Genomic DNA, 288358 nt, shown 5'->3' on the forward strand with positions numbered 1-288358 from the left:
ACAGAGAGACAGACGGAATGACAAGATGTAGACAGATGTATTGTTTGTACACTCTTAAGTATGATTCTGCACCTAAATATACTAACTTGCTTACATGTAAAGATGGAGGCTGAAAGAGGAGAGAACTGTTTTATTTAGTTCATAACATTTGCTGCAAACAGCAGTTGAACGGGTTACAAATAGTCTTTGGTCTTTTCTTTCTTTTCCGACTTCATCCCTGCCAGCCACCATTCTCTCCAACCATGAACCAATTAAATCAGTGCAAAACAACAAAGCGTCTCAAATTTAGCTTGTAGGACTGTTTAATTCAGAAAGGACACATGAGAAGCTTCCTTTCAAGGTTGCTCGTTTTGTCACTTTTTTTTTGTACAATGCCTTGAAGTAACAGCTGAGAACAACAAAACTTGTCATCCACTTAACATCCACTAAATGAAGGGTGGCCCGGTTCAAGAATCTTTCCCCCGCAACTAACCTGAAACTGTGAACACACATTTTCAACTCGATACAAGAATCTAACTGTGCAGGATTTATAAGAAAGCCTTCGGTACCGTTGCCAAGTCCAGTGGCGTCTGTCCCTCCTGGTTTTTCATGGTGGGATCGGCTCCATGGGCCAACAGCAGAGCACAGAGCTGAGTCCGCCCCTTCTGGGCCGCTTCGTGGAGGGGAGTGAACGCCCACTTGTCTGTGGCGTTGACGCACGTGTTGTACTTAATCAGCAGCGCGGCTATGTCCACGTGCTAGAACAGAGGAGGTAAAAGAGGTGAAGAAGAAGAGGAGGAGGAGCGAGGAGGTGGCGATGACAGACACAGAAAAGGGGAACAAGCGGGAGAGAGAGAAGATGAAAGGGGGAAAGAATAGAGAGAGATAGAAAGGAAAGCAGGGGATGAGAAGTAAAGAATATGAGCAGACAGAAGAGGAAGAAAAGAGACAACGACGATTAAAGCATTTAACAAGCGCAAACGTGTGAAGTCTGGTGAGTGAGTGCTATAAAAAATCATGTAATATGTGCTATTCTCTGGAGCAGACATTGTGTGAATTATTAACTCTACTGCGATCGTCGTGTTCCCGCCGGTCCTTCCTTTCTTTTTCTCTTCTTTTCCCTCGAAGCCTGTTGTCTCTAGCTCTTGTCTTAGCACCAAACACAATGTAGCTTTATTCTGAATAACAGTGGGAGATGCTAAACTGTGTGTATGTGTGTGTATGTGTGTGTTTGTGTCTCCAAAACGCAGAGCTCATGAAGTTTTCATTCAAACATGTGTTTCATGACTCTTTCAGCAGCAGAATGCCATCTAGCTATAAGCAAAATGTTACTCTGAGAAAAGCTCCGGATGAAGGAAATATTACATTTCAGTGCCTTGCATGAACATTCACCCCCTGTGCTGTGAAATCCCTTAACTACGATCAGGTGCAACCAATTGCCTTCAGAAGTCACATAATTAGTTAAATAGAGTCCACCTGTGTGCAATTTAATCTCAATATAAATACACCTGTTCTGTGAAGGCCTCAGAGATTGTTAGAGAGCATTACTAAACAAACAGCATCATGAAGACCAAAGAGCTCACAAAACAGACCAGGGATGATGTTGCGGAGAGGTACAAAGCAGGGTTAAGTTATATAAAAATATCCCCAAGCTTTGAATATCTCACAGAGCACAGAGCAGTCATTAGAAAATGGAAAGAATGTGGCACAACAGCAAATCTACCAAGAGACAGCCGTCCACCTGAACTGACGGATTGGGCAAAGGGATCAGAGAAGCAACCAAGAGGTCAATGATGACTCTAGAGGAGCTGGAAAGATCCACAGTTCAGGTGGGAGAATCTGTCCACAGGACAACTATTAGTTGTGCACTCCACAAATCTGGCCTTTATGGAAGAGTGGCAAGAAGAAAGCAGCTGAAAAAGAAGCTGCTGAGAAATCCCATTTGGAGTTTGCCGTAAGCCATGTGGGAGACACAGCGAACATGTGGAAGAAGGTACTCTGGTCAGATGAGACCAAAATTGAACTTTCTGAGTCCTGGTGTAAAACATTATATGAGGCGGAAACCCAACGCTGCTCATCACCCTGAGCACACCATCTCTACAGTGAAACATGGTGGCAGCATCACGCTTTGGGGAAGCTTTTCATCAGCAGGTACTGGGAAACTGCTCAGGATTGAGGGCAAGATGGATGGAGCCAAATACAGGGCAATTCTTGAAGAAAACCCCTATTTTCAGTGTGCAAGAGACATGAGACCGAGGCAGAGGTTCACCTTATAGCAGGATAATGACCATAAGCATACAGCCAGAGCTACACTGGGATGGTTTAAAGCAAAGAATGTTAATGTCTTAAAATGGCCAAGTCAAAGCCCAGACCTCAATCCAATCGAGAATCTGTGGTGAGACTTGAAAATTGCTGTTCACAGACGGTCTCCATCCAATCTGACTGAGCTTGAGCTATTTCGCTAAGAGGAATGGGCAAAAAATTGCAGTCTCTATATGTGCGAAGCTGGTAGAGACATACCTCAAAAGACTTGCTGCTGTGATTGCAGTGAAAGGTGGTTCTACCAAGTATTGAATCGGGGGGGGGGGGGGGGGGGGGGGGGGGGTGAATACTTGTGCATCCAACAGATTTCTGCTTTTTGGTCTTATTATTATTGTTTGTGTCACAACAAAAAGTATTTTGCACCTTCAAAGCACTATGCATGTTGTGTTAATCAAATGATAAAAAGCCCAATAAAATAAATTTCAATTCCAGGTTGTAACACTGCAAAATGTAGAATATCCAAGTGAGGCTGAATACTTATGCAAGGAACTGTACATGCATGTCTTCAGAAAACCAAAATGTAGTAATAACAATTATTATAAAAAGGGTTATTACTGCCCTATATCACAAATAGAATATCAAATATCTGCATTAACTGGGCTTTAAACAGCAAGTTTTTCACTCCACATTCAGATTATTTTGCATGCATCCTACATGTGATATGGATTTAAAGGCTCAAATTCACTAATGTCAACAGTTAAACTTCATGACATTCACCTGAGAAAGGATCGACATCATGGACAACAACAAGACAAACAGTCAACCGAATCCCTTGATTTTTTTTATGAGTCCCCAGAGCCCAAGGTGAAGCCACCAAATTGCTTGTTTTGTCTGACAAATTGCCCAAAACCCAAAAGTTTACAGTTTAAAATGTAGGGAAAAGCACCAAATCATCAAGATTGAGAAGCTGGAAGCAGCTGATGTTTGGGATTTTTGCTTGATAAATGAACAAACATGTAATCTCACAGGTAACAATTACCAAAACTGTTGTTTGTTAATTGTGGATCAAAATACTGAGTCCATATTTGCATTGAGTATGAGTTGCATCCAACCACAGATATGAACAGATATCAAAAAAGAATAAGAGCGGAATCTCAAAACTGAATTCAAGTCTGCAGTGTGAGTGCATCGTGTGTGTGTGTGTGTGTGTGTGTGTGTGTGTCTTACCCCATATGAAGCAGCATTATGCAAAGGTATCAGCCCTCCTTTGTCCTGTGCATTCACATCAGCTCCATGTTCCAACAGATACTCTGCTACCTCCAAGTTGTTGTAACCAGCTAGAGAGCAGCAGAGTTGGGGTTGTATAGAAAACGCAGCAGGACAGAAAAGAGAGAAAGAGGCCGATAAATAGAGGAAAAAGAGGAGAAACAAAAATGTAGTCAGGTAATCAGTGAGGAGGAGAGAAAGAGAGGAAGAAAGAGAGACATGTCAGCCTACATCAGCTGCTGCGTGACAGTGTATAATCATCTTTTCCTTTTACAAGCAAGTACATCAAGACAGAGGGTGTGTGGGTGTGTGTGTCTTAGTGGTCACATTTAGAAAAAGTAAATATCACAGAGACATTCAAAGTGTTTTTTCAGCAGTTTCTCAACTTTCCACTCATGTGTTGTACTTTATCATCATACATCTGGTCATGACATTCTCTATAAATACAGAGTCTAAAAATGCATCCAAGAAGACACATTTTTTTCCACCAGAAGACGACTACATGGAAAAAACGCTGCAGGTAAGATAGAGTTGTTTAAGGGACGAGCAGAGGCGTTTACCTTTAACCTTATTTCTAACATTACGCCAGCTGCTAGCAAACTATTTAATGTGAAAAAAAAAACGGTGGAATTAGCCTGCACAATCAATGCTGTTGTCACAAAATCCTTATGTGGTGCTCGAGTGTAATCTTCACATTATTCACTTTGAAAATCCTGATAAGAGAATCCAAGTAAAGCATGAAGATAAAAATCAAAAAAATAGACCCTTCTTGCTATAGGATTTTAAGGTAAGGTTAAAAGAAACGACTGTAAGGATGAAACATGGCGCACATGCTGCTTCATAACCTGTTTGTGTATTTTGAGTTTAGAGCACACAGTCTTTGGTTTGCACAGAGTGTTTAGTTTATATTTGTATGTGATTATATGTACACAGTATTTGTGAATTATGGATTTATTTGTGTGTGTGTGTGTTTATGTCTATGAGGTGCTACAGAAGAGGGGAGTATCAGCTGTTATCTCTGAAGCCGATGTTATCATGATTGCAGATCCTGAATATATAAATAAATGTGTGTGTGTGTGTGTGTACCTTTGAAGACTTACATTATCTGTTATCACGATTTTAAAAATGCATAAAGTTTGTGCAAGATCCAAGGACATTATAGTAAACTACTGCAGCTATAAGCATTGGATAATTTAGTGGTAGCATAGTAAACTGTGACATGAATTGGTTAATTAGAAAAAAATGAGAAAAAATGTATAGATAATATTGTATTGTAATTATTGTAATTAAAAAAATTTAATTGAACAAAAATGGATATAACTCATTACCGACTCAAAGAGAAACAAATCGGCTGTTTTTTTCCCACAAACTTCACGCCCGTCATAGAAACTGTGACACTACGGAGCCCATATTCACAATGATATTAACTCTTGAGCTAATTTAATTGTTATCAAGTGTTCTCTGAAAAGTGTTGTGCTAAATCTGCATAAACCTGCATAAAAAAAGAGTCCAAAAATGGTGTTACCAAAAAACTGCTAAGTTGTGGCAGCCCGCCTGTCTGTAATCAAGGTGTTTTTGCCCTCATGACTTTAAGATGTCTGTTTGTCTTGTTCCTGGCACTGCACTGAGCCAAAACCCCTAGGAGGCCGGCTGCTTCTGGGATGCTGGAACCGGTTGATTGGCGCCAGCAAATATACAATGTCCAAACTCACTTAAATCCTGCACCTTCTGTTCTCAAACTGCAGCCAAACCCGTACACAAAACACCTGGCTTTATTCTTTGAGGTGTTTACTTATTAAAATTACCTGTGAATGTGTGTGTGTATATCTTTGCGCTGACAACTTTATGTTGTGTTTTACATGCACATTACCTGCGAGGTGCAGCGGAGTGGAATTGCGTCCCTGCGTGTCCCGGCAGTTGATGTTATCGGGGCTACACAACTTCTGCACCCTGGCCAGGCAGCCCTTCTTGGCTGCGTCCAGCAACGCAGCGTCTCCTCTCAAGAGGTCCTGGATGTCCGTGTCCCCATCCTTCACAAGGTCCAGAGGCGTGTTCCCGTCTCGGTTCTTCTTGGTGGGGTCCGCTCCGTGCTGCGGAGAGGCGAAGAGATCGTTGGAGAGAGAGAATGGAAAAACAGATTTTCCTGCCCTGATTCGGATAACATTCCTATATTTTTATCATGTCAAAGCCAAAATTTAAAGACATCAAATATTGGTACAAAACATTACCAATCATTTACTTAAACCTAACCAATATTCAGTGTTTCCCATACATTCATTCATGTGGTGGCCCTCCACAATATCAACATTTTTCAGCCACATATTGATTTTCTATTTTTTTACTATTTAAAACGGGTAAAATCTTATTTCATTGTAGAGCTGCGTGCAGTGCACCGATGCAGTGCATTGATTTGCCCTGCTCTCTCTCTCTCTCTCTCTCTGTCTCTCTCTCTCTCTCTCAAACACATTGACAACGGACTCGTCTGTGAACGGCCCCTCCTTTCTGTGCACGCTCTGAATCAAAACATGATCATGCACGGGAGGAAGGATCGTTGTTGGCTTTTCCCCGCAGAGAAGACGACTGGCTGAATTCATGAATAGAATCAAACCGGAATTCCTGAATGATTAGTATCATGAACACCTGCACAAATTTGTGCAAAACCGATGCATTCAAGTGAACTTGTAAGTCACTCCATCTATGTTCTTAACACAACACTGAAAAAACACAGCCGGGTTGTCAAGCTGTACATAGCCGCATGCTGTTTGATGTGGAGCACCTTATATACAGTATTATTTAATAATTAATCTCAGAAAGCCGGTGGAAGCGTTTCACTTAGAAGATGACGAGTGAGGAGTGAGGAGAGGATGAAGGTAATTCACCAGAGAGCAGAAGAGACGGAGAGATGGAAAGAGGTGAGGACAGGACATCCAGTGAAGTGGAAAACACCAAACACCCTGGAGATGGGGAAAGCAGACATTTCCATTGCTCAACTGTCTCCTAGGTTACGGTTTAACTTTTCATTGTAAGTTTTGAAAATGCACTCATTAAAATTTGATGCTGGGGGACCACTCCCCTGGGTTTTCCCACTGCTGGCCTGGAAATGTCCATTATGCATCTCTTATGGGTGTATTGCCTTTTTCAGTCTTTTTTTCTTGCTTTTTTGAGCCTATCCACATTGTGGTTTTTCTGCCCTACTTCTTTACTTCTATCATCTCTTTACTGCTCATGTAATCATATTCTCACTGTAATTGATTCGCTGTCCAGGAAATTTAGAATACAGACCCATTTAAGTACCAACTGGATGCATTTTCACAGAAATGAAAAGTGGTTCAATAACCCTCTGGTACATATGAAGGTATACATTTGACATTTTCGATTTGTTTACAATAAACACAAGAGGAATTCTGCTGGGTATTTAGAGTTAACAGCGACAGCCGCCGTGAACGGACAAACAAAAGAAAGCCTTCAAACAAGAAGATGTAACGCTGCTTGACTGACAGCTTGTCTTTAACAAGATGAAGATCCATCACGGCCAGACATCCAGCCGAGATCATAAGTGACTCAAGCTCACACCTTTCATGCCAAACGCTAACAAGGCAGATTCTGCTTTAATTGAGGAGAAGTTCAGTATGCTCTTGCGCTTCTTTCCTAACAAAAGAAAACGCTTAAATGCGTTTTTGTAATTCTCACAAGAACCTTGCAGATTATCACGGTACTGAGAGAGGGGTATTATTCTGAGTACAAATCCAACACAAAAAAGGGACAATGGAAAGTTGACAACAAACAAAGGAGACAAAAGGAAAACCTACTGCTGAACTCTGGAATAGTTTATTTAAAAAGAGAGAACATCCCAAAGGCCATGGCGGATTAACACCACACACTCTGTTACTTGTGTGCATGCATGTGTGAATGTACCACTGTGTAAAGAAGAAATTAGGGCGCTGCCATGTCTACATGAATCTACTTCTGAAATTCACCAGTATGAAAAAGTAAAAAAAAAAAAAGCCAAACCTTCCCACCACCTTGGACTATCGATCATTTGGCTGTGTTTCTAACTGCCTCCAGACTTCTTACTGAGAGAGCCGAAACAACCATCAGATCAGTGAAAGTGTGGCCCGAGGCAGCTACTGTATCTCTGAACTCCAGGACCGTTTTGAGAGCACTGACTGGGATTTATCTGCGCATGAGGCTACACGGGAGTTGCACACTGACATTGAAGAATTTGTTTAATCTGTCTTATTTCGGCAAGAGGATGCGCGTTTTCGCCGACCAGGAAACACGGATAAAAATTGTCCAAGACCTGCCAAAAGCTGGAGATGCAGCCTTCTAGGACACGAACCTAGAGCATGGATCAAACGTGAATGCAAAATGAATATTTAAAGGGGATATAACATGCTTTTTGTGATTTTCGGTTATTTATATACTGTTATAATGTTGGATTTCTTAGTTAAACTTGGTAAAAGTCCCAAAACATGAGGTGAATGTATGTAAAAATGATCTCTGTTTCCTCTACTTCCCCATCAAACTGACGTCAGATTGTTGGCGCATGCCCACAAAAGGCCATCCCTTCCGTAGTCCTTGTTGCTAAGGGCAACTGCAGACAAAAAGGAACCCTGGCACATGATCAACACTGTAGGGCTGCAACTAATCATTACTTTCAGTATTGATTAATCTCTAAATTTTCTCAGATTAATTGTTTATTCTAGAAAATACCCCATAACAATGTCCCAGAGCCCAATGTGACACCTTCAAATTGCTTAATTTCCATTTTCCATCCATCCAACCAACTAGCCAGAAGATATTCACTTTAGATATTCAATTACTCCGATTTGAGAGGCTGGAACCAGCAAATGTTTTGAATGTTCGTTCATTAATTGTTATTGGTGTCATTTAATTTCCTAATGATATTTGTTCCCCAGTCCTCTACTTTTTCTCCAGACTTGTCACCTTCCTTAACATTTTGTAGAACTTTTGTCTTGCGCTTTATTATATTTTGTCTTTGAAGTTTTTATTACAATGTTTTTATATTTTATCTTCTCCATACTTCATCTCGTCGTGCAATCACGATGAAGGGATTCAAATCATGAGTCTTGAAGCGACACATTTCCCCTGCTGCTGATGTGTGTGTTTGGTTTGTTGTGTGCGTTCATGTGCTTACTGTGTGAATTCAACAGTGTTGATCTAATAATAATTATGCAGCCCCATATGGCAACACAACACAGCGGTGATGTAACCTTGTCTGGAGGTGTTTATGACAGGAAAAACAAAAACACATTCAGCTGTGAAACCGCAACATTTCACAGGACTCATTTAGACTGTAGCAGATGTGACAATCAGGTATTACACAACAGATATTTTCAGCCTTGTGATCTGATTGGTTGCAGTTCGTCCTGAATGGGCTGATAAATCCAGGAGAGCATGTGAAGTCATACCTTTTGCTGAATACTGGCTTCTGATTGGCTGATGAAAGGATTCTAGCATCTATTTTTTGCAGAGAAAATGCCACTGATTCTCATGTAATAAGACGTCTGGTCCATATTGTGGACTAGTACATACATAGTGTGTAACATGCTCTATTCACAGGGCGCCACATGTCATTTACTGCATTGGTAACAAACGATATTGATGTTGTTTCATCAGCTCACGCTTCAGAAAGCAGGACAGATTCTCTGAAAAGTATATGTTTAGAGAAAGTGTTAAAGCAACACCAAGCAAACCAAGTAGAAAAATGTAGTTATTTGAATTCTGCAGACCTCAATGTACCCAGAGATCCTGTAAGGTGACTGAAAACAGCACGCTCATGTTTGCAAATGCGGTGGGTGTGATGTTTTATACCAAAGGAAACCAAAGAGACAAGACAGCAAAAAACATCTATTCAGTGAGTCCAGTTTTCTCACTGTTGTTTAGAACATTTCTTTTGGATGAAGAAAGAGCTGACAATTATTTTCATTAAGTTGATAAAAATGTACATCACAACTTCCCAGAGTGGACGGTGCTTTCTTTAAATGGCTTTTTTGGTCCATCCAGAAGCTTATAACCCAATAATATTCAATTAATAATGATTATCAAGCTGTTGACGATTTATTTCCTGTTGATAAACTAACAGATTCATCAATTAATCATTTAATTTCTAGAAATGATTATACAAGACAACTGAAGTTTATCCTGCCACGCTAACATTGATTTAAACTATTAAGATAAGGCCATTTTTATGTAAAATCCTTCCTGTAGCTTTAAATATGCGTTCTTGTTACTGAATGTTAGTCAGGTGTTTGTTATGTTCTGTTATGACCCACAGTCTAACCTTGAGCAGCAGTTTGCAGATCTCATATTTGCCCTTGGCAGCGGCTTCATGGAGCGGTGTGAACTTCCACAAGTCGGCCACGTTGACCGAGGCTCCGTGTCTGACCAGCAGCTCTGCCACCTCGTAGTGACCATACGAACAGGCATTATGGAGAGGAACCAGACCACTGCAAAAGCAAAAACACACGTATATAATATTTGTTTATGGTCATAACTTTGCTCTGAACAAAAATGTCTTATTCTACAAACATTTAATTCTATATGTTTGCCCCAAATTTAACCACAACTTTAAGCGTCGCACCCTTTGTCCTTGGCGTGCACGTCAGCCCCGTGGTGCAGCAGGTACTCCACCACCGACACTCTGTTGTAGCCAGCAGCAAAGTGAAGGGGAGTGGAGTGTCGTCCCTCCAGATCTCTACAATTCACATTCTGAGCCGTACACAATGACTGGAGAGAAAGCAGACAAAGAGACAAAAAGAGAGAGATTAAAATTAAAATCTGCTGTTGTCCCGATCTATCAAAGAGGGATGAAGAAATAAATGTATGACCTATGGCTGCATGCCGAGTCATGTGGTAATTACAATTAAGATTCATTTTCTTTCATATTCGTTCTATTATTAAGTCCTTTTCTGGAGAAAGATTTGATTTTGATTGGATCATTTGAAGAGCCTTTTCATCCAGTAGAATGTGACAATTTTTCTTTTTTTTTTTTTTTTAAACACTGAAGCACAATAATAAAACCATTTTTTTTTTTTTTTTTTTTTTTTTTACTGAAGATGGATGATCAGTCGTGATAAATGACCAGGATCTCAAAACTGAGAGAAGAAGAAAAAGTGATTATCATCAACTGGAAGGAAGCCAGACACATCATTTTTCTCAGATAACTGGGAAAAATATGTAATTTACATACAAATATGAACACTGCGCTTTTCTCTGTTCTGCCTTGAATTTTTCATGTTTAGTTCTTTGTTTCTTGGCAGGACGGTTAGTTGGTGTCACTGTTGTCCTTAATTACACCGTTTTTGTGTAATTTTTTTAAATCATGTTAATTACTTGAAATGTAGCTAAAACATTTTATGTTATAGCTAATTGGATTCTGTTTTCTAGCTTAGTAGCTTTCTGCAAATATCCAGTAGAAACAAATTGTGTAGAGCTGTGTAAATGAGATGTGTTGGTTAATGACTGATATCATTTTGTAGAGAAATAAACATTGATATGCCTTTTAAATCTGCTTTAGATGATACAGACCAGCCACCAAACCTAATCTAACATCCAACAAGACAAACAGGACTTCTGAAACATAAAGAGAAAGGAACAAGAATAGAAAAAAGAGTAACTCTGTCCCTCTGCCCACCCATCATGAAGAAAAATATGTCAGTGGAATGAAATGCGTGAAAAGGGGATTTTGAGAGAGCAACTGCAACAATATTGAAGTTATTAGCTGAGATAAAAAAGCACGTCTGCTGAACTGGGGGCGGCTACTGTTAACATAAAATAACAGAAACAACTTTCTGCTTTATTTCAGACCCAATTACACCTTAGTTCAGCAATAAGAGGTGAGACGGTGGGAAATTCGGTTTAAATTTCCCTCCTACCGCTCGCAGGATCCTGCTCCACAGGAAATAAAATGAAACATCCTGCTGGCAGACTTATTCCTCAATCTAAAGCCATTACCCCTCACTTCAGCTTCCACCGAGGCAGTGTCCCTGACATCTATAAAAGCTGCGTTTCCCGGGAAAACAAACAAACAAACAAAACAGCTGTAGCCTGCTGCGGCGTGAGTAGTAAATATTAGATATTTCGCACGAATCAAAACGGCAGAAACCGTGGAGAGAAGAGATGATCTGGATGACGAGGGGGTTATTTAAGGATCGATTCTAGTTTGTTCTGGAGTTTCTGAATATTTATATCTTACATCAATATGGAAAGACAAGCGGGATGCGACTGAAAAAAAATGCTTTTATATAGTCATGCTCAGCTGACTTCACTTATAATTTACCATGTGTCTGGCTGGGTATTCACAGTGTTAAGATGTGCAAATGTGCTCAGTTAAGGGAGCGTTTGAATCTTGACAGGACTTTTTCCTACTTGTCTGGGTGTGTGCAATCAGTGTGAAACAGGATTGAAATCTAACAATATCCATAATAACCGACGGGAGAAGGAGGAGAAGTCACTCTTCAAACCTTCAGATACAGTAGTTTACATCTTAAGATGATGTTGCTATAAGTCACAGGTTCAAGGGATGAATTGTATGAAAAATGGCCCAGTAGATAAAGGCAACATGCTAGGGTCCATCTGAGTTTAAGCACATGTAAGTGTCAGTCTTTTGATGATATTTCAAAATACAGAGCTTTAGCTTCTACTGTGGAGCACCTACAGTGTTCTAAAATTATAATTACTGCTTCAAATGAAGTACAACATGTTCTCTAGAGACAGAAACAGTCTATCTTTGGCCTGTCGCCTGGGGTGATCATCTTTCTAATAGTGACAATCTAACAGTTCAGTGTGAACCTCCTCAACATTTGAACAGATGACAGGACTTACCCCAGGAATGGTGCAAACTGTTATTTTAACGTCAATCAGTAGCTCAGCCAGACTGTTGCACGTGTGTATGTATGTGTGTGTGTGTGTGTGTGTGCATCAGGTAAAAAGAGACTGACAGACAAGTCAGACCAGAGCTCATCGTCTGTTCCGCTACAATCCCCTGCCAACCTGCCAAAGTATCACACTTCAGATGCTGACAGAAGCTTTCAGCGGCTCTTCATCTGGATAACACTATTACTGTCTGTCTCGTGCTGAGTTTCACTCCAAACCAAATACTTCTGTCGAATACTTCTTACCAGGTCCTGACATTTGGTGGGTGGTTTTATCCGAAGCGTATTACAGTGCATCATGAGTGCCTACATTTTCAACATGAGTGGGCCCGCTGCAAATCAAAGTGCTAACAGTGGCGGTGCCCTGCGCTGCCCAGTGAGCTGCAGGGGACGACTGTCATCGTACTGAGTGTTACAGTAGAATAAACAGGAAATCTTATGAGATGCGAAATGTGCCCTTTGACAATAAAAGAGGTTTGTGATTTTCACTGGGAGCGACATAGACAACGATACAAAGATATGACCGGAAAACATTTGATTCGTGGCGAACAGCGTCCACCTGACATTTAACAAAAATCACTACAACCAGGACTGTATAAGAGCAACAAGAACAATCACAAAGGTCAGGACATTTTGTTCCAGTTTCATTTAAAAATAAAAGGATCTGCGGACATCCAGCTCTCCCGGAGTAAGATTATCTGAGCCACAATTTCAATGAGTCACTGTCAAATTTACCTTATACAAGTGTTAAGCTAGTTTATCATTATATGAAGTGTATCAATGCTTTAATTAATGGAAGTGATGCATTTGTACCATAATTTATATTCCTTTAGAAAGAGAAACAAAGTGACCGACAGTTCTTGAATGTACATATGTGCATGTGAGTATTGTGTTATGTTGGACTGCTTTAAAGGTAGAGACAACATACAGAATATTTAAGGTTTCAGTTGTATACTAGTGTATCTGGATTATCCTCACAACCACAATGACTGAAAAGACCAGAGTCTAATCAATCAATATATTTATTACTTGTTCATATTAATGCAACTTTGGTCCTAGCAGTCTGTAAAAGTTCTATTTTTTGGCTTTATAAGATAGTTTTCAGCTAAAAGGTAGACAGTAAACATGAGGAGAGAGAGGTATGACTTGCAACAAACGGCCCCCAGCCAGGATTGTATCAGGAGCGTTGTGGTTATACGATAAGCGTCTTAACTAGACCACCAGGACGCCCCAGTCTGTGAAATATCTACATAGGGTTGGGATCACACGGGCAGAACAGTGAAAGGTAAAAGATTAAGTCTAATCTAGAGACATTCACACCCTAAAATCCAAAATTAAATGGAATTTTGAATTAAGCAGCATGACCTAGTTTACGCCCTTTGTATCCACCTCACGAAAACCTTGCTTTCCAAGTGTGAGTTACAGAATGTGACAAAAACAACAACCAAACTACCTTGACCGTGTCCAGGTCTCCGGCTTTAGCAGCTTCCAGAAGTCTATAGTCCACGTCTGAGTTTCTCACTGGGACGTTCTCTACAGAGAAGAACATCAGAGATTGAACATGCTGAATAAACATTTAGATACACTACAAATGACCATGACAGTAAAATTATCCTGTGCAACAAAGGTTGAGGTGAAGATTGTATGTATTTCATTAAAGATACTGAGCTGTTCATAATGTTGGTAAACGGATACAATTTTCCAACTGTTATCTGGATATATTGCAGTAAGGTAACGTGCTACTTCTTCTTCTTGCACTGAACAGGTGAGTTGAACCACTCTGCCTTAAAAGCTATTTACCAATCTGTACCTTCACTCTCAAACTATCAATATTGACCTTTAAAAAACAATTCCAGTTAATCTCGCTGTTGCTAGCGCATAGCAACCACAGCTCCTACACATCTGCAAACCCTCCCCCCCTCCAATCCACCCACCCACCCACACACACACACAAAAGGTGGCATACCATTGAGAATTTGCTGAACGGCTTCATTTCCCATTTGAGCAGCAGTGAAACCCTGCAGTGACACCAGCGAGGCGTCTGCCCCGTATCCTAGCAACAGCCTGCAGGTCTGAAGGTGGCCTGCCAGCGCTGCGCGATGCAACGCCGTCTGACCCAGCGTGTCCAGTGCGTTCACCTGTAAACACAAACACCTTTGTATTACCATTCTGTTCCCTAAACCGCTCCACCAATCGTACATCAATCTGTGATACGCAGTGACAATCCAGCAGTAATTTTTGATGAAATGTTATGATTTACTCGTCTGCTGAACCCACTCTGCCTCATATAGCCTCATCTAAATCTGATTCAGGTAGGAGTTTTGTCAACCTGTAATTAGAAGTTTCCAGCTGGATGGAGTTCTGATCTGAGATACTGATCATCATAGATCTGATACATCAGTTGGCATCAGTCTCATACATCTTTTTAAAAATTCAACCCCAACTTCCCCATGTTAAGATAATAAATATGCCTCCCACTGAATGTATGTAAAGAAAATTATAACAATCAGTGAAACAGGATCCTGGATGTTGTTTATTCTGACAAACTGTAGAAATGATTACATTTAGATATTTCTTAAACAGAGTCAAGTCTAATGATTATGTTGAAGTATCATGTGACCAGATAGAAAATTACCTTCCTGAATCAAGATGCTTCATCACATTGATGCAAAAATCATATAAAAATTGCATATTACCATAAAGAGGTCCTCCTCATGAATTTACAATGTTACAATACAATGACGTAATACTACCAAAAATATAAAAGGGATTGCTACTACAGTAAAAACAGTGTGGCAAGATGTTGATATGTCTGATATTGTTATTGTTGTTATTTATGTATTAGGTCGAGACTGTGGGCCTCCCCTCAGACAAAACTTGGAAAAAAAAGCCCCCACTCCCCATCTTAGTTTACTCGCTTTGTTTTGCTCAATTCCAGCCTATGAGATCATGATTATGTTATTTGATCCAATTGAGCCAAGATACCCTGATATCGCTGTTTAATATACTTCAGACGACACCAAATACATAAAAAGACTCTGGGAAAATCAGTAAAATTCCCCAGAACTACTGTATCTCTGAACTATCTCCTTAAACAAATCACATACATTTAGCCAATTCAATGTGAACTCTCTTTGATAACTAATGTAATAACTAATGCAGTATTTTTTCACTTCCATTCACTGAGTCTCCCCCTGGGACGGCCCGCCTCCCACTTTGAAAACCCTCTGTATTAGATCACATATAGTTTATATTGGGTTTGGTGTGGTTACAGGGTGAGAGTAAGGAAGGACCTGAGAGGACATTAGCTTCACAAATTTGTCATTTGAGTGACTCCTTATCATATTTGCTCTCGTATTGCTAACTAAATGTGTCAATATCAGTAGCGATAGCGCAGTAACGGCGAGAGAACACATTCTTCCAGCCATAAAATGCAACGAGTCATCACTTTTACTGAAAATCCAGGATCTTTGTTCGCTGCATTGCATTCTGGTGTAACCCTCTTTTAATATATAAAACCCTGTGCTCCTACAGTGATCTTTACCATGCCTCGCTCTTCAATTAATTCTGAGGATCTGACACACGAAAACCTGATGTTTAGCCCTGATGTTTCAGATTGCAGGAGCTTTTATTGCAACAACGTTATTTTATATACATCGGAATGACAAAGACACACCAAACAACAAAACACAACAATCTATAATATTCATTTACGTATGTAAAGATAAGCAGGTGGATGTACAAACAGAGAGGTTTACAGATGGGATAGGATATAAAAACCAGATTCGCATCATTTACAAGGGATTAAGGTGGAAGTAAAGCAAAAGAGAGAAATAAATGCATGTATACAAAGACGGGGGGAAGATGAGGCAGATGATGCAGAAAATAAGAATGATGAATGGCTGACTGCATGTGAAAAAATACTGCGGTTTACCTTGGCCCCATGTTTCTGTAACACCTCCATAATGTCGTTATGAGCCCGCTCTGCTGCCACATGGAGAGGAGTCATGAAACTACACAGAGAGAGAGAGAGGAGTGAAAAGAATCAGCCTGTAACGACCTTGATATGTTGAATTCGTTCATTGATTGTGTGCAGTTAGTGTTAAAAATATAAATCTCACTTAGCGGTTTACAAGCAGATAGAAAACAGCACTCACTCTTTATTCTTCTCATTGACGTTGGCGCCCTTCCTCAACAGCAGCTCCGTCACCTGTTTCCTCTTGGGGTGTGGCGATGCTACTGCACAATGCTAACACACACACACACACACAGAAACATCATCTTAGCATCTCTGCATCAGTGTAGTAGAATCAGTGCGTGCAGTACTATCTGTGTGTGTGTCATACCAGCGCGGTCTCGTGTGTGTGAGGGTGTTTGAAGTTGATAATCTCCAATGCGAGGGACTTCTTAGCCTTGGCCATGTCAGCTTCTCGAGCAGCTTGAAGCAGTGAGTGGCCCTTAAACTCATCTGGAAACACACACACACACACACACACACACACACATACACACATCAGGAGCAGAAACAACAATGGTTTCAGTTGGAGCGCTGTGCAATTTTGAATTTATTTTGAAAGTTTTCCTCCAAACAGAAGGCTGCAAAAGTATCCAAATGAAAAAGTGGAGTAACAAAACTTCAAACTCAACCACAACAATATACTCTTTCAGTTGCAATGACCCTGCAGCATACCAATACTTCAGAGAGATTACTTCAAACCTTTTATCAGAGAGCTAATAACATATCACGCAGTCTGTTGTTGTAACAGTCTGTGTGCCGGAGTTGAAGCGGAAACAAGTGATTATCCCCTGGGGACTGAAAATTACAAACAACAAACTATTTTGCTTCAGAAGCATTTCGGGCTAAATAAAAGCAGTCTGTTCGAGTCTCTCTACCGACCGAGCAACAGTGTCCGTGCATTTATAATCAGACATTTAAACGAATGGAAACAGCGCTACACAGAAGTCACATCTTCAAGGGGACGTGGTCAAGAGAGAATTGACAACATAAAAAATTTTTTTTTTTTAAAAATGATAAATGGGAAACACAGGCGGCGACTGCGGTTTATTGTTTGGGTGAAACTATAAAGTCATTTTTCATCCACAACAATGACTCCCAATGACTCTCATTACAGGTTAAAGGCACATTGTGGACTCAACTGAAGAGTATTTTTCCGTCTTAGAGGATTCCATTTATTAAGATGTCAAATATGTGAAAAAACAAGTTTCACAAGACAAATGATTGTATAGAGTCAGAAAGATTTATTAAGACATTAAATTCGATACACGTGTAAATAACTAAACTTATTTTAGACGCACGTTATACAAATTGCCTGTATTGTACATTACTACCAAGTATTTTCAATCCTACAATGTTAAATTGACCTTACATGCAGCTACTTTCACGTCAAAAAAGTATGAAAGTCAACTATTAGCGCCTTAAAAGATGCTTGAGATAACAAATCTATCACGGTGAACATTTCATCTAAATTATAAATCTTGTTATTTATTATTGTATTATTGCAGTAATGCATTTGCAATTGGAACTTTTCTCAAAAGTCTCCCTGTTGTTGCCTTCAATGACGCTCTGGCATCTGAGGTTTGACAATCAGCTGCTGAACAGCAAACAATCAAATTGACATGAACGCCATGCTTTTATTTTCTGGATTTCTGCATGTATATGTATTTCATCAGCTGACCATCTACTTTATGATACTGAAGTGTTTCAAGGCAGCAGGAGGCTTACTGTCATGGTATCAAAGCTTCAATAAAACCAAAGTATTTTTCACAGTTTCAGTTATTTGTCTGTTCTGGTCAAATAACATGATACAGGTTGTTGTCCAATTAGGTAGGAACTTCCTGTCACCAGGTAGAGGCCCCATCTCTAAACTAGAAGTTTAAGTAATATGGTAAAACATTTAATTACATTTAAAAACAGCAATCAAGTCTAAAAAAAATCTTCATGTTTAGGTTTATATTCCTGTAAGCAGTCACGTTACTGCAGCAAATGTCCCACTGAGACAAGAAGACACCCTCATCAAAAAACTAACAACCGACAGAAGCGTTAATGTCCTGCAGCTGTACATAAACGCACAACAGTTTATGATTCATGTAACATTTAATTTTCACTTTAATCTGATTCATTATAAAGATGAAGCAACAAGTGCGGCAGCAGGACTGTAAAGTTTCTGTGTATGTATGACTAATCTGATATTCAAAACCAAAGCAGTATCCCAAAAAGCAACACGCCTATCGGTTCTAGTAAATATATTCTGAAAGGTTATTGGAAAACACATCTTGAGCAAAACCTGAATCACAGTGAAATGAAAACAGAACATGAAGTACGGTTGTTCAAGGATATTTCAGATGAAGGGCGTGATCCTCACATCTTGAAGTAAAGCTGCAGCGGCGGCTCTATGAATGCGCTGCTGCATGAATTGAATTCCAAAAGGCAGAAACTGTAAACGTGACAAACTCACAGCAGAGTGCTAAAATGATAGATTTGGTCTGCTTTCATGTCTGCATACGTTCTTGCAGATGAGGTTCATCGTTTTCTAGAATCCACTTCATGTTTTACTCACTTCCCTGACCCTCAGGCGTTTTAAAAAAGTCTATGTATAGTATTAGCTTGTCACAATATCTAAAAAGGTGCAGGCTGGTTTTGTTTTACCAGTAAGTTCCAAATATAATTTGGCCCAAATATAAGACAGTATTTTTTGCCGGGATTTTTGGTAAAAGTGTTAAATTAGAGGACTGGACGTTTAGATATTCACAGCATCAGACACTCTTTTTAATTGGAGAGAGTAGCAGTGTACCACCAGCTCCTACAGAGAGTGTTGCGTTAAGGGTTGTGTGTACTGTAGCTTCATGTTTGTTAGCTCATTAATGTCGCTAGACTATCAGGTTTCTTCAAGTCTGTTTATAATTTTTACTTTGGAGAAGTGTTGCTTGTTAAGTTTAATCTACGAGAGCTTCTGAAGTTTTGCTGCGACGGAGAAAATGAATTCCTAAAGAGTAAAAAAAAAAACAAGCGGAAAGCATCTCATCTCCAGAAACGGACCTGACACTAAATCACCTTTTCAGCTGCCAAGAATTACCGTCAAATGACCTTTGATCAAAAAACTAATTTGACAGGTTTTTTTTGTTTGTTTGGTTTTTTTTACAAGGTTAGAGATTTTGGAAGCTAAGGAACCAAAACTCTTCTCTTTCACTTCTAAACCTTTTTTTAAAAATGACAGATCTGCCTACACTCTTTTCCTGTGATGTTTCATTCAGGTAAGCACACATAAAAAAAAAAAAAAAGCTGAATAGGAGCATCAGTCAAGACTTCATTTGTTCTGCTCAGCTTTCCAAGCATGTCAAATTGCTGGCTATCAGATGTTCGCATCTGTATCTCTTCATAACCATAATCCCTTGTTTTCTGCTCCGGAAAACAACCGTTCTCTCGTCAAAAGTACTGAGACTCTTCTTCAAGTGTCTCCGATAAGTTCAGATCAACTGCTCCGAACGTGACTGGTATAAATACACCCTTCCCAAAACAACCTATTCATTAATTCAGCACCATGACTCATTTGGTAGACACAATGCAGCTGCAGTTTATGTAAATGAAAAGCGCTGAACTCACATGTGAGTCTCTCCTTCAGCTCAGGAGTGGGCGCCATGTCCACGGAGCTTTTGCTGTGGCAGTTGAGCAGGGTCGGGTCGGCCCCGTGGCTCAGCAGCAGAGAGCAGACCTCCACACGGTTTTTAGACGCCGCTTCGTGGAGCGGGGTGAACTGCCACAGGTCCATGGCGTTCACGCAGGCTCCGTGCTGGAGGAAAACGAGAGCGGCGGATGAGGAGATACAGGTGAGGAAGAGAAAGGGAAAGTTTTCATTTTGAATCATTTTAACAGGAATTCAGCAGCAGGACGCTACAAACGCTGATCAAGACTGGTTTGTGTCTGGTTTTTAATTAAATAAAAACAACAAAGCAGTTAAATTTGGGTCTCTTTGGATCCAATTTCCATTTGAGTTATTAGTATTCAAGTATCATGTTGAAGTTATCAAAAAAAACACCCCTGCCTCAGTAACTACCGAGCCGGACGAGAGAATTGGTTTCGCTTTTGGAAGGACAGGTTTAAGGCTCATGTTGCTTCGTCTAACAGATGGCATTGTAAAGCTTTAGCGAGGTCCCCATCTCCAAAATCTCTGCAGTCGCCTCAGCATCTGTGTGTGTGTGTTTGTGTTACCTTCAGCAGCAGCTCGGTAACTTCATAGTGTCCGTAGGAGCAGGCGTTATGTAGAGGAACCAGACCACTGGAAGGATCAAACACAAAACGAATCTTAATTAGCGATAAATATAAGTTCTATCAATTCAAAAGCAGAACTTAAAACTCTTTATGTCTCCACTGCATGTTTATGTCTTAAGTTAAATAATTGATTTAGCAAAAATGAAATACTTTCATCAAGAAAAATGCTAAATGAAATTCTATTTTAATGTCACCTCTTCATGCTTTGGCACCTTAATGTAGGAGTAAATCAGAAAAGAGCCAATGAGAGCCAAGCGAGTGGCGCGTTCGTCCAATCAGGTGTAAAAAAGGATTCTTGTTGCTGTCTCAGTGACGGAGAGGCTACTTGGAAATACTCTTCTCCAAACCTGTCGTGAGCTCGGTGGCAGTGTAGTACCACTGAAATGTTAGCTATTGTAATTTTTCTAAGATTACATTTTTGCACATTCCACACTTGTTCTTTTTTTTTATTTCACTTATTTACTTGTACATACCCCTTGTCCTTGGCATGAACATCTGCTCCGTGCTGTAGTAACAGCTGAACGATCCTCACCCTGTTGTATCCTGCTGCCAGGTGGAGCGGAGTGGACTGGAGAGACAGGAAGAGACGCAGAAAGAGAGAGAGAGAGGAACAATAAGAGCAAGAGGAGAGAAAAAAAGAGGCAGGGGGAAAGTGGAGACACAGAGTGGGAAGAGGGAAAAAAAGAGACAAAAATATAAAGTAAATGCTAGCTCACATTTTTGTTCTACAGCATGATGATTTCATTCTCATCAGTCCAGTATATAAAGTACACATTCAGGTGCGTTTTCACCGAGCAGCCGTATGAACATTTTTGAGACTCTGCAGGGAGAAATGGGCTTTCACACCACTCAAACAGTCTACAGTGACAAAGCCTGACTATATTTCCTCCATAAAGCCGATGAAAAGCTGCAGTTCTGAATGCTTTAAGATAAGAGGAGATGGCTCCGGCTCTCTATGCATTCTCCCTCAAAGCTGGAGTGATACCCGGACTGGTGGAGAAATGTTATGGCGGCGACAATGCTTCCATTATTCAGCCAGATTGAACTTGTTACAGGAAAAAAAGTATTGAAAAACCTGCCTCGAGGTCATGATATAAAAAAACGGATTTTTACAACAGTGGATGTACAAGAGATCAAATTGTGAATAGGACCGGGATTAAAGATACAACATGCAGCAGGCAGATATAAACAAATCTCATAAAGTTCACACCGAGCTAACTAGAAATGTGTCGCATTCACGTGTGGCAACGTCCCTTTTGCAGCATTTGACTGTCTGGGTTATGTTTGAACAGGAGTCTGCTGATATTCCAGATAAGGTGACCCATCAACTATTCACCTTCAAAACCTATGAACATTTCTGTGAATCAAACCCTTTGAAATTATACTATGAAAAGATGCTTAAGATGCCCAGATGAAACAGTCAATTCATCCAAATTACAAAAAAAAAATTTCTTCTAGTGGTGGTGGTGGTGGTGGGGGGGGGGGGGCATTTTACTCCTTTATGGGATAACCAACAGTGGAGACATGACAGGAAATGAGGTGAGAGAGACGGGGAACATCATGTAACAATTTGTCCCCAGCCAGATATGTGCCAACCCTTCGGCCACCGGCATGACCCAGCTGTTAAATTTTTTAGATGTCAATTTTCAATGCTTGGAGTACTACAAAGAAAATCCAATCTTCTAGTGGCAGAAATGCCAGAGACGAAAACCCGGGCACATTAAATCAAAACTATCTCCATGGCTAGATGCCACTAGTGGTAAAATACTGTATGTTATCTTGTAATTTGGGTGAACCAACCAGTTAAAATAAATAAAAAAAACAGAATATTACAATATATTTTCACTTTGGCCTCTCTACTTCTACTATATGTTTCCCTCATAAACATCAGCATTTGTCTGAAGCAGTAAACATTAAAGTTTGGACAAAAAAAAAAAAAAAAGTCTGAAGATTTTGTTTAAATATGAATGCAAACTGCAGAGTCCATCTAGCAGTGAATCTTTCAGAAAGTGCAAAGACTGCTCCTCATCATGCATGCCGTCTCATTCTGCTGACAACCACATAATTCTCTAAAAGAAGTCATGTGGGAAGGCAGCAGGCAGAAGAATATGTCACAGGTGTGGGTGCAGGGTTGAGAGGGGAAGGGGGTTGTAAAGAAGCAGGTGAAGGGAAGATGCTTGGAATTGTGACTTGTGTCAGCAGGATTCGGATTTGCGGTGCGACAGCGGCACAGTGACGCACTTCACCCACATCTAACGACAAAAACAGCAGCACGATCTCCATCCAACAAACCGACGTAAAACCCCCAAAACAGTGCAGAAATCTGAACTGAGCAAGCCGGCAGTAAGCAAACAACTTACCAGCATTTTTTGGGATGTCAACTGCTAACAATGTCGCCAGAAAATTTGAAACAACAACAAAAAATAAAAAAAAAGGAAAATGACAACAAAAACAGCACAGAAATCACACAATGATGGCAACATTCACAAAAGCTACAGTGCAGTTATTAGACTGCAGCCACTGGCTGCATTTTAGAGAACAGTGGCCCTTAAGGGGGTCATTCATGGGTCACTAACAGAGAAAATGTTCTCATTAAAAAGTCAGACTACATTTTTTCATAAGCCATGATGCAAAACCTTAGCAAGATTAAAAAAAAATACATATAAAAATTGGTTACAAAAAAAGAAGAGCTTCACTAACTTCTAGCCATAAATTATAGAAGGTGTTTCACAGTAAAATGAGAGTTTTTCACAAACCAAACGCAGGAAATGGAAGCTTATTTTGTAAATTACGCAGCATGGTCTCAAAAGGTCACATAGACACGATAAACTCTCTTATCGCAGACTGAATAAGTTTAATTTAAGTCATTAAACGACGACAGCGGTTGGAACTAGGGGATTTTTTTTTTTTTAATCAGACAAAGGAGACAATTTAGCGTCATGTGGAATTTCCCTTTCAGCCCAGTTCCTGCCCAGTGTTGACCGAACTTCAGAGGAGATGTGGAACAACAGATAATCTTTGGTGATCTCTGCTGCTCACTCAGCTGCAAGGCTGAGAAGTTGCAGCAGCAGCAGCAGCAGCAGCAGCAGCAGCAGCAGCGAGGCAGAGCCGGGGTGGACAGATGGCACACTTGTATTTACAGGATGTGACAGCAGCATTTGGAAGGAGCAGGACATGGTGCACAGTTAGTCATCGTCCTCATTTTAAATGTTGTGTCCTTCTGTGTGTGTGTGTCTGCCTGTGCCTGTGCGCTTGTTGCTGCAAATTGCGTGTTAAAAAACACAAGTGTGTAAAGCATTAATCTTGTCCTCAAAACATCTTAAAGCTACCAGTGAGTCATCAGCTAGGCCTCTAGGCTTCACACACACACACACACACGCGCACACACAAACGTGCATGTACTGTTGCATCACCATAATGTCGTTGCCAGGGTCAGGCAGGGTAGTTTAAGCTCCACCTCTTCAATCTGTCAACCCTGTGAGAAGAATGGGTACATGCATACTTGTGTGTGTGTGCGTGTGCATGCGTGCGTGCGCGTGAATGAGAGCGACATAAACACTCATCGCCTCAGCAGGTCTTGAATTAGATTCTCCACACTGAAGCTTATTTTGAGTAATGTCATAAAAAAAAAGAAGCTCCGGCTGAAACTTTTATTAAGAACCCTCTGACCTCCTCAGCAGCTACAAGCCAGTAGTGCAAATAATCAAAAGCGTCACCTATTAAGCATCTATCTGACCCATCTAATGTCCAAAATCTTCCGATTGCCACTACTGTTTATTCCTCTTCAGCAGCAGTGCAGCAGTAGTTTTTCTTGAGCTCTGAATTTTATGAAGCAAAGATGAAGAGTCAGTATGTTTCACTACTCTCAAGGCCACATACTGATCCTTCAAAAGTCAGAGAAGAAAACATTAATAAATGCTCTTTCAACAGAGTGCAGCAGTGGCGCACGAAGACGAGGGTCTTTCTAAATGCGCCTGTTTTTACATCAGCACAGTGAGAACAGTGTGAGCGAGGTTAAGGTCGGATCAGGGTGTTTACACAATTGCCTGAAATGACAATTCCCCATAATATCCCCACCGATATAGTATGTATTTAACATATAGAGTGATGAGAGCATTCAGTCTAAAACGTTTTGAGCCCTGCGCTGTTTTTACTCGTTTTTTTTTTTTCACTGCCTTTATTTACAGGCTCGTGGCATAGTCGCTACACTTCAAGGTAAGTTAAGCGACTCAGAAATAGCATCATTTGACATATGATGAATATGAATATATACACAGGAATAGACAGAGGAGAGTGTAAGTGTGTCAAGGACGTAAGAACGATGATGACAGGAAACTCTACCTTATTAGTGTCGAAAACTTTATGTAGCAATGGATGAAGAGAAAACAATCACGTGGTTAACTTATGATACTGGAGAGGAAATTATAAATATTAATTTATACTGAGCATCTTTTTAAATTATTTCTTATTGGATATATGTACATTTATCCTCCTTTTAATTACTGTTGCCTACTGCAGTTGGGGTGTCCATTGCTGATTTGTTTTTTTCTTCTAATAAAGTTTTGCGTGCGTGCTCAAGGTTTGTTTGGTTGCATTTCTTTTTAAAATGCTGTTAAATGTTTTTTTTTGTGAATGACTGATGATTAGTTAAATGCAGTTATTAGTCAGATTTAGTTTGTTTTTTTTTTTTGTGACTGTGTCCTACTACTGTTTTTTTTTTCACCATAAAGCCCTTTGAGACTTGATGAAATATGTTGCCCTAAAGTAAAAAAAAAAAAAATACTATATAGACTATATTTCAAATGCACCCAATCGGCACTTACGCTGACAGAGTGAAAGTGAACAACAGCAATTAAAAAACCCACTTTGTTGTTTTTAATCATCTAAAAGCTTTTCTGTGAGGTAAAGGCAGTCAAGAGCGGAGGAAGGGAAGGAGATGAAGGAGGTAGGAAGTAAGGAGGGATGCAGAGAGCGGGTCAGGCTAAGACGGAAAAAACTAATCAATCTTTCTGGCTTTCCTTGGTGGCGTTTTTCTTTTTGAAATATATCCCTCTATAGAAACTCAATACATCTGAATTGCGGCTGCAAAATCAAAATGATGTAAACAGCCTTGTCAACGTTACAACAGTCATCAGATTTTTCTTACTTGGTCATCAAATAGTAAAGACAAGCATCTCAAAAACAGCTTTAAAAATAAGTCAGAATATCAAAAGTATCAATCACACATTTTGATTTAAAAACAGTCAGGCTGTGCAATCTGCTTCTCTGTTACTTCCTGCTTTGTTATGCCTTTCCGTTTTTTCCCTTTAACATCTCTTACATCCTCTTCTTCTCCCTCTCTCTCTCCCTCTCGGTCTTCCTTTTTACTCTTTACAAGCCTGTCAAGCTGTTCCCATGACAACGGTGACTGCTAACTGTCAGCAGTTGCCATAGCGATGAGACATGATCTATCTGGGAGGGTGAACGGCCACATTTAGACCATTTTGTTTGGTGTGTGTGTGTGTGTGTGTCGTGTGTGTGTATAAAAGAATTCCTTAACTTTGCCATGTACCAGTCTCCCATTTATCCTTGAACTACCAACAAGTAAATTCAACATTTTGATTAATTATAGCAACACACACATTCAACACAGCATTCAACTTTTTTTTTCACCCAGAAATGAGCCTCAATATCTCTAAACAAGTCAGAAAAACACAGATTACTGTGAATGTATCATGAAAAAAAGATTCCAGAAAATACTTAAAACATATTAATTCAATGACTTCAATTTTTTTGCAGTGAAAAGATGAACAATCATGAAAGAAACTGGGTGAAATAAAACTGTCTGTGCCTGAACTGAATATGAAAATATATACCTTTTACACACTGTGGGTGTGGAAAACAGAGGTGCAGGACATCTGATTCAAAAACGACAAAACAAGTTTGTTATTACACCTGTTCCAAATGCCTTCATGCTGTGTATATTTTAAACTCAGCTCCTTGCTGGATAAAATGAGATTGAGTTGACTACATGTACATCGTTTAGCTTTAATGAACAGTTAGTTTATGTACTTTTGTCTGAGCCAGCGGTTGGATAAATGTTATGTAGCTTTCTATGTCTCTTTAACGTGTTGATGTGACAAGCCTCTAGAGGATGGTGTCATTTGTTCTTCAATTCATGTGATAACAATGTCACTTTGTCATCCGATGCTGCTTTGGTTCACACCTGTGTGCTGTCATTCTAGCATATATGGTTGTTATTCCTAGACTAGTTGAACTCTTGACCCTTGTTTCTATTTGAGGGTTGTTAACTGACCGTAAAGGTTAGCTATGGATATTTTCAGTCTATACGAGGGTACTTAAGAACTGGCTGAGTGCCAACTCAGCAGAGAGAGAGAAAAGGTAATTGTAGGTGGTGTGTGTGCTTGTTCTCTTTCTGTTTCTCAGAGATATGATGCATTGTACTTCTGATTGTATTATTTAATTACATTGTTTCAAAACCTGACGATGCTCTTTTTGTTTGTTTTTCGAGTTATCAAGCAAATTCTCCACTACAATCTTCAATTGAAAAAAAAAACTTGACTATTATGGAGATTATTTACAATCAATTAGCAGGATGACTAAATACAGAACATAGACACACATTCAGGTTTTGTTCCTCTGGTGTTTACTTCAGAGGGATGATGCTCTCTTGGCTTCATGCTACAGACTGAAAGCATCTTTCTAAAGAGTCAGAACCAAAAAAACAAACAATCTTAGTTGTTACTGAGTGGCTGAGACATTGTTCCTCCCAAGTGCATTAATCTCTTACATCCTCTCTGATTCCTACAACTGTCTCAATTAAGTCTTATTTTGAAAGAGGCTAATTTACTGTTGTACTGGAATAATTGTAATCGGTCGTCAGTTAACATGTTTTCCAAAGAATTTTGACTATAGGAGTAAAATTGTGTAACTTTTATGTTAAAAAAAAAATAGTGTAACATCCCTTTAACTTGTGCTCCGCTCCACTTTCAGCTGTCTGAGTACTCGGGTCAGCGCTGCAGGTAGACGCACTAACACGATGAGTAGTGTCAGATGACTGGATCAATAAACATATTAGCAAATCTGTGTGCTATTCCTCTGACACACACACACACTCTCTCTCTCTCTCTCTCTCTCACACACACACACACACACACACAGAGTGGAAGCTGTTGACAGCTCAGTCCAGCCAACAGCTTGGAAGATAAATAACCTACAGCTAGTCTTCTCATCTTATGCTCTCTGTGCACACTCACACCGCCAGAGACACACACACACACACACACACACACACACATACAGATATCTCAGCCATCACCTGTCTATCTGCTCTGCCTCCCAGCTATAAACACTGACTTTTCCGAGGAGCTGAGGGCTCCACGGAAAGTTTTAAGCTCAGCGGCTTAGAAAGTAACTTCCGGAGTACAATCCTTGAAAAATAACAGAAAGTGTCCTTCTTTCTTTCTACAGCTCCTTTCACACACACACGCAGCGCAACCCTGACATTTTCCTGACATCACCCGGAGGAGCTGCATGTGTGAATGCGAATGTCTGAATCGGTCGGACCAGACGTTAAACAGACTTTACCCTGCCAGCTCCCCGGTATAAAGCCTGCGTACTGTCCGACTGAGCTCATGTGTGAACACAGCGGGTCATTTTCCGGAGGATTCACAGCGAGGTGAGTGGGTGTGTTGATGACGTTTCTATCATGCGGCTGCTGCTGGATCAACGCAGCGAGCCGGCTATGCTGCATTGTTTTTTTTTGTCACATCCTGCCTGGACTTTCTCTTTGTTTTTTTTAGGGACTCTTTGTGTTCTTTTAGCTTCCTGTGTTGCACTCTGTTCAGAACTTTTGGTCGTTTGATTATGCTCTTTCATGTTTGAGTTGTTTCTTGGAGAGACTATTAGGATATTGGTTAGTTTGTAGTTCTGTGTTTCTAGGTTTGTTCATTCAGAGACGTTTTGGTTTATGTTGGGTTGTTGAGTGGTGTTTTCTGGGTTTGCTCTGTTTCCCTTGCGTGTTCTGTGTTCATGTGCTCCTCCTCTCACCTGCCCTGCATTACCCTCGTCAGTCCTGCCCTGCTCCTAGTGTCTCTCACAGCCTGCCCTTGTGTCTTGCCACCTGTTCCCTGTTGTCTATTAGTTCAGTTAGTATATAAGTCTTGGTTTGCAGTCACTCTTTGTTGTATCCTCTGTTTTGTTTCGTTCTGCTCAGCCCAGCTCAGCCAGCTTTTGTTTTTGCTGTACACTTCTAATAAAGACGTTTTCTTCTGCTTGGCCTATGGTCTCTGCATTTGGGTCCGTTCCTGCTACAATCGTGACAGTTTTGACTGGGCCTGAATGCGCCACTATGAAGCAAGCGCTAATGGGAGAGAGGACATCCTGTGACTACTTGTAAAATAAAAGCCGTCCCGTTTCTGGTGAAAAGCTTAAACGCTGAATTACAACCACAGCGTACTTTTTGTGTCATGTCCTGTCTCCTGTACGCTCTACCCAGGCACCGCTCTCACCTAAATCAAAAGGAGTATTTCCAGTAAAGGTAAAAACATGTCTGACATGGACAATCTCCTGCTGTGTGTGCTACATGTGTGAAAGGGCAACTCCCGGAAAACGTCCAGACCTCGATCTCCGCACATTGTCTAGAGTTCCTATGTGAAAACGGCTTTTCACATAGGAAAGGAAAGGAAAGGACATTTTCAGCTAGAAAACATACATACTACTGTAAAGTCAAACCTCCTGGTCTGACAAGAGTGAAGCAATAATCTTTAATTGAACCCTGCATGACTTTTTTTCTTATGATCAATTATTTATGGATCTAAAATAAAAAAATATGAATCGCAGCTAAAATACTTTCCTTTAAACGACAGCAGGTATTCAGATGGATAATAATTGTAATCAATTGTAATTTTAAAGCTTAATTTAACAGTTTTTTCTTTGGGGAACAAAGATTGTAACATTTGATTCTTCACAGTAAACTACCTGTGTGAGCTACAACTGCATACTTCTACTTTGGATGACAACATGCCATGGGCTTACATGTAAGCAAGAGGTTAAATTTGTCACTGACAAAGGTTTATTAAAACTTTTCCTTACCCTATTTGTCATCTGTCACCTGAACAGTTAACAAAATGCCTCTGGATATTTTTATTCCCTGTTTCAAAGGAGCAGAAGTGTAATCTCTCTCAGAGAGGGGCATCAGGTTCCATTTACCGTCACACTGTGAGAAATCTCCTGTCGCGCACAACTCGCAGTCGTTCCGACGACCTTGTGCATGTTCGCCTTGATTTGTAATCATGACTCATGAGCGAACTTCCGCCAAGACAAGAGCCGCGCCGGCCTCGGCTCTGATCTGCGGACTCATCGGGATCCCGCAGGACACCAACGGATGAGTTTTAATATCGAAGGAGAGCGTCCAGGCAGGTTTTTTCAATAGAAACGTCAGCACTGGAATGAAAAGAAGCTCATTTGATTGTACACCAAAAGCTGAGTCGACCTTCGCTTTCAGTGGAGAAAGCTTGCTTCACAATGTCTAATTTTAGTGATTGACATCTTGAACTAAAATGTAACACAATCTTCTAAAGCACCTCTTAAAACGTCTTAAAAAATGCTTTCAAAACCTATTTTGTTCAAGTCAAATGTCCACTTATCTATTCCTGAAAAGATCACTTTTGAAGAAACAGAGTTTTTCATCGCACGGGGCCCGAGAAACACCGTCAGTCAGCGTGAGGCTCTCAGCAGGATCAGCTCTCGTAATCAACATTTAAACAAGGCCTCAATTAAAGTATTTTCTCTTCCTTTTCCTCTCTCCTGGTGAATCTGAATCTCTGTGTTGCTCTTCAGTTGTCTGTTTCTTTGATGTTGGTGCCAGCTAGGACGCGAGTGGGTGCGATGATTCTCACCACCGAGATATAGATCCAAAATTCACAACATTCACGAGAGCACTAACACATTGAGGATGTTCAGACATGAAATGTATTCCCTGAAATGAACAAGATTTTTTTTTTTTCCCCCTACTGATAGTATAGCTGAAGCAAATAAGAAGGGAATATTGAACATTAAACAAAGACAGACAGGAGGAAGGAGGAAATTCTTTTCCAGAGAAGGTGGAAGACATTCAGAATTATACAGTTATACAAAATACAGGATTTACAAGGACCCTTAATTACAGGGGCCACACAATAGAGACATGGATTGACACTCTACACACCACAGACTGGATTTCTTGTAACTTAAGAGGAGGTTACTTTTAAAGCTCGTATGGCTGTAGGAACAAAGCTCTTGCTAAAACGGGCCTTTCTGCACACGGGTAGTCTATGCCTACGGCCAGAAGGAAAGGGGGTGAGGTGCTGGTAGAGTGGGGGGGAGGGGGTCTGGGTCATGTGTGATTGTGAGTGCATTGTGGATCAAGTGTGAAATGATACAAAAAAAAGAGAGTAAAAAAAAAAACAAATGAGTATGTGTTTTTGTGCATTTTGAAGCTCAGTGGGTTGTTAGAAAGCACGGGCCTTTTTCCAGAGGAAGCATGTAGGAGCAAGTGTGCATGTGAGTCTGCCTCCTGTGTGTGTGTGTGTGTGTGTGTGTGTGTGTGTGTGTGTGTGTGTGTATGTGGTGGTGGGGGGGGGGGGGAGTAAGCGGTAGGTTTCAATATAGGCAGCTTGATAACGCTCTCCACTCAGCTGTGTTAATAATATCCCACTCTGATGGGCTCTCAATCATCTGAGTGCACTCACGCACGCACGCGCACACACGCGCACACACGTACACACACACACACACACACACACACACACACACACACACACACACACACACACACACACACGACACACACACACACACACACACACACACACACACACACAGAGGCGGATGTTATAGCTCTGCTGCCTTTACTATAGCGCAGTGTAATAAGAACAAGAGGCTCTTTCTAGAATTAGAGCTGTGTGGGGAAAAACTGAACATTTTTCCAGAAAAAAGGGTTAGATAAACTATGAGGCCAAAAGTATGTGGACATTGAATATTACACCTATGTTTGATTGTTTGACATTTTTAAAACCATGGGCAATAATATGCACTGATGCTTAAGGTCTGGCTCACAGTCTGTTTTGTTGCCACAGACTTTGAAAGCACACTTGTCTGCTGTAGCATTATGAGTCCCCCTTAATTGGAACTAGTCCCATACTCTCATGTGTCCACATACTTCTGGCCACACTGTGTACCTCTTTCTCTTCATCCAGTCTCTCTATTTAATTTGCTCCACTTTTCATCGCGTGTGTGTGTGTGCTGTGTACAAGCAGAGCTTTTTTAATTCACCGAGGGCATTCCGCAATCAACATTTATGCTCCAGATCTGTGTGTTTGTTTGTGTGAGTGTGTGTTGTTGAAGTGGGAGAGACGGAGAGCCTGTGCCATTTCTAATTAAAATGAAACTGCGAAGGAGGAGGAGGAGGAGGAGGAGAGAGGGAGAGAGAGAGAGAGAGAGCGAGAGGCAGAGAGAGAAGGAAGCGACTTGTCTCGTTTTAAGAGAAGCATCATTATTAACAATCTGTAGGTTTTCTGACACACTCAGTTTTGTCTGCGATGATCGTCGGTGTCCTCGTGGTGATTTGTCGTGTGTGTTATGAGCCGGTCGTTCCTTTATGAGACGGTGCATCCACATTTGCATTGTTTTATTACATGTGAATATTGTAATTTTTTTGCACCTTTGCAGAAGTTTGATCTTAAAAACTATTCTTGCATCACACAATTATCTCATTTATTACTCCTACACGCTAATAAAACTTCATAGAGGTTACAGAATAATTATCAGTAAACTTCTCTCTTTAATCAAAATTCAAGATTTTCATTGATAGTTTGTTTCTACATTATTTGCATTATAACAAAATTTGATTTTGTAGTTTCTGACCTGTGTTCTGACATTGAACCTGCAACAATTAGTCGATTAATCAATTAAGAGAGAATTAACAGCCGACTATTTTGAAAAATTCTCTTGTTTCAGCTTCTTAAAGGTGAATATTTTCTGGTTCCTTTAGTCCTCTGTGATATTAAACTGAATATCTTTGGGTTATACTTGTTAGGGACAAAACAAGACATTTGAGGAAACTAATTGAAAACTAATTGACAGATTAATCAATAATAAAAGTAACCATTAGCTGTTGTAGCCCTATTTGATATATCAATGAGTTTAATCATGTCTGTTTTTTATGGTAAATATGAGTTACCAGTTATTTGTGCCCAGAACTTCATAGGTTGATCTCAGGTACTGGTAGGCTGTATATGTTGAGTCAACGTGTTGTTGAGACAGGCATGAAAATTATAGAGGAAAAGCCTTTTGCCCATTTTTTTTTTAATCTCTGGATCTATATTTTTATGCTTCATTTTTAACATTAACTGTAATAATATTCAGATTTTATTTATATGTATTACTACTTTACAACATGTCTTGAGTATGTCATCTCTTAAGCAGTTTACTGTGTGTGTGTGTGTGTGAAACCACAATCATCATCGCACAATATTACTATCCTGAAAAATCAACCGTTAATAAACATAAATGCTCATTTAAACTCATCTGATTTATTTAAGGCTGTTAGTGTGCAGACATCTGTTATTGTCAACTGAATGAATCTATATTAATCTGTAGGAAGCGGACTGGTTGGCTTTAGTTGCTTTGGCGAAGGGTGACAAGTGGGAACATTTTGGTTGCAACATAATTTCACTCAGTATCTATAGTTATTAAGCAGAAATCACTCAATAATTTCTGTTAGCAGTGGGAATGTACATCCCCATCAACCCATTAAATTACCCTTAAGACCATAAAGAGGATAAAACTGTACTGGCGTGAAAATATATTCCATCTACTGTGCATGACTGCTTTCGGTCTGGGCAATTAAAGAGCATTCCAAATACAGATTGTGCAGGAAAGGTCATTTCAGAAAAACGCCTGGGCACATTTTTATGTTCTGGAAATGGTTGCTCTCATCTAGTTATGAACCATTAAATTTCAACATTTCTCAATGATCTCTTGTGTTTGTTCCCTGCATCTCCAAAGAATTTCAAATTACACGGTTTTCCCTCGGGGTATCACGTCCCCAGCAGGCCACCTGCACAGATAATAGCCGGAGGATGCACTCTCGCAATTATGGGTATGACGGTGATATGATGGATACAAGCCGCAGCTGAGCATCATCAACAATTCTTAAGCACCCGTAATTATAGGAAAGAGCCTCCTCAAGGCTGTTATAGCATTTATTTGACTGTTACCAAAAGTATAGTGTAAAAGGCTCTTTTTTGGCTCCCTGGTTGTCCTGGTAGTTGTCATAGCAACCGATAAAATAGAGTGGGCTCTGCTTTAGCAGCCAATAAATTACAGCAACCTCTGATTTCTGAAAAATGTCTCTGACCCATCGGATCACTTGGATAAAAACGACCTCTGCTCGCTAACTTTCTACAAACTAGCAAGGCTCTCTACAGGAATGTCACTGGTTTGGGTTTTTAGTTTTAAATAACCTTAATGCTGTTACAGAAGCTTTTCAACTCTGAGAAGAATAACAAATTTTGTGTAAAGCACAAATATTAAGGGAAAAAAAGATTGTGTTTTGTGAACCCCAAGAGACGCCCACAAGAACACAAGAGGGATCCTGCACTTGTTTGGCCAAATGCTGCTGCAGAGTGGAGCTTCAATCTCACTCTGCTCTCAAAAGTAAAGAGCAGCAGTCTTTATTTCTGTCAGGTTGGAAAACAGTGATATGGTGGACTGTAGGGACAGCTTCGACTAAAGCTAGAAAAATACAAAACTAGAAAATAGCCTGTTTTTCCTTCCAGTCATTCATCCGAAGGACCAATCAGTAGCAAGCCAGACGTACCGCTGTGACGCAGCGGAGCTCAACCTGAGGCTCATGACTCCCTGAGGACGCATGGGAGGATGTTGTGGTCAGAACAGAATATAATAGAGCACAGTGTAGTTTTGGTGTTACCTGACTTTTTAATGCAGCATGCCCAGTATTTTCTCCTCACACTCTCTACACTATGATATCTAACCAGAATTAACTTGTGACTGCGACACGAGCAACTTGTAACACCTGATCTAATTATTGCTATTAGTCAAGCAAGTACAACATATGGCTAATTACAAACAGGTTACACACTCTACATGACAAAGGTGACCGGTACAAGAAACGGAGAGAACCTATAAATCGTGCTCATTCTAGATCACTTAACCTCTTTCAATATGTTCAGCTTTGTGCATCGCTGCACCGGAAATGAACACACACACTCGGGTGGCTCTTAATTATCCAGGCGCTCCCTCGCTCAACCATGGATGTATTAAGAGAAATGGAGAAGTGTTTCAAGCTCCCCGAACGCGACTGGCAGAACAATCGTTTACATCCTTTTATTGATGCTCGTGGCTGAAATTGCGATACCGCTAAAGGTCATTTTGGAGAGTTTGTCACGCTCAGAAAAATGTGTTAATAATTTAACGGCTGTTTTTTTTGTCATGATTTTTGTATGACAGTTTTTTTTGGGCCCGCTACGTGTCATGTGACCTGCAATTCCGATTGCGGCCACTAAGCTTAAATTGCCTCACAGCCTACTGCAGTGTGTCATCTAGAGATTCGGGGTCTCGCCTATTTTTTTCCGCATGACGCGCACAGTTCCCAGCAAAAATAGACAGTGAAAATGATCTGTTGATGACCATATTGACATCATACCAGCAACATTACACCGTTCACTATAATTCAGATGTCCATATCTGTAGAATATGTCACAGACGTGAAGTGTCGCCACCACTGCTGGTTGGAGAGTCAGTGACACTCGGAGCTTCTTTTCTCGACTCCTGCTGGGTTTCTGTGATATCAGTTCAAACCGGGACTCCTGCCTGTTGTTTTACTTCCAGACGGAGGTTCGGTCTTGTTATTTTCCTTATTTGTTGTCAGTTTCCCTCCTGACAGTTTGGAGGTTTGTTTGTCGGAGTGTATTGGGCTCGTTTGGGGAACCCTGTGTCTTCTGGAGGGATTTTCTTCACTTGGAGTGGTGACAGCAGGGGTTTAACCAGTGGAATGATCAGTATAATCAATAAAAGAACTCAACCAGAGGCTAGGTAGGTTGTTGCTTTCCTTCTCTGTATGTTAGAGGCTTCATCCAAACTTTAATAAGATCTTAGTGAAAATCATTTGTTTGTGTAAAACCAATCTGCTGACAAATTATATATATTTTTTGTTAGACGTTGATTTAACCACAGCTTCTAACTTTGTTGAGAATCTAGACAGCCAAAGCGAAACGCCTCATCACAGGTGCTTTTCTCTCTGCTGGAAAGTGTTTAGATAACTGCTTTGAGACGACTGTTTTTCTGCTCCTTTCTCTCTCTCTCTCTCTCTGAAGAAAACATTATATATGAACCACTGCGGTTATAAATACAGTAAGTGCCACCACAGAATTACAAGTCTACCAATAATCTAGCATCTCCACTTTCTGTAAATCCCTCTATTCTTGACATGTATTACTAGCTGTCATCATTTGTTTTTCGGTCTCAGGGTCCCTGAGTCTTGACGGTGCTCTGAGTGTTGCTACGCGCTGCCATTGTTCAACATGAGTGCTAATTTATTCACTGAAGGGTTTGTGTCTCCATCTATTAATTTTAATGACTGACAGCCGAGAAAGACGCCGCTAATGCCTGCTGGAGAGTGTTTGGATTATTTGATACAACCGAGGCCCACAGGTGCCAGTAACAGCATTTGTTTCACTTTCCTTTTATGGAAAAAAAAAAAAAAAAAACAACAACAACCTGTAAGCACCAGTTGGATGGTTTTGTAACTCTAATGACTTTCCTGAGGTGCAGTCATACAGAAAACGCCACTGATGAGCTTGTTACTGCTTTACAGCGCGCGTGTGGTTTTTTTTTCGTGTGCGCATGCTTTTGCTCTTACCTTGCGGCCGTCGCTCGCATGGCAGTTGACGTTGAGCGGAGTGAGCAAGGCCATTAGCTTCTCCTCGTTTCCACTCCTGCGAACGCACACACACACACACACACACACATAAATGCACATTAGAGAGAAAAACATCCACCACCACAGAGGATTAACACTGTTCCTCAGCAGGAGAGTGTGGGGGAGAAAATGAGGGAGAGTGAGATAAGAAGCCAGAGACTGAAGGGAAATTTCATCTGCAGAAACAGACCGACAGAAAGAAATGGTCGGGGAAGGGAGGGGGGGGTGGGGGGGGGGGGGTGATTCGAAGTGTGTGTGTGTGTGTGTGTTTTCTTGTAAACCTGACTGCAACAAGCTAAATAAAAGCTGTTGGAGCTAGCTACAGAAGAGTTAAGATTTTGTTTATGTTGTTGATCTGTTTCCTGGTTCGTGGGCTCGCTGCCCTGGCATTGGATGACCACCGGGAAGTGTTGCCAAGGCAGCGTCCGATCCAACCGACATCCCCGTGACAGCCGTAAAGGAAGAAGCTGTCAGATGGGAAGAAAAGGATTATTCTTCTATTCTTCCATGTTCCCCTCATCCTCTCTCCTTCTACTTTTGTCTTTTGGTTCTCCTTCCTTCTCTTTGTTTCTGTATCTTTCACTCTGTCTAAAAAAAAAAAAAACCTCAGACATTCATCATCTCTATCTCTCCTCTCACTTCTCTTGTTTCTCTCTCCTTCTCCAACCACCATTATCTGCTGTCTCCTGATCTCCTGTTTCACTTTTATCCTCCCTCTCCATCCACCAGCATCTTCCTTTTAGTTGCTGTGCTTTATATTGTTTACTGCTGCTTCCCAAACACAAGGTAGCCTTCATTTTGATGCAAACAACATCTTGAGGATTAAGTAAGGGGAGAAGGACATAGTGTCTGTCTGTCTGTGTGTGTCTGTGTGTGTGTGTGTGTGTGTGTCTTATGGGTTTGTGGACATCACAACTTAGCATCCAGCCAAGTGATGGTGATATGAATCTAAAATAAGTTGGTATAATGCACCAGCTTGGGAAAGAGGGAAAGTCCTTTGGTGAAAGAAATCACCATGTTTAAAAATTCAGGGTGAGCAACCATATGTCATGATTGTGTCTAACTGTGGCTCACTGAGGTATTTTAAAGTGGTTATCAGTAATATTTTACTGATAACTGATATTTTTCTGGCCATTAACTCACACAAATGATCTACAGTGGCCCACTAGTGACAGTAATCACAACCACGCATAGATATGTATTGATTAAACAAGAAGGCCTACGATGAATCACATGAATCACATCTCAAATCCGTCCGAATCACTTCATTTCAATGTTTTTATATTTTCAATGGATCCAATGACTACGTGTAATGTGACTTGTAGTCCAAGCCCAAAGAAAATTACAACCCAGCACCAGAGTTCCCTTTACATGTGGAAACTTGAAGCCTCTAGTGCACATACACTAATAATTGACTTTTCAGTGAAGTAGGACACATCTTGTGTCCAGTAGTTAAACTGAATTGAAAAAAGTGGGATTTTTTTAACGAGGGAAATTGAACTTTTTTTTTTTTTTTTTTTTGGTTAAAAAAACATAAACACAAAATATTATTCCGAGCACTGCATTTTAAATCTTAAAACATATCTGGAGGGGATCTTTAAACATTAAATCTAAGACACTGTGGCCAAACACCTGGACTCAGCACAGCCCTACACTCGCATTTTATTCATGACCTTCTCTTCTGCTATCAATACTGTATACACAAACATCCCAATGCACCGTACTTGGTTCAGGGTCTGTTTACCACCAACATCATCTCCTGCAGCAGTGAAGGAATGACACTTTTAAAGTGTACGGATGACATGGCCCTTAGTGGCCCATCTAGTGGCACCGATGCTCTGTCTGAATACCATTAGACAGTAAACAACCTGGTCCAGACATTTCAGGAAAGCTCCCCTGAGCTCAACATCACCAAGACTAAGAAGCTGTGCTGTGGGAGCAGAAAGAAACCAGACTCAACAACAACCACCTCTTTTCCAACCCGTCAGTATCGAAGGCCAGCTGGTAGAACAAGTACCTTGGGGGGTGGGAGGGTAGGGGTGGTGGTGGTGGGGGGGGATGTCTCCCTGTCCTTTTCCCAGCACACCGACTCTGTGTACAAGAAAGCTGCTGAGGAAGCTCAGGACTTTTAATGTCAGCAAGGACATTTTGACCCCAGCTTTCAGGACACTAATTGAATCTATACTCACCTTCAACATTTCAACCTGGTACAACACCCTCACCACCGAACACAAAACAAAACTCTCCCACACAACTAATCAAGCCAGCAAAAATAATTGGTTCACCCTAAACTCCCCTATCTGAACCGTACACTCGGTCGGTCAGTAATCAGGAAAGCCACTCAGATCAAGCAGGACCCCTCTCACGCCCTCCACCAATCCCTCCGGTTACCGCCATCAGGTCGACACTACAAAGTCCCACTGGCGCGGAAAAACACCTACATTAAATCTTTTATTCCCTCTGCGATCATCACCCTGAACAAATTGAAATAGGAAATGTACTCTGACCTGTTTCAAATCGTTCTTGTCAATTGTAGTTTTAACAGCTTTAGTCCTGTTCAATGTGTGTGTGCGCATTGAATTTCTGTTGCTTTGTGACAGACAATGAAGATATCTCATCTTATCTTATCTTATAGGTTACAGGGAAACATTCATCCTCACATCTCTGTTTATGAACTGTGTTTGAGGAAAGGCGGTGCATTTAAAGTATCTTTTAACGGTCAAAAAGCTTTAAGCAGTTGAACCGTTGGATACTGTTTCCAGTATTTACAGCTAGTAAATTAAAAGAGATGATCCGAATCAGCAAAGACTTTGAATCAACCAGACTTGACTTGCTTGCTTGCTTGTTGTCAGTTGACTGACAAACTTAAAGGGACAGATTTGCTTTACTGGACAGACATCCCTGGACAGCAGTTGCATATTTTCCCTCTGTAATACATTCCCTGTCATCAACATTCATGATTATTATAATTTTATCATCTCTACTTATAATTCTTCTTCTACCACTGTGCAAGGATGTGATCTGGGCCATAAAGAAATAGGAATGGAAAAAAATAAATAAATAAAGCAAAGAAACAATGATATCCCAAAAGTCATGTGTGGGAGTTATTTTACCAAAAACAACACAAACAAAAAGAAGGTAAAAAAAAAAAAAAAAAAAAGAAGTTCTTCTGAAAAATGACATTGGTTATAAGCCAGTCAGTGGCTCAGCTGTGAGAGCGGCACACTGAGTTCACAGTTCACACTTAAACAGCCTGCTGACCCCACAATACACTGGGGTGCTGCTATGCTAGGCCAGCTGCTTCCTCGTGTGTGTCTGCGCGTATGTGAGTGTGTGCCTGGAAGAGAGGGAGAGGGAGTGAGGCTGTTAAGGCACTGAGCGCTCAGCCACCCACACACAATCCCAAATGAAGGCTGTGCCATTTCCACATGCAAGAGATGGAAACACACACACACACACACACACACACACACAAACACATTGCCCACATGCACTGCCTGCAACGCCTGCAACAATAACATGTATAAAGTGTCCCTGGCCCGCATGTACTGGACTCTCTGCATCTGAAACACCTGTCTAGTGTAGGGGTAGTGTATGTGTGTGTGTATGGGTGTGTGTGTGTGGCAGCAGCGATGGTGGTGATGGAGGGAAAGAAGGAAGCGGTGATAAACAGTTTGACATACAGGGAGAGAGCGGCGAAATGACAGAAAATTGGTGGTGGCAGCAGATGATGGAATTCAAACAAAAGAGAGAGAAAAAATAACAATAGAGAGAAAAAAAAAGACAGAGGGAGAGAAGAGGAGGAGAGGTGGTGATAGGGAAGAGGAGTAAAGTAAATGAAAGAGGAAAGGAAATGAAAGAAAAGATGAGAAAAGAAAGGAGAGAAAAAGACAGGAAATAAGAGAAAAGGAGAAGGAAGGAAGAACAGGGATACAAAGGAAAAAAAGGATGAGAGAGGGAAAGACAGGAAATGAGGAACAAGAGCAAGAAAACAATAAAAAGGAGAGAGGAGGATGAGAAACAAGGACCGGAAACAGTACACATGTGTGGATTGGAGGGGAGAAGAGGGGAAAAAAAGGGGAAACAAGAGAATAAGGGTGGAGAAGAAAGAGAGGGGAGAAAATGATCAAAAAGAGGAGGAAATGAAAATAAACAGAGGAACGAGAGGAGAGGAGAGGAGGCGAGGAGACGGGTGAAGTAGGGGAAACGAGAAATTAGAGGGAACGAGAGGGGAGGGAGGGAGGAAACAGAGACAGCAGAGGAGCGGAGAAGAAAGTAAGCGAGGGAACAAGAGATGAGAAAGGAGGCAAAAGAACTAAACGGAGGAGATGGAAGACATGAACGGGCGTCACAAAGTGGGAAAGAGCGTAACGAGGCGAGAAGAAGAGAGGAGAAAAGAGAAAAAAAAACGAGATGAAAACAAAGAGCGAGCAGAGTCTGGTACTCACCTCGCCGCCTCCAGCAGCTCATCCTTCTTGTATTCACCTAGATGGTTACAGAAGATCATGGTGTCAGACAACTGGTCACTTACACATACCGACCACACACACACACACACACGATCAGGCAGAGAAAACAACCACACACACACACACACACACACACAGATGTAAACACACACATACACACACACACACACACACACACACAGAGGAAGGATCTATCTATTGAGGGAAGACACCATCTCTCTTTCAATCTCTTCTCCTTCCTCCCCCCCCCCCCCCCCTCCACCTCATCCTCCTCCTACTCCTCCTCCTCCTCCTCCTCCTCTCTTTCTCTGCCATTCTCGCTCAGTGCGCACCCCTCTGGCTCCGGTTGCCGTGACGATGCGTTGCCGGCAGCGACCACAACACGTTCATTGTTTAGGCGACGAGCGGCCGACTGACACGCGCTCTGCCTCTATCCGTCTGTGCGTCTGTCCATCCCTCTCTCTCCTTTCGCCGCGTTTGTCTCTCGGCGTCTCGGTTTGCCGCTCATATTGCCGAGCTTCTCCGGTCGTTCCCCATCATCTCTCTCTCTCTCTCTCCCTCTCTCTCTTTCTCTCTCTGTCTCCCTGCTTTTTTTTCCCTCCTGTGGGCTCAGTTACCATCAAAAAACACAACAGAAATAAACAAACCCCTCCCCCTACCTTGCTCCCTCCCTCCCTCCCTCACCCTCTATCCAGCTCTCTCTCCCTCTCTTAGCCCTGCCCCCCTGCTACTACAGTCACAACACACACACACACCTTCCCATGTGTGTCTTCTCTGCCTGGGAAACACACCAGAGACACAGAATTCCTTTTCAAACAAGGGAACCGTATCATCACTCTGTCTGTTAATGTAATGGCTTTCTGGTATTCATACATAGGGGTTGTGCCAATTGATCATATCTATTATCTATAATTGACAAATGCATCCTCAATTGTCAATTTTTGAGATGATTTTTTTTGGGGTGAGGCAAAGTAATAATCCTAATCAGTCCGCTCTGGTAATCCAATAGTAATTTACTTAATATGTGTTTTACATTTAGAACTAAAGTATCATTTCTGCTCTCCACTGTATTTTCTGTATGTCGTTAACTTAAAGGAATAGTTCAATATTTTGGGAGGCACGCTTATTTGCTCTCTTGCCAGGAGTTAAATGAGAGGATCGATATCAGTCTTGTGTTTTAAAAGAGGTAATCCAGTGATTTAGTATTGCACCACCGTATAGTTGTGAGACTCACATGAGACAGATTTAAAAAACTGATCAAATAGATATCCTGACTTTTAGTCTGCAGAACGGGTGAAGCTCCAAAAACACTGGATTCCCATAATGCCACTCAATAGAGTCCTTCATTAGACGCCCCGTGCCTCCTTAATGCCCATTTCTTTCAAACTCCACATGTCCAGTTTGTAAGACAGGCTTTCTTTTAATAACTTTAAGTCTAAAGGGGGGAAAACACCTCGCCAATCTTCTAAATATCACTAATTAACATGTTATATCTTTGTTTGTTTAATCTGCACAGAGTTGTAAAAACAACAAGTTGTGATTTTATGGAAAGTTACATGCTGGAATTATTTTTTTCAGTGTGTAAAATGTAAATAAACTTTATCATCAGAGGAGCTCTATGTACAAAAAGTAGTCTACACAACAAAATATGGATTAATTCTGGTATTTGGTCAGTGGATCAGACTGAAACACGCGGTGAGGAACAGTAGAAGAAGAAATAGCCACAGTGAGATGTTAGATGAAGCGCTGCTGGCGACAGGTTTTTTTTTTTACTGCGGCTAGAGAGAAAGACGGAGGTATAAAAATCGAAATAGGAAATTTTTTTTTAAATCAAAAGGAAGACTGAGAGGTAAATGGGATACAGATAAATGGAAAGAGGATGAGGAGGCTGGGCCGTGTGTACACAGAGCAGACGGAGGGGTGGGGTAGGGCGAGGAGCGAAGAAGAAAGGTTACAGAGAAGGGAAAAGGGGGAGGAGGGAGGAACAAAGGATTTGTAGATGAAAGAGAGAAGGGATGATTAGGGATCTGGAAACTGACATGCATGGATTTGACACAGTATAATTGGTGTTAGGGAGGCTAAGGCGGAACAGTCGGAGGAGGAAGAAAAGGGGGAGATGGAGAGGAGCATGAGGGATAGAGAAAATATGAATACAAAGAGAGGAGAGAGAAATGTAAGGAGAGAGCTCAAGAAACTAAATTGGATGCTGTAGTTTTGAACCAATTTATGTGCTGAGACAGGATCATATTTCCATTACACACCAGACAGTCACAGCTGGATTATATTATCATTATCATTACTAGCATAATCACTATTAAAGTGTTCGCTGGCCGACACGCACAATATCTACATCTCCCACTGGTTTAGCGATGCATACATATACAACACATCCACATGTGCATCTCCATGGGGACCAGCATGCTATCACTTCTGGTTTACTTTTTTTTTTTCAAATATAATTCATAGAAATGTGAGATTGTGTTGGGAGAGAGTTGGGGAGAAATGCCCGAAACCCCCGCTACTATTTGAAGTCTAACAAATCTGTCACACTTTAAACTTCATTCAAACTAAACGGGTCATCACGCTTTGAACTTTATTGGTTGAAAATCAAGCTTTTAGCGTTACGCTTTTTGATATCTCTTATTGCCAGAGCGGGTGAAGTCATCAGTGATATTAAACTCTCTGTGCTGCGGTGCTTTTCTAAACGAGGGGGGGAAAAAAAACTTCAAGCGCTTTTATTCACACAGTTTTCACCCTTTATACACCGAAATGTTCGGCTGTGTCTCCTTCCGCTCCGTGTCGGAAAAATCATAAGGGAAATAAGGGAAAGTTATGAGCTATAACTGTTGAAAGGAAAGTGAGTGACTCAGTCTCCAATTCAATGCAAGTGTAACTGACACCTGAATGCAAACATACAGTATGTATATCATTATGTGAAGTCTGCATAGTATACAAATGAAGGCCTTTAAATGAATTGTAGGCAATATGAGATTGCTCTACCATGGTTTGCATCCAATACTGTGCATGCTTTGCAAGCTAAAGTGATTAAACCAACAGTGACTCGGCAGTTTTAATTAGTCTCTCTCACACACACACACACACACATACACACACACGCAAACACACACCAAGCAAGGACAAGGACAGTATAATTTAGTATCATTGTTAATCTGCTGCCATTTTGCTGAACTACACCTTCCACACTTTTAGACACCACGCATACAAATCAAAACAGATGGTTAATTGACAACACCTATGCTGATACTTTTCATACTGTACGCTGGAAACTTTGATTGCATTACATCATGTTTTGATATCTTCATCCCGTTACCACGTGAAAACACCTTAACAACCGTGCCGAACACCCTTGCAAACATCTAACATCGAGTAAAAGCCAAGCAGAAATTTGAAAAAAAAAAAAAAGTGAAGAAAAGTTTTAATAAAGTGGATCTCTTATAAGGCCAAGCTGGGTTTTTCATGCCTATCTAAATGTAAGAACATATGATTGAGCAGTCTTCTCTGTAATACAGTACAATGTTGGAAACTGTGAAACTAAAACTACATGAGAGCTGGCGTTTGACTTGAAGAACGCTTCTTCATTTCATTTCCACCCTGGTAATTGTAGTTTTTCTGTCACACTTTTGTTTGTGTTTGTTTGTTGGTTGTTGTCGTTTTGGACACTAACACCAGGAGTCTGCAAAGACACGCACGAAAACCACCGGTACAGTTCTTTCACACGTGAAAATATACGAATAAGGTGAAAAAGTAATTTCTCCTTTCCTGGTGATTTTAAGTGCATATCATTAGATGTGTAGAGTAAAATAACGTGTTAACACAACCCCTAACTACTGTAGCTACATGTTGGTGATGACAACGGACGGGGATAAAAAAAAAAGAACAGCTGAATGAATGTAAAAAGGGGGGGGGGGGGGGGGTGCTGGCTTTATCCCAACAGCCAGCCAGTTTTAAATCAGAAAGTCACAACTGGTCACTCAGTGCAGGTGATTCTGAGTCAGAAAGTCAGCAAAAATACTTAAAATATCTTATAGGAAAAGATTCATTTCACTGCTGGCAGTGGATACTTAATATTTAAGTGGTATTAGAGAGAGGAGGATGTATTTAAGTATGTATGAACACAACTGAGTCTGGCTGTGTGCGTCTGTGTGTGTGTGTGTGTGTGTGTGTGTGTGTGTGTGTGGTGTCGGCAATCCTGCTGACTCCAAACAGAAGAGACAAGGACAGGTTAAAGCTCAGGACAGGCTAGCTGCCTCCTGAATGATGATATTATGTGTGTATGTGTGTTTGTGTGTGTGTGTGTGTGTGTGTGTGTGTGTGTGTGTGTGTCACTCCCTTGGCAGAGTGCAGTAGACACCGGCGATCACTGTTTGAATTCCAATTGTTGTATGAAGGCATATACTTATTTGCATGCAGCCATGTGTGTGTGTGTGTGTGTGTGTGTGTGCACAGGTGAGTAAAAGTCAATATCAGTCACACTCCTATATATATCCAGTATACTATGTGTGTGTGTGTGTGTGTGTGTGTGTGTGTGCGCGCGCGTGCACATGCACTAAGTGGTTGTACAAGCACAGATGATGCTGACTGGACCGTGAGTCGCCTCAGTGCCGAGCTGTCTGCTTGTGTGTGTGTGTGTGTGTGTGTGTGTGTGTGTGTGTATGTGTGTTTAAATCAAATATCATTTATTGTAGAAGCAGCTTATCCGCTGTTACACAACAACTGGCTTTGAGTCAGACGTTGAGCGATCCACTTATAACCTCAGCAAGGTCGCAACTGCTGAGGTTGTAAGTGGATCTGTGCGCGCTGAGACCAATCAAAAGGGGAAAAAAAAAAATAAATGGGAGGTGAAACGGAAATTATAAAAGAGGGTGTTTAGGCCTCTTTGCTGGCTGGCTCGGCTCAGCTTACTTCACACACACTCACCGCTTACAGTGTGTGATTAATTGCTTCACACAGTGCACCAAAGAGAACAGCTTTGCATTAACTGTGTTTTTTTGGCCACCCACTCTGCTCTCTTTTAGTTTGCTGAGTTTCATAAACAAGAATCTGGATGTGTTCGACAGCGTATACCTCTCGAAAGCAGAGGACGGATGGTTTGTAATTCATCATGATACGATATCAGCGTGTGTCTGTCTGTGACCTTGAGTGGGCACAGCCAAATCGCTGTATTTGAACAGTGTTTCTCATCGCAGTCGTTCTGGGTTAATTACATTTACTGTGGGTGTAGCCAGAGGTGAGCTAGGATGTGTTCAAAATTGAGTTTTCATCATTTTCTTCTAAATAAATGTTTCTTCTCTACTCTTTTGCAGCCGCTTTGAAACGTGTCTGCTCCTACTTGGCGAGTATGATGATCCACTAAATTTTGTTTGTAGTATTGCATAGATTGTGAAACTGTTAACAAAAGCAGGAAATGCTGAAGAAAGCTGTTTGTTGGTATTAAAATCATTTCAGTTGAAAAAACAACCATCTATTATTTGCTAGACAAGTTTCCATTGACTTTATATGCAAAAATCATGGTTTGTTATATATGGTAAATGCTAATGATGATCCTAATTTGTTCCCAAGTTGCTAAACGCTGCAAAAAAGAAAAAAAATATGCAGAAAAGAGATAAGTAACAGCTTTTATCTATATGGTGTAATAACGCTGCTCTGCATCACAAGCCTGTTGTCACTCTATCTTGGAGGATCTCGCTTTGCTGAAAAAATGATTCCTTTAAGACCTTAACGTCATCATGGAAGATCTGACAAAATCCTTGTCCACTTCCGACTTCCTTCCTGCCACACAGTCAGTATTAATAGCCAATGAACAGCTGTAGGTAGAGCGCCTTGCTAAGCCGCCTCTCTTCCAGAGTTGTAAGTAAAAGGATGTCCTTTGATTTCCTTTCCTGAGCTTCTTTCTCCACCAGCTAAAGCAGCACTGCCCCAGAGGGCTATGAGAAGGTTTCCTTCCTGGATAGCGATAAAAAAATAAAATAAAATGCTAATTTTGCGATGGTATCAGGAAACTAGTTAGCATGCCTGAAACAGCCACAACACAACAGCACCGTTCAATGAACAGATACTCAGGACAGGAACGAGACTGGAGCACCGACACCTCCGTGCGGGAGCAAAACTACAAACAACAACGAGAACGACATAGTCGGACACATTAATGTGGATACGATTGGGTCATAAAGTGCTTGTCCTGAGCGCGGCGCTGAGAGAAGGGTCACACAACAGCCGAGGAGAAACAAAAGCAGACTGCAGTCAGCACATTCCTCCGCATCGGCACACAGGCTGGTCTGGCCTGCTCCACACAATGACTCACAACAGAAAAAGAAAACATATTATTGCAATGTTCAACGGACATATTGTAACTTCCATCTGTGACCTATTTACAGGGTGTATTCTTTATATTTTACAGTTTTTCAATATTCTAATGATTTTTATCCCGTTTAAATGTGTAAGCGATCTTCTCGAGAAGCCTCCAGAACCGCTCGTTTCCTGAGGATAAACAGCTTCATTTAGTCATTTTGTATTCCTCAATAATTGATAATTGAAAGACCCACTTGTGAAAGTGTAAAGCATTCTGCATATCCTGCGAGGCCGACCAGGCTGCAATCTATTTGATTTCAAAGGAAATATTCAATAAACTCTCAAAAATGTTTAGCATCTCGGAGTACTGACGCTGGTTTAATATGTACACACATCCAATCACTTTTCCAGAAGATTTCCATACACAGGAGATTGCTTTCCTTTTTTTTTTCTTTTTTTGAGTTCATTAACCAAATTCTGTCAGTCTCCTCTTGTGGACTGGCCAACTGCCTTCACTAACTCACAGTGTTGTGGAGCTGTGCAGCCATGTGGAAAACTAGGCAATTAAGCTGCAGGAAAATGGCCCAAATGGGTTGAGGGACCTTGGAAGTGCATCTAACTCTCTCTCACACACACTCACACACACACACACACACACACACACACACACACACACACACACACACACACACACACACACACACACACACACACACACAAATATATATTAAAAAAAAAAAGTCACTTTGTTTTGTTTCTTTTGCTGGGTCATTTTGTCGTTTCTTAGACTGGATAGACAGCAAAACAGAATCGTGTATTGATCCTATAGTGTGAGTGTGTGTGTGAGTGTGTGTGTGTGTGTGTGTGAGAGACTCTGAGGGGAAATAGTGCTCGGGCTCATTCATCACTTGGGACCAATCGAACAGCAGTCATCATGGTAATCAATGACCATGTCACTGATAAGGAGAAGAAAGCTACAGACACAGGAATTCACACTCTCTCTTTCTTTCACACACACACACACACACGCACACACACTCTACGGTGCGCACAGGTGTGAGATTGCCTTAGCTCCCGCTGCATTAGCGGAACGAAGCCTTCAGAGCAGCTACAGCAGTTCTTTGTCTTCATGATTAGGCTGTTAACATACACACCGATCTGAGCTCCCCTCTCTTCCACTTTCTTATTATTCCCTTGATGTCGCATCAATTCATCTCTCTGTTCCTGTCATCCGTCTGTCACCCAAGCCAATAAAGCATCTCCATCCTTTCTCCCTCTCTCTCTCTCTCTCTCTACTTTCACTCTCCGTATTTGCTCTCTACTTCTACATCTCTCCACACGTCCTTCCCTTCCCTTTGGCTCGTTCCCTCCAACCCCGGCTCTTCATCGACTTTCTCTCCATCTCCCGCCCTCGCTCTCTTAAATCTCTCATCATTTTTTTCCGCCAGCCCTTGTGAGAGCTCGCTGGCTAATTTTCTGCTATGTTAAAGCTGCCTGCCCACCACGGACCTCTCTTCAAAGCGACAATTTCTTTTTCTCTTTATTTACAATATAGTGGCGGTGCTTGCTGACAGCACATCTTCAACGCGCAGCTTGGCAGTAACACAGTTGTAATAGAAACACACACACACACACACACACAATTTCTGATAAAGTACACCATGATTCAAACTGTTTTTTTTGTTGGTGTTTTTTTTTTTTACTAGTCACACAGCACTACCAGGAGCACGGACAAACGTTTTTCCAAAGCTTCTGTGAGCAGTAGTAGCTTGAAAAGCAGCGCATGGTGAACACAAGCCCTAATTGATTCCAAGGGATGAAAACCTGTCGGGCAGCGAAAGAAATTAGATTAGTACCAGTTCCACTTATGACAAGACGACAGGGATACCATACAAAAACGATTGAAAGCTATTTTAGTCTCACGGGATTTTTTTTTTTTTTTCTCTGTCTATCTCATATCAGCATATCCTTGCAGCCACAGTTTCTTTGTTGGTGACAGTCTATTATTGCCCGTCTATAACTCATCCCGGAGGATGAAAAGCTAACGCTGACAAGATGACAAGGTAGGGGATTCTTGACAAAAAAAACTTGTTCAAAGTTGTTTAATTCTGCATTTGTTCACTCGGGGTCTTCGAGTCTCTCCACACAGACTCCAAACTAAACAAGATCCAACGTACGATCGGACATGGAGCTGAAAATTTACACCACATGAGGATAACATATGATGAAACTGTCATGAACCAAACCTGAGTGACTGTTTTTGACTTAATGGCAAATAATGTAGGAATATGCCAATAAAATCCAGTCTTGAACACTTTCAAATATCCTACAGACTTTTTTTTAAGACTTCCTAATCCTCTGCTTTAATCATTTGTGTCTGACATGATTTTCCCCAAAAAACACTTTAATGACCTCATTAAAAATTCTTATTACATCTCCTCCTTCTCCCTCCAATATATTCTTAATTTCATAAGTTTAACTGTGTGACAAAAGACGCCTCCTACTTCAAGTCCATTCTCCTCCTTTGACTGGAGGGAGGAACTTTAAGAGTCACCAAAGTTAACTTCTGTTCATATCCACTCTAAAGTCTTCAGTTTTAAATCCAAGTGCGAGGCCAACTTCGGTTGTTTATGAGACTAATGCTTTGTTTATTCAATACAGGGAATTGATTAGCGTCTAAAGCTGAAAATGTTCAAATGTGCTTTACAGAATTTATAAGACAAGGCACAATGAGACAATTGATTTTCATGGAGCAACTGGGTCATTGCTTTAGTAAATGGAATACAATTCATCAAGGGGAGGTAATGAAAAACTATGGGGAGTACAAAGATTATATATACGACTCACATTCATCATTTACTCACAGTGGCCGCTTAAGAGATGTTTCCTCCATTCTCAGCTGCTTTCACATGTAGATTTAACTATAAAAAAAACAGTCGCAACTTCAATCCACTAACCCGAAGACTGTATCATTCATTCTGTATATTTTATGGTCAATTGTCTGGACCAACAGAGAAATCCTGGACCTTTCCTCACCCGTCTATCAGCAGCAGTCTGGTAAAAGGTTACGCAGATATTGCCTTGAACTTTCTGACCCGAACTGAGCAACATTGTGTGTGCGAGAAGGTATGTCTACACATTTGAATCAAAGAGAATGAAAAGAGAAAGAAAGATCAAAGGCTGCCTTAACAGTGGCGCTGGAAGCATCCCAATTTCAAGTCTAACGCCCTCAAATCAGTTCAATTTAAACAGCGAAAACTTGAAAACAATGTTTGCTCAATGCTGAGAAAATGTTATATAATTAACCTGAGACAGCTGTCATGGGTTTCTCAGCTTGAATGAGCAGCATTTGGACGGAGGACAATGAGATGCAACATCAGAAACTATGGCCATCTCCAGATTACCAGCAGTAATCAACAGTAACCACACGGGGGAACACGAACTATGTGTAAAAATATAAAATGATGATGATGCCGGGCACATCGCAGACAAGGTCAGGAGCACAGGAGGGCAATTAAAAAGGAGGTGACCCAACACTTCTATATCAAAGGGAGCAACAACACCTGAAACCGTATCTTGGACTTAGAATTGGCTATCCCGCTGTCTGGTGGGTGCTGAACCAAAATCAAACAGTAACGTAACACACAACACACGCCGTTGAAATGTCAAATCAAGACAACATGTGTCTCTAATGTTACTCTGCTCATGTGTCATTTCAATTCCGGTTCAAAACGGTATCAAATATGACTCAGTTTATATGCTGGAACAATCTTATCAAGCCTGCAGAGCGAATGAAATCAGAGAGGGAATTTGTGAGCAAAGTGTGAGTATGAGTAAGTGAAAACAAGATAGGCAAAAGTAATATGGAAGTCTGTGTGTGTGTGTTGACTGAGGTCCAGAGTGGAGAACTGATTTCTCTGAGGCTCAGAAGCAGCTAGTCTGTGAATACCAATCAGAGGTAATTAATAGCAGCTAATGGACTCTCACTCTCTGTTCCCGTCTCTCTTCCGTCTCTATTTGTTCCTCTCGCTCCTTTTTATTATGCAGCATTAATGCATACGGGAATGAATGATCATTCTTTTCTTTTCTTCTTTATTTACTTTCCTAATCTAAAGGCTTCCAGAAAGACACTTTAACCTTCCATAGTTAAAGAGGGTTTATAACTGTAGAAGTGCTTCCAAGTAAATGATAGAGGGTACATCATACAGTGAACCAAAATAAAACGCAAAAGACTAGTCTTTGTGAATCCTGGCGTCTATTGGTAAAAAGCAGAGTACTGAACTGACCCTCTGCTATTGGCTGGTCTTTGGTGCCAGGTAATGTTGCCATCTGTTGTATTTTATGAGCTGTGTGCCAATTCAGTGCCCGCATCCACCCTTCAAAGACCACATATCAAAACCAAATACATCATAACCGGTGAGTAATGTTGTCCCACTCCAAAAGACAAAAGCATACGAGAAGTGCAGCCTTCTGTACAAATTGGAGGACAAAACCCTTGTGTCAATATCCCAAAAATATATTTTTTTAAATTGTCATGACACACTTCCATGGCCGAGACCAATGAAAAAGCCACAGTAAGTTGTGAAAATATGAAGCCAGATGCTAAACTCCGCTGTTTATTCTTGTTAGCAGACTGGACAAGTTGCCACTGAAAACTGTTATAATCAATTATAAACATAATACAGATATGAAAAATGAACCATTGCCGGGCTACAGACAAGCACCCAGTTTGGTCCAGATTGAAACATCTCAACAATTACTGGATGAAGTGCCATGAAATTTGGTACAGACATTCATGTTTCCCAGAGGATGTATCCTACTGAGTTACTGGCTATTCCTCTCATGCCACCATGATGGGACATTTTTTTTTGGTAAGTGTCTTGACAACTATTGGATGGACTAAACAACTTTGGTGATTTAGCCACCAGCAAGTCAAAGTATTCACTTAAGCAATGAATATCTCAAAATTGGATAAATTGACACAAAACTTTGTAAAGCCGTTCATTTTTCCAGACGGTGAACTGTAGTAATACTGCCATCACCTGAATGAAATATCTCGACAGCTATTGGATGGATTGCCATTAAATTTGGTACAACCATTTATGTCCTCATCATGATGAATTGTAATCATTTTGGTGGTACCTTAACGTTTCATCTAGTGCCATCATCAGGTCAAAATTTGAATCTGTTCAAAATTTTGGTTTATGGCTAAATTGCTGTAAAACGGATGACATTCCCATCAGCCTCTGCTGTACTTTGTCTTTAGTGTATAATTAGCACGTTAGCATGTTAACTCGCTAAACTAAGATGGCGAATGTGGTAAACATTATACCTGTTAAATATCTGCATGTTAGCCTTGTCACAGTGAGTACATTAGTATTTAGCGGTAAAGCAGTCTTGTTACTTAAAATCTCACATATTCCTCTTGACTGCTACCACTTTTATGGTTTCTTCTTTCTTTCTTATAATAAATTTGCGAACATTTTGAACACCACTGTCAGTCCTAACACAATATGAAACTTTTGACCTTTATGCAATACGTGCACTGTTAGTGGCGCCCTCCTCCCCCTCAGTGGCTCAAAGTTCAACCCACGTCACTCATTCTGTCATCTAGCCGGAGGCTGAAGTAACTGCATCCATTAGGCTTCTACAGGTATCTTTCTTGTTTTTTTAAATCAGAATTTTTTATATATCAAACACTGAAGACTGTTTCCCATGTGAGATAAAAAAAAAAACAAAGTTGTGAGAGCTCAATACCAAAGATGCGGACAAAATCAACAATGAGAGCTTAATACCGGGGAAAATAAAAACAGTCTCAAAGAGATTACCGCAGAAATTACCTTTACCAGTTAAGTTAAACAGAGCTTATTTTCACCGGTCTGTTTCTTAGTAAGTTCTTAACAAACAAACAGCCTTAGTCCTGAAGATTAATCGATTATACTGTAACTAGGCAGTGATGTTGATCAGCAACCTCCATCTTACAGCTGAATGTAGGTGTCATGTTAAAGCCAAATCTGTTTTAATCACATCTGTTTTAAAGGTTTTCAGAGGTCTGTGATGCAGCAACAGCTCACTTCTGTGTTCTTTATAGGCCGATATAACACTGGAATCAATGGAGTACATGTTACTGCCAGAGACTTAGAGAGGGTGACGCAGAGTGAGACATTTCAAGTGAAGAGCAGAAAGAGAATAAATGACAAGCGTCACCGGGAAGAGATGGAGAGGCTGATGGGATATCGCTTGACGGCTGAGAGACAGCAGGGGGCAAGAGGACAAAGAGTATAGATGAGGTGTCAATGGAAAAAAGAATGACATCAAGGCTGATGATGGTGGGGTGGATGGAGAACATGCTGTACTTGCAAGCTCATTAAACAACGCTGTAATTGATGAGTGAATAAGAAAGAGATGGGGAGATGAGTGGAGAAGAGAAAGAGTTGTCAAGGGCAGACAACTTGATGAAAGTGTCCTAATCACTGCTTTTTCCGACTAGAGGAAGATCAATCACCAACGACAACAGGAAAGACGGATGCAAAGAAAAATCCTCCTGGTGATCCTCTCGTTTCCGGAGTTAGCTCTACCGCGGCTTTTCACATCATTACTGTGTGTTTTTCTGCAGTCCGCTTAAGGGATATTTCAGGCTTTTGATAACACTCTCATGCTGATGCAAGACCCTCAGAAACACCTGTGTTGGCTGTTGGTGTGAGTGGGTCAATGTGGATTAATTGACAAGAGGCCACAACTGGGCTCAAAACTGGGGATTTGGAGATTCAACTTGTGGTCAATATGGTCACATAGTGGGCAGCCTGGAGGTCTTTTTTTCCCTTTTAGTTGATGAAACAACTTTTCAATCTTCCATCATGTTGAGTGTCATTCAAAGTGTCAAGTGTGGCTGATTGAGTTAGCAGTCAACATCAATGTATACTGACAACTTCAATAATAAACATCAAACTTCAAGTTAAGCAGCACTATTAAGGGCACTATGGTTGGAGACTCAATTCTTGTGTGACTAGTAACTATTGGATATTTTCTTGTAATGGATCATCATGAACCCACCGTGAGTGATGAGTATTCTGTGTCCTACCGACTGGGGTACCCTCAGACCCTAGAGGTTCACTTTTTGTCATATATCACATGTGCTTTATTCTATCATTCCAATTTTTCATGACTTTGTCAATCAATTTGTTCCTACTGACTTCATATCATTGTTTTCTGTTTCTGTTTTAGTTGTGTTGTGATTTTTAAAAATATCAACATATTGGGGTCCTGGGGAACCCCAGTTAAAAGCACGCAATTCCACCAATGTAGTTTTAATAGATGGAACTATTTATTGAGGTTTGCCATGGGTCCTAATTTGAAGTATCACACACTGTCTGCATTACCATTTTACAGCAATGCAAAGACTACTCCTTCTTTTATATTTATGGTTACATAACATTGCCATGTTCATTAGAGTAAATATTGACGGTAGAATTCAAGAGAAAGTTGATTTAAGTCCACTGCATACTGGTTTTAATGGAATACACTACGAAATACTTGTCCACCAAAACACTAGATGGACGTATTTTGTATTGTTGATGATACTGGCTACCAAAAGTTTATAGACTCTCATATACATTGTGATAGAGAGCAGTGCCTCTAAGTGGTTTGTAGAAAATGACTGCTTGATCACAAAATACAAGTTCATCGCGCATTACCAAAAAAAGAGAAGACTTATCAGACTCTTTTAAACCTGCTCTACATTAACGCAGGACTATAAATCTGGCCTAAACATACCAGCTTCGCTCCAACATCTGATAAAAGCTGTGTGCCCTGGACTGTCTGAATTTAGCTCTGGGAGCCAGTGACCATTTAGTGATTGTTAGATGATTAGGTGGCTAATCTCATAGCAAATCTGTGCATGCCCTCCTTTGTAACCTGATAAGGAACAATATAATTAACTTGCTACTCTCTAAGCTTTGACACTACAAAAGCACAAAGGAGTACTGAAGGGTTTTACCTCCAGTTTGGCTTTGAAGAATTTACTTTTCCATTAGACTTGACTGTGAATATTTTTCACAACTGATAATGCGACAGCAGATTCTGACCGGTAACACACACTGATTTGGATAAGATGTAAGAGATGAAACCAGTCATGAAGCCCATGCTAAAAACATAATCTGCCCAACCAATGATGCTATATGTACCATACGTCCTTTATTAGCTCAATGTACTTCTGCAAACAATGTTGAGAAGTACACCACACAGGCTTTTGTCATCAAATATTCTGCGTGGGAAGTACAGTTGTGCATGTGAGCCTGCCCCCTGGTGTGGTATGAATCGCTGTGTGTCATGTTAGCGATAGACTGGAGCAGCAAATCTGCAGAATTCCCTGGTCATGTGTGCATTTCTGCAGAGCGACTGAATCAAAGGATTGAATAAAGACCTGACAATCAACACCACACTGCCCTGTTCTGATGTATGTTCACCCTGATCAGGAAAACTATTTGACAAACAACTGTAGAAAATCCTAAAACAAGCTAAACTCACAGATTCCTGTTCCTTCCCTTTCTTTAAGAAAAGGAGACATAGTGTGAGAGGTGTTTGAGGCTGGTTAAAAAAAAAAAAAAAAACTAATTTTCTCTGTCTTTCCTTTCCTCATCTCCTGCTAGAAAGGAACAGAGTCTATCATTTCTGAGAGCAGTTTCTTGGATGTGGCAGAGCAGTAGAGCTAATTTATGGGTCAATATAAACTTCCATCACCACAGACTGAAGCTGAAAGCTGTGCTGGCCTGCGGCAGAGATGAAGAATGGAGCAGAACCTCTAAATCGTAGACACAGAACATATAGGACGGAGAGGAAAAGACTCGTGCAGAGTGTCACAGTAGAACAATATATAGAGGCTACAAAAATACAAGCACACGTAATTATATACGCTCACATTTACACTCTTGAAGAGTTTTTTCCAAGAAGGAGAATTTAAAAGCCTTGCTCAAATATTCTCTGCCGCCTTTACGAAAACCTGACCATGCCGCCAATAATAAAACCGCCTTTAAGAGCATTGCGTTCAATGCATCGCTGCCAATAGCAATTACAATTGTGGAATCACTCCAGGGCGGCACGAGGTGAAAAGATGATGTAACAGGGTGATAGTTTAAGTAATTAGTGCTGGCCATTAAGAGCATAATTCATGTTTCTAACAGGAGGCAGTAAATTTGTTAGATATGAACCACAGACGGAATACAGAACAATCAACTGCAGGAGGATGGGACCGACAACAAAGGAGAGAGCCAAAGTACAAATGTTATGGATCAACTAATTTCTCTATTAAGTGCAGATTTTCACCTGAATGCATCAATGGAATGAACAAAAGACAGAATGAATGCAGCCATTGTATGTTTTAAGCACAATGCTGTAAAAACTGGTTTGTGGAAGCCATGAAGGGGTCTGTAAAAATGTTTTTTTTTTAATAGTCAGTATTTGGCTACTTTCTAATTGACCTTTTTCACAGCAGACATCTTGACATGTCATAGCAGGAAAAGCACAGGTGTAATTAATAACCTTCATTAAGGCTGTATTCCAGCTAAGGTGTTGATTCTGTGGCTTCATGAATTACCTCAATGGAACAGAGCCATCATTAATGTTATTAATTACACCTGTGCTTTCCCTGCTATGACAAGTTAAACTGTCAGCCTTGAAGAGAGTCTATTACAGCCCCTATTTTATGTAAATTAAAACATGTTTTAAAGCCAAATCCTTTTTTTTTCCCATTATAGAGGTTTAAGATTCATAGCACAGGCAGATGGGGCCTCATATATCTGGATAAAATGTATTTCCACACGAAAATAAATCAAGGTTCAGTAGGTCACCGATGAGGCAGGACCTTTGCCTCGCACTAAGCCGGGAACAACCCTGTCTCATAAATGAATGTGATGCATGACGGCAGCTGCTGCACGCTAAAACTGATTTTAGACAGTTCTCACAGGTAAAAAAGACACAAGGAGTGCATTATGTGCCGAGCTGCTGCTTTGGACTATCACACATTAAGAGGTGAGATAGGGTAAGTGATTAGTCTGAATTATAACAAGGCTGGATGTGTTGCTGAACAGTTTCTGCTTAAATCTTCATTTCAGTGCTAAAAAGAAAAAAAAAAAGTTTTTTAAATCCTCAAATCTTTGATTCTCACTGCAGCCACTTCTGCTGTGTCTTTAGATGTTGTAGAATATACTTCTAATTTCCCTTGGTTATAATTATGTGATCCCTGCTAGTGTGAAATGTCAATAAACAAACACAATTTGTAAGCAGCACTATATCCAAGTCTGTCCCAGTCAGTCTGTTGTTTACACTATTAAAATGTGCAATGTTTGGGATCCTGTTTGATCGCACGTCTACTCCACTCATTACCACTCCTCTGCTAAATCTTCCAGTTGCACTGTTCATAAATTGCATTTTCATGACAGCTCCATTATAAAACTATAACATGGGAGACACTGAGATGGGGGTGAAGGGGGCTAACTGCAACATATGCGGCAATGTTCAATAATTCTGGCCCCGAACAACCTCATTTCAATTCTAGCTGGCAAGGACAATAATCTTTCACGGGGCGGCGGTGAAATCCCCCTCTGTGGTATCTCAAGATTTATCTCATTTACCGAAGAGGCTGAACGAGGCGAATTGCTGATGTAACCCAGTGTAAACACAGAAGTGTTGCTGCGGAAACTGATTTAGAGCCCGCATCGATACCCGGAGAGAGCGAGTGAGCGACAGTGAATGCAGGAGGAGAGAATTTAAATTTAACATTCTCTTTACTGCTCCACTACGGCAAACAAAAACTAATTTGGTTCAATATAAGAACAATGTCTTTCAGCCTCTCCCCAGCTGAAGAGAAAAAAAAAAAACGGACTCACAACTCAGCAAACCTGTGCGAAAACACACACGTACAATACGGTGCCGAAAAGTTCATTAAAAGTGTGAAGAGAAGATGTGATTATTTGCAAAGAGGAAAGATGTCAAACTAAATCACGAGACTTGGAAAATATGCGAGAAAGTTTTTTCTGTGTCTGTAAATTAAGATGTCTACTGAAGAGGACACTGCAAAAAAAAAAAAATTACAATTTATTTAAGATATATTTTTAATTAGTTCCTCATTTAAGAGCTGTGACTGTATCCCAGCAGTTCCTCTAGCACTGAATAGGTGTTTCCCTGCCTTTATGAGCTCGTAACAATGAAGGAACCGGTAATTAGTCTGAATTTCACTACAAAGCTTTAGTGTCCCATGGTGGTCACTAAAGCTCTCCAATGAGTTTTTTTTGCTGGTCAGGGTGTAATGGCATTTTTCTTCTTCTTTGTAGTGTTATTGTAGGAAAACGCTGAATATATAGACAGAATATTTTGGTGAGAAAAGGTAGTATTGAAGTATTATCAATCAAAAGTATTAGTACTGGCCTTCAACATCCCATATAAACACAAGTGGGACACTAATGAAAATGATGATGGCTCCCCGTGAGGCCAACAGATGGGGTGGGACGTGTGGGGCTCGTACAGTCTCCAACTACATTTAAATGTATTTTCAATTTGTCATCGTTTGCAGCATTGTGCTGTATTAAAGAAAACACTGTTCAATAAGGTTCCTGTGTCATTGTTTGGGTTATTCCTCTGTTTTTCAGCAAGACGTGACAAAGAAAGAAAGAGAGAAAGAAAGAAAGAAAGAGGAAGGAAGGAAGGAAGGAAGAGGAGGAGAGAAAAAAGGCGAGCAAACCAAAAACCAACACAGAAAGCGAGTTTATTGAGTAGCTGATCAATGAGTGCAGCCTCAGCCACGAGAGGACTCAAAGAAAAAAAAAAAAAAAAAAAAAGAGAGTAGAAAAGAAAGCAGGGACACAAACACTTCTGACCGCTGATTACAGCCTTGGAGAGAGGCAGAGAGCGAAACGTGCGTACAGCCTTGGATGAAAAGACTGAATAGCAAGCGTAGTGAGCTTTGCAAAATGACAGGGTGATTGATAAATGGACAAAAAAAAAAAAAAAACAAGGTGACACTGCCTGCAGCCTTGGACAAAAAGAGGAAATGAGGATTTAAAAGAAATAAAGCATGCTGAATGTTGGGGAAAGTTGTGGACAAAATGTTAAAATTAAGAAAGGAGTGCTCCATCCTTAGAAAAAAAAAAGAGCATGCAAAAAACTAAGAACAGGAACAAACACAATCTGCACCAGACAGATATATATATATATATATATATATATATATATATATATATATATATATATATATATATATATATATATATATATATATATAGACGGACAGGGAAGTAGCACTGACCTGTGAGCACGGCCTTGGCGGAGGGTTCAGCCAGGTCCAGGGCAGACTTGCCATCGGTGTTGCGGATGTTGGGGTCGGCTCCATGCTGCAGTAACACTGTACAACAACAGGGCAGACACAGACAGTAGCTGAGCTCTTGGACTGACATGCAAACTCCCCGACACACACCTCCTCCTAGTCCTCCTCCTGCTCCTGCTGCTGCTGCTGCTGCTGCTCCTGCTGCTGCTGCCAAACCACATCCCGCTCCCAAAACTGCTCTTCCTGGACTTCCACCACCACCACCACCACCACCTTGCTCCTCTGCTATCCCCCCTGTTTCTCCTCCTCCTCCTCCTCCTCTGGTTGTGTCTCCTGGCAGCCCTTCTGCGAGCACTGTTTCACATTTCTCTTCTCCTCCTCCTCCTCCAGCTGCTCCTCCTCTGTTGCTAGCGCTGCTCCCTCGGCTGCCCCTGGCTGCCCCTGCCCTGCGAGCCATGCTGCTGATGTAAACAGACATGCCACAACAAGAGCAGCAAAAGCTACGCTACAACACACCGCCGGAGAAACAGCGGACCTAACAGAGCGGCTACGTGACCGGCTACAAAACACATTACACTTCCATTGATGAGGGGGATGGAGGGGAAGGGGAGGGGAGGGCACGCTTAAGCCAAGAAGATAAATAAAAATGAGTGAAGGAGAGAGAGAGAGAGAGACGAGTCAAGAGAGGCGGCTAAGGTAGCGGCAGCAGCAGCAGCGACGAGGCGGGCGGGCAGTGCGAGTGGAGAGACTCTCGCCTCTCCGACTGACTGAGCGATGCAGCGGAGAGCAAGATGAGAGAGGAGAGGGGAGGAGAGGAGAGGAGGGGGGGAAGGATGGGATGGAGGGGCGGGGGTGATGGTGGTGGTGGTGGGGGGGAGGCAGGGGAGTAGAGAGTCAGAGGATGGGAGAGGTAGAGGACGAAGAGAGGGGAGAGAGAGCAAAACAAAACAAGAGTGTGAAAGAGAGACAGAGAGAGATGAAGTAGTAAAAACCGAGAGGAGAGAAGAGGAGGGGAGGGGAGGGGAGAGGAGAGAAGACATGCAAGACTACCTGTCAGGTATGAGCTGAATAACAAACTCTGCCTGTTCTCAGTTTTTTTTTTTTTTTGTAAATTAGCTCTTTTGCGGGCGCTAATGTCAATACGCTCACTGCCTTCCTCTCCATTTCACTTCCCAGTGTTGTGATTGCTGAGCGGTCCCCGGCGCACATGCCCTTTGACTTGTGTACACTTCAAACTACGCTGCTAAAACCCAGCAGAGAAGAAGAAGAAGAGATAGCCGCCTCGTGCGTGCGTACGCGCACGCCTAAGAGCATGCGTGTGCCTCTGCCCCGGCACTGACGCAGATCTTAGTCACTCACTCGCTCAGCTGAGACAGAGGGAGAAATGACATTCTGATGCACAAAGTCATGCATATAGACAGATAGTAATAGCTCATAAATCTTGCAGTCCAGTTCTGTGTAAATGTTTCTGAGTCAGATGCAACTGTCAACTTATCATTTTGTGTTTTTCGGGTTTGTCTCTAATGGGCACGGCTCGCCTGTAATACCTGCAAAAGCCCTCTCTGAGCAACCTAAATCCCCTTTTTTTGGACAGGATTAGTTTTCTGGACAATGTCAGATTTGCAGCAGTTATCTTATGTGACTATCTGCGATGCTGATGATCAACCAGTAAGTGCAAAACTGTGAGTCTGTGCTGTGACTTTTTTTTTTTAACGTGAACGCTGAATTCGGGAAAAGTTTCGCCAAAAGTGATCATATCATGAGGACAAAGGAGCTGCTGGAGAATGAAAGCAGCAGATAAAACAAAGCAGGCAGGTACGATGTTATGTAGCTTTCCTACAGCTGCTTCTCTGTGAAAGCCTTCCTGTGAGAATCAAATCAAACTTTATTTGTATTGCACTTTGCGTACAATTAGTGCAACTCGAAATCCTTTACAGATGACTGACAAGCCGATAATAAGACAGGACAAGTGTAAACAGTAAAACAATTTGAGACTATAGCATGCATCTGGCTTTTTTTTTTAGTTGTTCTAAATTTACATTTTGATATTTTTTGGGTGGAATTTTGCACAGCACACATTAACATTTAAAGAGCTTCAGGCACTGACTGGGCAAAAGTCAAACCTTCACTACACATAATGAAGGAAAGCAACTCCTTTTCCTGTCTCTTCAAGTTAAAACTGAGAAAAACAACACTGTCTGGATTCTTGTAGCGACAAATAAATGCTTGAAACCAAAAGGGTGTCTGCAACGAGTGTTGCACTGTGAAAATAATTGTTAGTTGCAACCTTAACTGGATGCATATAGAGCTATTTGAACCAATGCAAGCGTCTTCAGTTAAGTCAATTTAAAACCCCTTGAAAGGGCATCTTGCAATTCAACACAACCAAGTACGGATTTAAGGGTATAAGATGACATTAATAAAGTTTATTTATTTAGCCCTTGAAAAAAAAATCATGCTTGGAAAGCCGAGCAGAACAAAGCCATGTCCCTACTGATTCACACCAATATCACATCACCAGCCCTCCATCTCATCAACCTCGCTGTCGTCCGGAGAAATTCAAGGACAAATCTTTAGTCAAACTCAGAGCCAATCGTATGGCTGCTTTAGGATTTCCAAGATCTTCTTATCCCAAATTTGTTGAGATTTTCTCCAGACCTTGAGCTTGAAGAGATGCCGGTCTGGTAATGAGAGATTAATTTCTTACTCAAGTCGTCTGAGCGCCGGAGTAGAGGACAGACAGTCCATCATATGCTGAGCTTACGCTGCAGTTACTCGAATCAAGAGTTGATTTGACTCTCGTTCTGCTGCCAAATCTGGAAACCTGGCAGGATGACAGACGACAGAAACTCTGTCCAATAAACAGGCCACTGGAAGTCATGTGACTTTTGTTTACATGGCTTGGTTTGATTGTGTCTGTGCGAGCTGAGACTGCAAACCAAAGAAAAAAAAAATGCAACAAAGTCAGCTTTCCTTCTCTGATCCAGACCACACAAACAAATTTAAACTGTTATGAAACCGTTAATGCTGTCTGGACAAAAAAACAAAACAAAACATATTATTGTTGAGGTCCATCTGAGTGCTTTACGGTTACCCAAAAGGCTCAGGCACTGACCTTGTCGGGCAAATGTTTAAAAGCTTTATGGAATGGATATGCACACCTACACTTACTGACTAGCTGAGTAATGATTTTCAGCACTCAAAGCTAATCATTATGTCAAGTAAAATAATAATAATAACTGTGCTACATCATCTGATTTGTGAAGAACTGGTTCAAAACAGTTATTTAAAAAACTTTCTTCTATTCAAACATAATATTGTTTGCATCCTGTTTTAACTGTTAACCTGCAAGCTGTGTTTACTCAAGATTATTGCGCAACATTTTCCACAGCATACTGTGAGTTTTCAGACTCCAACATCCCAGGCAGCCACTGCTTTCAGATCATTTCTGTACACAGAGAAAATGAACTTGCCGGCACATGGAACTTGCCTGAGATCAAGTGGGACGTTTATTCGGTACTATGTGTTATTTGTAGAACGGTAATGCAGAAAAGCGTCACCCTGTTGCTGCAATCAAGGACGCCCACACTCAGAATTTGAGAATAATGATAAGTGGAAATGTGTGCCGTAGTTGTCCTTGTGTGAAAATGTGTGTGTGAGTTGAGGATGGAGGCGGTGAAGGTGCCAGCTTTTCAAATTATCTCACAAATTGGTAATTTGACCTGAAAATATGAACCAGTAGTAAATCAAGTATTTATCATCCTCCTGCTTCACAAACTGTTGTCAAGGCAATATTTTCTGGAAGCGGGAGCCGCTTCCGACACGACAGCGCTCGGCAGTCATGCAAGGCCGATCGGAGCGGTGCACGTTTTAGTCGTCTGTGTCTTTCAACGATGTGGCCAGAACATTGTTGCAGAATAAAACGAAACTAAGTGTTGCCCAAAAACAAGTTTTGACGAGGTGTGGCAGAAACCACATCACCCTCTGCATGACCTGCTCCCTCCAAGGCCTGGTAGTGCGAGGCATTAAGAGGTTACACCCTTTGTTGTGCTGTATCTAATTTCTGAAGTGCTCTTTTCAATTGCTTGTGATGTTAAACGCTACTCAGATTCACAATCAACAGCAAGCAGGAATGGATGAAGTCGATTTATGCACATTATGCAAGAACCAACAACAAAGTTCTTTCACATCGATTCGAGTGTTTTTCATAATTTTTTTTTTGAAACATCAATAACAACAAGATGAATTTAGTGCTCGGGGATCATCACAGCTCTGCAAAGCCTTCTGCTGCTATGCAGTCAAAACATTCTGCAGCACTTACTGTAGACATAAAAATGACTGGTGCAACTTTCCTCCTTGTTGCTCTTAGCGCTCCAGCCCGACGCTGGAAGCAAGGTGACGCTGACTATCATTGCAGTCGTTTGTTATTACACCTCATGTTGAGCAGCGCTTTTCCATTAAGATCATAAAGATGATCCTACAACCTTCTGCTCAGACGGATTTCGTCTGATTTTCCTCAGGGATCAGTGACACCGCCTTTCTATTTCTCGGTTCACCTTTAAAGATCAATGGCTGCTGCTGCTGCTGCTGCTGCTGCTGCCCTTTCTAAACCGATACTGTGTTGTTGTTTTACTTATAAAATTAAAACTACATTTGTGGGAGCTCATATAAAGTAAGAGAAAGAAATCAATGCTCTTTTGTCCCCTGCGTAGGCTTAAGAACGAGCAGGAACACAGTAATTGCAATTTACAGGTTATTTGCTGCTTTATACTTAATGGAAAATAATAGCTCACAATCCACGGGTTGCTTATTATAGTTTCTAAAATGACTGTGTGATTATACAGAACTCCAGGTTGTGGCTTTAGAGGGGAGACAGGGAAGAAGCATTTAAAACAAAGGTGTACACACACACACACACACACACAGTTGCCTTCAAACCCAATGAAGAATTTAATAACTTAAAATTTGCCACAGCATAATCATCACAAATGAATAAACACATTTAGCCACGGAGGAACCACACTGACTTTTATTGTGCCAAAAGGAACAATAAAATAGTAAACATGCACCCATGTGCTTACCTATACAGACATCTATCTTGCCCTTGATGGCAGCCTCATGTAGCGGCGTGTAGTTCCAGTTGTCTCGAGCGTTAGGGTCGGCCCCCTGACACAGCAGCAAGGACACCACCTGACAACAACATACAGAGCGTTTGAGTTCATTCTTTATTTCACAAAATACATCAAATCAGGTGAAAGAAACGTGAAAGCAAGTCCAACAACTTTCGGGTTCAGCGGTGGAACTCTAGTCGTGGTGACTGGTTTCGGATTGGATGTCTAAATCATCATTGTGATCGTGTAGGTGCATTAGTATGACAGGTTCCTGACAAGACTGCAAAGTGCTCCCCAACAAAGCTCTAAAAGCCTCTAAAACATTTGAAATCGTAAACATTACATTGATCACAGTGGTTAACAGTCAGGAGGCAGAAAAGCATGAGCACATCTGTCACAGATAATCCCAGGGCCCCGATCAGACAGAGCAATTTTTGGAAGTTGCAAAACGCGAGGTGCATCACACTGCCTTTTCTGTTGAAGCCTACAATTTAAAAAAAAGAGCAGCTTGCTGCGTCTTTTTTTTTTTTTACTGTTGCTAGGCAGCCACCAAATCACCTGCCCTTAGCCTAACTGTTATTTTGCTGTGAAGTAAACTCACTCCCGGCCTGCAGTTCTCTGTTCATATCATGGTAACGATCGGTAAAGTCATATAGCTCCGGGTATCCAGCAACAGTCACCATTAGTTTGTCCTCCGTGATAGTAGTCTCCACTTGTTGTCTCCACCACAGAAGGCCCGCATCTCAATTCATCCAATTGGACAATGGGGGGATAAAAGCAAACGACGTTGGGCGCTTTTCTGCTCTGAGTTGAAGTTTTTTCAACTCGAAGCGTTCAGGGCGCTCCTGCAAAAACGCGAGGCACTCAGCAACACAAAAGCAATGAGCAAAAAGCTTCATTCTCATTGAAAACAATTGCAAAAAGCCTCCCCAGGCTGCTAAAAAGCACTCTGTCTGATCGGGGCCTAGTCAGAATACTGAAGTAGCAGTGACAGTGAAGTGTAATATGTTCAGGTTTTGTCATTGTGATCTTTAAGGCTGAGTAAGCACATTAGAGTTTACAGCATATTTTAACACAATTATCTTTTGCTCTCATGACAACACTGTTAACAGTTTGTCTCAACATCCAATCTGAAATTTACCACCACACTGATTCTTGTGCACAACACTGCCGTATTCCAGATATTTTTATCACCAGCTATCATTTCAATTGTACTAAAGTATTAACTGTACTTCTCACATTTGTGTCTCACTCTCTTACCCTGTAATAATGTGCTTCACCTTCAATCATCAGCATGTAAATTGTTATATTGTTGTCTGAATCTCTGCAGCTCAGTGGCAAAGCAGTGGCAAAACCACCCATCCTGAACACAAAAACGGCAAAACCGACACACGATCGTGTCGAAATGTGCGTGTGTAAAGTCTCACCTCAGAGTGGCCAAACGAGCAGGCGTTGTGAAGCGGGATCAGACCCCCGTCGTCCCGAGCGTGCACATTGGCGCCCGTCTGAAGCAGGTGGTCCACCACATCTTTCCTCCCAAAACCTGAGAAAAGAGGAGAGAGAAGGAGGGACGAGTGAAGACGCATTACAACCATCTAACAGTGATGTCCAGATTCTTAATATTAAGAATCAATAATTAATTCCAATTTGTCTTTCGGGCCTTTTTCTATGTATACATATTGTTCATTTGTTTTGTAAGGCACGTGTAGCAGCTGTTTAGGAAAGTGCAATACAAGTGAAGCTTGTTATGTCTTCACTACGAACGCGCCGTGGGACTCGGAAGAATCTGTTCTTGTTCAGGCTGCTGAGGATTTGAAAGACCTCAGATATAAAACAGCTGTACATATTTTTTTTTTTTTTTTTTATCGGCACTGGTGAAAGAATAACAAACGGCCTGGAACTGAAGAGCTGAAGTGAAGACGAGCACTTTTTCATAACCGTGGACTTCTTTTATTCATGAACAAGTGTAATAGAGACTAAAATGGAAGATTGAAGAGTGAAATTAAATGAAATGAAATTGCAGGGTTGAATCTTAATCTATCGTCGAGATGATTGAGTGTTCTCTACATTTTGCTCTCGGCAAAAATAAATGTACTCCATTACCCTAGCTTTCATTTAACAACAATATTAAAGTTCAGGGTAAACCGTTGGTATGCGGCATTGTATAAACTTAGATTAAACCAAAGGCAGAGCTCACATAAAACAATATCATGCCACATTCATAGATAAGTCTGAATTAAAATCACCTTGGTTGTTTTGTTTCATTTATGTCTGCAAACCTTTTTATTTCAGCAGATTTCATTGGTCTCACTGTTTTTTGACATCATCTGAATACTACTTGTGCATTTTGAATAGCCATTGAGCTCAGATGCATGCTGGGCCCTATAGGTTGCCAAGCAGCTGATTTTAAAAGAGAATATCATCAACTGTAACCACAAAAATCAACCGTGCAGTGACAGCACTGTTTGACTGTGGTGAAGACGCAGATGTGATATGTCACAACCTGTTTGATTTCAGGTTATTTTAGGTAAGTTTCCTTCCAAATGTTGCTCAAATTGTCAGATAATTAACAAACTTTAAAGGTTCAATGTGTAAGAATTGGCCATAATTTTAGTTTAAAACATTCCAAAATTTACTAAAATTATCAACAGAATGTGAGGAAATAACAGTTTTGACGTTATGTCAAAGATGTATAGGTATTGTGTTGCAGAGATATCTACTGAAGTTAGCATGCTAACCCGCTAGCTCCAGCTCGTCCGGCCGTCCTGTCTCATAATACCACTTTGTACCTCACTGCGGCGTCCAGTCTGCCCTCAGTCAAACATGAGAGGAAGAAGAAGTAGTGCTGACATGGATGTATAAATAGAAGTAGATACAGGAACAGCGCCGGGCTTCGAAGCAAATTTGACATAGCGGCCAAACTGTGTAATTACAACGTCACATGATGCACACTGGTCCAAAAAGACTTTTTCCCATAGATTTAGCCTACATTGTGAGAGAGATGTCTGTTAATCAGTGGATACATTTTTTTTGAGTGTCACAGCCCCCGCGAAATGACTTTTATTTCACTATCAGAATTTGATCCATCCATCACATTTCAAAAGTCTAGACGAGCTGCACCATTGAATTTTATCCCCATTCAAGTTAGCCTGAAGGCTAAACCCGCAGTTAGCGGTCTCAGTCAGCAGAAGTCTCTAGTGAGCATGCAGCCCATAGAGCACGTGCAGTATGTTTACAACCGGGTAATTTCTTTACAGTGGGGAGTGGCTTCATGTGCCACTGAGCAACTTTCATAGGAATGAACGGGGCCCCGCCTCCAACCTGTATCCAGTTCTCTTAAAACATCCATGTGCCCTGAGCCACTGGCAGTGATGGTGAAGCCGGGCTGAAAGCTGTTGAAATTTTCGCTGTAAGAGTGTTAATATGTCACTTCATAATGTTTTAATATTTTTTCAGGTGAGAAAGTAACCATGTAGAATCCCAATATTTGGTCAGTTTATCAGTTGCACTGATGTTGTCAGAGCAGCTGGCTACTGCTCAGACGCTGGCTGGGTAAGATATCAGCTGGTCATGTCAGCTGATCCGACAAACTGCACCACCTATGTGAAAGCTGGCATGAGCCATTTGGCATCATAGCACATTGTAGTGAGCTGGATCGCTATTGAAATATCATAAATAAATTAGGTTTCTACTGGATTACTGTGTTGCAAAATGGCAGCAATTAATGAAAAATGTATGCTGTGACAGAAAAACCATTAGTGAATTCTGTGACATTTTATGATTTGCATATACCCTTAGGGCATGTGTGTAATTAACTAGTTGTTACTGAGAGTTATGTTGCAACTCATCTCTGTGGTGCAACCACTTTCTGATCTGTGCAACTCTTTTGCAACTTACCGCTGGCTCAATTGTCTCTGTAGCAATTCAATATATTAACAGCACCATAGCACAGATTCACTGTAAACAGTAAGCTTTACACTAAAATGGTGGTGGGGTGATTTTGGGGAGAAGGGTGGGTGGGGTGATATGCTGTCCCCATTTGTGTGGATCAGGCTGCGAATTCTTACACAATGACCCTTTACACAAATTAAAATGGAAATCGGTGTGTGAAAAAGGTACAACAGTACCGGGAAATCAAATTGTGCCATTGCTGCTTCCCAAATAAGATTATATTAACTTTGTAAACCACTCTGTGTTGTTATCCTCCTATAACCAATTATTTCATTACGCTGCTATCCTGTTTGAATCACACTTTAAATGACTGACATTGGCATAAATAGAGATGGAGAATTGGTTATGACAACAGAAAAGATATGGCCTGCAGATTTGTAATAATATTACATCATGATGTGCATCTGGTAAATGGTCCAGAGGAAAAAAGTGTGTCCAACAGACTGGAATTATGAGTATACACGTTATATTATGCATGTTTTCGAGAAAATGTACAGGGTGTTTGTCTTTGTAGGTGCAAATGATATCTGCTGATCAAAATAGCCCTGAAAATTGTTATTGTGGTGAAACATACAGCTGATGGCTCTGCTAACAACCTTTGTTTATGACTTTGTGGTCCCACCCACGTGGATTATTTTTGTGCTGCACCGCCTAAATGCAGTCGGACAGTCTGAAAAGAAGACGTCAGTTTGTTATATGATTTCGGTTACCTGCTGCGAAATGCAGGGGTGTCGATTTGCGTCCTGCCATGTCTTTTGCGTTCACATTCACCGCATCCACGAGTTTCTTCACCCTCGAGACATCCCCGTTACGACAGGCTTCAAACAGCTCCCTGAAAGCCCCGTTTGTACCACCGCCGCTGCTACCGCTGCCCGGGTCACTGCTTCCCGAGTCGGGCGTAGAGCCTGCGCTGGTCCCGCTGCCCTCGGTGGTGGTCGGGGAGCTAGCGCTGCTGCTAGTGCTGCTGCTGCTGCCGCTGCTGCTGAGGGCCGGAGCAGGGGAGGTGGTAGTGGGAGAGGCCGGAGTTGCCTCACCGTCAGCCGTGTTCTCTATCCTGTCTCCGTGGGAAAGCGGGGTGGCATCGTCGGAGGGTCCCGGCGGGGAACCAGGTGGGGTCCCGGGGCGAGGGGAGCCGCGGGGCGGGGAGGACAGCAAGGAGTTTGGCTGCTGCTGCTGAGAGGAGCGACGAGGCGTCGCCATTTTCATAACACAACAGTCCCCACTAGCAACAAAAACACTGCTGACAATTTCCTGCCGAGGAAAGTCAAACTTCCGCTCGGGCTCATTGGGATTACATTAAATGGACTGTTTGGAATAAACAAAAGTCTCACTGGGAGGCACCTTTATAATATTACAGAGAATCATATGGAAGATTAATGACTTTGCAAAAAATGTGGTCACTTACCAATTTACACAAATATTTATCAGAAACTTGTTTTAGTCTCTGATTAATGTTTAAATCACAAAATATGCTTTAATTATGGGCGACATTAAATATTATATATTATATTTGGGGGTTGGCTAAATATAAGAGGATGTTGCATGTTTTTTCAATGGACCCAAAGAAATCGTTAATAATTGTGAAATGTGACAATACAAAAAAAAAATGTTCACCCGTTTGTTACATCTTTAATTTTCATCTATCTTTATGTGTAGCATCTGTGTTCATGCAGATTAACCTGGCTTTAAACTCTTTTTATAGACACTAAGACCTTGAATAAATGTTAAGTGTATCCATGAGTGTATCTCATACAGGTCATCAGCTTCTGAGGACGCAAATTTTAAGCAATTTATTTAATCGATACTTAGCCGTGTTAACAATCGATTATCGGTTAATCATGAACAATTTATGAAATATGCTGCAGGTTTTAAGATGATAGAACTTTATTAGTCCTGAAGGAATTCTTGTGCCAGAGATCGCTCAGAAATTACAACATAAGAATAAAAACAATAAATGTAAAAGGTATAACACCAGTGCCTAATAGAATAACAATAAAAGAATAACAGATAACAGAATAACAATAAAAGTGACATAAATTTAGTAAAATAAGTAAACTAAAATATAAAAGTAATATTGCACATGATATTGATATCAATGTTCTCAGTCAGATGTTTCAGCTGTCCGTCCTGCAGAAGGGGGACGAATTATACAGTTCGATGGCAGCTGGTGGAAAAGACCTCCTGTGAGTCTCTGTGAAGCCTCGGTGGTCTCAGTCTACGGCTTAAGGTGCTCTGATATGAGTCCAGTGTGGCGTGCAGGGGATGAGAGGCTTTATCCATAATGCTGAGTAGATTCCTCAGCATCCTCCCCCGACACCTTGACTCCAGTTCCACTCCCAGGACATTTTTCCATTATAAAACCAAGTTAACCACTGACATGATATATGGTCGACACAAAATCAGAGTAGGCCACATTAGTAAGTAGTTCAAAGCACAGATACAGTAACACTCGAATGATAAATTACATAACACAAAATCAGGAGTTAATTTAACATTTAAAAGCTCCCGTCTATTCATCAACTGGCCCGATAAGATCCAAAGTATTAAACACAGCAAACAGTTGCATAACTTCCAGCTCCATTAGAGGACATAATTAGATGAGACTAGATGTGTTGGACAGATCTAACAATTAATTAACATTTAATCAAAACAAGTCAATAACCCGTAACGTTATCGTATAAATGAAAACAGTTCACCACGACAGACTTCAGTCCAGCTGATAGCTGCAACAGACGCACAGACACTGTCGCTCCAACTTTATCAGTCCATTTTCTCTCACTGCTAAAATGCACGTCTACTCAGAACAGGGCAGTGTTAGCCTTTAGTACATTGTTCATCACTTAGAGTCCTGCTTGTCCTGGACATTAGCATCATAGAGCTGCTCTCTGCTCTCTGACACTCAGCTCTCAGCCTACATTATACGAGCAGCTGTTTCTGTTCAAGATGCTAGTTAAGCAATAGCTTGAGCCTCATATAGCTAAACCGGACAGCTGCCAAACATCAACTCTGACTTTTTACAACTTTATGCTTCAGAGTTCATCAACACGAATGTGGCTGTGAGCAGATCGAGCTACGCTGCGCCTTTTTTCTTTGCTTGGACGGCAGGGAGATGCGTTTGTTTTAAAATTAGTACAGCCCTTATGGGCGGTCACCAAACACACCTGTAACCCAACGTTATTAAAGCGCAAGAGGCTCCACTTAGTGGCGCAACCAGGTACTGCAGCAACTCTGCAGAACAGTTTCTGACAGGTACACCACACGTCCCTCTTCTTCTGCATTAATGCAGTTCAACTCAGTTCAATTAGTTATATATATATATATATATATATATATATATATATATATATATATGTATATCATAACAGAAGTTATCTCAGGGCACTTTTCACATAGAGCAGGTCTGGACCGTACTCTTTAATTTACAGAGACCCAACATTCCCCCCTGAGGGAGCACTTGTGAAAGCGGCAAGGAAAAACTCCCTTTTAATGGGAAGAAACAAGAAACCTCAAGCAGACCACCTGCATTCTGGGAGCGCAGTGTTCTAGTGGGATAATAGGGTACTATGAGCTCTTAAGATATGAGGATGCTTGACCATTAATGGCTTTGTCGGTGAGGGGATGGATTTTAAATTCTATTCTGGAATTTACAGGAAGCCAATGCAGCAAAGCCAAAATAGAAGAAATGTGATCTCTTTTTCTAATTTTTGTCAGTACACATGCAGCTGCATTCTGGACCAGCTGGAGAGTCTTTAGAGACTTGTTAGGGCAGCCTGATAATAAGGAATTGGAATAATCCAGCCTGGAAGTAACAAATGTGTGGACTAGTTTTTCTGCATCTTTTTGAGACAGGATGTGCCTGAATTTTGCAATATCACATAGGTGAAAATAGTCAGTCAGTCAAATTTGTTTTATATGGGAATTAAAGGACTTATCCTGATCAAAGATAACTCTCAGATTCCTTACAGTGGTGCTGGAGGCCAGGGCAATGCCATCTAGAGCAGCTATATCGTTAGATGATGTGTTTCTAAGGTGTTCAGGGCCAAGCGCAATAACCTCAGTTTTGTCTGAGTTTAGTAGCAGGTCATCCAGGTCTTTATGTCTTTAAGGCATGCTTAGAATCTAAACCGGAAGTAGTCGGCTTTGCCGGCAAAAGTCATTAGTGTGCTTGCTCTATGGGCCCCACAGATGCGAAAGCAAAGCAGAAGACGTTGAACTTTTTTGGCTTCATGCACCACTGAGCAACCTTCATAGGAATGAAACGCTGTATCCAGATTCTCTTTATACATCCATGGGACATGGTGGGACTCATATGCACTACCATGCATGTGCGGCCGATGTGGCTACCGAAACAAAGAACAGAGAAGCTCGGTTAACAACACTCACAGAGCGAGTGTGACTTCATTCACTGCTCAGGTCGCCATTACTCTACTATATCCTTACAGAGTAAATAGTTGTTTGCTGACATCCAGTGAGGCTCAATGTCATTGACTGCACATTTAAAATATTAACAGCAGTTAACCAATAATTGATTAATTATTTACATCCCTACCAGCTTCACTTAATTATCTGAATACACCAAAAATGTTTAATGCAAATGAAGGGCTGGGAAATGTAATGGCAGTCATTTAATATGTGAGAGATTATTTTAGCTCAATGTAACAGGCCTATGCAGTATTTGATGAGTTGATTAATGTCAGCTGGCCTGCCTGAAAACAATACTTCCCTCCAGTGGAGACTATTGGTAATGACTCCAGAATACAGGAGCTGCGCCAGTCACTGATACAACAAAAGAGTAGCCTATAAGAATATATTGTAAAATATATCATTCCAGTGTGTACTTTATGATGAACATGCAATTCACACATTACACTAAATGTAAATGACAGACAAACTGTACAATAGAGTGTGCAAACAGTGTGGCACTAAACTATCATATGGATTCATCAGATGTAATTTCATTTAGATAATACACTGAAAATCTGTCTGCAGTTACTGAAATAACATTATTTCCTTTGTTTAAATTTCAATCTGATTTAAGTCTTAAGTCTAAAGGTGCGTTTGATTGATTGACAGGTGACTCGGCCAACCACGCTCTGACATTTTAGTTGCTACTCTGGTTTTGTCTGTCTTGATTGTTCCTCCTCAGCTCCACCCAAATTCGGATTTTCTGAGAGAGTGCAAAACAGTAAACTAGAGAGACTACATACTACTAATTCCATTCATAAACCTGTGGTATTGACTTGAGGTTTACTTGACCCCAGCTACATGTTTTTCAACTGCAGAAAGAAACGTGAGCACCAAGATAAAAATCAACCCAAGCACGAGGAAGACTCCTGACAGAAGGCTGCGATTTCATCTAAGGACGTTCTCGATAAGGCAACACTGCGACTAATGACTGAGATACTGTGCCACATTTAAAAAATTTCATATACAGAGTTTTGGAAAACGTCCCTTCACTTTAGACAGTTAACTAACAGATTATCACATTAACTGGCTACCAGATAGAGGCAGACAATCTGCAAGAAAGCATTACAGCCTTTACAGAAGTTTTGGGCAACGGCACAAACTCTGGCATCCCTCTCATCATTCTTCTAAATTCATTTCTGGATTTAACATATTTTCTCACACAAGAGATCCCCAACTGCCTGATGTGGGTCATGTTTATAGCCAAAATCCTTGTGTTTGAGCCAAAGGCAAGATCAGCATCTTTAGTCACTATGTACACACAAAACTGTGCATTCATTTTCACCATGAAGAAACATAAAAGCCCAACTATCTATGACAGAAATAAATAAATAGACAGACTGTATTCTGTTTCTTTTTCATTTATAATTTGCTAATTTGGTCTAATATATCAGTCCCTTCTCCTTTTGGTGACAACTAGTTCTAAAAAACGTTACATACAACCTATACCCATATATGATATATATGTGATAGTGAGAGCCTGGGATCTGAAGAATGAGACCTAAATGAAGGCACTATTACACTGCATCAGTTGTATGTGTGTGACAGCCAGTTTGTATCCACGTATCATATCCATAGATTATTATTAGCACCTTGGAAATGCATTATGCAATCATTGTGACATGATCTGCGATGGAAATGCCATGACGAATGAAACTGTAGATGTAGAAAGCATACAGCATCATTGTGACATACTGGAACAAAGATAGCTGTATCTAAACCATGATTTGTCATTTCAAAAGGATTGATCAGGTTCTAAATACATTTTCACATTCAAGCTTAAAAGCCTGTTGCTGCTTTGCCTTACAGCAAAGCACAAACTGCAAGAAGATTAAAAATGAAAACAGTTAAGGTGCTCTTCACACTGATTAATGCAAAAAAAGAAAACTAAAAATGGTAAGAGAGATTTTCAGAGTATATTGAAGCTACAATAGTGTGGGAACTTTTGTTTCAACAACAGGCAGTTTTATCTCTGCTTGAGGCCAAGAACGCCTAACGGATTAGTCACCAGAAGTCATCATCAAGCCCCTATGCTTCAACAGAAACATTATGTTAATTGCTGCTGATAATATCCTTTTTTCACCTTAAAATACATCATAGTAGTCATAGAAGTAGTAGTAGAAGTAATAGCTGTGGTTGTAGTAGTATCAGCACCAGTAGTAGATATTTACAATTAGATATTGAACCACAGTGTTCCACAATCCTCTTTGGTTTTTATGTGTTCAAGTGAAGTGATGATATGACAGCTGATTACACATGACAGCTGCTGATAAAACAAGACTGTGGTGTCAGGAGATGAGTATGCAAAGTTGCGTCTGGTTGGTTGACATACCTCTCATACTTCCTTTAACTGTTCCTTGTGTGTCAAAGCTCAAATCTGGCTTGAAAAAACAATTCTCAGAACAAAAACAACGATGATCCAGGCAGCTTCAAGAACATATGATTTGATTATTTGAATCAATCATGATTTTATATTTCACACATTTAAAAACGTCAAAGCTCTCAGCAGTAAACTTAAGTCCTAAAGGAAAACGCTTAAGGTTCCAGTGGTCCTTAGGAAATTATTTCCAAATTTTGTTCATCAGTGGCGCAGTAAGAAAACACAGCATGTTTTTAAAAAAACACTTTGAGGTTGAGGTGTGGTAAACTTTAACAATGTAGTTTCTGGGTGTATCATCAGTTGTTCACAGGTTGTTCAGATCCTTAGAAAACTAATCACCTTGCTGTTTGTGGGTCACACTCACCCCAGGATCTGTACATGGTGATCATGAGAGTTTGAGGTTTTGAGCATTATTAATTAGCAACAAGCAGAAACTGACGACATAGAAATACACTGAAGGAGGGATGAAGAGAACAGAAAGACAAAGAGGCAGAAAGGTTTTTGAGCAGTTGTCATACGATTCCAGCAGAACTACATTCTTGCTAAAAACACTTCCCACACAGCCACAGTGGTGTTTTCAAACCTAAACAGTGATAATCACTGAGGTTCTACTAAACCTGTTTACTTGTTAGGAAATTCAAATGTGTCTTTTTTAAAATGAAGTTCTCCATACCAATAAATTGGTTCAATCCCTAATAGCAGTACTGTTGTATGTTTGCCTGAGCTGAATAAAAGACTATATAAAGAGACCACAGAATCCTCCGTAACATTTTCATGAGTCTCATTCTTGTTTTATTGTATCAACTGCAGCCCTGTTTCAAAAAAAATAACCTTCATCATCTTTTAATTGCATGCTGTGTTTCACTAACTGTGCCACTGATTAACAAAACTTTACTTCAAAAACAAAGTCTATGATACAATGTGTTAATGAATGTGTGGGAGTCTTTCCACTGAGCTCATGCACACACACTTTGATTTCATCTGAAGATGACTATCCTAACTTATTTAAGACTGAAATGTTTTATTACAGCAATCACATGTTTACAGAACAACGACACACGTGTTTATTTGGGTTTGAGTTAATAACGGGGTATAAATATAAACTCATTGTACTATTTTGAAACCTGAACACGTTGAGGATACAGGCGCGCCCGTTCCAGGGGCCTTTCACAGACACCCTTTTTTGGTTCTTTATCGGAGACAGAGGCATTTGCATGATAAAAGCCTCATCGAAACTCCCTTCTCCGCGTCTTTGATTGCCGGTGGAGATGGAAAAGCTTTTAGCCCGGCTGTGCACTGCGCGCCACACCTGTCCTATTTGAGTACAGAGGCTTACAGGTAGGGCCAAAGCCCCGCCCACTGTCAGGTTTCAGTTAGACTTGTTTTTTAAGACCAGCTGTCAAAACTCAGACGCGTCTGTCTAAACTGCTACACTGAGTTTGGCAGTGAGAACAAACGCATCATCATCAACAACAACAACAGCAGTAACCATGCCGAATCGATCAGCGGAGGAGTGGATGCGGGTGTCCTTGCGCACCCCGGGCATCCTGATCTTCGGGTTGGTCATGGCTCCTTGCGGATGGGTTCTGGACCTGACTGCCACTGTGGCCCCAAACTGGAGGACCATCCATAACGTCCCCGGCAGACCGGCCGACGAGGTCATCCAGCAGGGCATCTGGGACATCTGCATAGCCGCCACAACTACCACCAGATCGACCTGCGGCCAGGAGGACACCACCTACTTCAACAACCAGATCATCCCGATCGCTCAGGGGTTGATGGTGGCCTCCCTCATCGTGACTCTAATCGGGCTGGCCGTGGCCATCCCGGGTGCCAGGTGCTGGAAAGACAGGCCTAACTGGATCGTGGCCGGCCTGGGTGGACTGTTGATCTTCCTCTCAGGCGTCATGACCATCATACCCATCGCCTGGTATACGCACATCCTCCCAGATGTTGCCACTGTGACCCCGACGGCAGATGTGCGCGTCGGCTATTGCATCATCCTGGGCTACATCGGTGGGATATTTGAGATCCTGGGTGGCTTTGTCATGTTCATCGGGATCTGCCGTTGCTGTGGAGGGAAGAACCGAGGAGAGGTACGGATTGAGGAGGTCATGGCCAACCGGTTCAGCCACCAGAAGCCCCCGTCGAGACGCGTCGATGTGCCAAGCCTGAACCGGGCCCGGAGCAGCGCCAGCAGCAGCGTCCCATATTCCAGGGACTCCATGGATGAGGATGTGTCCTTCCCTCGGGCCAAGAGCCCCGCAGTGCGGTCAGTCAACACCTCTTACAACGGCAGACCCTATGATGCAGACCTTTGAGAGGAAGGGACCCCCAAAGAAGCACATATCCCACATCTGGAGACACACAAAAACACAGAGAAGAGAAACAACTTGAAGATTGAGAGGAATATCTGCAATAGAGACTGAGAGTGGAAAATGGTAATTACGCAATGAAGTTATAACATTACAGATCTAGTCCAAACTGTAGTCTAAACTCTAAACAACTTAGGCAATAATATTCTGAAGTATTGTAGTAATAATAGGAGATAAATATACCAAAAAAGTACTTTAAAGTCATCATACACTCATTGTTTACTGACCATAAAGGAATATTGATATTTCAGTGGTACTTAGAGATCAAATAGATTATGAAATCACTGTAAACTTACTATTAAGTGAAGCAGAATCACTTTAAATGCCCCTATAAGTATTAGTGTTTTATCATTAGGACAGCAACACTTGAAGGCATACATCTATAACAGAATAATAGGTTAAATGATGTGTGAGTGACACATCATTTAAATGGCAGGGCTGCAGTTTAATGTGGCAGCAGATGAGACTCATTAAGTGCTTGCCTTGATTATGATTAATTATAATGTCATTATAATAGCTGTGTGCTCCAAGCAGTGCAATAGTAATAGAGACGGAGATGAGATTAATGTTGTTATGTGAGGGAATGGAAGGAGAGTTTTTTTTATGAAAGAAGTTTAGAAAGTGAATAATTCTGTTTTATTTCAACGGTGAAACATGGAGCTAATACCTGCATTGTTTAGTGAGCCTATAGAAAAAACAATGTTAAGTTTGCTCGTCTGCAAATTATGCCAAACCCCATTTGTAAATAGCCCTCATCTTTAAGGAAGCTTTTACATTTTCTCAGTGTACATTGCCATTTTCTTTTTTTCTATTTTTATGTAAATATTGTATTCTTATGCACTTTACAATTGTGACCAAGGATGTAGGACAACTGGCCAACTGTTGAGAAGCATTGTGATGTAATCAATTATGTCCTTATTGCTTTGTGATACAAGTGCCTTATTAAATGTGCACTGTGTTTCCTAATAACGAGTCCCTTCTCTTAGCTTGACTCTTCTTGTTTTGCTTGTGTGGATAAATAAATAATAAATTAATAATCCACTTGATGTTAAAAATTGTATTTAAGTATCAACAAAACTGCAGAAGTGTGTGTGAAGTAAAAAAACATATTGGAAATAACTGCCGACACTATTCAAACACAGACATACAGGCAGAATATTCAGTGTGAACCTCATAAGTATTCAGACAATGTAGCCCGACCAGTCTGAGCGGTTGGTTTCTTTACGCAGCTTGTCGAAAAACATTACCTCTTGTGTTTAAACTAGCTTCACATCTCAAACAAAGCAACACTGTAGTGAACAATCGTCCCTCTATAGCTCCTGCGTGGCCTCCATGAAATGATGATGCGGGTCTCCCTGCAGGACCTGTTTCAAGCCCCAACTAATGACCACTGAGTTATTGTAGATGCAGAGTAACTTTTTGCTAAGATACCGTTATTTGCCTTGAATGTTACACAAGTGGAAATAAGATTATTAGTGTTGGATAAACTTGGGTAAAAGTTACCAAAGTTGTACTTTTTTACTACTACTCTGTTTAATGGTTACTTAGTTTCAAATGGTCACTGCAAAAGGACAGCCAGTTCTCAGTCCCAACTCGTCACAAATCGAAGCTTGGTCAGGACCCCATGGCGTCACTTTTTAACACACTGAGTACCCCTTTAACGTCATTTTTCAACGTGCAGGGTCCCACAACGTCTGAAATAAATGCCATGAGACTGATGACGTCTATATAAGGTGACAAATTTCAGCCTGGTCTCCAGAATAAAACATTAGCAATGTACGTTTCTGCAAACCATAGATACGTTGAATATCTACATTTCAACACCTGTAATACGGAGCATATTAACATTTCAACAATATGTATCCTATCAACATTTCTGAAGTGATGTACTTTACATGACATCTATATAAGCTGACTTACTTTCTTATTAGGAGGTGGAGGGGTTGGTGGATGGCTTGTAATGTTGTTAGCAGAAAGTTGGAAATCAGCACAGAGACCACCTTGCCATTTTTATTTTATTTTTTATTTTAACCCAAACCATGATCTTTCCCTAACCCTAACCAAAAGTTTTTGTGCTTGTGCACACTGTTAAATATAATTATTTTTTAACAGTGACTGCCGTGATACTGCGCGTTGAAAAATGACACTAAAGGGGTACCCTGTGCGTCAAAAAGTGATGCCATGGGGTCTTGACCAAGCTTCCATATGTAACGAGTTGGGAGTGAGAACATGTTGAAAAGGACCAATGTAGCATCATACTGTAACTATTTCAATATATGATCTTCTATCCAACCCCTTCTAATTTAACAATGCTCCAGAAAGTGGTAACCTTACTTTATTGTCAGAGAGTCTAATGTGGGAAACTAAATCCTGCTGATTAGGGCCAGAATATGAGAATTATAGAGTGTTACATAATTTTTGCATTTTCAAACCAGTACGATCATTGCAAATTGTCAAAAGCATGATACTAATTTTGTAGGTGTTAGTCCTCAAAGTACACAATAAAATTAGTAGTTACAATTAAAGAAGTGCAAATATTTATGTTTAACTCTGTGTAAAAGAAGGAGAGGTACAGGTCTCCCTTCATTAAACAGTTCAGTCATTGTTTTCAGTGGATGAATCAGGCTCAGATAATGTTTGTTTTTATGTTTTTTAGTTTAGTATATTGAAAAAAGTTTGTTTTGCCTGCTTCAGCTCTACTTATTCTGGTGTAGTTATATGTGCTAACAAACTATGTAGCATCAGATGAGTTACAGTAGCGTTACTGCCTCTGGCAAAATAAAAATAAAAACTGATGAATGTTTTAGAGAGAGATAGCTCTTTGTGGTTGGGATGATCACGTGGGACATGGAAAAAACATATTCACATTTGAATGTTACTGTGTGTCACGTCTGTTGAGAGACTGGGCCCTGTCTGTGCTTTTTTTCTTGTAAAATACTGACTCATTTTCAACTTTTCAGCCTTCTCCTGATAAGGAATCTGTTTGTGCACTGTCTATATTCACATTAACTATAAATGCAAGAGAATATAATGTCAGTAACTCAATTAATTGTGCACTCCAATGGTGACAATGACACACCCCTCCCAAGACAAGATGATGTTTTTACTACTTGAACTGATTTCTTTAAGATAGATCCTGCGTTCAGGGTGTGACAAAAGAGGTTTTCTATAGTGTCACACCTTTGGATGACTAAGAAGTGTGTTCATTAAAATGACTTTTTTTTTTTTTGAAAAAAAACCAAACAAAAGAAGTATGATTGACCCTGAGAGTCTATTTTTTAGTCCATTGAATGGGTCATGCTGGAGCCTGTTTCCCATAATGCAACCAAAACATCTTCTCATGAGACCTTCCCTGCTCATTAAAACCCATGTTCCCAGTTTGTGTCTTTTATAAAGTTTATAGTGTCCAAGTCTAAGCTACAATAACCCTGATGACATCATTAGGGTTATTTTGTCAGACTTTAGAAAGTTCCTCCACAGCCACAAAAGACGTGATTCAACTGTTTATACAGAGTCAGTAGAAGAGAAGGACTCCCCATGTCTAGTAAACTGACCTTTATGGGTTAAAGCAGCAGAGTTCCATTTTAATAATTTGCATACAAACCACCAAATGTTAAATTACTGCAGTTTATTTAGCCATAATTTCAATGTGCTCCTCCTTCTGTAAATTAAACAAAGTCTGCTCATTAACAGAAAAGCAGGTGTTGAAATAATGTCTCCGTTGTGGCAGTTCCTTCCCGTCCCTTCTTGTAACAGATACATATTTTCTCATATAACAAACACTGTTACTTGGTCAACATGCATGATTACGAATCAGTCATGCCCAGTATCGCTTCCTGTTAGTTAGAGTTTAGTAAATATTGAAGCTGATACTATCATGTCACTGGATCCCAGAAAGAGATAATCAGGCAGCAGTTCATGTTTTGGTGAATGCAAAGCACACACAGACTGTCTGTTGTCAGTGTTGACATCCTGCAGTACAGCAGCATGTAAGAACAACTTAATAATGATTTTAATGTCACAAACTCATTACCTTGGATTATAATTTTTGGATGACAAAATCTCATCTCATGATCAACTTCTCAAATGTTAATACTGACATTGAGGATTTACACTGGACAAGTTGAAAGTAAGTAAAGTCTTAACACTGATTGAATATTCATCATCCAAATAGTTGTTCTTGATTTGTATTGTCATGTAAAAATCCACACAGGTGTAAATAACATGAAAACTTGCATCTTTACTTTTCTGGAAATAACCAGAAAACTTAGAAAGTAAAAAAACACTTCATCAAGTCATTTACTATTTCTCTTTATATGAATATGTGATATTTGTAAAGTGGTTATATATGAAACATTGACTCGTTGGGGTTTTTGCACATTTTCTTTGAAAGCTAATGAACATAAAATACAAAATATACAGTGCAAAAGTCTTTGTGCGGTAAGTCGTCAAGAATGCACTAACTGACTGATTCAAAATGTTGAAGGGCAGGTAAATAGCAGTGCGGCATTATCATCTTCTGAATATATAATCAAAAAATATACATATCAATGAAATAGTGTAAATGAACAGACATCCTTGACCGTAGGGGCAGAAACATTGAGAGAAATCAGTTTTTCCTCAGACTCACATTTGTTAATATGAGCTAATATAACAACATGAAGTAAAATAAACTCGTCATCATAATTAGATAAATAATACTAGTTGCTAGTAAAAATCCAGCACCGACCAACTACAAACTCTACAATCTATTTATGCATAGTAATTAAACCAAAAGACAGTTAAAACAGTTTGGCTTAAGTTTGAACAGCTGCGTGGCAAATTCTTATGACAGGAGAAGGCATTTAAAAATGAAGCAAAACAGGATCTGGGGAGGTGTGCGCACACATTTTAGTTTCAGGTGGTAGACTTAGTTCATTCTCTGTGGAAAAAAAGTAGGCTACTCTCTTTTCTCTTGGTCAAAACTCTTTAAAATCACTTTTTTTGCTTTCTGGACTGGTGGTGGTCTTCAGTAGTTATGTTACCTATGAGGTGCCAGATTAGACTCAAGATGGAGTTTTGAAAACCGACAAGGCAAGTTGTTGTTTTGGCTGTTTGAGCTTGGTGAGCAGAAATGTTACTCTTCTCACAAATAAAATGAGGCAGGTATTTCTAAAACTCATTCAAGGAGTATCTTCTATTTCTCTTTTGTCATCCTGACTCATCATTTCTGAGAAGAATGAAAAACCATTCAACAACTTATACAAAAATACAACATGCTCAGAGCTTTCAACACACCTGGACACACAGTTTTTATTGTCTTCAGAAAGATGAGAAACTGAAAACCAGTGTGTGTGTGTTTGTGTGTGCATGATTACATAGAAATACACATACAGTTGTCAAAACATCTTCCACAATCATCCTCAAATGAATTATTGTGTAATCCAGCAACACAAAATAGATAAAGATCATAGTAAAAGTTATCCCTCTTGCTAATGCTTGTAGTTATCAATGGAGTTACAAAAAATACATACAGTATAAAACATAGTAATTCAGTCAGAAGAGTACAAAAGAAACAACAGAATATAAAAAAGTATTTAATACATATTCCAGAGAGTGACTTCACCACTCAGTAAGGGCCAAATCATGTATGCTATGCTTTGATTTTGAGACATCTGCATGGGTACAGAAGTCTATTTATGTCAAAATAAATTTGAGTGGTAATCAATCTGCAAGCCAAGACTCAGAGAGCACAGGGGCTGATTTAAAAGCCCATAGTGAAATGAATTTGCCTGCCCTGATCTTGTACATGTTCAGTTTGAAACCACCATTTCTTTACTTTTCATACAAAATGTATACAATTTGGAAAATTGTGAGGAAAAGAAGCCCAATTTCTCACTCAAAATGAGAGACACGGCTACTTTTGAGAACAAACCATCTGTAATGATTCTGTCCGTGATTAAAACTTCAGTGTCTGTCCTCTAGTATCTCAAGTCTCGATTTGCATATTACCACTTATAATAAAGTGAAGACCTCTATTCTTGTCACTCAGATGGCAAGCAAAAATAAAGACTGGCAGTGACATATAGGTGCTTTGTGTGCATCAAAGTCAAATGTTCAACTTGAAGCAAAGCACATAAAACAAACAAAACAAAAATGTAGTGAAGGACTTAAAGCAGATAAATAAAGCAGGTTAAAGTGCATACTTTATGATTAAAGTTGGATAAAAACAGAAGCAATGGCAAATCAAATGTGGCTTACCTCTATGAAATGGATTACTGTAGAAACATCTGAAGTTCTTCCACTTCTGGTTTTCAACACTTGTATGAATTCAGCGTTACGTACAAAAACATGGCAGTAAGAAACGCTCACTATGACTGCAACTGTAGCAATTCTCTCTGCTTTCGCTGTATTTAAAGGAAGCCACTACCCTGTCAAAGCCAGTAACTGATAGGTGAACATTTGCATTATTTTACTAAATGGCGCCAGTGTTAGACATGATCAGCTTCTCTATGGAAACAAGCTTTGGCCCAAGTGATGTGGTTAAGGAAGTAGATTTTGAATAGGAGTATTGACAGATCCTGACATTTCTTCCTGGGCATTCCAACTACAAACAACATGATAATTTAGTTCATGAAATTCTGTCAGTGTGTGGACTTTCAAAAGTATGCTCACAACACAAAAAATGCTTGCATCTACTGTTGGGATTTATGGTTACAGTATTTGTTCATGTTTAATCGTAGTTCATTAGCACTAGATAGCCATGATAATTCACCAAAATGAAACAAAATCATAAAACCGTATTTTTGTCCTGCTGATAGGGGCATCGGATCAGAAAAGGCTTGTTTTGTAGGGCAAGGCAACAACTAGTTACCTGTTTAAATGAAGTAACTGAGAGCACTTTGTGGGTGTTGGTGTGATACATACTGTACCTGCCATTAGCCCCCTCTGTTGAGTAGTTTTTCAATGCAATCATGTGTTTGGGGATATAATTTAAAGTTGTATTTCACCCATCATCAAATATGATACGTGAAAACAGTGAAGCTGTGTCACTGTTGGCCTATGACAACATAGAAATAGGTTTTAGTTTCCCTCTATGGACAATCACAATGGTCTGGCAGTGTGAAATGTGAGGAATTTTAACAGTATATGCAGATTACAAATGTAATCAGGGCACGGTTGGGCAGAACAGGCTGATCCATCAGCCGTGTTGCTTGAAGTGTAAAAACCTCAGTTCACTACTGGAGTTCCTGGGATGCTTCAGCATCAGTTATAAAGTAGTAGCCACAAGACAGCCATTAAAGTAGAACTGTAGAGTCCATTTTTACATAGTTCACACTTGAATAAGTTGCACTGTAAGCTTGCTGCAGAGGAATGCTGATGGAAGCTCACTTCCAGTGTCACTGGCCGTAATGTCACGGTTGACCTGGATGAGAATGAGAAAGTAATTATTTTTATATGTGCCTCAATGACAGTAACAGATAGTTGCTGGTCCTTCATAAAAAACGTTGCATCGTTCTTGATTCAAAATCCACATTAGACACTCAGATATCAGTGTGTTAAAGGTACTCTGTGGAGTTTTTGACCACTAGTAGCGCTATGGAGCAATCTTTTAAGAGTGAGTCCACGTTTTGTTTTTGGGGATTTTTTTTTCACTCATGAGCGCACGTGTGTCGTTGTAGCATGATTCCTGCTGTTAGTTTCACACTATTCCACTGATTGACACTTGGTGACAGTAACACACCAACACATGTAGCAATGTGCAAACAAAGGCAGTGAAGAAGAAGACTGCTAAACATGATTGTAAACAATGTAGGATTTAAGATATTAAAATATATGATTTTTGAGGAAGCATGCACTCAACATGTTTGTTAGACCTGAAGAGTACACACTGTGTTTGGTGAGAAACACTGAATGTAAACATAACTTTTGTTGGTTTACAAAAAACTCCACAGGGGTACCTTTCTGGTAATTCCAGGAGTTTGTTTGTTATGATGTGTTATAATTTTATTTAACATGTATTAAGTTTTCCCTCAAAAATTGTTATACATTGTACTTAAATTGTGACTTTTACACTTTTACATTCTACATGTCAGATATCTACACTTAACTTTGACTTCCAGGTAACATTTTGACACAAATGGAAAGCATACCTCAGATATAATGGATATTATGGAGATTTGTCCACATTACACAGCAATGTTGTAGCCATGTTTTGCTGCCAGATCTCTCCTAGTGACAACAGACAAAAACATAGAATTAATTTGTGGAAATTTAGTCATCTTATCTTGACGTAATTAGAGTTGTGTTGACCAAGTGAGTGCACATCCGGTGAACATACTTTTCATATGTGAACACATAGCAACTACTATTTAGCACATAGCAACTTCCAGCATGGAGTAAAGATCAACACCCTCAAATAGTCATTCCAAACATTCTTTCCAAGGCCTCTACTGAACACTTCAGATGATTATGAATAGGTGGCCTTGTTGCTGGTCTATTCTTTTCAGGTACTCAATGAAACTCTCATCATTCATGAGAGATGACATGTTCACATCTTTAAACTAAATCCTTCTTTTCAGTGTGTTTATACAGTGGGGACAAAATGATCACATGTCAAACACTGTGGGCATCTTTTTCTGTGGTTTCTATGTTGATGAAGTGTTTGTTACCCTTTTCTTTGACAAAGTGACCATCACTGCTTCTGCTTATGTTCTTCTCTTTATCACAAACAAACCAGGTTTAAAAGATAAAGTATCACTTCCTGTTTGCCATGAAAAAGTTACCAGATGCTGTGTGTTAGTGAGTAGTTCAACATTTTGAAAAAAATATGCTTATTTGCTCTCTTTTCGAGAGTGAAATTAGAAGATTAATATCAATCTCATGTCTGAATGTTGAGTGCAGTGGTGAAGTCAGGATATAGCAAGGTTAACATAAAGACTGGATCAGGGAAAAACTAGCTTGGCTCTGTCCAAAGTTCAAAAATATACCATCCAAAAACTTTAAAGCTCACTAATTAACAGGGTATTTCAAGGAAGTCATGTGTGCGTGTACATTTTGATGCTCAACAGTTTAACTAATCAGATCAGTACAGCTGGTGAGCACAGATTTTGTGTTTGGTCTCTGAACACACTTTACCAAACCTGCAAACCTCACTGTGACGACAAGACTTCAGGAAGCTGTGCAAAGTCACTGCGTTCAATTGTTTCTAACACCTAGCTCTCCCCACAAGCACAAACTGAATTCAAATATCAGTTCGACTTTAAAGGATTTTTGAACATATTTGTAGAAACAGCAACGGATTAGAGCAAGTCATAAACCTGTTTAGCTAATGAATGTTGAAACAAGACATTTTTCCCCTTTTTCAACAATCCTGAATAGTATTAGTTATGTGCTGTTATTTAGGAGTCTGCCACTGGAGTCATGGCTGGCAATGTCTCAACTGGTTAAAGGCCAATATAACTTTAATTCCACCAGCCACCGAATTATTTTGAACTATTTTTAGTGCCAGCTGACACAGATATTGGACCAATCAAATTACCAGGATCAAACATGGCACGCCCCTAAAGGAAGTCTAATTTAGGGGTGGCTGCCATTGCATAAAAATAAATAAAACAGAAATTTCTTCTTTTTGGTAATTAAAATTGTGACTTAATACGCACACAAGGATATACAGTATATATGGATTTCTTTGCAAAAATGAATTTTAATTTCAGTTAAACTTTAAACTATCGAGGTACAACATTAATAAAAGCTAAAGTTTTATCAGCAAAGTGAAAGTGAACTCATGTCCTTTATGTAATCTTTTGTTTCATATGATGCCTAATTGCTTTCTGTTATTGTATTAATGTAACACATGTTGTAAGTGCAAATAAAGTCTATAAATAAAGTGTCGTTTTTCTCATCTCACTCTGAAAGAAAATTAATATGCACACTTCCCCAAAAGTTGAACTATTCCTTTAAGAACAGCAAATGGAAAAGCTTTCAATGGAAACTTCTTGAACAGGATATAGCTGTAGGTATCCTGTTCATGACACTTCTGAGATATTTCAGTACCTTTGCTTCTTCTTTTGCTTCTGTCTTATCTTGGCGACGATGAAAGCCAGGATCAGGAGCCCTACGATGACGCCCAGCACACTCAGGGTCAGCGGCAAACTTAGTGACCCATTGACTGTGTCCTCGCAGGATTGGCCCCGGTAGCCCAGGTTACAGTCGCACACGAAACCAGTACCGCCACCCAGAGGACTCACACAGGTACCATGGCCGCTGCACCGAGTCTCTCCACAGGTTGGCAGGCTGTGGTCAATGCCTCTTGGTTGAGGAGCAGGGAAAGGGGTGGACATCATAGAAGAGGGGGTGTAAGGAAGAAAGGAAGGAAACACTAGACAAATAAGGGAGGGCGTGATACGTGGAAGGAGAATAGGAGAGGGAAGAGATGAATGGATGGACAAGACACACCCTAAAACACAACAGGGAAACATAAAGAGAAGACACAGATCCTTATAGTAAAGTTGAAATGGTGTCCAGCTCAGTCAAACAAGTCTGCAAGTAGGGAGAACGGGGTAAGTCGAGCCAGTGGGTAAATTGAGCCACCCTGTGTCTAGGTAACCATAAACAAAAGTTATCATGTGACTACAAATTAAGGAAGCATAGTTCATGTTACTCAATCCATCTTGGACTCAAGCACATGGACAGAGTGGTGAGCAAAACAGAGCAAAAAAAAAGATTTTTGTCATGCCAAATGAATTCATCATGTTACTAAAGTTACCAGTCTTGTATCTTAATTAAAATAGATAAGTTTTGAACATTATTACATGTTCATCTGAGTCAGTGTAAGCTATAAACAAGGTCATAGAATTTGCATAATTGTGGATCTGAGCCACTGTGTGAAACAGTTTTGAGGTTTGGGGGTAAAACATGCCTGTGATGTTGGGGTAAGTTGAATCAATGGCTCAATTTACCCCCCAAAATTTAGATAGACTACCTATATACAGAGTAACCTGTGTGTTTAAGTATTATTTTCTGATATTCTAGAGACTAGAGACATTGTTCATGTTAATGTTTCTTCACTGTTACAAGTGTAACAATGTTGAATAAATACCTAATTGCCGACTAATGTTAAGTTTAAGCCACATACAAACATGCAGTACATATAGATGGGTGACAAATTGAAGGAGAAACCAACAAAAAGTGTCTTAGTAAGGTTAGTAAGGTGTTGGACCACCACGTGCCACCAGAACAGCTTCAATGTGCCTTGGCATTGATTCTACAAGTATCTGGAACTCTTTTGGAGAGATGAACACCATTCTTCCAAAAGATATTCCCTCATTTGGTGATTTGATGATGGTGGTGGAGAGTGCTGTCTAACACATCAGTCCAAAATCTTTTGTGTCATTTTTATATCAGTATTTAACGGTGGCATTATTTACCCCTAGAACACTTGATTTACGCTACCCCTGTGCTCATTTTACCCCTATCTTAGGGCAAGTTGTGCCATAGGACTAATTTTTTTGAGTCATTGTTCTAAAACCATAATAATTAGATAACTTGTTTTGATTTCCATGGGTACACAAGGTATATATATTAGATATATATAGTAACTATTATTTAAAATAAATACACTTTCGTTTTGCAGTAAAATCATCAAATGTACAAAGTGGTTCATGTTACCCTGTTCTCCCCTATGTTTTTTTCAGCCAGTTTATCTCCAGCTAAATGGAAACTGATTAAAGTGCTGCCACAATCATCCTGTAATGTCATTTACTGAATGAACATAGCAGAATTTGCTTCAAATTTCATCATTCATCTGCTTATTTCTACTATGCAACATCCAGTTTATCACTTTTGTTTGTATGCCTATAAATTTACACACTGTAGCAACCATTGTAGTCTTTCAATATAGCAAAGAGTAATAAGCACTGTAAACACCCTGTGAAGGCCTCTAATGCCTAACAAGTTTGCTGCATATTGTCAGAAGGAGCATTTTTACGAGGGGAAAGAGACTTAATATTAAAAGGTGATCATATCTTGGCATTATGTGACACGTGTTTTTGGTCTGAATGTATTTAATGTGTGGAACTTGTCACATTTCATGACTACCTTTAATTTGGTACATTCCACCGGTCATGTTGGCTGCAATGATTTTGTTGCAGTGAAAGCACAAACACTTGAGACAGTGCTGCCTTCAGTTCAGTCAAAAAAAGAATTCAGTCAGAATTACAAGCTCTATATGCAGTAAAAAGATGGTAAACATATATGACAGGGACAGTCTGATTTTTCCCCGAGATGTGATGTGTATCACCAGACAGCATGAAGATGTTTGATATTAATACTGAGTGATCATTTTAAAATAAAATGGGTCCCATCGACATCATATGTAAAATCTACACTTTATTTTAATAATTCCCCCCCAAAAAACAAGATATTGTCTGTCTGTCAGCCTTGTGGCTGATAGAAGGTGTATTTTTACAAACACGTCTCACTGCTCGTACACGGAACTGTAAGCTGTTTGTCGTGTGCAATCTCGCCCTCAAACATACTTTACTTTTAAAACATCACATACAAATGAACAAGGGTTGAAGGATTGCACTAAATAAGCTGATACAATTGTATTTGTACTTGTTTCATCATCAGCAGCATTAAGTATACAGAGATTGACTCATGTTATATTAGAAAAGCAACAGGAAGACTTGACTCAGAGCTGCATCTCATCAACTCGTAACTCCTACTAAAAGAACCTATGAGTTTTTAATATGTTCTATTAGTTTTTTTTAGATTGTCAGCACATGATTTACAATAAGAACACCTCATGACTCCATTCTGAGCTACGCTCAGATAAAAGTAAGACACAAAGTGGACCACTCAACAATCACAGCCTCCTACAGTAAACACACTAGTGTGTATGAAGAAGACACTACAGAGATTTAAGAGACAAGATTATCCAAAGCCATGTCCAGCCGCCATGGCAGGTAAACTGATAAATAAGTGGTGATGGTAAAGTTATCCTACTTCTTAAACATCTCGTCATTCAGGTTTCCCATTAACAGATAGTGTTTAACAATGGCTACAGGTGGGGCATGTCTACAGCAAAAAAAGCACAGCAACATATTACCAAAGCATGACAAAATGGAAAACATCTACTCACAGAAGCAAAGAATGCAGACCTGGTGTCCTTAAAATGTCGGCAGTCGAGTTTGATTTCTTGATGTTGGCTTGTCCTGGTGTCCTTGTGTGTTTCCTGGGTCTTTGAAAAAGAATTTAAAGTTCTCTTTCAGTGAAGGTATCTCAAACAAAAGGAAGGAGGGAAGAGGAAGAAAGCCGAGACCTGTGAATACCTGCCCATTTTTTTCCCATCAACACACACACACACACACACACACACACACACACAATCACCCTCCCTCTGGCTTATCTTTACATGGGATGAGTCATGTAGGCTACACACTCTAGTTGACACCAAATATCCCTGACTGATATGATGTCGAAACTTGTTATTTCATAAGGAGAGCAAACTAACTTACGGTATGCTTCAGTTGATCGCTGACTAACACTGACTTACTAAACACAATGCTCTAGCATTCCTGGTAAAATAAACTTAATTTGTGTGGCACCTTTCAGACATTGGCTCGTAAAAAACTATGTAGGGCATAAAATAAGGAAATAACAAAGATAAACAAAATTTGACAAAGGGAAAATAAATTCTAATATAATATGTGTAAAAATGTTTTATGGTTTTAAACTCGTCGCTTTTCTTGAGAATTCGGGGTTAAACAACATTACATAAAACAAACAGCACTCACGCATGTTCTCACACACACACACACTATAGTGGGTGTGGTTGCTAAACCAGTGGGGGATGGAAGTAGAAGCAGGCAAGTTAGAACAACACTCAGTTGGCAAGCCCTTACAAGACTGTGTCTGTGCAACATGCAGCACTTCATATATGTCTTTTAGGCCTCATGTGAAAAACAATACTTTTGTGTCTGACTTGAAGCCTATTAAAACTCTCCAATACTTTATTTAAGGATTTTTTGTTAAGCTTCAATGTGGGCCTTCTGTGGGCAATTCTGATCACTATTTGTTATCCCTTAAAATGGGCATGTTGCTTTTATAAAACTGTGCCTTTCAATGTAATATTTAAATACATATTGCTCTATGTCCCGCAAACACACACTCAATGACTGGCACTCACCAAACACAGATTAGTCAGCACAAATCAGTCATTATCGTGTGGTCTTTGCAACATGGCTGTGTGTGTGTCAAGCCCATGTTGTCTGAGCTATCATTGTCAAACTTCAGTTCCGCTTTTAAATGATCTTCATACTTGTGTTATTTCATAGTCAGTAATACAACATGAGGCCAAACAGGAAAACACTGCTATAACCTGCTTCCTACATTCATCCCGTAAAAGAAGAAGAGAAAGAACACTCTATAAATGTTTTGGAGAAAAACATTAGAAAAACAAGGGTTTTCAATGATTGATAATGATTGTTAAAAACCGGAAGAGATGGGACTTAAATGAGGGAATCAGACTAGATCTGGTCTCGGGTCTCTAAAGGTATGCATTTAGGGGTTAAGAAGCCATCAATTACAGCATACCTTTCATTCATCATATGCAAAAGTTTGCTATTTCCAGGGCTATTTCTTGGGCTTTTGGGCAGGATCAGGAGCACTGATCATGATGTCTCTCCAGATGTTTTCCTGCATAGGTAGCTGGGAGAAGACTGTAAGGCAGACAAGAACATGCTGGAGAGATTACATATCCCACTCTAGCCTGGGCTTACCAGGGCTAGAGTGGGATATGGGATCCTCCTAGGAGGACCTGGATGACTCAGGTAAGTGGTGGAAAATGGTTGGATGTGTGATCACAAACTCGGTAAAGCTTGAAGCTTAACATCTACAGTCAATGCTTTGATTAAAAATAACCTTTATGTCACATGAACCAGAGGAAGTTTCATGTTTGATCTATCAAGATGATAGATGATAGTGATGGTTGGTGATGATGGTGATAGCAAAGATAAGATATTGTATGAAACTCAAGAAGAAAACCCAGATAAAATGCACGTCTGACAAAACGTGACAGAAAACAGATGAGGGCAAAGTCTCACTGATACCGAAAGCAAGACAACAATGAAATGGCTTTTACTGAAGTTACAGCAGAATGGGGTTAGATTATGGTATCCAGCAAAAATTACTAATAGCCCAAATGCACACACCAGGTACACCTCCTAAAAAAGGTAAAACTTGCACAATTTAACATGCATTAATACATTACATCAACATTAAGATCTTAATAATACATAGGACTTTGCTTTATTTGCATTAAAAGATAAGATGTCTGTGGCAATATTAGGTTGAGTTTGAGACTGCAAACATTTTTAGGGTGTAAGTGCAACTCTCATCATGGCTTGAAGGCAAGTTTAATTTCCCTCTCTTCCCTCTTTACATACTATACTACACACATTATGTAATATATACTATACACAGGGTGAGATGAGTTTGTTTTGAAAGAAACAGGGGTGTGGTGAGTCAGTCTGCTACATATTTGTTGGACAGTTGAATATTTTTGTTAAATGGAACTACTGAGATTTAAACATTTTCAGTATCAGCATACAGTAACATACCGTGTCAGCTGTATAACTGTGTGTCTGAGTTGACAGAGAAGTCCACTACAAGCAGAAACCATGCAAGATATTCAACGAGACATTTTAGACTGCACGTTTCTCAGGCTCCAGTATGAGGCAGAGTCAAGAGCATCATGCATGATTTCTGATAAATGATGCATGCATGCAAAGACATTTTTTAATTATCAAGGATCAGTGTATTGTATCTCAGTGAAGGGTAGAAAGTATTTTTGTTTTTCAAACATCCAATTCAGAGTTAATTTGAACATAAATATGGACAATATGTCCCTGTTTTGTATCAAGGATACGTTTTTCAGGACAGGATGAAGTTTCTCTTTGCCTTGCACCCTTACTGCCCTTCAGCTTTGTTGGGCAGAATAGGATACTATCACACAATTAAAGCAGTAAAAAAAAAACAAAAAAACATGCATGGATGTTTCCTGACCACCTCTGGATCAGCTATGGCTGGTGGAAGACTGTAAACAAAGGGATGCATGCTAAATATGTGTCTAAGGAACAAAGAATGGGGACAAACTGGAACCAAAATGTCACACGGAAGCCTTAGGTCGAAACTGATAGACTAGAAAAAGGGCTACTGACTATAACCTGGAAAGCTGTGATAACATTTTGGCAGTGCACATAAACTGACAAGAAGGTTCTTAGGTTGTCAGGCTCTAATATAATTGTTGGGGTTTTGTATCTCTATGATTTATGAAAAACAAAACTATTCTGCACAGGGACACAATAAACAAACTAAATTATTAAGTGTGGCTTACAGACAAAACAGTGTTGCATGATAACCAGTTAAACAAACACAGTTCTGACAACATCGAAGCAGTGTTATGACAGGGGCATAAGCAAGATATGCAATATACACACAAATAAGAGGTTAGAGAGAGACATAAGAGCTAAACAATGACAGACAAAGTTAAGTGTGCAGAGATCAGTCATGATGACAGATCTGTCTGCTTGGTGTCGGGGATGTGAAGGGGAAATTGCAGGATGTGAAACTTCCTTATATCTGTTGTTCCTGTATGTTTGTTGATTCAGTTATGTTGGGTTGTTAAAAGCCGTAAAAAGTAAGCTGACTCATCTTTGTCAGGCCATTTTCCTTGAGTGAATGCTATGAAAACACACTACTGTACAAGCTGCTTATTTTATTCTAGTATCTAGACATCACACTTAAATGGCCCTGAAACTAACCAATCAGCTGTAAGAAAATTATCAAATATCTCTCAGCAGCAGCTGAGCATTAGTGACCAACCACCTTAGAAACTTCTGATGTTATTTTCTTGTATTTTAGAAACAGTCTGGTTTTTGGGTAATCCTTTATCACTTTTATTGCACACAGAGACAGTTTACACCAGCATGTTGAAACTCATAGACATAGTATAACAGCTACATCATCAGCCACCAGATGTTTACTCGATGCCAAATTCCCTGTCAGTGAATGCAGAACAGTCTATTTGAGCTGGAGTGGCTTTAATGGTAGTGGGGGGTTCTTCACGTCTGCTGGGGACTCCAGTTCCTGAGGAAGAAGAAAAACGAAATTTTAATAACTGAACAGAAACAGTAATTGGAAACTATGAAGACATATCATACTTTAGAATGTGCCAATTTTTTTAACCCAACTTCTTGGTCTTGCAACCAAAAAAATTACTTATCTTATAAACTTGCATTCAACTTCCTTTTAGTCAATTTAAAGAAAAACACTGGATGTTTCTACATTAAATTAGCAGATCTTCATGATAGGGTATCATATTGGTGGGCCTAACCCAAACTCTGTGGGTTTAGTAGGTAAGTAAGACACATTAATGGTTCATATTTTTAAACTCAAAAACACATCATTCATTATGCAGATGAATTTCCCTCCCCTGTTTTACCTCACAGTCGGAATCAGACTGTTCAGAAGGCAGACCCATGTTGGCCATCAGAGTTTCTTTTTCCATGGATCTGCTTCTGATGGACACCCAGGCTCTCCTGTTGAAAAAAGATTTTTTTTTAAAAAAGAGAAGTTTTAAATCTATACATAGGTCACAGAATTATGTGGCACAGAGCAGGTCTTAAGTGGTGCAGAGGTCCAACAGTCACTTTAGGTTTTAATTCAAACCAAACACTACAGCAACTGACTTTAATATTTAGTTTCCTCTCTGGATCACAAAGTGTGAACCAGAGAAAAGTGCTGCTGCAGCAGAAATAAACTGGATAAATATGCCTAAATGCATTTCTGCCCACCACTCATTTAAAGTATACCCCTCTGGCCGAGGTGCAAAACACAACACTCTCATGGTCAATACCTTTTAGCAAAAATGAAAGCAGCAGCCATTAATGCAGCGACAAGGCAGAAGACACCCAGGACAACAGCCGCATGGTTCCTTTCAGTCTCTTTCTCTTGACAAAACTCTCCCTTGTAACCAGCTGCACACTGGCAACGAGTGACTTTGCCTTCTGTGATGCAGTTGCCATGACCGCTGCAGTGATGGAGGTCACAAGATGCAGAATCTTTCTTGACTGAGAGAAAAGAGTCCTTTGGGGTATTTGGGTGAGGAGAGGAGGAGGAAGACTGAGGAGAGCGGCCATCGCTGGCTTTCATCCCGAAAGAGGCTGAGTTTGTGTTTGGACCTGAAGAGAGATTCACAGTTAGTGATTATGCATCTGAGAGGGCCACAAGATACCAAAAATACTTCTAATGTATTGGGAAATAAGATAAGATCTGTATTATTTAGTTTTCTTAATACCCCTTTTCAGATTTTTTTTCTCCATTTGTATGAAAACTCACAGTCCTGTTCATCCGACTGGTCCAGACAGTCCACGTGTCCATCACAGAACTTGTTGCTGTTGATACATTTGCTACCATCGAAGCAGGATTCCTCCCCAGTGGGACAGTGGGGTAGCGGGTCACAGGAAGTGGCATTGACACTGTAGAAACCCCGGCCACATTTACATGTCCGCCCTCCGGGAAAGGGCATGCACAGATGGACACATCCCCCGTTGTTTTTGGTGCAGGCGTTAGTTCCTGGAGGCAATGGGTAAAAGGCAAATCACATGAATAAATATTTGAGGTATGATATAGAGGGCATGAGAAGAGACTTTATCTTTAATAATTACTAGCTGTACACCAAAGATATTCATTGATTTGAATACAATTTGAAATGAATTCAAATAAAATTTAAAATGAATTCTAGTGTGAGAGATGTGTCTTCACATTGTTTCACACAAATAAAGTGTTCTGTTGTGGATAGACAGGTTCCCATGTCTACTGTACATACAGTATGTATATATGTGAGTTATGTGGGAATAAGAATAGTGCATGCTAGATCCATCATTAGACTTCCCCCCATGTAAATGTTGGCAATGTCCATTATAGCTTAATAAAGCACACCTGAGGGCCTTAGGGCTGTGTGTAATGATATAATATGCTTGGCACAGTAAGGACACTTCCAGTGCCAGACTGAGGAAACGAGTTTGGGTAATATCCAGAAAACGTGACAGAGAGGTGTGTTGACCTTTGTCTACGGATAATTGCGACCTGTGGAAGACAGCATTGTACTTTTGGATGTGAGCAAATGAATGAATGCTGACATGGTTTTGTAATATTGTGCAAAGACTTCATATTCACATTTCTGCTTTTGTGCACATAGATGCATTCATGGGGCCTCTATTTGCTATATTTGTGACATTATAGGTGTTTATACAAAAATAAGTCATAATTTTCAGCTGTCATTTTTCCTAAAAAATTTTAAGGCTACTTGTGCACCTGCAGTGTCTTCCAAGAGTTGCTTTGACTAACAAGAACTCTTTCATGAATAAACAGTCATTTTAGTCAAATTATACTTCTTGAAGAAGAGAACTTTTCCCTTGAGCAAAGTGTCAGAGTTTTAGTATTTGGAACATTCCCAGTATTTGTATCTTCACTTATTGTGTATGTTCACACTTAAGTTTCTGCAGAAATTGTGTTTGCAGAATTTGTTCACAGACATTATTCTAGCACTCCATCATTCAAGAGTGTGTCTTGTAATGTCATGTCATGTTGCAATGTCATTGGCCTCTTCAGTTGTTCCCAAAAGAAGTTCAGGTGGCTGTGTATCTCAGATTCAGATGTTGCTTCACTGGTTATAAAGCACCTTATTAAAGTTAATAAGAGCATTATAGACACATGTCATTATTGGGCATATTATATTATTATGTCATTATATGGCAGTATATTCAAGCTAGCTAACAGTGTGTCATGTCATCAACAAATAAACCACAAGCTTTACTTGGAAGCACAACTTTTGCATGCAAATGTTTACACAGCAAGAGTGCGTGTGACAGGTCAACGGAAGAAGAGGGAGTACTATGCGAGCGTATGTTAGAGCTCGATTCACCATCACTCTCTCACTGCAGCACACAGAGTAACAGACTGGAATCTCACAGCTTGCCAAGTCCCATCTCCCTGCAGGTATCACATCACTCTGCAGTCTTTTCAGCTATTCAACTCAAACCGAGCCTAAGTGGAGTCTTTTCATTCAGCCCGGAGTGTCCGATAACACACTTTATCTGCTTCTTCCACTCAGAAACGGACAGAAAAATCCAGGTGAAAATGTAACTGTGCAGATGGTGTACTTCCTGATTTATGACAAACAAACTAGTTTGGCATACTTCTCTTTTAGAAATTAAGCTGGCAGTTTGCTATAAGCCTTTGGGTTGGCATTACAATCCCTGGCAGGAATTAACGCATTATGATGCAACATTATGTAACAAGGATTTCAGTGTTTACAAGCCACTTTCACAATTTCACAACAGCATCAACTGTGCACTTTTAATCCAACAGAATCTCCAAATGATGTTACATGTCCAAGTGGTTAGGAGACTGCAACCTGCATGAAGTTACACACATGTTGTGGGCCTTTGGAGAAGCTTTAAACTTGTTTGTATCTCTGATTGGATCTCAGATTCTGGTCTCTTTTTACATACATGCTACTGTTGCCAAATTTGTACAGTATTTACCTGAACACAAACTATAAATAGCCCTATCAATCATTTGGTATAAGAAAGACACTCCACTCCAAATGACATGCAAAATTAGATGTTAATGGACTGGTTCTGGTAAAATAAATGCCCTGTTTACTGGTCATCTTGCCTCTCGTTGTAAATCGTCTTGGCATTGTCGTGACTGAAAACAGGTGCATATAATTGTGCAGCTATGTTTCTTTTGATACAATTCACAGAAGTGTGTGCATTTGTAACCATTAAAGGTTTGGAAGCTTATTTTTGCCTTTGTCATCAATATACGTTGCTGCAACTCTTTTGATTGGATTACTGCAATTCTGTTTCTGGTAATGTTCAAGAAAGAAACAATATCATATATTTCCAATCCTTGGTTCTCTTTATTGATTAACCTTCAGTCTTAAAATTAACTCGTAAGATTTTATTAACTACTTTTGGAGTGCAGCAGGATTTAGCCTGAAGGCATTTTAATATAAATTGATGCGCCAGATGGTTTGTTACACAGAACCATCTGAGAAGTCGTCCTTGGAAAAGGGCAGGCACTTTCAAAAAATACTTGGCAGGTGATTGGATGAACCATCTGTCTATTGCCATCTTACCTTGTGAGGCAGCTGGATTTGCGAGATCATGAGAATCCTCATAGGATTCTGATTGGTCTGAACCACCAGTGGTTTGGACACAAGCGCATAACTTGAAGCCTGACAAGATGGATTTTTTCGCGTGATTGTGATCTTGCAAATCCAGCTGCCTTGCAAGATAAGTTTTAATGAAGCTTAGCGAAAGTTCAGTCAGGCTGCATGCCAGGCTGTAGTTTTATTGCTCATACCGCCCTGTCATTCTCATCTCTATTCTAATATACTCTATTTCCTAGCTGTCGGTGCCCGGGGGCGTAAATTGAGTTTCAGCAGTCATCAGGTGATCATTCCTATCCAATAGCACAGCAGCACACCTTCATTTTTAGCCTATCATCTTGTTGCTGTCTTTTTAAATAAGTCTCTCTCTCTGAAATAGTCTAGCATGCAGCTGTTACACGTGCCCCTCCACTTCCCCATCTCCGCCCAGTCTCTGCAGGATCATCAGTCCCATCGCTTCATCAGCTCTCAGTCTCATCGAAGTCATCAGCCACCACCAGCATTACCACCAGCGTCTGGACTCCTATCTCGCGGCTGCTCAGGGATGATGTCCCTTTGGAATTCAAGCACCAAAGACTTAATGACTATCATTTCTATTTGTATAATAACCATATCTTTTCTCCATTCACTTGTCTCTCCTGATTGAAATGACCTTTTAACTCAATGAGAGCTGATGCCCAGCCTGAAATAACTGAAGATAGAGACTGTTGTTCAGCAGGCTATGCCGAGGAGTGTAACCAGCTTTTGCTACCAGTGTGTCTGTTATACATAGACTCGTTTTTTTGTGAATTTAACTCACATTATCAAGGCCCATCTGTGCAGCAGTATTTGCCCCCCTTACTCTTGCTGTGTTTTATTTAGCTTTAATTTATTTTTTGTTATAGCATATTCCTGTTGGGAATTCCTTGCTTTATTGTTATTGGTGTCCCTCTTGAGGCTCAAAAACACCTCCTGTCTAGTCAGCCAGTCTCCCCTCACCTGCCTGCTCAGTGTTCTGCTATATTTGCTTTGAACCTCAGTATACATTATACAGAGGAGAGATGTAAGTGCCAGTTAAATAAATATTGTATGTTGCCGTTGCTTTAAAGTAATTTCTACTTGCTTCTTTTGCCTGCCAGAAAGCATTTCTTTCCCCCTGACTACATATTTTGACTCTTCTTGTCTCCCTGGTGCAGACTATAGCCTGACCACTGACCAAGCAAACTGCATTTGTATCTTGCTTCCTGTTTCCAAAACTGTTCAAATTATCATGATGTCTTGTATGTTGTGAAGTACGTCAAGAACTTTGTTTTGGAGAATTGTGATGATAAGTCATGGGCTTTCCATAATCTCTTTTCTCTTTTTTTGGAAGCAACACACGCAATCATAGATTCCTACCAGACTGGCTGCCGTTGCTGTAGGCTCTGACTTCTACCATGTTGGTTTTTGTCTCAAACCACAGCTGTTTAGGCTGGAGACCGTCGCTGAACCACAGTTTGGAAACATCTACACAGGTTAGAAACAAATGGAAAAAAAGAATTCTAAATCAAGCATAAATAAAGCTTAAACAACTAAAGGGTCAACAGTGCAAACACAAAGGATCAAGTATTCAGAAGGTGCTAAGTAGAGAGGGTAGTAATTAAATATGTAATGCATGTTCACTAATCAAACGGTATAGCAAGATTTGAAACAAAAACAGTCCTGATGGAGAGGAAAAGCAGTAGCAGCACAGACAGCCAAGAATAAGTTGAATGAATAATTCATTTTTACATTAGTCTGTGATGCCATCTGCTGCCTGAAGGCGATAAAGACTAATGAAAATGGAGGTGAAGTATGACACGGCACTCAACAGGTTATTAGAGTGTAACAGAAAGAACACCACCAAGCCCTATGACTTTCCCTTAAGGCTTTGTGGGTGCTGCAGTCTTCAGCCATGGAATCCCAAGACCATTTGCCTGAAAACCCACCAAAACAAGAAGTAAGTCCATCCTTACCTTTGTCCAGGGTGACCCAGAGAAGGATGTTCTCAGTGTGTGTGAAGGAGATGAGGAGACCTGGCCCTGTTTTATACTGTTTGTAGCCTGAGCCATCCACTCCGAGGGAGCTGATTATGCCCTCATCTGGGGAAAGAGTAATTAGACAGATGCACACAGAAGCCAGAGCAGCAAAAAATATGCTCTAATAAAGTCATAAAGACTTTTAACCTCTCACCTGTGTCAGCCCAGTAGATTACGGTTCCTTTATTGGAAAAGACCAGAGAAATGGGGATGCTCGACTTCCTCCACAGCACTGCTTTGTTACGACCATCCATCCAGGCGCAGTCCACCTCTGTCTGGCTCTTTCCACCTGCCGTCACTATCGCTGTGTAGCAGAGTCGACCTGAGGGGGGGTGCACTGCGATGGATGTAGTGCCCTGAAAAGACAAACATGACCTGTGCTAAATTTATGTGAGAAAAAAAAAAAAACAGTTGAAAAAAGGGTCTCAGGGATATAAAAAAAAAAAAAAAAAAAGGACAGAAGCTCAAAGACGGGTGAGGGTTGAAAAAGAGAGAACACTGTACTGTATATACTGCCTTATTATGCATCAGAGGTCTTGGATGTTTCTGCTGAGTTTGTTATTTTATTAGATTATTAATGTAATACTAAAGTGGCAGCTTAGAGTAAATGTTTTAATGTTACACTAATTTTACATCTACATTCACTTACCATTTACAGTATAAAGGCTCCTGAGAAAATCCAGCTGTGCATCCAATCTGGATGTCTTTTGACTTTCTTCATGGATAAAAGAAAATTATTATTTGAAGACGTTTTGGGAAGTAGACTTCCACAGCAGACACTTGCAGGGCTAGATCAGAAGTGAAACTAGTGTGCTGAGTTCATCAGTGGTGGTTGGAGGGAGGAGCTGCCTGCTGACTAGATATGATTTGAAGCTGTAGCCAGAGATCAAGGGGAATTTATGTTGGGAGGAAGGGGTCATCTAAATGTTAGGGGTAAAGATGATCATGGATGAACAAAAGAAAAAAAAAAAAAAAAAAGGAAATGTTAGCAGTGCAGCCGAGTGTACTTCACCTTCAGTGATCCCTGCAGCAATGAGGTGGTGTAGCCGTTATAGCGGGAGGTCACATGGAGATCAGGCCGTTCAGTGCTGCTCCAGTAGAGGTTGGAGGTCACCCAGTCAACTGCCAGAGCCGTGACAGTATCATCCTTATTGGGTAAAGCAAGACACCAGGAAATACTGACTGTCATGACACCCAACTTGTAAGGCTGCTTTATTAACTCTAATAATGGTCAATACAATCTATTTTGTAGCTGGGCTGCATCAATAATTAAAATTAATGACAGAAAGCCTGAAAACAAAAACATGTATTGTAATGTAATTATATCTTAAATAACATTACTCCAGAATTTAAGAACTTGCTTATTCCCTTGAAAACGTAAACTCTGCCCACCTTTAGCTTTAGGATTTGTCCAGCAGGTGTCAGGCCCTGTCTCGACCTGGAGCCACTCAGCTTCAGCACGTTCACAGATCCTTGTCCTCCATCTGCCACATACAGGGAAAGTCCTGGGATGGACACGTCCAGTCCCAAGGCCTCAGTTACCCCGGGTAGGGCTAAAGCCCGTCCATTTGGCATTTTTTTCAGAGCAACACCATCATGACGCATAGAATGCAAGTAAATCTACAAGTAATGGGAGAGAAAGATTAGCAACAGAACAGCGCTGTGTTTTATGAATTAAGATTCAAGCAGAAAGGAGAACTTAGTGTTTCAAATTTATTTCTCAGAAGTGTGTCTGCAGACTGTTCTTGACACCACAAAGAGACAATTCACCTGATAGACTGTCTTCTGAGACAAGAGCAGGATGAAGGTTGACTCCAAAGGCAGAGAGCAGGTGATCTTGTCCTTGGAAAGCAGCAGCCCCTTTGGGCATCGGCAGACTGCTGTAGGCCCCCTAACCGCTGGAGCTCCTGCTGACCCCGGTACTCCAGACCTGCCCCTCGCTACTGGGGTCAGAAGGCAGAGATGGGAGCAGTGTAGCAGGTCACAGGGGCTGGATATGTCTGGTTGGGAAAGGGCATGCATCACCTGCGGAGAGAGGAAACATACACATCAAGTCTCAAGTTGTTTTCCTGAAACCTTGCAACTTCTTAGGTTTTCATTGTTACAGCAAATTGTCCATAAAAAATGAAAACTGCTGTTCTGGACTTATAACCGCACCAAGATGAAGACTCACTTTCAGTCCAAATGGCTGTCCTGGTCTCTTCAGAAGAACCTTCTGATCTTTCCCGTTGTTCTTGTCAGCTGAGCGGATGGTTCGTCTCTTGGTGTCAGACCAGAATAGACGATCATTGAAGACCGCCACAGAGAAAGGGCTTGGAGTTTCAGCTAACTGGAGGATCTAGTGAGAGAAGGCAACAACAATCACTGTTTACTATCCAATAATAATGATAATAATAATAATAATAATAATAATAATAATAATAATAATTAAAGCTGCAAGCAGCGTTGGTCTGGACCTCGCACTCTGGCCCGTCGGGATCAGATCATTTTGCTTTTTAAAAATGAGGGATATTTCTTACAAGTGTGGTGTGCTTTTATTTTGAAAGTTTGACAGGATAAGAATTTTCTGCAGGGTGAGACATGTCTGTCTTGCTCACACGTCTATTTTTAGAAAAGGAAAGATTTTTAACCCACCTGACCTGGTCAAAGTTTGATTGACATGTGTATTGTCAGGTGTGTAGAGACAATAAAGAAACTGCAGCTGGACACAGAAAAATACTCATATTTGAATGGAGAGTGTGAGCGAACCCACACCTTTTTGAACATTTACTGCTTCCACATAGTTTTAGATACAGACCTCATTTGAACGTTAAATGAGTCACAAGACCTTGACCTACAAATCTTGAATTTACATGTTTTTTCTATCTTTTTTTGTTTTTGAGATATTAGAGTGTGAGTTTTAAAGTCTTTTCTTGCTCCTCCTGTGATTTTATAATGAGTGTGTATTGCGGAAAGTTTCACAGCACTGAGGGAGTGACATCACCAGGAGCAGTTGGAGAGGAGGATTTTAGAGTACGCTTTTTGTGAAATCTCCTCATAAATCCCATTACTTTGGCCAAATCTTACATTAAAAATCATATTTTAGTAGGAATTTTTGTTGCGAATCCATTGATACAGGTTTGAAAGTGGTAGTTTTACAGTAGTCAGTAGTAGTAAAACTACTGTTTTACAGTAGTCCTCTGCCTTTTGGGCTCGGTTCCTAATAATAACAGAACTATTGGGAGACTAGCTGTAATCACATCAACTGAAACATACCCACTGAAATGAGAACATGTACTTTTTGAAGTGAGCGGAACACACCTCAGACAGATGCGTTTTCATCAGATGACTAAAACGTTAAACTCTTTGGAACCAATTTGTTTTTAGGCTTTTCATCTGTCTTTTTCCCTCCATTGTGTTTACCTTGACGTTGTCTCCATCCAGAGAAGCTGAGCCGATGCAACGCAGCTTCTCATCAGCCCAGTACACCCTGTTGTCCAGGAGGTCAAAGGCCAAACTAACGGGCCAGCTCAAGCCGCTGCTCACCACCACCTTCCTCTTTGAACCGTCCATGCCAGACCGCTCGATCTGAGGGGTGCTGCCTATCTCTGACCACAACATCAACCTGACAAGTAGCACACAAAATGATTGAGACTTTAATTTAAGTTCAGGAGTAAAGCTACCAGGGCTGAGCGCCTTACCCTCTGTGTGGCAGCAGGACCAGTGAGCTTGGCTGTTCCAGATCTTCACCCAGCACCACAGTGTAGTCCTGAGATCTCACTGTGGCATCACTGAGCTTCACCGCCAGAATCTGGCCCACCAGTCCATCCACCCAGTACAGGTTCTTACCGACCCAGTCCACTGCGATGAAATCCGACTTCACTCCTGTAACAAGATTTTGTTTGAATACAAATCAGGTCAGGTGGGGTGTCTTAGGTTAATCATATTCTGGTGCATTAGTTAATTATTTTCTTCAAATCTTACTGATCACCCATTTAAAATACTTTAATTACACAATTGTAGAATTCCTAATACAGTCATACCTTTGATAAGTGTCCCTTTGTTGTTTGAGTTTTTCATGTCAGCCCAGCGGATGCTCTGGTAGTCAGGGCTCAGCCAGTAAACTCTCTGTTGAGCCCAATTGTAATCCAGTGAGAAGACCGGACGATTGGCAGAGGAGAGAAGATTTAAGGTGGCACTATGGACCCCCAGAAGTAACAGTTCTGACTGCACCGACGCTAGAAGCAATGGCTCGTCTAGAGATGGAAATGTGACCACAGTATGATACCACAACCAAAAAGCTAAAGCATTCCAAGGTTATTTTGTCATCAAGAACTTAATGAGCACTCTACACGTTATCACATATTGCAAGACTTTGTTTTCAACATTTTTTGAGTTCACATAGTTACACAGGTTCATCAACGTTTCATAATTGGTGCACAGGGCATAAACTGATGACATCACTTTCTGTGGTGTTCAGCAGAAATTAGTCCTTTGGGTCATTGTAGTTCTGTACGTGACTAAAAATCCAATATAGAATTTTATTTCCTGAGCCAAACAATCATACTTTAAGATGTCCGATAAGGTTATTTTAATATGCAATGAAAACCACCTAGAATTGAATTTCAGTGAGTATGACATTTCAAGAACTTTTACAGCATTTAAAAGATCCTAGATTGGACAGTCTGTGAAAAAGCATTTACATGCTATGTTGTCAGAAAAACAAACCCAAAATAGGTATAACTACTCCATAAATTGTGAACAAGTTGTAAATTTGCCCATTTATTGCACTAAATTGGTTGCTGCTGGGAAGCCTAAACAGTGACAAGTGCATTACCATGAGATGACAAAATAAAATAAAAAAGAAACAACTCAATGGTCACTGCAACAGCTTACTTAACTCAAAGTTTCTCAGGTTTCAAGTATCTGGTAGTGTTATAATATATCAGAATGAAATGAAACCAATGGCTGCCTGGAAGTTATGAAATAAAAAATGAAAATAATTCTATGCTGTGTAGTGTGACATATTTACAATTGGCAGCTTAAGGGATAAAATGGCACAAAGCCACACAAATGTCTCTTTAATCACATCAAAATTTGATCCTTTATGCATAGGCATACTAACCTTTTGTCTTGCAGCTTTTGTTGTCAGGCTCCAAGTAGAAGCCAGGGTGGCAATGACACATGTAGGACCCACCGGTGTTGAGGCAGGTGTGTTTGCATACAGCATGCGGCATTGAATTACACTCATCAATGTCCACACATGACATAGCACTGGAATGTAGCTCAAAACCTGCAGCGCAGTAACACCTCTGCAAAGATGAGGAAAAGGGCATCAAGCCAAGCAAGATGTATATTCTGCATAGTGCACATTTATATGTAAAGAGTCAAATTCTTATACACATATACTTTTCCACAGTTCTCTAGCTGTGATAAACTAAACTGATGAACTGAAATATGACCTATCCATAAATAAACTCAAAAACGAACTTGTGACAAGATTTGCTTGCTTACATGAAAACATACTCAGGAAAAGTTTGTGACAAAGCGGCACTAACAGCTTTGGACAGAAAAGAACCATAAACATTGTTTTTTGTACTGACCGGTCCATTTGGGGTGCTGACACAGTGGTGGTCACACTCAGGGGATGATGAGCTGGAGCAGTTGTGTTGAGTGCATCCCACACCCTCATCTGAACTGTCAGCACAGTTGGTGAAGCCGTTACATACCAGATGGGGTTCCAAACACTCACCACTGCCACACTTGTAAAGGTGAGAGGGGCATTTTCTCTGGCTGCCTATTAAAGCAGATGCACAGATTCATTATGCTACAGATGCTTTTTAAAAAGTGATTAAATACATTTGGCTGTATTGGAAAGCATTTCCTTTCATATGTAGTTTTTTCTTCCAACATTCAGAAACGGACATTATGTTGTCGTATTGGTACCAAAAATTAGGCCCATTTTTTTTTTTTTTTTTTTACAGGGCATACCACCTCATGAAAATAAAATGGCAGATTTGGAATTATTTCAGTCACTTTGAAAATTATTAGATAATCCAGTCTTCACTAACTAACCTTATCCAAACAAGCCGGAATGCATGCAATGTTGCATGACAACAAAAGTAAAGCAGAGCATTCACCCGACTAATTTAAACATGCTTACATTTGTCCTCGTCCATGCCATTGTGACAGTCCTTCTTCCCATCACACCTCCACAACAGAGGGATGCATTGACTGTTGTCTCTGCACTGCCACTGGTATTCCCTGCACTTCGCTGGAGTCGTAGTGCAGTACTGGATAAAAATGATGAGAAAGTTTAAAACAACTACTTCCCAACCCAACTCAAAAAAAAAAACCCATTCCCTTCATCCTCTCTTTTCATAAGCAAAGTTTCAGTATGTACTATCACATAATAATCTTCGTTCACCTCAGTCTGACTGTCCCTTTCTTACCTTCTCATCTGACCCGTCTTTGCAGTCTTCCTCACCGTCACAGAGCCACTCTTTCTGCAGGCACTCATGGCTGTGCTGGCATTTGAGCTGTGCTGGGCAGCGTGGGGGTCTTGTGCAGTCCACCTCATCAGAGTGGTCACTGCAGTCAGCGTATCCATCACATCTCAGAGCCTCTGACACGCACTGACCGCTAGCACAGCGATACTGGTTGATTGCACAAGCCACCAAACCTAGAAAGAGAGACACAGAAGTGTGGATGTCATCTGCATTTGTAGATATTTATGTTCATCTTCATTTCAGAGATATTAAGATTACTGGTTCGCTCTGGGTTGCTATACAGATACATATAAAGTCACCTACCGCACTTTTCCTCATCTGAGCCATCAGCGCAGTCTCTCTCGCCGTCACACAGGAAGGTCTCTGGTATACAGCGAGTGTTGTTATCACAGTGCTGATGGCAGCCGTCACTCAGACTCGCACAGTTCATTTCATCAGATCGATCCTGACAGTCGTTTTGCCCATCACACACCTGCGCCTGTGGGATGCATCTATTCCCGTGAGAACACTGGAACTCATCTGGGGAAGGAAAAACATAATCCTTGACACAACCTATGACTCGATTCTTTTCCATTTCTCACTGATCTATTTGTGACTATCCAGTTTATGTTTTCCAATTGCTGTTCCAACATTTTGCTTGTTTTCACCGGCTCAGTGCACAAAACAAACCTGCTTTGCATTGTGCAGCACATCCCTCTTCGTCTGATCCATCCTGGCAGTCCTTCTCTCCATCACACACATGGCTGTACATGACACACTCGAGGCCGTCTTTACACAGCTTGAAACCTTTACGGCATTTCAGAGGGGCTGATCTGGCACTAAGCATATTGGTGGAGGCTTGGCAGAGAGAAAATCGTGCATTTAATGGGATATGAAGACATTCAAGCTTGAATTTCTGAGCTGGGCAGGAAACAGACAAGACAGGGATTGTTTTCTTTGTTCAACAAATCCTGTAAAAAAGGTTATGAATGCTACCTGAGCAAATGGTGCAGTTGGATTGGGGTTTTTGCTGGGGTGCTGCTAAATGGTTGGTTTTTCTATGTGGTTGCTAGGGTGTTGTCAGGTTGTTTCTTGCTGGTTGCTATGGCGTTCTAAGTGCTTGGCACAGACTGGATATGATTGCTGGAGCATTTCCAGGTGGTTATTATTGTATTATGGTCAGTTGGTAAGGTATTAGGGGTTGCTATGATGGTATCGGGTGCTTGCTAGGGTGTATGAGTTGGTCGTCAGGGGGACCCGAGAGTGTGTGGTTCTTAGGGTGTACTATGTGTTTGTACACAGCGAGCACATCAAGTATGAGGAATAGTAGTAGTGTGCATTGCCTAGCACTAAGATAATTCTTGTTATTTATCTAGTTTGTGTATATTTTGTTGGCTTACGGGGAGCAGTAGGGTCTTCTGATTTACACTGCTTCTCATCTGAGCCGTCTGGACAGTGGGCACGACCGTCGCACACTTCCATCCTAGGGATGCACTTTCTCCGGTCGCTGCACAAGAAATCAGCTGATGTGCAGAGATACAGGAGTCGATATGAGGAGCATAGAGGAATTAATATCTCAGAACAAACATTGTGAAAATAGCTGCCCTGTAACAGTTTAGATAGCATTTCATCAAAGCTGGCCTAAAGCAAGTTTATTGTGAGTGAGAGTAGCACTTCACTTTTTCTTTGAGGGTTTCCAACATTGAGTCCATGCCATCATTATTTTCCTGGATAAGTAGCCTGCTGCTATCTTTACCTCGCGGTCATTGCTGGACTCAGACTTACCATGGTTTTTACACTGGACTATACAGTTGTTCTCATCAAAAGCATCAGGGCAGTCTCTTTGTCCATCACACAGCTGCTTTTGAGAGATACATACTGATGAACCTGGACAGAGAACTGAAGGAGTGATGCAAGCTGATGTAGAAGTAATGACAGGAGGCTCTGTTGTTGTGGCAGTAACAGGGTCTGGAAGGGAGAAAACTAAGTTTTAAACTACTGAAAACTTTTCAACAGTTTCAGCACTCTGGCAGGACTATCTGCTAGCTAATGCTGAAACAGGCACATGCTCTATAAAAGTGGGTTGATATTTGTTGGTAGTCATGTTTCATTAGGTTTTCTTGCTTTCAAACCTCTAGAGGTGGCAGGAATAACACTGCCTAACACCAGTGAATAAATACTAAAAAACTGAATGTGAAGACTTACCACAGTCCACTTCATCTGTGCCGTCCAGGCAGTCTTTCTCCCCGTCACACAGGAATTTCTTTGGGATGCAGCGCTTGCCATCAGCACAACGATGCTCGCAGCTCTTGGTTCGTTCCCAGCAGTCCACTTCATCAGATTGGTCCTGACACTGTGGCTTCCCATCACAAACCTGAGCCTTAGGGATGCACATCTTCCCGTGGGAGCACTGAAACTCATCTGGAGTGGAGCACAGAATTGTTTTGACTCATCATGGACTTTATGTCATAGTTAAAAAAAAAAAAAAAAACAACAAAAAATTGTTCAGAGTGTACATGATTCCATAAACTCTCTCAAGATCTTAAAATGAAATAACCTTGTTTGCAGGTTTCTGGGCATCCTTGTTCATCAGAACCATCCAGACAATCGTTCTCTCCGTCACATATGTGGCTGTATAAAACGCACTCTGTGCCATCTTTACATGGCTTTGATCCCATACGGCACTTAAGGACATTTGCCTGAGCTGCAGGAGTAGCTACACTCGGACAGTTAACCTCATCTGAGCCATCATGGCAATGAGAGCGGCCGTCACACACCAGACTCTTGGAGACACAGCTCCTACGGTCCTTGCAGAGAAAGTCAGCTATGGAGGAAGGCATTTAATACATAATACAGAATACAAAAGCAACATTACAACAAAATATGTAAGGGTTAATTTTTGTGACTACTTACTATTGTAAGGGCATCTTTTCACACAGTTCTCATCAGATCCATCAAGACAGTCTTTCTTTCCATCACACAGCTGTGTTGGGAGGATGCATGAAGATGAATCTGGACACAGAACTGAAGGGCTGGTACAGGATGGCTTGGTAGGAGGCTGATTAAAGGGTTTGACAGGTGACGGTGATGCATTTAAGCGGAGATTTTCTGCAGTTGTGGTAGTTGCAATCTCTGCAGCCTCTAAAATTGATAAATCCAAGAGTCAGTTGAAATTTAAAGTTCTATTGAAAGAACATCAAGATATCTTTGCCATGTTATTATATTAGTATACCATATTTTCTCTAATAGTAGCTTGTATTCAATTAAAAGCCGGGTCTCCAATAATGGTCAACACGAACAAATAAAGGCCGGCCCAAAATACAGGCCGGGGGGGGGGAAAACAAGGATGGATTGAGGCCGTATTCAGACCAAATAAGGTGTTGCTGCGCACCACTGCAGGGTTGTACAGTGGTGTGCGGGGGTGTGGGTGTGTTTATTTGTGCTCTAGAAAGTAACCCCTGTGAAACAATTAGATATTTTTTTTAATGATCTGATTCACTGCTTTCCTACCAGCTCCATCTCTTCATTCACTCTCTAGCCCCCTCTCCATCTTTTTCTCGTCTTTTTTTAAAATGAGTTGGGAAACCAACAGCAAAGCCTAACTTTACTTTTAACGTTATCAAATGAAAAGAAATGTCCGCCCCCTTCCTCTTGGTGCCTGTTATAATGTGACTGTGGTTTGTAGTAATGTACAAGTGCACCTAATCATAAACCAATGGGTAGCATTGTGGCATATCTCAGTTTTCATTCAATTAATGTGATAATGACTTACTAATGTAAAAAATGTACAAATATTAAGAAAATACACATATCTACATTGATAATTACCATCCATTCAAATTAATTAAGATGTTTGAATGAAAAAATATGGCATTTAACTCACCACATCCTTCTTCATCTGATCCATCTCGACAGTCTCTCTCTCCATCACAAACATGACTATAGAGAACACACTCTGTCCCATCTCGACACAGTCTGGAGCCCCTGCGACACTTTAGGACGTTTGTTCGAGCTGCAGGAGTAGCTACACTTGGACAGTCAACTTCATCAGATCCATCGTGGCAATGAGAGCGACCGTCACAAACCAGACTCTTGGAGACACAGCTCCGACGGTCTTTGCAACGGAAGTCATCTATGGAGGGTAAAATATTCAAAAGAAAAAAGTTAGTTTACACAACCACTTCATTGGAACGTAAATCAAACCAAATACAATACAAAAATAACACACTAGAAAACGTATTCAGCTTATCGACTTTGGTTTAGATAAAAAGAAAAAAAAAACGACTGTAGCTGTGATTTCATCTTCAAACATCTACATACTGTAGCCCATTACCTGATTACTTACTCTTATAAGGGCATCTTTTTATGCAGTTCTCATCAAATCCATCAGGGCAGTCTTTCTTTCCATCACAAAGCTGTGTTGGGTTGAGGCATAAAGAAGAACCTGGACACAGAACTGAAGGGCTGGTGCAGGATGGTTTGGTGGGAGGCTGAGTAAAGGGTTCGACGGGTGAAGGAGATTCATTTAAATGGAGATTTTCTGCGAGGGTGGTAGGAGCACTGTCTCCAGTATCTAGAAATATTACACCCTGAGTCAGTTGGAAAAATTGCATTTTAAAACATTCAATATCATTGTCAAATTGCAATTATTATTATCAGCGACAGCAAATTGTGCTTCTCTACAGAAGAACTTCACATTTATCTTTGTAAAAGCAACCATTGCATGAAAACTCACCACATCCTTCTTCATCTGATCCATCCCGACAGTCTCTCTCTCCATCACAAACATGACTATAGAGAACACATTCTGTCCCATCCCGACACAGTCTGGAGCCAACACGACACTTCAGAACATTTGCCCGAGCTACAGGAGTAGCTACACTTGGACAGTCAACTTCATCAGATCCATCGTGGCAATGAGAGCGACCGTCACAAACCAGACTCTTTGAGACGCAGCTCCGACGGTCTTTGCAACGGAAATCATCTATGGAGAGTAAAATATTCAGAGGAAAAAAGGGGAATTTTGTCAGATTTACTTACAGATGTACTTCAAATTTACAGAATAAGTGTCATGTTAGTTTACACAACCATTGTATCCATTTTGGTTGAGATAAAAAGACCAAAAAAACAGACTGTAATTGTGATTTCATCCTCAAACATTTTCATACTGTAGCCATTACTTACTCTTATAAGGGCATCTTTTTATGCAGTTCTCATCAAATCCATCAGGGCAGTCTTTCTTTCCATCGCACAGCTGTGTTGGGTTGAGGCATAAAGAAGAACCTGGACACAGAACTGAAGGGCTGGTGCAGGATGGTTTGGTGGGAGGCTGAGTAAAGGGTTCGACGGGTGAAGGAGATTTATTTAATTGGAGATTTTCTGCAAGGGTGGTAGGAGCACTGTCTCCAGTATCTAGAAATATTACACCCTGAGTCAGTTGGAAAAATTGCATTTTAAAACATTCAATATCATTGTCAAATTGTAATTATGTTATCAGTGACAGCAAATTGTGCTTCTCTACAGAAGAACTTCACATTTACTTTGTAAAAGCAACCATTGCATGAAAACTCACCACATCCTTCTTCATCTGATCCATCCCGACAGTCTCTCTCTCCATCACAAACATGACTATAGAGAACACATTCTGTCCCATCCTGACACAGTCTGGAGCCAACACGACACTTCAGAACATTTGCCCGAGCTCCAGGAGTAGCTACACTTGGACAGTCAACTTCATCAGATCCATCGTGGCAATGAGAGCGACCATCACAAACCAGACTCTTTGAGACACAGCTCTGACGGTCTTTGCAACGGAAATCGTCTGGGATAAAATGGAAAAATATATTAAGCTCACCACATTTTCAGACAAGACGCTTCTGAAACTCCAGAATAATCAATTGAGTCAAAATTTTCAAAATAACTTTTCAGGCATTTGGGTTGAAGAAAACACATATTCCTGATTTGTGGCTTACTCTTAGAGGGACATCTTTTAACACAGTTCTTTTCATCGAAGCCATCAGGACAGTCTTTGCGCCCATTGCAAAACTGGCTTGGGGAAATGCAGAGGTGAACAGAAGACTGAGGACAGAGTACAGAAGGGCTGTTGCAGGCTGGCAGAGTCGGGGCAGGAGGTGTAGTAGTAGGTGGCGTTTGGTTTGATGGATCGCCATTTGGTTTGGCTAGAGTTGTGGTTTGTTCTGGAGCATCTAGAAAATATGAATCACACAGAAAAGTTAAACTTTGTGTTGAACAAAAAATAGTTTCACCATTTTGGAAACTTTTAAACCTATAACAGATTTATAGCACAGTATAAATATTAGTGGATGACCAAACAATTGACTGAATCTTAATTGTATACATACTTTCAGTTTGAGCACAGAAAAAAAAAACACCCTGCCCTTATAATTTTTAGTTTTCAATGTCTCCATTTTATGTTTAGTTAAAATTAACAACAGTATTACTTTAACTCACCACATCCCTGTTCATCTGATCCATCCTTACAGTCGTTCTCTCCATCACACACATGACTGTATAAAACACACTCTGTGCCGTCTTTACATGGCTTTGAGCCAATACGACACTTACGGACATTTGCCTGAGCTGCAAGAGTAGCTGCACTCTGACAGTTAACCTCATCTGAGCCATCATGGCAATGAGAGCGGCCGTCACACACCAGACTCTTGGATATGCAGCTTCTACGGTCCTTGCAGAGAAAGTCAGCTATGGAGGAAGGTATTTAATACGTCAAACATAATACAACAAAATTTATAACATTTGACTTTTTCCACTGTGGTTGAGATCAAAGAAAAAGTCTTGATCAGCCCATAACGTGACTACTTACTATTGTAGGGGCATCTTTTCACACAGTTCTCATCAGATCCATCAAGACAGTCTTTTCTTCCATCACACAGCTGTGTTGGGAGGATGCATGAAGATGAATCTGGACACAGAACTGAAGGGCTGGTACAGGACGGTTTGGTAGGAGGCTGATTAAAGGGTTTGACAGGTGACGGCAATGCATTTAAGCGGAGATTTTCTGCAGTTGTGGTAGTTGCAATCTCTGCAGCCTCTAAAATTGATAAATCCAAGAGTCAGCTGAAATTTAAAGTTCCATTTAAGAAACATCAAGACACCTTAGCCATATTATTATATTAGTACAGTGCCATGTAACTCACCACATTCTTCTTCATCTGATCCATCCTGACAGTCTCTCTCTGCATCACAAACATGACTATAGAGAACACACTCTGTCCCATCCCGACACAGTCTGGAGCCCCTGCGACATTTTAGGACGTTTGTTCGAGCTGCAGGAGTAGCTACACTTGGACAGTCAACTTCATCAGATCCATCGTGGCAATGAGAGCGACCGTCACAAACCAGAGTCTTTGAGACGCAGCTCCGACGGTCTTTGCAACGGAAATCATCTGGGATAAAATGGAAAAATATATTAAGCTCACCACATTTTCAGACAAGACGCTGGAGATACAACTCCTACGGTCCCTGCACTTGAAATCTTATAAGAATGACAGTTAAGACAAAAAAGAAGAGATTATCGTAATAATAAACCTGATGACTGGGAAACTGAATTATCACTTCCACTGAAAAGCACACCATTTTAGTACAATTCTGACTCTAAAAGCCAGAATGGTGAAAGGTTTACTAGTCACGTGGAGATTTTAAATTTGAACTAACTTTACCTTCAGATGGACATATTGTAACACAAAAATCCTCATCATCTCCATCAGGACAGTCCTTTTTCCCATCACACAGCTGGGTTTGAGAGAGGCAGATCGATGTGCGGTGGCACAGCACAGATGGTTCATAGCAGACCGGAGCACTGGGCACTATAGAAAGTTATTATAATGGAATGAATGAGGAAATGAAGAAGCATGTCAGGATAAAAAATTGTGGCGTTCATATATATATATGTTCTCTATAAGCCAGTAGAGATCCAGCTTTAATTGGTTTTCTTTTAAAACTCCTGCTGAAAAAAATCCACTACACCACACTAATGCTGTATTTTGTATTTCCGGTTCCAGAAGGACTATGAATCAAACTTTAACAGAAAAAAAACCCCAAAGCAAAATAATGTTGAATTAATAAAATCAACAGCATGTGTCAGAATAAATGAGTGTTTACGCTATAACAGATGAACTTTTAGCTGACCTGTACGCACTTCTTTGAGTGCAGCCTCCACACTGAGCACATGACCTGTCACAGTCACGTCTTGGATGGGGCTCCCATCACGCCGGTCCCACAGAGTCATGACATCATTGGAAAGGGACAACAGGAAGGGCTCAAAGGCACCTACGACTGAGCCTGAGATGTTCCATCTTCTGCCAGCTTGGTGGCTTCTCTCCTGCACCAAACTCATTGTTGTCAGGCCTGTAAGGGCAGCGAGAAGCAAAACTCATTCAACGGGAATGAATGAATGGTGGAAAAATTGACTGCCAAATTAGGATTGGATTAGGCTGGATTGTGAGAGTCCTAGGAGTGCTTTGTTCAAGGTTTTAAGACTGAGAAACTACCACTTGTGGCTTCATGAGGCTGTATTTAGGCACAGCAGTGTTTTGAGATAAGTGCTCACATCAGCATACTCACAATGACAATGTTAACATGCTCATGTCTAGCAGACAAAATGTTTACCATGTTTGGCATCATAGTTTAGTGTGTTAGCATGCCAACATTCTCTAATTAGGACTAAACTCAAAGGAGGCTGATGGGAAAGGAATTAGTTTTGCAAGTATTTAATCATAAAAGTATTGAACAAATTGAAAATTTGACCTGATAATGATACAAGATGAAAACTTGCATGCCAATTTGTGCTTCATTGGTGATCCTTCTCCTATTTTAATTTCCAGTGTTTTTGCCTTTATTGCAGCAAAATTATTCCTTGCAAAACCTGCAACACTCATTATATAAATCACTGTCACATTTAAGCACAAGAAATTAACAAATACTGTCACTCTGACTTATAAAAGTAACCAACCTGCCCTTTCTGAGTTCCACAGCAGACTGTTGGCCCTGAGGTCAAATGCAATGGTCCCCGGCACTCCTCCTGCTGCTAGCTGCAGCAGCTCTTTGGCTTTGCCTCCCATCATGCTCATGGTGAAGATACGTTCCTCCTCCAGCCAGAGGATCACACCCCTCAGCCAGTCCAGATACAAGTTTCGAATCTCCTTTGTTGTCTGGTACAGATGCTGGGGGTAACGACTGTTGGCTGTGGTGGTGCCGATGCTGGTTTGGTCACATGACACCCAATAAAGGTTCCCACTCTTCGGGTCTACTTTTATCAGACAAACTAAAAAGACAAAAAGAAAAAATTCAAAACATGATGTGCTGACAACTACAGTGTTATGCAAGGTGTAATGTTGGTCCAGTGCTCAACAGACTATCAAGCAGGGCTGAAACTAACAATTTCATTCATTCATTTTCATCAATTATTCTTAAATATATTTATCATTTATTCTATAGTCTGTGGTGAAAAATGTTCATTGCTTGTTTTGTCCAACCAACCATCCAAAACCCCAAATATTCAATTTACAGCACAATGATGTAAAACAGAAAAATCTGAAAATTGTCACATTTGAGGAGCTGTGTGTCATTTCTGCTCGATAAATTACTTTCAATAAAATCAAGTGAATAATGAGTCTTTTTAGAAAAAAAGCTTCAAGTGATACAATACTGAGAATATTGCCTCCTAAATTCCACTCTATAGCAACATCAACTATCTGTCTGTAAAAGACAAAGAGAACTCAAACCATGAACCTGGCAAGGGTGTTGGGACCACCTCAGTCTTGTCCTGGGTTAGACTGGTGCGTTGGATATGGCCAGTTTGGTTAGCCCAGTACAGCCAGTCTCTGTACCAGTCCAGATCAAATGACAGGATGCCGTCATCAGTGGTAAACAGCTGGGTTTTAGTGGACCCTCTGCCTTTAAACTCCAACAGGTTGATGTCGGTAATGGTAGCATACACAAACCTTGGAACTGTTGGAGTATAAAAATAAACACATTTTAATGGCACCCTCTCCTTCATTGAACTATTGTATGGCTACAGATAACATACAGTGTATTAACCCCATAATGACAGTCTGTGTCATATTTAAGAACAAGCTTGGTTTCTGTGCATTTCCTAAACTATGATTTGGGAACCAAAATTGAACTGACAGATCTTATTCATTGGGTCTTTCTTTGAAAATTAAATTTCAGATCAGCATGATCAGATAAATTATATGTCACTTGTCTTCAACTAGAAACTGGAACAAGATATAAAATACATATGATGTTTGGCCATTTGTGACTAAGACAATTTAAAGTTCTGGTAAACTTACATTCACATGTCCCGTCAAGCAACAGCACTTTGGAGTTTGGACAAGTGCAGGTGAATCCGACAGGGTTTCCTTTAGTCAGTAGACAGAGGTGGCATCGAGTTTTGACACATGCAGATGTACCTGATGGATTACAACAAGACTTTTAAAAAAAATGTGAGTAGTTTCCATAGCTACAACTGTGACAATTAATAAATACATACTTTTATTGACAAAGTATTAGTAAGACCTGTTTTCTTCAGTTTCATTTTAAAACTGATTTATTTTTTTTTATTAAACCACCATCTACATACAATACTCAACAAGGACATACGTTTTCTTAGGAATTTGGTATTACAACAAAAAACTGTGCACCATAAATACAAATATTAATAGAAATTCTAAGGGAGAAATAAAAAGCAGGCAGATTAGCATTAAATCTATTGTTCCAGTTACGAAGACACTGCATACCTTGAGGCTGCTGTAATTCATGATAAACTGTTAATATTGACAGTGCTGCTTTCCAGATAAATTTCCTCTGGCTTGGTTGTTTCTGTGGAACCTGCCACAGTCCTTTATCATCCACCCAGTAGAATGAACTTTCAAACACAGCCAGGCTCAGAGCTGGTCTTCTGTTGAACAGTCCTGTGAAGGAGTAACGGCCAGTCCCATCTAACTTCACCGTCTCTATGGACTGAATGAAATAAAATTCATGTTCACTGTATGGAGGATAAACAATTGATTTCCTAAAATCAGCAAGACTGACAACCAAACCAAGTGTTTAGGTTATGGCATCATGTTCACATCATGCCATTCTATGTGAATACAAATAGCTTTAGATGGTGAATGTGTACACTCATATGTATGTAGATTGTAGTTAAGTGGTAATAATATTTCTCAGAAACAAAGCTGCACGGGTAGAATTTTTAGTCAACTTCAAGTCATTAAAAATGTAATAGACAATCAAGCCAACTGAGTGTATTGAATCCTCCACCTTATTTATTCATGACCATAACAGTAACTGAAGAAACGCCAGAAGCAGGATTTTTTTTTTATTATTATTTTTTAAATATTGCGGCCATTGAGTCCAAGACTCCAAAAGCCCCTAACACAAATAAAAGTTTGACCAAACACAAAAACTATTCACTGCAAAATGTGTTATTTGGATTTCTAATATTTTATTTATTAAATTTACTGTTCTCTCAGTACATTATGTTTCCTAACAAAAAAGTTAAATTCTTGTTGGGAAATAAAATTCCACAAAAGCGGGAAATAAAATTCTGGTGGGGAAATACTGAATCATTCTTCTCTTCTGTCTTTTGTTGGCCTACAAGTATTCAAATTTTAATATATATGGGGTGTAAAAATACTGGAAACAGCCAATAAAATATTTGGCAAGGTTTTCATCATAGAATGATAGATATTAATACCTTCACTGAAACCCCCAAAATCCTTGAAATAATACTGAAGACAGGAGACCACTATCCTGAATGGTAGCTGCAACCCTGCAATGAGTCAGGTTATATGGATAGATTATGATATAGATTATGATTATGTATATAGATAGTGATTGCTGAAGATGACTACTGTGGCAAGTTTTAAGTTTGGAAAATTTGTAAGGTTAACTTTCTAGCACTATACAGTAGAGTGATTGCTTCTCAGTATAGCAGTGCACAACTTCATATTAGCTTTAGTGTCAACTTTACAGTATGCTTCATTTAACGTCAGAAATCAATTTTTTGTTCTTTTTTGGCTACTATTAGTTTTTACTGAACCCTGCATTGTGTAACTGCAGCTAATCTGAAATAGTTGCATTGTCATTATTGACAGTGACATTATTGTCTATTCACATTTCTGATTAACCTTCAAACTTTTCCAGTCAGCAAATAAAACTTCTATATATTGATTGTGCATTTCATTGTCAGTTTAATAGCAAAGAAAATATTTTTCGTTTTGTTTTGTTTTTTTTAACCAAAAAAGGTATTTGTATCAAAAATGTATTTTGATAATGAATTTTATTACAGGCCTTTTTCACTGAATACATTTTGACATGTCGCAGTGGGAAAAGCACAGGTGTGACGCATAAAATTAAAGATTGGCTGTATTCCATTCAGCTGCTTCAGTTTCACGGTCCTCATAGTGTGCATGCTGGCTTACTGCTCATCGTTAATGTTATTAGTAACACTTGTGCTTTTCCTACCATGACAAGTCAAAATATCTGCTGTAAAAATATTGAAATTCAACATTATAATGCATGTCACTCATATACAGTGTGTTTGATGTACTCTGTGTCAACTTCTGCTGCCTCTGTTTCTGTCCTTAATTCACCTTCTTGAAGTCACTGATCCAGTACAGCCTCCTGGCAGCCACGTCAGCAGTGAGGCCGTGGGCAGACTGAGCAGTGAGCACCGTCACAGAGCTTCTTTCTGACCCATCCATCCACGACTTCTCTATAGTCACCCTGTCTCCAGGGCCTGCATTGACCCAGAACATCAAACTGAAAGGCAGAGACCAGACATTTTAAATAAGTACCACCTGATGCATCATCATCTCTTTTGGTGCATTCATATGTGCAGATTACATAACATTAAACAGCTCATTTTAATACCACTGCAAAAGTAACACATTTTTCCAAGTTCAAAAGACTAAGTGTGCATTTCTTTTCCATAGAAATGTAAATTTTTCAAATATTAGATTTAAATCTTCTGTAGCAGACTAACAGAAATCAAAGCCGAGCATACCTCTCCACAGGTACAAGTACCAACTCTGATGGGCTTATGTTTTTGCTCAGTAGAGTAGTGTAACTTTTCCCATCATCTCCCTGTATGTAGATTGACTCTGTCCTCTGATTGGTCCAGAAGAGGTTTCCATTCAGCCAATCACAAGCTAAACCTTTGATTCCAGGCTCTCCTATTTGAAGATTAGGAGGAAAAAGTTGCAGCTGAAAATTCATCCTTGACCTTGGAAACAGTAGCTGATAGTGTAGTCAGTAATGAACAAAGATTTATGTTCATTTATGTTTCATGTACAATATATCAAGTAAAGATATAAAAGACAATGAGGCTGCACCGTAGCCAAAATTACACCATCCTCCAGTTACAGATTAGGTTTTTAGCATTTGTGTGGGAGATCTCAGGCTGCTTCAGTTACCGCATACATAAAACCAGTCACAATTATGTCTCAATAATACCTTAAAAATAATTATAAAGACCATTGTCTTTCGTTAACCAACCAGTATAGATCTTCCAGCTCTGCCGTCCGTCACTTTTGTAAATGCTGCCATGGCCATCGGCCCAGTAGTACCAGCCTCGGGCGATGTCAAACGTCAAGGCCACTGGGTCAAACAGTGGCATCTGAACAATTTCAAACTGTTGAGACTTCACGTTCAACAGCCCGATAGATTTCCTCTGCACTGTCAGCAGTCTGGTAGCGTTACCTGGATACAATTATAAATTCACAAAGAAGGCTACAGTTTGTGTAAATATTTGGGAAACATATTACATTTTTGCAGCAATTGTCAAGAGAATAACTGAGATTGGAGTAAATTTGACTTCCTCTATCATTGCCATTATGAATGACCTCACAAATCATTCCAATAAAAATGCATAAAGTAGACAACTGTAGAAAGTTACAAAGGTAAAACATTAAATTCAAAATCAATGACTTTGTGCATTTCATTTAATATTTGTGAATTTTATTATCATTTCATTACCAAGATCACATGTGACAACTACTATTTTGATGTAAACTGCTTGATCTTTGATCTTATTGAACTTCTCTTTCTTGCTTTTGTCATCAGCTCAGCCACATCAAAGTAGGTCATTAACATGTCAATTATCTTTTGTCCAAATTCATTTCATGATGTTTGCTGATGGGTTTGATCTTCTGAGGCAATGAAACTAAATCCACAGTAAGTTCACATTGTACAATTAAGCTGATGACTGGCCCACCAACACTCGCCAGCATTAAATATGTACTAGGATGTTGGTAAATATGTATAAAAAAAAAAAAAAAAAGTACTTAGTGTTTCCCTGACTCAAGATGAGGTAAGTGGGTAACAGAAGGGCCATGATGATATACCTGTTGGGAAATCCCTGTATCATTACCTGTAGCTAAACATGTGGACCTTCCATTCAGTTTGAAGCCGTCTCTGCAGTGACAATAGTAGGATCCAACAGTGTTAGTGCAGTGATGCATACATGGAGCAAAAGGAAGGGCACATTCATCCAAATCTGAGGAGAGAGAGAGAGAGAGATTTAGCTTCAGAAGCATGAGCAGCACATCAAAAACAGATTGCCTAAAATTTGGAAATAGACAATCATATGGCTGCAAAAATTATCCACTGTCTACAGTCATACTGGCATCAACTGTCAGCATGTTTGTGATGTAACTCTTGCTGTAAAATCAATCACCCCTCAGTAAAAGTGAAAGTGAATAAAGTGTCATTATGCTTGCTCCACACACCTTCACAGACTGCTCCGTTTTGAGAGAGCTTATATCCAACAGGACAGTCACACAGAGCTCCCCAGGGTTCATCAACACACACGTGGCTACAGCCGCCGTTATCCATAGAGCAGATACGACCTGCAGGAGGAGCCATATGAAGCATCGACACACCTCAGCGTTACAGAAATTCATGCACAAGAAGCTTTTAACTGAGATTGATAAACATGAACTTAGAAGAAATATGTATGAAATATGTATGTAAAGCCTGATTTATGTTTCTGTGGTGATGTATCGGTTTGTGCCCACATTTTCCATCATTGTAATTCACTGAATCTGTCTCAAACTTACCGCAGGTTATGGGCTCATCGCTGCCATCAGAGCAGTGAATTTTCCCATCACACCTCTCTTCAGCTGACAGACACATTCCCTCAGGACATCGCATGCTGTCCTCACCACAGAGACCTGTATATATAAAAAAAAAAAAGAAACAACAGTAAATCATGTCTTCCATCTTGTTTCTCTTATCTACACTGTTCAGGGTGATATTTTATGTTCTGCACCTTACAATGATGTACAGTTACTACTGTCAACAATTGCTTCACACAAATCCTGATTTACATATATACAAGGTTGCATTTTCATATTGGGCCCATAAATTAAAATAGTCATTGCACTGATACACTAGATTTACTAGTTTTATCACCAATACATCATCATGCAGTCAACATCAAAGTGAATATTCAATCTCCTGTGGACACAGCATTAAACCAGCCCATCTTTCTCACCACAGTCCTCTTCATCAGAGTTGTCCACACAGTCATTGTGTCCGTTGCAGCGCAGCTCTTTGGGGACACAGATGTGGTTTCGACAGGTCCAGTCAGACTCCAGACAGCCCTCTGCGGCTGGACAGCTCTCCTCATCAGAACCCGTGGGACACTGGTTTTGTCCGTCACAGCGGGCCGATGCATTGACGCAGCCAACCGAGTCCACACATGGAAACTGACCAGGCGGACATTCAGGAGAGCCTGGGGGTGCTGGAGGGAATAAAACAAGACACCATGAAAGGAAATGCACATGATGAGAAAACTGAATTTACTGAATAACACAGGAAAGTTTTTTGTTTCAGTTTCTCTTTAGCTACAAAAGTTGTGCAACATCATTTTATTTGTTTTAAGCATATAACCCTCATATTGAGTGACCTGTGAACACAACCTAGCATTTGACTTACAGGGGGCTGATATATCCCATATGTAATCCACATTAAACCTGAAATTAACAGCATGAGATGTTCATGTTTAAATATCTACAGTTACAGAGTTAGATGGCACCAAACAGATCATGATAACATGACTATGCTTAACATTTTGTAGCTCCACAATTAAACTATGTACTGAATGTTAATGTGGAGAAGTTTAAATATGACTCAAAATCAACAGCTAACAGTTGTATTTATTGCAAAGCAGATTGTTTGGTAAAATGTTAAATTAACCTGTGATAATTGCTGCTGACTGTTTGCTGAGAATAAAGAAAGAAAATAGAGCAATCTCAATTTTGGTTAATTTATCAGTATCAGGAATGTTTTTCTTGGTGAAGAACAGGAAGTACACCTACCAGTGCAGTCCATCTCATCAGATCCATCCAGACAGTCTCCATCTCCATCACATCTCCAGATATCAGGGATGCAGTTTCCATCATCACACTGCCACTGGCCTTGAGGGCATCCCAAAATCTGGCCTACAAACATACAGAGAGAGAGATACTGTAGGAATGCAAACTGAAGTAGTCCAAGTCACTGCCCGATTTGTTGTATTTGTCTAAAATGAGATATCCCTCTTTAGATCGAATAAGTTGATTTCTTCAGACAAGCTGAATTGCACTGACATTTTACCTGCATTACCTGTTAAATGATTTATGGACCTTTAGACAATTTAGAGGCACATGTACAAAACAAAAAAAAAGGAAATGCAAAAGACCAGAAAAGGATACAAACACATCACTATTCATTATTTTGTTTGTGATTTGTTTGCATTGCTTGCTGTAAGCTAGAGCCACACAGTAACTTAAGTAACTTAATATTTCACAATAGTAGACAGACAGGTAATTGAATAAAGGTCGGAGCCAGATGTTTCAACAATTGTGGTCTCGTAAGACCAGATTTCTTGATCATGGCTCCGATCTGTGACAGTGTTGGTTTAAAGTGGACAGGATTTTAAGAAAACTAAAAATTATGCTGAATTCAAGCATGTTTTTTTTGGTCAATTTATTTTACCAAACATTTGACTGTGGGTCAACAAGTAATACCAATGTCTAGAAGAAGAAAAGAAAAACCATGATAAAGCATGGAGGTTGTTACATGTTTCAACTCATCACAAAAGCTCACAGTAAACATCAAAGGTAAGGACAAACAGAAGCACTGGTACCTGTGCTGTGCGCTGCAAAATAGCACAAGTCTGTCTTGATGTTAATCGTGTAAAATGATCTAGTCTAACTACTGCACTGACAGGACACAGGAATATTCATAAAGACAGGTTTAATTTAGGTTGATCATACTCCATGGAAGGTTAAAGTCAGTCAATATTGGCTGACTGACTTGCACTGAATTTCCATTAAAGCTTGTAACCCTGCAGCCACAGAATCCAGGAGGAAGTGCCATGTTGCCTCGTTCATCTTTAGATCTAAACAAAATGTATTAACCAACCTGAATGGTATTTGAGTGAATATGAACATGTTTGAGCATGAATACACATGACTAGATTTGGATAAAGTCACACAAATGACTTAAAAATGTGGTTACCTCTGGAAATTTTTAGACCTGCCAGAAAAATCAAACAAATGAACTGGTGTAAGTCCATGCCGGCCCGCGCGCCTAATCGGGACAAACAGCCACAGCTGAGAGGAAACGTTTTAATCAGCCTCCACCGCTGCACGTGCGATTATAGACGGCTTCCGGCCAAATTAACGACAATAAAAGAATCATAAGGATGTTAAAAAAAACAAACATCGTAATGATTTCTCCTTTTAAAAAAGAATCAAATACATGTATTTTATTTACCCTTGTTAAGTTTTTTTAGACCTTAGGTGGCGTGTTTGTTAATAAAATGTTTTTGTTGTTGATTGTATTTGACACACGCTGTGCACGTGCTGCGGCTTGTGACAGAGCAGGGATAGAAAAGTAAAGACATGTGATTTGTCAAATCTCTCTCTGGTTTGTTTCAACTGTTATTGATGTTGTCCACTTTATTCTCCCAGGCTTTATCTGAGGTGCAGCTCATGCGTCTTTCTCGCATCTGGAGAAGTTGTGCGCTTTTACGCACGGAACGAATTGGTTATCCTTAAAGTATTGGTGCTGTTTCTTTCAAAAAGAATCATGTCCAGAAGTAAAAAATAAAAAATAAAAAGATAAAGTATATGACTAAGCAGGTCCTTTCTACGATATGTGATATAATGGAACTAAACTCAGGTTATGGATATATATTTAACTTTTGTTCCTTTTTGTTTTACAGCTGTATGTGAATGTAGTCACATGATTGGGGATCTCATTCAAACATTTTGAATTGTCTTTCTCATAAAGGGGATTCACTCCACTGCCATAGCAGCATTCATTGTTGCATTAGAGAATATTGTTGAAACATATGCAGGACACGTGTCAGGTATTTTCAATTATTTAAATTTATTTTCAATACGTATATTATGCTACCACATGCAAATACACTTTTACTTTTAGATACATTCCACATTGAAAATATATTGATTTAAAATATACAAACACTACCCATGACATCACAATCTGTAATGTTTCTACGTTTTATTAATTCACCATAAAGTGATAAAATACTTAAAAATCTGACCGGTGAATCCATTCTTCTTTATAAGGTTGTATCTTTTAAACTTTGGTTAATATCACCCCAAACCACCAAAGTTGGACCAATTTATAGTTCAAAACCAAAGTTTGTTTGATGTTGTCACAATGAAGACCTTTCAAAGAACAAGACCAATTCAAAATCAATTACACATTTAAACAAGACAAAAGAAAGTCATGCTCGTCAAAAAGAATCACAGCTTTGTAGTTTTGCCATCAGCTGCTTCTAACTTCTTTTGAGGTCAAGTGTGCAGTTTGTCTTATGAATGGGCACCAATTAGCTGGCGTTACTGACGTCATTAATGTCCCTTTCATGCTGCTGCCAATTATCATGACAGTGTTTAGACTTTGGTGGTGTTATTGTTTTATGAACTCTTCATTTCAAGGTGTCCAAAATTATTCATTCATACAACTCACATGAACATTTATTTGTAGATTTAGTGCCTATGCTTAGGAATAAAACCATTACCATTGACTCCATAAACACATTACTGCCATTTCCTTTAAAAAAAAGTTCTTTTCATCAAGAAAGTAGTTAAAAATAAATGTCCAGTTTATTGAATAATGAAAATAATGTAATTTTGCTTATTTATATAATGTGGTATCATAGACTACTTATTTATTTAGGCTATTCTTTATTTATTATAGATAATTTATTTGATCTTTAGGCATATTTATGATAACTTGTTATTTAGTTATTGAAATGTTCAAAATTTGTACCGTTCAATTCATTTTCTTAAACAGGAATTTTAAAATTGTTGTTATTTTTATATTCGTTTGAGTCAAACTTTGACACAGACAATTATCATATCAACTAATTTTGAAGACAAATATAGTGTTACCATTTATGTTAACTACTTATAATTATTGTATCATTCGTATTAAATTAGCATTAACTGAAGATGCGTGATTAATAGATTGTCATCATAGCAGCAGTTTTGCAGATTTTATACTTTTAAAAACGGAACCTTAAGAAATAGAAAAAAAAGGCATTGTCAATAATTAAACATGAAGAGGGACGTGTGTCAAAGTCTCAAATATTGACCTTAACTTGCCCTCACTATATTATTTTCCTCGTTATGTGTCCTAACAGGCTCCACACAGGTAACGACCTGCGGTACAGAAAGTGATTCCTGATTAACTCCAGTGTCGCTTCCCAATAATTAATCACAGCGCAGTTGTGCAGCTCGTAATCTCCTTAACTAATATTATTGTCATGGCTTCTTATCAAAGGGATCTCTAATATACAAAACAACAACAATCAGAGTAGTGGGCTTTTACAGTTTTCACACCTCAGCCACTACAAAGACCAATTGGTTTCGATACATAATGACCTTGTCACATTTGAGTCTTTGAGCGCTCTCTTGGATCACACACGCCCTCTAGCCATCTGGGGCTTGACAGATCTCTTCAAAGGACGTCAGAAGAGAGGGGTTTGATTATAAATGTGAGTCTCAGCATCTCACCTGGAGCATTTGGAATCTACCTGTGGAAGCGACAACACCAACACACTTGGGAATAATGAAGGGACTAGCAGTGGATTTCTCTTTTGCGCTTCTTCTCCTGGTGGATTTGGTTCTGGCTCTCGCCGCGCAGCCTTTCCCTGGCATGCACCCTGACGCACTGCTCCGTGGGATGAACAGCGGCTCCAGACGCACCGTGCAGCGGCAAAAGACCAGCAGGCTGCCCCTCTACATGATGCAGCTCTACCGGACCATGCTGTCCGAGGACCGGGCCCGGACTCCGGCTGACACCGTGAGCCACACCGAGGACAACCCCGGCCTGCATGACTCCGACTCTGTCATCAGCCTTGTCGCTAAAAGTAAGTATTTAACATTAAGACAAAATATACAGTTATGGTGTTATGGAGTGGCTGTGCGTAACAGTTTATGTAATGACATGCAGTGCACATGTTATTCAGTTTTTAAAGAGATTCTACACCTGAAATGTCATTATGAAAACTTTCTTTGAAGTTAAATACTTACACGTTTAATGCCATAGTAAGTCCCTTTAACAACCTGTACACCATTATATACCAACACCAGAATGTGGATGTGTTGATTTATTTTACCTTAATTTAATCATTTGTCCAATCAAGGTTTGCTTGATTAATGTATTTTAGCAGTTATGCAACTCCCTATTGAGGAAAAAAAGCTGTTAGGTTTTATGGTCATCATGTGTTTGCAGATACATAAGAAACTGGTCTTTGCAAGCGTAAACTCAGAATGACAAATGTACCAGCAATTAAGCGCATAGACAGTTCAGTTAGCCTTTACACTTCTCTAACACACACACTTCTCTTATTTCTTTCAGATTGCCAGCAGATCGGCAAGAGGTGGTCCGTCATCTTTGACCTGTCCTCCATGTCTGCAAGCGACAATGTCCAACTGGCTGAACTTCGCATCCGCCTGCCTGCTTTCACCGAGTCCTCCAGAGCCTCAGTGGACATCTACCACTCCCACAGAGACCAGTGCTCCGGCATACACTGCCAAGGAAACAGGTTGTTCCTGGGCCGCTTGAGAGCTCCTCCCAGTTCCGTGGTCTCTCCCTCCTCCTGGAAGGTGTTCAACATGACAGAGATACTCCGTCACTGGCTGCAGCAGGAACACGCCACACAGAGGCCAGAAGAGGTTGATCCTGAGGTGAGGGATGATGATGAGGAGGAGGAGAAGCAGCAGGAGGGAGTCCAACATCCTACAGCTGACCGGGTCATGATGGTGGTCTTCTCCAGGCAGAACCCTAACAGCCAGCGAATGCCGACTCTCATCCGCACAGCGGAGCACTCCAAGTATGTCAGCCTGGACAGAGAGCGAGTGACGGCTGGCTCTGGCTCAAGGTTGAGGAGCCACAGAACCAAGAGGCACCACCACAACCAACAGCAGAGCCAGAGAGTGGCAGGAGCTGCTCCAGCCAGCAAGCCCACAGAGGAGGAGAAGGGTCCTCTGTGCAGAAAGGTGGACATGTGGGTTGACTTTGAGAAGATCGGCTGGAGCGAGTGGATTGTCTATCCCAAAAGGTACAACGCCTATCGCTGTGAGGGGAGCTGTCCTACACCAGTAGACGAGACCCTCACCCCGACCAACCATGCATACATGCAGGTAAGACTGAATTTAGTCACCAAGACAAATTCCTTAACGTTTCTTGTACAGTATTTTCTGCAACAATATAAACCGTTATGTCCTATTTGAACAGATTTGTTCTAATCAGTCATTTTCTCCTTCTCTCTCCAGAGCCTATTGAAACTTCACCACCCACACAAGGTGCCATGTCTGTCCTGTGTGCCCACACGCCTGGCGCCGCTTTCCATGTTGTACTTTGAGAATGGGAAGATGGTCATGAGGCATCACCAGAACATGGTTGTGGAGGAGTGCGGCTGTCACTGAGCAAAAGCTAAAAATCTGTTGTTTAAAGATCCAAGAAACTGTTGCAAATTGGCACAGAAGAATCTTACAACTGCAGAACTGAGCTGCTCAGAGGCATAAAGTGGATGGATGTCCACAGGCACTTTACAGAGACACTGGGACAGAGGCTGTTGCTGTGATGCAGGACCAGAAAGAAGGGAACTCCTGTATATGATGGACATTGCTCTCTAAATTATGGATTTTAAAAATTAAGTTATAAATTGTTGGTACTTTTTGCAGATTAGGTGATCCAAGTTGTGCCTTAGATAAATAACACTATGCAAGATTGCAAGTATATTCAAGGTAAAAAGGACTGAATAGAAAAAAAAAACAACATCTAGACAAAAGCACAACATGGTCACAGACTGAAGCACTATAGAACATTTTAAAAACAGTTGTACATGAAAGGTATTAATGTACAAACTTCTTCTTCATGCTTGAAGGGTAAAGTTTTTAATGCCGTTGAAATGACAAATGCAAATGTCAGAATGGTGTAAGCGCTTTGACTTTATTGAGATGTCTGGGTCACATTGACCAAATTGTATGTTACCTATGTACAGTAAAACAATAAATTATTTCTCATCTTGAACAAAGTCTCCAATTGTTTGTATTACAGTGTTTTTGCATGATAAAACTCAACATTTGACTTGAGATACTAACTTACTTACCACAAGATTAAACTACAAGATCATATGCCTCCACCAACCAGTCAAGTGGTAGTTTAACATCCATGTCTGTCCAGACTCATAATATTTGTGATGAAGACTTTGAAGGAATTTAATAAAAGGTATTAAGTGTATTTTCCTTGTATGTGTTCACATGCTTGGATAATAAAGCTGATTCTGATAGAACACAAAGCTGTAGCCATGACAGTAGATGACGCTTCAGATATAGATGTTGCTGCAAAGAAGCTACAAATACAAAAAAACATGGATGCGTCACACAAATCTTCAACCCAACAGCACAAAATATCTAAACAATCCCCACAGTTCCAAGGTGGACACCAAGATTAGTGTCACCAATTCACTATCCGACCAAATGTGAAATATGGTCACAATCTCTCCTTCTGTTCCTGAGTTATGGTGTTGAATAATGACCAGAAAAGTGTTTTTGCAGAACGTTATGATGTCACAGTGAAGTTGACCTTTGACCTTTTGGATATAAAATGTCATCACTTCATTATTTCATCCTATTAGACATTTGTGTGAAACTGTGTCATAATTACCTCTTGAGTTACAGCCAAAAACGTGTTTTGTGAGGTCACAGTGACCTTTGACCTTTGACCACTGGAATCTAATCAGTTCTAAAAGTTATAATCAGTGGACGTTCATGCAAAATTTGAGGAAATTCCCTCCAGATGTTCCTGAGATATCGCAGTCACGAGAATGTGACAGAGGGACAACCCAAAAACATCCGGCCTCTCTGGCCACGGCGGTCACCATGGCAGAGGTATGGAAAAACAAAACTGTGATCGCAATGATAAGTTAATGCCATTACTTCAGATATAATTGTGTAATATGAATGACAGTCAGCTGAGTGAGCTGCTATGTGGAGAACGACAAACACAAACTGAGTAGGTGAAGGAGAATATAAAATAGAAAGAAAATAGTTTAATCATTTGATAGTATTTCTGATTAACTGTACTTTATACAATGCAGATCTATAATTTCAATATTTCACTTGAGTATTTCAAAAACACATTTTCAAAGTCATCAAATGAGTCAAATCACATAAAATATTTATGGTTTAATTTCAACAATGCTTTGACTTATTTGTCAAATATGTCACAGATCATACAAAGTGCCCATCAAAGCAAACGACAATTGTATGCATCAGTTATTGTTTTATAAGAGTACAACATTTTCACATAGTAATCATTACAAAAAATACAGTCTTTTTTTCAGAACTCTAAGACTAGACTTCTCATTTCAACTGATCCTTTTTTTTTTTTTTTTTTTTTAAAGTTTTTATACATTTTTTTCTCAACAGTAAACAAAAACAATGAAAATGTTCGGAATTACTTTCATCCTTATGGCCGACTCTTCAAATGTCCATTTCAAACTGAGACTCTTCTCCTAGAAAAGGAAAAGATAGTGCAGTTGATTAGAGGGAAATCCACCGTTACAAAAACACGTAAAAGGACTGCAGCTCATTTCCTGCTTTAGATTTTAAACATACAGATAATATTTACCTGTGCTCCCCTGTTTATGCAGGCTGTGCTTGTTGTTATTGTTGGCTGTCTTTTCCGGCTGGTTTGTGTCGCTGGAGGAGTCGGGTTTGAGCGGCCTGGTGACTCCGGGGATGTCAGGCATGTTGGGAGGCGTACGAGCCAGAGGGGACGTCCGACACTGCAGGAGGAACTTCCTGTCGTAGATGATTCTGGTGCCTGCAGGCAGTAAAGGAAACTTGAATTCAGCGGGATTCAGATTTCACATAAACATGAAAATGAAAAGTAAACATTTGTCAGACTTTTCATTTTTTATATTGTCATGTAATAGAGCAACATATGGTCTGATTAAAGCCTTTTTAATTGTTTCTCAATATTTTGCCATCAAGCTGATGTTATACAGCATAGCGAAATTTCAGGTGATCAATATTGGACAGCAGGTGTATTCAAGTTGTACGTTGATGTTTGTGGAAAAGTTGACACAAATACCCAATGTTTTGCTTCGGCTTCTTTACTACAGCAGCTAATGTAAGTGTAATATTAAAGGAATAGTCTCAATATAGGAGTACAGCCAGAAGCTGATTAGCTTAGCTTAGCATAAAGACTAGAAACAGGCCAAAGGTCATATAATTAAAACAAAAAAAAATTAACTCATTAAAACTAATTGACATGTAATATCTTGTTTGTTTAATCTGTACAAAAAACAAAGTTTAAAAATGAGGACACAGTCACTGGCCAGGCAACCAGCCTCCACAAAGTTAGCATGTATGGTCAAGATGATAATGACCTCATGAATTCATGAACTTCTAGAGGTGCTGGTGGGCTGATTTTGTTACCTTTGCACAGAGCCAGGGTAGCTGTTTCCCCCTGTTTCATTTCATTACGCTAAGCTAAGCTAACTGTCTGCTGTCTGTAGCTTCATATTTAGCGCACATATTATAAGAGTGGTATCGATCTTCTCATCTAACTCACAGCAAGACAGTGAATAAGCATTTTTTGACCATTTGAAAAAGCACACTTTCAAAAAAAAATCCATCATTTTACCTTCATCTTTAATACTTGTTCAACATATATTTTTTATTTGTGACAAAAAGAAAATCAATTTCACAAGCTAACCTTGTGATTAAACACTTGTGACCAGTTGAAAAAGATGAATTAACAATATCAAATAAAATAGATTAATAAAAATAAATGTATTAACCACCTCAACAGTACAGAGACCTACTTCTTATCTGTCACGGGTTTTCTGAGTGTGACTTGTGTGTGGCATATCAGTGACGTTGACACACTTTCGGTGACCCGACTCTGTTTTATCTGTGTAAATCTGTCCCACCTGCTAATGTTACAGAATGTCACAGTATCGGTTATAACAAACGTGCTCTCTGCGTCGACTTTCTCACAACTGCGGAGGGCAAACATTTTCTTTTTCATCTTTATCACCATCCTGGAAATTTTCCAAGGTCTCAAGCTCAGCGATGTTTGAGTAAAATGTCGAATAAGTGGGTCAAACGACTCAATGTGTTGACTGACTTTGTAGAACCATGGGGTTGTTCTGGGTGTTGATGAGCATTTCTGATGCCAAATTTAATGTTTTGTTTGTTTCATTGTGTATATCAATATACATCTTTTGTAATTTTGTTTTCTGCATAAAACTTAAGTAGTAGTGGGTGTGAATTTTTTAAAATATTTTTTAGCTGTTGTATCCATAGGAAAATGAACTTAAGTTGTAATACGACGTGATTATTAGCTCACTTTCTCCATCTTAAATATAACCAGTGTGACCGAGTGTCGGCCTCATCTAGTAAACATGTTGTCATCCCTAGTAATACACCTATAAATAGGATATGACTGACCACGGGCCTATATTTGACCATACAGTCGTAGATTGTGTGAATAATCTACTGTATCTGCATACTAAACTTCTCTGGACACTATACTGAATTTGTAAATTTGATATTCATAACTGATTGGTTCCAAAACTAATTAATGTTAATCTAAGTGAAACTGTCCACAACAAGTACAGAGTCTCTGGTTCTGTAATGAAGAGAAGGAAGTAAACAAACAAAACAAACATTATAGTGAGATGAAAATCATTATGATTTTGCATTAATTTAACTTTCTACCATGTTTGTACATTAAAGCTTCATTAGGACACTGATTGTTTGGAACTGCAATCATTCCACTGATCTGTTTCTCAAAGACAATCAGATAGTGACATGCTTCAGATTTGTGTTTCTTTAAAGAATTACATGCATGGAAGGGCTGTGCAATGTACAGACTGCAGGCTTTGGGTGTTGCAATAAGTTCCCTTTAACATTGTTCACTAGTAGCCTTCATGGAGCACCAGAGCTGTCAATCATTAACAGGACTGCAGACTAGACCTATAGCTTTGCTAACACAAAGAGGGCCATTTAAGGCTGCCACAACTGACAACAACTGTTGATTTTGTGTCAGTTTTAGTAACACAACACCCCCAAAAATCAAGTTATAATCTTTTCATTTCCAACCCATCCACCTACATTTATGGTCTTAGAGATAGGAACAGAAAATTGTGCAATGGGTGGTCCAGCAGGGTGTGATGTCAGTGGAATATTAGGCTATTTTATGGCTTTATGGCAGATAATTACTTATCTCAACTACACAGCTGGTCTCCATGGTAATCTAGAAAATCCCATTTTCTGATTGTCCCTTTAAATCTTCTAATTCTCATATTAAAGACGTTTATCTTGTTGTCAAATTCCTGATGATATTAAAGTTTTTTTAATATAATTATATTTTTCCTCCCACTGACATCATTACCTCCTGGCGTGGTGCTGAACAGCGTCCCCCCGGGAGTGGTGGAGTAGTCCTGGGGCATATGGGCAGCATCGTGGATAGTGACCCGTCTCACGGCGGGGATATCCCGGCTCCTGGTGGTCTGTCCTCCGGCTGACATCTCTCACAGCACTGAGTCGACTGTCTTGTGCTTGTTGTGTCACCTGCAGTGCCGAGGACTCCTTCTAGCTACAGTCCGCCCGTTAGAAAGTTACCTTGTGCCTCCACGTGGTCTGCACGATTCCAAAACAACCCAAAGACTTCCTCCAAAACAACACGTGGGACAGAGGGCTGTCATTGGCTGCAAGCAGGGGGCGTCACAAACAGCGGAAGTTGTAGTTTTTCCTGATCTGCAGGTTGCTCTGTCAGACACAGACTTCAATTCTAGTACATACAGAAAGAAACATAAAGAATCAAACCGAGAAATTGATTATTTAATGTAAAATATAATTGTGTAATCAGTTATATAATTACTAACAAATTATCAATTGTAGAAGGCTCCATTTAATTATTATGTGGATAGTGGAAAACATATTTTCCTGTACCTTCCTAGAGAGGAACTGACATATGACAGTACATTTATATAGGAAGCTTTTATGGAAAAAAGACTATGTAATATTCATTGTACTAATTAAAAGGAAAGTACTGTACTCAGTTTCCAAATTTCCAGTTGATGGCTACTGTGACCTTGAGATTTTTAGTCAGTACACCGGACACAAGTACACAATTCAAAATGCAGAATAGTTTCCAATAATACATAAATATAAAATGAATATTCACTTTAAATAGAGCAGTTCTTTAAAGGAAATTCTGGAAATCTGCTTGTATACTCAACTACAGCTGAAACGAGCGGTCAATCCACAGAAAAATAACTGACAACTCATTTGATAATTGATTCATCGTTTAAGTCATTTTCCCAACAGGCTCTAGTTCCAGCTTCTCAATTATTTTCTGCTATTCTTTGTAAAATTTGAGTGAATTGAATATCTTTCAGTTTTGGACTCTACATGATAGTTACACACAAAAAAAATGGTGGTTCTTCAGTGGATCTTCAGCGGTTCTTTTGGGTGGTTGAGGTGCTATATAGCACTGCTGATATACAAAGAACTTGTTAAGCCCCTGCATGGTTCTTTAGAGGTTCTTCAGCTTAGTTTAGTTTAGTTGTGGAAAGAATAAAAAAATACATTAAAATACAGAGTATTTCCTGAGGATAACACATTAAAGCAGTGGTTGTCAACCTTTTTCCCTCCAAAGCCCCTGTCTAAGGAGATATCCTTAGACAGGGGCTTTGGTTTGGTTTGGTTTGATTTCTTGGTTTGGTTTGATTTCGGTTTGATATCCACCGAGGTCCCTTGTGAGCCTTGACCTTCCTTGTTGAGCACTGCATTCAAGTATTAACTACTTATTTCTAATGTGGCCTTCAATGTCACATTCAGGACATAGGGACAAATCCATACAGCATAAAAATATTATATAATTCATCATCAAAAGTGTTCTTACTGAGGAAAGTGAGTATATTCTCCGGACTCCTGACAAATACCATAGACATTTACAAATGCCAGATGGTAGATCTTTGTATGGTGTTACTGGACGCTGCCCTTTTGATACCCCCCCCCCCCACAGGAAAATCGGATGACTTTTTGATTTTACCCATTTTTTGAGTAACATCTCCCCCTTACTCATTTTACCCATTTTTCAACTAACACTCAATCTTCCTAATTTTACCCATTTCTCTGTTACCACCCACCCAATATTCATTTTATCAAGTTTTTGGGAAAATCAGATGGCCTCTCAATTTTAGCCATTTTTCGAGTAGCAACCCCCCCTTACACATTTCTTGACTAACACTCAATCTTCCTAATTTTACCCATTTCTCTGTCACCACCCAACCCACATTCATTCTATCAAGGTTTCGGGAAAATCAGATGCCCTTTTAATTTTAGCCATTTTTCGAGTAACACCCCCCCCCCCCCCCTACTCACTTTTTCCCATTTTTCCTGTTTTTCGACTAACACCCAATCTTACTAATTTTACCCATGTCTCAATTAACAACAACCCCATTTTGATGGCCAAAGAGCAAAACCTCCTATCAGAAAAATGCACTGTTTTAAGAAAACTAAAAAAAACTTGTTTTCTTCTAGAATGCTATTTGTTAAGGATACTCAATACATAATATATTATGTGTTAACAATACCAACTAGGTATTAGTGCCTCGCAAAGTGCAGATTGGAGGTTTTCCCCCACTGTTCCTGGATCATTTTGCAAATAGGAGCTTTTGCACTCGGTGCCAGTTGGAAGAGGTTCTACAAATTGATGCTCTAAATTAAGTTAATAATTAAAATTAAATTAAAAATAAAATCAAGATTGTTTTCAGGTAAAGAGATGGGCCAGTGTAGTAAATGTAATAGTTACTACATTGTAGTATACCAGGGTCAGAATTCAGCTCGGTCTGGTGCTGATGCAGATAGGTTTTGTGACTCAACATGTTCGCAGCGAACCTGATAGGACGTTTTCTTCAGGTGACTTTTCTGTCACAACGAAGAGCGGGATTATCTTGCAGACAGACTGAATATGATGAGCCTTCTTTGTTCTCATCATCCAAAGTGAAATCCGCCAATCAGAAAATTCTGCAGATAGGAGGTTTTGCGCTTTGGCCATTGACATGGTACCTCTAATGGTTCTTCGTAGCACCATCTGACAAAGGTGCTATACAGCACCAAAAAATGTTCCCCTATGATTATGAGACATAGAACCACTTTTGGGTACTATTTAGCACCATTTTTGTTGAAGCAACATAGTGCTATATGGCACCGCTAATGATTATATGTAGCACCATTTGGCAAAAGTGCTATATAGCACCTTTAAAGATAGGAGTTATATAGCATCAAAAACAGTTCTCCTATGATTAAGAGCCAAAGAACCACTTTTAGTGCTATTCAGCACCATTTTTTTAGTGTGTACCAGCATTTTCCACCCTTTTTAGTAACATTTGAAGTCCCCCTATTTAGCATTCATAAGCAGCATACAAACATTTAATGGCATATAACACTATAATGTAGTTATAAGCAGACATAAGAACATTTTAAGTGTTCATTAATGTTTAGTATTTGTCAGTAATTATAACTTCTCCTATGACGACATAGTATTACAAATGTGTTACTATACTGTCATTCATTACCTGTTTATGCTCCAGCCTCCACTTATGGTACCCAAAGGAGTCCATGTTGTTAAGAAATACAATAATAAACACATATATCTGCTCACAACTACATCATAATGTCTTATAACCATTGTTAACCATTTTTTATAATGCTTATAAATGCTAAATGAGGGACTTACAGTAAAGTGTTACCCTAGTTTTGACACTATATAGACCAAAGTATTATATAATCAATTAATTAAGGAAGTAACTGGCAGGTTAGTTGACAACAAAAATAATACTATCATACAATCAACATCTATAAGTCTACAATAATAAATGATAACAAATGAATATTTGAAGAAACGGTCCATGTAGGAATATTATAGTAAACATACAAAAGGGCTGCACTCATTTCACTTTACGAAACCAAGACACAGCATTTATGTCACATCTTTGTTTATTAATTCTTGTAAATGGTTTGAGCTGGTGTACAGGGTAAGATGATCTATACATATCTTCATGTCAGAATGATTCTGATTGAAAGGCTTGTATACATATTCACGTTTGTTTATCCTCTCTCCAGGACAATACAAAAGAAAAGAAAACAAGTGGTCATAGCTACAAAGCCTCTACATTCCCCATGATGTGGGCGTTGGCCTAGTCTAGATAATGCTTAAAGAACATCCATAACAACTCTATGAGGGTGCATAGCATTCTAATTAAATATATTTTGTCATATATTTATACATATATTTTCATAAAAACATCTTTTTTTGTGCATGTGCGCAGTTGCATTCCTTAGGATAGAGTAATATGATATTGCGTTTACATTGTCATGTATCCATTCTAAAGGAGTATAGGTGATCGCTATTCTTTGTTAAAATTTTACAATACTCTTTAAAATACATCGTCGTAGGTTACACGTCCTCTCAAGTCACATGCCTGGTAAAAACTTTCTCTCTTCTTCCCCCTGATCCAACTAGGTTTGGAACCAAGCACCATCATACGCACACACACACACACACACACACACACACACACACACACACTTGGTGGAGTCAAATTTGTCATGTCAGACTGATGGCAAATTCAAATACTGATGGTTTAAAATGTGAGCAATATCTGGTCTTTTAACTGTAAGCTAAACAAAAGGAAAACTACTTAAATTTATGATCATTAAAACTTCAGTCTTGATTGATTTAAATTCATGTCAAAGCCTTCTCCTTCTAATTTTTTTGCAGTAGTAGAAGAGCAACTTGTGTATCTATTTGAAGCTCACCCAAACAAATAGTAGGCTCATGAGATTCATCGTGACGATTAAAGAAGACAGTCCACAGTGTCGTCCCACTCGATAATACTAATCAAATGTTTGTCTTCCGCATTATGTGAAATGCACAGATACACCGGCTTTTTGTCTTCTGCATCATGTCTAGAACATACATGTATTGTTTTGTTCAAATGTTTGTGTGTGGGTACAATTTGGAATTTTGTGCTGGAAAGGCAGCAGTAACAATGAAGGCAATTACAGAGTTAGATTGAATGGCATCGGCTGCTAAAACATATCAAAATTGAGTTTTGATGTGATGAAAATCCTAATTATAACTTTAACACAGGATTAAGTATATTCATTTTCTTTTAAATGTCTAAATTCAGCATCAGCCTTTCTTGTTCTGATACAGTACAAGTAGAAACACAGAACTGTGTTGTACTTCTTTGTAGAGGCAGTAATGTTTCACCGGAACTTTTTGGGTTCATTTTTGTTCATCAAATGGTGGAAATGAATTCAGATAAACACACCCGACAGAGGTTCTCTCTCACTTTGCCTCCACATAGAGGAGGGTTCTCCACACAAAGTTGCATATACAGGATAAAGGGATGCATGGTTACTGACCGCACACTCAATACCCTGTATCTTTTTGGTCTTATTTGAATGAAAGAACTCCCCACCGTATCCACACACACATGCACACACACACACACAAACCATCTTGCTTCATACATCCCTCCAAAAACCCAGAGCATCCCCATCCCACCCCAAACTGCCCCAACACCAGAGTCTAGTTCTGAAACACTCACTTTGTGTCCTGCATTCATCTTTAAGAGTAGGACTCTTAAAAAAAGGAAAAAAAAAAGAAAAGAAAACAAAACATTTTGTTTCTGACAAAGCAGAACTGAAAACCTGAGTGGAGTAAACAGTGGAAAACATGTGATATGTAATAAACATGTGCTATATCCGATGAGGCTCTCATGTGCACGGACCGGGCATGGAAAATATGTGCATTTGAGTGATGTGCAACTAATGTGTTCATTCATTCATTCGGTGTCTCACTCATTCAGGCTACAGTAGCATTTACAGTACTTATGGGGTTAATATTGTGTTTTGATTTCCAGGAAATGTGTGCTACTATGATATGACCTCTTCATAGTGCTGCTGTCAGGTTTCTGCATAAAAAATGTGTTTCAGAGATTAAGAGAACAGGAGGTTTACAGTGATGTCAGTGGTGTTTTTGAAACGTGTGATATACTAAAACCATTAAAGATGAACATTTTAACTTAAATTACTCAAAAAAAAAAAGATCAGAAAAAGAAAATGGAGATGGTGTGCACCTTACGGCAGCAGCAGACTCCATATTAGGTATCAGTGTATTAAGTTAACATATCCTGGTTTATATTTTGCTACGTTAAGTGCTGAGAAACAAACAGTCCCTCCCAGGCCTCCGCAGTCCCACACTGCTACAGCTGAGTCATCTGATCTTGCATCAGCGTGTCCTCTCTGACTCGTTCACTTCAAGGTCGCTGGAACCGGTCAGATACAGCATAGCTGTTTTGTCCAGATGGAGTTCCTGTCTTCACTGAGGAGTTCAGTCTTTTACACCTTTCTGTATCAAATCCTTCCATCTTCTGTGTTCTTGTTGTTAGGTATTATTGCTGTGGCAAACTCAAAACCTATCCCGACACTCTGACCAGGCAATAATTATTTAATTATGTGATGTATATGTTTCTGAATGTGTGTTTGTGTGTGTGTGTGTGTGTGTGTTTGTGTGTGTATACTGTATATGCATGTGTGTAGGTGTGCTTTTTTGTTTGTATATATGTGTGTCTTCACAGTTCACGAGTCTGGGGTCAGTGAGAATAAGACAATCACAGTGCTACCTGTCTGTCCTCGCTGCACAGTTCCTTTCACAATCACATGTCGAAGTAGCGTAATGCTATTTTTCACATGCTAGATTAGAAATCTTCCAAATCTACATCCTCACATGAATCGGATCCTCCACGTTGTCCCCACTTCATTCACTTTGTTTCAAATGAATGAACCAAAATGTGACAGTGAGGCACTACAGCCGTTGCAAACAGATTAAGGGAGCACACAAAGTTTTTTAACACTGGATGGAGGAGCTATAGATGATGGAGAGGCCTGTGATTTTACTGCATATTAGACTGAGGCTACTGAGAAAAATTGTGGATCGAGATGACGCACTACTAGGAAGAAATGACAGAAGAAGGTTAGAAAAGGTGACGAGGGGAGGGAAAAAGTCAGTCCTTGTGTTGTAGAGCTGCTGCACGATGCAATCAGGCAACCAAACCCTTTCCCGAAGAAAACATTCCTGATGTCTTTTCCCCTGAAAACACGAGGGGTAAAGATATTCAGTTCCATACTGAAGTCAGAACGACGCTTAAAAACCAAAGTGGACACGTCCCAAAGAAACAAACACAAGAAGCGAGCTTCACCCACAAAAAGGAAGAGACGTCAGCACACGCAGACAGGACACTCACGAGCAGGGGAGCACAGCGGCTTTCTCATTCCAGCACTGAGCACGCCGTGACATCACAGGGGGCAATAAGCCAATCATGGGGGGGAGGGCGGGGCTCAGCGCTAAGCCAGAAGCGAGAAACACATGCGGTAGAGAAGAATACACGCACACATACGCACACATACACACACACCGACACATGTCCACGTAGCATAGAGTGCATATATCACATTGAGAGTAACAGGGCAACGGGTCCAGTGAAAGAAGCGTCGCTGGGCTCAGCAGAGGCGTAGCTGTATACAGAACCTTCCATTGAGGGACTTTTTTTTTTTTTTGGCTGTAGTGTTATTGGACTCAACTCGCTGACACGAACCACTCCAGTTGAGGGGGAATAAGGTCCTTGATATGGCCCGCGACCCAAGCGTGGGCCAACCCCCCGTACCTTGTACCCCTTCAGTTTGTAGATAATGACAGTTCAAAAGGTCAAAGGGCATGCACCAGCAGTCATCATGCGATTACAGTTCACAGGAAGCACTTTTTGTTTGCTTTTTTTTTTCTTGGTTGTTTTACTGACATTTATGTTTTGGTTTTTTGTTGGGTTTTTTTTGTAAAAAAAAAAGGGAATCATCATGCCTTAGTTTAGTTGATATTTTTTTTTCTTTACAAATGTTATAAAACTACAAGTTGAACTTTTTTTCTGTTGCTCTTTTCTTTTGTGGTTTGCTCCATGGTCACACGTTGAGGATGATTCTGTGTTTGTCATTTTGTAGTTTGCACTTCGTAGTCTTTGTCTTCCTCTCCTCCCTTGCTCATTTTCCTCTGCGGTCTGGTTGTGTTTTTGTGGAGGATGATTTGGCAGTGGCTTTCCTGTCCTAGAAAACAGAGAGAGATGCTATTAACGCACAAAACACAGCTAAATGACTTTGCCCCTCCAAAGAGAACAAAAACATAAAATTATTATCATCATAGTGTACTGGATGCCAAATCTAAGGGCTCTTACTTTTGAACAAAAATGGAAGAGAACAGCATGTGAGAGATAATTAGGCTCTAACAGTCCAATATGTTGCCATAGAGGCATCTTTCCAAGCACTGGGATGCACAAGTGCTTGTTGTGTGTCCCGTACCTTGAGCACTGGGTAGTATGTGTATTTCAGTGTTTAACTCTTCGCAGACTGGTGTGCTGCACTGACTGAGCGCCCCTTCTCACATCCACCCCCACCTGGAGGAAGGAGGGAGGGAGGAGGGAAGGAGACAACACTCGGACCAGTTAACTGCTGAAGCTTCTACATGTAACCAGAGCAGGAAACTAACTTGTCTTTCCACCAGCAGCAGCCCCGAAATTCACCAGCTGTCACTGTTTTACCTTGAGTGAGCCATCAGCCAATCAGATCGGAAGTTACCTCCCAAACACTTCACTACCTGAAGCACATTGTTCAATATGTCAGTTTATTCATGGGCAAGCATTTTTCCATTGATGACAATGATGATGAAAGATGTTAACATTTCACTTTTGTACCAATACTCATTTTTGTACAAATAGGTATTGCAGTTTTTAAATACATGGATGAATACCTTTTAAATGTAATTCTTTATTTCTATAGTGAGAATGATCCCTGAATCATAGTTGGTTTGTTGTTATATCTGCTGATGGGGACAATATGCTTTTAACCAACATTTGGCTGGTGGCTGCTGTTAATTTCCCACCCTTTATGCCAGGCTATGTGACTGATTCACAGTAAAATGCTGTCAGCTTGCGTTGACAGTGTTTGTGTGTGAATATGACTCGTTGGAAATGATGAAAACACGACTGACTCACCTTTCTGGCGAGCACCTTTCCGTGTTCATCAGCAAACTGCGGCTCAGCAGCATAGTCCTCTTTATCCTCTCTCTGTTTAAAGATAACAGATATCATTTAAATATAAATATCAATTCATAACATTCACTTTTATACAACAATAAATCGTTTGTTTAGTAGAAATGTAAAAAAATAAATAAATTGTCTGACATGGCAGATTTTTCCCATGTGTTGCACCATGCAACACATTTTTCTGGTCAAGCTCTGTGACATCATCAAAACGATCAATTTTGATGATTATTGTCGAGTTGTTAAGTGAGACTAAAACTGTTGATGGTCACGAGCAAAAAAATTAAACTGAATGACTGTCTTCCCAGTTGATAATTCAAAAAAGATAAAAAAGGCATGGACAAGATGTTCCCCCTCCAGGCGCAGGAAGCGACGGGTGGTCGGCGTTGGCAACCTGACCTGGCCCCGCCTCTGCTCCTGTTCCCAAGCATGTGGCCCCGCCTCCTGGTGAGAGAAGCCCAGCCCCTTGTCAAAGGGCTGTGTGCCTTGCAGGAGGCGCCCACGCAGCACATGAGAGTAACCCGTGTCACACACCGGAGTCAGCAGAGCCTCCTGGGCCACACGCAAGCCCGGCATGCTGCCGTCGCGTCCCGATGACACCGAGCCCACCCAGCCCTGCAGGGAATCCTTGTCAGGTAAGTAGGGTTGAAACGCTCCGCCTCCCACCAACCTGGAAACCCAAATGCAAAAAGAGGAGAGAGGAATGAAAGTGGAAAACAGCAGGAAAAGAACACACAATGTAGTCAGATTGATTTGAGTTATAGCTGATGTACCGGTTGTCTCCGTTGTGCTCCGCAGCTCGACTCAGTCCCGACATCTCACACCGCTGGGCGTACACCTGCTGGCCTGCAACAACAGAAATCCCTTCCACTGAACCCAACCCTACACCTCCACTTCCTCCTCCTTTCGCTCCTCCTCCTGTCACAACGGCCTCCCCTCTCCTCCCGTCCGACCTCTGACCTCCCAGCTGGCCGTTCAGGTTGACCTTGGGAACAGCGCCACTGGCCCTCACCCTGTCCCTTTCTGCCAGCGTACTTGCTGGCTCCTGTGGCACCTCCTCCTCCTCAACCTCCCCTTCCTCCTCCTCCTCCTCCTCCTCCTCTTCCAGCTCCATGATGGAGCCGCTGGCCCCGCTGGCGCCGCTGCTCGGGCGACCCAAGCTGCAGGGAAGGGAGAGCGTGGCGCCCTCCGAGTCGTCGGCCCGACTGCTGCCCTCCAGTGACGAGTCCTCCACTGTAACCAGCGAGGGGCTGACCCCTGCTGGCCACACCTGAACGTCCGACATCTCCATTAACGTGTCTTCCTCGGTGGTAGCGATGGGGGCGCACTCGAGGCTCGAGACTTCCTGCCAGTAGGGCTCTGCGCCCAGTGGAGAGGGCAAGCTGTACTGCATGGAGGCCGGGGACAGCAGCTCCTCTTGCACCAGCCCATAACCTGGAGGGAAGACAGGGGCGACAAGAGAAAGACTAACACCACGCAGGCACAGCCAGGGGGAGAATGAGGAGGTGGTGGGTCGACTGTTTCTCCGACCTATAAGTGAAACAGTAGGGCTCAGCCCTGTCCCAATATACCAGGAAAGACTCTTTATCAAGCACTTAGAGTTTAGACCACTTATTTAGGATTCAAATATCCTTCAATTCATTTCACTCAACGTGATAAGAAAGACATATTGATCCTGAACCAGCAATCGGACTCCAAGACTCAATAAATTCCAGCTGATATGTTTTACACTACTTTCAGTTTAAAAGGCAAAACACAAGAATAGTACTGGAAGCAGTAAAACATTGTCTTTCGCTCTAAAACCAGCTTCCTTTATCAATCTTCTGTTGATTTGTCTAATTCATGTATAAATATTTGGACTAATTTTCTGCCAGTTTGTAGATTTGATCCAAAGGAAGCACTTCAGGTTATTGTCATTGGGACACAGCATTTTTGAGTGAGGTGAGGGATAAAGGGGTTTGGTGTATCATCTGTTTTCTGTGAGGTAAGTGGTATGAGGCTCTTGTTTGCTAGCGTGTAAGAAAGTGAATCTGCAGAACAGACACTGTTACTTACTAAGAGAAAAAAGGTAAGTCTAAAGTTATATATTGATTGTGAGGTTGGCACGATATTCGCTCATCGTGGAAGCACTGCTGGGAGTTTTGCTATCTTCTCCTGTAATATCATCATCAGCAACATCTAAGAGAAGATAAGCTCTTTGAGAATCTGGCAAAAACGTCCATAAGAGCTGAAGAATCAATAGACAGCCAATCCCCAAAAGACAGATTTGCTTAACATCTATTTCACTTTTTGACGATTGCAATATATAAAGGATATACTGTAAATTTGTAACAAATCTGTCTACGTGTATACCTGACCATGCCAAGGCAGCGGCTGGGTGCTGTACTAGACATTTAGATGAACTTTTTCTGATATCCCAGCAGCTGTGATACAAATGTCAAAGCTGTACTGAAATGTCTCTCTATTATCGTTCCAACCCTTGTAACACGTCCTGTGTTGGGAGTCAGCAGCAGCTTGCAGATTCTACAAGGGAAAATGCAAGTTACTGTTGCTCTTGCATTCTCCTGTAGTTGCACAGTCATGCATTTATATGTCTGCATCCCAAGCATCCAAATACAGGTCAGTGTACACATACACACACACACACACACACACACACACACACTCACTCACACATATACATATGCGCACACACACACACGTCAGACAAAACTATTATATTTAAAGATTATTTTATGATTAATTTGTGCCTGTTAATGAAAGAAATTTACAGTTCCAGATGTTGATTTTTATTCTAAACTGACAGACTTTTTAAAATAAACATATAATGTATCATCACGTAGCAGCATGTATTATTTTGTGTAATTCTGCTAATTGTCTTAACAAGATTCAGGAAGCCTTAGTTGATGAATAGAATATAAAAGAATAGATTATATTGTTGGAATATCAAACATTATTCAATATATATTTTTAAATGCAGAATAACTCTTAAATATAATAAATAATGTATAAACGAAATACATTGACACATTGTTTGGTTCTATTACCAAGACATCATTCACTGCAACAACACTGGTAAAATACACAGGACACACAAACACACATTACATTCAGTGATCATTTTTCTAATATTTGTTTTCTAATATTAATATCAGTACAAAACAACTTAAATTGGTATATTATAATGTATTTAACATTCATATTATAGCTATATTTATATTTATATTTATAGTGAATACAGTATAATGACAACAAATTTGTTTATCTCTCAGTTTAAAGGCCATTTATATCATCATTTGATATCTGTTGTCTTGATCTTAATAACATCAATCTTTTCACTGGAATTAAAAAAGTAGAAACAATTGATTGAATTAATAATTGAGTAGCATTTTGAACAGTTATTTCTTATTTTTAATTAATAGAATCTAACATATCTTTGATCTATTTAAAAGAAATATAAAAAATATTCAGCATTTAAAGTAATATACTTTGGAAATGTTATGTGACTAAAGCTTATAAGTTAAAGTTTATAATGTTGTCTTTGGTGATACTTGAAGACAATAATCCTCACATTTTGGTACAGTACATATGACATGTTTGGATTGGGGATTGCCTTATTAATCAACGCTGTAAGTAAAATGAAATTGATAAGTTGTTGCATCAATGAGGTCAGATGAATGGAATAAAGTGAACAGTAAAGGAGTATTTCACCCAAAATCAAACTCAGCATCTGTTTACACTGCTCTGCTTCAGAGTCCTAATCCACTTGGGGTGCAGCTGGAAGAACAGAGTAGAGACTTTAAAACAGCATGGCTGAGATGGGGCTTTGACAGAGCAACCCAAGGTACAGTGTGAGCACAACCTTAAGGTTTTTACAAATTGATTGTCAGAATATTTCTCATAATATTGAAAATTTCCATTTGCAATAAACTATGTTAATCAACAGCTTACATGTTTAGTATTTCCTGTCCTAATCCTTACCGGATCCTTCTACTAGCCTCTGCCTTTACTGTTATAACTGATGGCCCAGGCTGAGAAAACTGAGGCAAAGGGAATTTATTTGTAGAAATCAATGACTTGCAATATCCCTATGAGGCAGTGCATCAACTACTATATTTCAAAATCACATTCATTTCAACAAGTTTTTTTTTTTTTTAAATTTTATATATATATATACCATACAAGTTTCAGGTTCAGCAACTAATTCCACTAGGTGCAGTTGATGCACTGTAGTTTTTTCAAACATTTAGCAAAGCTGACACATTTTTGATTTTTTTTTTTTTTTGCAAAATCTACCCATTTCATAAATATTCATTATGTCTTTATATAGGAAATTGGCTATAATATAGCAAAGCCTACTCTGCTTGATCTGCATATGATGACATTTTCCACTCTTACATTTAAAAACCCTTCAGGTCAGAATATTCAGTGTAGATAATTTGAATTTTACCAGCACACTGTTTTACCAAAAATATAATCACACTGAAACTTAATCTGTTGCAAACATAACTGTGTGCTAAAAACTAAAACTTCTTCTGAATCCATAACAACTCTGGCCAGTTAAAAAAAATACTACATATTATGGATGAAATACCTCTTTACTGTGTAAGTAATTGTCCCTCAGAGTTTTTGTGCTAATGGACCATAGTGTAGTGTCAGTAAGCATGTGTGTGTGTGTTTCTGGGATGGTACAGGGCCGGGATGATGGGAGGTGGCTTCAGAATGAAGTGAACAGGGAGGGATGAGTCAGAATTAGAATGAGAGTTAGAATGAATTAGATGAGTCTGGGTTAGCCTTTCCCTTCACTCCTGCTATTTAAACACAAACACACGCACACACAGGTGTCGAAGGCACAGGATGTGGTGAAGCACAAATAAACTCCACAGAGATTGTCATGGCACAAGAAAAAAAAACAAAAAACACAACACAACACACTGCACAGCACAACACGCTACTCGCTTATTTTACCACTGTACACACACATACACACACACACACACAAACACACAATACACAAACAGATGAGGACACACTTTTGGCTCACAGGTGAGGCTTGAATATACAGAAATAGTCACACGCACCCAAACCAATGTACAAACATCACTCACTAATATTCCTGCTGGCAGATAACGTTCAGACAATGTTAACAGTAAGTCCGTCATCAGTCTTGGGCAAAACATAGTTTATGAAAATGTATATAAATATAATGTATGTGTATATATATAATATAACTGTAGATTGATGTTAAATTTGGTACTGAAAGGATTTATTTTTCTTTTATACATGTATTAATTGCACAACATACTTATGCAATAACATTTTTTTCTTCAAATTTCAAAAGGTTATGCAAACTAGACAAATATGTGGACCATTTTTTAAAACATACCGAGTCCCTGTGAGACACTTAGAATAATTTACAGTTAGTCATTTTGCCCATGAATGAAAGACATCATGTCATAGAACATTGTATGTTGAACATTATGTGTTACGCAGCTGATCACATCTTACAGCGTAGCATTGAAAAACACACCATTTATTTTACAGAAAAAGAAAAGAAAAAACATTTGTTTGTTAATATAGCATTAAAAACAAGACTGAAATACACCAGTTGAACAGAGAAAACATTTTACACTGTGAAGAAAACTTCATACATTGAAAGCATGCCATGCATATAAAGATGCTAGATGCCTCGACTTTATTTTGTTCCAAGAAACTCCTCACTCGCACATCCCTGACACTGTACAGACAAAAATCATCTTGGTTGAACCTGGGCAAAAAATTATTTTAAGATATTTTTATGTATCATAAGTATTAAACTGAGCCTAGTTTATTTTGCAAAGCATTGCAAAAGTTCCTGACAATAAAAACATAACCTCCATCAAACAAATATTCATATTCACACAGAAATTTCTTGCAAGCTGAGCTAAATCAAGTTTTCTTGACTTTCTTTGAATATCAACAAATTCAGCTGTTATTTACTGAAGCCCAGGTCTGAAACACACTCACACATACACACACAAACAAACACACACACACACGCACACAGATACTGTAACAGCAAAGCATGCAGCATGCACATGCACAAACTGTAGTACACACACAGAGCTGGATTGAGAGAGGAGGAGAGGGTCCCCGCTTGACTGAACGAGGGAGGAGCGCGGGAAAATAAGATGACAAGAGAAGAGGAGGCCCAGAGGTCAACATGAGGTCATATGAGGTCAGAGGTCGGACAGGAAGAGCTGTGAGGAAGAAGAGCAGGAGAGGGGGGAGGAGGAGGAGGGGGAGGAGCAGGGCGGCTGGGCAGCAGATATGACATGTTCAGAGAAAAAGACTGAAAGTTGGACGGAGAGAGAGATCGTCCTGAGCAAAAGACGTGAATTTCAAGGCCTGTTACAGCGTCTGCTGTCAATCAAACATCATAACACAGGTGAAATTCTGTCTTGTTCTCAGGGAGAAAGAGAAGAGGGAGGCAGAAAGAAAGAGGGAGGAATAGAAACAAGGTATGAAGGCCCAGAGCACACTATCTGTGTACTAGCGCCACTTCTGACTAGTGTATTCATCCCAGACACACACACACACACAGATGAATGTATGCACACACACATGCGCGCGTGTGTGTGCGCACACACTCACAAAATCACACTCACACACATGTAATCTAAACATAATCTCAAACATTCGTATTTAAAAATCAGGAATTAACCACGTGTTAATCTTGTTTGTGGCCTTTAAAATGTTTGTTTCTCTTAAAATCCTGTCAGTAAAGTGAGAGGGCGTAATCCTCGTTTCTCATATTACATAAGAAGAGTACGAACCATCATGTTCAGGGCTCAAGTATGAGGTGTGAAAAAACTGTAACTGAAAAAAAATGACTTGTGCCCCAGTGAGGAATGCACAGAGACAGGGTTAGTGCATGCTGCAATAGGCTGGGTTCATGGTGGGAGAATGACACCATTCCTCAGACCTCAAAAACATTATTTGAGATTCATCATCACTATCATCATCATCATCATCATCATCATCATCATCATCATGAGCAGCAAACCACCATGCAGCCCGAGTTCCCTTCAACTTACCCCTTCTGAAAAACGGGGGTCTAATAACTCGTGGCTTGTGCACTAGGCGCGATGGCCTTGTGTCCGTGACCTCTTGTGGAGCAACAGAGACAAGGTAAAACGGCTGTTACCCATACTCAAGGGAAGCAGGTCAGAAGTGGAAAATAAATGAGAACAATAGCTCACCTTATTGTGCTGTAGAAGGTTTTTTAGTAGTGCTTACTACACTAGCTGTTGTGAACAATACATTTGTAAATGAATCCTTGATGAATAATTGTGAAATAAGCACAGAATCATGGTGATTTTTACTAAACATTTCAAGTGAAAGTTTGGTATTTTTTTAATTTCATGTTCAAAAGCTACTTATTATGGATTTCCTGTGAATTCCTACATGTTCTGAATTTATATCTTTGCAAATGCTTGAGGAGAAAATTACAGTAAAATCACATTCAGGGAAATGTTTATATCTGATGAATAGATCATCATATCAAACAAGGAGCGTAACATCAGCCTCCACATGAATGAACTATGAGTATTCATTCCTTTGTGTATAGTCATCTGCTATTTACCCTCAAAACTTAAGTAGTATTCAAAACTTTTGGGCATTTTGTTTAAAACAATTCACATATCTTGAATTGGGAAGAATCTTTACACATCGGTTAAAATAATTTAAAACAAGAATCCAAGATGACATCACTTATTAAAGAGAAAATGCCATATTTTTGCTGTAATTCACCGTTTTTGATAAGTGTACTGATTTGAATATGGTACATCTTGTGTGTGTGATGTTTAATGTGTTTGTGTGTCTTACCATTGATGACACTGGGTGACAGCAGGGTGGAGTCGCGGTCACCGAGTCGACAGGCACCCTCCTCTGAAGAACTGGGTGCTGGCTGTGGAGCCTGACCTTCTAGAGAGGTCACAATGTCTGCGCGGTCGATGTTCCTCAGAGCAGCGTACAGGCTCTCCACTGAGAGACACATAGAAGGGGGGAGGAAGAATGGAAAAAAGAGAGGGAGACCAACAGAAGAAGAGTTGTATGTGTACAAAGACACAAAAGAGGGATGAAGGAAGAGAGAAAAATTTAGGGAGTCAGGAAAGATGGGAAGTCAGAGTATTCTGTAGATACAGGATACCTTGTAGACATCCAAAGTCACATTGAATCTGACCTTTCAATTCTTCTGGATTCTACTTATGTGCTTTGTTTGCAAGTGATATAAACTGCAGCCACAATATTTAGGTAGCTAACAGGTCATTTCTAAGAGATATACAATAATATTGGACGTACTCTTGGCCCGTTTGCCCTCTCTGCTGGCCCACAGGTTGAGCAGGGCAGAGCTCTGGTCCAGCAGAGAGTTGGGATTCTCCACACGGATCCTGTTGATGTCATCCACACCGAACTGGAGCTCTCGTGCCAACTCTGACAGGAGGACAGTCAAGTAGATAAACATATATGCAAAAGCAGATACAGTAGATAGATAGATTTTAAGATATTTTAAATGACTGACCTGCCCAGCTCAAACCCAGCTGTTCAGATATGATGTTGATCTTGATCTCAGTCCTCTCCATGGCGTTCACTGCCGCTGAAGAGACAATAAAAAAGACAGTTTAGAAACAAAAAAAGACGACACGAAGACAAATACTGTACGTGTACATTAATTGAACTTTAAACCAACGTTTTAAAATATTTCTTTAACACTGTAGGAGGAACTTTATTTGGATAGTCCAGCTGATATTCAAATGATTATAATTTGCCAGTAAAATGTCTTTCAATACTAGTTTTCAGTGTTTGGTTCAATGTTGGGACTTAGATAGATAATATCAACTTTGGACTATCTAAATGTGTGTTATTGACTGTGAATACTAAAGACAGTTGCTATTTTTTGCTCTGTTTGGTTTGATTAATCTTCCATGTCCTAAGAGACTTGACGTTGGCTTGAGTTGCTATTAAAATTGTTAATAGCAATACTTACCTTGACAAAGCCATTGCTCTGTTGAAGGAAATCAACAATACCCACAACATTGTTGTTGTTCAAATAATCCTCAGAGTTAGCACACCGTTATGGTTAGAGGAGGTTAGAATTTGGGGTTCATTCAAGTGCTAGTCCCACCAATCATAGTAGCATTCAGTAACCATTACAGAGTGACCAAAGTGCAATGTAGCAGCGCTGTGTATTTGATAGACAGAAAAGACCTTGCCCCTTCACCCCAACTCCTCCTCATCCTCCATTAACACCGTTTTAACCAACAAGAACGGCCATCTTGACTCTGTTCATTTACAACAGGCCAGTATAAGGGCTCCTCTGTCTAGCTCCACTGCGAGGTCCTGCCCATTCCCATTGCTAAGCTACAGTGCTGATGCTAACATCATCTGCTGCCATGCCATTGGAAATCGCAGTGGAGACATCAGCGCCATGCAAAACCAATCACAGAAGTCATTCCTCTGTTGTAATAGCTACCAGGACACTCAGGAAAGAAACGGCTAATTTGCCAGGTGCCATGGAGCCATTATGGATCATATTGGGGACTGCTACTCATCCTTTGGCACACATTCAATATAATTTCCTCTAACTGCACTGCAAAGAACTCTGGGGCATATTTTAGAGCAGCGCATTGCATCCAAGGCTCAGTCTTTGTGCCATGCGTGCACGCGAGACAGATACAGGTATATAGAGAGGGCGGAGTGGGTAGCAAAGGGTTGTGGGTAAAGGGGCAGTGCAACATTCAATGCCCGTCTCCGCTGTGAATATATCAGGAGAGGGCTGAAGGTCAGGCAAAGACTCACCCACACCAGGCTCATTCAGAGCACTGTAGCGTTCCCTCAGGGCAAGAGGGGTTAAAGTTCGCCTGCGCTCCTCACTTCCAACAACCTAAAAAATATTAAAACAGCAAAATCACATTATGATTACTGTCTGAAATGTCATTAATGTAGCACTTTTTAAATTTCCAACACCCAAGGTTTCTCCCACAGATACTGCATTATGTAGAGCTTTAATGGACAAGCATGTAATGGTGATTTTAAAAAATAATTTCCTGTTGTAAAAAATAATCCAGGTACTATGTGTAGCTGAGCATACGAGTGAAGCCTTAAAAATATGGAGTCATCCTACTTTTAAAGCAGCAGTATTTTTTAAAACTTAATTTTCAAATTCAAGTGCCATGGAGCCATTTTGGGTATCGTAAGGGTCTAACAATCTAAAAGTGTCACAATCTGCTCCTCAGTCCCTCTCTGCAGCCACACTCTCTCATCGCCAGCCCTCTGCATTGCTCTCTCTGTCTGTCTCCAGCCCTCTGCTCCCTTCTCCCAGGCCATGTACTTTCCTCCAACTCCCCAGACCTGCCATCCTCAAGCTGTCCACCAGATGCCCTCGCGCTTCCCCTCCTTTCCTCTACACACTTGTTCCCACTTCTTATTGGCCCTGCAGTTACCTGGCCTACTCCGCCCACTCCCCACCTGCAATTCGTTCCCTCATCAGTCACTCACTACTTATACTGGTCCACTTCCTTTGTCCTGTGCCAGATTAAGTTGCCAGGCACTTCATGTGTTGCTTTCTAGCCTCAGTATTCTATTTGTCTGTTGTACCTGAGACTTTTTACCTGCCTGTTTTGGACTTTGTCTGTTAATTGGACTTTTGAATCTTGCCTGCTCCTTGTTTGATTTGTTTGCCTGTTTGGATTGCCTGCTCTGGTTTTGACCCTTGCCTTCCTGACCATCCTGTAAGCCTTTGTTCCTCCATTTTGTATATAAAATCATTGAGCTGCATCTAGCGCTGCCTCAGACGTCTGCACCTGACTGTTTAATAGAAAATGTATGTATGCAGAACTGGCAAAAATCACTGTTTTATTATTTTTTTTATTTAAAAAGATGAATAGGTACCACACAAATTTTCAGCCTGTGACAAATATTCTCCATTTCAAATATTGGACAAGCTGCATTGTTAAATGTGGTTCTCTATACATAATAAGCACAATATATAATCAGGCGTGACAAAGTAATGGAAAACTAAATCCCACCTCACACATCAAACTTGGTAAATAAGATTACTGTATTATACTTTATAAGAAAACTGACTTCTTATTAGGAGAATGTCAAGCACATCTAGGGAAATTCAAACACAGTGTGTGTCTGTGAGGGTGTTTGGAAGCAAGTTCTTACCTTGACACAGGGTGGCATGGTTATGTTAAGGTTACACAGTACGTGCTGAGTGTCCTCGTACTTGGTACACTTCCGTAGAAAGGACAAAAACCCAGTGGCATCCTTGTTACTATCTCTGACCTAACATAGAGATAAGACAGACAAAGAAAGAGAGGAGGAGAAGAAGAAGAAAGAGAATAGAGAGAGAAAATAGGGGAAAAAGGAGATACCAGATAAAGGAATGAAAGAGAAGAGTGAGCAAAAGGAGTAAGGAAAGGAGGAGAGTGAAAGAAACAGAATGTACAAGAAAAAAGGAGAAGCAGAGCAAGAGAGGAGGAGGAGGAGGAAGAAAAACAGATTGAAAGTAGTATTAATTCCCTCCACAATGTCACGAGCATGTGGCGTAGTAACATGGGACGAGAAGCAGGGGGGAAACAGGGATGAAAGCAGTCCACAGGCAGGCGAGAGGGAGAGATTTACCTGTACATTTTACCTGGACGTCTGTCAGACCAGACAGTTACAGAGTGACCATGAGAGAGAGAAAGAGAGACAGTGAGACAGACACATACAGACAGGCGAGGCCGCAAGATAGGAAGGCAGGCAAAGAAAGTGAGGGAGTCACAGGACATGCAAACAATTACCCAAGAGAGCTGACAGGTAAATAGGTAAGTTGTTTGTTGCTTGGCTACATTGTAATGAATATATATTTATAATAAATATAATTTGATTTATAACTATTAATCTGGGGGATGATTGTACAGTAGAGTGTGTGTCACGCTGACAGACACACATGGACAGAAAGACAGACAAATAAATTATAAAAATTAAAAAGACGGACAAATAAAAAATGACATATGATCACAAGATAGGCACAAACAGATAGATGCACAGTATTAAAACAGGTGAAAACTGCAACAGAGAGACAAGTCATCTGTGTAAGAGAAGGGCTTTTGACAACAAAAATGCAAAAGGAAAAAAGAGACTGACAGTAATTATCACAAGTTTACAGTGACGCTTCTATAACCAAAGGGACACAACAAAAATACCATTACATAATAGGGAGCCGTTATTATTACACATTATTATAAATGAATCTAAGAGTAAAATAAAATACAAAAAAACAAGCAAATTTGGGCAATATGTGATTTGATTAGACATAAGAATGATTTGACAACCACGAAGAAGAATGGACTGAGTGACAAACATACACAGATCAAGTAATGTATCAATATATCAAATACCCTAATACTATGTGACTTGTAAGTGACATTCATATTTTTTCTTAACCTTATGAATAGACTATTATTATTACTGTTAGAATGAAATAATGTTATCATGCTACTGTTCTAATTTCACAGCTGCAGGTTTAACGTTCTTAGTGTGCTGTTGCTGTAGTGCTGAATGAAGGAAACACGGCGCTGCGCTGCTATCTGAACTTTTACATGCTAATGATGAACAAACTGAAAGACTGGCTGACAGATATGACGCCGAAAAGCAAACAGACACAGATCCACCATATGAACAGGTGGTTTGGGTGATCAGCAGGTGCTCAGGAGGGAAACTGACTAACTGGCAAGTGAACCCTTAATACACTGAACCCAACAACTGAACAAACGAAACCTCGATACTGTATGAATGTGTAGCGAGTGATAAAAATGCAGGCATGTAAACGGTCGGATAGAGACAGACCTTGACAGAGACGGGCAGTCTGTTATCTCTGAAGGCCTGGAAGCTGAAGCTACGAGGCTGCTGGGTGGCCTTCCTGATGGGAACCAGGTTCCCAGAACACTCCAGGTGCAGCGGCATGCCCTCCATCAGCTGTGGAAAATGTCACAAAATGTTAAGGGTGACAAGATATATCAGAGCACCAAGGGAATCTGGAAAGGATTTGACCCTTGTAAAACAGCCAGAATGTAGATCGATATCATAACATCTTTGACACAATCTCCTACTTGTCTGTGCTGCAGAAAACCCTGCACTTGCCCAATCCCTCCAGGATGGGGAGGTATTGGGAGCAATGAAAACAACGCCAGCAGTGATGTCAGCCTTCTCTCGATTCATTATGAAGAGAAAAACAATGGGAATAGCATCTTTTCATGATGAAAAGAGAGATAACTAGCATCGCTACTGGCAGCATCTAATATTTATTGTTATTATATAAATCATTCTCTAGAAACAAGAGCCAATTGCATAAAAGTAGGCAGCTATGAAAATGATTTCCACTGTCTGGGAGCTGCGTATGAGTTTTCCAACACTTATTTCTCTCCGTAACACGTTTAATTTTTGGTGACCTTGGCAACCATTGCCCTTTACCCCCTGTGCTGACCTCAATGTCTCGACTCCGAGCTACTTCGGTGAAGTTTTCATGCAGCTCCAGTGTTTTGTCCATCTTGTCATCCGTCATGCAGTAACAACGCAAGCGTCCCTCGCGCGCTTCATTCATCTTGGCAAAAATAACAAACTTGGCCATATAGGGAACTGACATAAGCTCCCTGTACAGCAAGTTGGCAAAGGTCACTGCCTCTGCCGTGCGTGGACAATCTGCCAGCCAGAATCTGAATGAGGTAAACAAACAACGAAGGGAAGGACAAAAGGGACAAAGAGACATTTAATTGCAGCTGTAGATTCTGGAAGCAGCACTAACAGGAAATACATTTAACTTCATTATCAGAAAGGAGCTCACCTTGCGGAAACATTGGTGGTGAAGTTGGCACAGTTGTGGGCGTACATCAGCTTAGTGGTTCCTGTTATGTCCTCCCACTGAGCTGGTGCTGTCCCACCTAAGACAACAACCACACTGTGTCATTCATACCTCAATACCCAATGTAACAGATATATATATCCTCCCTTTTAAAGAACATTTTGTGTTATTTTTTTACATCCAAAAATTCAAATCAGTTGAAAAACCCCTTTTATTGCAATGTCACCAAAGTTGGCAAACATCTTGTTTTTTTGATCAACAGGATCCTACCAATGACACTGCAGAGCAGGCGTAAGCTGGTGGTATCACCCTCCCCAGCATCTCGAGGACACTCCCTCCAGGATGGTGGCAAAGGGATACGCAGTCCAATTGGACGGTGAAATTTGCGTCGGCGTGGTTCGATGGTAATCACCGGGCTGAAGGTCGCCTGGTTACCAAGCTGCCGAGTCAGCAATTCATCAGGAATTGGCTGGGCCTGAGGTGGAAGTGGTGAGGGAAAAGGTTATTGAGAGAGATCATGCCTGAAAAGAGAGAATAAAGGATATGGTGTTCGACAGAAGGGAGGGTGTATAGATATATGAAAGATAAAAAAAAAAATTGAACACAGTTAATATGATGACATAAGTGGAGGTGATAATAGGACAAAGTAGGAATGATATAGCAAAAAAGAGATAATACAGAACAAGGAGCAGAACACATGTGCAATAGACTGAAAGGTCAAACTCACAGCCATACTCACGCATGCAACCAATTCATATTTCACACCTGACCCAACTCAGATCAGTGCATCAGCTCTGTCAGTGTGGCTCACAACTTAAATCAGGGAACTGAGGAGTGATGAATGGCTGGATAAAAAGGAAAACATAAACAGAGAAGCATAAGGCAAAGCAAAACTCAGACCCATGCAGTTTCCGCAAATAACATCAGTGCTGTGACAGACAATGTAAATAATGTACAGTGAAGTGACCAAAACAACAGAGATGTAGAACCCATAATCCGTTCAAATCCTCCTGTCATGGAGAACAAAGCCAAGCGGAGGTGTTGTGTGATATATGTGACTGTGGAGGTCTGGATGAGTGACAGTCAGCCACATACTTGCCAAAAACTCCTATTTGGCACGACAGACACCACGTGTTGTAAATGCTAATTTAGAAACAGTGCAATGGCTGAGATGGTCTTCCTGCATTAAGTCACCTACTTGGCAACAGTATATGCAGGGTGATACTGTATGTTATGGAGTAAAACTGTATACAATTTAGTATTTTAAACCTTTAATAAAGCATGGAATAATCAGTATCTAATGGGGTAAAGGTTATAGTTTCATATTGTAAATGACCACACCAGAGTTTTTTCAGTGTTTTAGCCTTTACTACAAGCATGCATATTTTACATTGTTGCTGATCATTTTCTGAGACATTCATAGTGCTTTAGATTTAAAATTAAGCAAAATTATATATTAATGAAATAAACGGCAACCAGTGACTACTGGAAATGTAAGGCAGGAAGTTACATTTCAAAAGATATATATGTAAAGTGTACATAAAAGTCCACAAGTAAGTGCAAAAGTAAGGTGTACATAAAACACAGTCAATCGGAAAAAAAACATGCATAAAACTTCTATAGTTCTCCAAAATATGGACTTATAATAAGAATACAATAATAAGATAATTTATCATCTGTGTGCAGTCAACAGTAAAACATACACATTCTCCATGACTGATAACAGCTTTTACATATCCAGGCTCATTTGTCAAACAGAACATCAGTTTCGCAATGTGAAATTTGTCAAATCTCAACTCAAAGAGACTGAATGCAGCACAAATACAAATTTCACAGGTAAGCACGTTGGCATAGACCGTTGACTCACAGACTGAGTCAGCTGTTTCATAATTCAATCATCTGCTGTTATTATCTGAAAAGCACCAGATTGTATCTGTTGTACAGCAAAATAACAAACACCCAAGCAATTATAACAGGTGTGGATATGCATAGAATCTATCTCATGTTTTTTTAAATATCCTTCTCCCTCTACTGCATTTCTTCTCTAGTTTCAACTCCTCGTCTTACCTGCAGTCCCAGTCTCACTCTCTTGGTTACAGCTGTCTCAGGGAAGATGGCCTCAACATGGGGCACCAGCTTACTGGTCAGCCGGCCGCCCTCCGGACCAATCAGATCACTCTCCTGCTGAATGCGGGAGACCACGGCGAAGTAAAGAGGGAAGTCAGTGGAGATGATCCGACGGATTCTCTTCTTCTCCAGCTCCTCTTGACTCTCCAGTTCTGCAGACATGAAGATGTGAAGAGGAAGAAAAGGAAAGATAGGACATGAATGGTAAAAAGAGACACAGAGAGAACTAGAATACAAGTCTAGTTAAGTTAGTTAACACAGTCACAACTTAGTTACCTACACAAACTCCACTTTACAATAATGTGAGGTGAGAAAGTGCACTTGTGTGATGCTGCTGAGACAATTTTCCAATAAAAAAGTATTCCCTCCCTGTGTCCTTGTTCTGTAACTCCAGGGTCATACATCAAGATTAAGACGGGCTTATCTGCGACCATGCAAAGTCTCATGGACAGTTACATCCATTACCTATCACACTGACCTTCATCCATGCCATTCAGAATAGTTTCCAGCACTTCGTCGCCATAGCGATTGCGATGTTCCTTCCACACTGAGCCATTTTCACTGCGGAGAACCACAAGCTCTCTGTCCCCTCGGCCCAGTGAGGCAAAGTGTGGGATTTCCACTATTACTGGCCTGTGAAAGAAACAAAAAGCTGCATGAATATCTGGTTCTGAATCGGTTTTCAGGCATATTACTTTTATTTTAACACACAGAGGATTGTGCATTACTTAGAAGTGGGAAAAGAAATATAAATGGGGTATAAAAGATTGATTTGTTCTGTTCTACTGCAACTGCAGCTGAGATTACTCCAGAAATAGTCTCCCTGAGGTGTCCAGACTTACAGGATCAATGACCACTAGATGGCACAATAATCAATAGCTTGTGATTTATTTGCACATTACACTAGATGCTGCACACAAATCCAGTCAGGTTTTTTTTCTCATTTCTGTTTGAAATTGTCAACTGGTATGTTTTTCATTTATAGAAATTGTGACCATTTTGTATTTTACAATAATAGATTTGAATATGTTTTTATTTTTATTTAATACAAATTAAAAATACATTGTCATATAGACTATTAATAGGGTTAAGCTATGTTGGGATCTTGGTTTGTGCCTCGGATATGCCTAAATTATGTTTTATAGCTGTAAACTGATTGATATGTATGGAGGTGTATTATATTATTATATTAAACAATTATATATATTATTGTTCTTGTTTGTTATATTTGTAGTGTCTTGTAAGCCCATGCAGGCTGTACACCTTTTGGTCCTACCTACCTTACATATATATATATGTATATGAAAACTTAAATAAGGTACACAGGGACAGCCACATATTACACACACAATATGTGCATAAGTAAGCATACACACAAACCCTATAAAATGGGGCTTCTTTGCTGTTCTTGACAAGTTACTGTTACATACACACGTCTTATAACTGTACAAATAAATTGATATAATTGACTCACCCGAGGAACTGCATACTGGAAGGCCCCAGTGAGATGATGCGGCTAGCGAGCCCCTCCCCCTCCACCAGCGGAGGAGGTGTGGTCAGTTTCTGAGGTTTGACCAGGCGGCAGGTGATGCGTGTCGGTGCGGCGCAGGTTCGAGGAGGGATGATAACTCGCAAGCCGTGGTGTCTGCTGCCTCGCATGGAGCCTCCTCGAGCATCCACCATGAAACTCACCAGGAAGCTGAGAGCCATAAAGTGATTTGTTGATTAAATCGAGAGGTTTGGATGATCACTTAATTTCACATCATTTTGTACTCTGTCACTGTAATCAGTAATGACAAAGAGTGGCAAATAGGTCAGGAACTTAAAATTCCCTACCATATTGGCGAGGGAAAAGCTTCCAATTTAATAAAACAGACAAGGATGATTCTGTAGTAATCACTGTCTGTTTATGTATGCAGAGTTATACATAAAGGAGATACCAATTCACCCTGCGGGTGCCCTTTTCATTTTATTGTCTCAATATTGCAGGGCAGGACTGGCCATCTGGAGTGGCCAGTGAGTGCAGCAAGAGTAACATGAAAAGATTAAAAAAAAAGAACCCCCTGCTGTTTGATCCTACATTAGACATCCAGCTCAAATGTGTGTGTGTGTGTGTGTGTGTGCGTCTGGCAGGATGCCTCCTCTGATCTCAGGAGTCAATCTTTTCCCCCTACCACCCTCACTTAATATTCGGCTTTTCAAATGCTGACTCATTGTGCTGTGCATAAATTATAACTAGGCAGACTTCATAAATTAACATAATGCTGTATTAAGCTTATGGTGCTTGTTGGAAATACATTCATTACATTATTAATGAATGAACAATATGAGCAAAGTGTAAACATGGGAACAGTCAAAGTAATTTATGATCCTCAAGTGACCAACATGTATAATTCAATGTCATAACATCAGTGATTATAAAAAATGAAGGAGGATTCTGCAGCATTAATCATGCAGCCATATTTCTTGATTGTGGGCTTTGTGAATATGTCTTACCTGCTTATAAATCTGTGTTTTGTCTTATGAGTTACCATTTATGGCAACTGATATTTAGTCCATCTCCAGTGTCCTTGTATGTGTACTTTTCAAACACCTTTGTAAATACTCTAGTGAACTGGTAATCTCACTAAATTCTTTATGATAGGATTGATAAGCAACATCACTGAGAATAAATTAACATTAATCAAATTTAAAAAAGGAGGATTATAATGCAGCAAAATGTTTAATTAGCTCACCCAGTGTGAATAGGACTCGCCACGGGGCTGACATTGTCTGACGTTTCTGTAGCCGGACTGCTCGGGATAAGAGAGTCTTCGTCATATTCCTTTGGCAGAGGGATGGGGGTGTGCTGAGGTCAGAGAGGAAGAAAAATGAAAGGCAGTGAAAAACTGACAGGCAGTTAAATAACCATTACTGAAAAGATTAAGACAGAGCAAAGCAGGAGGGGATGACAGACAAGAGATAGAGAAAAGGCGAGAGAAGAGAAGGTGATAAAACAAAACAGCCCGATGAAAGGAGTGAGAGAAAAGAGAGAAAATGAAACAGGCAGAGTCAACCGGAAAAGATGAGAAAATCTAAAAGAAAAGGAAGAAATAAATGTCATAATATGCATTACTATTGTATCTAATCCCTGTCTTCAAATGGATAAAGTAACAAACGCTTGCAAAATGTAATGCATCCTTTAAACATTATGAGTTAAGCCTACCTGATCCAGCAGAACAGTCTCTGGGGACACACAAGGGATTCTGGGAATAGCAGGAGAATATGGCCTGTGGGAGAGAAAGAGGAAATAATGTTAGGCAAGAGAAAATGGCTGATTATGATTCTGTGATAGAAATACTAATAAAATCATTTCATCTCATGCTGCTGTTTCTCGTGTTTTAAGACAAAGACAAATGATCTTTGACATTAATTCACATCATTTATTATGTTAGGTATTGAAAATAAATCCAAATCAGTGCAAAACTCCCATTTACCAGACAATACAAATGCAATAGATGAGTATACAATGACTTACGTGGTACCCGTACCACCCTCAAAGTCTCTGAGGGTCTTCTTCGGGGAAAGGAAGTCATCGTCCTGGTCCTTGAAGTCATCGAGCTTCAAATAGCGTGCTCCATCCATCCCGAGCAACTCATCTCCTGTAAGCAAAAACGGAGAAGTCAGGAATATGGAAAAGGAGCAAAGAGGACAAAGAACAAGGAAAGAACAGGTTGTAAAGAGCACATAAAGAATTAAGAGCGAAATGGACAAGACCAGGGGAGTACAGGGCAAAATGATGCTGGAAAAATACGCCAATGGAATTCACTTTTCTCTTATGCATTTGAACATTTTTATGAGTGACAGTATCTTGAACTGTGGTTGACCTCTCCCCTTGAATCAAAATAATGTCACTTGATTCAATTGTTCATAAGTAGTAATCGTTACACCACCATCCTTCCCATCCCTTAACCTTCATGAAACCACAGAAAAAAATGGCCACAAAGTAATCTCAGACATTTTAGTCCAAGCAACGGAAACCAACAACCAGAGCCGATGGAAACCAAAGGAGTAAAAGCAGACAACTGGTAAGACAGTGAATATTAACACAGTTTAGGACACTGCATGGACAGCAAACTGCAAGGCACCTAGTGACAGCTTTTTTAGTGAGCATGCCCATTAAAGATGAAATCACATGTGTAATGGTTGTTTCTGTGTAGGAGAAAATACCTTAATTATTAAGGAGGAATGATAATGAAATAATAACCAGAACAACAATAGCAAATGATGAACCACTATACAATTTATAGACAATTAACCTTAATCCTACTGACTGGGGTACCGGCAGACCCCAGAGGTATACTTGTTGTCATATCTCACAAGTGCCTTATACTATCATTCCAATTTTTCCATGACTTTGTCAATCAATTTGTTCCAAATGACTTCATGTCATTGTTTTTTGTTTCTATTTTAATAAGTGCTTTTTAAAAAAGACCCCAATCAAAAGCAGCCAATTCCGCCTATACAGTTTTAATAGATGGAACTATTTATTGAGTTCATGTTTGCCATGGGTCCTAATTTAAAGTAACTCACATTATTGGGGGACAGGGGCACTCTGTCAGTCATTCTGAAGGCTTTATGGAAAGATTGTACTTGGGATAAAAGCTACAATTTGAATTAAAGAAAAGTATATACTTTCATTTTACACAATATGCAAAGTAACTGTAACTTTCCTAAAATAATAATAATCTGTTTATTTTTTTCAGATGACATTAATTACATAGCTAATAATGTTTTGAAAAGAAATAAGTTAATAATAATAATTTTGCTATGATGGTTGTTTCTTATAGTAGTTTATTCTTGGGGTCCCCAGGGACCCCAGTCGGTAGTCTGTGTATGTTAAATATGTTGGTAGGATGAAGGTTAAACACTCATTAGTACAAACTGTTCAGAAAAACAAAATAAAATATTAAAGAAGAAAAAAATAATAAAATTAAACAAGTACAACATCAACAAAATAGATCAAAAATGAAGCTTGTGTGTGAAAATGCTTTCAGAATTTGTTGTGAAAATTATGCTGATTAGATTTAATTCTGAGATTCTTCAAAGCAAAGAGACGACTGCATAAACAGCAACTGTGCGTGTTGTTTGCTGGAGAGTGTCACAGCTGGGGAACAGCATGTGTCTAATCAGCTTATTGATCAATTAGGCTGTAAAAGAAACGAGGACTCATTTTCAAAATTGTTGGGATAACAGCAATGCTGAATTGGGAGGGAGCTGTTTGTCTTTTAAATGCAGAAATACTGTAGTTCTGTCAATAATGAGTCCACGGACAGATGTGCATTAAACACTAGTAAAAGGAAAAATGTCGTGAATACATGCTGATGAAGAACAGACACATTTTTTTAAATAAATCTCTGAGGAAGAGACAAAGGGGGAGAGAATAAAGATAGAGAAGATAAAGATAGCGAAGAGCAGACAGGGCTGGAGTTGAGAGCATAGTCAGAGGAACTGATTAGAAAGACAATTAGTGACGCACAAAGAAAATGAGAAAGTGCAATTGCAATGAAAGCACATGTTCACTAGTCACTGGGCCGGACAAGGCAGATACAGACACAATCCTACCTAACGTTAGCTGGGCAACCCCTACAAAACAAATGGAAAAGTGTGTTATAAACAGTTATACACAGTATATATAAATTCATGGTGGTACTTTGATATGTCAGTGTACCTCCCATACAGTCTTCTTATACCAAAATAGCGCATCAGAGCTGAAAATGAATAATCAAAACTGTACAGTTGATGTATTTTCTATTTTAACTATTAACTATTTCAGGGAGCCTACCTTCATCCTCTGAGACATCCAAAATCTCATCCACGGTCTCAGGAAAACTCATCCGATGCTTCTCTGTAGTGATCTGTGAAGAACAGAAAGAGATTGTCAGAGGGAGATGTGGCAGAGACAGAGGAAGGAGCAAAATGCAAAGGAAAAAGGGACGAATAAATGAATTATTTTGTAAGCAGGTGAGGGAGGGACAAGACAAAACAATTATTTTATTGAACGTCTGAGTCATGGTGCGTCAAGGCTACTTCTTTGTGCACTGGTGCAACCATATGAGCCACGTGTGATGTATTGCTCACCGCAGAGACAGACTCCTCGGTAACCAGTTTCAGCACATCAATGACAGAGATGTAACCCAGCCGCTTAGCAATGCCCAGGGGAGATGTCCCATTCTATACAGAGAGATCACAAACATCATGCAAAACATTTCCATTGTTTAATTTTTAATTCTGTTTAAAATATAAAATAAAAACATTTCACTTTTCTATAGAAAATATTCAATGTATATTGCCAGATTATGTAATAAGCGTCTTAATTGTGTTTGTTGATTTTTATACGACATTAAATCAAAATTGTATGAATGTATGTAGGTATGTTGAACATACATACAATTATAACAGATAGATTTCAATTTTCATGTGATCCAAGGTTCTTTTGCTACAGACTAACAGACTTAAGAGGAAAGACTGAAAGACAAGGAGAGTAACTGAAGACCTTAGGATTGCAACAAAAAAATATAGTACATGTTATTTTGTGTTCAGTGTACAGTTATGGTAAGGTGATTTCTTTAAATGTGGAATTAGCGATATGTTGCTATAGTCAAAGTGTAAATCTATTACCAGCCGGAGAAAATGTTACACATTGCAAATGTATAATACAGTATCATCAGCATAGAGGGATGAATAGGGAATGGAGGCAAAGGGATGCTCTTAGCAGTTCATTCTGCTTACAATCACCACAGCTGGGTGAATCTTAGTTCTCCAAGACCTACCAAAGGGGATGCTAATATAGTATTGCAGTGATAGTGCAATGGAAAGTAGATTTTGCCTCCTTTCAGAATATGTGGTAGTAAACATTGTCAGAGGTCAAAGGACATTTTGTCAAATCTGTCTAATCATGGTGTTTAATAACTGTCATATGAGTGTAAGTCTGTACGCCTTTCCATGACCTTGACAAATTGTTACACTTCTGATAGATTTGGCATTTCACCAGAAACTTGAATTGTGAATTGTGTCTTTTATTGATTTTATTAAATTATGCCTGTCAAGATATTTGACAGCCAGAAAGTAGAAATAATCTCAAAGGGTTGCCTTCAAAGTCCTTTCCTTATTTGTTTTCACATTATCTACAGGGTACATGTGTAAGTTTCCCCACAGAAATCAATGATGTAAGGATGATTATAATAGGATAAGATATTTCTAAAAGTCTTTCACCGATGTAATCTCATTGGGCTGGGCTCCGTGTTTCAACAACAGGGTGACAATATCAGTATGGCCCTGCTGAGCTGCCTGGTGCAGAGGGGTGTAGCCCATCTGTAGAAAAAAGAGGGAGAATGGTTGAGACAGACAAATGGATAAACATAGAAAGCCGTGATTCCATCCAAGATTTTGGCACCTAATGCTAATACCAGTGCTGCTCCAGCCAATCTGCTTGTACTGGTTAGCTAATTGCTGGTGGTTAAACAGTGTTTTGACAAAGCTTCATAGAACTAAAAGCATCAAACATCAAACAAGTAAACAAAAACATGAAGGTAGTCATAAGGCCCATATACAGTACATGCCATCTACAGTCATATGGAGATAATTTACCCTTGTCTTGCTATTCACATGAGCCTGCTGCTGCAGAAGGAACTTCACCATCTTGATGTTGCCATAGTGACAGGCCACATGAAGGGGTGTGTAGCCCATCTGAGACATGGGGAGAGAGAGACAGATGGCTGTTGTTCAGTAGCTTTACAGGCAGGGATCCTGTGTAAATGTGTGAATTCTTACAAACATAAGCATGCAAAAAGGTAGCAAAAACAGTTAACAAACTGACAAATTATTATGTAAGACACATACTTTTACCTTAAAGATATTTGATAGATTTTAATAAATAAACATATAGGCTGGTGTGATAACGCCGCATGTAAATTAAATAGTTAAAAAGTCATTGTCATTTGTTTAATAAAGAAATTATATCAACTTGCTATCAACTTCTTCATTCACTGCTGTTCTATTAATGTTTTACTCCCCTCTAATTAACTTCCCTAATGCTCATTTTTGACTGACTTGCAGTAAAAGCTCAATGCAAATGTCTGCAACCAGTGTCATCTTTTAACTAAGCTCACCCAATTATACCTATTTTACAATTCTTGTACCAGGGGAGGCAGTGATCTTACCCGTGAAGCAGCGTAAACGGAGGCTCCTTGTTTGACCAATGTGTCAGCAATGCCCACATGACCCTCCTGAGCCACAAGATGCAGAGGGGTCAATCCATTCTAAAAGACAGAGAGAATGACAAACAATATACTTTTATTAAAAGCAGTTAATGTGCATACTTTCACGTTCATTTCTGAAGGTGAAAAGCTCTCTCTTTCACGTTCTAATAATACCTTGTTTCCTAGATTTACATTGGCCTGTTTGGAGATGAGCAGAGCCACAATGTCAGGCCGTCCCTCCTGTGAAGCCAGGTGTAGGGGCGTGATGCCTTGGAGGGACTCAGAGTTGGGAGATGCCCCATTCTGCAGCAGACAACTGGCCACCTCCATCTGGTTCTGCTTCGCTGCTATGTGCAGGGGAGTGTAGCCATTCTGTGGAGGAAAACAAGGACATACAGTACAGACAGGAGACAGACAGACATAGACAGGAGTGGGCATTGATTTTCTTAACGCAGTTCAGGACTAATTTTAGATCAAAACTAAAGTGCTTTTGCGAGAGTACTTCAGAAGACAAAGACTGTTGTGAATTACTGCGCGTTTAAGTATCACACGCTCATTTGACCTGTTTTGGTTTGTGTGTCAGGGATAGGTTGGCATGCTGTGTTGGCCTGCCTGTGTGAGTATGCGCACAAACAGACACATGTGAACATCTTACTCGAGCAGTGCTGTGTGCAGATCCTCCCTTGCTGACCAGGAGTTTAACAACATCCAGGTTGTTGTGATGGACGGCCACATGAAGGGGTGTCAGACCGTTCTGTTAAACATACACATGTACACATATATAAACCCACAGAGAAACACATACACAAAACACACCCAGAAACATGTATATATGAATCACATACCATGATAATCTATCTATTGGCTGATATCAAGGTCAGGCTTTCAGGTTGCATTGCTCCTCACAGCCTTGTAAAGAGTTCTTTATTGTTTTTGTGTACTTCAGGAACCTGAACTACAGAGAGCACAGATTGTCTCACCTTCCCAGCTGCATTGGGGTTAGCACCTCTCTCCAGAAGGAGCTCAGCTACGTCCACCTTTCCATATTTAGAGGCCACATGGAGGGGAGTGAAGCCTTTCTGCTCAAAAGAAAACAAAATGAGGAAAGAGATGTTTGCCATCGTCATTCTATATTATACCCACTGCTGTTAAAACAGTCAGTTTTCTCATTAATTCTCATTTACTTTATTTGCACTTTTTCTTATAACCAACACTAATTCAACTCAAAGTCAAAGATAAGAAGTGTGATGGAATGAGAACAAGGAAGAGGAAAATTTGCACACAGAAATTATAGTAAGTTAGGTCACCGAATATAACGTTTGCCTTCGCTAGTGTAGTGTCTAATGATGTAACAAATTTTTCTTTGCCATGGCTTCTACTCTACCTTTGTCATCTTGATTTGCTGTGCTCCAGCATCCAACAAGATTCGAATAGTGTGGACGTGTCCTTCCCTCGCAGCAATGTGTAAGGGTGTGTGTCCTGCAGTTGTAGAGGAGTCGGGGTTAGCCTTGTGCTCAAGGAGCAGCTTGACGAGCTCCTTGTGGCCCATACGGGCCGCACAGTGTAGGGGTGTCTGGTCATCCTGAACAGAGAGAACAAGGAAAAAGAGGTTAATTCATGTTTTAAACACAAAATCAGTTACCCTGAAGCAGTGAGAGACAAATTCACAGTACCTCTTCAACTACTACTGATTGGCAGGTAGAGGTAAAAACATACAAACACAAAATATGTTTGGGGTCTTGATGACTAAAGCAAGACTGCACAACCATACCTTAGCCTTGGCGTCCACTGGTGCTGCATTCTGCAGCAGGAACTGAGCAACTTCACAGTGTCCTGCTCTGGAGGCCATGTGGAGAGGAGTCTCCACTTTCTGGTGTGGATAAATACAGGCAACCAGTCACTCAAACTACATAATAGTGTACCACTTGTGTGTATGTATGTATGTATGTATGTATGTATGTATGTAATTGAGGTTTTAAAATTTTAATCAATTACTGAACACAGACAGGTTAAATTTGTAAAAAAAAAAGTATACCTGGGCATATTCTTAGCCATAAAGAAAGATTTGTTATTTTAATCTTAATTTATTATCAGTTTTAGAACTTAGACCACAAAACAAACCTTATTTAAATTCACCTTGTTCATGTCAGGGCCTATGGTTCAGACCAATCTTGTAATTTAGAAATAATTAATACTTATTTTGCAATATCACCTTTGACAGCACTGACTGTTTGCTGGTGAAAGTGAAACCTAATCAGTCTATGGCTAATTGTTGAATTTATGACCTGCCAAATGAAACCTCTCAAGTAATTGCTGTAATTATTGACCTCAGCGCGGAGTTCATTCTTTCTTAAAAATATGAACATAGAGAAGGATACATTTTTGTAATACATCTAAACTCAGATGACTTAAAACAAGCACAAAGCGTCATGTCACTCATCTAGCAATGTTGGAAAGTGATTTAACAGGATAAAATTATGGACTTATTTTGTTTGGCGTGGAAAAAGGAGTTCTCACCACATTGGAGGCATTAGGTGAAGCTCCTCTCTGGAGCAGGTTCTTCACTATGTTCAGGTGGCCCATGAACGCTGCTACATGAAGAGGCGTGAGACCAGACTGCACATACAAACACAGACAGAAAAGGTCATCAGGGTTCAGTACCAACAGATTGCAGAGAAGTCATGTGACATTCTAGTTCATTAGCCACATCTGACTGACAGGCATAAATGGATTGGTGTCAATATTGGCTCCAGTGATCTGGGCAGTGGATATTCCCTAATGAAACATTTGTGAATTTTTAAGATAAATGGCACTGACATCAGACAAGATAAACAGTATATGAATTTAAAAATGTAGCACTTTCCTTGTCATTTCAAAACTATAAACTCTACTTGTCCTGCCCTTACTTGACCTTAAATGTGCATGTAGGAGGCAGTAAATGAAGACACAAAATGCTAAAATATGCTTGTCACAAAGGCTAAGGAACACTTTGTGAATGCCTCTTGCGTGAAAACTTCTCTGTTTACACCAGAAGAGCAGAAAATGTGTTCATTTTCAGACTTTTTCCCTCGAGGTCACATTGTCTCACCTCTGTGACAGCTTCTAAGGAGGCGGAGTGCTTAAGCAGCAGGTCCATGGACCGCATGTGGTTCTTCTTGCAAGCGATATGGAGAGGTGTGAAGCCGTTCTGGAGACACGGAGAAAATAGTTCACAATTAGACAAAATGTGTGGTTCTGCCTTTTGATCTAAAGACTGTTTAAGTAAGGGTTGTAAAGTTGGCAAATGTGTGAGCCCTGAATTTGATGATCTTAAACTTTATCTACAAAATCGTTAAAAAATAGTTATTCACCAGAGCACGTGCATTGGCTTTGGCCCCCTTGTCCAGTAGGACTTTGGCCATGCGATGGTGACCACAGTGGGCTGCTACATGAAGAGGGGTTAAATGGTCCAGCGTGATATCGTCAATCTCAGCGTTGTATTGGAGTAGCTGCCTGACACAGTCCATGTGATCCCCCTGAGCTGCCATGTGGATGGGGGAGAGACCATTCTGCAAGAGACGTGAGGATCAGGACACAGACAGATGAAGGAAAAGAGAAGAGAGAGGAGGGGAGATGTTGCCAAAATAAAGTCCTGTGTATGTATCACGCTATACTTAGCACACAGTCAATAAGATTCAGTTTCTGATGTTCAGGAAAGCAGAGTATGAGTCCACAGAAGAGATAATATCAACACATTGTGGTTAAATTACTTGCAGATAAAATAACTGTCTAGGATTCTTGGGTCAATAATATCTGCTAAGTATGCACTTGTATCAAGCTCAGATCTCAGATGCTCAGTAAACAGACTAATGAGTCAGACATCTTCATTTTACAGTAGCTAATTTGCCCAAGTTGGATGAAAGCGCCTAAGTTTCTATCAAGCTGGCTTAAATGCTGATTTTATGACGTCCTTAGGAGCATCATTTGTTATATAACACTGAACTCTGATTAAAAGACTCAAGATTCACAAAGTCAAAATCGATAGTTAACAGGAAACCCTGGTGATCAGTGTTGATTACAGGCAGTAGTGGCTAAAAACAATCACTGTGATTGCCAGTGTTTCATTAAATTCCTCTACCTTGGTTTTGGCCTGGATGGGAGCACCGTGTTCCAGCAGGATCTCAATGATGCGAACATGACCATTCCTGGCCGCACAGTGGAGAGGAGTCAGCTCATCCTACAAAGACAAGAGTGAAGTAAGAGACATCAGGAGAGTAATTGGAAAAGTTTTGAACAACATAAAAAGACAGAAATGAACAAATCAGCAGGGAAGAGGACAGATGGGGGAAATAAATATTGGGATGGCATAAAGGAAGTATAAATGACAAAACGCCAGGCTTTCTTTGACTGTAGACAGAACAAAACATATGAGAACACAGCAGCAAATAGCACACATCAGAGTGGAGACGAACAGTACGGTACCTTAGTTTTGGCATCGATCTGTGCCCCTCTGTCCAGCAGTAGTCTGACCATCATCACATTTCCCCTCCTAGAGGCTATATGAAGGGGCGTGATGCCATTCTGGTGAAGAAGGGGAAAATAATAAGTCAGTCACTGTTTGTGAATGTTGCATCAAGTCTCCAATTACTTATATATGACAAGACAAAAGCATAATATAAGCAGTTCTGTTAAAAACGACAAAATACGTAGAAAACCCCTGTAAAAGCTAAGATTTCTCTACCATTTATATTCCTCTTCCTCGACACACAACGTTTGAACCACAATCATTATTCCTTTCATTCCGTTTGTGATCTTGCAGCTGAGATACACTGACCTTGGGAGTGAAGTTTACATTGGCTCCTCTGTTAAGCAGCAGCTGGGCGACACTCATATTTTCATAGTGTGCTGCAATATGGAGAGGTGTGAAACCAGTCTACAGAGAAAGTGCGAGAATAGAGAGTGAAAATTAAGATAATTACAATCTATTTATATGAAAAAACAAAGAAAGTGCATGACACATTAATCAACAGTTTGAGACATAACGTTAGAAAGACAAACTATTAGCACACAAGATTTTATTATAGTGTGCTTTGAAGATTATTTCACAATAAACAGCCTTTTTATTTTAGTGATAGTGTATAGTAGAGTTTGTTTTTCTTTTCTTCTGTTTTTTTTTTCTTTCTGGCTGCTTGTGTTCTCTTAGCACACGAAGTAAACCATTACACCAGTACACACAATCTCAGTGAGTGATATACCTTGCTGAGAACATCAGGGTTCGGGTCGTTCTGCAGAAGCACTGCGGCGGTGCGCGTGTCGTCATTTCGTGCAGCGATGTGCAGCGCAGGAAGGCGGACCTTGCCCTTAGTGCCATAGTTGATGAGCAACGCCACAACGTTTTCATGGCCCTGCTGGAGGGCCACTGCCAGGGGAGTGAAGCCATCCTGAGGGAGAGGAAAGAGATGGAGAGATGAGAGAAAAAGTAGAGGAGGTATTGTGGAGGGGTTGAGCAGTGGTGAAGAATATGGTACAAATGAACGAACATCCTATCATTTCTCACAGTATCTTTCATGCAGTATCTGACACAAATACCCCTGATTGAGAGGGGAATTACTAATCATGAGTGTGGCTGGTCAGGACACACTCAGACACACTCACATTTAAACTGCCAGTTGGAAGAGACACATACCTCAGTTGGGAGACTCTGATTGGCACCGTTCTCGAGAAGGAACTTGACCACTTCTAAATGATTCTCCTGTGCAGCCATGTAGAGCGGACTGAACCCTTTCTGCTCGGGCACAGATTACATACAGATTATATACATTTACATACACACAACACACAAACACACCCAGCTGGGCCTCAAGCCATTTTACAAGATGTGATGTCATTAAATATCTGGATATATATACATGGCTTTAAGACTTAGCTAGTCATATATAATGATGATTATTACTGTAAATAATTAACAGGTGTTTTTCTTTACAAGGACACATATGTACACGTATCTATACAGCTACTGTTGGTAAATATGTTAAGAGGGGCCAGCAGGTGTGTCACATTTACAGTACACAAATACACAAATGAATGCATACACACAGACTTTGCACACTCGCTCATACACTCTTCTCTTGCTCACAGGTAGCAGTGACTCACATGTGACTGGGCATTAACGTTGGCACCATAGTTGGCAAGCTCAGCCACCACTTTCTCCTGCCCCGCCAGTGCTGCGATATGGAGAGCAGTGTTCCCTTTCTGGAGGTCACACACACACACACAAACAAAAGCACACAGAGGGAGAGATATGTAAATGGGAGTGAACAGGGGCAAATGTGCAGTTTAATGGCCTATATCTCTACACTGAAAACACAACACTGAGATACATCTAGTGTATTTTTTTCATCCAGTATATGAGATAAAAACTCTGATGATGAAGACAGCAAAGTGTTGTTCATATGCCCATTTTAGGCAGTGAAATAATACAAGCCAGGTACAAACTGGCTTTGCAGAAACATTGTACATACAGTGCATGAAAGAAAAAAGCAATTTAATAAAATAAATTCTTAAAAAAAACTATATAATGAGGCTTTATTGAAAATTCTGACCATCCAGTTTCTGGTGGACTTTCAGTGGACTTCTTGAGCAGTGCAAATAACCTGAGGTTTTTGTGGATACAGGATGTTAATTTAGCTTATGGTTGCTAGCTCCTGTAGTCTCTATACCTGCAGTTCAGCTGAACTAGAAGAAGCTTAGCTAAAGCCAGGAAAGGTATTGGGGAAAGTCTGACAGTTTAAGTGCTTTATTGATTTCAGTTCTGTATGAAATGATACTTTAGACAGCAAGCATAGAGAGAGAAGAATGTACCTTAGTGGTGGCTTCCAGCTCAATGCCCGAATGTAGTAGCTCCAGGACCATTTTGACATGACCTTCTTTAGAGGCCAGGTGTAACCCGTTGAGACCATTCTGAGGGAGAAAACAGAGGGATTTAGTCACACACTAGACACACATGAATGCAAATTTAGGATACAATATTCCCTGAAAAGTTGTCACCAACCCACACTTGAGATTTACTGTAATAAACTGTTGAACTTTTGTTTAAACGTAGGATTATCTGCATCTTAAAGCTTCAGTGATTCTAGCATAATGATCAGGATTATTATAATCACTGTCCACATTAACTGGAAAATGATACCACATCTCTCAGGGCAACTTAATGAATTAAGCAGTCCTCTTGCAAGTTAGTGTAATAATACACACCCATGTAGAGCAATGCATCCTACCCTCCTGAAAGAATTCACTGGATAGAATTATGCAGAGATTTATCTGAAATCTTTATACATCCATGCCGAGGCCATCCTTGACCACCTTTGGCCTTGTCTTCTCCTTGGGCTTAACTGTTATGGTCTTGGCTGCAACCATTGACATAAAGTATCTCATGACCTTTCAGAACTGACAAACTTTGCTATCGGTGCAGTGGTCTGAGTGTGTTTGACCTCTACTGCTGAACATCATCAAACTCTTAAGTTCATAAAGTCCATCTGCTTTAAATGCAGCCTCTTTACAGATGAAAATGGAGGAACAATGAGAAAAGGGAACGCAACCCTATGCGTCAGTCTCATGCCTTTGTGAGCTCTGCAACATATGCCCAGTTTTCTCCAGCTGTGCAGAACACTACTCATCTAGTTACTGTATCTCTAAAAATAACTGATAAACCCACAGCGACAGCAGGAGGACTCAGTTCTGACAGAAAGCACAGCCTGGTGAGACTGATGAGTAAGCAGCATTGACACTGTGTCTCTGTGGATGGCTGGCTATGCATTGTCTTTGTGAAGTCTGAGCTCCAACCGGCCTGCTGTTACCAACCTGGCCACCAGGAGTCTCAGTGATCCACACTGTTCTTAGGCTTGCCTTCATACTGCAGTGTCACTCAATTCAAATGGGTAACACACTCTCTCTGCGGGCATGCGCACAGTGACGGGAAGCACGGTGTATCAGTGGTGAATGCACATGCTGTCAAATGAACAATGTAGTATGAATCTAGTATGTGAACATCTACCGTGGGACCGAAGGTGTTACACAGTGAGATTCAGTATTGGTTTTAACACAAAAAATAACACATTCGGTGCCAATTTACATCCCTTCCACAAAACACATTATATGCATGTATGCACAGACAGTCACACAGATAACTGCAGAACAATGGGAGGTAGTTAGATGCCTAGATAAATAGAGGTAAAGAGAAGGAGAGGGTGGTATAGAAAGAGAGAGCAAAAGCAGAGTTGTAGCTATAGCAAGGACGGTTATTGCTGCAGAATCGCATAAATCACCTATAAAAATACCATCTCTGCCCTTGCCTCAGTCCTCAGTAAAAAGCCATCAATATAATGGTAAACAGAGAAGAGGGTGAAGAATTCAATCATATTAGAAGTCAAATTTTAGGGCCTCGACTGAGAGAATTGATTGCCGAGTTGAAGGTATGAAATGCAATTATTGTAGATCATATCAATAGTAATTACTTAGTTGATCACGATGTTAACGTGCAGATATTAAAGACCCTTGAAAATGTGCATTTCCTGTTTTCCTGTTTCAATAGTCTTTTATCTTCCCTGTCTCATCTCTCTCTCTCTGTCTAGTGTGTATATTTATGTGTGTGTTGCTAACAGTGTGTGTGTCCAAACTACACACATTAACATTCACACATTCACATCTTATGATATTTAATTGCCTGCATTTGTTGTATTATACTCATGATGCAACAAGGTGTAAGAGAGCAGACAGCGGGACTGAAGATTGAAGGAACTATAATCTAATATAGTTAATTATTTATGTGCACCACTTTACACAAAGATAGAGAATCAGGAGGTCTAGGAGTCGTGAATTTTTAATTTTCTTTTTGGTCCTTTATTTTACAGTGTCTGCTGATCCTGCAGGATGACATTTCATTGAGAGTACAGTCACATTATGCGGTGCATTCAAATATTCCTCTTAGCATTTTAGCCAAGACTTTTTGCTTATCATGGTCTCACAAAAGGTGTGGCTTACTAGTCCAACAACAGGTAGTCTCCACATGTAGCACATTATCCCAAAGACTGTGGTTACTATCATGCTATGATATTTTATGCTCAGAACAAAGGGAAGCCAGAAGGCACTGAGCAAAGGGACTAGTGCAAACAGACAAAACTCTTTACTTTTTCCAATATGCTACCTCTGGGCATGTAATAAATGCATTTGAGGGTGGTTTCAAGGAAAAGAGCTTATGTGTAATGAATTTCACCCTCCTACAGTATATAAAAATATAATCTAGAACAGCACCAGTGGAAATTTCTCAGAAAGAATTAACTGAGGCAATAAAGTTCTCTAGCTTTGGTCTGCGGCTATTGTGTGCAAATGCTCAGCAGCGCTATTTCATGTTTCACCACATACTGACGATTAATTGCTTTGATGGCTAACTTAATCTCAAACTTGTATAATGTATAGTTATTAAACTAACCCCAACGGATTACTGTTAATGCAGAGTAATATTTCTCTCTGGTAATATTCAAGACTATTGCATCCACATTTCATTTTTTTTAATTTCACTTTTTTCCAGAATGGATTTCAACTCATCCAGTCACTGGCTTTCCATGTAAATTAAAACACTAGCACAAATGTACCAGTAGCAATGTAGCAACAGCAATCGTAAAATCAAGAGAGGAAGTGCTCCAAATGAAAAAAACAAAACATTTATTTAGCTTGATGCTTCGAGAAGGTACTGCTCTGTATGATGTTATTTTTGTTAAGCACTGTGAACACTGACTAAACGTTGTAATTGATTTTGATATGAGCCATGATTTAATTTACTGTTTTGTTAATTGAAATATGTGGATGGCATCTTTTTTTATTCCCACTGACACACAAACACACACACAGCTTTTTAGAAAGCTGTTCTCATAACTTGCGTGAAACTATCTTACTTGATTAGCTATGTTGATGTCGATTCCATTCTTGATGTGATCCAGAGCTTTGTCCAGGTTCCCTGAACGAGCTGCACGCAGGAAGCTGGTGGCTGCATCGGCCTGCAATGAATAAAGAGGAGGACTGTTAAATAGAGTAGATGAACAGATGAGAAGAGCATTTAAGTAAATACAGATCAACACATGTAATACGGGGATACTAATCACAGAAAAATCACATTCATTCCCTGTCCACCAACAAAAGTTACACGCTAAGGATAACAAAACACAAATCAACATACACAGGTGTGACATATGCACAGATGCTATAAATATACACAGATAAATATTCCTCCACCACAAGTCCTCGGTATCAGGATGTAGTTACACTAAAAGCCCCAGTCCGGTTACACATCTGAATCCATTATAATAATATAACAATCACTTTAAGGCAAGACACAAGGCTACATGCAGGAAAAACGATACTACATTCATCTGCGCTCCTGCCCTCTGCAAAAGGCTAAAATGTCAGACTTCTTACTGTCGAGCTTCGCCCACACTGCGAGTTTGGCAGGCGTTCATAGCTGAGCACATGCACTCCGCCATGAGCTCTGCTGTCTGCCTGTCTGATCTCAGAGGAAAGCTCCTGTGGTTTGCGTCTCGGTGTGTGCCAGTGTTTGTACGCCCACCTCTGATTTCATTCATCAGCCGATAGTGTAATACGGCTGACCTGCACAATGAGATATTTCCAGTGTCCTAAAGAGGAAATACTGCGTTATGTGAGTGTACTCTTGACCCTTCTCTCCACTCCTGTCACCAGCCAAATGATCTATCTGTTTGAGCCGTTGTTCTCAAGTGGTTTAATTATACTGGACTGCTCTCTCTCTCTCTCTCCTTACATCTCTTATCTGTGCTGATGCATCAGAAGCCTTGTCCTTTGTTTCTGTGAACCATGCGCTCCATTTGATTTTATCTCACAAACAAATACGATTATTTGCTCTTTCGACAGCCTCCCTCAACCACTTGCCAGTCCGATTGACCCTTTCCTTTGTGTTTTTGCTAAATCAACACCCTGTTTTTCATTCCCTTTTATTCCCATTATATGCTTAATTAAATGTCAATGTTAGGACTATTCAGAAAAAAATTCGCTTTTTATTGGACAGACTAGATTGTCCCTCTGTTTTCCTCCTTTTGAAAAGAAGTTAGGGTCAAGCATGTGATGAACCACTTTTACACCAGACAGTCAAGCAGAATAATGTGAATTATCTCCCTTAAATAGACAATACACTATAAAAATGTATTATTTTTTTAGTAACAAACAGGTCTGTCTAGAGTGAATCTATGTGGTCACTTCGCAGTTGTCTATCAAAAATAGCTGTCCTTTGACTAAACCACTTTATATTTACTATATGTATATGAAGGCTTTTCTGAAGCCGGTGTAGATGTAAATCTGTTAGAGTGAAACACAAAACTTTGTAGCTGATTTTTAATTCATTGATATTTGTTGAAAACTGACTTACAGCCTGACAGTAATGAGAGACAGGACTTCAAATGGTAAATGTCACCGCCAGGAGCTAATGTGTTGGTACTGTGTGTGTTTTAGGTGTCTGCTGTATGCACAACTTCTTAACGAATATTATATCATTTAAAAACTAGCATATGAAAAGAAAAGTAGACCTGCAGTGGGTTGTTAGTGCTTAAGTTGTTATATTGTACATGTAGGAACTTTGCTTAGATAATGATAGCTTTAGAAGATACTTGTTTTTCCAATAACTGGCAAACAACATTGTTTTTTTTTTGTACGTAATATTACAGCTTTTGAAGCTGGTGTGACATTTCATTCGCTGCAAGTAGTTATGTTATGACTTTCATTCTACACCCTCAAGCCATTTCAAAATTTCAAAAGAAGTTTACTCCTTTTATGTTTCTCTTCTCCTGCGCTATGACATACTGTATTACTCATTACACTTTCCACCTGCATCCCTCCTCCTCTTCCTCATGACTCCACATCACCGCTTCGTGAACCAGTTTTCTGTGTGCATTTATCATCTGCAATATGCGTTTGTTATTGAGTGCTGGTCATTCTTTTGTGTGTGTGTTTGTGTGTGTGTGTGTGTGTGTGTGTGTGTGTGTATTAAGCTGCACGGGCCATGAGCTGACCACATTTTGCAGAAAATGAAAAATCTTGCAGCACCTTCTAAAAACTCATCCTACGCCCGGTTTGTGCTCATGTCGCTGTCAGGCTGGAATCCATTTTCTTCCTCGCTCCTCTACCGTCTCCGTGGTTCCTTCTCCCTCTTTTTTTTTTGCCTCTCCCTCGCTCCATCCTTCCCTTTCGTTCTTCCCTCTATCGCATGTGGTGAGATGAGAGCTGTACATCCAATCCTGGCAGTTCAAACTCCACTTTATTTGTAATCATCGTGCCAGTTACACCTAATAATCAGATTACTGAAACCTCTCGTCGTGCATCACTCACTGCTGTACAAATGCTCTGTGCCTCTACCCAGCCTCTACCTAAATCTGATTTTCCTTGTCCTGTTGCCTCTCCCATGTCTGCCATTTCCCTTCGTTCTCAGACTCATAGATTCTACTTTATGATCCCACATTTATTTACTCCATCAATCTATTGAGTTTTTTTTTGGTTGTTGCTTAAATTGGTTACTTTCATGATACATGTATTTTAAATTTCCTCCTGTTTAGATGTTTTTCTTATCATTCTTTTCACTTAATTTGTTGATTGTTTGTTTCCAACTTTTTGCAGTCACCTCATATCAAATTGGATCATATTACTCTATAGAAAAAAAGTCTGGAAGGATTGTTAAAATAAATCTTTGTTACATATCACTCTAATTCAGTAAAATCAGTAATAATAATCCCATTTAAGGACTACATACAGTTGAATCTTGATTTGTTTTTTCTAACTATACTCAAACAGTTAAATACTAAATCAATGACATAATGCGATAATACAAGATCCTTCCAGAGGGAATGCTTTGACCAAAACAAAACTGGTCTACTGTGTATGTGGGGCCCTTAGGTGGACATGAAGAGTATGTCACATAGTATCTCATGTAACGTACTGCCTCAAGTGACAGTTAAAGATTTAATAATGTTTTCTTTGGTACAACAGGAGATAAACTGATTGATTATAAAGCGGATTCACAGCCGCTGAGCCGATATGAGCTGATATTGAGCAGGGGGGTTTTCAGGTTTTTCATTTTACATTCTCAAAAAGGACAAATGTCAATCTCAGCTTCATACTTCATATTTTTATTCAAGATGAAGGACTTAACAGTTTTTAAAAGTTTGAGAATGTAGGGAGGTGTAAAACTTTTGCTTGACTTTCAATTTTAAAACAAAGCAGTCGAGCTTATCATGGTAAAATTATGAAGAAAAGAGTTTTTTGTCAGCTAGAAGTGGTAATTTGTGGAAGAGTTCTTTCATATGCAGCATTTTTAGTGATCCTCTCGTATGAAAAGCGGTCATGTACGAAAAATAACTAAGGTCAGACGAAGCCTAATTGTGACTTGCATCCAGCAGCACATCCCACTGGTCTGAACTACAAACACACAGACGAGAGAAAGTCGAGAGGAGACACACAGCAGCACTGACAAAGCACGAATGAGCGTGACTAGAAACTTGCCACGACGACGACGCAGCAGTTTTCCTGAACACGGTGATCACAGTTACATGAAAAGAAGCAACAACAACACACAACTAACACCACAATGCAAAAAAAAAAAAAAGAAAAGAAAAACAGACGTCAACAAATTATTTATTTTGCACAAGGTTTTTAAATCAGACCTTTATCATAAAAGGTGAGGTAATTTTATTTATTTATTTATTTTATCCCTCCACAACTGAAATATTTAAGGATTTTGCTGACTCATTAATATTGTCTTAAAAATACTAAACCTCTGTTTTCACTTGTAGGAACATAAGTTATGAAAAAATGTCCACATCTTCTAACATCTGTACAAGTATTCATTAACCGTGTAATAACAGGACATAGAAAGATGATGCGGTGCCTTAAGAAACCCCACTGCTGCTCGTGAGGAAACTCAAACAAAGTTGAGGAAATAAATGCAGTGTGCACAAGGATGTATACAAACATCATATTTACTCTGTTGTTTAAGAGCCACATTTCCTCAGGCTTCGGCCAAACCTCTCAGAGGCCACAATACTGACCTGATGGACAAGTCAGCGCTGAACCACATGAGCCTAGAAGACGAACACACACCAGCCAAGACAACACCGAGACAAGACCGGACAGTTAATGGCAGACATATAGACAGAAAAAGCAAAAACAACACTAGTTTAAATGAGGAAACATAACATATACTGTAATTGATGTAAGACTTCCTTTAGCATTACCCTGATTTTGACTTACAGTAATCAGAGTTTATTCTGTACTGGAGTTACAGGTGTGTAGCAACATTTTTTTAGACTTATATGCATAAACACACACACACACACAGTGATCAGCTGCTATACTATCAATGATTAGGCTACTTTTTGCTTGCAGGTCAGATTTCAGTTGATGTAAAATATGACCTCCTTTTTACTTCCTTCCTTACTTGTTAACTTCCTTCCTTTCTTCCTTCTTTTATTACTTCCTTACTTTCATTTTTGCTTCCTTCTTTCCTTACGTCCTTCTTTTATTTCCTGCTTTTCTTCCTTACTTCCTTCCATACGTTTTTGCACAAACAATATTTGAATAAATGATAAATAGAATGAAAAACATACAACAAACAAAAACATACATATTTCATTCTACATGTGTTCGCTGTTCTCACATCTGTAAGCCCACAGACGTTGTCACATATGGAGGGAGCATGTTGAATGTAAGCCACATGACATGACACAAAATTCCCTACATTTATCAGACTTGGAAGTGATTCAAAGAACAAATGAGTAATGTTATAATTTCACATCTGTGCTGGTGTGTCTGAGCCACACAAATAATATAAATGATCTGATTAAATATTCTCACAGTGAAACACAGACTCACATATTTTATGCTGAGACGAAAATAGATGGCTTTTTAAACATATAGACTTGACAAAAGCAAGAAGAGGCAGATTATTCAGATACTAACACTGAGGACAAATTGCAGACAGCAGGACAGAATAAAGGAAAATTACGTAGTACATCAGGATTTTGGGTGGGGGGAAATATAGACCTTCAATGTCTGAATATCGTAAACTCTCTGTCCTAGAAGCATTTGATGGTTTTCTGTACTGTGGGTCTTCTCTGACAGAAATCATTGGCAGAGCATTGGATACGTGTACTTATTGTAGTGACAGCTCCTGTCACTTCAGATTTGGAAATGAGTCCTAGTGTCACTAAGTTGAGACTTCTCACAGTTCAACATGCATCTCATCTCCTTTGCACTGTTACTTGGTAGGTGCTTGTAGAATACCTACTACTTTTATACTACACATACAGTACTACTACTATTGTGCCACTAATGATAGCTTCTACTATACCTGAATAACTCCAGACAGTAAAGAAAATACACATTAAACATGATGAACCACATTGTAGTATAAAGAGTTTCATATATGTAGCCTATAATATCAGAGGACTGTAACTTCACTTTTTTCCAACATGAACTTAAACCTTTAACTACTAAACCTATTCCTGAATGTTTAAAAGTGGTAAAAATAGTCATCTTTACCACTGCAAACAGGGCACATGACATGGGTCGGACATACAAAACTGTTTTCTTTCATTATCTATCATCATTAAATGGACAAACAGGAAAAGAGGGAGAAAAACAAAGAAATCTTTTTGTCAGACACCAATCCATCTCTACAGATAGATGCAGCTAGTAGATTAGATATTAGTGGATGGACAATCAATGAAAACCAGTGATGATTGTGTCATGAACTGCATGAAATGAAGCAGCATATTTCGGGTCTGTTATGATGAATACTGGTGGACAAGCGTGGACGGGAAAATCGTCATTGTTTGTCACTGAGAACATAAACAAGAAACTCTTTCACATAATGATAAAAAAAAAAAAAATGTATATGAAGACAAATTACCTACAAAACACACATGCACACACACACGCATGCAAAACCGGCACTAAAAATAGCTGCATAGACGCCACAGTATGTTAGTGTTGGCACCAACAGGGAGGGAGATGGATCACAGTAATGAACCCTCACGGGTTTTAAACAAAGACCCACTTCTACCTCAAAGGATGGATATATTACCAAGCGCACTCACACACGCATAAAATAGAAAGAAAATCTAACAATGCAGAGACTCACACTAGAGAGTAGATTTACACACAAAGCTATGGTACATATGATTTGCAGGTTTTGACAGCAGGAGACGGACTAGTAGAAGCCTCGCAGGCCCCTGCTGTCAAGTTTCTCTCACAATCACAATCAAGTATGAATACGGAATAAAAAAGCAAAAACTGATGTATGTGCATGAAGGTTTGTTAATTTAGGTGTGTCACTGAGAATACACACATTACAAAAAACATTAAAATGGCATGTGGGTGTTTTTCCAAAGCATCTTTCAGCACCAGGAGAGCTCGTATTTTTATCGTAGGATGTTCTAGTGGGACATCAACCCCAAACTCTGGATGTGTTAACAATGTCCTTCATCACACACACAGAGAAAGAAACCACTAGACCTGGCAGAGATATTCCCGAGAGCAATGCAGAGACACATAAAAACAACCTAATCACCTCATTTATCACTTCTAATATTACTGCCACTGTTTCTTCTTTCTCACTTCCAGTTCTTCATGCGCGTTCCCCAATTCCCTCAACTTCAACCTTCCTGTAAAATATTACCTTGGCAGAGAAGACCCGCAGATTTAATGAAAAACGCTGTTGATCAGTGTAATCACAATGAAGCATCTGAACTAGACTAGAAGCGACACTATCTGCAGTGTATCCTGAGACCTTTGGTTTTGATGAGAACTGTGAGGATGTCGTCCTCCACAAATAAATCCCACTCCAGTCAGTATGATATAAGTCACCTCGTTCTGACCTGTGATTGCAGAACACTTCAAGGGTCAATAAGTGAAAAAGGGGTGCACTTGTACGACAGATCACTTTCATAACGTTCATCAGAAGCTCAGTAGCATCTGAGAGATGATACATAGACAAATAGACAATATGCACTAGTTTAGGTCCTGGGGCTAAATACTCAATCATGTGATTTTCCAAAGTTCATTCAAATTTGATAACTAGTATCTAAGATAATACGCTTGACAGACAAGATGAATGAAAGGAAGAAGCATTTGACGGCTGAATTTAGTTAATAAATGATCTTGTTTGTTATGTATTGTTGTGACAATGTTGTAAATAACTGATGAAGCTTTTGCTGTCTTTTTAAGTGGCAGGCAAACTTGACATTGTCATTGCTGCTATTAGCTACATTAAATTTCCAGTCTTTTAATACTTTCAAGATAAGTGTCTAAACCGAGTGTTAAAGAGATGTAACATGCAAATTGCATTAGCGGCATCAATTTATGAATGAGGTGCCGTAATTGTACATTTGCATGCAGGGAAGCGGTGATCGAGTCGAGAGCACGTCTATGCCTGGCAAGATGAAGTCATAGCCCTGAGAATGAAAAATCAATAGAGTCCTGCAGGCTGTACGGAGTGGGAGTTGATCCAATATTGATGGATGGATGGCAGGAGTGTGTGAGAGTGAGATGGTGCTCCAATCCTACAGTAAGTAAAAGTCTGTCCACACTCCTACAATAGACACAAGTTCAAGTGATACAGAGTGCATCTAAATATAGGTAGAAAGACACATGTGCACCCACACATGCAGGGAATGTGACCGGCTGAACCGTATCAAGACTGTATCAAAAAGCAACACCCCATAAACCTAATCTAGTCATTTAAACATCTTGAAAATGAACTGCTCTGCTGTTTCAGTATTTAAGCCAACTGTCTTGGTATAAAGGCTCTCCAGATTGCGCAAAGAAAGACTGTTTGTCTATGACTTAAATCTAACACATAGTGAGATGTCAGATGAGCTTACATGCAAGTTAATCAACTGTACGGATCAGTCTTGTGAGAGAGACACTGTGGTGAGTGCACACCAGTCTAAACAGCATTGTGGAAATAGCAGTGACAGTAGGTACATATACGCAGTAGCTACTGTATCTGTACGCAAGCTAATGCTAACAGCTAATGCTCAAATCTTTTTTTATTGTAGAACATTATCTACTCTCTCGCTGTGTTCAGTCCTGATGTGTTGCATACGATTGTGAAGACAAATATGCTGGGAGTAGAATAGTCTAAGAGAAGAACTAACCAAGTCCACTCAGTAACTCAGCAGACCAAGTCAAACATATGCTTGTGCAACCAGCTCCACGTCTACAAAAGGCTGCTCCTCTCAAGCTTTGCTGCTCTTTATCTTAAAAGATAAAAACCAGAGTTGAAGACTGACTGAATAAAAGATTAAATGATTTGTTGAGATGAATATATTTTGCGGCGCACCAAATTCCTCTTTCTTTGTGAAACAATGATGAGACACATCAAAAAGAGGATCTTCCTGTTGTCTTCTCTATCCCTGTGCTAAAACAGAGCATCTGAAATATTTATAGCCTCTGTCAGGCCACTGCTTCTGCAACCCATTACAATCAAAGCATGCTTTTCCTTATAATATGTCGGTTTAGATTCTGCTGAGACAATGCGACCAACACACACGCACGCACACACACACACATGACACATAATACACATGAACACACGCAAAGAAATAGCGAGAGAGAAGGTGGCGACTGAGGCACTGTCACAGCTACTGCACACATATACACACATTATGCATGTGCACATGATTAATATTGCATCACTCGCTTTCTGCGTGGCGATGGCGTTCGGGATGACGTATAAAAATATGACACCTACTGGCACCTGGAGTTTTGGTGTCAATATTGATTCCAAACGCTAAAGAAATTTCAAATTGCCCTACATGAGGAACACACAATGACATTCATTATGAGGTGTGTTTTCATTCTGCAAAGAAATGTGTTACAAAACTTGCCGAATTAGGACGACTAAAATGGAAATTGAAGTAGGTATTTTCAGACAATCCTCACCTCTTCTGGTTTAGCTGTGAAGCAGGCTAAAAGAAACACTGTTACATCCTCCTCTAAACTACATAATTTATTATTCTCCCTTTTAACTTTCTCAGTCTAAACCCTATCTTTATAATCTACTACCTCTTGAGAATAATCCCCCCTGACATGCTGCACACACACGCACCGAGAAAGAAATACACCTTTTTTTGTACTTTTTACTCAACGTTTTCATTGCCTTTCAAAGATTTTACCAGGTGACTTTGGCGTGGACGTTTTCCTTTTTTTACTTGCCTTTCTGCTAGGTTCTGCCTCTTCTTTACAACACACTTTCTCCTTTAAGCATTTCAGCCTACAGCACAGAAAAGAAGCGAAGACACGAGAGAGAGAGACAGCGAGGGACAATAAAGAAATGTGACACAGGGTGAGGCTGCCCTGAACTCCTGAATTCGCAAGCACTTCGTCATTTGCTCAGCTACACATCATACTTATTCCTTGTCATTACTCCTTCAACCTCTCTCTCTCTCTCTCTCTCCTTCATCCTCTCATCTCTAGCAGCTTTGTGCGACCTCTATCTTTCTCTCTCGCCCTCGGTCTGCCTCCTCTCTCTCTCTCTCTCTCTCTCTTTTCATAACCTTTCAATATTTATGAGTACTGCAGAAATGCTACAAGCAAAGCATGCTGGGTAGAACTAAACCTCAGAGTCTGGTCCTGACGTCATCACTCTGTGCTGACATTCTGGGCACCCTGCCCTGTCTCGGTATTTGATCAAAAGTCAAGCTCCCCGCCAGCACAACTGATATCTGAAAAAGCATTTTAATAACACACAGAGAGCGCCGCTTAGGAATTCAGTGATTATTTCAGCGACTACAGTAGAAACTGGGCTTTGAGTGACACAATTTAAATCTTATTATGATTTAGTAGATGAGTATAATGTGTTGGTCATTGTATCTCAAGGTCCTGAAATATATTTCAATGGTTATCAGGGCAATTGGAGCAAAAGGCCATAATCTAGATCTACTGGGAAAATGATGCAATAGCAACATTGCAGAGAAGCATACAGGGAGAGGAAGAGTTTTACTATTTGTTAAAGTCCAGTGTTAGAGAATAGGGCTATGTTCACTTTACTGGCCTTAAAGGTAGAGTTAGCGATTTTAATCCGATACATTTTTTGCAAAATTCAGCAAATATCTCCTCACGGTCCACTAGCTGTCCCATCTGTGTGTGTGCTGAAAAAACAATCTGCTGTCCCTACGCAGCCCTGGCTCTGTAAATGGGCATATAAACACAGTGGCTTGGAGTGAGCCACACAACACTACTACAGCCAAACAGCAACAGGGGGCATTAGTGCTCATGCATAGGACAGGGGGAAGTCATCAGAGAAGCTGTCTGTGTGAGCACATGACAGTCTCGTGTCTCCAGCACCCGTTGAATGGTGGGGGACGGCTGGCGAACTGGAGAGAGAGAGAGAGAGGGAGAGAGGGGCTGTGGCCAATTCACATAGAAAGTGTTTTGTCGAGGAACAGATAGCTCCCCAGGAGCTGCCGCTGACAGACGGTGGACAGAGACGCTGAACGCAGGTCGGAGTCGGTGTAGATTGAACGGAAAGAGCGTGCTTACACACCGCTCGTATCTGGTTTACTATGTGGATTCCCAGTGAGAGTGAGTTTGGGCTTTTAGGGAGGGTGAAACGAGAACATCATTGCAAAATGGAATGGAGCACAATAATCGTTTTATCTCCGTTATCTTGTTTTCATAATCACTGGAAGTCAAAATCGTAATTGAAAATAAAAATTGTTTAATGGCTCAGCCCTAGTGTTAGCATTCGGTTACGATAAGTTCTTTCCAGTTTGGCTTAAATAGAAGCTTCTCCATAAATGTCCAACAAATTTTAAACTTCCTTGTCTCTCTATAGACCCCCGTCGCTGTTATTGCTCTCCTCCGTGTTCATTTCTACCAGCCTGACAGACAGGCAATATGTGCATGCACAGAGAAGTGAAAAGTAAAAGTAATAAAAACACATGAATTCTGATCTGACCGTTCTTACAGCACGAGCATAGCAAGAAAATATATATGAATCAGATCTAGGACTACATATGCAAGTGGCCCAGATCTGGTGTGAGAGAATCTGATTTGGTTTGTTCACACTTCTGTGTAAAAAACAGATGTGAAGTTGTTATAAGCTGTGATTAATGGTGATATCATCAAGAAGACAGCAGACCCTTTTCATAGCAGACATTCTACCTTGTAATTGCAGGTAACACACAGGTGTAACTAATAACTATAACAATGGCTCAGTTGTCCAGTGACGCAGCATCTACAATACCAGATACCATGGTCAGTCATTTCATCTGTGCTTTTCCTGCTAAGACATGCCAAGATGTCCGCTATAAAAAATTACAACTGAACGCAAAAACATGCTTTTATGGTGAGAGATTGATGACCTTGTTTTTAAAAACACAAAAAGCTTGCTGTACTATGCCAAATTAATTTACTAACAGCGCCGCTGCATCAACCTTTGTTGAAGAAGCACATTTAAATGCACTACAGCATATAACCTAGCACATTTGTAGATAGAGGATTATTTTTCAGGTGCTTGTGAATATCTTATTGTAATTTTTCTCTGAAGCAATATACTAAGAGGCTTGAGGCTGATTGGCCAAAGCAACATTAACTTTGCTCGGATCAAAGACTTCTGTGATTGCCCAATCAGCTTTGAGAGGCAGGTGCTATAAAACAAGTACCACCGCATGATGTAGAAGCTGACTTTAGATGCACCTGATCACCTGGCACTTGATGTCACTGGCCTTAAATGCTCAGTGGCACAAGGAAGCAAGCTTTCTAAATCATCATTTGGAAATCTTCACAGATTCACTGTTGTTTCTCACTGTGTTCTTTTCTCTGAAAGAGGTTTTCTGGTATGACAATAATAAATAGCCATCCTAACACCTCAATGTCTCATTGAGGTAATTCTACTTTTTACTGAAATCATAAAGTGAAATATATCATCATGGTAAACATTAGCACAATGCTAAAATAAAAATACTGAAAGTTAAGATTATACTGGGGAGAAATGCTGCACAGACACTGGTTTTAACATGTAAAGATGTTTTTGAATGAATGTTAAATCCTCCTTTATTAAAGATGAACACCTGGGTAAACCCAGCAACTCATAAATATAAAGCCACACAAAAAACTGCAAAGAGAGAAAATGCAAAGGTAAAAAGGAAGAAAGGGAGACACATAGAAGCTCGGAGCCACTATGTCTGAAAGTCATGGGTGCATAACTAATGTAAAGCACTCAGCTGCACATGGCCAATGACTGCACTACCTCCCATAAGGCCAATATACAATCACCATGTGAGGAGGGAGCAGTCAGCAGAGGGAGGAGCATGAATGATGGATAGGAAAGAAAAAAGAGGAAGACAGGAAGGACATACAGAAGAGAGGGTGGGGGGGTTCTGATGGTGTGAAACCAAATAAACGAAAGGGATAAAGGACGTAAAAGGGTAACGAGGGAATGAATGAGTGAGAGGAAAGAGAGGGATACAGTGAAAGGGAGGAGGAGCTGAGAGGAGAACAGAAGAAGAGAAGAAGGCCAGAGAAGGCATGTAAAAAGATCTCTGAAGGTTTGGAGAAAACTGTTTCTGTCCAAACTAGCATTTTCATGTGGTTTTTGCAAGTTTCCACTTCTATACAAGGGGAAAAAAAATAGAGAGCTATCCTACATGGCATTTTACCTAAGCTCTATGTAATAGCCTTGTGGTGTATTCCAACCTCTCAGCTTCAAGACCAAAGATCTGTGTGTGGCTGGGTGTGGATGGAAGACCGAAGCAGGAATGAACGCATTAGTGCTTACATGACTTTAACAGTGATATAGAGAAGTAGAGGTCAAGTGCAAGTGAGAAAGATGGAAAGAGGAGGGGTGAAAGTGAGCTGTGAGAGAAGTCACATGTTAAACAAGCTATATGTGTGCAATGGGAGGGATAGATATCTTAGAGAAATGAATCCCCACTGGGAGATTTTCTTTTTACTTGTGCTTGTGCCACAGGGAAAGGTCAGAGGTCACAGTCAGCTGCAGAAAGGCGCTTCTGGGACTGGTAGGGATGCAGTGTCTTGCTCAAAGGCACTGAAACAAGGTCAGTGATTCCTGATAAGAGGAGTTGAAAGTGGGGTTGCATAATGACTATACCTTTCAGCTACGACAGTTTAAAGTCTATAAATAATTATATTAACATCTGATAAAATATTTAGGAGAATGGCTGTCTGGCCAGCCGCTCATCGATCCGTCTATCAGTGTGTATCAGTCTTGGCTGTTGAGATGGGAATTTAGAAATGAGGCCATGAATAAAATCAAGATGAAAAGCTCACCGAAACAGCCACTTCTCTCACAGTACAGACACACAGTAGATGTGCACTCATTCACACACACACGAAACAAAAGCTTTTCTGTGTTGCTGTCCCAGTAGATGACGCACTGTTGTAACACTTCTCCTTTCAGCGCTGTCAGTTTATCACTCCATCCTCCCCCACCCATCTGTCATCTGTTCATTTTGAGGTGATCTTAGGCCAAGAGTGAGGTCGCTGCCATCGCCCCCGGGCTTTGGTGCATACAGTCTGAGGATATTTTACTGTAGGTTGGCAAAATTTTAAGCACACATATTCACAGGAATACTTTAGTGTATATAAAATGTCTTATGCTTTATCTTATTCTATTGTGTTTGGTAGTTTTACCTATAAAAACTTGTATTTCAGGCCATCTTATTGCATTTAATTTTGTTATGTAAATAGATTCAAGACTAAAATGTGTATAGCACAGTAACACAGATATGCATATAGCCTTCTGGCATGACGTTTACAAAGCTCAGTTTAGAAAGAGTTCAGTATTTAATTTTTCATACAGTGTTCATTATTTATGGTCTTGCATTACTGTGTGAACAATCTCGGAACCCATCAGCTATCGTCTGATGAAGATTTAGTCTCGGGGGTCAACGACCGATGTTTTGGGGTTTCCGGTGTAGCAGGTGGCTTCACCAGATCTCCACGCCAAGACATCCTCTTCTGTGTGCCGGTCATTGTTTACAGTCCGATTAGCAACTTGAGATGCCGACTCCTCTAATTTTTTCAAACGCAATTGTGTAATCTGAACTTTGAAAGCAATTTTTTTCTTTTATTGCATGAGTCCAACATTTCTCTACACAATACACAAATATTTTTTGTTGGTGTTTTAGGTCCAGATGACATTTTGGCCGATGCGTTCCGGCTCCTTCGCTCCCCATACGGACCATTTACCTGCATGCAACCAAAGCATGTTCCTGTAGAAATTGCAGCCTACATTTCGAATGCCCCGCTCAAACATGATTAGTCAATACTACTCCGACTATAAACGGAAACCAGAAGACTTCCGATACCAAAATCTTGTCCCTTGCTTACAGATTCTGAATTGACTCTTGAATTGGGTGATGCTATTTAAACCAGTACTTCATAAAATACAACATAAACTATGCTTGTAGAAGCATGGTTGTTAAAACATACGTCTCCAAAGGTTACGATGTGAAACTCTTGAGAAGTAAAAGAGAACATGATGCTCTCTGTCTCTTTGCCATATTGCTGCGACACTTGGCTTAATTGATTCATAAATATCTGTATAAGTATGTAAAGCATGTGTGAAGGAACACATGTTATCAAGGTACCTTTCTTTCTTCATAAATGCTTGTTTCTGATTACTGAATGATATTTAAAAACAAAATTATTGATAAAATACATGAAGTCTGGCAAATCACAAATGAGACATAGCACAACAGGAAAATAAAGGCTTTGAACATTTTTAGGATATTTGATTGATGGTCTCACATTTTAACTGATATGCTAATAAATCCTGAGTAATAATAAAAGGTTATAACACATAATTTGGTACTATAGTATTGAAAAAAGAAGCTGAATAGTACAGTTTGAATTTTGGATACCTGCTTGTAAATTAACCACACAACTCTACATGGAAGTTGCTATAAGGTCACTGCAGTATGACTCAGTAGTTGAAGGCAGAGTTGGATGTTAGATGTCAGAGCATCTGTGGTCGCGGCTTGGGAGGGAGAGATAGATAGGCTGAGAGGCGTAGGGGGTTCAGTGTGGGGGGGCCGGAGCTGCTGCCCTATCCTGACGTTGACTGACTGACTATCAAATCAGCTGTGTCATGAATCAGGACAGTAGAGGGCTCTGGTGATGACACATACTAACTCACACAAGCGCACTGACAGACACAGGACGAATACGCATAGTCTTAACCTGTGAATGCACACGCATCCAAAAATCCAGATGTACGGATTTAAACATTGAATAAACACACTTTTATGTACCTACAAACATGTATACGTGGGCTCAATTCATGCGCAGACATGTCAGCGTGGACACACACTGTAACATGCTGTGTCATCTTCAGCCCTGCTGTCAACAGGCGGTCGCAGAGGATGACATATGCTCCTCATTGCAGGATGTAAAGACTCCAACACACCCAAAAATGGATGTGCCAGCTCACAGCTCGCAGTATGAGATGAATACAACACATGCAAATCAGGTCATTGGTCCTCCACCAACAGTGGTCAAAAGGAGTCCAGTTTATAAGCCATGACTTCTTTCATTCTACTCATACGTCAATGTTTTTCTTCCACCACAAATGTAAACCAATAGACTCACTTGCAAACTGCACCCAGCACTCATATTGAATCTCCTGGAAGCCTTTGCATCGATGCTGGGGATGAGACAGTGATGGACAACAAACCACAAACTGACAGAAAATTAATCTGCAACTATTTTGATAACTGTTTCATTTTTGCAGTTATTTTTAAAGCAAAAATGCCAAACATTCTCTGGTTTTAGCTTTTCAAATTGGCTGCTTTTCTTTGTCATATATGACAGTAAATTGGATTTCTTCTGGTTTTGGACTGTTGGTTGGACAAAACAAGACAACTGAAGACATCACTTTGGGCTCAGAGATATTGTACATTGCATTTTTTCACGTTTTTAAACATTTTATAGGCTAAAAGGTTAATCAATTAATCAAGAAAATAATCGGCAGATTAGTCAACAATGAAAATAATTGTTAGTTGTTAGCAGTAGGGATGTGCTGAGGGTCCAGTATTTGTATTTGTATCTGTATTAGTTGAGGCAGCAAAATTATTTGTATTTGTAATTGAATAAAAGTGGAAAGAGGCTTAAAAATCCTGTTTTTTGTTTTTATTACGCTTTTAATTTTAGAAAATTAAAGTGTTACAGTAAGTGTTCATGAATAAACTACCAACTACAAACTACAACGGGTCTCGAACTGGAATCTCCCAGATCATAGACAACTGCGCTGACTACTGAGCTAAAACTTTACTCATCGTCTCATTGCAGACAGACCTCTACCTATTCATACACTCATAACACAGACAGCACACTATGTAACGTGTAGAGAAGAACTTCAAAGGCGGTTATTGCCACGCACTTTTCATTTATTGCCTATTTTTTACAACCTAACTTTGTGGAAAGGAGAAGGGGAACAACAGGTTATGGAGAGTCCCTTGGGAGCACTTCACGTGTGTCAGTAGCTCAGCTTTATCTCTGGGGAACACCCCCAACTACGGGAGTGATGTCCAAATTAGGAAATGTGCGTCATGCAGCAGGTGGATGTGACTCCCCTTATTGAGACCTGCTGATAGACGTAACAGCGGAGCAGAGGAGAGAGACTGAGATAGCGATGTAACTAACCTGCACGCTGGTATTTGACTTTTTTTTTTCTTCCCGAAAACAAATAATTTTTAAAATATTTGTATGAAATAGATATTCATAAAAAACCCACTATTTGTGCTTTGCCAAATAACGTATTTGTATTCAAGCACACCCCAAGTTAGCAGCTCTAAAAAACCCAAAATCTGAAAATCTTGTTAGCCTCACAAGACTGAATAACTGTATGAAAGAAAGGGTTGAAGAGGAAGAAACAGTAAGAATAGAGGTGTTAACTTCCTCCATTATATCTCCACTCATTAAGATGATTGCTATAAGATCTTTAATCACAGATAACAGGAACTAGAAATATGAAATGCTGATGTGTTTTCATATCTGTGTGTGTGTGCCTAAGCATACATGAGGCAGCTGTATATGCTGACATGTGCACAGTGAGCCCGCCCTAGTGTGCGTGCCTGTGTTAGTGACAGCAGGTCATCACTAATCACACAGTGGGTGTTGAGTCATACCACTAAGCGACATGTTGAGAGAGGGATGGGGGCACAGAGGGTCTGATGGGAGGATGAAGGAGGAAAAGTCATAGAGGACAAAAGCAAGATGAACTAGAAGACAAGATCACAGGAGGGCACAGCTACATCCAGCTGTTATTGTGAGCTCAGAGCTACCACTATTAGGAGCACTACTGCTTCTAAGAATAACAATGATACAGCAATAGCATTAACAATAACAGTGTCAAGCTCTGCCTCGCTCTCCTTAATGCAGTGAGCATGAATCTTAATCATATCCCCTTTTCATTCTGTTTTAAACAAGTTATTAAATCTGGCATTTATGTATTAAGGAATATAATCACCACTTCTAAAACCAGGAGAACAAAAATCAAACCACCCTCACATGCCACCATAAGAGAATAATGGTACTGTATTATCCTCAGCCACAAATTGCCATCGCTAGTCGGATGGATTTCTTTCTCGGGCTGGTGACCACTCCCCGAGGCCGGTCGATAGAGCCAACTCTTTATGATTCAGCACTCTGCACAGGTTCACAAGGGGCGTTTTAGCCCACGAGGAGCCATTCATCAATGGGACAAACCCCTGATACCAGGGTCAGTCCTGAGGTCCAGTAGGGGTAAACACATGGCCTGTCAATTTAAAGCTGTAGCAAGTCCCCAGTGGCAAGCCAAATACAGCACATTTTCCCCTAAAGTCAAGATTAGAGAAATGAGTCACAGAGAGAGATACAGAGAGAGAGAGAGAGAGAATTAGAAAAATTGGAATACTACATAAATTCTGATCTGAACTCATTAACATACTGAAAAAGGGCTGTGGGCCAAAGCAGACATTATGATGATCACAGTGACACAAACACAGTTGCTCACAAGACGTGAGAGCATTGAATCAAACCAGAATGACTGCATTAATCCATCTCTCAAGACAAGTCAACAAGACAGCAAGATTGGCAGCGATCCTCGAACCGTAAACCGTACTGCTGTCCGTCGAGTAAAAACTTCAGACAAATAAGATCACCACAATACATATTCAAGCTTCATCCAAGAACACACGAGCTGGTGAACAATGACTATGACACATGTCACATGATGTCACAATGAGAAGTCACTGAGCCCTTTCTAAAGCTCATGCTATAATAAACCTTATGCATCAGGGAGAGCTAAAAATATAGGCCAGACAAGCTGACACACTGCATTTGCGGAAAGCTGCACTTCGTTCAGAGCGCCATCAATCATCCTCCATCGTTCAACCAGTTGCTGATGCTTGTTGTCTGTCCTGTGTATCGAAAGCGTGATATTCATACACACAGCTCTACACTGCATGCCAAAAATGTCCACATAAACCTTAACCGGACAGGAAATATACCATTTCTTAAAATACAAAATGTTTTGAAAGCTTCATTCATGACGGTGTTAATTTTCTTTCTACAAGACTGAACACTATCACGCCTTTAAACGACTTTTCATATCAAACAACTCCCTGGCAATGAGGACCATCTATGTATTAAGTATTCATTTTCTGATTAATATTTGATGTCAGAGTGAAATGGCCCCTGAAACCATTTTATAACCATGAGGGAAAACACCTGGTTAGCACATTGTTACTGTGTCGATCAGTTGTGCCCGATATCTAAACTGGAAGATAGTTTTGAAACATATACTGTAAAAATATCAGACAGAAGTAATCTCTCATGTACCTGAATTTGTAGCAAGAGAGAGAAAAGACTTCCTATCTTACTGGGTCATTACCAGCTCAGATGCCTGCACCTGACCTCATTTATTATTATAAGTTATTATTATAAGTTAAACTGGCATGAGAGAGATTTCATCTATTTTATGCAGAGGGTGTGCACTTAATGCTAGATTCAAATATATAGCAACCAGAGACAGATTTGTAAACTAAGATAAAGAGTATGTGCTGTGTTTAAAATGGCAAGAGCTGTTCTCTCTCTATTTCTAGTGAGGTGGTGCAAATTATAGTGTAATCAATCACTTTTTTTGCAGGTTCGGTGAGCTTGGTCTCTTGAATTGTGATGAAGGAGGAGAAGCCTCAGCTTGTTAAGCTAAAGGATTAAGAGGGAGGGTTTAATATGTATGCTATGTGCATATTTGAGAAGCTGTGTGTCTGGGTGTTTTTCCTGTCACCTTGGCCTTCCCCGCGGGACCACTGGTGCAGAGCCAGCAGCACACACCCCTGTCACCCTGTCAGTCGGTCACACTGCCTTAAAACAGCTGAGTCAGTCGATCTGCTTCGTTACAACCGGGCCACGCTCCACAAATATTTTAGCTTGTCTGTGTTCGTATGAGTCATAGATGTGAGACGGAGAACGACGGTGTAAAAACTCGAGAGTGTGTGTGTGTGTGTTTGACGGGAGAGGGAGGGTGGAGGAATTCAAGACATACGTGCAATCAATCAACCAAACCAATCAATCAAATCAGGCGTTGAAGTGATGCACGTGTCCTTCGAGCAGAACACAAGTGTGATCCTCAGTGATGTAGTCAGCCACTAACCCTGAATTCAGACTGTCAGCAACTGCATCATCATGCTACACAGTTTAGTTTTTTTTTAGTTTAGTTTTTTTTAGTTCTAGTTTTTTTTTTTAAACTTAGCAAAGCTGCTGTGAATGATTCTGCTGATGAGAGAATTTCTCACTCTCAGTAGTCACTGGCTCTGCTCCACGCTCTTGTGACTTTACTAACAGAAACTAACAGGAAGTAAACAAAATAGAGCAGAGGATGCTAAGCCAAAGACATTTCTCCGGGGAGGACACAAAACTCTGTATTATCCTTTTTTACTGTTTTGTTCTTCTGTTAGGGAAATTATTTTAGAAAACAGCTGAAGGGTTGAAATCATGTTAACATTCTCCACTCTCCGCCTTCAGAGCAGTATTACATTTCCATCTGTTCCCGTGTTCCTGTTAACGCTATATCATCTAATTGCTAGAAAATCATATTTTATGACTCACAAACTGTTCTGGTAAAACACTCTTGGATTTATTATTGTATTCAGCTTCTCACTTTGTGTTTAGGGTGGTAATGGATGGTTGTTCTATGGATAATTTGTTTGCTGCTTGAGTTGTGGTAATAGAGAAGACACATTCTAATGCTTGTACATGGCTTACTGCTGATAGATCAAGTCGCTGAAAAACAGGGAAGGAGAAATAAACAAATTTACTATCATCTATCTGCCTGCATGTTGTGTAATGTTTTAATGTGTTTAACCTATTCCCTGTCTGCTGTCGCACACTTTTAGTTTGTCAAATAACGAATATCGATGTCGGATCAATGTGCTGTGGTCAATATTATCATGGCATTAGACAAAGGGATCAGTGGTGGATAGAAGGATGGATGGAGGCAGGGAAGTGGAAGGATAGGGGAGGGGGGGGGGGGAAGGGCAGACGGTGTGCAACAGAGTGTTTTCCGGTGAGAAAAATCTCCATGTCAGTTAATGAGGCCGAATCTGCACACCAAGCAGTAAATTAAAATTTGCTATGGTGCGGTGCACTTGCAACACATCTAGTCAATAACAGCACAGCGGCAAGCCGCATGCACAGACAGACACACACTCACATGTAAACACACACACTTGTAAAAGGAGATTGATTATTTTAGGCCAGTCATGCTCCAATGCTGCCGATATTTGAAAATAAATCCAGACATAGAGTTAGAGTTGCAAACGCGTTTGCAAACTTTTAAAGAGTCATATGCTTGATGATGCGTGACTTTGTCTATGATTTTAAGAAGCTAGAATGAGGGAAAACATATGTATTCATTTCCCAGCTTTTGATTTTACAGTGGCTTTCCATGGGTGAATTGGCTGGGCTGACATATTTGTTAGCTCTGGTACTGCAACTACAGCGCCTGAATGATGTAGGCAGTGGCGCTGACGTGAAGTAAGTCAGTTTGGCTGACAGCAGCATGTGGAGGATTTCAGAGAGAAAGCCTTTTAATCATTTGTGAATCCTGGGTATATAGACATTTGACAGGCTTTTGGGAGGAAGACTATAGAAAGTGGATAGGCATATGGTTACGGTGCTCCGCCTCTGTACCTGCTGAACAACTAAGTTTGTATATTATATACTGACTTATCTGAGCTTGTTCTTTGTAGACATTATTTTTGAAGAAAAAAATCTATATCATGAGCTTGAAGATTCACTATTGACCTTGGAGATACTGAAAAATCTTTGCATGAGGTCAGCTCCCAGGAAATTTTCCGGAGCTTTTAGCTACGTCTCGTACCCTTCGTCAGCGTAGCGAGTAAAGTGAGCAAATTAGTAGATCACAAGACTGACTTAGTCCTTCAATGTAATCCAGTCATCAATGGCTCTAAATGGAACTTGGGGATGAACAATGGACATTAAAGCATAAATAATCCTTCATTTTTCATTTTCGTAGAGACACCTCTACAATCAAACTAGTCAAGAGAGTCAAGAAAATGACTTCACACCTTCTACATTTTTACATATAGCATTTGTGATGTCATAAACTACACAAGCATTTGCTTTTACCACTGAAAAAACATAGGCAGGAGGAAGAATAGGCTGATGAACCCAAGAAAAAACTTAATAAGAAAGTATGGTAGAAAGAGAGAGATGAGGAGAGCGAGGGAAAAAGCGAGGAGAGAAAGCTGGAGAGATGCAGAGAGACAGATACAGATGCGAGCAGCCTGGTTAAGCAGAGAGACAGAAACATAGCTGATGGAGAAAAGCACTAAAGGCACGGTGGAAGAACAAACAGTTGCACTTTCCCCTCCTTCCATCTAGAGTTTAAAATTGAATTAACAATTAAGTATTTATACAAGTGCAGTGTGGATTTTCCGACTCAATGCCTCCGTACAGTAGACAACAGAGGAGGATAGTGCAGGGAAATATTCAGCGCTGTCTATTGGTATCTTTGTGCTACATACATGTCACGGGCATAACGACAAAGTCATAGCTGCAAACACAGGATCATAACCACAGGGGATGGAAAAAAAGAATTATAGCGAGAGATACAAAAAGTAGCCGAGGGATGACGAGAATTGAGAGTCAACTGAGGAGAAACACTCAGTTTGAGTTTGCTTCCAGCTGTCTCCGCTTGCTGTCGTGTTCCCGGCCTCAGGTGCCATCAATGAGTGCTGATGCAAGCTCGGAGTGCAAAGTGATATCCGTGAATGAATGGCAGCTGGTACTGGCAGGGTTGTTTGGAAAAATGCTGATGTTATATTCTGTCCTTTTCAGTAGTTTCACAACCTGAAAACCAATACTGTTTACAATAAGTGCTCCTTTTTAACCCTCTTCACCTTTATCTGGATGTGTATGTGCTTGTGTGTGTCTGCGTGATGAGAAGGGGTGTAATGTGTCACGGGGATTGCTGCTTGATGGCTGATGGGATGGCTCCTCTCTCTTTAAGCTCATCACTCAATAACCAATCTATGTTGGTGGACAGCACACACACACACACACACACACACAACCAATTAAACCACACACACCTGTGTATGCCTCAGTGGGTGGAATAAAGGTGATAAAACAAAGGACACGTCTAGTCTATCAAGAATTTAGAATTTTTCAATCATACCTCACTTTTGAATAAAAAAAAAACAACAACAACAACAAAAAAACATAGTTGCTGTTACGTGTGTGACTCCACAAACAAACAATCTAACCCCACAATCAATAATATATGTTTTGGGCATTCCCTCAAACATTTCTGCCTTGCAAAGTACTCGCTGCCTTCCTAGGAAAGCTTATAATATAATGTAGTCTACAGGAAGAGGATGTTAAGGTTAGGTTTGGGTTGAAGCATGATTAAAATTTGATAAGTTAAAGTCACTAGAAATATGCTGGTTAAAAATGGAATACAGTAAGTGAACTGAATGAACACTTCTGACATAGTCTCAACTAGAGTTGCAACGATAGGGAATATTTGCTGCTTTTGTGTGTTGTTAAATGATTATAAATGTAATATTATTGGATTTTGGACTGTTGGTGGGACAAAACAAGACACCTGAAGATGTCACCTTGGGCTGTTTAATAGGCATTTTTCACTATTATCTGACATTTTATAGACTAAAAGATTAATCTAGACAACAATCAGCAGATTAATCAATTGTAGGAATAACACTACACTTGAAAATTAATGTTATGCACTTGTAAAGTTAATAGGGGCACCATCTCCATTGATTAATTAATTCATAATTAATTAAGAAGAAAAATAATTGGATAAAATTAATCAGTCTTATATCTGAAAGTCATGAACTCTGAATATAGTGACCTCCATCTCTAATATAAAGGAATACAAATACAACGACTTGGCATATATACATATATACAACTAAAATGAATGAATGAATGGATGCATGAATAAATGGGTAAATTAAATTAACAAGTTATTGCCGACAGAATGAATAAATTAATGAATGAATTTAATCAAAAAACAAGTCAAAATGCAATGAGGGGCCAAGACTCTAACTACAGCCAGTAAAAACTTAACTTTTGAATGGCTCTTGCATCAGCTCTGAGACAGAAGCATGGTGGATGGTTTTCCTACTACTTCCATGGTAATTAAGGGCTGATGATGAGGCAAAGCACAGAGTAAGGCAAAGCAGACTCAGTGATCTTGGGGTCGCCAGAGTGACAGCAAGATGAGAATGCTGCAGCAGGTTTAGTGAGGTACTTGGGTTCACTGCTTCCCAGGAGGGTGAATCCAGTATCGGACTACATGAGGCCACTATTGGACACACACAGCAGGGAGGTGTCCCAGTCTGCATTCAGTGGCAGGCTGCAGAGTTGGATGCATGGAGCTCTAAACTAATCAGAAGAGTCCTTGGAAAAGACTTTAAAAACTTTAACTACACGATAAAAATAGGACATTATGGGAATAATATATATTCAAATGGCTTGGCTTGTGGTTTAGGTATCTTTGCAGTCTTTTGCTTCTTAGTCGAGAATAAAAACAAAATGCCAGGTCATCCCAGCTGCAGGGCCAAAAGGAGCACAGAAGAAGCAGCAGTCAGCAAGCCAAAAACGAGAAGAGGAGCAACAGCCAACTGACAAAGAGTTGTTACAGTTCTTATAGTCTAGGAGGCGTGTTTTGGGAGAAAATGGATCCTTGGTGCTCTTTTGAGGGACTGCACTGATTACAAATTAATGCCCTTGTGTAAAGATAAAAACTGACCTTCAAATAAAAGGGAGATAATTTTATTCCTATTTTATTCCTTCCTAACCATAGTTAAATAATACATTTACACCGGTTAATATCAAATAAATCAAACGCATTAATGTGTGACTTATAATTAACACATTTTGAAGCAGAGTTGTAATTTCCATAGTTTCAAACTAATTAATAGTTCTAAAACATAATGAAAATTAACATGGTTAGATAAGTCTTTTGCATTAAAGGAAAAGAGAGGAGGAGAGGGAGCGACTGAAAAGAATGTGGGTTCTCCTAAAATTTACAACTTAAGAGATAGTTGGCTAGCAGAAGAAGGGAGGATAGTCTGTTTGTATCTGAATAGGTGAGAAGGTTGGGTTTTTACTTCTGTCCAGTGATTCCTTGACATCCTTATGCCTTTAGGTCAGAGGTCATTGGGTCTGTCTGTGTGTGTGTGTGTGTGTGTGTGTGTGTGTGTGTGTGTGTGTGTGTGTGTGTGTGTTTGTGTGTGCTCCTCCACCCACACAGACTGTTAGGCCAAAATGAATCATAATGTTTTTGAAAGAATTAAACTTTTCTTCTGTTCATTATCCTACTCAATAATGAAAATATTGTTAGCTGCAGAGCTAGCCTCAACTCCAACTGAACTATATAGCTTCAAAGAAATTAAATTGCATTATTGCAATTGCATTGCAGGTACATATTTTACTATCAAAATCAAAAATCAATCTTTGTTCAAGCCATAAAATCAAATTCAAGTCAGTTTGGACAAGTTGGATGTGACACACTGTGTAGTTACACTTCAATATGCATAGAATCATAACTACAACCAATGAAAGGATGCAAATGCAAACAATAATGAAAACATGTCATAGCACCACCACTATATAAAATCCTTGATTTTTGATCACACACTGCGTCCGTTAGCCAGCACACATACTGTAAAATCTGTTTAGGCCAGCAGAGGAAAGTGATGGAGTCAGGGTGTGCCTGAGAGCGGCTGCTTCAGTGCATTAGTGGGCTCCTGCAGGCCACATGATCCATGTAGACCTTGAGGAGCACTAATTCCATTACATAATGCCCAGCTCCAGCTCTAAGTGTGTGTGTGTGGGTGTGCACTTTGCGTGCCTATCAGTGTGTGTGGCATGGTGCCAGTCTCTATCACTTTCACTCTCCCTCTAATGATTCTTTGGAATTAACAGCGCTCACTCATACTGACTTTGCTAATGACCTGTGATGAGTCAAATGAATCATTAATACTAGGTATATACTGTATGTAGGCCAGTTCTGTAAATTATGTGTCATGTTTTCTTACTGATGTACAGCAGGTCTCACCAAAGACTCTGTGAGTTGGAATGAAAGTCAGCATCCAAACAAATATGGGACCACAAAGTAGTTTGCGAGTGTAGCTCAAGCAACAAGCTATTTTTCTTCCAGCATTTCGTGTCTAGCTGTAGATCTGTGCGGCAAGTTAGACGTCTCATCACCAACCAAGGCATGCCCTCGTCCTCGTCCATCTCCTCATCCCTCCATCATCCTGCCACGTGCAGTGTCACACTGTAATCACCCTGGTAACATCAGTCACGCTAGACCGCCTGCCACCTGACCCCAGGGTCACAATAAAGTTTGCCAAAAGATTTACAACTGTTACCCCACCCTCCGCGTGCCAGGGTTGCGCATTGGTTGGCCTTGCTAACAATGGTGATGGATGCTCTGATTAACAAGTGCAGGCTGGCAGATGAGCTGTGACTCTTGAGTATCTCAACGACTGCACGTTTATCTAATGGGCCATCGTGTAAGTGACTCTCTGATCGAATCGACACTCAACAACTGTTGCTAGTGTTGCAAAAAATGCCCAAACTAAAAAATATATATAGTAAGTACATATACGATTTAACGCTAAAGTTACAAGATAAAACATTTATGAAAATTTACTAAATTATGTGGCCCATAGTTTGAGTGCCATACTTTGAAACTCTAAATAAAACACAAATATAGCCTACTGTGTAGGATAGTGAGACAAAGATGCCAGACTCAGGCTACAGATTCTTCAAAGACACAATACTCCCTAAAACCATAACTGTTTTAAAGATCAACAGTAGTTTCATCAAACCATTCAAGCTGTACTACCCAATACTCAAGTATTTGAGGGGAGACTTTTATGCCTTTATTACAGACAGTAGAGAGATGACAGAACATTAGGGAAAGAAAAAGTCCCAAGCCGGGCTACGACTGGGGATGTTGCAGTTCATCATCTTAAACTATGAGGGTGCTCCCAAAATGTAGCTATTTTTACTCACTTAATTAATCTTTCACTTTTCTAGGGAAAAGGTGCAAGATCATGGACTGGGGCTAAATAAAGAGATTTATATATTTTCAGAATTTCTAGAATACCTTGATACACTCTTGCTCATCTTGAGAACTAGAAATAACATTAGCAGATTTTGTTTTACTGTATAAAACTTTAGGACCAACTTTGAGTTTAAATGGCTTGTCATATAAACATGGCTCTGAAAAGTAGCGACCAACCCTTTACTTCATCATCTGTGCATAAGCTGTTTCTAGAATATGAAAGGTATTGACCAATTTCTACATTACATACATATTCTTTTCTTCTAGCTCGTAAACTAAATAGTATAACATCTTGGATTGGGGCTGAAAATTGTGTTTCTTCTACAGATTTATTTGATTTAATAATTTAATAATATATTTAATAATTTCTACCATACCTTGATACAAAGTAAATCTTCTAGTTAGATTTACAAATCAGCTTGACTGATTTTGTTTGAACCTTTTTTTCTACACAGTATAAAATTTTAAGACTGGCTTTGAGTTTACAGGAATTGTCATAGAGACATTTCTCTAAAAAGCACCAACACTTTTTCAGCTATGCATAAGCTGATATTTCTAGAACATGAAAAGAATTAATAAATTTCAATACATTTTCAAAACATTATAGACATAGTCTCTGCCTATCAAAGTCTGGGGATTTCTAAATGCTCAGTAGTTGCTTGAATGGTGGCGAGAACAGCCACTAACAAACCTACGCCCTTTATATTTTGTCAAGGACACGCCTTACCGGAAATGATGCTCTCCCTCCCATTCTCCTCCGTAGTGAACAGCATCTCACCACCCCAATATGAAGGGCTGCACTGAGGACTTTGGATTGGTTCTGCAATGCTGTTTTTTTTAAAACTCTCTAATTGTTAGGGCTGTAGTCTCCTGGTCGATTAGTTGGGCGATATGCTCTCATCCGACTAAATTCTCATTGGTCGAATAATCTCCGTGTTACTTTCATAAGGAGAGAAGTGCTACATCAGTAGCCTTCCAGGATTAATCCATTATTTTCTGCGGCGGGAGGGACGGACTAATAAATTACCTGTGAAAACAGAGGTGTATTCAAAACACCCCCGTTGTTTTCACAACTTTGAACTCGCCCAACCTAATGGAGACTTCTGGGTCTAACTGTACTCAACGTTTACTGAGCGTTTACTGAACGTACTGAACATTTACTGAATCAGCGTTTCTCCTGTAATTATAACAACAAGAACTCCCACCAGGCCAAAAAAAAATGTTTTTAATGCCAAAAATAACGCCAAATATCCATTCATTCGGAAATCAATAGCGTTTGGGTGTCTCTGTACAGCGCTGTTCTGAAACGTAAGTCAACCTCTGTGTCGTTGCCTGGGAAACTATTGGTAGCATAAGTCTGTTTAGGAATAGGGCATTGCTCAGTATGTTTGCGTAGTGAGTGGGAAAGAGTGAGCGGCAGAGAAGTAACGGTGGATGCGAGCAGAGGAAAAGGTTAGCAGTAAGTTGTCAGTCTGGCAGTAAATGTACAGTACAGACTTAAGTGTGTCGGTTAATAAATGCTAAAAAGTCAAGTCTGTTGTTTCCTCAAGTGCTGGAAAAGTGAAGAGGGTTAGCTCCAAAGTTAGCAACAATAGATTAGGCTAACCTGAAGATACAAAAGAGAGAAATGGAGAACGGAGAAATGTGTGGCTGCTGAGTTCACTGTGCACTCTGTCCCATTACATCTCCCGCCCCGCATGACTAATCGATTAGTTGAAGATTATGTACTTCAGACAACCAAGATTTTCTTTGGTTGACTGCAGCCCTACTAATTGTTTCCACCCAGTTTTAACAACGAAACCTGGGAGATTGTCCTCAGTCTCTATGAGCAATGCATTTACAGACGGACCTCTGAGTCTATTATATATATATTCTTTTCTTCCAGTCCGTACACCAAACATTATTAAAAGGTGCAATATACGAAAATCAGCTCCACTAATTGTCACACTAAAGCACCAAATGGGCACACTGTTTACATTTGTTTCAATAAAGTTGGGGAAAAAAAGAAAGCGGCATCAGAACACACTGCTCACAAAACTCAGATCAAACTGTCAAACTAAGCAGTGCTGATCAAATATGCAGTAGATCAAGTTTCTGTTACTGCATTGCCTATTTTTCACCTCAAATATTTTCAGAAACATATTTTAGTTTACTGTCTAGCTGTAATGTGAGAAACTTTGTGACCTGGCCGCCATGTTGAAGACGGACACGGGGAGCACAGGGAGGGACTCACATGCACTAACATACATGCTCACATGCACTAGCATGCACGCATGGCCAGACCAGCTATCAAAACAAAGAACACAGAGGCTCGGATTACAACACACACAGAGGGAGTGTGACTTCATTCTCTGCTCAGGACACCATTACTCCACTATATCTTCACATAGCAAATAGTTGTTTGCTGACATCTAATGGGGTTGAATGTCTATATTGCACCTTTAATGTACCAGAATTTCAGTTACATAGTCAGGAGTAACAAAGTTTTGCATTAACTGAGCAAAATGACTTTGCTGATATTTATCAAAGGTGTCTGACAAGACATGCTAATCTAAAATCACTTTGATCTCCAGATCAAAATATGTGACAGAGTCCTAGATAAGCCCTTAAAGCGGCCTGATAAATATCGGCCATCATGCTTCTATTCTGGAATCTTCCTGTGTTGTCGGAGCAGGTACAGATCCGGGGCAACATCAGATACAGTATCAGAGCAGGTGCTCAGCTAGTACACAGTAGTGGTGTGTAGATAGATGGGTAGCTCTGGTCTCAGATGCAGTGTAATCCTAGGCTGGCAGGTAAATATAGCCTGTGGCTGCTTCGGGCTTGGCTGAGTGCTGCTTTGCTCTGCTCGACCTTGGCTCATCCTGCTCTCCCTTTCCTCAAAGGGCTTGAAAAGGCACCAGTCCACACTATTACAGTTATTACTGTTGCCTTACAAAAATAATGCATACTCTGTCTCTAAAAATTGATCCAATGTAAAGGCTTTCACCGTACCCTGTACCACCTGAAATATGATTCATGTATTATTCATGCACGTAACAGTAAAATTTTACTCAAACATAAGGTTATGTTGAAATATATACACTAAACAAGCACTTTATTAAAAACACCTGTGCAATCTTGAATCAAATAACTGTGTATTGAAAGGGTCACTTATGGGAATTACATTTGTCATATATCCATAAATAAACAAAGTCTACTAACTTGTATGTATGTTGTATTATGATAGTAGCAGAAATAAGAAAGAAATAGGAGACAATACAAGTATCTAAATCAATATGCAAAACCATTATTAACACTAACAAGCAATAAAAGCTGTTTAACTATCAACCAAATGGCAGCAAGCCTTGCAGAAATAGTAATCATATGCTAACAGGCTAACAAGCACTGAGCCTACTATCTGACTCTGATACATGAATGAACAAATCTGGCGAGCCCTGAAGCCCCCAAGCAGTATCTTTGGTATTCCAATTACATCACTGGTAGTTAGTTTGGTAGCATATAAGAGCAGAGTAGGCAGGAGAAGGACGGGGCTTTTGTCATGTGTAATTACACGGCTATTTCTTGGAAGCAGTGCGTAGCAGTGCAGACCCGCTACGAATCGAACTTGCATGAGTATCAGTGGAAAAGAATCGCTCATTAATTTTTTGCTAGCACTAACACAGTGAATCGAAGTATTATTTTCAAACCACCTCTTTTGTCAAAATCTTGAGCAACATACAATGCTGTATTTAAACTGTAGAACTCAATACGTGCAACAAGATCTACAATGGTTTGACAACTAGTTAACAGAGAGGCAGCAGCTGAGTAGAAAGTGATACAAGTCTCTAATCAGTGCTGCCCTGTGTTGCCTAAAGAGCTGTCACATGTCTAATAGATCTGTCATGTGACTAAGGGAGTGCAATACTCTCATACCTGAAGTAAATCAGTTCAAATGTTTGTGAAGTTCATGGTGATCAGAGGAGCAATGGTAATAAGATTGTTATTCTAGAGCTTGGTTGAGAGTCTTTCAGCTGTTCTCTGCATTGACATGAATTATCTAAATGATCAATTAATTCGCATCCAATGCTCTGGATTTATTTTCTCCCTCTCTAAAAATATGTGTAATTATTTATTTATGCAGATGATAAAACTTTTAATTATCAAAGTTAGGCATCGCCGAAAAGTATTTCTGATGCTGCTGTCTTGTGTGTTGTTTTGTTGAGGACAAATGTTGGACACAGAGGAAAAGAAAGAGGCAGAGAAACAGAAGAGAATTTTGGCTAATTAGGGGTGGGTATCCATAAGGTCACATAAAAGTGGAATGAGATACCCTGAAGCTCTGCTATCTGACACACACACACACACACACATACTGTAAGTGCATGCATGCACACACACAGCTCGAAGCATGTAGAGCACACACTATCCATTAGCTAGATCTTTGGATCCATTGTATTAAGTGCATGCCTCGAGGAAATAAGAAAATGTACAGGCCCAAGGAGCCTCATGCTGAGCTACTACAATAAAAAACTCCCGGATTACTCTATCCCGTTGGTTACAAGGAACTGAAAATGAACCCAAACAATCACTAGCACAACTTGAAGATGACAAAGCATTTTCATGTACTTCCTCATTTGCATTATTCCAGGTTTAGTATATATTGTGACCATTTTTATTTCATCACAGCCATATTCTTCTGTGTAATACTGTACATAAATAATTGATAAGAACCACATCCCAGGTTAGTGTTTGTTTAGCGGTCTACTAAGCTGCAATTCAAACTTGGACGCATGTTGCTGCTATTCAAAAGATCATATCTGCATGAGTCTTTGGAAACTGTATAATTTAATAGATTTTGTATTCATAGTAGCACAAATCAATAACAGACATAGCGCTGTTGTGACTAGTGACTAGTAAACAGATAGCAGTGATCAATGATGCTAGACATACTGGCCACAGTATGGTCAGACAGTGATCCTTAGTATAGGGCTATAGCCAGAGACACAATAATATATACTTATAATGCTGCTAAGCCTTGAATTGCAGTTAATTCCACATGTGACATAGTACAAGGTGTTGGGCAATCAGTGCTTTTCTGAGTCGCCACTGCTGCCAACATGAATCTGATAATATTTAGCTACATTTCAAAGCACCTGATGACTTTATTTCTGTGTTGAGCAACTAATGTAGCTATTTTTTTACACAAGGAAGAAAAATATTAATGTTGATTCACAATGCATTTGCAAACAAGTTTATTTGATGTGATATTGTTATTTTAAGTCAGGTCTGATCACAGTGCCTCCCTTACACAGCATGGCACCACTTGCCCCTATGCATAAAACTTACATTTAGAACATGAAATTACATCTACATTTAATATTTTGGTTCACCTCTGTGATATTTCTGCTCTTGTTCTTCTATCAAAGATTAGGTTTTCTCAATTTTCAGATATGAGTGAAGAAAGATAGCATAAATAAGGGGAGACAAAGTGGACAACAAAGGTTGTATCTATTCCAAACCTGGGATTTTGCAGTTGTATGGCAGGCACCTTCTCCAACAGAGCTAGCAGAATGCCACTGCACTTTCTTAGCAGATTTCCTAACTACATTGCTGTCCAGTCTATCCAGAGTTATGATAGGATCTCTGTGGGCACTGTAGTGGATGACCTTTGTGCAAGGGTAGGCGTAGGGAAAAGAGATGCCATGCTGCCGAGTTTGATTTACATCGAATGGAACTAATTAACATCTCCAGAACATTAAGACCTGCCTGTGCCTCCTCTTTCCCTCTCTGTCTCTTTGACTTGCTTCCTCACTTCTTCTGAGAGCAAAGCCACAATTCAGAGAAAGACACACAGTGAACAGAGAGACAAAGTGCCAAGGTTGATGATTGAGGTGAAAAAGAGGGAGAAAGGCCACTTTGACAGAAGTAGTGAACCAGAAATGGGAGTTATTTGCTACAAATTCTTCCTTATTACTCAGTCGCTCCAGGATTTTGCAATCTTGCGATCGCAATAATTAACGCAAATTCAACTAATCTCCGCAATATTTGCGGCAGCTTACAATTTTGAAAAATTCCTGCAATTTCTCCGCATTAAAGGTTCTACTAGAAAGATTTTGACGTCAATATATCATCGTAAATTTAATGTCCATACCTCGCAATGAGAATTAATTTTGATGAGTCCATCAATATCCTCTATTTTGTATTGATATTGTGTGTAACTGGATCGGATTCACAGGAGTTCTGCTTAAGGCATCACAGCACAAAGTAAGCCTTTCCGAACAAAACTTGCTTTATCAACAACAACTCCTTATTTACAACAGGAAGTAACGGGCTTATGTGAAATGCCGTCTTATCATCAGAATTAAGCTACTAATCGTCGCACTTCTCTGCGTCAGTCTAATCACAACAACCAACGTGACACGTCATTGCATTGCACATTCAGGTGGAATTACATGTGGAAGAAAGCGAACCCCTGTTATTTACTAACAGCAAAAGATCATGCAAACAATTTCCAAATGTTTTAAATGAAAATGGAGACAAACTATTTTGCACTCTGTGTAACACTGTGGTGGAACATAATGGAAAGAAAAAAGAAATTGCAATTTTTTTCCTCGACTTGCAATTTTTGCCAATTCCCGCAATTTTACAGCAAAAAAACCCAAAAATCACATAAAACTCTGCAAAGTGCATCACAGTCTCAGAGGGACTGACTACATGAAAGATGCCTTAAACTGTGAAATCCTGCAAATGACTATAGTAACACTAATGTTATACATTGCTTTTCATCTCCTTCCAATTTAGAATTAACGAGAATAAATAGATGAAAATTCTTGCAGATTTTTACATTAAAAATTATATACATAGGAATATTTTTTCAATAAAATAAAATAAAATTACATAAAAGCAACCTTTTGGGCCACATATTCTGCTTTACAGCCAGACTAAGAGCAACTGTTGAATAATTATTTTATGATGAGCTGATAAATTGTACTTTGGCTTGCATATTTTTTTTAAGTGCAGTGAAGCCAAAGTTATGTACAAGGCATCACAAGTGTTTACAGAGGAGCCAATTGAGATGGAAAGTGGTATTGAATCAAATGACTATTAACAACATCTTAAACATAACAGCTTGATTGATTTTTGAACAGTAAAGTAGTGAATGTTAACAGCATAAAGATCAGTGGATGGCAAGTGCATTGCAGTGACTATGGGCTTACTAAGCTAACTTTTCATTTTTTGATAAGTGAAAATGACAAACATTTCCACACAACTGTATCATTTTATCATTTAAAGTTTAGATATGTATACTATATACCGTTTTATTAGTGGCATGTAGCTACCTAAAACAATCAAATTATCAAATTAACTTTTCTAGCTAATAAACAATTTAATGTATAAGATTTGAATGCATTCAATGTAAGAAAATACCAAGATTAATTCCTGCTATGTCAGTTTGTTCCATCTATATCTATATATGTATATATATATCTATATCTATATATATATATCTATATCTATATATGTGTGTGTGTGTGTGTGTGTGTGTGTGTGTGTGTGTGTGTGTGTGTGTGTGTGTGTATGTATGTACTGAAAATCAACTGAAATCATGATTTTACATTAAACTAATAATAAAAATAATAGTGAAAAAATACTATTGTAGACTGCATGAAGGACAGCTTATAACTTGCTAATATTATACAGCAAAGTTCACTTTACTACATTTTTCCAGTATGTGTAGAACAAGCTGAATATACTGCTAAAACCATAGAGTAGGGCAAAAAAAAGAGATAAGAAAATCGATTTTATGCTAAAGGAATATTAAATAAATTATAGGAGAAAAGAGATTAAGCTCCATGAGCATCCCAGCTCTCTCTGCAGATGCCATTTTTTGGACTTGCTCTTTTCCTTTGTGTTTCCTTCTTTCTATCTGACATATTCTCATTCTTTCTCTGTGTTTCACACACACACACACACACACACACACACACACACACACACACACACACACACACACACACACACCTAACAGAGTTAATATAAAAAGACCTGGCTATCCTCTGTTACTACTCCACATCAATATGTGCCCACAGAAATATTGCAGGAGGAACAGAGAACAATTGAGAGCTGGCATTGCATTGAGCACTGAGTCTCTATACAAAGCATAATGGTCTAAATTTAAGGGATAAAATTCATAACAGTTTTTTTAATCTATCATTCATAATAAAATGTATTCTCATAAATCATATCAGTGCTGGCAAGTATGAGTGCAAGGATAGTACAACCCCAATAAAATGTGCACCTAAAGGCACATCCAGAGCGGGAGAGTGCAGGGAAGAAGTGAGACAAGGGGTGAATGAGAGCTCTCATGCCTACAAGATATTTTGTGTGCTTAGTTTAGTTTAAATATGAACTTACTACACAGCAAATATTACTAGGAGTAAATAGCATATATAATCACTAGCATACATTCTCAATTGAACAATAAACATAGTGCAAACATGTCACAAGAAGGGTACACAGATGGGTTAAAATTGCATCTATTATTAGAGTGTACCTCCATCTTCCCCTCCATTTTCTATCTCCCCCAATGAAAAAAACAGTAATATGGGGGAAGACAACAGATCTAAGACCAACACAGCTTTGTGGGAAACACCAAAAGAATACAGTTAATGCATCTTAATGCTGATGTGATTAACAGCATAAAAATGCGTAGGCTAAATGTATGAGCTGTACACTGTACTTGCATTAATATGAATGAGCTGTGCCAACAAAAGCCTGAGATCCCCAAAAAAGCTTGACACAAGAGAGAAAAAAAAAATGACATCGCCTGTTGGGCTGTTTGATCAACAGTCTGTCATGATCACACATCCACCAGCATAACAATCATCATCAGCCTCCTTTTCCTTCACCCCCATAGCTAAATATCTGACCGAGCAAACACAACCTGTACCAGAGCATATGTGCTTGACTGGTTAGCCTGCACACACGCACGCACCAGCTGAGGCCGCAAGACCAACTGTGTAATTATACATGTGTAACTGAATCTTCACCAATCTTGCACAATAGATGCAGAGAAAGAGAGACTGCTCGAGAGATGGTGACAGAGAGGTAGAGGGGGGTTAAGATGGGTGTGAGAAATACCGTCACCTCCCCTGTCTCTTGAGACAGCCAGCCATACCTTGCGCCTGCGGTCCCTGGATCGATTCCTCTTTTTTATCTTTTCCTCCTCCTTCTCCCTCTGCTCCTGGGCGGCGGCCTCAGCGAGGTCCTTGGTTTTGCGGAGCTGCTTGGCGGCTTGCGCCATGGTGCCGCTGCTACTGCTGCTGCACTCCTATCACCGTCGCTCCAGCCCTCCTCTCGTTTGCACTACCACCAGTCGTCCCTGTTTCCTCTTCCTGTGTCCCTCTGTCCCCCAAGCCCCGTCACTTACTACCTCTTCTCTGGTGGCCACCACGGCATGTGTGTGTTTAAGGCAAGCAATGGGGACGTCTGTGTCCAGATATTTGTGTGTGTATGTGGATGATGTAGATTGCTACTGCAGCCACACGACAGCCTCCAGCAGCCACGGAGAAAGATGCTACAGCTAGTGGTGCTGATGCTGCTGCTGCCTGTGCCGCGGCTGCTACTCATCCAGTCAGCTTGCACTGCGCTGAATCGCCTCCCCTCCCCCCTTCTTTCTCTCCTACCTTCCTCCCTTCTCTCCCTCTGCTTGCACAGACCAGTCACGCAGTCCTGTGTTCAGCACGGTGGGGATCCTGCTGCAGATCTCCCTCTTTTTATCTATCAAATGTCCTCTTCTTCCTGCTGCTCTGCCTCTTTCTACACAGTTTTCTTCTGTGCGTTTCTTTCACAATAGATGTCGTTGCATCTTGCATAAGTGAGGAACAAAAGATGAGGACGCTAAAGCTGCAGAATGCCTCAAAAAAAATTCTCACTTCTTCCCTCTTCTGATCATGGCTTTTCCATGGCACCTCCCTCCTAGAGACAGATGGAGAGAAAGAATAGTAACGAGAGGGATGGAAGCTTGTAAAACAGAAATGGATCGTCATCATCTAATATACAGTGTCTGAGTGCTCATTCTTCTGTGGCATGATTCTTTGCATAGCCTGGTCATTTCTTGGCTTCATCAAAGGCTGATGTTAAGATGGCATGGAAACATGGTGCCATACATTAACATTTACACCAGCCTACTTTCCTCATGTTTTAGTGTCAGGAGCAGACAGGGAGAAAAACATGAAGAACATGAATGCTTCATAAAAACTGCATGTCTTCTTCCTCCCCTTCCATTCCGCCACTTTCCCTCTTTCCATCATCAGGAGGGAATGCATGGATGTTTGATGCAGCAATTCAGTAGCAGATGAGTGAACAACAGTATGAACAGATTGAAAGATGATGCAGGCAGAAAGACAGTGATTTGTCTCTGCTTTGATGCCCAGACCAAGTGCTGTAAAACCAGGCTTTTACTTTCAGTAATGATAATAACAATTCCTCTTTGTTGTCTAATACAGAAAACCATTGTGAAACCAAATCTATGATAGTTTCACTGCATGTTACTTATGGCAACTATATCATCTTGACCTGATGCTCTCATTTTTAAATGTGAGAAAAACTGTCAATATTACCGGATGTAAAATGAATCACACCCATCAGGCAATCAGTATTAAAAATAGTGTTGGTTTCATCTCTTTGTTGCCGTCTCAACAGTCACGTATCATTGTACACACACTGTATCTTTATTCATGGGCTACAGAGAGCAACACATCATATGTGCTCTCTGTCACCCACTGCTCAACATCAGAGAGAAGAAGCAATGACATCAAACTCTCTCTCTCTCTCTCTTTCTATCTCAGTTATCCCCCACACGCCCCCCACCCTCCTCCTCTGCAACATCATCTTTCTGCAGAATGATGTTGCAATGTAACGTACAGCACAGCCTTCAACAAAGAGACCACATGACAAGACTATGGATGCATACTTGGATGCATATTGACAGATGCCCTCTGCAAACAGATTAACGGCAGATTCATCCCATCCTGTCAAGCAAAAAAGCATGACATAAAAATCGATATCTGTGGCCATATGTGGATATTCAAAATCGGATACTATTTCTGAGGATATGTTTGCTTTGCCGATTACGTAACCTCTAACTTACACTGTTTGTATCCCTCTGTGTTTGTGTGTGGGTTAAACGTTTCCTTGGGCATTCATTTGAGTGACAGCTTTGTATTTTCCTTGTGCATGATGCTAATGGATGTCTTAAGGTGGAGGTTCACAAACAAAATTATGCCACAGCCTCCACTACACTCTCAATTTGCCTGAAGAGTTGAATGGTCCTGTGGAATAGATGTCAACACGACCAGACTACTTATTCCAAATTCCACATAGAAATGACCTTCAAGAAGATGCATGTGTAAATTCAATGCTATGTGCACATCATTAAAGGTTTCTGTGCACAAGATTTAATGGCCCCATAGTGATTTATTCAGTAATGCGTCAAATAGTCTTTGGCAGGCACAAATCTTTCAGGTGACCAGTCACTTAGACACTTAAATGAATAATCCACAATGGGAACATCAGTCCTGTGTATAGATGTCTTTCTGCTGTCACATTAATTCAACATGTTCAGGGAGGGAGGTCATGCATCACTGTTGTTTTAATTGTTGCCTTATATGGGAACTAATCCCACTCCAGTAAAAGCTAATATTCAGGGAATGTGGTATGCTGGTTATTCATGTCTGCCAATGATGGTGTAATAATCTTAATAAGCATGTTACTGTGAAAGATAGTGTCTATAACCCACACCTCTGGCTACTGTTTGTAAGGTTGCCTGTATGTCACCTATTACAATAGTCTTTATGATTTTGTATAGCACTGCTATTAAAGTTTACAGCCTTCTGTTGGTGATGAACGTGCCTTCATGCTTCACTAAAACCTACATTAGCATCAAAATCAGTTTCAAGTTACTTGTTTTGCAAGAGTCTTTCTGCCATTCTCAACATGCTATACCAACTGCTACAGGAACTTGAACTGCATCATTTTATAGCTATGCCATTTAGCCACCATCTGGGCAATCACATTATAGTGTACCTCTCATACAGGAGAGGCAAAAACTGGGGCGACATGTTAGCCATAAAATAATGCAGCTCAAAAACATTAAATAGATGAGAAGAAACTAGTGCCACTCACATTACCAAGTACTTTTACATTACATTACATTACATTTCATTTAGCAGACGCTTTTATCCAAAGCGACGTACATATGAGACTGATACAACACAAACAAGGATCTAGTCAGGAGACAACAACACGACTAAGTGACATAAAGCTTAAGTTTGGGCCCGATAGGGCGTAGATGCCAACAGACCAGACGCGCTGCAGCGTTCTGGATCATCTGCAGAGGTTTAAGTGTACATGCAGGGAGGCCTGCCAGTAAAGAATTGCAGTAGTCGGTGCGTGATATTACAAGAGCCTGTACCAGAAGTTGTGCTGCATGCTCAAACAGGTAGGGTCTGATCTTCCTGATGTTGTACAGGGTGAATCGACACGATCGAGCGACTGAGGCCACGTGAACCTTAATGGTTAGATGGTCATCAATCATGACACCCAAATTTCGGGCAGACTTTGTGGGCATGAGTTGGGTTGATTCGAGCTGGATGCTGATGTTTTGTATGGAAGGACTGGCTGGTATGACAAGGAGCTCAGTTTTAGAGAAGTTAAGCTGAAGGTGGCGTTCTTTCATCCATGCCGATATATCAGCAGGGCATGAAGAGATCCTAGCAGAGACTGAGTGGTCTTCTGGTGGGAATGACAGGAAGAGCTGGGTATCATCAGCATAGCAGTGGTATGAGAAACCATGGGAGTGGATGATAGCGCCAAGTGAGGTGTTGTATAATGAGAAAAGGACCAAACACTGACCCTTGGGGAACCCCTGTAGATAAGCTGTGCAGTTTGGACATTTCTCCATTCCAAGATACTCTAAAATATCTCCCTGACAGGTAGGACATGAACCACTGGAGGGCGGATCCTGAGATACCAAGCTCAGTGAGTGTAAAGAGGAGGAGTTGGTGGTTAACTGTATCAAAGGCAGCTGACAGGTCCAGTAGCAAAAGGGCTGAGGACTGACCAGCAGCTCTAGCTGAGCGCAGTGATTCAATAACAAACAGTAGTGCAGTCTCGGTAGAGTGACCCTGTTTAAAGCCGGACTGATTTGGGTCATATAGGTTGTTGGCAGAGAGTAATTCAGAGACTTGAGTAAAGACTGTGCACTCAAGTACTTTTGACAGGGAGGGCAGGAGTGAAACCGGTCTGTAGTTTTCAACTGGCTGGGTTAAGTGTAGGTTTTTTGAGCAGAGGGGTGACTCGAGCTTGCTTAAAGGCAGTGGGGAAAACACCAGTTGTAAGTGAGGAGTTGATGATGTGTGTGACTGCTGAGTTAAGTGCGGGGGAAATATTCTGAAGCAGGTTGGATGGTATTGGGTCCAGTGGACAGGTAGTGGGACAAGAGTTTAGAAGTTTGGAGACTTCCTCCTTGGTCATAGGGGAGAATGAGGACAGTGTGGCCCTGTTAGTGGGCAGCTGTAGACTGGGTTGGTCAGGCTCAGTGAACTGGTTACTGATGGCAGAGACCTTGTCAGTGAAAAATGAGGCAAACATGTCTGCAGTGAGCAGAGTGGAGGGCGGAGGAGGAGGCGGATTGAGGAGTGAATTAAAAACGGAGAACATTTTCCGTGCATCTGTGGCGCTGCAGATCTTGTTCTGGTGGTAAGTGGTCTTAGCAGTTTTTAGACTGGAGGAGAATGATGCAAGGAGACCCTGATAGTCACTGAGGTCAGTGCACTCTCTGGATTTGCGCCATTTTGTCTCTGCTGCTCTGAGTTCAGCTCTTTGTTCTTTGATGACTTCAGTGAGCCATGGACTAGGGTGGGTGGTGCGAGCAGGTTTGGAAGTTAGAGGACAGAGATTGTTAAGAGATGTAGCTAGTGAGGAGCAAAGTGTGTCTGTGTCCTTATTGACTGAGAGTGAGGAAAATTCATTATGAGGAGGTAGAGTAGCCAACACCTCATTGGAAAGTTGAGACGGTGTGAGGGACCGGATGTTGCGGCGAAAAGAAATCATTTGTGGAGGAGCGTGAGGATGTCCTGGTAAGGTGATTGTGAATTGGATGAAGAAGTGGTCAGACAGGTGTAGGGGGGTGACAGTCAGATTTATTGTGGAGCAGTTTCGAGTAAAAATCTGATCAAGTGTATTGCCTGCTATGTGTGTGGGAGGTGTGGAAACCTGTTTGAGGTCAAATGAAGACAGAAGTGACAGGAAATCGGCTGCTTGGGTTTTGTCAGTGTGGATGTGGAAGTACTCTTATGCAGACCTCACCTCTACTGTAACAGTACTAGCCAGTGTTCAATAAAACATCCCTGTAACACCTGGGGATTATGCAAAGGTTTTTGGTGCAATACCTTCTGGTATATGTATGCTATTTAGGCAACAATAAAGGATTAATCATCAGTTTTTACCCTCTCTTACTCCAACACACTCTACTGTGGGGAAAACTTGTCTTTCTTTGCATCCCTGTAATAACAATAAATCCACAATCCCTTTTTCAAAAAGACATCATCACACTACCATGTGATCTTATACTGGAACCACTTAGTGAATAACATGACATGGAAACCAGTGGTGGCTGGTGACTCAGAAAAATGGGGAGAGCAGGAGGAAACCAACCGACGGCATCATGTTATTTTACACTACTTGGATATTTATCTCTACTAGGATTGGGTGGTATCCCGGTATTAATGATAATCATCCGCTGTCCTTCAGTAAGTTTGTTCCTGACGTTTATTCAGCTGTTTCTCTGCTGTGGTACCAGATGAACGGTAAGAGACAGTGTTAATTGTTTTATCTATGAATTTTTGCCTTGTAATTCCACCTTAGCGCTCATATTTATAATGTATTTCCTGCACAGTTGGCAGTTTGCAGGTCAGGTCGGGTTTGGGTGGTTGATCAACGCATATTTTTGTGGGTCGGGTGGTGCGGATTTTTTGTACATACAAATACCGTCATATAGCCTACTGTAGGTATAACCTGCTGAAATGTCAGAAAGGTATGAAGGTAAGAAAAAATAGATACCGCCCAAGCCTAATCTCTGCTTTTTTATGTTCAAGTTATGTTCTTGTGTCCAAATGCAGGGCTATGCAGAGACCTTTAGAGGGGCAGGTGCTCAAAGTTAGAAAGGGGCACATGGAACAAGATTTTAAAACACCATACACCAACATAATTTATAGCATAACCTGTTGAATTATAGCAACCCATATTCATACAGAATGTAACATGGAATCTTACAACAACACGCATCCTACTATATCTTGTCCACCACCCAATGAAATTGGAGGGGGGGGGGGGGGATTTTATATGCCAATAAAACAATTTGCTTTCAGAAACAAAAGCCCCTGAGTGGTGAAAAGGCTGCTCCTTTAAAGACATTTAGCACATATTGTTTCTAAACAAAGAAGCACTCATTTTAGCCCTGAAGTGGTTCAGAATGTTATTGTTATTTTACCAAAAAAGTTAAACAACGTGTAAACATGTTACATGATTTACACAAATACATTACACATGTATTTTCTTAGTATACAGAAATAAAATACCACAAAGTTTATAATCTGATACAGGTACAGATTGGTGCTGAATACTAGAAAGACTGAAAAATTAAAACATTCACAGATCTAAAGGTGTAGGTTGTTATTCTAGTTGCTTTTAGTATTTAAAAAGTCTTAATTCTTGTTACTTTAAGCTTATTACTCATGTGCAACTCAGCTTAAAACAAACAAGAAACAAAGAAATTCTCACAAGCAAGCAGCCAGACCTCCTGTACACTCATTCACAAATCACACAACATCAACAGGTGACTGAACATCCACTTACTTAAAATCTGGATAAATTCCAAATGAACCAGACTCTTTCCATATGAGTCTAGACAGCTCACTGCAACTCTTCAACAGCTTCAGTGTGTCCAAGCAAACTACCTATAGCACACTAAATGATCTCTTTGCTGCATTCTTGTTAAGGAGATAAAGTCAAACAGCCACAGCGTACATTTAACCATCAGAGATGAAATTAGCGACCAAAGGGACAGAGAGAGAGAAGCTGTACCTGACTCACGTTATCTGACGTCTTCTTTCTGTCATGGAGATGAAGTATTCATGTCACAACGTCCCAATGCATTTGGTTGCTGTTGGTCATTTTGTTTGTTAACAGAACTTTGTTGCTGCTGGTTAACCAGTCTGACATCATTAGCAACAATGACAAACAAGCTAATTCTCCCAGTTGTTTCGTTTAAATTATGTTGTTAACTTCCAGTTATTGATGAGAGGAGTTAACTTCAGAGCAGCACGCCAACGTTGTCCCGCCGTGTGTCCAGCCCGGACAGCTGAAAACTATTCTCGCCGTTAGCTTAACAGTCCTTAACAGTCCTTCAGGGCTGCTACAACAAGCTAACTGTTGCGTTGGCTAACGCAAATAGCTAGTTACTGCTCGATAAAAAAAAAAAAAAGTGAAACGTAAATCTGACAACAGGAAACTTGGACTCTGTTGAAAAGGCCTAAATAAAATGTGATTTTTAGTGATGTGTTTAAAAGTACTTTAGTTCGCAATTTGCACGTTATAATTCCTTTTCTAATACGCTACTGTATGCATCAAGCAGGTAGTTCCGGGTCTGAAAAGTGAAGCCAATGCGGAAGTGCCTTAAACCTGCATTCCCTGTAATGACCATCAGGGGGCGACTCCACTGGCTCCAAAAAGAATTCAGTTTGTGTATCTATTGGAAAATGACCCCACTTCTCACTTTATTTATTACCTCACTAAACACTTTCCTAATGAGTTTATGATCTCAATCGCTAGTTTAAAGTCTTCTTCAATATAGCATGATGTTCATTTTGTAAATTATGGTCCCATTTAATTTAAATTTGATAAATGTCTATGTCCATTATTTTTACAGTCTATGGTATGAATCTATTTATTGCTGTAACGCATACAGTGGTAGAGAATTGAAGATTAAATTTGGAAACTGTCATTGGACTAATGCGATGTCAATATTGTATTCTGGTTGTTGATTGGTTAGGGAGGACATCCTCCCCAGGAGCGTCATTTTATTTGTTTTAGCCAATCATAGATTAGCATGAAAAAAATGAAGTGCATTAAATTTATATAAGACTTCCCACACTAAGGAGCACAGTAGGAGCCCATCCTCCTTACCACCTCACACACACTGCCCTTTTCCCCTTTGCCTGCCCTGAAGGTGTCGCTGTTGAAGCATTTTAATGATGGATTTTTTCCAAAGAAAAGAAAAAATATTTTATGAATGATACTGAGATTTGGTAATGGTTTATTACAACCAAATACTCCTTATTAATATTTCGATCTCCCTCTTGCCTTTCAAAAATAGTAAAGGAGTAAACTATTCTGCCTCTATGGACAAGCCTCCTCTGAGGAAACATATACCTAAGCTACCTAGATAATGTTTTTTGAGCTGTTTCTTTATGGCTAATATGAGAGGCACAAACCTGGGCCCGCTAAAATTAAGCAAATATTTTTAGGCCAATGTAACAACAGTGTCACAATGTCTTGCTGGTGGCATAAAGGGTAGGGATATTTGAGCTATTTTAAAGTCCCCCTCCACTCAAAAATGTGTTTTGCTTATTGGTACTTCAGTTGAATGTTTGAGCTGGTGTAGCCAATGTGCAGAGTCTGACACTGGAAGGATGTTTTCACATTCATCTGCTGAAAGTGGAGAGTTTCTCTGTGCTCATTGAAAATCCAATTTTAAGGGGCAGGCCTACAAGCAAGATTTTTGACATCACTAGTGGTTCAGAAGCCAAACATGGTCCAGTATGCAACTTACACTAGTGTGATGTGGAAATTTGAAGCCTCCACATACACTGAGTATGGACTTTACAGTGAAACAGGAGACATCTTATGTCCAGCAGTTAAACCTCAAAATTGAATATATTTAAATATTTCTAGATTCTGTCATTTTTAATGAGGGAGAAGGAGGAAATTTAATTTTAAGGATTTTATCAAGATAATTGAACTTTTCTTTGTGGAAAAAACATATCAGACACAAATTATTATTCAAAGTAGAGTATTTTATACACTTCTTAAAACATGTCTATCTTTAAGTACACTATTTTAGCTAATACATTTTAAGGTAGCTAACATTTTTTAAGGTAAAGTAACATTTTCTGACTAGCTACCATCAAATAATGGATGGACAATGCAAATAAATTACCATTAATTCATAACTTGCTTACCATAATCTTGCAAACCCATGAATGGGATATTATGCATTTATTTTAGGTCAATTTTTTGCCCCAGTAATCTGTGAAACTCATTGGTGCCCAGTCTGTGAAGGTGTGGTCTCAGGCTGCACTTAGTGAAGCTCAGCCATGAGAACATACAGTCATGCTGCCACTGCTCATCATAAATTCATATCATTTCAACAGGGAGGAGGTTAAATGGTCTGCATGAAGCGGAAGAGGAGAAAAACAGGAAACATTTATCATGAACACAGAGCAAAAAATTGCATGACATTTAAAACATGACTAAATATTGAGGTCAAATGAATCCATTACAGCAGAACATTAGCTAAATCGGCTGATAATAGTGATGAAGAAGACATTAGTGATGATCTCACATACAGAATAAACAGAGATGAAGAGTTACAGCAGATGATGCTGGGATCTGTCACCGATGAAAACAATCAGACTACTGGTGCTAGGTCAGATCTGATTCCATTAGCTCCTCAGCCAAAGGTGGAGTGCTAAATATGGAAAATGATGAAGTAGCAAAAAATCTTAATTTCCTGTGTTATCTCAAAAAATCTGACATCTGCAACAACATTTTCAAGGGTCTGTGTTGTGAAATGAGTCAAATGACTTGACAAGAGTTGTACGAACAAAAGGGGAGAAGGCTGGGCATACTAACCTGTTTTTATAAGGTTTGATGTTTAACTGCGACACAAGCTGAACCTTGTATTTCAGATTGATACAGGTGTAAATGGTAAATGGACTGTACTTGTATAGCGCCTTTCTAGTCTTCCGACCACTCAAAGCGCTTTTACACTACGAATCACATTCACCCATTCACACACATTCATACACTGAATGGGTACAGGGGCTACCATGCAAGGTCCCAACATGCCCATCAGAGGAAATCTAATCATTCATTCACACACTGATGGCACAGCCATCAGGAGCAATTTGGGCAAGTATCTTGCCTAAGGACATATCGATATGCGGACTGGAGGAGCCAGGAATCGAACCACCGATTTTCTGATTAGTGGACAACCCGCTCTACCTCCTGAGCCACAGCCGCCCTAAGTCCTAATCCTATGCCCTAGTCATACATAATTGTAAGAGAGTAGGTAAAATTAATAATGAAAACAGAATTAGAAACACAGATGACCATTTAATGGTAATGCCTGGGAAGGAAACAATATTTTTCCTTGAACTATCACTGTACAATTTCAATAGTCCAAATCTTTGCCATATTAAATCTAAAGTTTGAGCCTTTCAATATACTGTCTTTTTTCAACTTGGACTCAATTGTGTCTGCTCTTGACTTTTTTTTTTGCCAGCCTAAATATATCAAAAGAAGGCAATGTTCTCCACAGCACAGCAAAATGCTTTAAGATACTTTAAGATAACTGCTGAAACTTATATGCATTGATATCAAGCTATGAATCAATTGTTAATTTTTGTTCCCCCTTAACCCTTACATACTGTTCAGGTCAAATTTGAAAGCAGTAAAAACACCCTAGATGACATTCTTTAAGCCTGAAACATTATGGCTTTTCTTAAATTGGCCCAGAATATACAAAAAATTTTTTTTTAATTATTTATTTTTGTGCAGCTGGTATAAATATTTGGACATAGAGGCTGTTCCGGTTCAAATTTGACCTGTATTTATTCAAAGGGATTTTAAAGTCACTAGATGGGGTCAAATCAAGGTAAATAGTGATTATGTGGAATCTAAAAACAGTGAAACTATAAATTGGCGTGTGTGTATGTCTGTCACAGGGACGGTGGGGACAGAGTTCAAAGGAGACTTTGCCACTAGAACTGCCCATGTTGCCATCATATTGCTCCATTTGCCAGGGCATCTGCACCTGCAAACAAGCCTATATAGAGTAACAAATCAAACCCATCAACCAACACAGTGGTTGAACAACATAGTCCTCCCTGTATGGAGGGCAGCCTTCATAGGACTTTAAAAAGAACCCTAGCCCCTATTTCACTGATTTTGTGGAGTGGAACGAGTGATTTTGTGGATCTGTTATTCCAAGATGAGAACAGACAGTGAGACAGTGAGTTGAAGGGAAAGTTTTAGAAGAGGAGGACATAATGGAGTAAATGAAGGAAAGGTCCTTATGACTTCTGTCATGCAAAGGTGAGTCACATGCCAGCTACAGCAGCAGCAGCACAGTAGTCTGAATCTCACGCTGATCAGTCTGCAGTCCCACAGTTTATTGCCACATGAGGACAAGAGAGAGGGAGATGCAACTTCTGCACAATAAAAAAGTCTCCTTTTTTTGAGTTTTGTTTGTTTGAAATTTGCAAACCAGTTTGTTGTTTTGTTTTATGACTAATACACTTGATGCAGAGTTTGTTCTGTACAACTGACAGAAAAGGAGGGCATGTGGTTTACGTGCAGTGTTGATTGATGGTTTTAATGGTTATATTGAAACCTACCATCTAAAAATGCTGTTGAATCCTTCACTTTCAATAAAGTTAATGGAAATTCTCTTGTTTTAGATAACATGAAATAATAATATAGTGTGACTGTGAATGTATTTTCTCTATAAATGAATAGTATCAAACCAAAAGAAAACACTCTCTCTGCTCTCTGAAACATTAATGGAGGATTAATTACCTGTTTATTAATGATTGATAAGATATATGGATGCAAAATACATCTGTGGTTCAAAATTTGGTATAGGGACTAATTATAAAGGAACCCTTGAGTCGGGTCAAAAATGACCTGCTCCATACTATGAAGGGTCAGAGTATGTAAGGGTTAATGAATTCCATCATGGTCTTTGAATTGGGAAATGGCTGCAGCTGCCTTCAAGGTTTATTACTGCCAGTCTTGGTCTTGAATAAGACTTCCGTATGTGTAGACTCATCTTGGAATTGACCTAAATATGATTAAGTTTAACAGTATAACCACATCAATACAGTACTACATGGCTCCATGGCAATCACCAAACAAAAATAAAGAAATAAAGAGCAATACACCGACTCCAGGGAACTGGAAGATTTGTCAAAAGCATAATTTTTTCAGCTGTTAAAAATGTCTGCTGTGTCAGCCACTCTAATATGTTTGGGCAGGGTGTTACTTATTTTATAAGCACAATAAAGGCACTTCAATTTTCTCCTGAGTGCTTTTGGGAATATCAAGCTTGCCGTAGAGGATTTCCAAGGACGATGCATGACCATGACTAAACAATTCAACACTTTTTTGTTTATCAGTGAAAGGACTGTAAACATGAAATGTAACTGGGAAGTAGTGCAGTGTGGCTGAAACAGGAGTGAATTATGTGTAATCTCTTCAGTTTTAGCTGCAACAGTAAAGTCATGGTTAATCAGTCGACATAGGGTGTTGCTTGAAAGTGAAATATTTATTGCCAGCATGTCACGCTCTACATCCCTGAGTAGATTAAACTGTTTCCTGTGGATGGTGATTCATGATTCTATAGTGCTTAGATTTACAAGTACACTACTGCTATTTAAAGCCTCGACTGCACTGCAACAGCTCTGACCACCTCATGCTCACTGTGTCTGAGCGCCATCAGGTGGCAGCTGGCTGTTATTGCTACTACTGGACATTTTTTCTCCCTTGTTACAGCAATGCTTTATGAATATATTGGTCTCATTAATGGTATTAATTAATGGAATTGTGGGAAGTGGCATGAAGAAAAAAAATCTTTGAGCCTTTTCAATATTTATGACTTCTCATATTGTCACCCATATGCTTTATTTCAAATGTAAATGATCATGGCTGTCAGTCCACCATTTAGGTTAATTTGCATTTGTTTGATGTTGCAATACACTTAGTTTAAAAGCTTCTTATGCAATGTTAAAAATCAGACATTCATGGATGTGCATGCATATATGAAAGTGTTCATGGCAGATTTTTAGTTCCAGAGCCGCTAATTATTATGATTATGATAATGATATTTACAATTACTTTTCAATTAAAATTATCTGCATGAAAAAAAGCTTGCGGTTTGACTGTATCTAAAAAGGAAATGCTAACTATGTAATATGTGTTGAGATTTAAATATGAAAGTGGCTGTTTTTATCTTAAAGACTCAGATCCAGTGTGTGTGTGTGTGTGTGTGTTTTAAAATATTTATCTATTTTTATGGATAGATTTTGTTCTTTGTTTATGCACTTTAGAACATTTTTTTTTTTTTTTTTTTTTTTTTTTAAATTAAATTGCAGTTCAGTCTTTACTGCCCCCTGCAAGGGGATGTTAGGCTTGTGGCTAAATAACTCAAACAGTCAACCACACACCCAGGTAACATAAAATTACACATTTATTTTAATATTTGTTATTATTACTAGGATTTGTACTATTATTGTTGTTGTTGTTGTTGTTGTTGTTGCTGATTTTTTTGTCCAACTATTAATATATGTTATGGGTATGTGAGTTTGATGTCCGTGAAATGTCCTGTACTGTTTCGCAGTGCCTTTCCAGTTGTGTCACATGCCATATGGCCTAACTCCAAAACAGACTCTGTATCCACTGGTCTTTGCCCTTGACGATGACTTGCACTTCCCTCAGCAAAAAACACATTCTGGGACTCAGCCAATGCTGCTGTGTCCAAACTAAAGTCTATGGCCATTTCTGAAAGAGGAAGAGAGGTACTGAGTGCTGTAACAAAGGACATGTCTTTCACCTCACCTTGATATGATATTTCCGTGCATGCTGCTCTTAGAAGAAACGCCATCAACTACATTTTCCACCACATCAAATGATTCATCTCATTTTTTCATAAGGGGTTTAATGATGGGATTACCTAAAAGTCCTAGCCTTAGGATTTAAGGTTTGGAAGGGAAGAGAGGGAAGATCTTTGACCACAGTTTATCTGCAGTGTGTGTGTTGGAGAGGTGGATGTACAGTATGTTATATACATATCTAATCTGACTGTTTTGGGACCTAAATCTGGCTATAGAAAATATAAAAGAAATACTCAATAAAGGACTTCAATTTAATCAATCTGTAGTAATGATGAATTTACTGTACATTCTGTACAGTGAATTAAAGTACATCATATAGAGATTCAAGGAACAGTACACCCTCTAGTGGTTCAATATCAACTTGGCATTATTCTGTGTCAATGTTTCACAACAGGGAGTTTCTCTGCTTGCTGTTTATTTGCTGCTTCTGCTGTTATCAAAATTAGTAATTCTATCACTACTACTACTGCCACTACTACTACTGCTACTACTACTACTATAATATAACTACTTCTACCATCACTACTACTGCCTCTATTGCTGCAGCACTAGTACAGGCACATAATTCAACACACTTACACATTTAAAACTGTAGGTGTCAGTAAAGTTTCAACATATGAATGTGCCACACAGGGAATTGAGGAAAAAGGCATTTAGATGCAGGAGCAGACACTCTGACACTCTCTCACTTTTGTCAGTAGCAGAATATAGGAAATATATGAAATTAGCCTTTACCATGACAAATAGCTCCGTTTTTTCCCCTCTCTCATTTCCTTTTCTGTCTCTTCTCTGTTTTTGTGTTGTAGGGACGTTATGCTGTGTCAGACTCACTTAGAACTACACTGTAGCCATGCAGAGATATTGTGTGTGTGTCTGCAAAGGTTGTACACTGTGTACAAATGTTTACTTTGGGGCCAAATCATTACACTTAAAATGACTTATACTATTATAAATGATGAGAAGAAAAGGGAGCATAAGGCACTTTGGCGCACATTTGTGCAACTTTCTCATGGAAATGACCAAATGTAAAACATAAGAACTAATCGAGCAGCTCTAGCATAACAATAAGCCATGATATAACCCTTTAAGGAATCGTACTGCCAACTCTTTTAAGCAACGCTCAGTGGGGTAGAAATAGCATTCGGCTATGTAAGGACATCAATGCAGACAAACTCTGAGTTTGCTCAGCAGTTCAGCTCCTGCAGCAAAGGCCAATGTGAAAGTATGTTTTTCATTCTGACATATGTTAACTACCATTGTTAATCATGGCAACTTTAAATACAGAAACAAAAGAATGAAAAAAACATCTTAATTGCAAATTGGAGTGGCAAGTGATAAATATCCCTTATGTTAAGTGAACAGTTTTCTTGACACATCTGATACTGCTGTAAGTTCAAGTCCTTTACTGATTTTTTTGTTAACGTGAATAAAAAGTACTCTTGAAGATGAGATTTAAAAACCTTGATAATATATTCTTGGGATGACTTCTGCACATTTAAATGGATCATAAAAATTTGATTTGAGCGATTGATTTATCCTGCCACAAAAGAAAATGACTTCAGAAAATGCACAGAATCTTAGTGTTGTTTTTAAAACTCATGCTGTGCATGACCACTTCTCCATTATGAAGCCATTGATCACTAGAGCAGGGCATGCTATCCCACTCTGGGAGAATCAAAGTGCTTGGGGGCAAATAGGATTTGGCAGACACCCAAAAATTATTTCAGAGTCACCCATGTGGAAGCCAAGACGCCACAATACTGCAGACCAGCTTCCTGTCAAGGAGAAGAATAATGCAAACTTTCTCTCCATCTGAAATGCTGATGAGGAGACTAGTGCGCATGGCAATTCTGCATTGTTTTATAATACAGTCTCCTTTTTCATTGTCAAAGCCCTTTCAGAAAGCAGCTGATGATGATGCAGTTTGCATATATTTATCAGCTTTTAATCACAGTTATTGGATTACTCCCTGTGCCTTAATCCTAACCTCCTAGCAGCATCCAAGTTTCTGTCATTAGTTTATGGGGAAAAAATATGAGATACCTTGAGAGGCGTTGATTAACTCTTGAAATTCACCACTCTGATTGAATCAAGCCGCAGATCACTTTCTCTCTTTTCCTCCATGAAGCTGCAGCCTCGCCTCCCTCACTGTTCCGGGAAATTTGCTGACCTCTGAGGCTTGGATTACCTGGCAGGGCCTGAGAGAGCAGTTCAAGAGCACTTGAGGACAAGACTTGTGCTGCTCTCGATCAATGCTCATCGACTGTGCCTTTTTTTTCTTTTTTCTTTTTTTTACAAGAGTTACATTACAGTAAATGTGTTTGCTTTGCAGTGGTTCTTCAAACTGCAACGGCAAATACCTTGTTCCATAAATTAGGAGGTACAGCTGAGATATCGATGTCTGATCCCGTTGTAATGGCTGCCCACAGTTTGACAAAGCAAGTGCCTTTCTTTATTGCAAGTGTGGTCTCCAGTTTATGTCATGCTGCAGCATTATATGACATGAAATTGTGTGACATGACATAACGTGATGGGAGGTAACAGGGTACGATCGGATGTGATGGGATATAACGGGACATGATGGATATTATACATGTAGGATAGGACAAGGTATGACATGATTTAACAGGAAGTCACATGACACGACTCCATCACCATACCAACTAAGGTACAAATATGGGACCTTTAACTCTCATGTGATATGCTAAGAGAAGGAAACGTTTCACAAAACAGTCATAGTTAATTAATATGACTACTGAATTTGTCTTTAAAGAAATAATAAGGAAAGGATTATCAGTTAGTTTTATAGTTTAAGTAAAATTATTGTGGTTAAAGTTAAGGTATTGTTCATGATAGGGTTGTGTTTCAATAGTATCTTATTTGGATCTGGTTAGGTTTGTGAAGCTCAGTTATTGACTCTTTTGTCTTTTGCCTCTTTTTTTAATTAAAAACTAAAATGCAAACATGTCACATACAGTATTTGGAAAAACTTGACTAATTAAACATTTTGAGGAATTTAATGTCAATTTAGTCAATATAGTCAAACAAACATAAAACACATTATTTTCTTGAGGCCGAGTAGATATGTTGAATACATTTCCTTCATAAACCATTTGCAAAGCTGCTTTAAAAAATGTTTTAAATCCTTTATTCTTACATGCATGTTTACATCGACCACAGACCATCCACCAACTGTAGACCAGGACTGTTTATCTCATCACCCACATGCTTTCAGGTGTACATGTAAATGCTTGAGGATGCACAAAACCGGGACTAATTCACCAAAACGTTGCTTGATAGAGCCACTAAATGCACCTTTAGATATGTAACTATTAATAACTTTTGAGTTTAGACTATTTTGTCAAAATTAAATAGATTTGATGAGGGACTTGAAAGGATTTGGATTCAATTATATTGAAATCCAACCCTGGTCATATTTTTTCTTTCTTTCATGTAAATAACTCATGATTAAGTCGACACACCAATAACAGATATGACTTTTTATAAAAGTACCAATCCTTCCTGATTAGGGTTAGAGTAGCACTCTACTCATGGAAGTATAGACAACATACATACTGTGGACTCTTTTCTCCCCTCTCTACCATTAGGCACATGTGCCGGGGGAACAATAATGCTATCTGTGGTATCTTCTCCGTGAGATTAAAGCCGTCTGTCTTTTCACTTCTCACAAACTATTCCACACTCTTCTGATGGTCTCATCCTTCTCAGAAGATGTAATCTAAACTGTGTGTCTCCTCACTTTCAAATTACCCCAAAATGCCATATACTGACTTATATAAAATTGCTTTTATGAGATTAACACTTCCGGAACAACAGCACCTAATAAATACAAAGTGCTTAAAGAGAGGACCATTAAAGTTATTAAAGTCATTAAAGTCCAAGAGAAATCCCAAACCATCCTGTGAACTTTCAACAAATTAGACACATTAAAATGATCTGCATGAGTCTGTTTGGGGTCATCAGTTTGCTAACAGTGGAGGGGAGGGAGGACTAGAATGAAGAAATCATAAAAAGTTTGAATTTTGTCTGCTGCAGTGTTTCTTTTGAAGATAAATAAAACCGTGTCTGAGTGATAAATGACAGTTAAACTACAGTAAAGCCAGGAGGAATCCAACATTCCTCAAACTAAATTTTTTATCAACAAATTGTAGATATGCACTCTTTTTCTATTTATAGGGCAGTGCAGTTTAGAGTTGGTGAGTGGCATAAAAACTCATTCCATTGTCCTTTTGCCCCATCGCTGCCTCACTGCAGAGAGACAGAGGTAAAGAGGTAGAGAGAGGCAGAGAGGCAAGGGTGTTCGGATCAGGAGAGGGAGGGGGCAGAGTTTTTGGAAAGAGGGAAGCAAGCTGCACTGCAGCAACTGGGCGTTGGCTCAGCAAGGAGGCAGAAAAAGGCAGAGGAGAGAAGGAAACAGAATGAGAGGTAGAGGGGAAGTGTACTAGATTCAGATGTATTGTGAGGAGAATTAGACAAAATATGTCTATTAGTGGCAGCAGGATATGTAGTTATCTTTGCAAAGTCAAAATATCCTCCAATTTGAGCACTTTGGAGTAAATTCAGGAGTATAGGGTAGATCACTAAGATTTAGAGCTTCAGTTACATTTATAATTAAGATTTAGGGTCTTTAGAATTACAGTATGCTGAGGGTTTAGTTTAACAGTTAATATTTTGGTTCAAACTTGTTGAAAACCTAAAGAAAACTTTTATTAAATTCTACCCAAGATATCCAAGTTATCAAAAGATATTAAATATATGAAGTGGAACCGTTGGGAAACTTGTATATCAGGAATATTTTTATTTTAAATGGTTCTGTCACACACAAAAAACAAAAACAAAACAAACAAACGAACAAAAATCAATGTATGCATCATAGTTGCACAAACAATCCTTTTTTCTGACTTTAAAGACTTAAGGGAAACTGTTAGGGGAACATCATGTTTAAAGTTAATGCTATTGTAGGAACTATGTATTAGTTTGGTTGTTGTTTTACTGTTAATAATTAGTATTGTTTGATTATTCTGGATATTAGCTTTATTTTGATCTGATTTCTGTAGAATTTTTGTAATAGTTATTTGTTTAGTTTTATTTCAAAATACTATGCTTGTTTAGCATGGTATTTTGTTCTGTGTTTATTTGTGAATTGGGTAACACTATGGGCACCTGAGGTTATACAGGTAGGTAGGCAGGTATAGGACCAACATGCACCTGGGTAGGCCTGTTTTTTTTTTTTTTTTTTTTTTACCAGAGTAAGAGAGGCAGCAGGAACCATGATCTCTTTGTTCTTTTGTTTGCTTGCTTGCTCTTGAGGAATGAACCTTAAAGTTTTTGCATGGACACGAGTGCACTGCATGTCCATGGTGTGTCAGTGGTAATTTGATTCTAGGTTTGAGTTGAATTTGATTTTCATTTTTGACAAATGGCCACTTCACTTATGTTTTTGATAAATAGATCTTCAAAATTAATTGACAATCCTTAAAATAATAAAAAATCAAATTGATATTTGTAGCCTGTTAGACTAATGGTTTTATAGGATTTGCTGGCGGCATGGCTCTGGGGATTGCAATGTCGATCTGTCTGTGGGGTCTGTCACAGTTCAACCACTTTGGTCCAGACTAATAGGCCTATTATGTCAACAACTATCTGATGGATTACCATGAAATGTGGATCTCTCATTTTCGCCTCAGGATGAATTGCAATAACTTTGGTGCCACCTTGATTTTCATCTGGTGCCATCATCAGGTCACGATTTCAATTTATCAAGTACTTTGGTTTATTACCAAATACTTGCAAAACTAATAACATTCCCATCAGCCTCAGCTGTACTTTTACATGGTACTGTGGCAATACTATACCTGCTTAACATCAGCATTGTCATTGTAAGTATGCTAGCATGCTGACTTTAGCATTTGGCTCAAAGCAATGCTGTGTTGAAATACAGCCTGAGGGTAAGACAGTTGTAGACAACTATTTCTTTCTAGTTTCACATATTTGTCTCTGCATACTGTCAGCTTTGACAGTTTGTATATTTCAGTTTCAATATCCATATCCTTTTTTATATATTACAACACCCTATTTTACTTCGGTATGGACATTGCCAATATTTACAGTAGTAAATAAGCTGGTCTTGTATTTATGAACTGCTCAGTCCAAGCGCCATTGTCATCCATTTTCATCTGTTACAACAGTTCATCTATGTGTGCTTTTTTCCCCATTTTTATTTCTGCGTTCTAGCAATCCTTGGACATTAGATAATGAACATTACTTTGTCATATGCTCATATTTGTCCCACTAATGATAACCACCAGTGTATCCTGAACCCCTGTTCTTATTTTATATGCTACTGTGCATGTGTATTGACTAGGTCAAATGAGGACACATCCCAGACACACACGCGGCAGGAAATTTGAGTCCAGCTGTCATATTGTAATATATGAAAGCGTAATTAGCAAGTACCTCCCTTATCACCCAACCCACCTTAAGGAAGGCAATATAATGTTTAATGCTGTAAGCGTTTTTTTTTTTAATCTCTGCACTATATTGGCTTTTCTCTCCTGCCTCTGCTGTCCTGCTCGTTCTGCCTCTCTCTCTCTCTCTCTCCTTTTTCTTTCTTCCTCCTTCTCTCTCTTTCTGCGCCAGGAAAATGTGCTGTGTCTGCAGGGAGGTCATTTGGTGCAGGAGACGGGAGTAATTGATAATGGTGCTGCTTTTGCTATCAGGAGAGCTGTGTTTGCTTTTAAAGGAAATGAGACAGAGACAGAAACAGGGAATTGCAAGTGAGAGAGGGATCAAAAGTGTAAAAAACAGAGAGACATAATGAGCGAGCCCTTCATCGAAGAAAATTAGAGAGGGGGACAGTTGAGAGAATAAAGCCTTGGAAGAAAAAATGACACCTACAGCGTTTTTTAGCTACCATGCTAGAAGTGTGGCTCTAGGGATGGCAATGTTGGTTTTCCAGTGTTCTACCACTATGGCTCAGACTGACATATCTGAACAATTGTAGTTTTCAGTGAAATATTTCAAAAACTATTAATTCATACCCCTCAGCATGAATTTCAGTAACTTTTGTGATCCCCTTACTTCCCCATCATCAGGCCAAAATGTAATTTGTCCATAGGCTATTTTGGTTCATAACCAAAATCACAAATCATTTTGCTAATTTGAATCACTCTGTTCAGTTCACTTCAGATCAGATCAGATTTGTAGTCACTGACTTTGTAGTTTGTTCACCTTTTTCCTAAGCTAAGCAGTCACATCACTGTTAAAATGCTCTTCAGTATGTATGTCAGTAAGTGAACACATCACCGTTCATATAGCCTTATGTCTGCTGCTGATTCTGACTGTCTTTAGTTCAGTTGTACGTTCAGCCTGCTAGTCCAAGCTTTCATGTTCAGTACTGTACAAAACTTGCCTACAGAAGCAATGCATCTAACTTTATAGTTAGTTATCAGTTATCAGTTATCAGATTGTTTGTACATATGCTGAACAAGTCTAGTTTAGTGCCAATTGGCAAATGTTAGCAGGCTAACACTATAACCTAAAATAGTGAACATGGTCAATATTACATCTGATAAACATCAGCATGTTAATGTTGTCAGTGTGAGCATATTAGCATTCTGATGTTAACATGTAGAAGTTTTTATTTGCAAAAAATAGGTTTGTTTAAACATTATTTTTGCATTTAAGTGCATTTAAGTGGAGCTTTTTTTGTTTTGAGCAGCCTCCATTTCAGGTGGCGCTTGCATAATGTAATCTGTTTTATTATTCACTCGACCGTTTGTTATTTTATGTATGAATGCATTCACTTTGTGTGCACTTGTCTCTCATGTCCTTTTTTCATGATGATGTGTGAAAGACTCCTCTGGAGTCTCCTGGGATTTGATCTTGCGTGTTCCTCTTGGGTTTGCTTCCCCACAAATATCTTCTTGAAATTAAAATGTTTATCCATTTTAGTTGTTAAATTAGACGTGTACAGGCATACAGTAAAAATAAAAAAAGTATACACATACATTTTTACTCGGTTGCTTTTGATGGTTGACAATGTATTGTTTCACAGTCCTTAAATGAATATCATTGTTATATAAAGTAGCGCTGAGTCAGAGTAGATTGTTTTCTTGTACCTTTAGTGTACATAGAACTGAAACAATGTAGTCAGTGATACCAAACAGAGAATTTGATATATGATATTTGATACTACAGTGAAACAAAGCAAGTAAACTGTTTAACTTGTATGTCTTGTCATCTTTATTGTTATTTCCAAAAATAACTCTGGCCTTGGATAAAAATAAACTTTTATTCGTCAGACAACTTGCTCTTTTAAATTCAGCACAAGCTAAAACAAAATGGTATATATTATTTTTCTGTGTTGTTGATGCAGTTGTTTGCAATTCAGGGTTTCTAGCACTGGTGCCTGACTGTGTCAGAGCTGCTTCACCACTGAATGTGCTTCTCAAATATTGATGAGATCTCCCAGCTAAGCCCAGGCACACTGTGGCTTCAGGTTAGAATTATAATGAAATGTCAGACCCACTAAGCTATGCAGGCTACTACTATAATATGCTTACTGAGAGCATTAACATAAATGCACAAGGATATACAGAACAAGAAGGTAAGAACATGCACAGATACACATAAACAAATGCATATAATACACTGACTTACATTCATGATAAGGTATATTTTCTATATTTTCTATTTTTATATTCAGACTGAGTTTGCATCAAGACCTCAAGGACGTTCTAGTTCAAACTTTTGCTGCTTGTATTGGAAGAGTTAAATTTGAGAAAATGTGGGAGAAACAAACAAACAAACAAACAAACAAACAAACAAACAAAAAAACAAAAAAACAAAGCAACAAAAAGAAGAAAGGGTTTTGGGATCCTGCAGAGCAGAAACTTCATGCTCATCATACACAGGGGAACATCTGCCACACCCAAAATGCAAAACACCCCAGTACACCACCTCCTCATTCCCCCTTTCCCTTTTCAGGGGAAATGAGATATGCTGATGAGGCTGACTGGTCTCTCATGGCTGAAGACGCAGCATTTTGGCACTGCTCCTTTTGAGACATCAGAGTGAGTCAGGCAGTCCGGGGGGGAAGCCTGTGATATTTCATCTTTGTCAGTCTTTGGTGTTTTACTACACTTGCTTTTTTCTTCCTCATACAGTAGAGGATGTTTCTCAAAAAAGTGTGATGTGCCCTTTTTTTCTCTAAGAATTTAGATTTCCAACTTTTGTGTTTGTGTGAGAACTTGTGTGCCATGGTATGGTAGTTGATAAGTGTTTTTGATTTAATTGGTAGAACTTTAATTAGTCGACCCTCATAACTTATGCAAGCAATCTGCTCTCTTCAGTCTTAGTATTTCTAGACTGCAGACATGACTGATATCCAATCATCTTTAAGCTACTCACTGCTCTGCTATAAGCCAAAAAAATGACAAACAGTCAATAAATGGATTGTGGGGAATAAACAAATGGATCAGAAGTGGTTCAAACAACTTGTAAACGATATGATAAATAATAAAAATGTTGGATGTTGGACTGGACAGAATGTTATTCCTGTACTAAATATTTAGTTGGTCTGCAAAGCACTTTGTAAATATAATATAACCTAATAGACATATTATTTGCTCAGTTTTTATTGAAAATGTGATCTTTTTTCATTTCAGTAAAACATCTTTCTGGCCCCTTTAGGTACAGCGGTCTCATAAACAGGATGGAGGACTGTAACACTCTTTCTACAGACTCTTTGCCAGCGTGCAGCAGTTTTCTCCTGCAGCCATGTCTCATGAAATATGCAGAATTAAGCTCAGTCAGCCAAGTTTGCGTGACTTTGTGTTTTCCTGACCCAAACCAAAGAGACAGCTTACTCTACTGTGATACTACTCTAACTCTGTTCGGCCCGACTGCCCTACAGCAAGGTTTGAATGAAAATAGAGGTTAGTGGATTATAGAGAAAAAAGCAATAGTATCACTCATTTGCATTTTTTCAGGTTGCATCAATGTTACAGTTCATGTCTTTATTCACCCTACAGGTCAAAGTTTTAGAACACCTCCATTTTTCCAGTTTTTATTGAAATTTAGATTGAGGCATTACATTTAATGCCTCAATGTACAATTAGAGATAAAAAAATAAATCATTGAATCTTTTTGTTTAACAAAATTTCATCCAAATTTTTGACTCATCAAAGGCTCATCACATTCTTACTACAATGGAAATCAAATACTGTTCGGAAAGTTCTTCCCAACACTGTTGCTGATGTTCCCACAAATGTGTTGTACTTTGCTTTCACCCTTCTGTCCAGTTCATCCCAAACCAGCTCGATGACTGTGCTTGGCTATTCCATGATTTGAACCCTATTGCCTTGTCTTGTTTCTTCTAAGTAGTTCTGACATAGCCTGGAGGTGAGTCATTATCTTGCTGTAGGATGAATTGCATGGCTCAGCAAAATGCTGTAGCAGCGCTTTTGGTCCAGGACGCCAGTGCAAGCACTGCCTGTGCAAGTCGCCAACTTTGGATCCAGCAAAAGAGCCCCAGACCGTCATGCTTCCTCCTCCATGCTTTTATACAGGATTTGTAAGTAATCAACAAATGTTGGGACACCTATAGGAATTGTTTGCATCAACTTTCAAGACTCAATTGACTTCCATTGCTGCAGAAAAATTAAGTTGTTAACCCATTATTTTATATAATTTGTCAGTTTTTGAAACACTTCTTTTTTCTTTCTTTTATTTCTTTTTCTTTTTTATCTCTAGTGGTTTACTGCTACCTTTTTACTTTTTTTAAAGGATATTCACTGAACTTGAATTGCTCAAATTTAAATAAAAACTGGAAAAATCAGGGTGTTTTTGACCAGTAGTGTATATATGTATGAGTGTGGGTGACTTTTGTAGGAATTATACCTAATGTATTGATGATGCCAAATGGTGCCAATTACTGTACATTATCCCAATTAACATTTGGTTATGTTTTTATTATACAGTATATAATATTAAGAGATAGTATATAATATCATATACTACATTTTCTGCTTTTTTACCTGCCAAATTGATTTTGTTTGGCACTATATAAATAAAATTGACTTAACAAGGAATTAGGTGCAAACTTTCTATACTTAATAAGTTATTAACAAGATAAAGTACAGAGTGTAAATCTCTTGTTTTGTGAAAACAAGTGGCAACAATCTGCCTTTAAGGTGAGATTAGTGCAAACAATCTCATTCCTATTTTTTCTCACAAATCAAGTGGTACTAATCAACACTCTTCCAAATTTCCAGTTATTATAAGCTGGGGTGCTGGTGCAGTAAGAAGCTTGGCTAATACAAGAGTACAGTGTTCATAATCATATTTAAAGCCTGAAGGGAACAACAAAGCACAGAGCTGTATAAATTATCATAAAAACTGTAGTTTATATAAGCCATTTATGGAACAAGTATGGACGATGTTCAGCTTACACAGTGGAGAGAAGAGTGCATGGTTGTGTCATCGGGAAAAGGGGAGCAACTGCAGGATTTATCCATTTCAAATAAAAAATGTGAGGCAAGAACTTCAAGGATTTTCGTATGAGAGCAAAGCTGAGCCACAAAGCTGATGTAAGACTCCAACAACTATGAGTCATCCCCATTAGGGGAAGCACCCTCCCTTGATCCCCTCTGTCTTCTATCCATCCTCCACCCCTCCCTTCCCTTAATGCATCTCTACTCTGCATCGCATGATAGCTTTTCTTCGACTGAGCACGCTTGGTAGCTATAGTGAATTCTGCATTAACAAGCAAAAATCAAGAGCAGACTTAAGAAAGTTGCTCAGCACAGCTGCAGGAAAAAAGAATAAGTGCAAGAAAAAAACGCAGCAGACATAAATGCACATTCCATAAGAAAACTGATTGAACAGCTTTTTGAAGAAGCATTATTTACTTCTTTAATACATCATATACAATACTCCAACTCAGTATTTGTAGTACAGATACAGCTGTTACAAATGGGTTGCGACTGTATTCATTTATATGCAATATGAACAGAGAGGCCCCTGAGAGAGAGGCATGAAAAGAAGAGGTAGGAAGAGGTACAAAGAAATAGAAGTTAGGGGAGGAGAGAGTAGGAATGAGTGAAACAGAGAGAAACAGAGACATGGAGACAAAGGAAGAGAGACTGAAAGATACTTTTTCACTTCAACCTTCATCTCTGGCTTTTAGCACAGTCACCATGGGAAAAGCTGTCAGTCACTGGCATTAAAAAAAGAAAACACTCAAAATGAAACACACGCACCCATTTTTGTGTTCATCTGTACTTGTTAGGCTGCTCAGTGTCATAATGCAGACCCTACAGCCCTTGACCCCATGTTAACCATCACAACTAACCTAACCATTAACCTATGCCTTACCTTAAGTCTAACCTTTAACCCTCACTGTAATTTAAACCTAACCCTTACTTGCTAAAGGCAGGTCTCAGCCCTCAAACAGCTCTTTGAGGAGGTAAGGAATAGTCAAAATGTCCTCACCCTCATGTCTAAAACTGAAGGTATTCTGTGTAAAGTAACCTACAAAGTACCAAGAATTCATACATACATGCATTTTTGTACTTGTAAGGTTGTCATTGACATAAGGCTTTTCTATCACTTTATTGGAACCATTTCAACTACATGTCTAACCCCTAAAAATATGAAAAGGCAGAGAACCACTCTATGTGAAAAAATGAAATAATGTGACTCTTTTGATCTTTCTGTATTTTCTGCATCAGCAGTATGGTGTTAATGCACTTTTGGTGTCAGTCCACTGATTCACAGTGCATAAGGAATTTGTATTTGTCCTCACAACTGTAGCAATACAAGAACACACACTTGATTCACACACAGTATGAAATGGTAGAACTGACACACATGCACACACATACACACATACATCTTCCTGGAGGCAGTCACACTGACTTGAGGGATTACATACTGTCTCAGAATACTAAGTGGCACTTAGCAGGATTGGCTACAGGCATTCTACACTGGCTCTGTGTTACTGAACCTATTACTGTCTGTAAATAAATCTACCCTGATTCACCTCCAGCCATTTTCAGAATCACAATCGCTTTAATCTCAAAGTACAAAAAATGTGGTTGAAATTGTTATGATGGCTGCACCACAGCGACACACTGACAACTCAGAGCGTGTCTTGAACATTTACAAGGGCTTCTTACACAGAGACAGTCAGTCAATACTAGGCTATTATACTATGAAAAATAGACTATATCAATCTGCATGTAAGAAGTACACACATAGAGTATATGGATTATCTTCTATTGCACTTCTTTTGTACTTTTGTACTACAAATAAGAATTCTTGGTTTTATCAGGATTTGTACAAGAAATTGTGGACTTAGTGGATCTAACCAAGCTGGTTTAAATGACCTAACTCTTGTTTCAGCAGCATTTGAATAACTATAGTTAAACTTGTAGCAGATTTATTAAAGCTGCTGTAATCAATATAGTCATATTAACAAGATGTAATGTAAAAGGTGTCACTGGTAGTGACACACCTGCAGAGAAGTATCACCTGACTCTGCAGTTCCTCTTAGCATCTTTCACCTTGTTTTGGTTTTAAAGGGTGAAATATTGCTGTTTTGATTCACTCTCACTGCTCTCATTAGGGTTGTTTTCAGCAAAGAAGCTCTAAAAACCAACTATACTCTACCTGCTTAGCACCACATCAGACTGATAAAATTAATAACTAGCTGGTAGTCAAACAGGAGCATTTAGCAGCTGAGGATGCAGATATTACATTCAGGAGTTGGTGGAAAGCAAAAAAGACCTAAAAGGAGAGTTAATATTGGGCTTACACTCGTTGGGTGGCTACAAACATGACTCCAAATGCAACTCTGTTTCTGAGAAATTATATACTACTCATCTACAACTGCAAATATGTTTTGTAATGCAAATATAATGATGCCCCAATTATGTTTTCCATCGACATAATGAAGAAACAGTGTTAATGAATAAATCTGTCAAGTTGCAAAATGATGAATGTATCAGCTGTTTTCATTTGTTTTCCCTTCAATATCCGCTCTTACAATACAATATCCGCTCATTACTAAAGCATGGTAAAAGTATTTTATGGTTATGTTAGACCACCCACAGTACTCGGTACTGTGAACATGAAGTCTGCAGTGACTTGAGATGACATGAGAGTTTCAAGTCACTGTTAAATCTAACCAGACATTAACCATGGCAGTAGCAGAGAGAACGCTAATACGAATTATTTTTGTAATGGTCTCTTTAGAGGGCACTGTATAGCCATAAGGACTTGTTGATTACAACAGTTATAGACAGAGACCTCCGCCTTCACTGCAACAATATTCTGTTCATGCGGCAGCAACAGATACAGTTACGTAATGAGTTTCGAATGGATGGTTAGCATCTCCACAGCACATACAAACCAGCACCCACCTTTCTGAACTTCAATATTTCTGATCTGATCTCTGTTTGCGATCCCTTTCTCCTTCTCTCTCTCTCTTTCTCTCCCTCTCTCTCTGTCTCTCATTCCCATCCCCTCCCCTCCCCTCCCTTCCCCACCCATCCCCTCCCATCCCCTCCCCTCCCCTCTCCCTCCTTTATTCAGCTGTATCATGATTCTGCAGCTCAGCCTCTGCAGCATGACTCCACTTTCCTCTGCGCCTCAGCCTCTCCGGCAGCTAACTGACATGTCCAACAGAAATACTGGAATGGCTTAAAATAACTGTAGGCAGACCTATAGTACACACACACACACACACACACACACACACACACACACACACGCATTCTCTCTCATACACACAAGCACTCCTATACCATATGGTGATATAGAATCCTCCCTAGACACGTGCACAGACAACATACTGTACATCATACTTTTTAGTAGCACTGGCTGAGTTGAATTCTTACTTGATGAAGTCATCAGCTGTTAATTAGTGTAAATAAAACAACATACAGCTGTTTCACTTGAATTTTTTCTGAAAAAAAGACACATTTACATCCAACAGCACGGCATAAACAGCTTTTTTTTCACACAGACATTGTCCCTGAGGCTCTTGTTAAAAATGTCTTTATTCTTTGCATGGAGCTGCACAAATCACGACTCAGAGAAAACAAAGTAAAAACTGTGTTCCACTGATTTATGACATGCAGTATGTCTGCCAAAAAGAAGGGCTGTAATTCTGTCATGAAGACTAATCACTAGATTGTTGTTTAACATCTTGAATGGAGACTTCTATGCTTTACTGACTTATAATTTTATAGCCTTTTCAGATACAGCACCCCCCTTCCCATGCTTTATACACTAAGTTACCTATGGAGGTCAGTCTTTGGTTCCTTTGACATGATTTCTTAACTAAGGAAATTTAACATGCAGTTCTTATTTTGGCAGTCTAACGACTACAATTTTCTTTAGAGGAGGTTCTGTCCTGTCTCTATACAACACTCTGAAACCCTTCATTCTCAACAGTTAGCAACTTTTTAACAGTTAGCAACTTAACTTACTCCAAATATTTCATAAAACATTTTAGAAAGGCTAAAATTAGGACAAATAAGATTGTACAGCCACTCTAGTGGCTCTGTAAGACTAAACTTAGGCACAGTGGGGCTTTGAGCTAAATGCAAAAATGACAATGCTAACATGCTGATGTTTAACAGGTATGCTGACCAATTTCACTTTTTTGTTTAGTGTGTTATCATGCTAATGTTAGCTACTGCTGTGGCTGTTGGGACTGTCATTGGACCAAGTATTTGGTCATAAATTTTCAGAAAATCTAAATTTTGACATGTTTAAATAGTTGTTGAGACATTTAACTCAAAAGCACAAATGTCAACGTCATGCTGGCACTAGAGAAAAAGTAATGGAATCAACAAAATCAGTGGAGTTCACGCTCTGGGAACCATGAAAAATGTCATGACAATCCAATTGTTGCTGAGATATTTTAATCTGGAGTTTGGACCAAAGTGGTGGATGGACCAACAGACATTGCCAAACCAGACACCGCTAGCATGGCCAAAAATCTACTTTATTTTATACTGTAACATAGCAGTAACTCGAGTCACAAATCATCTTCTTCTTGCAGGAGATTTTTGACCATTGATGTTGTCAATAACAGCATCATCTTAAAGACTGCATGGGAATTAAAGACACCACACCTAAATGGCTTTACCATTAAAAAAGTCTTTTACAAAAAGTTAAATTGGCTTGGGTAAGTCTATATAGGAGTACCACAAGGATCGATCCTAGTTCCTATTTTCCTTGCTCATTATGCTGCCATTCATTCATGTAAACTGCAGACACAATGCTGATATCCAGCTGTAAAATCTGTTGGTACTGACATCCCTGATACTTATTCAATCCAACAACGGCATCCTCTGTCATCCATCAAAGCATTCTTGGAAGTAACATTGAAAGGAATGATTTATGATTTAATGTTAAATTTTGCATAAACAAGTCTAGAGAGTTGTTCCACTGAAGAAGAAACATCCAGCAAATCAAATATTTTCTTTCTTTTTTTTACATTGAACATTTTTTTATTATTTAATTAATCTCTAACTTAGGTTTAAGATGAATAACTCACAGCTTCCCTTAATATATCTCCCCTTTACCATTTAATATAGTATGTACTGTTGATTGGTCACATTGTTCTGAAGTGAAATTGTTTTTATATTCTGTAAAGCACTATGTAATTTGATTTCAAAACTTACAACAAAAATGTTCTCTTCAGAGCTGGCTGATTGCATTTCTTCTTTTCTTTACCACATTCCCCCTCTTTCTTTGAATGTAATTCATGCTGGAATTAAATGTAACACACACACACAAAGTTCCTGTACAACAAATGATGACTCATATCAGTTCAGATGAGTCACCCATGTCCTACAGAGACAACCTAAATTGTTCCAACAGTATCTTTCTCTCTCACAGTGATATTAACCCAGTACTATTCTGTTTGCACTCAAAGGTTTATTTCAACTTTATTCTGACATCATTCTCAAAAACATTTCTATTGCGTCTCATTCATGACTGGGCCACTTAATAGTTCTTGACCCATAAGCAGGCCCCACTGGCTTGTACGTATTGTCTCCCAAGTCATGTGATTACTTGGACATATGTCTGCACAACTGTCAGTGAGACATATTTTAGAGCATTTTTGCAAATGTGATTTAATTTATTCAAATTCTGAGTCTGGTTTCTTCACACTTCCTCTAGCACAACAGAAAATACGCATTGAGGTAATTTCCTGAAGCACAGTCGCTGAGTACCAAATATGATCCAGAGAGGGCATAGCCATAAAATGTCAGAAAAAATGATGGAGGATGGAGACATAAAAAGAGGGACAGTCAATTTGCTTCTGTGTAGGTGGAGACAGTAGAGGAGGGAGGAGGGTTGCAGAAAAGGAGGGTGACGAGTGACTCTGCAGATTAAAAACATGATGCCAGAGCACTGTAGATACTCCAGGATATTGATACTGTAGGTAGATAGATACTGTAGCACTCTGAAAATTGAACACAGGTGATTTTTCTGCTAGCCAATGATTCAAATGCACAATATTTTTAATAAAATGTCACGTGTTTGCTTTTCTAAGTACCTTGAAGAGTGATACATACTTTTAGCATCCTTGCATATAGAAGCATATCTCAGAGTGAACAATTGACTCATGAAGTAGGTTGGTTTCATTTACAGTAGTGTCTCAGGATTATATGCATAACTCAGGTAGATGGCACCCTATAGGGCACCAGAACCTGAAGGACCTAAGGGCTGACCCACATAATGATTTTTTTTGGGCTTGTTTCAAAAAGTAACCCTCCTATAAGAACAGCCTGATTTTATGAAAGGAGATGAAGATCACAGAGAGGACACTGGTGAAATAATTAAATAGGGGTCCCACAGTGGTCATCCTGAGTGGGGTAATTCAGTTAAATCTGCTTGGGTTCCGCTGATCATTCACTTCATCCTCTAGATGAGAAAAGCTGCTGACTTTAGCTTTAAATACTTTAAGACTCATTGTGAGGCAAGACCTTTTCAGCATGTGAAAGAGACAGAAAGAAAGAAAAAGACACTGATCTAATTCTGCTCTGTCTGTGTTGTGTGTACATGTAGAATATGACACATAGACATGATATGAAAGTGTTTGCATGTTCAACGCACTACAGGATCATTTTGTTCTAAGTGACCCTAAAGAACAGCAGCGGCAGCATAATGCAGGATCTCCCCCCTCAGACATCAGGTCACTTTATTTGCCAAGTACAACATTTGTAAATGAATTTGTCTCGATGACATTGGTGTAGGGACATATGGACAGCTTACACCGCCACGCAATACATGCTGACATGCATGGTTCAGGGACAACAAGGGCTCACATAGCAAGGAACAGAACACTGCAAATGTGCTGGAGGCAGTAGAAAAAGCTTTCTATACAGTACAGACTGAATATATATAAGCATTGCTGTTATTCTAAAACCATTACTACCTTACCAAGATAAACAACAGTAAAACAATTTTACTAAAAAATGTTACGATGGCATTAATCTGAATCAAATTAGATATTGGAAACACAATGTACTGTAGGTGCCTGGAATGAGTAATTTAGTAGGTTTTAAGTACTTGGATTGCAGGGCAGATGTTCAACATTGTGCAAACTTCCTATATTTGTCCACTCTTGTTTAAAGCATGTGTTTAAATCATAAATACAGGATTCTTGCACTGGTTTTCCTCTTCACTTGTGCAACCCCACAGGCTTGCTGAAAAACAAAACGAAATACATCAAACGTGGTAATGTTGTTATTTTTATACACTTATGATGTCAGATGTCTATGTTAAACATGGTCAAAACTTGAGGTGAACGTATGTAAAAATGGTACCTGCAAGTTAAAAGCCAGGGCTTCAGCCTGCTCTGAATGCTTAGTTTGTAATGTTACCTCTACTTCTTCCTTGTGATGACATCACAGGGTAGATAGAAATGTGAGTGAGAGTTGGAGAGAGGAGTGCTGTGAAGAGTTTATTGTGTTGGAGTACATAAAGTGCAGCTTAGTGTTATCTAAATTATTTGCATGGCTGAATAAATAGTTGATTATTTAGCTGTCTTCCTGCAATAACTCAACTCTTGTGAGATTTCCTTGAGCGAGACTTGGTTAGAAATGATAACAAACTGACCGCATCAAGCAAAACATTAATAAAAAAGTTTTATTTTTCTGTAGGGATCCTTTCAGACAATTATGATTACAATCTGAGACAGGAGCAAAAACGGCCTGTTTCAGACAGAGGGCCGGAGTTTTTTGAATCATGCAAAGATATTCCAGCAGAGCCTCAGAATATAAATATAGTCCTGGAAATGTGCATGATATGCCCCCTTTAAAAAAGACATACCATGGGTATAATATGTTTTAGCTCATTATACCAATTTGCGAAGCTTACCACATGTTTGTAAATTGACTCCTTACCTTCTATGCAGTCACTGGTTTGCATTCATACATACATTAATACAATCTATATTTTTTTACTTTTTGTCAAAGTTGCTATGTCATTGATGCAGGTATGAGCACAGCCTGTTTTAAAAACCCTTAGTAAGAGTTTTGCGCCAGCACTTAGGTGACGACCAAATTCAAGTGATTTTTTTTTTTCAACAATGTTCATGTTTGCTCGCTTATCTTGTGAATTTGGTTTTCAGATAACATACTGTAGCTCATCAGTGCTTCCTGGCAGCTAAGTCTCAGTTCTTTAAAATTGAAATGGTAAGTTTGAGACTGTAACCAAAGAATAAGTAGATAACAGCAACTATTTTTCCTTTATAACCAACTTAATTAAGTATCAGAACTCTGCAACTTTACTTCCATATAGTAATGAACTATAATCATAAAGAAAACAAATATTAATAGAGACATTTACAATATGAAGAACAAAGTTAGTTCTGAAGCTGCCATATACTGCACCTAAAGATGAAGGTCAATGTCATATTAACCGTACTGTTAGCTGCTGTGTGATCAGGTGTAGAGGATGGAGTGTCTAGAATGCATAAAAAGCTCTCAGGATAACTGATGGCAATGTGACTGGAGGTAAGAGCGTATTATCATAATGCATAGCATGAATAAGCGGTCTGATTATCAGGCTAGATGCTAAATCATTTATCTGTTGCAGAAAAAGCCACATTATGTGCAAACAACAGCATAAATCATTGATTAATCAACACAAAATGAATATTTCCTTTCATCACTGGAACACAAGGAAAGTTTAGTTTAGTGGAATATAAAGTGTGTGTGCACTTGTGTGTGTGTGATTTAAATTGCTTTTGTGTTCACTAAGGGATTTATACCAAACCCCCCACTTTATTTGTCATATATTTTGTTGCATAACTTCATTAAAAGGTGACAGACTGAAAGTAATGTTGATGTTTCATTGAAAGCTTGATGACTCCCCTGAAGTGAAAGATATAACATGTTATTTTCAGCTTGCTTCTCAAAACTTAATAGAGGGGCAAGTGTGTGTTTCCGTCTTGAATCAAGGTCTTATTTTACAAAATTCTGTCATTATTTATTTGCGTGAATGGATTATACGTGAGTGCAGAAATTACTTATTCTGAGGACAAATTATCTGCCAGGCTCAAAACAAGTTCAATTTACTGGTAGCTGCTTTGTGTGTGTGTGTGTGTGTATTGTGTCATAATGGATGTGTTTGAGTGTGTGTGTGTGTGTGTGTGTGTGGTGACATAACAATTTCTTGGATTTTTGCCAGGCCTTTTCCCTGTATGAGTAGAATGTGGAGCAGTTTTATTTCTGTGGCTTCTTAGCTGTCCACAGAGGATCACCTACGAGAAAAGACGCTGCATCTGCCCGATCTACATACGCTGCTAGAAAGAGAGGGAGAGAGCGAGAGCTACTGATGCATTGCAGATAAACTGCAGATCCTAGTGTAACCCCTCCCTTTCTCCTCGCCTTTGCACCCCCCCACCCCTCACACCCCCCCAACTCTTGTTGCTCATTTTTACCCTGCCACTATACAGTAAATGACATCATCACTGCCTCCAGACCTCCCACTAACATCACCCCATACAGCGATCTACAGCCTGTCACACCCTGCTTAGCTCACCATCTGATCCTCTTAACCTTACACCTCTCACCCATCCATCTCAAGAATGAATACGGCTTTGACCTTTGCGGAACACTGCATTCGAAAGTCTTACATTCCGTTACAAACGTAGGATTGTTTAATAAATCTGTAATGAATTGCTCATTTCTGCTAACAATTTCTGTGCTATGTAAATACAGTAATCCTGGTCTTTTTAAATGTGAATTGTTTGCATTATCTGACAAGCATTCTAGATGTCTTTAACAAAACTTTATACGCATTTTCCCAAGATTCAGCCAGACATATTTGGTATCTTCAGAAACTTTAGTATCTCCACTAGAATTTAGAATCAACATCTGCAAGTTTTAACAAAGTTTGGCTGCACAGCATGAGTTTGTAATGACTGACCCACCAGCAGGCAAGTAAGGTTTCAGCAGTTGAAAGAGTGAATGACAGCAATCTCACTGAAAGTCTCTGCAGGTTCATTGCCACATGCTTGTACAACAAATTTTTCTTTCGCCCCAAAAGAGAACCCATGTATAGATTTTCTTGGCCAATATGTGCTTTGGCACAGCTGAAATCCTTTGGGAAAAAATGTTAATCAATATATGACAAACCTTGAATGGGAGCTGAATATGCAATAACTTAAATCCTCCAGTGTTAAGGCTCTGAAGTGCACACACATGCACAAACACATGTGCACACTGAGGCAAATTAGGAAAGTATTTGATGTAGGAAACTGTTTGTTGTTATTTTCATGACTTGGAATGAAAATCGATAAAATGGTGTGAAAATCGCAGATGAAGGTGGGATAGCTGAAAACGTTTGGTGAATGAAGCATAGTGTGCTGGAGAAGAGTTGTGGGACGTGATTTAATTTTAATGGAAATCTCTCAAACAAAAAATAAAAAATTGATCATTTAGAATAATGTCACTGACTATAGAGACTTAAATGAATAAATCAAATGACTTAAATTACTAACTATGTCTTTAATATTTGATGAGAAACAGGGATCTTATACTGCCTCAGGTCTAATGCTGCATCAGGACATTAGTTACCACCTTGGTACCCGATATGTTTATGTACTGTATCCTGTGAAGGACACCTAAGTGCCAAGTACTTTGTGGTTAACTGCAGGTAAACGATGCCACATGTAGCAGATGGATGTTGGTGTTGTACAGAGCGGAAAAGCAATAATGTTATCACAGTGAACAAGAGAACACAACCGTTATAGTGAGTGGGCAGGTGTGAGCCAGACAGGGTAACGGAGAAGGAGACAGAGATGAGAAGGTGGGTGGGTGGTTGGGGGGTACAGAGGGAGGGAAGAAAGAAGTCCGGGGGGAGCTGAGAACAGATGGAGGGGGAAGTAGTATGTGATTGTGACATAGTAAATTGGATGACAGAAAGAAAGACAACAGCAGCAGTGTTCTGAGCAGCTCAGTATTTATGACTGTGTGTGTGTCGAGTCACGCCGTCAAGCCACCTGCATTGGCGCAAAACTGTCCTCTATGTCTTCTTCAACCTATGCTGTTTCATGAAATACACTATACTGTATTGCCAGAGAGTATGTAGACATTTCTGGATTTAAGCTTTTATGTGTTTTTGTTTTGGGGCTGTTTTTCATGTTTTTAGACCAAACTAAGGGAAACCTTAATGCTACAGCATATAGTCATATTTTGAGGCAACAGTTTAGTGAAGGCCCGCTCCTGTTTCAACTCCAAACAGTACAAATAAATGGTTTCCCAAGTTTGGTGTGGAAGAACTTGACTCGTCTGCACAGAGTTCAACCCCATCCAACACCTTTGGGATGAAATGGAACGCTGTCTGCAAGCCAGACCTTATTACCCAGTGTCAGTGGATGACCTCAATGCTTTTATGTCTAAATGGGAGCAAATCCCTGCAGCCAGATTTCAAAATCTTGTGGAAAACCTTGCCAGAAGAGTGGTACCAGCATATTAATGCCTATCAGTTTTGGAATGACATGTCTAACAATCATGGGTATCTGCATACTTTTGGACATGTGGTTTATCATAAAAAAAAGTCTACACGTTTCTCTTGTGCTAAAACAGGTTTCCATCAGATGTTATCTCCAACAGTTCATGTGTCCTTGGTGAGAAATCTGATTTACTGAAAATGTAAATATGTGCGTACATTCATATACTGGAACTACATTATTTTCATTTCAGCTACTTCATCATGTGCATGTGAAATCTATGTTAGATGTGTAGCAATTGCAGTATTGACATCACCATGACATGGATCATTAATCTTCTGGCCTCACACACCTGCACATGCACACATACACAAGTTGTAAGCCTTTGAGGTGCTGCTGGAAGCAGTGGGTCGAGCATTATCAACGTAAATCTTAATGAGGGTCTCAGTGTTTGCCTCTTTCTCTATCTTAATGTCCTTCTTCCTCTCCACTGGCTCATGACCTTCTCTGTTTATCCTCATGAATAAATTAGAAACAGAAGTGCAACAAGCCACCATGTTAGTTGCATGACACATCACAACAGTGTTGTATTAAGCAGAATTCAACTCTTTTACTTAAGTTGCAACTCCACAATGTTTAAATACTTACAAGCAAAACCTTACTTATGTAATGTTAACAATTAAGAATTATCAACAAAATGTATGTACCCTAAGTTTTGTCATATCATACAAATCATTTTATTAAAACATTTACAATTATCCTGTAAGTATTACTTGTGGTCAGAGTACTATGCAGGTCCATAGTTACCATCAAGGACACTGAGGTCATGTCTTCTGTAGTTTTTCCCATGGTATTTAGGAGTTTTAGCAGTATGGCAGGAGTTTACATTCTGCAATCAAAAATTAAACATGATGAGTATTTGGCTGCATCCAGTATGGAGTACTGGAGTATATTTGATTTTAACTGGTCTGAAGCCAACAAAATGAACAACAAATTATTTCACTTTTTTCCTAACAGGATGGTATTAAAAACCTCAAATAAAACCTCAGTATTTCTGAAATCCAGGCTATGGCCCTGATAATATTGGCTGCCTCTGCCTTTGTGTCTGTCAGTTGATTGATTATCAAAGAATGCTTTGTGTAGTGTATGCTTCATTTGTCATATTAATGCTTTCTACCAAACATTGCAACACTATATGTGTAACTCAACTGTATATCAGCCAAATTAAAGGTCATGCTGTCCTTGTATTCTCTGTATCAGCATATAATAACAATATACCTCTGCACTACAGTATGTCACCTAAAGATGCTTGTGTGTTGACCTCATTCAAAGGTGAATGCACTCTTTATACATTCTAACACTGTGGTCTGGTCTCTGCACATTGGAGGCTGAGGACAGACTGGGGCTGCCTGGGATGGGCTTGTCTGCTTGCTAGAGCCTGCTTCTGCTGCAGTGCCATTTGAAAACACTCCAAGCCTTCTGCAGTGCGCTGGTGCCCAGAACTTATGTTGAATGACTCCCCTGTTTTTGCCCAACCCATACACCCTCACTCCATCGTGTACATCACACCACTGCTGCCCTAGTAGGGCATCTAAAAGCACCTCGAGGTTCCGAATGAACAGTCCAGCAATGAAATATATGTGTCTGATATCCTGCAGGTAGCAAGAGGGCCTGGACAGAGAGAGTCATGGAGCAAGGGTCAAGGACACTGTAACGTCAGCATGCAAGGAGACTGTGGGTGCGGCTCCTGATGTATTATCATTTACAATACATATTAGTGCTTAAAATAGATAGACGTGCACACAAAGTAGGAGAAAGTTATTGTGATTGTCTCTCTCTTCCTCCCTCTCTGTCTAGCTCTCATTCTGTTTCTCTCTCTGTCTGCCTTTCTGTCTCTGGAGCAATCTAAAATTGGCCATGCTTGATGCATTAGTTCTGCTTGACTAAAGCTTGCAGTGGAAAGCCAATGAGGGCGGCAAGAAAATGTAGACAGGTGATTAATGGCAAGTGCCTAATTCAGTGTCATAAAAAGAATAAGTTTTCTACTCACATTCTAGACACACAACAAGCAAAATTTCAAAGGTGTCACCTTGGAATCAAATCTTAAATATTGAAATAATATCTTAAGGGTTTATGTTTTTGCAGGAATGTAATCTAGAGTGCAAAAATAGCCATAATCACCACATATGCAATTGTGTCTTGATCAATTGCTGTATGTATTCATGTGGCAGGACCTACAGTGTGGCTGCACCTGCAGGGGAGTGTAAAAATAATTTTGACAGAATTAAATACATTAAATAATGGATCCTCAAAAAAACACCAATGCAGCTGTTTTTGGTGCATTACCTCCAAAAAAATGGTAATCGTTTTTTGCATTGACCGTAGTGACCTGAGATTAGAGTGAAGCATCAAGACTGATAGCAGATCAATAGCCTGTCCGTGAGGTCGAGCCACCAGACCGGCAGCCCAACCTGACGCTTCACTGTTCGGAGGGAAATGTCTCAGCAAATGGGTGGACATCCTACAAATCCCATGTGGCTTTGCACCCAGTGAGATACTCCTCCCAGAAGGAAAGTATGTGTCTGTGCGGTGTGCAACTTTTAACACCATACACTATAGATACACAGTTGTATATAATGGGAAAGTGTTTTTAAAAATCCATGTATCAAACTGCTTATGTGTTCCCATAAACAAGAGAATGTAACAGAAAATGTCCAAGTATTACAATACTGTAGGTGAAAACATCTACATGTAGACTGTACGAATTACTGATTACTGAAATTATAGTTTGGTTTTCAAGATGTTCAAGCAAGATACCTATAGACTGCTGCTGGACTACATTTGACCCTTTTATGTTGCACTGACATGATCTAAAATCAATAAATTACCACAATTAAATTAAATTCTAGACATAAAATGATTCTAGCACACTGTGCAATGAGATGGCAAATTCACCAGACATGTTAGTTGAGTTTCACAATGCATCTTAGCATCTTTCTTCAGTAGTCTGTTGTTAAGTAAAGACATAGGATATTCCTATAAGCACATTTTGTTTAAAGGCAGGGAAATCAATGAATGTGATACATTAAACTTAAATTTTTAATTCAACTTTTATGTTCAATATATTATACCTGTCAGTATGTTAAGGTAAGTATACATTTTTTTTCCACTTTAAAACTTAAACTAAATTCCTTAGTGCAGTGTGATCCTGCCAATAAGTAAAATTGTGACATACAGAATCACAGTAACACTAATTTGAGATAACTGCCAACTCTAATTTAAGATAAAGATGAATAACCTACTTTACTTCCTGCAGACACTTATATTCTGTCACTTTGATGTCTACGGCACGATGGAGGAAATAATAGTATTAATACAATTAATAAATATTGCTATTACTGAAATTGTTGTTACCGAAAAGTTCAACTGACAAAGCAAGCAGGCAAAGTCGCCACATTCCTTGGAAGACTTTGTGTCAGCAATATTCAGCAGATTCACTGTCATTGTATGGTCGTTCTTCAAGTTGTTACATTCATAGTTCACTTCAATAAGCTGTAATAAAAAACTGCTGTCATTGTATCACATTGGAAACAACACTGATTTATGTTCTACTGGTCGCTGTCCGCGGTGCTGAAATGACAGCAGCATGTCTGCACTGACTGCTTCATAAGATCAGTCGCTTCAGATTAATATCTTGATTGTATGATTCATAATGATGAATTTAAACTGTAAACTTCAAACAGATTCTTACTCTTAAATCGGAGATTTTTCAATCCGTCTATGTGCTTGTAAGAGTGCATAGAGTTCAGGCATAAACTTAAGCATCTATCTACCTACACGCGCGCAGCTCCTCCAGCCCACGTGGTTCAGACTGAACGGGAATCCGGACCATTAGCAGACGGCCTGGGGGTGATGCTCCCTCCCCTCCCTTCCATCAATGGATGAAAAAAACTGCTTGGACTTGCCTTCTTAGACGGAGCCTCGGGTATAAAAGGGGCAGACCGACGAGTGAGAGGCATACACTCCTCACCTGCACTCATACTCATACACCACATAGACACTCACCACTCCTCCACCTCCTGCACCGTCCCACTTCATTCCTGCGCACATCCCCTCGTCTGGCCGGATGAGTTACCCGGTGGACACGATAGGGAGTCCCTTCCGGAGAGTTATGGATTCTAGGACAACCGGCTACGGCTACAGCCGCTCCAGCGGCACCACCTCCAGCGGCTTTCGCTCCCAGTCTTGGTCCCGGGCAAGCCCTGGCTCCACCATGACCACATCTTACAAGAGGACCGTGAATGTGCCGGTGTCCCGAGCATACAGCTCTACGGTGCTCAGCTCCGCCGACAGCGTTGATTATAATCAAACCTCCATCCTGAACGGAGACTACAAGCGATCTAATGAGAAAGAGCAACTTCAAGGGCTCAACGACCGGTTTGTTGTTTACATTGACAAGGTGCACTACCTGGAGCAGCAGAACAAACAGATCGAGGATGAGATCCAGGCACTGCGGCAGAAGCAGGTGTCTCGCTCCCAGCTGGGCGATCTCTATGACCAGGAGCTGCAGGAGCTGCGCTCCATGCTGGAGCAAATCCATCATGAGAAGGCGCAAATTCAGCTCGACACCGACCATATCGACGATGACATCCAGCGGCTCAGGGACCGCTTTGACGAAGAAGCCCGCATCCGAGAGGAGACGGAGGCCATCATCCGTGTCCTGAAGAAGAACACCGGCGACTCGGAGTTGGTGAAGTCTGAGTTGGAGAAGAAAGTTCAGTCGCTGCAGGATGAGATCGCCTTCATCCGCAACAACCATGAGGAGGAGGTGAGCGACCTTATCGCCCAGATTCAGGCGTCTCAGGTGACCGTGGAGAGGAAAGACCTCCAGAAGGCAGACATCACCGAGGCGCTCCGGGAGATCCGCTGCGAGCTGGAGGGCCACTCCAACCAGAACCTGCAGCAGGTAGAGAACTGGTTCATGTGCCGCTACGCCAAGCTCACCGAGGCTGCTGAGCAGAACAAAGACGCCATAAAGTCCGCCCGTGATGAGATATCAGACTACCGCCGCCAGCTGCAATCCAAGACGGTCGAGTTGGAGTCCGTCCGCGGGACAAGAGACTCACTCGAGAGGCAGCTGAATGACATCGAGGACCGCCACAACAGCGACCTGGCCAGCCTGCAGGTAGGAAAACAGTTCCTTATGCTACTTCTTTTAAGTTTTAAGTTTTAAAAAATGTTCTTGTGTTTGTTTAAAATTTAATATTTGGGGTTATGTTGCTACACCAATGATAAATATACCAATTAAATTGATTTGCTTATGCTTCTATGTATATTTCATATTTTAATATCTTAATGACGCAGTTTTTATTTGAAGGACGTAAAAATGTTAATATTCCCCAATAACAGTAAAACGAATTATGTTTTCATATCTATATCATGGCTTGTGCTTAAACATTTTCTGCTGCGTAATGATTCCTGTGTGCGCATTATTGTGCTTACAAGTACTCAGCAAAGACTTTCTTTACAAGCTTGAGAGATTTACAAGTGTCAGGAAATAGTTAAAGGGGAACACTGCAGCAGACTCTCTCTCTCTCTCCATCTCTTGCTGAGTCAGAGGCACGGGTCGATGCCTTCATTGGCTCTGTCCTTGCATCACACCATAGAGATTTTGGGACGAGAGGGAGGGGGTGGGTGGGTGGGTGGGGGTGTATTGAACAAGTGTGGAGGCTGCCCTTGAAAAAGAGGCATTCAACAGCTCTAGAATACTGTATTGCGTCAGAATATATTAGAGCAACAGCCTTTGGTGCACAGACTCTACAGAGTTTACCAAATGTGCACAGACAATAAACAAGGGATAAATTAACATGGATTCTCTTTCATTTCAGTGTGATTAACTAAAAAAAGGTTTTGAAAGTGAGTAATCCAACAGAAATAGAAAAGTACCTCACACAGGGCTGGACAGGGATTTTGAAAACTGCATAAAAGAGAATTTATCTTTGCTCTGTACATAGTTTTATTGTCCCTAATCAGCCCTGCATTGTGTTTGCTGTGTTTCTCCAGGAGACAATTCACCAGCTGGATAATGAGCTCAAGAGCACCAAATGGGAGATGGCACGTCACCTGCGTGAGTACCAGGACCTGCTCAATGTCAAGATGGCCTTGGACATCGAGATTGCTGCATACAGGTATAAAGAAATGTTTATTTGAAAAGTAATTTAGAATGAATATTTACAGTTGTTTTACAGAATTTTACATACATTTTCCATACCAAAAGTGAGTTTTAAATGCTTAATGTACACATTCATTGTCCCATCAGGAAACTCCTAGAGGGTGAAGAGACCCACTTCAGCACTTTCCCTTATCGCCAGCCAGTCCCCTCCCCCAAAATCTCTAAGCCTAAATCAGACACTCCCAAGCTGAAGGTGCAGCACAAGTTTGTGGAGGAGATCATCGAGGAGACAAGGGTTGAGGATGAGAAGACAGAAGACATTGATAAGGACCTGGAAGAGATAGCACAAGAGCTGTCTGCCACACTTGGAAAGGGAGTAGCTGAGGCAGAGGAAGAGGAGGGTGAAGAGGCAGGAGAGGATGCAGGAGAAGGTGAGGCAGAAGAAGCAGAAGGCGAGGGTGAGGCTGAGGAGGAGGAGGAAGTTGTAGCTGCCACTGAAGCCAAAGTTAGCGCTAGCGCGCCCACTAAGGAGGAAGAGGAGGATGAAAAAGACGAAGAGGAAGAAGGGGAGGGAGAAGCAGGTGAGGAGGGAGAGAAGGAAGAAGAAGGTGAGGGAGAGGCAGAAGATGAGGGAGAAAAGGGGGATGATGCAGAGGCAGGTGATGAAGATGAGGGAGAAGAGGGAGGAGAGGAGGAGGAAGTTGAAGAAACTGTACTGTGCTCCAAAGCTCCAGAGTCTAAAGCCTCTCCTGACAAAGAGAAGGCCGAAGACAAAGAGGCTAGTGTAGAGGAGGAGGCTGCAGAGGAAGCTGCTGCTGAAGAGGAGGGTGGTGATCAGGATGATGCTGAGAAAGAGGAGAAAGAGGATACAGACAAAGACAAAAAGGAAGATAGCGAAAAAGATGAGAAGAAAGTAACAGATGAGAAAGTGGACGACAAATCAGAAGAAGTTGTAGCTAAGACAGAGGCTCCCAAAACAGAAGCTGCAAAGCCTGAGGCCAAGAAGGAAGAGGCTGCCAAAACAGAGGCATCAAAACCTGAATCTCCCAAGTCTGAATCCCCAAAGCTGGGCTCCCCCAAGTCTGAATCCCCAAAGCTTGGCTCCCCCAAGTCTGAATCCCCTAAACCTCAGTCTCCTAAATCTGAATCTCCCAGACCCGCATCTCCCAAGTCTGAATCCCCTAAACCTCAGTCTCCTAAATCTGAATCTCCCAGGCCTGCATCTCCCAAGTCTGAATCCCCTAAACCTCAGTCTCCTAAATCTGAATCCCCCAGGCCAGCATCTCCCAAGTCTGAATCCCCTAAACCTCAGTCTCCCAAATCTGAATCTCCCAGGCCCGCATCTCCCAAGTCTGAATCCCCTAAACCTCAGTCTCCCAAATCTGAATCTCCCAGGCCCGCATCTCCCAAGTCTGAATCCCCTAAACCCCATTCTCCTAAATCTGAATCTCCCAGGCCCGCATCTCCCAAGTCTGAATCCCCTAAACCCCAGTCTCCTAAATCTGAATCTCCCAGGCCTGCATCTCCCAAGTCTTTGTCACCTAAACCTCAGTCTCCTAAATCTGAATCTCCAAAGCTTGCATCTCCTAAATCCGAGTCCCCCAAGGCTGGATCCCCAAAACCTAGCTCTCCAAAAGCCGAGTCCCCTAAGTCAGAATCCCCTAAACCCGAATCTCCAAAAGCTGAATCCCCAAAGACTGAGACCGCCAAGCCCGAGGCTCCTAAAGCTGCTGAGGAGAAAAAGAGCGACTCAACAGAAGACAAGAAGGTTGAAAAGATAGATGTTGCCATGAATGGCGACATAGACAAGAGCAGCCCAGAGGAGAAGGAGAAGGACGAGGACAAAGACGTGATCGCTAACGGCGTAGATGAGAGCCCCGTCAAGGAGGACGGCAGCCAGAAAGTGGTGATCACCAAAACTGTGGAGACAATCACCACCGGAGAAGACGGATCCAAGCACGTCACCAAGTCCGTCACTGTGACCGAAACAGTGCAGGAGGTGGAGGAGACGCTGCAGGAGAAGATGGTCTCCACCAAGAAGCTGGAGAAGCACTCCACCCAGTCCATCAAGCAGGTGACTGAGAGCGACTGAGGAGAATCCTGCGAGGAGAAGAGGACATGAAGAGAAGCAATCAAACCAGAACTAAAATAACAAAGAAAATCATACAGCTAGAGCGATGTAAAAAAAAGATAACCATTCTCGACCATACGAAACAAATCATAGAGAAAAGCCAAAACTTAAATGCTAAAAACTTCAAAAATGCATGTTGAGTGAAAGCTTTAAATGGGCTTCGCTGCAGACGCGGTCAGGAGCAAGTGATCGAGACATTTTATCCTTCTTTCTGCAGATTACTGGTGAGTTCATGTGCGGGAGGGTGGGGGTCTCTGCATGCTAGCTCAGGGGAGAGGAGTACTTTCCTCTCTTATCTGTATGTATGGTAGAAATACACTATAAAATGAGTGAATATTTAAAAGGAATACATGTAATGTGGGTGGGTGAGTGAGATAAATATTATTAAAGTAGAGCAGGTTTTTTGAGTTTAAGTAAAAGGGGTTGGGGGGTGGGTGGGTTGTCTACATAGACACATGCTCTACTGAAGTAGCCTTACTTGATATGTGAAGATACCGACTGAGCCAAAAAGAAACTCAACAAATACACAACATACAGGAAGAAAGAGACGGGGTAGTGATAAGATGAACACATGAACATATACATCCAGTATCTGAAGCAGTTAAAGCTTAACGAACCTGAAGAAACTCTTAGCCTTAAACATGCTTTTTATCAGTGTCTGTTATGTTTACCTGAGTGCAAATAAAAAAAAACTGTAAATGCGCACATACATGCATTCTTGTATGCATAGGATGGACTTGAATTTAAATACAGAAATAAATGAGGTGCTACTGTTTGCAATCCCATGACTTTAATCATCATGAATTTCCCAGCAGTATTTGCTCAATAAATGTCATAATGAATCAAAAGAATTTTTGTCTCTTCTCATCTTTTATTGTGTTCTATCAGGGTATGGTTTGCAATTGCATATACAGGTATCAAACATTACAAAGTAGTTGCCAGTTAAGTTTGTATGTAGCTAAACATCTCAGCAGCAAAGAGCTTTACAATTGGTGTCTGGTTGTGAAAATGACATAAATTTAAAAATGTAAAATAAGATCTTATAACCTCATGTAGTTTAATTAAAATCATTTTCAGACATGTATTAAGACATTTTAAAAATACTCTGCCTCTGCTTGGAACAAATAATGCTTGTCTGGTACAGTTTTTCCACAAAAAAACAAACAAAAAAACAAACAAAAAAACATATTAAAATCCTTTAAATGGCATCTACACATTCTTCCTCATTAAACACTCCAGAATCTATAAATACTGTTTATATTATATATATGTGTATTTCTATAATTTATCTTATATATCTATAACTATATTTAAAAGTTTAACTACTGGACATAAGATGTTTCTTACTTTAATGTGAAGTCAATTCTCGGTGTAGTGCACTGGAGGCTTCAAGTTTCTACACTGGCTTCGAAAAAAGTTGTGATGTTACAGATCCTGCTCATAGGCCAACCCCTTAAAATTGGATTTTCAATGAACACAGAGAAACTTTCCACTTTCAGCAGATGAATGTGACAGCCTTCTAGTGTCAAACTCTGCACATACATCATTCTGCACAGTGAAGCTCAAACATTCAACTGTAGGAACAAGAAGAAAAACTTTAAGATTTATGTGGTCAACTTTTTTAACTAATACTTATAAATACTAATACTTTAAAAAATTACTTTGCTGACACCACTCTGTGGAGACAGCTGTTAATGAATATTAGAAATAAAAAAAACAACAAAAGTGTCCCATTAATCTCCTTTGAAAATTCTTTCAAGAAGTTCTTAAGAAATATTTAGAATATTTACCATCTAAATTATATCATACAACAGCTCTTAAACAACAATCTTGCCAATAAAGTTATTAATAAATAGGAAGTTATCCACCATGGATGTAACTTGGATGTAACATGGATCTAATTTAATTTAGAAAGCTCCAGAATTTCCTTCAGTTTCATTCCATTAATCATTTTTAGTGGATATGTAATGTTGGACTAACCACGGTGATAAGCTTTGATGTTTAAAAGGATGGACATGATTTATTTCTCAGCCATCTGTTAATGTAGTGCTTAAAGATATTTCTTCCACCTTTAAATTTCATGTGCTGCTGAACTAGTTTGTCTCAAGATTTTAAATATGTGGCATGTGTTTGTTTGCTGTCAACAGCAGAGTGATGACAGATGTTATTGCAGAGAGGCTGGGTGCAGAAATAAAACTGAAATAAAATTAATGTTTGTTTTTTTTACCCACCATGAGGACTATTTGTTTCATACCTGATAAAGAGAGGCTGCTGCTGACTGCTCACAGTTAATGCCTACTCAAGGGAGTAAAATAATAGAGCAGCTGCTGGGTGATGTCAGGTGTCAGAGGATAATGTGCATCAGTGTGAATTTGTGTGTGGATGGCTTCTTATTACATTAGTAGAGATTACAGGCTGTGAAACAAAATGTAAACTTTAACTCCTGGTTTCTCTGTCAAAGTAGTAATGTGTTGTTGTTTCTTCATCTAAAAATGAAGGTCATTAGCAAAATCAATATGTTAAAGATCACTCAATATCAGGATATCGCCCAATTAGTTTCAGTGGGAGCTGGTTTCACATGGAATAATGAAAAACAGGAGACACGTTCACATTGGAGTGATCCTCATCATTTCTATTACAGGCGTTTGTCAGTAAAAGCATGCAAGCAACTACAGTTTCTAATGGCATACTTGTAGCTACTCTGTGTGAGAATGTAAGCCTTTATCTTTCATTTTGCCTCAGTTTTGGTACATTAAAACCTAAGCAGAAGCTATTTTTATGTGAGCTTGGCCTCCTGATACCCAAAAGGTTGCTGGTTTGACTTCTCGTACTTGTTTTATGGTCTTAATCAAGCACACCTGGAGGATTGTGGAAGCTTCTTGGGCTGTTCTCTGTTCCACCTTTCCCTCATCCTTCATGGTACTCTTAAAGTGAGACTGTGTAACTCTTGAAAGAAGAAAACTCTTTTCTTCCTCTTAAATTCATAAGCAGTAAACCGCACTAATTGCTCAATTCAATATTCAGGAGCTTTGCTGCTACAGTGACATGTGTGGCTTATGGTGGTTAATGTTAGCAAACATACATACATACATTCATTTCATCTACATACATTTTGTCATGTAACTGATGTTACTGAGTCATTTCACTGACTTCATGACTCTTGTTTACTTGTGCTATACTCAGGTCTCAGGGTCAAGTTTACATTATCCTGTAATTGCCACCTGTGGCAATTTAGCTAATTTTACACATGCACACTTTAATATAAAGTGACCAATAAAGTTTTAATCGAGGCCTAACGTTTGCTGAACAGTGGCCACTGTGGTCATTAGCCGGAAGTACAGTATAACACATTTAATTTCCCCTCATTCTCCAATTTTTTTTTGAGTCAGTTAAGCTATCGTCCCAGAGAGAGTGGAATTGGCAGTAAACAACAAATATGTCCCCTGGTGAGGTTCAGAGTGTTTAATTCTTGTTTCACTTTTGTGATAAAACCATTGTAACATGCTAAAACATAGTGTAATAGTTCATTTCCTCACATTACCCACCAGCTGCAGGTTGTGCCAGACCAATTAAGGACAACCAGCCTATTAAACTGTGTAAGGGTGCATTTTATTGCTAGGAATTTGTTTGTTTTCTTTCAAAGCCAATATATTCTCACTTTAAATGCTGTAAAATAAATCTTGAAAGACAGCAGGGCTTATAATGTGATAGGCTACACAATAAATACTGAGCTAGCAGGATATTAATGATCTGAGAGGATTGTAGTTGTGACAGGTTGACTGAGAATCAAGTGGAGTTATTATTAGTCAGACATGCAAATCCTAAAGACTACTGCTGTGAATCTGTGGTCTTCATCTTAGGGATCAAGTTACATCAGCACTTTTTTATGGTTTCACAAACTCAAAACAAACGACCAACATGGTTTTAAGGAGTCTTTATTTAGCCACCAGACACTCACACATTCATTTTTGCATTGAGCAATTACACATAATACATTCAAGAAGGAAGCACCAAACCTTTATGGACTACTCTGGATATTGGCAAGCAAGCAGTTAACCTTGATTTGTTGCTGTAATTGGCTATTGGACTGTTTTCATTGAGCACCATGTCAACAAGCAGATTCGAGAGGATTGCGCTGATGCCTCTACTGGTTACTGGGTTGAGGTTTGTATGTGGACAGTCTTGACTGGTTTGCTGAGGCTACTGGCTTACTTTTTATCCTTTGTGTCTTCTTTGGTCTTTTCTTCTGCAGCTTCAGCTTTGGCTGCTTTTCCTTCATCTTTCTCCTTTTTGGCGTCAGCTTTGTCATCTGTTTTTGGAGCGGCTTTGTCATCTTTGTCGTCAGCTTTGTCTTCTTCCTTGGCATCGGTTTTATCGTCTGTCTCGTCACTCTTCTTTTCTTCTTCCTCCTCTTTTTTTTCTTCTTCCTCCTTGGCGTCCTCGTCTTTGTCATCAGCCTCTTCTGTTTTCTCCTCCTCTTGTGCTTCTTCTTCTTTCACTTCAGTCTCTTCTCCTTCTTCTTTGTCTTCTTTCTCCCCCTCATCTTCAGCTGCTTCTGTCACCTCTTCCTTTTGCTCCTCTTCATCACCTCCTGTATCAATAGATGGAATTTTTATTATTATCAGTCATTATGACCTGAATACTTACGGAATAAAATAAAAAAAGATGCACTAACCCTCTTCTTCTCCCTCCTTAGCCTCTTCATCTCCTTCCTTAGCCTCCTCTTCATCTTCTTTCTCTTTATCTCCCTCTTCCTCTTCTTCCTCCTCCTCCTCCTTCTTCTCCTCCGTCTCCTCTCCTGCCTCTTCTTCCTTCTCCTCTTCCTCTTCCTCCTTCACCTCCTCCTCCTCTTTCTCCTCCTCTTCCTTGGATGGAGTGGCCTCTGCTTGCTGGGCGTGGCTGGCAGAGATGATCCCCTCGGTGGTGCTGACGCTGGAGCTGAGGAGGCGTGATGTCATCAGGTAGGAGGCACCGGAGCTCAGGCTGGAGAGGACGGGCCGGGCGAAGGAGGGCGCTGACAAACTGTGGCTATAGAGAGAGGACACTCCCCCACCCATTCCCACATTGAAGCGAGACTCCTCCCCTTCCAAGAGCTTCCTGCACAGGTTGAGCAGAAGACAGGTGATGAGTCATGCAGTAGATGGAAACTCTTTTTAAAAGCATAGTTTTTAAAATTGTCAATCAGCTTTCATTTATTTACACTCACGAAAGGGAAGCACATGTATTCCAATTAGGCTCTAATGATGGCTTTATGCAAGAATGTGTTGAATATAAAAGTGGCCAAATGAGGCTAGATCCTGCTCTTTTTTGATACATACTTAAACTATCCTAACAGCCTTTTCATGCATCAAAAACAATCTCACATAAAGTTTTGCCATACATTTTGCAGATATATCCACATAAAGAGAAAGATGAGAAATAGTAATGCACTTTATAATTTTATCTCCTAACAAATATTTTCAACTGAAATAACCATGTGAATTACTTTTAAACCTATTCAAACCTGTATTTTAGAAATTAAGTATTTATGTACTGCTTTAATATGCTAATAAAATCACAACTAACCAGAGCTGTCTTTTGATTTCTCAGCCTCCCTCTTGTTGCCACTCACCTGTATGCAGCAATCTCGATATCCAGAGCCATCTTGACGTTCAGAAGGTCCTGGTACTCCTTCAGGTAGCGTGCCATTTCCTGTTTGGTGCCCCTCAGCTCACCCTCCAACTCTCCAATTGTGTCCTAAATAGAAAGACAAAGTCAAGAATCTTTTATAAATCACAAAGACACATCATTGTAACAGTATATAACATTCAACACGATGACATGAAAAGCTTTACTATCCCGAAATTTACATGCTAATCCTAAAAATCAAATGATCTGAACCACTGCTCACCTGCATAGCGGCTATCTCTGCACTCTGCTTCTCCTCCATCTCATGCAGCTGTTTCTCCAGGGACTCATTAAGGCCTCTGCATGCATCAATCTCCAGCAGGCGGGTCTGGAGCTGGCGTCGGTACTCTCCTGCTTCGTCCTTTGAGCTCCTCACTGCGTCGGTGTGCTGGGCCACGGTTTCAGTCATAGAACCCACTTTCCCTCTGAACCACTCTTCAGCTGCCTGCATGTTCCTTGCTGCCAGCCTCTCATACTGGGACCGGATATCCCTGAGAGCCCCAGAGAGGTCCGGAGTGGCAGCCTCGGACTCTACGGCCACCTGGACACCCAGCTGAACTTGGGCCTGAAGCTCGGCCACTTCGCCCTCGTGAATCCTCTTGAGGAAGGCCAGCTCCTCAAGCAAGGTTTCCACACTCTTCTCCAGCTCGGCCTTAGCTAAGGCGGCCTGGTCAGCCTCACGACGGGCCTCCATCAGCCTGCTCTCAGCCTCCTCACGAGCCAGCACTTCCTCCTCATATCGACCCTGCAAGGCACTCAGGGTTTGTTCCAGTCGCTCTCTCTGTCCCAGGACAGCCTGCTGTTCGGCTCTGGCCTCATCCACAGCAGCTCTCAGGGAGCGGGCCTCTTGCTCGTACAGGGCTCTCAGGCGGGACGGCTCAGTGTGCCTCTGCCTCAGCAGCAGTAGTTCTGCCTCCAGTGCACGGTTCTGCTGCTCTAGGTCACGCACTCGTTCTATAAAGCCAGCAAAGCGGTCATTGAGGTCCTGCAGCTGGGAGCGCTCTTGGGTGCGTATGGTGCGGAAATCGGAGCTGATCTGGGCCGCCTGGCTGAGCTCCAGCTCCAGGGAGTGGGCTGTTGAGGAGGAGGAGAGCAGCACTCGGCCGGGAGTGGAGTACTGCAGACGAGAGGAGGACAGCGGGGAAGCATGGGAGGAGTAGACGGAATGGGTCCTCCCTCTGGTCACCACACGAGGGGGAGCCTCGACATACCAGCGTCTGTACGACGAGGTGGAGTAGTATGGGTCATATCCGATGCTACTCATGGCTGAGTGCTGGGAGGATAGGCTGCTCTCCCTCTCCTCTTTGTGTATGTGTGTGTGTGGAGGTGTATGCAGGGCTCAGGTTTAAGCCTCGACTGCTTGCTGCTGCAGCAGCCTGTGCTTTTATAGCAGGACAGTGATCTCTGACGCAAGCGCTTTCCCCAAACTCTGACAATGCAGGCTCGATAGGCTTACACTGCATTGGCAAGAAATATAACAGAGAGGAACCATGGGAATAAGTATGAGAAGAAAATGAGTTCAAGATAGAGAGAAGAAAAGACAGGGGAGAAGAGGTTGCAAAACTACATGTTATAAGGCTAAATGCATCTATTTGACTGGTTTTGACTTTGCCATGGATGGATGGATAAAAGAGTTCAACCAAGCCATGTTTTTTTTTATAAAATCACTTGCTATAAAACATGTTCATCACTGTGTGCCCTGCACTGCAACAAAATAATTAATACATACAAAACAAGACATCTAGCACATTATCAGCTTTAAAATAGAACCTGCACCTGGACCTTGACCATGATAAAGCATGATAAATTTTGTTAGGAGTTCAATATATATTATAGAGAGCAAAAACATGGTTTAAACATACTTGGATGTAAGCCGTGCTATTGTCACTGCAGGATAGGGGGGAGGGGGGGTGTCCTGATTTAACAGCCGTGACACAGCATCTCTCCCTCTGGTGGAGAGCAGAACTGCAGCAATGACCTCAAAAGACCTCTACTGATACATTTCAACCCAAACGAAAGGTAAAAGGGTCACATGGTGAAGACATACAATTTCAATAACAACAATTAGTGGAAATATGATGAATGCATTTTTCAAATTTCTTGGTCCATCAATAAGTTCAGCTGTTTACTATGCAATTGGTTAATTAGTAGTGTATATATGCAAGCTCAGTTTTTTTCTTTTTGTTAATAATGTTACTATAAATTCTCTAATTTGTCTTTTCTTTTTCTGTCTGCGCAAAAGGACTTTATGTAAAACTGGGTCATATATCATCTGAGCTCAGCTATATAGGGTGAAACAAAAAATGGCTGGTTTGTACATGTGTTGAATCTGGCTGTAGTTTTGTGTCAGCTTTTTATTTGTGATTAAATTTGTAAAGATAGAATTGCGATGTCTGTGCTGGTATCACTTGCCAGTGACGTTTACAGTGTTTAGTAAATGAAGGTATATAATATTGCCATCATTATTTGAGGTGAGAGGAAGCAAGCATTATGATCCCTCATCAGAATATGAGATGTTCATATTATACTTTTAATTTGTTCAAAAAACATATTCTTAACTAAAGTACATATTTTTATCAGTGACAGAGGAGCTGATTTGCCTTTTGTAGGCTTGTACTTTAAATGCTTAAAAAGACAAACAGTCCCTCTCATCTGCAGCACAGACACTCTTGGCAGGTCAATTACACCCAGTTGCTGACATGCATTTTCTTTTCCTGTGTGACTGGTGAGGGTGTGTATATGTGCAGGTATGCAGTGGCTCAGTGAACGTTTATATTGGGAAATTCATCTTGCTTTCAAGCTGCATGCATAAATGAAATGTATTGCGGTGCTTTGCAGCAATATCTGCGTGTGTGTATGTGTGTGTGGGGTGCAAGGTATGCAGTACTTACAAACAATGCTGCTTCCAAACAGAAGTGAGGCAGGCAGTGGGAGCTGCACGGACTCTGCTGCAGGCTGAGTCATCGTAACAGTTGTAATCACACGAACTCCCCTGTGTACACTTTTTCTCACCCTTACAGCAATCCACACCAGCATGATTTATGGCAGACATTTACAAGAACTAAGGAAATGAAACAGAATAGACCATTGACTTCTCTTCCCAAACAAATTAACTCATTTATGGTGCTGCTTTTTCCTGTTTTTCTATCTGTGATGCTACTATAAAAGCTCAGCTTTAGCCTAAGTACCAAATTATTACTGGTAACATTCCCAGCATCACGCAACTGACAAAAACAGTAACCTTGTAGTGGACAGCATCCATATTCCAACAAATGTTCTTTTACTGTTGTGTATGTACAAGCAGACACAGCACCTGTTACATGCCTCAGCACAGATAAGCCAAGTCTGACCACAGGACAATAAAACCCTAAGTGCCACTTTAAGCTTACATGTCGGCAGTTACAATGTTAATTTAAAATTAATGATGTAGAGGATCATTGATTCACTGGAACTGGTGCATAGTTGGTATTAAGTTGAATATCTTGCTTTCTGAGTTGTATTTATCATCTCTTTAAAGGCACAAGCTGACAGATACACAGCCAGCACTGTAAAAAACTGTATTTTCACATCCACCAAATGCAGAAAAAAATACAGCACTGACTATGATTTGTGTATCTGGAACACTAGTCCAATATTCACTCTTCATTTTAGCTCTGTCTTGGTTTCCGTCAACTACTGAAAAAATATCTTTTGCTGTTTTGCTGTTAGATGTTCAACCATAGCATGTTCAACAGCAATTCTGTAACTTTATCTGCTGTTTGGTGCTTGGCAGGTGGTGCACAGCTGTTTTTTTTGCTGTAAATGGTGAGGTGAGTCCGGACAAAAACAACAAATGTGCTGTAAACCAAAACACTCCACAGAACTGCAGAGCTGGGTATTATTTCTTCATTATTTTGGCATTAAAAACTGCATCTTCATTTTAATTTCATTAACATCAGTTAACCATCACTATTCACCATTCTCATCCAGTGTTTTTCCTGCACCATCATCATTGTTAGTTCCTGTTTGATTCAATACAATAACCAAACCCCTTTTCATGAACACATGATGCAGGTTGGCATCATGCCTGGAGTTCCATTAATATATTTTTGGATTATTGTATTTTTCTTTTGTCTATATATAGATCGTAATTTCATTTGGAAAGGAGACATTGACTGTAGATGACAGCTCAGCTTTGGCTCTGTGGCTTAGTTTCCAGGCTTAGTCAGCACTTTTATCTGTAAATCCTGTAAGTTTCAGAGCATTTCTGCTTCCCAACATTCAGTTTCATCAGGGATACTGCACAATATTTAGCTTTGATTTATTTTTTTTAATCTCAGTGGTATACAATATTTTCCATAGTAGGCATTTCACAACTAAACATGCAACATTTTAATACTTTAACCATTAAATATAATACACTTGATCTTTTGGTTTGCAGTCAGCCCCATGCTTATACTACATGTACAACTCCTAAGACTAATGACATCACATGACTAAAATACACCTTTTATGAGATGCAAAGCTTCCTCAGTCTAACCTGATACAGTGTAACATGCTGCATGGTGCTTTTACATGTAATAATTCGTGTAAATGATACAAGAGCAACTCCTAGAGGTGATGGACAGAAATGACACTCTTTATAAAGCCCTCTGCCTGTTGAAGATTTAACATAGAGAGTTTATCATTATTTGATAAGATATGCTGTTTTTCAATATTATTTATTTTGATTTTTTAAACTAACAAATCTTTGTACGCTTCTTTTATGCATTATGCTATTTCTGTCTTTACCCTTATAGTGCCACCACCTGATATAAAGGGCAGATGAGGTTGTTTGGCACTGGAAACTTTTATAGGGGTGTTAATGAAGCAGGTCAGCAGGCAGGAGTATTTTTTTTAAAAAGTGATGCTTATTAACAAAAATGGCAAGACAAAAATGAATCCCGGGATTTTCAACAAAAATAACTAAAGCTGAGGCAAAACGAACAAATAAAATCTGCAGCCTCACAGCGAGCTGCCACCTACTCTCTTCCCTACTCCTTTTACCTGACCTTTTACCTTCTCAATCTCTAACCAAAACGTACTCAGGTTACCATAGGGTGAGCTAGACTTACAATGCTTTCAAAGCATATAGAACATCACTGATGTAGAATTTCTCTGTTACTGCTGACAATCACAACTTTCTGTGGTCACACACGCACATCCATGAGTGCACCACATTATAGAGAATGTCATTTACTACAGAGCAGTTATATCCTTCCTACCTCAATTTGACAGAGTCAAGTGACACACTGCTTAGTGGAGTTAATGATGCACACCTGTTGTCACTATCACTGATTAAGCAGACATCTGCCCTATCACAAAACTCTAAAAAAAAAAAAAAAGAAACATCATAGCAGGACTAGAGCCCTTCAACAAAATATAACACTGTGAAAGACAAATTACTCCACTGAAACTCATATTCTATTGTTTGTGTAACATGACTGATACATTAACAGAGACATTGGACTGAAATTGGTGATTTAATACACAAAACACTACTAATGTTGGGAACCAGGGCCCAGTTAAGTAAAAGTACCAATACAGCAATGTAAAAATACTCCATTATAAGTAAAAGTCCTGCATGAAAAATCCTACTTAAGTAAAAGAACATAAGTATTGACAGAAAAATGTATTTATATATGACATCATTAGATTATTAATACTGAAGCATCAGTGTATAAGCAGCATGTTACTGTTGCTGCTGGAGGTGGAGCTAGTTAAAACTACTTTATATACAGTTAGCTAGTTTAGTCCAGTGGTTCCCAACCTAGGGGTCAGGCCCTTCCAAAGGGTCACCAGATAAATCTGAGGGGTCTTGAGATAATTAATGGGAGAGGAAAGAAGAAAAAACAGAGTCCTTATACTCCTGGTTTTTAGACTTTTTTTTTTCTTATCTTTGATTTTTGGTGAAATATTGGATCATTTGAACATTTATTGAAATTAAACCATGTGAGAATATTAATGTGAAGAATCAGTATTTAGTGGAGCTGTTAAAAACTCATAGACATCTGAAATGTGACCCCGACTACACACTGCTTTTTGTGAGATGTAAAAAGTCAAAAAGGTTGGAAACCACTGGTTTCATCTTTAAAAAATGTGTTTTATTTTAAAAGCTTGTTATACTATCCAATTGGTCAAATCGTCATTTGAAAAGTAACTAAAGCTGTCATATAAATATAGTGAACTAGAAAGTACAATATTTCCCTCAGAAATGTAGTGGAGTGGAAGTATAAAGTAGCATAACATGGAAATACTAAGTAACACTAGTAAAGTACAAGTACCTCAAAATTGTACTTAAGTACAGTACTTGAGTAAATGTACTAAGTTACTTTCCACCCCTGCTATTAGTAGTAGAAGTAATAGTTTTAGCATATATGGTAGTTGGTTGCAGGATTACATAATTTGTATTACTTGCATTATCAGCTATTTTATGTAAGAGAAGGTGCATGAGTACATACTGTATGCAGCTGTTCATTCAGCTGTGTTTGGGGAACACACGGCCCGTGCATATTACCCTTTCACTGTGGAAACTGAGTGGACCTCTGTAGACCTTGTTGTTATTGATATTCCACATAACAAATTCTGTGTGAACAAATGTAATATTTAATTAATATACTGTATGAACTCTTCTCAAAACTGTTTATGTCAGACTGAGGTTCCTCTCTGCAGCCAACTCTGATCTTTACACTTTTGTTCCACAGTTCTCAGTTTAAAAGTCATGTTGCTATTTTGGCTTAATATCTGACCTCTGGCCTTCCCAGCCACCACATGCAGAGGTCTGGGTTCATTGGCTGGGCCTGTATGTCTATCAGAGTATGAATGCCTCTCACAGGTGGAAAATGAAAGAGGCCTGTCTGCTATGCACTGCCACTATCCAGGCTGCTATAAAAAGACTGTTGTATGCTGGCTCGGGCTCACTGTTGGTCAGGCTGTGTGTGTGCACAACTTAGAAGGGCTGAGGGTACTTTGTTTGCTTTAAGGTAAACTCAGGAGAAACATTGCAAGTATGGCCGGTGTTCATCGTCTGGTTATTGTTCGCCATGGTGAGAGCGCCTGGAACCAGGAGAACCGCTTCTGCGGCTGGTTTGATGCCGACCTCAGTGAGAAGGGTGTGGAGGAGGCCAAGCGTGGAGCCAAGGCTATCAAGGATGCAGGCATGAAGTTTGATGTGTGCCACACCTCTGTGCTGAAGCGTGCTGTCAAGACCCTGTGGACCATCATGGAGGGCACAGACCAGATGTGGCTGCCTGTGCATCGTACCTGGCGTCTGAATGAGCGTCACTATGGAGGCCTCACTGGTCTCAACAAGGCTGAGACAGCTGAGAAGCACGGTGAGGAGCAGGTGAAGATCTGGCGTCGTTCCTTTGACATCCCACCTCCACCCATGGAGAAGGACCATGCTTACCACAAAGTCATCAGTGAGGTGAGACAACTGAAATTAAGACACATGTTTCTCACTAATAAATTTAACCCTAAAGACCAACTTCAACAATTTAAACAAATCATATGAAATCATTAAGCAACTATTGGTATGTGTTTATTTGGAGGACCACCAGTGGTTTCTCAGTAGTTTTATCAGTCAGTTATGTAACTTTTGTCAATTGTTGTGGGAGTAAACTATCCTCTAACTGTTCATTCTACCTCCAGTCCCGGCGCTACAAGGGCCTGAAGCCCGGTGAGCTGCCTACATGTGAGTCACTGAAAGACACCATTGCCCGTGCCCTGCCTTACTGGAATGATGTCATCGCTCCTGAGATCAAAGCTGGAAAGAACGTTATCATTGCCGCCCACGGCAACAGCCTCCGTGGCATCGTCAAGCATTTGGAGGGTGAGCATTACACTTTGCAGGCATAGAAAGCTTTAACAAAAAGAGACAATTAAGAGGAGAGTGATAGGTAGAGGTGAACGTTGACATTAGAAAATCTCCATAAAGGACCAAAAAATGGTTTTACGATAAAACAACTTAACCAAAGATTTTGGTTTGAGAGTAGCTTTGATTGCATAATCACAGTCAGGCTTGTCTCAACACACACACACATTTGTCACTTTTTGGGGACATTACATAGACTTACATAGACCTAACCCTAACCATAATCACTACTGGCCTAACTCTAACCCTTATCCTAACCTTAACATGACCCTAACCTTAACCACTGACCAAAAAATCAGCTTTTTCCCAATTGGGGACATGGCTTTTGTCCCCAACTAGAAAAGCTGCCCCCAATTAACTGGTCTTTAGCCTGAAATTTGTCCCTGAAAGTAGCCTATGAGAGACCCACGCACACACACAAACACACACACTCATGGATTACAGTGCATATAAATAGCAGGCAGGGACTCTCGCACTAGGGCTCAGGGACAGGGGAGAGAGTCATGAGCTTGGTTCCCATTACAGTCACGACCTTTATGTAGAAAGGTTGTCCTTCTCAAGGAGTGGCCAGACATGGATAAGGTAGTTAAACAGCCAGAGAGGCTCAAGGTCAAATAGAAAATGTCAGCGAGGAAGCTCAGATTTTAAGGCTGCGGATGAAAAAAAGAAGCAACTCAAGTTTTTTATATAATAAAAGTAATAAATAATGATACAAGTTTAAGTTAGAAATTACTGTAATCAGAATAATTTACAATACAATCAGATATAAGGAAAATCTGCTCTGTTGACTACTTTTATTATGCAGGAGCATTATCCTTCATTTCTGCTTTGCCTCCAGACAGCTTCATATTACATCAATTACATTTCCTCTGTTCTGTCTGCTGATCTGCATGTCAATCCGTCTGGTTCCTGTTTGTCTTTCTAGGTATGTCTGATGCAGCCATCATGGAGCTGAACCTGCCCACAGGAATCCCAATTGTGTACGAGCTGGACGCAAACCTGAAGCCTGTTAAGCCCATGGCTTTCCTCGGTGATGCGGAAACCGTAAAGAAGGCCATGGAGGCTGTGGCCGCCCAGGGCAAGGCCAAGAAGTAAGCCTGCCCCGGAGGCTCCGTGAGGAGGAAGAAAAAGAGACTTTTCCCACTTTTGTCCTTCAACCCTTTCCTCCTAACCATTATTCCATCCTTGTTGTCCATTCCAACTGGGGAAATGTTTAATGGTTCAATTGGAGATGGGCCATTTTCACCACAGTAGCCTCCTGTTTGCTTAAATGGCAGACAGAGATGACCTGTCAATCCAAGCTGACAGCCAGGCACCACATTTTCAACGTCCACACACCACTCAGCCCTTTTAAATTGTGGTCAAGCCCTATTTTGAGGGTCCCACCACCCTGGCACAACCAATAAAGAAACCATATTTTTATGTAGGCCTGTGTCTGTTTCTATCATCTCATGTCTCTCTTCCCTTTCTCTTTCTTTATATTATATTGTCACCCTTATCTGGTACTCCTATTCTTCTTCACTGTCCCATTTAGACATCAGTGGTTTCAGCAAAGTGCAAAGGTGCTGTGAAATCTTATCCAGGAGACAGAGAGGAGGAGGGGGGAGGAGAGAGAGTAAGAGAGAGAGAGAGAGACAGAGAGAGGGAGAGAGAGAAGGAAAGAGAGAGACAGAGAGATATGTCAGTGGGTTCATCCTGGCAGCAGTCCCATGATGCAGGAAAGAGCTTATCTGAGAGTTTCTGCCTTTTCTCTGCTACAGTCAGATCACACAGAGAAACACACAGGTGAAGAGTCAGTTTAAGCAGTTACCTGTCATACATAAAGGAGTTTTAGTAACAGGTGACAAATTATAGGACAATAAATGAGTAGAGGAACATAACAAATGCATATGATTTGATAACAGGCGACATTTTCCTGGCATGGTTCAGGTCCACTTGCCACCTTTGAGAGAGGGTCACAGTAAATCAATACAAAGTTATTTTGAGTGATCAGCTTTATTCCATGATGAAGCATTCCAATCCTGATGGGAGCCATCTCTTCCAGGAGGATAATGTCCCCATCTACAGGTCACTGAGGGGTTTGATGAGCATGAAAATTATTTGAATTATAAGCAGTCACCAGATCCCCACCCAAATGAGCACTAAAGGGAGATTGTGGGCATACATGTAAAATATCACTCTCTTTTTTCTTTTGGAAGAATACTGTTTATTTCCTCAATGGAGTTCCAGAGACAACTCATTTTTCCTTTAATTTGTCACCCATTAGCCAGGTGGCAAATTAAAGAAAAATCCTGAATAAATGAGTGGAGAAACATAATGAATGCAGATGCTTCCACACAGGTGCACTGCATGGTACAATTAAGCAATTCGCACTCAAGCATGTATGTGCAAGCAATGCTGAGCACACCCAGTTGATTCTGTTTTGTATCAAGATTGCAAGAGGAAAAGATCTAAGTGACTTTGAAAGAGGGTTCATTGTTGGGGCAAAGATGGCAGGAGCTTCAGTCACGACTGGTCAACTGGCTAGTGTTTCAATAGGAACAGTGACTAAAGTGACATCTGCATTTAGATCTATGGGAAAGACATCAGTAAATAGGATCGGAAATTGTGGTTGACAGCCTACATTTGATGACCGTGATGCTTGTGCATTAGTGTGATATGTAAGGAAAAACAGAAGAGCAACTCTTCCTCAGGTGACTGAGAATGTCAATGCAGTATCAGATTGCATCAGCAAGAACAGTCCGTCGACAATTACATAGAGAGAGATATTAGTAGGGTAGCAGTGTGTAAACCCCTCATTTCAAATATGAATGCACATTTGAGAGTTCAGTGGTGCAATAACCATAGGCACTGGTCTACAGAGATGATGAAAAAAGTGATATGGTAAGATGAGTCATCCTTCACCATATTCTTGACAAGTGTGTGAGTGCATGTGTGGCTTACACCAAGAGAATGGTACAGGCCTGAATGCTTGACCTGTACAGTGAGGGGATATGGTGGCTCTGTTATGCTGTGGGGGGCATTTTGCTGGCATGGTTTGGCTCCACTTGTCCCCTTAGAGGGAAGGGTCACTGCAAATCAATACAAAGTTGTTCTGAGTGATCACCTTTATCCTATGATGAAACATTTCTATCCTGATGGGAGTGGTCTCTTCCAGGATGACAACTCCCCCATCCAGAGGGCACGAGGGGTCACTGAATGGTTTGATGAGTATGAAAATGATATGAATCATATGCTATGGCCTTCACAGTCACCAGATCTCAACCCAATTGAACACCTTTGGGAGATTTTGGATCAACATGTTAGACAGCACTCTCCACCACCATCATCAAAACGCCAAATGAGGGAATATCTTTTAGAAGAATGGTGTTCATCCCTCCAGAGGAGTTCCAGGGATTTGAAGAATCAATGCCAAGGTGCATTGAAGCTGTTCTGGCAGCACGTGGTGGCCCAACAGACTTTTCAGACACTTTATGTTGGTTTTTCCTTTGTCACCTGTCTGTACAAGATGAACTACATCTCAGATGAATTATACTTTGTACATGGACCCACCACCTTTTATTAACAACACTGAATCTAAATTGATTTAAAGTGGTTTGTTTGATTCTGATCAACAGAAAAAAACCCCTTAGTGTCAAAGTTAAAACAGATCAAAGTGACCTAAATGAATTAACAATTTAAAATACAACATACTAGTTTGCATAAGCATTCACCCCCTTTAATTGGACACATAAATCATCACTGGTGCAGCCAATTGGTGTTAGAAGTCAATTAGTTAAATGTTAATCACTTGTATGAAGTTGAGGGGTTTCAATTGATTGTAGAATACAAACACTTTTATCTAGAAGGCCCAACATTTGGTGAGTCACCACTGTGAAAAAAAGGAAAAGGTCCAAGCTACTCAGTGAAAAGGATACAAAAACGTTTTGCAGCTTTATGTGAGAGTGGTAGAGAAGAGAAAGCCACTCAAACTCATGCAATTTTTACTACAGTTCGCCAGAAGGCAATCTCTGAAGAGGCTCAAAAAATCAGCGGGTAGATGGTCTGCTGAGACTAAACTGAGCTTTTTAACCATCTGATTAAATGTTGCAAACAGCAATCAATGTACCATTCCCAAGGCAAAGCATGGTGGTGGCAGCATCATGCTCTGTGGATGTTTCGCTGCAGCAGGCCAGGGTGTGCTAGCGGGGATATAAGGTCAAATAAATGCAGTAAAATATACAGGGAAACCCTGGAGGGAGAGAAGGAAAGGTTTCTGCCAATCCAATCGAAAATGTTTGTGGCTGGGCTTGAAAAAGCCTGCTCATTTACAATCCTCAAGCAACCTGACAGAGGTTGAGCAGCCTTGCACAGAGGAAGGTGGGGGGAAAAAATAGTGTACAGACTTGCAAAGCTGAGTAGAGACCCATCCACACAGCCTCATAATTACTACCAAAGGTGCATCTACTAAATACTTATGGAAAAATATGTATATTTTGTATTTCATATTTGTAATACATTTAGAACACTGTAGAGATAGACTTTCACTTTGACATTAAAAAACACACAGCCCCAATGTCATAAAAGAACAAAACATGGAAACTAATAAGTAGGTGAATATTTTTTATTGACACTGTAGGCATAGTCTTACAGTTTATAGTCAGTTCTTTTACAGTATTAGACAATATTATATTGAATTAAAAAAACACAGACAGCACACACAGACAACAAAGCACCATAAACAGATCGGCAGGACTGCAGAGATGAGGGACAACTGACCTTGGTTCAGACTTCTAATGTTGTTCTGCCACCTACTGGCCACCAAGGGGAACACTGGCTAATTGTGACAATCAATTCTGTTAGTTTGTGTTAAACAATTTAATTAATGCAATGTAAATGGAGCAATTTTGTGGTTTTAACTATGTCTGAAACCTAAAGTCTCAGGATTTAGAGTCTGTAAACATATGACAAATAAGTTAAAATTATGATTCATTTTTGTGGCTGTGTCCTTGGCAAGATATGGCAGATTTGTATTCAAAATCACTGAAGTTAAAATAACACATTCCTCATTATCCTTTTAGAAACATGGGATTTGAGGGGGCAGACAGACACTGCGCCATAAATCAGATGAAAAGTATTTTTCCATCTGGCTTTGATGTTGATCAGAATGTTTGGTGCAGTTGATGTTAAAACAGCTTCAGGAGCTCAGTCATGGTTTAAGTCTGAGGTGTTTTGATCACTACCAGTTTTAGCAGCTGTTCGCCTCTTGAAGGGTTTGAAGAAGCTCGGGAGAGATGCTATCTTGTGTGGGTTTTTCTTGTACGTGACTGCTTTGTTGGTTTCTGCTTTGGACATGTCTACATACTCTGCAGCACTCGTCACATTCTTTTCTATGTTGTTGATCAACTCCCCCTGGTAGAAGAAAAACATGATTGACACCGGTCAGGTTTCATGACATCAGTATATTCCTTTATATGTGTCACCATAAAACATTTCCAAATGAGGCAGCCATCTTACCTGAATCTCCAACAGCATGGCGGTGTCAACAAAAATCTCATGCAGCTCTTTGATGCTCGACTCGAGGCAGATGATGTCCTGATGACGACACTCGATCTCACTCAGAGCACGGCTTGAAGTCTGAGCATCAGCGTTGATCTGTAAAAAGCTTTTTTTTCTTAAATCATTATCTAAATAGCTGCACTACATTCTACCTGCATGTTTGAGTGATCCATAACAAAAACAAAACTATAGTAGGTATGATTCACTATATTTATGTCTCAAAGCTGAAAGAAATTCCAACTTACATCAGATATGAAAATGGCAAGATTGTCACAATTCAGCATCTCCTCCAACTCTGCGTCTGTGGTCACTTTATCCACTGAACAAGAGACAAACTAGATTCATTAAGTGATTTTCAGTTGATTGTAAAGTGCGTACAGGTTAGTCCATGCTTAAAAATCACAGAAAAAGAACAAATTGTGTGTTTTGTTAAGTGTTTTTGTAAATGAACAAACTGGAGGCTGTGGAGTGTGCAGCCAGGGCAGAGACAGCATGAAATAACATACATTAATGGCTGTTCACCCCTAGATGGTGTAATTTTACATCTTTGCTCAACTGCTTTGTCACTTTCTCTCAACCATAATCAATTTAAGTATACTGCAGATTTAGACCATCACCTGTGTGAGGCGAAACGCTACTTTGTAACTATTAAAGTGAAGTAAATACTGAGTAAAATGTGAGTAAAGCTGCTAGGCCTAATAGGACGTGCCTACCAGCTAGCTGATGTCATTACTGACATTTTTAACCAATCACTGTCACAGGAGAGTGTTCCCACCTGCTTCAAGACAGCCACCATTGCCCCTGTACCTAAAAAGTCTGCAGTGTCCAGTCTAAATGACTACCAGCCAGTAGCACTCACCCCCATTCTTATGCAGCGCTCTGAAAAACTGCTTTTCCTGCACATCAGATTTACTCAGCACTCACACATCATGAAAATTACGACACCTACATCAGAATTCTGTTTGCTGAGGATGATGAGGTGCCTGCACAGAGCCCAAAGGACTCTAAAACAAGGGCCACCCCAGCCAGAGCATGTATACCCTGCTGCCATCTGGCAAGCGATATAAGAATATCCGTTGCTCCAATGCATCCTCTGCAATTATTCTATATATTCCACCAGATGTGTGAAATTTACACTGACATATTCTGTTATTTTGGTCATTGCATTAATTGCACTACTTTTTTTGCACTGACTTGCATATTACATTTATTTTGCACATATTTAAAAAAATCATATTATATTATATATACCCACATGCATATTGTCTATATGTGTAGTGTGGTGGGGGCTTCAACTGAATTTCAATGTGTGATCCTGTATTTTATAAAGTTAAAATTAACCTTGAGCGTTGACAACACACCAGCAGGAGGGACCTTTCCTCAGTAGTTCAATAAGTGAACACAGCTGGATTTTCAAAAGAAACATGGACATGGAGTAAGAGGTGTGGATTTATCTCTTCTGAATATGAATGAGAGTTGGTTTAATCCATGTGCACTGTTTTAAATGCAGGGGATTGTACTTATAAAAGCAAAAGAGGCAAAAAAAAAGGAGAATATAAGAGAACATATAAAAACTCACTTTTAAGGATTTTGCATGGCGGCTACAGAGTGGGAGGATTGGACATCTGTTTATGTTTTGGTTGCATTTTGTTTTGGCATTACTCACCAATCTCCAGTTGTCTCTGAATTTGTGCTTTGCATTTATCTCTGAAGGAGATCTGTGCCTTATGGTAGCCCCTCATGACTTCAGCAAACCACCGAGTCAGGTGTGAGTGCTGGTGAAAGGTGGAATATGAAATCAGATTATTGAGCCATCAATTCAAAGGGACCATTTAAACGTCAAGCCTTTGTATACAGACCATTGTCAGTAACGATTCTGTTAGGTGTGTAAAGCTTGAAGCCCCTTTGAAATAACTCCTTTAATGTTTTCCAGAGGATACTATAAATTAAAATTTGATCATCTGTATGCATGACCCATCACAAGAAATAAAAAAGTACTGCCAGACCTGGTTCCTCTGAATACGCTGGATCACTGAGGCACCTATGCAGTTGTCATCCACAGGCGAGTTATCCTGCATTGCTGAAATAACACATATGACACATCTAATATGAATAAAAACACAGGATCAAAAACTCATTAATTAAAGCCCAAAGACACCCTTCACAATCTTATGCAGAAAGTTCACAGTATAGGGTGAACGTTGTGTTATTCTGACACTGTGTTTTTACTGATGATCAGTGAAAGAGTGGAGAAGCCTTCCTATTCCCATTTGCAAGTCAAATTCTGTGTCATGAACTATGCTGTTCCACAATTGGAGGAAGTGTGATGTACAGCTGTACGGTTCCTCCTCATAATCTCAAACAATGATGGTACACAGCCATGTCTCTGCACTAATTCCAGGCAAATCAATACATACATTAGCATATTGTGCAAAAATTAAAAAAAAAAAACCTTTCTCCACCCACCTTTTAATTTGGCTTGGACCAAGCTGGCATTCTTCTTGGCCTCATTGTTCAGCAGTTCCAGCTCGTCTTTGTATCCTAACAACACACCAAGGTAACTTCATTGAGGGAATGATTTCAACATACTATAAGATATAGAAGCATATTATGTGCATGCTGATTCTGTAAATATATCTGTATGTTCACACACGTTCAAATCTTGTGGCTAAATTAGTTTTATAATGTTTATATGGCTCTGTATAACATCTAGCCAATCTATTTATGGAACACCTGTTACCCCGCTGTATAAACAGGCAAGGAGTGTTTGTCAAAGGCTGTTTTTGATGCTCTGTTTGTCTTTTCAGTGTTGTGTGCTCTGAAGGAGGAGATAGATCTCTGCAAGCATCAGTACAACAGTGAAGGAATCAAGGTTCTACTTTTCTGTCATTTGAATATGTGTTGAGGTCATGTGGGGAAGCTTTCAATAAAATCTGCACTTGTTAACCATGATGAAGGTGTTTAAGACTCTGTACTTACTCTTGTCTTGGTTTGAAGAAGAGAGGATGACGCCATGTATTCTCTCCACCTCCTCTGCTTGACAGGAAATTTTTTCAATGAGGCTTCTCACCTCCCCCACCTACACACACACACACACACACACACACACACACACACACACACACACACAGTCATGTTTCACTTCACATGACATTACATTGACTTACATTAATTTCCTGGTGACTTATTCTAACCATAACCACCATAATTAATGATTTACAAGACTTCCTTTTGTCCCCATAAGGGAGGCGAGTCCACACGACATGACTGTGTATCTTAAACAGATTTACGTCCCCACAACATGAGAAATACCTGGAACACACACACACATACTTAGGTACATTAGACCTCTGGAAATAAAACACTAAAACAGAGACAAGCCGAGAGAAAATTACCGTTTTGAAAAAATCCTCCATGTTGACTTTGCTCTCTGCTGCATCAGTCATGTCATCCTTCTGCTGCTGCTGCTGTTAAAAGAGGGAATTCATTATAAGCTACTTATATGAATACTTACTTAAAAGGCCAACTGTTGCTCCAGATAAACAGTCCTTTGAACGTTTTAACAACTGCAACACTCATATCGACTATATGGAACATCAATTTCAACACGCTCCAGCTGCCACATGCAACACTAGCTGGATCTATTAGCCATTTTCTTTTGCTCAGGCGACATTAACTTAATAACTCGAAACACTTGTTGTTAACTACATACATACAACACAGCCGCCACTCGGGTGATTATAACTTCAAATAACAGTAAGTAGGCCTACATCCTCGATATTTCTGTAACTTTCGTTATTTACGTTAACAGGCTCGACCTCCACCTGTAGTGTGGGCTGAGCCGAGCACACCTGTACAATAAAGAGCGCGGGCACGCAGGCGCGCCTCTGCCAAAAAAAGGGCAAACAAAGAGCCAAGTGTACTAGAGGCACTTACGTTAAAGCTGCAGGTAGACGAGCAACAACAACAACTGGAACACCTGTTCGATACCAAGCTGTTCAGACTTGTTTACCTTCATGTAGTCTGCCCGTGTCTGTTCATTGGATGTGGGTTGTTGTAATTATTAGCCTTTCCGAGGGTGGCGCTATAGGCTACCTTCATATTGACCAATACCTTTATCAGTCAGACTAGAGTATTTTCTTCCCAGGTTCATAGTCTGTGTTGTTGTCTTCTATTTATTTTAATGCAACATTTCACTTACCGTTCATCCAGTTTGAAAGTTTTTTGAGCGTTGCAGATTTGACAAATTTAGACTACCTGGAGTCCTGCACCTCTAGTATGTGGAAGAACCCATGTGGTAGACATTACATCAATAACTGATTAAACAGGTTATTTGATATGCTTAATCTATGCGAAAACCAGGAAAGTTGGGAAAGGAAGACACACACACAGTCGCCTTTATATATCTATGTACACTTTTTTTTATAGTTCAGTGATGTCAATATGCTATAATACACTATACATCAATGCACGTAAGGTGGATATTATATTATATAGTAATAAGGTGCATGATTGTCCATGGATGTTAGAATTGTCTGAGGGCCCTGCTATTATTCATGCTGGCTCTGTCATGTCCAGGACACTTGGAATAGAACAGATCTATTGTTAATTTTATTAGTTGTATTTGTTGTTCTTAGTTGTGGACATCTAAAATTGTCCCCACCTGTGTCCATTGATTTTGAAATTGCCAATACACACGCTGAAGAAGGACGTCTTGCCGGAAACATCTGTGTGGCAATTAAAAAGTCAATTTGGAGTGCTGTCCTATTCTTTGTTTTTCATTATTAACCACTTTAAGGATCCAGCACCCATCTTTCATGGGTGACTTGAGCATGTTGTATCTTATTTTTTATAATTTTATTAGTAACACCTGAGCTTTTTCTTGCTATGAAAAGCGAATCATCTGCTGTGAAAAAGAACCGGGCTTTACTTTTGCATCAATAAAGCACCAGCAGGCTTTGATGTGAAGTGCCTTTTTACATCTGGCCAGAGATAACCTATCAAATTTATTTTCTTGCAACTCTGGACTCATTTTCAAATTTTCTTTTGTTGAGCATTGGCCCTGACAAATAGATACGTTAAACTAAATCAGAAACCTCAGTGTGTCCTTTTTCAACAAGGTCCACTGTCTTAAGGATATTTTTGATCTATATTCATTACCACACTGACTTATGATAACCTCTTCATTGTCTAACTAAAACAATAATGACCTCTCCCTTACTCCCTACATGACCAGTGCCAAACCAAGCAGCAGGATTCCTGCCAGCCCTTATTTATGTGGTTTATTGTAAACACCCAAGACAACAGTCCTTGCTACTCTGCTGTTGCCTGATCCTTTACTGCAAACTCCAAGCCCATAGCACAGTCTGCAGAGGTACAGCTTCATAGCACTATGGTTGTCTGTCTATGCTCTGACTTATGACAAACAGATGCCTCAAACTGACCTTAAGTGCAGTTAAGAAATAAATTGCTCAAGGAGTCACACATTTTCCTTGCCCAATTCAAAGTCATTACATTCTGCTAAAAGCCCACCTGCATTTAAATTCCCATTATACACTGTAAAAATGACAGAAGCTTTGCCCTCTATACGCTGACCCTTTGTACTTTGTCACAGCAGGGTGGTGGAAACAGCTGCAGCCAATAAAATGAAGAAAAAACACAAGACATTTGAATCCGATGCACCGGTTTTGAACTGAAAAGCTGTACATGTACCTGTTCCTATGATAGTATCTTACCTGCTTCCTGCAGTGTCTGTGTCTGTAAAAGTCTTCTTCTGTCTCTTCACAAAGGTGAAAGGGAGTCTATGCTTGGGGAAGTGGGAGGATCACTACATCTGCCACCTCAGACAAAGAACCTGCGGAGAAATAAATAACAGATCTCTCAGAGGCCTACAGGCTATCCTGTTTTATGTGAGTGACACACAAAGCTTCAGTCTCCAATCAGAAATGTTGGATTTCATAAACAATGCAGTGAGTGCTTGTGGGCATTAAAGTGCCTCTCAGTTTATTGGTGCACAGTAGAATACAAAGAATGTTTTTCTTCATTATCAGTTGTCATGAGAAGAGGTTGAAATGTAGATTTTCAAGAGAAACTCTAATAAATATACTTTGTATGTAAATTGCTATGCTATTATGAATACCTATTCATTTACAAAATGTGTCATTTTGATTGTGATAAGAAATTTTAAAGCCACAATCTCATTCTCTCAATGAATGTGGCAAATTTTAAAAGTCATATCTCAGAAGAATCCTGAAGGCAGATGGATCCTCACAGTTATCAGGATGTGGCAGGATGTTTGCTCACTATAACTGGCACGCAATAATCTTGCTGTCAACCACCTGTTCAAAGTCAGCCCTTCATTTCACTATTGTCTATCGTCCTGTCTGAAAGAGTAGTCCAAACATTTGACCAAAAGTAGAGAAGGTTATGTGATTTTATTAAAAAGCTAAATATGCCTCGAGACACATGGTAGCCTGAGTTATATCACCATTTTTATCTCCAGATTTCTGTTTGTATTCATTATAGATGTGTGGCACTTCAGCAGGGTGAAGACTTGCCCTCACAGGGGCTCAAACACAGACATTTAACATGAAAAACAACCCTGCACTCACTACACCTCTGTGCTGCCCTTCAAACTCCTCTTCAGTTTTAAACATGTATTATTTATTTAAGACAAACCTGGAAACATAATCCCCTCTGGTATCTCTGGCATCTAATATAGTTTTGATGTTAATGAAGTTGTATTTTATCACCTGATGCATTTCTTTCTTTCTACCACTAGAGGTAGCTTCAACATTAAAAGCTGAGGATATAAAATGGCATTTTCTCTTTTCTGTCTGGCCTTAAAGTATGATAATCAATACCTGAATCAGCACTATAGCAGCACTATAATTCAATTGACTTAGCCCCTAGGCTTTCTTAGAGATCCAATAATGAATAACCAATATTAACTTAATAGAAATATTTTGTGCAATTTCAACAGACTAAGTAGATTCCGCTGTTGCACTGGCAGCAAATCAGGTGGATATTTTCTCCATTACTGAGTCACTAAATGAGACCATACAGTATTTTTGTGAGTATAAGATTGATTTTATACAGTGGTGGTCATATAACACAACACATACTAGAAGGCTCCTTTTACCTTTTATGAGAAAAGGAAGAAGAGGCCCAGGAATAAACTATAGAAACAAAGGAATCTCAAAAATTTGTTTTACATGGTTGCTCGCTATTCTATACTACATTCTCCTACAGTCCCTGGACAGGCAACACCTGCAGTGCCTTGCATGGGTAATTCCGGTTTTGGCTGGTGTCTTGTCCAGACAATAATGAGCTGCTAATTACTTATTAGCAGTCTGTCTGGTCCATACTAAAGCTAAAATGGATGCAGCAGCCAGCTCTTTCTGCCAGCATTCTTGTCGCAGCCTCTATATCCAAAACAATACAACTCTGTGGGATAACAGTGATGGAGGTTAAGATGTTGTAACATGCCATTGTTTTGCAGAGGTTGGTTGGACTCCTTTGCAGAGACAATCTCTAGTGGTGTCACTCTGAATTAGCTCAGTCACTGCAGTGGTTGTCTGTCGTCGAACAGATTTGTTCAAGTGTGTAATAATATATCATTATATATGAATACTGCTATGTTAAACTGAGTTATCAAGCCTTCATTAAGTGTTCATACACCAATTATGCATGCTTCAAAAAATGAGTTATAATTGCTGACAAACATCAATTAAAACTTTTAAAATATCCTTAGATTTTCTTACAACTATATTATGGTCTGTTATTTTGTGTTATAAATCATTTATTAAGTGTTAATATACTGATTATAATTGCTACATGTGGTGAGGTTGAAATAAAGTGTTGAAAACCATGACCTTTTATTAACAATAGCCAGCAGTTGCCCTAAACGGAATTTAACCCCTAAAACTGGGATTTTAAACGCCATGAGCAGTACAGACCCACACTTTTTCCTGTTAAGTTTTCAATATAAATCAATAATGCATGCTTGCTGGCAGGCTCAGCAGTGCTTAGCAGTGATTTCGCGGACTGGTACACCCAGGAGTAGGCAGGCAGGCAGGCAGCGGGGAAGCAATTTTGCTACATTGCTGCTGATGACTCCCTGGTGACGCAGCGGTAGGACACCAGTGGGGGGAAAGTCCAGGTGTAATATGTGTCAGGCTACTATTCCGTGTAATCTTGTCAAAACAGCGATGACTAGAATTGAAACATGAGAATTACATGAAGGTAACAATCCCCTGGCATTAAAATATTGTGATATTGTGGGTATATCACTGGATTATGTTATGGATTATCTATCTATCTATCTATCTATCTATCTATCTATCTATCCATCCATCTCACTCACTCACTCTCTCACACACACACAGGCAAGCATACATAATTTAATATATACACACCTCCGTTGCTACTACTCCTGGCACCTGCTACCTCCTGTCTCCTTTCTACTATTTTTAAATAAGAAATTTCATTATCTATTAAAATGCCATCACAAGACGTATGTGGTGCTTTTGTCCATGGCAGGAGTTAACTGTAGAGTGAACGTAAGCCCATACACATGAACCATCTAATTAACCAGGCAAGCAGTGAAAGCCAGCTTAATAGTGTTTTCATTTCATGATTAAAAGCTGGATCTGATATAATCATGTAATGTTCAGTAGGTGGAGGACAGCACTAACAGTACCAGAGTGATTCGTATTGGGCCAATTCAACAACACAGCTTTCACCAAGGCTTCACAGCAAATGAAAAAGTCCATGCTTGTCTTCCAGTGGTAAATATAATAAATCAGGAACGTCCAGAGTATTCCAGAGTTGCTTGTGATAAGGTGGTGTAATATATGTTTATGTTTTATCCGTTTTATCTCTTGTCTACTTCTGCTTCAGTTATTGACTTCCTATATTTCCCTGAATGACCTCCTGGATCTCACTGAGAACTTGCCCAGTCAGGGGAGCGACAGAATCCAGTTGAGATAAAGCATGTTATGCCACTTAACACAACCTTTTACAGCTGCAATGCATTATGGAAAGAGAATTGGATATATCTGCTTCTTCCATAATGGATTTGTCACTGTGTGATCGTTAAATGTCAGTCAAGAAACATGAAACCATGCTTCTCTGTTTGAAATTATACCACCGAACAACAGCTGGAAAATAAATAAGGTAATTTTCATCAATTTTGCCTGATTAGGTCCCAGTATTTTTTTTAACAGTGGTGAATATAATGAACAATTTATTCCTTGTGAATTTAATCACTTATGTTTTATTAACAGGTTATCAGTCACATCATATGAACTCTTTAATTGTCTATAAATTATGATTTAATATATAATTAATTACTCAGTGGTAATTAATTATTTTAATAGTCATTTCACTGACTGTTTCATCTCGGCTTTGCCTACTAGGAAAATTTGAGAAATACACTTCTAGGTGAATGTGGGAGGATGGGAGGAGGGAAATGTGTTCTCAAATTTCTAGAGATAATTGCTTTATCTTGTCTTACACGTTTAGCACAGTAGATTCTCCAAATAGCTCAGTCATATAACATGTTTTGAGAGAGTATTCACGTACGCTAATTACTTATGTATTAGGCTACTCACTAAATGTGGAGGGGGATGCTAACTTTAACACCATTAATAGAGGAAAACATGTTATATAACAGACTTTTTACACATTACTGGGAGTCACATTTTTAACTCTTTTGGTAGAGGCTAACTGCCTCCCCATCAAGCAACAACCTCCGGGGCTGAAAAATGAAGCCAAAACTGCAGTTCCTCGAATGGCCACTTGAGGCTGGCTCAAAAAGCAAGTCAGTCCCCATAGACCCCCATGTTAAAATGCCCAACTTTACAGCAGAAATAAACATGTTACAGCCTGGTATAAAAATGGTTTTGGTCTCAATAGCTAATTTCCCCTTTCATGACAGCTGTACAGGTAAGTGATTTTTTTTTATAACTCAGCTGTTTAAATTTTATTAAGCTGAAAGTTATGCATAATTTAAGACATAGCCACTTTGAGTGACAGGTTGCTAGCTGCTAGATGGCTTGTTTCAGCAACCAGGCTTCATTCAGCCCACCTCAGCTCCACCTCTTTGCACATTTTGGATTAGCCGGGAGTTAGGTGGAGTCAGGCACTGCCAAGATGGTGAGAGCTGGGGCCGCCCACTTTGAGCTTCAAAACCACTCTTCAGAAACCAATGGGTGACGTCACTGTGGCTATGTCCATATTTTTTTTTCAGTCTATTACACAACTTGTGATGAAAAAAATCACTACTCAACACTGTCAGTTATTTATGTAAAAGGGGGGCTTTGACCTACATTAAACTGGACAAAATGCTAATCTCCACTGTCATTCAATACTAACAAATGCATTTTTAAATTTTTGTTATGAGAAAAAATGGCAAACTGCCCCATGCATCACTGTCCATTGTCATCAAACAGAATATTTGTAATTTTGATGGGTGCATGCTGT

The 288358-nt window shown here is 39.9% G+C and overlaps 10 protein-coding genes and 2 long non-coding RNA genes across 30 annotated transcripts in view; 4 read left to right on the plus strand and 8 right to left on the minus strand.

The window, feature by feature from the left end:
* Positions 1-70351, minus strand: part of tnksa (tankyrase, TRF1-interacting ankyrin-related ADP-ribose polymerase a) — an 82728-nt gene extending 12377 nt beyond the window's left edge. The window contains exons 1-19 of one of the 3 annotated variants that reach the window (XM_042394734.1): positions 69540-70351; positions 66306-66421; positions 64849-64957; positions 59750-59845; positions 41122-41158; positions 36614-36689; positions 21165-21259; positions 20632-20698; positions 20026-20212; positions 16751-16872; positions 16562-16653; positions 16339-16417; positions 14371-14542; positions 13858-13937; positions 10112-10257; positions 9812-9977; positions 5378-5597; positions 3469-3578; positions 549-737 (exon numbers count right to left, since the gene is read on the minus strand). In XM_042394734.1, coding sequence (XP_042250668.1) covers positions 549-737; positions 3469-3578; positions 5378-5597; positions 9812-9977; positions 10112-10257; positions 13858-13937; positions 14371-14542; positions 16339-16417; positions 16562-16653; positions 16751-16872; positions 20026-20212; positions 20632-20698; positions 21165-21259; positions 36614-36689; positions 41122-41158; positions 59750-59845; positions 64849-64957; positions 66306-66421; positions 69540-70035 — 2655 coding nt within the window. In that variant the 5' untranslated portion in view covers positions 70036-70351. The remainder of the gene's footprint in view (positions 1-548; positions 738-3468; positions 3579-5377; positions 5598-9811; positions 9978-10111; positions 10258-13857; positions 13938-14370; positions 14543-16338; positions 16418-16561; positions 16654-16750; positions 16873-20025; positions 20213-20631; positions 20699-21164; positions 21260-36613; positions 36690-41121; positions 41159-59749; positions 59846-64848; positions 64958-66305; positions 66422-69539) is intronic. The other 2 variants (XM_042394735.1, XM_042394736.1) reach the window with 2 other exon arrangements.
* A 6601-nt stretch (positions 70352-76952) lies between these two features.
* On the plus strand, positions 76953-78932 carry cldn23.1 (claudin 23.1). The gene has a single exon (XM_042395727.1). It carries the CDS (start codon positions 77164-77166, stop codon positions 77992-77994), a length of 831 nt encoding a protein of 276 aa, XP_042251661.1. The 5' UTR covers positions 76953-77163; the 3' UTR covers positions 77995-78932.
* A 4382-nt stretch (positions 78933-83314) lies between these two features.
* On the minus strand, positions 83315-91358 carry LOC121885874. Of its 2 annotated transcripts, none has more exons than XR_006092626.1 (4): positions 91172-91358; positions 88084-88408; positions 86181-86259; positions 83315-85453 (listed from the first exon to the last, which is right to left on the minus strand). It is a non-coding gene; the product is annotated as an uncharacterized LOC121885874 (long non-coding RNA). The 2 variants fall into 2 exon arrangements; XR_006092625.1 differs by having other exon boundaries at positions 88084-88486.
* Positions 91359-94945: 3587 nt separating this feature from the next.
* On the minus strand, positions 94946-125442 carry LOC121885598 (low-density lipoprotein receptor-related protein 2-like). 6 transcript variants are annotated; one of them, XM_042395213.1, is made up of 49 exons: positions 125322-125442; positions 124139-124261; positions 123313-123561; positions 122876-122989; positions 122546-122665; positions 122188-122313; positions 121314-121517; positions 120823-120991; positions 120410-120578; positions 118553-118775; positions 118106-118225; positions 117543-117761; positions 116764-117075; positions 115941-116159; positions 115472-115618; positions 114950-115198; positions 114616-114843; positions 114246-114494; positions 113747-113980; positions 113347-113595; positions 112959-113186; positions 112510-112758; positions 112120-112347; positions 111658-111906; positions 110688-110915; positions 110332-110598; positions 109980-110195; positions 109560-109742; positions 109175-109297; positions 108465-108632; positions 108099-108314; positions 107739-107968; positions 107450-107579; positions 106890-107083; positions 106412-106598; positions 105330-105542; positions 104988-105171; positions 104710-104911; positions 103481-103645; positions 103078-103332; positions 102700-102927; positions 102320-102454; positions 101462-101663; positions 101245-101370; positions 100649-100756; positions 96430-96666; positions 95948-96272; positions 95534-95630; positions 94946-95178 (listed from the first exon to the last, which is right to left on the minus strand). In XM_042395213.1, the coding sequence occupies exons 1-49, from the start codon at positions 125377-125379 to the stop codon at positions 95113-95115; spliced, it is 9420 nt and encodes a 3139-aa protein (XP_042251147.1). In that variant the 5' UTR covers positions 125380-125442; the 3' UTR covers positions 94946-95112. The 6 variants fall into 6 exon arrangements, with proteins under 6 accessions (XP_042251147.1, XP_042251149.1, XP_042251148.1 ...); XM_042395215.1 differs by lacking the exons at positions 113747-113980; positions 114246-114494; positions 114616-114843; positions 114950-115198; XM_042395214.1 differs by lacking the exons at positions 111658-111906; positions 112120-112347; positions 112510-112758; positions 112959-113186.
* A 2443-nt stretch (positions 125443-127885) lies between these two features.
* Positions 127886-130293, plus strand: LOC121885918 (nodal homolog 2-A-like). The gene is made up of 3 exons (XM_042395751.1): positions 127886-128208; positions 128700-129484; positions 129617-130293. The coding sequence occupies exons 1-3, from the start codon at positions 127908-127910 to the stop codon at positions 129767-129769; spliced, it is 1239 nt and encodes a 412-aa protein (XP_042251685.1). The 5' UTR covers positions 127886-127907; the 3' UTR covers positions 129770-130293.
* Positions 130294-131518: 1225 nt separating this feature from the next.
* Positions 131519-135062, minus strand: LOC121886038 (eukaryotic translation initiation factor 4E-binding protein 2-like). The gene is made up of 3 exons (XM_042395927.1): positions 134754-135062; positions 131979-132173; positions 131519-131862 (listed from the first exon to the last, which is right to left on the minus strand). The coding sequence occupies exons 1-3, from the start codon at positions 134887-134889 to the stop codon at positions 131831-131833; spliced, it is 363 nt and encodes a 120-aa protein (XP_042251861.1). The 5' UTR covers positions 134890-135062; the 3' UTR covers positions 131519-131830.
* Positions 135063-142305: 7243 nt separating this feature from the next.
* Positions 142306-221164, minus strand: ank1b (ankyrin 1, erythrocytic b). Its single transcript, XM_042395928.1, has 43 exons — positions 220607-221164; positions 213630-214429; positions 177714-177815; positions 174625-174723; positions 173917-174015; positions 173450-173548; positions 173019-173204; positions 172598-172696; positions 172246-172344; positions 171902-172000; positions 171135-171332; positions 170873-170971; positions 170302-170400; positions 169556-169654; positions 169169-169366; positions 168765-168863; positions 168440-168538; positions 167959-168156; positions 167746-167844; positions 167174-167272; positions 166799-166897; positions 165665-165757; positions 165369-165441; positions 163062-163185; positions 162750-162813; positions 162280-162392; positions 161019-161243; positions 160023-160177; positions 159485-159696; positions 157688-157892; positions 157400-157496; positions 157043-157271; positions 156406-156534; positions 154738-154857; positions 153367-153451; positions 152090-152164; positions 151870-152001; positions 151393-151551; positions 144300-144960; positions 143926-144196; positions 143479-143550; positions 142787-142881; positions 142306-142534 (listed from the first exon to the last, which is right to left on the minus strand). Exons 2-42 carry the CDS (start codon positions 213753-213755, stop codon positions 142813-142815), a joined length of 5757 nt encoding a protein of 1918 aa, XP_042251862.1. The 5' UTR covers positions 213756-214429; positions 220607-221164; the 3' UTR covers positions 142306-142534; positions 142787-142812.
* A 24894-nt stretch (positions 221165-246058) lies between these two features.
* On the minus strand, positions 246059-254628 carry LOC121885611. Its single transcript, XR_006092587.1, has 3 exons — positions 254540-254628; positions 254308-254454; positions 246059-246221 (listed from the first exon to the last, which is right to left on the minus strand). It is a non-coding gene; the product is annotated as an uncharacterized LOC121885611 (long non-coding RNA).
* On the plus strand, positions 254461-259179 carry nefma (neurofilament medium chain a). Its single transcript, XM_042395243.1, has 3 exons — positions 254461-255659; positions 256538-256662; positions 256794-259179. The coding sequence occupies exons 1-3, from the start codon at positions 254601-254603 to the stop codon at positions 258736-258738; spliced, it is 3129 nt and encodes a 1042-aa protein (XP_042251177.1). The 5' UTR covers positions 254461-254600; the 3' UTR covers positions 258739-259179.
* Positions 259180-262714: 3535 nt separating this feature from the next.
* On the minus strand, positions 262715-266861 carry nefla (neurofilament light chain a). The gene is made up of 5 exons (XM_042394233.1): positions 266307-266861; positions 264668-265901; positions 264389-264513; positions 263453-263874; positions 262715-263368 (listed from the first exon to the last, which is right to left on the minus strand). The coding sequence occupies exons 2-5, from the start codon at positions 265706-265708 to the stop codon at positions 262986-262988; spliced, it is 1971 nt and encodes a 656-aa protein (XP_042250167.1). The 5' UTR covers positions 265709-265901; positions 266307-266861; the 3' UTR covers positions 262715-262985.
* Positions 266862-271374: 4513 nt separating this feature from the next.
* Positions 271375-273757, plus strand: pgam2 (phosphoglycerate mutase 2 (muscle)). The gene is made up of 3 exons (XM_042395388.1): positions 271375-271888; positions 272113-272293; positions 273261-273757. Exons 1-3 carry the CDS (start codon positions 271472-271474, stop codon positions 273428-273430), a joined length of 768 nt encoding a protein of 255 aa, XP_042251322.1. The 5' UTR covers positions 271375-271471; the 3' UTR covers positions 273431-273757.
* A 3167-nt stretch (positions 273758-276924) lies between these two features.
* Positions 276925-281946, minus strand: LOC121885540 (syntaxin-2-like). Of its 11 annotated transcripts, none has more exons than XM_042395086.1 (9): positions 281886-281946; positions 281269-281340; positions 280853-280952; positions 280340-280414; positions 279880-279953; positions 279540-279648; positions 278119-278192; positions 277832-277969; positions 276925-277726 (listed from the first exon to the last, which is right to left on the minus strand). In XM_042395086.1, exons 1-9 carry the CDS (start codon positions 281889-281891, stop codon positions 277520-277522), a joined length of 855 nt encoding a protein of 284 aa, XP_042251020.1. In that variant the 5' UTR covers positions 281892-281946; the 3' UTR covers positions 276925-277519. The 11 variants fall into 11 exon arrangements, with proteins under 11 accessions (XP_042251020.1, XP_042251021.1, XP_042251023.1 ...); XM_042395087.1 differs by having other exon boundaries at positions 281269-281337; positions 281886-281906; XM_042395089.1 differs by having other exon boundaries at positions 281810-281900.
* Between the last annotated feature and the right edge of the window lie 6412 nt (positions 281947-288358).

This window comes from Thunnus maccoyii, chromosome 19 (assembly GCF_910596095.1).
Source record: "Thunnus maccoyii chromosome 19, fThuMac1.1, whole genome shotgun sequence".
NCBI lineage: Eukaryota > Metazoa > Chordata > Actinopteri > Scombriformes > Scombridae > Thunnus > Thunnus maccoyii.

Bases quoted from the DNA above. Each gene is read 5' to 3' on its own strand.
- cldn23.1 (XM_042395727.1), top strand. From the start codon at position 77,164: ATGCCGAATCGATCAGCGGAGGAGTGGATGCGGGTGTCCTTGCGCACC.
- LOC121885598 (XM_042395213.1), bottom strand. From the start codon at position 125,379: ATGGACTTACACCAGTTCATTTGTTTGATTTTTCTGGCAGGTCTAAAA. The intron at 108,633-109,174 runs GTAAGCCAACAA...CTCTCTGCCAAG, and splicing joins AGAAGACCCTACTGCTCCCC to CCTCCACCAATATGCTTAGT. The intron at 107,084-107,449 runs GTAAGCATGTTT...CTGCTTTAATAG, and splicing joins TGGCATGGACGAGGACAAAT to GCAGCCAGAGAAAATGCCCC.
- LOC121885918 (XM_042395751.1), top strand. From the start codon at position 127,908: ATGAAGGGACTAGCAGTGGATTTCTCTTTTGCGCTTCTTCTCCTGGTG. The intron at 128,209-128,699 runs GTAAGTATTTAA...TATTTCTTTCAG, and splicing joins CATCAGCCTTGTCGCTAAAA to ATTGCCAGCAGATCGGCAAG. The intron at 129,485-129,616 runs GTAAGACTGAAT...TTCTCTCTCCAG, and splicing joins CCAACCATGCATACATGCAG to AGCCTATTGAAACTTCACCA.
- LOC121886038 (XM_042395927.1), bottom strand. From the start codon at position 134,889: ATGTCAGCCGGAGGACAGACCACCAGGAGCCGGGATATCCCCGCCGTG. The intron at 132,174-134,753 runs GTAATGATGTCA...TACTGCCTGCAG, and splicing joins GTTCAGCACCACGCCAGGAG to GCACCAGAATCATCTACGAC. The intron at 131,863-131,978 runs GTAAATATTATC...TTCCTTTTCTAG, and splicing joins GCATAAACAGGGGAGCACAG to GAGAAGAGTCTCAGTTTGAA.
- ank1b (XM_042395928.1), bottom strand. From the start codon at position 213,755: ATGGCGCAAGCCGCCAAGCAGCTCCGCAAAACCAAGGACCTCGCTGAG. The intron at 173,205-173,449 runs GTATGTGTCTCT...CCTCTCCCTCAG, and splicing joins ATCAGAGTCTCCCAACTGAG to GATGGCTTCACTCCCCTGGC. The intron at 168,864-169,168 runs GTAGAGTAGAAG...TCTTTTGAGCAG, and splicing joins AGCAAATCAAGATGACAAAG to AAAGGCTTCACTCCCCTCCA.
- nefma (XM_042395243.1), top strand. From the start codon at position 254,601: ATGAGTTACCCGGTGGACACGATAGGGAGTCCCTTCCGGAGAGTTATG. The intron at 255,660-256,537 runs GTAGGAAAACAG...GTGTTTCTCCAG, and splicing joins GCGACCTGGCCAGCCTGCAG to GAGACAATTCACCAGCTGGA. The intron at 256,663-256,793 runs GTATAAAGAAAT...TTGTCCCATCAG, and splicing joins ATCGAGATTGCTGCATACAG to GAAACTCCTAGAGGGTGAAG.
- nefla (XM_042394233.1), bottom strand. From the start codon at position 265,708: ATGAGTAGCATCGGATATGACCCATACTACTCCACCTCGTCGTACAGA. The intron at 263,875-264,388 runs GTGAGTGGCAAC...CAACCTGTGCAG, and splicing joins ATCGAGATTGCTGCATACAG to GAAGCTCTTGGAAGGGGAGG. The intron at 263,369-263,452 runs GTTAGTGCATCT...CTATTGATACAG, and splicing joins TAAGGAGGGAGAAGAAGAGG to GAGGTGATGAAGAGGAGCAA.
- pgam2 (XM_042395388.1), top strand. From the start codon at position 271,472: ATGGCCGGTGTTCATCGTCTGGTTATTGTTCGCCATGGTGAGAGCGCC. The intron at 271,889-272,112 runs GTGAGACAACTG...TTCTACCTCCAG, and splicing joins ACCACAAAGTCATCAGTGAG to TCCCGGCGCTACAAGGGCCT. The intron at 272,294-273,260 runs GTGAGCATTACA...TTGTCTTTCTAG, and splicing joins CATCGTCAAGCATTTGGAGG to GTATGTCTGATGCAGCCATC.
- LOC121885540 (XM_042395086.1), bottom strand. The intron at 280,953-281,268 runs GTAATTTTCTCT...GTGTGTGTGTAG, and splicing joins TGGAGGATTTTTTCAAAACG to GTGGGGGAGGTGAGAAGCCT. The intron at 279,954-280,339 runs GTGGGTGGAGAA...GTGTTATTTCAG, and splicing joins GGTCCAAGCCAAATTAAAAG to CAATGCAGGATAACTCGCCT.